A 288358-nucleotide genomic window follows, 5' to 3' on the forward strand; every position below is an offset into this window, starting at 1 on the left:
TTCATAAGGATAAATTAGTTTTCCTGTCCTCTTTCCAAATTTTTTTTTGGTGATATTTTCTAACTCATCAGTCAAGAAAAGCCCCAGGCACACCATGCCTCCCCATACACTGAAAGGTGTATACTCTGCATGGTAGGATAGCATTAAACTCCCCATTTAGGTCAAACTATCACTGACCTGCTGTGCCTTCACCTGGTTGGTGGACGGTGTAGAGGTCAGAGAGTCTTCCCAAGCATCATTCAGATGGGCTAAATGCTGTAGTTAAGGAGCTGCATGTCAGCATTTGCCACTGTTTCTCCAGCTGACATGGACTCTGCTCATGCCACAGCAACCTCAGGACCCGAGACACATTGTGGCCCACAAAAACCACCAGAGGCCAGCAGCTGTCCCACGATGTGCACAGAAGACATGACCATCTGTTGCACAGTTCAGCTGAACAGGCCTTCGTTCTTTTGCTACATCTCCTCATCCTGCCTTTCCCTTCCTTCTCATCCAGGTTTGTTCATCTTGCACCATGGGTGGAAAAATGTGCTAGCCCTACCAAAGGACAAAGGCAAGTTACTTGGAACCAGACGTCCTGGAGAAAGAAGTTGTTCCATCCCCCACCCAGGCCTTTCATTATGTACTGCCCTGCAGCAGCAGCAAGAAAGATCTGTGATGGTTGCAGTGCTGCGTCCCTTTACTGCTGCACTCTGAACTCAAATCCCCACCTGTGAGGGTGATGGTCCTCAGGAGAGGAGCTGCATGTAAAGCCTGGTCCTCAGGACATTGCTGGACCTGATACCACCACCAGCTGGAGCCAGGCATGCTCTGCTGGGAAGGACAAACTGAGGTCCCTGGCAGTGGACAGGCTGCTTTCTTACCTTGTTAGCAACTCCAGGCCTAAGGATGCCCAAATACTGCCTCACTCCTTCCACGTGCAGGCCAGCTCTTCTGCTGCTGGCCTTCCCTCCAGGTGCCCGTCCCTGTCACACTTCATTGCCCTGCTCTGGGGCTTGGCCACCAGCAGGGCCAGCCTCTTCAGCTGACTGTCTCCAATGGGAAAGAGCTTCACCCCTTCTATTGCAGCTTTCCAGAAAACACAGGCATTCTGTTTTATATACCAATACCAAACTCCCACCTGGGAATTAGTCTATATGCAGAGAAGGAGAGGCCACTTTTGGGCAGGCGGAGTAGGGGGACAGCAGGGGGGGGCACAAAGTAATCCTAGCAGAAGCTACTTCAGACAAGACTGCAGGACACTGGGATTAGTCCTGGGTGGAAACAGGCAGCAAATCAGCATTGATCAGCTGTTCCCCTTGAATCTGTTCACGAAGCGTCACAACCATCTCCTGGGTGCCTGTGTTTGTGGCTCTTGGGTGCTGCCTGCCCTTTCCTTCACTTCTGGGTGGGAAAAGCAATAGACAGCATTCACTATAGGATGTACCATATGTTCAGTATCATGTGGGAATATAGACTTGGCATCACGTCTAAGCTGTCTGTGCCCAGCACTATCTTGCTGATGCCTGTTACATTTTCTTTCTCCCTCCCAATGCCTCATTGGCACACCAGCTTTGAGGGCTCAAACATGCTGAAGCCTGTGGAGCTGCCAGTTACCAGACTGAGATGCCTCTGGGTATTCATCAGAGCTGTACCACTAGAACCTTTTGCATTTTTCATTTCTGTATTGCCTTTTTTTTTCTTTCCCATTTCCTTTGTTTCCTCTTCACATACGATAAAATTAGTCCTTTGGAAGGCAAGGTGATTCATCTTCAGGTCCAGTTGTAACAGTTTTTGTCGTCTGATGATCTCTTTACAGTTTGTTGGCAGCTGAGGAACATGTACTAACTGCATGGTGAATAATACTCCCTGCATCTCTCTCTAGATAAGAACATTACCCTGAAGAACAACATTATTGATCCTGGGTATTTATAGATATTGTTATAAAGATTCCGAGATGTCAACACCACAGAGATGGAAACCACTCCTAAAAGTAGAGCCTGAGTAAAAAATGCATTGACAGTAAATTTAAAATTATCACTCAGATGATCAGCGTACTCAGTTTTAGAAAAGATATTTGATGGTGTAGTGAAATATTACTGTATTGCATCTTCTTGAATACTTCACTACGTATAAAGAACTGGACCGTTTTTCAAGGCAGTATAACTCTTTCAACGTTGTATTCAGTTATATCTAACAACTTCAAAATGAATGATGGATTTTTTTTTCCCCACATGTACAATTTTGACCATCTACCATAACACAGCTTATCCAATACCTTCTGGATATGATGCAAGAAAGCTTGGGAAAACTCTTAAGGCCCTGGCATGCATGTTGCTATCTAGTTTCTCAGTTATAGTCCTTGAACTCAGAAATTTCTCTCACTTTTAATCTCAATCAGCTGAAAGGAAAAAAAAAAAAAAAGTGTTGATTGGACTGGGGAGTGGGTATTATGTTTCCTTGAAAAAATACCAGAATGCCTTTTCTGGTTTCCCTCTTTTTGGCTGAAATTTTTTTATGATGTACTTTCATTCATTTTTGAAATTCATTTAATACCCATCATCTGATGTATCTTTTTTTCAAAAAACAGCAAATCGTTCCATCCTTAACTTTCTGCTATGGTTGGTAGTTGCATGTTTACAAAAAACCTTCAAGCCTGTTAACAGTGTGAATCAACTGGTTGCAGAAATCACAGATAAAGCCCAAAGTCTCTTCAGTTCAGTTGGCAAGCGGCCAAGGCAGCACAGGAAAAACAAAGCTATTGATGGAAAGGGACACCGGCAAACAGGGGCTTAGGCTTTCATCCTGGCTCTGCTAAGGACTTCTTCACTCACTTTGCCTCTCTGTGCCTGGATTCTCCTCACCCTTTATGTAGTTAGAGTTTAGATTCTTAGACTTCTTTATCTTAATATGCAGCTTCCTCGCTGTGCATACATAGGCTATCACAAGGAGTCTCACTCTCCAGCAGGGCCTTTTAACGCCCACCTAAATTTAATGTAACGTAATATAATATAACCGCATCCTCACTCTAAATCTCAAGGATAATACTAAACTTGTACTACATATGAATCCAGGATTTGATGCTGGCTTGAATACAATTAATTTGATAAGTAAAGATACAGTGTATGAAAAAAAAAAATAATGCAGATTCAGTTAGACAGACTTACTGTTTCCAGGAAAATATTTACAGAAATCACGGGTGTAATTGAAACTCTGGTTCTAATACACACATTCAAATGCCATAATTTTGATTGAGGGGGAGATTTAAAAAGAAGATATAAAGCCAGTGATTAGATTTTGAGGCCAGGTTTGGTAAGGAGAAAATCCCCACCATTTTTATAGAGCCTTCCTTTATAAGAGAGGAGGCATATTTCTGAAAAAACGATGATCCAGATTTTATAAATAAACTGAAGACCCTGTAGCATTTTAGCTTTTGCCAGCCTGGGCCTCTGTGCTTACATGAAGTCTTTCAAACTGAACTGCCATTTGCTCTTTCAGATTTTTGTTTTTTTTCTTTCATCCTGTTCAACTCAAATTCTCAAGTGGTTTCACAATGACGAAACAGTTCTACTCAGCCAAAGTGGAGGACAGCCAAAATACCCAGATAAAGAGATTTTCAGATGAGCTGAGGGAAATTCGTTATGCTGAAGGTACATCATTATTTTCAGTAGCATTTGGTAAAGTGGAACAGGCAGTAGGTGATTATTAATCATAGAAACATCAGCACTTTGGCTCCTCTATGCAACCTTTCCTCTTCTACTTTAATATATTGTTTCTCTGCAGTCACGCTTGATCTGGGCTATTAGTCTGACTTACACTGTACATATTATCTCAGCATCGACAGTGATGTAGAAGTTTCCTCTGCAAAACTAAAGCTGGGGATGCTGCTGTTGTACAAAAGCAAGCTATAATGCCTTTTTAACCCAGAGCACTTAGAATGCTACAACCTACAGAACAGAAGTGTGCTATGATTAAATATTTATTTCCACCTACGTAAAAGAGAATCCATTCTCACCTACAGGCTCACCTTTTCTTGGTCTCATCTGTAAGTCAGATTAGCCTTGAAGGTATCTGGAAATGGGGATAACTACTTATTTGTGAGCAATCACTTATTTGTTCTCTTCTGCGGTAAGTCCACAGATTAATGCCAGTGAATTGCACACTGCTGTTTAAAGGATAAATTAGAGCAGAAGAGAGAAATATTACAAAGGAGAGGTTAGATTTTTCTGTAGAATTTCTTTAATTAAATCTTTATTACCTTTATTAAATCACAGTATATTTAACTAAAATTTTTATTTAAAGAGGACCAAGTAATACAGAAATCCACCTGTAGGAACCTGAGCTCAGAGCTAGACTCTGACTTTGACCATGAGAAAAGAAGAACAGAAGGATCTCGTGCAAGTTTCCCTGTGTGCGCACTGCAAAACCACCAGTAATGGCTGGCTACTGTTTTTAGAGGAAGCTAAAGGATTATAATACCTGAAGCTGGCAGATCATAATAGTGGCATGTACCAGAAAGGTAAAAGGTGTTTTTCAGTAGTGAGTATTCTGCTGTTCTGGCATTGAAAGTCTGTTCTTCTTTCATGCACAGTGGTCAGAGACTGATTTTTACCTATACAGCTCACACTTTGTTAAAGGAAGAGACAAACTAGTAGGCAGCAAGAGACGACAAAGTCCTAAGAGTAGATGTGCTGCGGCCTTCCTCCACTGCCCCATAAACCAGCTGCTTTAAACAGATGTTTGAATGCTAGTTAGCATAGATATGAGCTTTGCTACAGGTGGTACGGGAATGGCAAATTTTCCGCAGAGGAGCTCCCTTCACTGATACTATTTCTAAATCAAAGTTCAGGCTTTGCAGTCTGCAAGAAGATCAGGTTACCTGACCAAGGGGTTCCTCATGAAATCTGGATGGGGCTCCCCGTGTACATGCACACATCTGTTTATCCCTGAAGTCTGAAAAAAAAAAAAATCTAACCTCAATAAACTACCATATCCTCTGCATTCCCCAGTCATTTTGCCTGAAAAGCAGAACTAGATCATTAGTGGCAATGGCAAAAAACATAGCAGCAACACAGTGGAGCAGCACCATCGAGGTGGTCCATAAAGTAAGAGAAAGCACATGTGCTGCGCTGCTGCACAATACAGGGGCTGCAACCTAATGTATGTTTAGACTTTCTCATATCACAGCAGGATTGTCTCAGTGAAGATAGAGAATTCATTCCCCACCGCCAAAAAAGGGAGGATAGATTTTGCTCATTTTTTTCCCAATGATGCTTCTGGAAGACAGCTATGTCTGCTCTCTCCATTGTAAGAGTGCAGTGACAAGGAGAGACACAAAGACCTGTGAGAAAACCAGCTCCCCTCTCGCCTGCATCCTGACTTCTTGTTGTACATCAATACCTATGTGTGCATTACAGAAGTAGGTAAAGTGATATCTAATTTGTCCAATAAGTGTATTCTCCTCTAGACCCAAATGTAATTCAATATCGGGTGCATAAGCAATTCCACTATCTAAATTGCATAAAATTTGTTCTTAAAAAAAAAAAAAAATTGATTCAATTCTGCTGTTGTGCAATGCCCTCTTTGAGTTAGGTTAATTAAGCCAATGTGGTTAGTTGCACAGGGAGGAGGTTTTTTTCTGCCTGGAATAAGCAGGGCTGGGAGATTTGGGCCTTATATCTTCCTGGGATGATCACTTCTAAATGTAAAAATCACAAAAGCAGTTAGTGCTTGTCTGCTGTGATTGAACTTAGCTTGACAGCCGGCCAGCCTAATGGCAAATGTGCTAATCACAATAAAAGCAGGGCAATTAATCAGAGTATGGCAAGGACATGGTGTTAACAGTTCTGAAAGCAAGCAAAGGAAACCTTCCGGATTACAATACGTACTTTTCTCCCCTAGGGAGCTTTTGGGTTACCTATTATGGAAATGTTTACTTTGGTAACACTAGTGGGGAAATGGTGCAGTGACGCTGCTAATGGTTATATAGCCTTGACGTTTCACAAGGTAAGCAAGCAGTTATCTATACAGAGGGACAGCAGTAAAAGTATTTCCTACCTCCTCTGTGATGAGTCTCATAAGAAAACTTAAAGCAGAAAAGAATACACAGTATAATTCAGAAACTGACCTACTACAGCAAGGAAAGGCCTTTTCCTATTGAAGTCAGAGGAAATTACATATGGCTAATAACTCAGGGACACCTCAGGGTCAACTGTAATAATCTGTGGAGTTAAAAGTTCAAGAACAAGAGCTTCCTGCTAATACTTCAGGTAAAAAGCTACCACTTTTATGCCTCCATGGCTACTTACTAGCTTTTTTCTATTATTTTTGCTAGAAATACATTACCTACTTAAAGGAAGAAAAATCCCCTTGAAACAAAGGCCTGGGAAGCTTTCATTCCGTATCCAACTCCTGGGCAAGTAACCAGTGCTCTCAGAGAAACTCCTGGATGGAAACACAACCCCTGCTGTAGCCCTTTGCGCATAGCCCAAAGCCAAGCACTGGCTCAGGCCCCTCTGGGTACGCAGGGGATCCTGCCCCATGAGCAGGCAGTGGCTGGCGGGAGGCCACTCAGTGCAGCACCAGGCCAGCCAGCAAAGGGCTGAGTGAGGAAGAAGAGCAGCAGAGCCTCCTAAAAAAAGGGGCAGGTGCAGGGAATCCACCTGGGCTTTTAATGGCTAGCTCTATTCACCTGGCACCGCACTGGCCAGGAGAGGATGTGGTTTGAAAACTGAATGTCCTGCATTCCTAGTTGTGCTAGCTCTGCATTTTGCTGCCTGTAGCTTTAAGGACACCAGCTTGGTACGTTTGTTAGTTTTCCACAAGACAATTACACAGACTGAGGCAGAGCAAATGTACAGCAGTGTTTCATGTTTCACCTGGAGTCACTGGCTCTTGGACTCATGCTAAGCTATTTGCCAAGCTATAGGAGGATTTCCATGAAAAAAGATCACTGATCTGGATTCATAGCCTCTAAGGCCCAAAGGAGTAATTTCCACAAGTCAGGTGGGTATCTTGCCAAGCCCAGACTGCAAAATGCAGGTCCATGTGTGGGAATCTTGAACAAAACCTCTTCTCCCTTTTATTAACAAGCAACTAAGCTGGGACCTCTTAAAGAAAAAAAGTACATCCCAGTAAGGCCATTCAACATGTGTTCCTGTGCTAGCTGATGAAAGAAATAACAATGACAGCTATGGAGTGGAGGTCTCTGTCCTCAAAATAAAACACTGTCATTTTCGTAATGGCAGAAGAGACCCCAGCTAGCAGTGACCCACACTTCTCCCTTGCTGAACAGAGGGATTGCACTTAGCCATATATTAACTCAGAAGATGACAACTTGCAGACAAATTACATGAGGTAATAAAACAAAGTAATAGGGAATCGCCTGCTGGATTGTCGTGAACAAGAGCTGTGAGAAAATGTTCACCCTGCTAGGAACTGCCAGGAGCATCAACATTAAGCTGCTCTCCCACTGTAAATCTAGGATTGCCAGCTGCTGCTGCCACTGGGTGATGTTGGACAGACTCGGCCACAGCAGGGGACACGTACAGAAGACATATCCCTTCTGACAGGTACAACACCAAATGCCCATGCTCTGCATGTATGGCAACAGCAAACTGAGAAAAGAGAGTGGGAATGCGGATGGAGAGGGAGGAGTGCACACACACACACACACACAGAGCCACTTACAGGAGCATTCCCAGTTTGCTCTCGCACATGCAATGCTCAGGTAACCTGTACTGTACTGGTTCCAGGCCATCCCTAAAGATGTATTAACTTAACATCAAAGAAAACAAACCCTTACCCACCAGCATCGCTGTTTCAGCAGGGCTTGGCTTGCTTTGCTCACTGCTTGAACATGGATTCAGACCGTTAATTCTTCTGTGTGGGTTTTGCAGGAAATGCATTTTAGCACAACAGTAATTCACAATGCCCTGAGGGTATTCCCCTTCTCCTTAGAAGAAGGGAGCAGCGTGGCTGCTGGTCCTTTCCCCGCAGATGGAGCCCTTGCTCAGGCGAGCGCAGCGCGGCCGCCCTGCTTGTTGGCTGAACCCCGGCCAGGGGAAGCCAGACTGCTGCAGGGTTGGCTTTCAGCTGCTCCTTCTCTTGGTCTTATCAGATTGTGGCTTGCCTGCTTTTTTTTTTTTTTTTTTTTTTTTCTTTCACTCTGAGAGATTTATATTAAAGGATCTGGTTTTATTAGCAAATTCCAGGAGAAGGCAGGATGGTGGGGTTGTGTAGAGTGGGACTGGCAGCTTGCTGCTGGCCTAACAGGGGATCAGGATCACAGGGGGGACTTGAAAAAATATTCAAAGTATGTAAGCAGAGTTGACAAGTAACCATAGGTTGTTGGGGTTTTTTTGGAAGGAAAAGATCCTATTCTGCCACAACTGGTAGAATCTGACTGTTTTTATCCTGTTTCCTACCAGTGCTTGTGATTAGAGGTTGACCTTTCTGTAGGACTCATTTATGGATCGCTCTGTGCTTGCACAGGCGAGGTGTGCATTACAGTTTACCATCCGTACAAGAGGAACAGTGAGTGGCTGAGCACGGCAAGTCATGTCTCCTGGGAAGAGCCAACACAAGTCTGCAAATACTGTTTTCCCCTAAACCGCTGCAGGTTTCAAACTTTGTTTTATCCTGAACTAGGAGGAAAGAATTTTAAAAGTGTTTGCAGAGTAGAGCTATACATCCACACCATCATGTGAAAACCAGTAAGATGATACATGTTGATGAACTCCAAATGTTTTATTTGGAAGCTGCTATCATTTCATTGAACTGTTTTGAAGTGTTTTTGTTTGAACAGTGAAGGGAGACATTTTTGGAGGGCGGCTGGTCAGGTTGGTCAGGAGACAGGTCAGACTCGGAAGGACAGGAACGTAGTACAGGTTTTATCTAACTCAAAATGAAACCCCCAACATTTAAAAAAGATTTTCAAACTGTTTTGAAAATATTTTGGTTCTGTGTCAGTAAAACTGATCTCATTTCACAATTCAAGGGGAATTAAATAGTTTCATCTAAACCCCAATTTTTTTCAAGAACAAACTCAGCAATACTTTTGATCCTGAAGCTTCACATTTCTTGGCTGCCAGTGCAGCAGAGAACTAGATTATAATACTGAGACAGCTGTTATCAATAATAGTAGTCCAAGAAACAGCTACATGTCTCAGTATATACAAATACAGCGTCCCCTATATTTTGAATATGGTCAGGCTATGAGGAAATGCAACAGCATTCCAGGAAAATTGAGAGCTGTGACATAAACTAATGTCACCGCTCAGAAAATATGATGAAGATAAATGCATGTACTGAATATACTGCTTTCACACTGGGTAAGCAATGAAGTCCGAGCCCCCACAATTATGAAACTTTCTGTGATACTGCAAAAATATTTAGTTATTTATGATACAAAGCTACAAACTTTTTATTAGTTTGGAACTGAACCTCCCAGGTTCTCACCTGAACCTTGTCTTGAGTGAATCCTACAAAACTTGCATACACTTGTTCTTCAAGAAATGAAGATTTCAAATGAACCATTGCATGCCAGTACATCTTTGGCAGAGGAAAGGTTCAGACTGCAAGGGTCTGCTCAAGGTCCACTGTCTCCAGAGAGCAGGTCTTTGGAAAAAGTCTCCTTTGCTCTCTCAGAGGGGCTGTCTTTCTCAGCAAGACACAGGCAGCAGAAGGCCCTCAGACCAGCTTTGCAAGATGACAAAAATTATAAGCAGTAGAACCTAATTTCCAAAATTGACTTGAGCACTTAGGAGCCATGCAACTAGAATACTTATATCTATTATATTTGCTATTTGGCACATGCATAATTTGGTACTTAAAACATGTAAGCTATCTTGTCATGGGTAACATGATTCTTCCCAGTGATTTAAACTTCCCAGTATGAGAATGGACTTTATAGGAGCCATAGTTTTTAATCTAACTGTTGTGACAATACGTGGGCTTTAGTTAGGGTAATTTCTACTACTTAAGTGAAATAGAAATTTGATGACCTTGTTCATTAAGAGAATTTAATCTTATTAGAAAGGTTGAAGAAGGAGAGATGGGCAATTTTCTCTGCAGAATAAACCCATTAACACCTTCTTCTTACAAAATAAACCAGAATAATCTTTCTGCATGTTATGAGGATAGAAAAGGCATCCCTACCTTTTTATTTAAATAGGCACTGTTGCTTAGCAACGAGAGCTGATATTGCCTTCCAGGAGTATCAGAAAAAACGCGATTCAGCACAAACATTTATCATTTTCACATGAATCGTTCACCTTGGGTAATGATCCAGAATGACTGTTTTACAGGAAAACATTCATGTGTAAAACAAAAGAAAATTAATTTCATGCTGTCATCAGCTATCAGATTTTTCCACACAAACCAGCCTTTATTTGCAAAGGATCTATCAACAAACCCCAAAACATTTGGGGGATAGCTTTTAGTATTTAATAGTCTGAAATCAGGAAAAGCAAGGCTTTAGCTCCTCTTTTCTACATGCAGTTAATGGTTTATGGTAAAATCTTCCTAGTCTGGCCTTCTGAGGGAAAAGTGGTGGTGGTGGGGGAAGTATTGTGAAGTATTTCTGAGAGACCTTCAGGCCATCTGCTAGGCGGAGAGAAAATACATTGATTTTAAATCAAAATGAAGCAGGTAGGGTGTGAAAGCCACCACAGAAACAGGGAAGATGGTGGGGGCGGGGGGAAACAAAGCAAAAATACCTGCGGAACAAACAGACAGAACAGAGTATTTAATAGCAAATTATTTAGTACTGAAAGAAGGCCAGCAGTTTAAATTGTCATTACTTTGTAGAACATAATGCAGGAAAAGAAACCAGGACAACACTTGCAACACCTTAAAGTGCCTGGGTACGCTGCAAACAGATGTAATGCACTGATGGCAGCAAAGGCGCCTCGGCGCTGGAGCCGGCACTATGGTCCCTGCTTTAAAAACTCAGGTGGCTTCAGGTGTCTTCATCCCTCCCTCCCCCTGCTCACCACTCACCCCTGGGATGTGCAGAGGAGGAAAGGGAGGCAGGAGGGGACACGGAGCCCTCCTCGAGTTTGCCATGTGGAGGTCCCCAGTTAGGGGATGAGCCAGGACTGTCCTGCACTAGGCTCTGGGGATCAAGGCCAGAAGTAAGACAAGCCCTGCAGGTCTTGCTTGACACCCCATCCCTCGCAGCACCCTTGGCACGGCACACCGAGCCGCGCACCATCCCCTCTGTAGGGCTGGAGAGGAACCCAAACGTAACTGCAAGGTGTAACTGGCTCCATGTTTCTTCCTGTGACCCCAGGCCCAGCGTAAGGCACTGTTTCTTCGGCAGCTAAATGGCAAAGCCTAAAGCCGAGCAGGGCTGTATCCTCATAGCTATTTTAGGTGCCAGAATGTCCTCAGCGAGTCCCAGACTGTGACTCAACGTCCCCTCCCCTTCAGCTGGGGATGGAGCCAGTGCTGCAGTTTGGATGACTTCTCCCTTCAAAACCCAGAGAGGGGCCCAGAGGCATTCAGCAAAGCCTGGGCAGTAAAAACTAAGATGTCTCACACTTTTTTCTTTTTTTCTTAAACATCAGAAACATTTTGGTTTTGAAAAGGAAGCCCAAACTTTCCTTTCTCCAAGAATAAATATTTGCACAAAATTTGCGGCAGCCAGCATTACAAAATGATCATTCCCTCACATGACAGTCATTTCTATACTTGCCTGTGCAGTCAATCTTTTGTGGTTTATTTTTTGTGTGTTCATGACCCAGTGAACAGCCTGTCTGACCTTAACCTCAAACATCTTCCCTGTAACTTTCAGACGCATGTTTGCCTAAGTAAGGACAACTAAAGGCATTTAAGATGCCTGATAGCATCTGCCTGGCCTTCCTCTGCCAATGCAAAAGGGCACAAGTCTTCCTCAGGGACTGTCTTGCCCCTGCCAACCTTCTGTGGATGTCTCAGATGCCCTTGGTGCAGCTCTAGTGGCAACCAATATCTGTGTTTTCACAACTAAATTGAGCCTTTGGTCTAATGCTTTTCCTGAAACTCCGACTCTAAAAAGGAATAAATGTGTCAGAAATCCACAAATGTATGGATTCCTTTGCAGTGACAGGTTTCCCTGCAAACTGCTGCTCTACATTGCTATGATTTTCCCCAATATGAGGCTACATTCACATTTATCTGTAAGGGTATTACAGGAAGAATACCTTATTTAAAAAAAGAAAGACAGGCTGAGATTATGGAGCAAGGAGTAGTTATTGATGACCTTAGAGAAGACCCAGAATGTTTAAATATCAACAGTGTTGTTTCTAACTTTTATTCATGCACTGTGCATTATAGGGGCAAATTGAGCAAAGCTCTTAAACACATAACTGTTGCAGCACTGTAGGCAAATTCTGTAGAGGAAATTGAGTGAAGTCCAGGGGCCTTTCAAATAGTGTCTCAGTATTCTGAGCTCAGCACAGTAATTTGGTATGCACCTTTTTTTTTCAGTTTTTTTTTTTGGTTTAATGTGGGTGACTTCAGAGTTGTGCAGAGCGAGGACTTGACCCTCTTGTAATACCATAGTTCTCTCCTCCTCCCTTGCTTCCAAGCATTGCTGATGCTGATGCTGTGCCCTACAGAACAACATCCTGAGCAACCAAACATCTCTGTTGGCCTCAGAAGGCAACAATAAGAGAAAAGACATGATTCTCCATTTTCTTAGCTCTATTTTTAGGTTGACATCAGTCTTGCTTTTCTTGTTTTTCTCCAGGTTTCCCCAAGTACAATATTAAAGAAAGAGTTCAGTTCTCTTAACACTCAAGTCTTGGTCCAGTTGTTCATTTCAGTGAGTGCACTTGGGGCATTTGTCTGAAAAACTGGGTATACTTTGACATCCAGCCGTGAGGAGAATGGACTAATTTTTTCCAGTCTTGGCAAGATGAGCACTTCTCTTAAATCAAAACAACTTAGTCATATTATGAAAGATGAGAACCTTGCGAGTTTATATTCCTTGCTGTGTTTGGGTATTTGTGTGGGCCCAGGGCCAGAAGCAGGCAAGGGGTTTGAAGAAGCAGGGAAGGATCCTTGCATTGCTGATTTGGACAGCGTTTCTGCCTCCTCCAGATGGGTCTGGGAATCACCCACACCATGAACTGCTGCTTAGTGACGGTACAGTTTGTATCAAGTCTATGTTGACTGGTCATGCTCTGGCTTCCAGGCATCTAAAGGAAATTATTGTCAAGCATCAGAACCAGTTGTTTGAATACTGCTGAATAACTGACTGAGCAGTTAACTGTCCTTATACAGCCTCTTGCATCTGAAATTATCACAACTGGCAGGCCCTTTTAAAAATTAACAAAGGGAAGCAGAGATGCTTGAATTTCTTTGGCCGAGCAGAGGTTACAGAAAAATTCTAGTGTTGATTACAAAGATGCAGCACAGCCATCTCAAAGAAATCCAGAGGTTTCTTCATTTCCCAAATTCTCCCTGCGGATAAGAGACCTGAAAAAGCAGCGTGCCTCTGTGACCAGATTCCTGACTTGCAAGAGTCTGAGGGAGCACAAAGTGCTCTCCTTTCCCTGCTCTCTCTTCCACATACAGACATGCTTTTGTTGCAGCCTGCAACAAAATAGGGCCTAAATACGTAGAGTACCACACCTCAAGCAAAATTTTAAGTGAGTAGTCCCATGAAAGTCAAGAGATGAGGATGTTAACTCCCAACAAGATTGGGTTTTCAACTCTGGAGCATAAGGATTTTAGAAAAGAGGGTGCCAAAAATATTTAATTTGGAAGACTTTGAGCAACTCTGACTAATGGCAGGGCAAGCAAGAAGTGAGCTTGTGCTCTGTGTCAGGGATCAGCTGAGACAAATACCAAAATATGAAAACAGCTGCTGACAAAAAGGTCCGTGTAGCTGAACAGTCTGTCTGACAGTAGCCCAAAACCAGATGCCTAGAGAGAAGCACAGGAATAGAGCAAGCATATTTTCCCAGCACAGCCTGCCAGCCTCCAACACTTTGTGCCTCAGGCATTTCCCGAGCCAGAGATTGTCTGTTGTATTTAGCAGCTGAACACAGACTTCTCCTCCACAAACTTGTCCAGCCTCTTCTTAAATGACGTGAACATTTAACATCCACAACACACTGTGGAAAGAGTCCAAGGCTTTAACACATGGCAAACAAAGAACTACTCTAATTTGCTATGGATCTGTTACCTGTTGGCTTCACTAGATGTCCCCTAATTTTTTAATTTTTTTTTTAACTAGCAGTCATGGTAAATATTCTGCCCCTTCATCCCTTAAGCCATCCATGGTACAGTGACCTTTGTCATACCCATCATATCCCTGCCACCTTAGTTATTTCTTTTCCAGATGAAACGTCCTAGCCCACACTGCAATGCCAGACTCAGAAGCCATCGCTGATGCTTTTCTGGTGCCCACAGCACCCCGGCCTGAGAGATCCCCCCATGTATTTGTCAACCCCACGGGAGGATTTCTTGTAGAAAAGCTGTGTTGATTCCTTCCTACTGCCGTGTTTATCCATGTGCTCGCTGTATTTCAATTTACCATCCAGCTTCACAGGACCATATTTGACTCCTGTGGGAGAAAATGTCTTTTAAGCAAGAGATTACACCTTACCATTTGCAGTTTAGCTTTCAGCCCTGAATTCCTTTACTCTCTTTATTAGGCATTTTGATGCAATCTCCCCTTGCTTTTTCTCATTTTCTGGCAGGCGGAGGGAAGGCTGCTTCAACATGCTCTCAGATTTAACCTGCCAGAGGTTTATGAACTCCAAAGGTCAGGCTATGAGGCCCTTCTGTGCCTTCATATATCTGCCTTCCAAAAAAGTAAACCCATGTTCAGAAATCAGACATCCCTCTGATCTGAAGATAAGCCGGTCTCAGTGCTTTTGAATGAGTTTCCCCTACAGATGGTAAATACCAAGCAACTCTAAAAGACCATTACTTAAAAGAACCGAACCAACAAAAAACCCACCCTTCCTTCTCTTTTTACAAAAATAAGCTGGAGAGCGCGGGGTCTCGTAACATGTGCCTGTGTCGCATCTTCAACAACCTTTCCTCATCTTGTCAGGACACGGTCACATCCGCCTTGTCACAGCTGCCTTCGCTGCTTCAGAGCAGGCCCTGCACAGCATGAACTCTTTGGAGAAAATCACATCCACCTGGATGCCAGGAGAGCCCTTGCTGAAAAATGGACATTTTTAGTAGCCCCTGACCCCTTTTCTCCCCTCTCCATCCTTGGCTTATGGCAAGGCTAGGCAGCCCCTGCGCCTGGCCACACCACACCAAGCAGATTTTCCACTCATTTGCCACTCCAGTATCTAACAAATGACGTTAAAGTGACCCAAAACCACCCGACATGAGGCCTGGCATGCCCAGGGCACCCCAGAGTCCCCTCCCAGCTGGTCAGAGCTTCCTCCCTCAGACCCGGCTCCACAGGGAAGGATGGCATTCCTTCTCCCTTTTCACTGGTGACATGCAGACAGTGAGCTCCTTGCTTTAAGACTTCAGGTGTCCTATGCACACACAACCATGCAAATGCTGTGATGCCACAGCAGCAAGAACATACTCTTGCAAAACCCTTCGCAGGTTTTCTATTGCATCCCAGGCTGTTTCAGGCAGCTGCATTTCCAGGACATCCCTTTCTGTCCTGACAGATGAAGTGCCTCCTCGCTCCTTCCCTTCCCCAGCTGCACAGCTCTGCCGTTACAGTCATATGCCAGGCATTTCCTTGCTTGCTTGAGCTTTCCCTTCCTTCTGGGCTCTGGAAAACGCAGTGGGTCCCACCACAGTGGCACCACTGCTCCCCTGCCATTGCAAAAGGGAATTTTTTGTGGTGAGCAAGGAAAGGGAAAGGGAGACACAATCATATTTCAGAGGGAACATCAGCAAGTATTCAGGTTTCGGCAGTGAGAGTGGGGAGGTGGCAGGAGCGGAGGTGATACCTCCTGGCCAGATCCCGCTGTGAGAAGGCCCTTGGGATGGCTTCGGCTCCCCAGTGAGATGGGAGCATGCTGAGGAGTTCATGGGAGATTAAAAAGCAAACCCAAAACTTACCTGTCACCTGGGGACAGATACAGAGAGAGAAAGTTTGGGTCGTTTCTCTGCTGTGCAGGTACAGGAATACAATGCCAGGGAGAGAAAAAACCCAAGCCAGTGAGCTGGTCCTGTCCCAGCAGTGTCACTGTGATGACCTGCTATGTTATGAAAACTCACCAGCAGCTCAGCCTTATGCTGGCAATCAGTAAAAGCCATTGAGGGTCATGATAGACATATGCCTGATTTTCCACTACACTACTTTAACAATGAGGATCTTAAGTTTGATTATGTGGAAACTCCCCACCCCCCACCCCCCGCTGCCAGCTGATTCATCTCGTAGTTCTACATATCACTGTAAGAACAAGCATCAGAAAACATATTTACTGACGTTCACGCATGGACTTCCACCTCCACTGAGAAACGTGAGCAAGATTTGGCCAATGAATGGTCACTGACTTGCAACCTCCTCAGTCGATCACCTGGACTGCCTGCCAAGCAAATGGCCTTACTCATCCTATCAATACTGAGCCATTCATCGTTTGTATTATCCGCGACTACGTAGGCAGAATACCTCAGACTCTCACAGGAGCTTGGGTAACTCCAAGAAGAGTTACCCAAGAGGAGAAAAGGCTGCAGCTCTCCTACCTTCTCCAAAGCAGGTGCTGAAGTTAGTTTGCTCCTGTAATTGATGCCAAATAAAACAGAAGATGCTTCATTCAGTTAAGGAATGAATCACTACAAAAGTACTGACACTGCTGTGGAGGGCTTTTTTCAGACCCCCAGCAGCCAGTCACACATGAGATCTGAGCTCTGACAACTGTTATGTGTCACATGTGTCACGTGTTAGGCAATTCTATTTCCAGGCTGAAATGCAGGTAGCCACTCTGCAGTGCCATGTCACAAAAGACACACTGACAACTGTAATACCACATGAGGTACGTAACCATAAAGTAATCAAATACAGTGTAATTCAAATCCAGAAATAAGCTCTATTCTTCAAAGTATTTTCACAGCATACAATAGACCAGGAACAGACTAGAACAAAATTTGGGTGTCAAAAATATAACTTGCTATGAATAAACATAGAAATATTTTTTCAGTTGTCCTGATAAAGGTTTAGGATATATCCTTTATATGACAAGTGATAAAGATGTGAAAACACTTGATAAGGCAAATTATAAACAATAAATTAGCTAGACTTAAGATTACTAGCTAGAAAAAATACTTTTTTCTGAAGTTCTGATGCCTATCTGCTGAGACAATTGTGTGGATGGAGGGTATTCAAGAAGTAATGGAAACTTCTCAAGAATGGCCATTTACATGATTGAAAAAATATTTTAGGAGCCATCAAAGACATGCAACATGAAACTGTTAAAAATATTCAATTTTTTTGGCACAAATCCCTCTTTGCATTCTCTCTCATCTTTTTAAGATTACTTTTTCCATCTCTACCATTTATGTGAGCTTGAGTCTACGGCATGTAATGTTTCTTTAAAAAATAAAGGAAGACTATTCTAAACCAAAGAGCCCAAAGTATCTTTAGTGCTAGAAGGAACAGTTAAGATTTCTGTTCTGCATTAAAAGTATCAGGGTCGTTTATAAAAGCGTCAGGGTTTTTTTATTTTTTTAAAAGATCCCTCTTTCTGGTCCCTCTGGTTCCCTCTCTGGTGCCCATTTAGTAACTTTTATATTTATAATGGCTTAATTTGATATATCTATGGCCAATTGGATTGCTGCACTCATATTTTTAAAATTTGTATTAGTAGAGCCTACTTGGAAAAGATTTCCATTAACTAGTTTAAATCGCAGACACGCCTCTGTGATCATCCAGAAGACAAGGGAAAAATGACCTGACATTTCTGTCCAGATTTCACAGAAGACAAAACAGAGGAAAAACCTGCTCTGAAGCATGCAGCTGTACAGCAGGGGTGCATGAAAATAAACATCCCTTAAGCTATTTTATGGAGAAAACTGATTTAATCTGTTTAATAGCATGCAGTAATGCTGTTCAGTTACATGTATTTTTGTTAGGCTAAGTTTGGAATCTGATGTATTTGGCTCCACAGTGATGCCTGCACCTTAGCAAAGCCAAAGAGCTGGTGCTGCTGAAATACAATACCAAAGGAAGAGTAGATGTTACAAACCTGCCTCAGCCTGATCTTCTCAGTAGAACACCTCCCACAGTGGTGTACAGGCAGGACCAAGGCGCAGAGGTTGACAAATGTCTCAGGTGTCCGTATACATTTGCCGGTAAATGCAGAAGTTTTGCCTGTAAAGATTTTCTGGCTTCACAAAACATAAAAAAAGGGTAGATCGTGGACTCAATAAATGCATTTTTGCAAAACAAATACTATAGAATTTTTGAAAGGCTGCTTCAAATTTGAGGCATCCTCACCAAAAGAGTTTGTCAGCCTTTCTCAGAGCCTTCGCCGAAGGAGTGTACTGTATTTAAGTGATGTTCAGTTAATTTTCTTCATTTCTGCTGCTGCCCCAGACTTCATTCTTCAGTATTACAGTTCCTCTGGCCCAACTGTCCCTGCTTGCCTCTCTTAAGCCCAGCCCATTTCTTTGCTGAAAATCATTCGCTGTCTTTTCATCTCAGTCCCAGACCCCCTTACCCAGGAAGTTTCCTTCATCCTTCTTGTCCCAGTTCTCAGAACCCTATCTTTCAACCCTGCCCTGCCTTTCCAGGCAGCTTCCATATAATTCAGGTCATTTTGTTCTTCACACTACCAGAATAAATGCCTGGCCAGATCTCAGCCTTGCCAGACTACAAGCTCCGAAAGATCTGAATGTGCCCCTTTTCTTCTGGCGATGGAGTTGGAGAGGTTCAAAGACATGTAATGTAGCTAAATTTGATTGAATTTTAATTGGGAGATCAGTAAGACACATCCTTGTCCCAAAGCTGAACTCCTGGCAAGGCTCACACTTTCACCCTGAAGGCCTTAGAGGAGATGGAGAGCAATGGACCATTTTCAAAGGAAAGGTCAGCAGGAGTTTAACATGAACAAAATGACATTTCCTGCTAGCTTTATTTACAGAACCAGATGAACCATTTCAACTAACATTTTCAAAGCCCAGCATGGGAATTTTCATCACAAACAGCTAAATTGACAAAATTATAAAAAAACGAGGGCAGGTTACTTTCCTGGGGAACGCTGTGGGAAGAGGAGCCATGCGTCGACTCTATCGGAGAACTTTTCCCCTTTAAACTAACACTGGCAGCTGTGGGGCAGCCAGCCTGCAGCACAAATGGTCACTGTAATTCTTTTTAATGAGAATTTGGACCTCCTTCAAGCCTAATGCTAAAATTAGGTCTTTCACTAGCTTTTTAATTTTCCAGTTCAAAGGCTAGAAGTTTTCAGAAACCACGTAAGCCACTACTGAAGGTTACAGTCTGGACCATGGTTCTGAGTCCAAGACATCCAACAGAAGCTGTTTTCCATTTTGTAGGAAGCCAGATAAACATAGCTCAAAAAGGCAAAAGCAACACTTCGCATCAATCTCGTGTTGCTAAAGGGGAAAAAACAGATCCACTTTTTTACAAAAAGCCACGGGAATGGGAAGGATGAAGGCCTAGGTACACAGCTTTGGCTGTAATCACAGTGCATGGTAATTCAGATGTGTCTTTGCTAACAGACCTCTTTATAGGACACAGTTATTCCAAAGACATAAACAACATGCCAGCTTGACTGATGTGATTCATCACTGCTTGCTTTGATGAGATCAGCACATGCTATTGCAGAGCAGAAGAAGCCTCAGTGCCTGAGCCTGAATTTTATGGTTCAAGAATCAACAATGTTTTTGCTCAGGAAATTTATAGTCTTTGCCAGCCCCAAACTGGAACGAAGACACATCAGTCACAAGTTGCAACCTTTCCAGCAAACTCAGCTCCACATGCACTATTTCAGTTTCTTTTCTGGTTGTGTCATTTTGCTAGTAGACATAGGGAAAAGGGTAAAAGTCAAAACAGGCAAGTTGCATCAATACGTTGAAGTCAATGTTTCTTGTGGCAGTCTCAGAGTGCCAGCTCAGATCATGTAAGCCTATATACTTAAAAATGTTCGACTTAGAAAAATTACCTTTATTAATTTTCCACGAGTGCCCCCCAGAGTGGGTTCTTTAGAGCATTCAAAAGGCAACACTGCTGTAGTAAGTGCTCTACCATATCAGTCATTCCATTTTGCTTTTCACATCCGATATGTTAACTTGCCTTTAAATCAGTACAGAGGCTCTCCTGAAGTTTTTATGCATGGGCTTTTTATATACTGTTTTATCTTTTCCTTAAACTCCCAGTTACTGATTTTGTTTCAGGGTGAAGAAGAACCACATGAGGCAAAATCAAATTTTAAAGAGACAAATAATCAAGGTCATAATCCGTGACGATTTTTCCCCCCCTTTTTCAATAGAGTCATCCACCTACCTGATAGGCTGATGTGCTCATTTACCTACCTACCTTTCAAGAAAAGTTTTACACATAATTAATATTTTCCTTTTTTGCCAGAAGTTAATCAATTAGTGCAAATGATGATGCACGCTCGTCAGTTACCAATATATTGCTTTATTTCTTGGTAGCAAATTAAGGCTTTATAGTGAGATTTGTACAGTACAGGCCAATTTAAACATTAGAAACCTTAAAAACCACGTAGCACTATTCACTCAATTTAGCATAGCCAGAAAAGTAGCTTTTTTTTTTTTTTTAATAAACAGTTAAATGTTACTAATGAGGCCTTATATTTCATGAGTGCAAATGGCTCAAAATCCCACCATCCTCAGGAATGGGCTTAACATTTAATTATCCTTGGGGCCATTTTGAGATAAAAGATAAACAGAGAGTATAGCTGGCTCGGATAAAATATACTGTACTACTTTCTGGAGGAAAATCTCTAATTTTAAAAATACGGAAAGGAAAATCAAAGTGATATTAACTGGCCAAGGGTGGTATCACCCCCTATTAGTCACTGACCAGTAATAGTAGCAATGACAAATTCATTTTCTAAGGTCCTCTGCTTTAGTACAATCTGATTTATAATTCAGAGCTGATGACATCCTGTATGTTAAGAAACTGAAAATTGGAGGCACATACATAAGTTACAAAAATTTTTGCAGCAGCAGGACAAGTTCCCTCTGCAGGGACATGTCCAAACCATTACTTTTTTGTAATTTGAGAGAGCATTGCTACAAGTATTTCCTCAGCAGTTATGTATTTTTCTCGAGCATATGGATTTTCACTTCATATCAATGTTTTATTGGTGTTGTCTGGAGATGATGGAACTACTGCTTATGAAAACCAGACATGGTGCTTCCCTTCTCATGTTCTCTACTGAGACGTTTATAGTGTTTGAGCTGAACGTATGAATTCACCTGTCAGTCAGGCGCAGGGGGCCTGCCTGAAAATATCATCACCCCTAACGTGTCTGGCTTTCAGATCTGAGCATTACATGAGAAAATGCAGAGAAATGGCTGCCAGAAAATTGTGAAGAAAGGAACCATGAAATGACCAAATGCTCAGGGGAAGGAGGCAATGAGATGGGGAAACCTCCAAACCACTCTTGCTCTTGCACGAGCAAGAGTGACCACGAAAGTACCAGGGGCTCCCAGTGTCACAGGGCAATGCTGGGGTTTCAATTCCTTCTTGAACAGCAGCTGTTCCTCCAGCCTAAGGGAACACACACAGACATGGTTTCACAAAATCTAAATCTAATGTGAATAACACTCTAAGCCCCTCTGTCCTCAGGGGTGTTATCTAACATCAGGCTAATGTCTTTGAAGTCATGAGATCAGCCGTCTGTCCTTTGAACTGGAAGGCCACAGAGAAGGGTTGGGTTTCTACGTGTATTAAGGCACACACTGAATTTCCCTCAACACACACGCCTGGTTTGCTCAGGGAATGTCAGCTGCAGTGGTGCCGTGGCTGCTGAAGAGGTACAGTGGAGGGACAGAGACAGACTTGCTGGTGACAGCTGCACAGCACCGCAATCGGGACTGCCCTGTGCAAGCTGCTCCACAATGCCTCAGAGAGTACCTGGCGTACCACGGTGCTACCTCAGCTTGTTGCGGAACTACAGCAGCTTCTCAGGCCCATTTGCTGGGTTTTCCCTTTGCCAGACCACCGACATCTCATCTGGTTCCCTTCACTCAGGTGAATATGTCACTGCCTATCAGACCCAGGAGTCCCTATCTGCTACCGGAGGGTGGTACGACACATGCAGGAGAGGGTGGATTTAGAAATGAAGGCAAGTAGTGATAATGCTTGAGTGACCCAGAGGTGGGCTTTCCAAGAGAATCCATGCATGGGCACAGTCTCCAGAGCCACTCAGCGGAGGGCTCAGCAATGGCCAGCAGGTTTTATTCTGCCTCAATCAAGTACGTTTAAGAACATTACCCAGTATTTCCTGAGGGATTACAATGGATGACTACCAAGATACTACTTGGAAACAAGATGCTTTATCAGCCATGTTGGAAGAAGTTGGGGAACACAGACACATATTGCATAGTCAGCTTCATGAGCACAGCTGGAATTCAGATGTATTTGACACAGCTTAGTAGCATTTCCAAAGGAGGGATTATGTGCTATTTCCTTTGGAGGTAGCTACTGCAGCCTGGGACAAGATCACGGCTGTTATGGAAATGGCACCCCACTGGGGACGCTGAGTGCTCATTGCTTTTGCATTAAGGCAGCTTCTCCATGGAGACCCACTGCACCTTAACAAGTGATCATACAAAAAGCAAACAAAATAGTCCTCTAGAACCCCACCCACCCACCCACAACATACAAGAAAAGCCGACTCCCATGAGCTATAGAAAAGACAGCATTACTGAATATGGGAGTGTGTGTTTATACATCAGTGTTTTTAATACTGCATTGTAATGACAGGTGTGGGTGTCCTTTCAGAAGAAGGCGGGGTTGGTGTGCTCTATAATACAGCGCTTGCAATGTCGTTTAACAAATCGCAGAGCATCCACAGACACATCGCAGTCCTGCACATTCAACATCTGCAGGTCAAAACAGTTGGCAGCTACAATCTGCAAGCCCTGCCCAGTGATGCTCTCACATGATTTCAGGCTCAGGCGCTTCAGGTTGAAGCAGTTGAGGGCTAGAAACTCCAGGCCGGTGTCTGAGACCAGAGGGCACTTGCCGATATCTAGTGATTTGAGTTTTGTGCAATTTTTGGCGAGGTACTCCACACCGTGGTCCGTGATGCCCTCGCAGCCCCGCGCATTGAGGTAGCGCAGCTTGCTGCAGTATTTGGCTATGTAACGGATGCCCACGTCTGTGATCCGACCACAGTGAGCGATGCTAAGGTATCGGAGGCGCGACTCCAGCTTGGCAATCTCCCGCATGCCGAAGTCACTGACAAAGCGACAGTCACTCACGCTCAGTTCCTTAATGGACGTGCAGTAAATCATCAGGTAGCGGAGACCCTCGTCGGTGATGCGGACACAGCGGCGCAGGTACAGGTGGGTCAGTTGAGTGCAGTGAGCGGCGATGGTGTGCAGTCCTTCGTCCTCTAGGACGAAGCAGTCTGTCATGTCCAAGTAGCGAATGGAGATTTGTTTCCCATGTAAGGGAGACAGCTTGATGGAGGCTTCGCGAGTCAAACTGATGCACGTTACTTTGGAGCATCCTAAGTGGAAAAACAGTGAATTTAAGCAAGCAGTAAAATCAAATCACACAGCAAGACCACAAAGATGAGCATGAAATTGCACGATGAAGATATCTTCCTGTTGTAAAAGCAGAACCATCCTGATTGACTAGTCTGGATTTGCTGTCCTGTGTCTGTACCCCAGAGGAAATAACAAACTCCACTGGAGTCAGTGAGGTTGCTTTGGGATTTCGAGCATCAGCCAAGTGACAGACCAGTTTTGTCTGTATCCTAAATGTAAAATGATGGTCCTAGGTTTATCTAGGGACAGTCTGTGATCTGTTACTGCAATATAAACCCAGTGACAATTTGAGAAAATGGCAGCTTTTTGATCAGAGGCAGTCTCATTGCTGACTGGCTGAGCTTGCAAACCAACATCAGAGGCTCTTTCCGCATCCAACTCATTACAAAAAAGACAAAACCCACCCACCCTCCAGAAAGCATTTGGAGAGCAGATGTGAATCCAGCCCCAAGCCTGCAATGTGGGAAGGATGCAATACTATGGCAAGACTATGTGCTTGCAGAGGGTGGAGATTCGGATAACCTAAGGAGAATGGGGAGAGTCAGCAGGAGCCAAGAACTGGAAGGGCATGGGAGGACATGGGCAGATGCAGAAAAGGACTGTTTCAAGTGCAGATGTCTGGCATGAATGAGGTAACTAGACTAGAGAAGAAACACCAGATCTTGCACGGAAAGGTAAAAGAGCTAAGTTAAAGGGAAAAACATGCTCACAGACTTCCACCATTTTTAACCTCCACTCTGTGCACGGTGGTGAAGGAAAGGGTTTTTTCGGAAATTGCTATTTCTGCTGCACTGCAGACTGGCAGTCTCAGGTTCCTGAAGGGAAATTCTTATCTGTGCCAGGTTCAGCTGGGCACATTGCATTAGCATAGCTACAAACAGCTGCAAGGCAGAAGGGAAGGTCTACCTGTTAGTGATCAAGACCCAACAGTTTCAGCTGTAAATGCCACTCAGACAAATTCTGCAGCTTATGCCTGAAGACATGGCCTCAGGTAGGGATAAAAAGAGCTTTCTGTTTTGCTGAAACACTGGCCAACAGGGATGAAGTGACCCATGAAAAGCCAGAAAAGTTAGGATAATGACCTTAGAGCTCCATGTATCAGAAATGCTGCAGAAATCCTGTAGTCTGGAAGTAAGGAGCATGACAACATATGGAGACCACCTCAAAAGCTTGAATGACCCAAACCCGTACCACTTGGTATAACAGGTTCTCATTCAGAGTTGTAATGGAAGGTATGATTATGCTTCCATTCTTAAGAACAAGGAAAAAAAACCCTTGACATAATCCAGTGAGCTCACACAAATGCTGTAAGAAGCATGGGATATGGACTTGAACCATTTTGCCACTTGCAATTTGATTTCTACATTTATCATTCGAATTTCCAGCTGGATCTTTAATTTAGGCTTCACATTTATTTGAAGAGTTGTACTTTTTACCTTAGGCCTCACACAGTGGAATAGACAAATCGTCCACAGGTCATGCAGAAGCTCTGGGACCTTCAAGCAAAGCACTTTGTTCAACAAACAACATCTGCTTAAAACTGAATGCTACTATTTCCTCTTCAGACTGTGCTGTAGATCTGTCTATGTGACGGTACAATCTTTGGAAATATGTTTGCCTTTGAATAAGTACTACATACACGCTTAATAAGTGATTTTTTTTCTAAAGAGAAGCAGTACAATACTAATGGTGTCAAAATTTCACTTCCCATATATTCTTTGGAGTAGGCAATACAAAATGCACCGTAGGACTCCCCATTCCTCGAGCTGGGTTTGCACAGAAGAATCTGGCACCTAGGCAGAGGTCTGCTGGACCTGACATAGCTGTCGCTATTGCATTTGCCTGAGGAGGTTGCTGGGTTAAGGAGTCGGTTTGGATATTTTACATGCTGACCAGAATTCAATTTCAAAATCTGGCTAAGTGAGAAGGAAGGGTTCATGAGGCCAAGGAGAATGTTCTGTCTGCTGAGGATCCAAGAAGGGAGAACACTTTAATGATCACAGTTGTAAAATGAGTGGGTCAGAAGGCTCACAGCAGGGTTGGAGTCACGTAGATCAGCGTGTGATCCCTGTTTTGACAAGCTCAGCATCGCCTTTTCTAGTTACTTTGGCTACACTGTAAAATATTTAATGGGAAGGATATTCAAAATGGTTTCACCAGACAAAAAAGTCCATGTTGATATAGCGCTGCCTGATTTTTAGGCAAAATGACAGGTTCCTGGGTCTGCAACAATTTTTTTTTTGTCCTAAATAATAAAAAAATGTAAAAACAACTATCTTGTAAAAGGATTTTCCATAAGTAAGTATAACTGATATTTAAAAGGGAGGAGAAACTTCCAAACAAATTGAAAAAAATGTTGGCTAACGTGTTAGATAACAACTTGCAGTCAACCTCAACCAAATTCTAGAGATATCTCAGACCTGCCCACAAAGCGGATGCTCACAGTGACAGAACTTACATTGTGGAAAACGCTTAAAGTTAATATCAACATCTGGTTTTGACATTAAAGATTTTGGTACGTTATTGCTGCCAAGTAACCATCCAAGAGGGAGAGGGATTCAAATAAATATACAACTGTGAAGTGGGTTTTAATTAACTTGCTACAAGCATAGTGTCATCCCCCAGCACTTCTACCCAACTTCTCTTGCTCGGTATGAAACCAAACCAGTGAACCACTTCATTCCTGAGAACTGCTTGAGTGTGTACGTGCAAGCCTTGTCCTTCTTACTCCAGAAGGAAGAAGAGGAAAATGGAACCCTACTTCCAAAACATCCTCCAAAATTAACCACACCAGAATGAAAAAATTGGATTAAAAGCAAGACCTCGGAGATTAATTATCCTTATTTCATATGCAGGCACATGCAGCAAAAACCATGTTTGAACGCAAAAACCCCAACTTCTGAGCATGTTCAAAACCAGGATTTTCCCCTTGCCAGCTCCAAATGAAAGGACAACTTAGAAAAATGTGAGATTAATATTACTTTCCTGTCCTGCTGCTAGGACAAATTCAAGGACGATGGCTATTTTCCTTGCCCTCTACACACTTTGGACCAAACTGATGAGCTCTTAGGGACAGACACCATCTTCTAGGTCTGAAAGTAACAGGCTTGGGGAAACCACAAATGAAGAACCTATTTCCAGACTTGGTATCATCTATTCATTTTCCCTGTTTTTGAAAACGTCACCTTTGGTCTATAGCATATCTGTCAGTAGGAGCTGTGGACCAAAGTATTTTCAACCACCTACAAGCCCCCAGGTGCACTCAGGGTGTCAGCTAACAGACTGGCATGCCAAGGCAGTTCACCCTCTGCTCAGCAATTCTGTTTGTCCTGTGTCTCCAGGACCAGGATACTTGAGCCACTTAACTCTCCCTACAGTCCTAGAGGGTGTAATAAGAAAAGCATAAATATGCCAGGGATACAGCCAGCCTTCAAAGTGGTACGTAGCTCTAGGTCTGAACCACACAGGCATATACATTTTCTCCTGGTGTTGCAGATGCTTCAACCTGAATGTGTGGTTAGCAATCTCAAACTAATGTCAGTGTGTACTGACAATAAGTAATTCATATGCAAGGTCATTGCGAATAAGACTCCATGGGATAGGACTCCCATGGAGTCCTGCAGAGACTCCTTATCACCTGGCTCTTTCAGAGAGCAATCACAAAAAGTGAGTAATTCCGATTTGTGGCTATTTGCTTTGATGCCTTTCATGACGTTCTGCCATGCTAGGAATATTAGGTAAAAGAGTAAATCAGTAAAAAAAAAAATCAGTAAAAAAAAAAAAAAAAACAAAAAAGCGCGTAGAAAAATGAAAGCAAATCAGTGTGCACCAGATAGGCAGACTTGGAAAAATTGCTTTATGTGGGTACCAGTGACTTGAAAGCATTGCTTCCTATCCCCTCTTCATCTTGCTTGTTGCCATTAGTACCTCTGCAATGGCAAATCTGGTCCAGCTGATTAATAACAACATTAGACTGATAACAAATGAGATCACAAACTAAGTATCGAACGTCAAATTTACTTCAGTGCTTTGCTTGGCTATATCCTTTCCATTAAGTGCCAACCTATTTGCAGTGAGGAAATTCTTCGTGGCTGACCTTGGGGAAAAAATACCTTGTTTCCCCAGTGCAACGGAGGAAAATTGTCTAAAACATTTCTGCTGATCTAAACAGCTGCAGTGATACATTGTAACTGGGTGAAAGGAAAAGCAGAAAGCCACTAAGCAAATATATACACTATTAAAAAAAAATAAAAAAAGTCCAAGCTAGCTAAGTCACATTAAAATAGCAATGGAAACAAGGGGACCTTGAAGTTTAGCTAGGGATGAAAATTGATCTTTATAACCCAGCCTGAAGCCTAGCACTGACTCTGAGCTCCTCCTCAAGTCAGTTATCATATTACAGTTATGTAAATTATATACATAATGTCCATATAACTTACATACTTATATACATGAAAAAGATAAAAAAAAATTTGCTGAAGTAACTAGCCTTCACCACAGCATTGATTGCAACATGGGCCCTTATAAGGGTGCTTTGTGCAAAAATCTATGAAAAGTACTGGTGCTATCTGAACGGGCCACCCCTGGTAGCTCGTCTCCATTGGAAGAGGACTGGCCACTCCAGACGTGCTGCTGGCATTTGGGGCGTTGAGATTCTAGCAGTGCCTGTCTCACCAGCACTGCGTTATAGGATACTGGCATTCCCACTTGGAAAGACAACACAGAAAGGGAAAGCGTGCAGTTGTGGGGTGAGGGGGTTGACAGGCATGAGGCTTTTAGGATCAGAGGCATCCGTATTGAAATATTTCCTGTTACCTGACACATCCAGGTGTTCCAGGTTTGGGCACAGTGACACAACATCAAAGACCGCCTCATTGGAGATGTTGTAACAGCCAGACACCTCCAGCCTCCTCAGTTCTGGACAGCACTGGGCAATGGTGTAGAGTCCTCTGTCTGTGAGCCGCCTGCAGCCACTAACAATTACCGTCTCCAACATGAGACATACGTTGGGTGTATCCTGACAAAGCCTCCGGGTCAGCACTTTAAGAGCCCTGTCTACGTTGATTGTCTCGCCGGTCAGGCGAATAGTCCTCCAAAGTCGGGGGTCCCAGGCAAGATTATACCAGCGGCGGCACACACGGGCACAGCGGCACAGCTGGTTGGTGGGCAGGAAGGAGAATATCTGGATCATGGAGTGGTCGGGCAACCGGTCGATGTTGGCTTGTTCCTTCTGGTGCTTGGACGCCAGCCGGATGAGAGGATGAGTGAGACGGGTTGGAGGCGGCGAGTGGACCATGGCAACAGTCTCCCCAGTGACTGAGGACGAAGATGTTGATGACCCTCTGCCATTCTGGAAGCCAGGGGAATTTGGTGGAAATATTAATGCTGGACTGGGTGTGCTGAGCGTCCGCATGCTCAGGTCGGAGTCTGGAAGACAAAACACATGATTTCAGTAAGCGGTGCGCAGATGCAGAGCCCTCTGCACAGCACAGCACCCTGCTAGCCCATTTGTTAATGGAGCATGATGGGCTTCAGGGTTTGTTGGGGCTTAAGCGGTCATTTTTTACCAGTTGAGTGAGGAAACACATATTTCAAAATCCATCGTAGCGCATACTTTGAAAACACTGTTCACCTTAGCATTGGGTACATGACAGAGATGTGCCCCTAGCCGCACTGTCAAAGCCAAACTAGCAAAGGAGGGGCTGCAGCTCTGAGCCCTGTAATGAAAAGGAGACAGCAGTGGAAGTCAAGGGATTTTAATTCTTTACACTCTCAACTAAACACTGCAAAAAACCAAGTACATTTGAATCACAGGCTTTTTTTTTGACAGAGTAACTGCCCATAACCTTGGCACCACCTAGGGAGCTGTGAGCTGTTAGGGGAGGAATACCGTGGTCTTTTGCATCTCAGCTCCTTCAGCCATTCAGCAGGAGGCCAAAGAAGAGCTCACAAGGCAAATGCTGCCTCCTTCACCAGACCTGGGCAGATGGGAAAAGCGCAACCCTGTACACTTACTTTCATTGTGCTACTAAAGAAGTTCATTTTTCATTCATGCAAATGGGGGCTCAGCACTTCAACCGAGAGCCCAGTGACTAGCTCTCAAAGGGGGGTTGGCTGTGCCTCTTCACGTGCATGCAGAAAGCACTTCGTTCCAACAGACCAAAGTGAACTCCAGTTTTGAAAAAACAAGCCCAGGAAAGTAAGTGGCAAAGAAAGAGCATGCCTGGAAACTTGTTACAGAGCTATTGCACAGCACTTACTGCTCTTTTTGCTAGGGCTAACGGTCACACTGGAAGCAGTCAACCCAAAAATACCTCTCCCCTACAATTTGCTACTTCTGTACCTTCCTTATTTCACTTCACTGGCAAAAAGCAGGCACAAAAATAAAGGGCCTCTGCTACTAAGAGAGGTTGCCTTTGCTGTAAGATTATTTCAACTCTTTTCCCTCTGTGCTGACATCATTGCCTACAAGTAATTTCTACTGTTCCCATCTCTTCAAGCAAAGCAAGCAGAAGACTGGAAGAAAACTAGAATATAATTCTGATAGTCAAGCAGTTGCCATGGGCTATAAACTTAGAGACTCTGAGATATTTCAGCAGTATGCTACACAAGATGCAACCAGTGTATGAGAGATGAATGCTGCTGCTGAGCTCACTCCTTCCACCTCTGACAGCTCAGTACTGATCTCAACAGAAATTCTTTATGGAGGAAAGCACCATCCACAGATGAATACAGGAACCACAATTTAGTTCCCTGTGGAATAACAAATATCATGAATGGAGTAAGAAAAATAGTTTTAGAGCACCAAACTTTCCTCCACATCACATTATCTGCTATCACTTCAGTGTTCAGACATTTCAGGAAAGTGTGCAAAGCTGCCTCCTTAAGTAACACTGACTCCGCAACTGTGTGACTGTGAGAATATAGACATGCGCTAAGCAGGGTAGAGCCAGAAATGCGTTAAACAAACCAGCCCAAATCTGCATTTAGGCAGAGTTTTTATATTAAGTACATTTTAGATGAATTTGATCAGTGTATTACACATTAATCTCCCCATCAAACTTTTACTTGGCCCAACACAGGCATGCTCTGATCTCACTACCTACAACAGTAGCAGCCATGAGCCTGCATTTTCACCATGTGAAATGTCATGAGCCTGCATTTTCACCTGCAAGGGAGAGACGCACAACTATTCAGCTGAAGAACCCAAAACACAAAGTCCAGCAGCTTGCCCAAGATCCCCTAGTTCAGTTGCAGAGAGATCAAAATCATCACCTCACACTGTGAAGGAAAAACGTACACTGCCCAGCTCCTTCCCCCTTCTTCTTCTGTATCTTGTTTTACTTAGGCAGAAACTCAGTATTTCAGCAAGTGACAGCAAAACACTTTCTTCAAGGCTTCTGAGTCTATGCTATGGCTATGTGGACCTAACCCAGGGATTTGTGTATTTTTGAGCAAGAACTGTATCTTAATGCAGAGTGGGTTTTGCAGACACTCTGCTCTCCTTTGAGACCTCCTAATACCTGCGCTGGCAGCTATTGCAAATAATTGCATCGAGCAGTGTTATTTGGAAAGAGTCTGGTATACTCTGGTATCTTAAAAATGAGATTTACAGCTGAGGAGAAAAAAGCCAAAACACCACCAGCAACCAGGCTTCTGCAGACCAGCACTGTCTCCACAGACCACTTAGGCAACAGTCCTCTAGATTAATTTCTGTAAAGACTTACTGTGTGTTTGACCTCCCTCGCATTGCTGCCAAAAGCAATGACAGTGCCCGAAGCTATGTGCAGAAGATGTGCCAGACTTGAAGCCTTTACTTTTCGCTCTTTTCTTGAGATTTTAGGACAAGGATGCTTCTAATAGGAGAGAATACACATTTTTTTCAAATGCTGGATACACCTTCCACTACCACATGTATTTGGTATTGTGAGTTTCTCTCCTTCTACATTTTAATTTGCTTTGGGCTTTTTGTTTGGTTGGGTTTTGTTTGGTTTTTTACATGAACCAGCACAAAAAGTGAAAACAAAATTATATAAATAAACCCCACAGAACAAACACTTGTTTCTACACTGCAAAATAGATGGAACTAAAAAGCAAAAAAGTTTGATTTTTTAACATCTGCTACAAACAATTTTTAGTACTGTGGGAATGATTACCTCCTGTAAGACAATGTCCCAGCATAGTTTGAAAATGTACATTTTTAGTCAGCTATTGTTGAAAACACCTAAAAATCTCTGCAGGGTTACATTCTTCCCTACTTTTCATTCCTGCTTAAGTATAAAAAAGCATGTAGTACTCCATGATTCTCCTCCCTTTCCCTGGTGATCAAAACACCCAGCTAATATGGCTGATCTCCAATCCTTTTGGTTCAAAAGTGGCATTCCTTCTTCACTCCTGGGCACTGTGTGAATGATCAATTCATTAGACATTCTGGGTGCATAATGAATTACCAAAATGTGGTTTTTAACTTCGAACCAAAGCTAAAAAAGCTTTGACCTTCTGTTTTATGGGTATGTTCCGTGCTTGTTTCTTGCTGTCTTAATTCTGTCATTACTATAGCAGTTCCAGATGTGCATCCTGTATTTCCTTTACCTTCAGTCCTGAAGGTGCATCATGTGAAGCTTGTTCCCTCCACCTTCGGGGCATAGACTTCCAGACAGACACATACATACACACATGCAGGCACCCTGTCTCCCCACCCCAAAGTATTTTGGAAAAAGACTGTAGTGTTGTCATTATGTTTAAACAAGAGAGTCGAGAGAGCATTACTGGTCTGCTGAGCCTGTAATGCAATATGCTCTCAGTCAGGAATTCTGCTGGTAGCTCAGCTGAACTCTGTACAGAGGTATTCCTGCTTACTGTTCGTTGTACACCCCTAAGGGGAAAGGAAAAAAAAAAAAAAAAAAAAAAAAGCAGGTGAGTCCAGGAGCTTTTTGCCAGTAAAAACTTGGAAAGCTTTTTGCTAGCATTTAAAGCTTCAGCAAAACGCTTGGTCTACTGTACATTTTCCAGGCTTTTCAAGCATTGTTGGGAGGGGTTTCCTATAGCACTATCTGAAGCTCTAAGGGTTCTCTTCAAATTTTGTTCTTCACCATTCACTGAGCACTAGCTAACAGGCTGTCAGTCTGAGACAGGGCAACTTAATGACAGCATGACATTAATAAACGCAACCCTGCAAGTGCAAACTAAGTTACTGCTCACAGTTCTCAATACACCTCTTTACACGCACATGCCCTATACAAGCATTTCTTTTCCTGAAAAAAACCCCAATTGTTTACGAGCTTGAAATGCAGCTTTGCATTTTGGTGATCTCAGAAAGCAAAAACCAAATTACAAAGTAGCCCTGTGCTTCCCTCCCTACAACCTTTTTTTGCCCCTTTGCCTCCCTGGTTACTAATCTTCTGTGCAAGATGCTTTTTGTTAAAGCTTTGCTTAGGCTCTGAAAATTGTTTGTTGATGTAAGAGAAAATTTCTTAACAATCTTTAAAGAAATCTCAAAAGATGCGTGCCAGAAACAGAACTATAAAAGCTGACACAGAGGGAGAAAATGCACTGCAAGGAGTTTTATTCCATTAGGAATCTGGTTTATTTCAACGGATTCCCTCCACCTCCCCAGTTTGTTTCCCAATACATACATACATACATACATCTAGGGGAAAAGAGCCTCTAAATATATATGACTTAAACCAAGACCTAGTCTCTGCTCCTTCTAACATTGAAAACAAAATGCAGTCTCTGATTTCAGAACTAGAGAGAGAAAACAATGCTGTATTTTTGTTAGTCCAGTGACGCACGCTGACATGGGACACTTGATGTCTGGACCCCAGCGTGTACTTTTTAAGACTGAACCATTTTTCATGCTTAAAGCATAACTCCACTCAACTGCACCTTTCACTATGGTATTGCAGGTGTGCCTTTTTTAAAGTGATTCCTATACCGAGCTCCTCAAGTTAACAAAATTAAAATTAAAATTTTGGTAAATATCAATCAAACTTCAGATTCTTATCTGACAACTAAAAAGGATTCTTTGTGTTCATCTGCTGTCATCACTAAGCTTTTTAGCAAAACTAAGACAAGAATTAAACCAAACTATGTCCAGGATCTGAAAAGTCAGTATAGCTGAGAAAAATAAAAAGCTATTGTTATTTTTGTCAAAAAGTTAGATGCAAAATGATGTGTGCAAAAGCATTTATGCATAGTAGAGAAACGACATGTACTTAGCATCTCTTCAGTAAGTGTTGTGTAGATATTACATATTTTACTGAGTGCAATGTGGGTATAGACTTCACATTTTTACTAAGATAACATCAGCTTTGCGTATGCCAAGGAAGTACTTCTTTTACAGAGACCAGGGAAAGCGGGAGCTTTATGGTTGTAGCAGCTACAGTCTGTGGTGCAAAGGGGAATAGAAACAGCTGACCGGCTCCTGCAAGGGGCACGTTGCAGGCCGATTCAAGGAGAGACCTGTGAATTTGACAGACGTGTCAAATATGGCTGTGTGCCTTTAGAGGAGATTGGGAAAAAGAGTTAGCTAGGACAGCAGGCTACAACAGGGCCATTTGCTTTCTAAGCCCCTGGGCACAGACCAAGTCCCAGAAAAAGTAACACCTACAAAAGAGTGTGTCTTCCACATTGCAAACATCCTCAGTCACTTCTCTCAGGCTAAGTTACACTATGGACCTTGGTTCCTTCCAGCTCCAGGAGGTTGGGAGGAATCAGAAAGCCTGTGACAGTGAAGAGGCAGCTGAAACGAAGCTCACTGTGCAAATGTCCGCGGGGTTGCAGCAGTCAAGTATACCATAGGGAAAGGGTTGCTCAGTGGAGATACCTACGTGATTTTGCATCCTATTACAGTCAAGAACCTACAGAATGAGAAACAGAGTTAGAGGAGCTCTCTTGTCTCTCTCCAAGTACACCAAGTACACTTAAACCATCTCCGATGTGCACGTCTGCCCTGTTCTTAATTTCCAGGGACAGCTATTACTCAGCTCACTGAGGTGCCTGTTCCAGTGCTGTCACCATATCGAGTTTCCAAGTTTTTCCTCCTGCCCATCTCATACAAGAAGCCGTTTCTTACCCTTCTCCTAGTGGTTGCAAAGAACAAGAGGTTTCCACCTTTCCTCCAAGGATTTCTCACATGCAGTTGCTCAAACCTCAGCCCTATCTTCCTAGTCACAGTATTAATATTCACAGTTGCTCCTAGTTTTTCCTTTAAATTTTCTCCAGTCTCTGTGTGTTTCTCTTAAAACACAATGCTCTGGACTGAGCACCACACACAACTGCACCTCACCCGCAGCAGCTGAGGTGGAGCTCTTCCCACCTGTATTTCACGAAAACCACTTGTCAACCTTCCAGATTTCAACAGTCTCAGAAGGATGATGCGCCCAGTATGTGATTCAACGTATTGCCCAGTTTCCCATATGCCATGCAGCTGCCTGACAATTTAGTTTCTCCATCCATGTTTATATAATCTATTCATCTTCCCCACACCTGTCTCCTTAGAGAGTAGTAGGTTTTCTCTCTCCTTAATCTTCTGTTTTTTCGAGAGCATTTTGAGTACTGAGCAACCTTCTCAAATTGTGCTCATTTTCGGTTTTCCAAATACACTGCAGGTTCAGTGTCATACATTTTAACCCATTCCCCTGTATATTGGTAGCTTTGTGTCTCAATTCAGTTCAAACAGATGGCTTCTGGAGAGGGATGGGAAGCCCAACATCCTATTAATGAATACGGTAAGGTATAGCAGGGCAGGTCGCTCAAGGGTCCTTCCTGAAACAGCAGCCCAGCTGGCAAATACTCAGTGATAACTACACAATATACTATTGCCCTTCAGCGGCCATCTTATGATGATCTCTTTTAGTCCATATTTCACCAGCTTGTTTTCAAAATAGACATGCAAAATTCTAAATAAACCTGAGACAGATTACAGCTGTATTTCCCTCTCCCAGACAATTAATTCTTACCAGCACAGAAGATTGGATTGAAAAGTAAGGCCAAAGGCACAAAAAAATCTGTCAGACATGAAAACTTATTTCTTATCCTGTGAGATCTTGCAGGTTGTGCAATTCTCTTTTTGAGAGCAAAGACCTGCAACAAAGCTCTATTTTTCAGTATAAGAATGAGCGGCCTTGGAGCTCATGAAGTAATCGCATCCACATGCTCCTGAAAGGAACAGTTCCACAGAACTTAAAATAAACTTTTATAGTTTTTAAAAAACCTCCCATAGAATGTAATAAAAGATTGCACCTATTGTACAAGACTAGAGGCACTGTTACAAGGCCATGTGGAAGAGGGATATGTTAACTTAAATTTGAAGCCATTTCATACTAGTTTCTGTGTGACATTTTACACCTTAGATTATACTGGTGTAACTTCCCTGTGATGCTGAGCTCCAGTTTTCTCGAGTCTATAAACTCCTCCACGTACATTTGGAGACCTGATCTTGCATTCTTGGCATATTCACACTAGATGCTTAAAGTCAAACAGCACTGCAAGGGAAGTAATTGTTACATTTTTATTAAGCAAATAATTCTTCCTTACGATGTATTTGTCAAAAGCTGGAACTAATTTCCCCCCTACTGTCTTCGTCCCCTGCCACTTTGCAAGAATTTTATCCCCGTATTTTTGAACGGAGCTAAAAATATGAAGACTTAGCGGAAAAGAAGAAAAAACTAATCCACCTATTAGTTTATGAAGTCAAAGCATCTTAATTTTGGCTTCGGTACTGCTGATGATACTAGCACATCAGTTCTGAGAAAATGGTTTGTCAGTGCATCATTGCTGGGAAATTACATAGAGATAGATGGGATGGTGCGTTCTTTCCACATTCAGTAAATATCTAACCCCAAAATTAATTCCATACATGCTTAAGTACAAGCCTTTCTTAAACTCCTTCAGGTCAGATACTCTCCCAACTCCTTGGCTTACACCAGGGAGCTCCTCCATCTGAGCTAGTTTATCTCTGCGTTAGCAAGGACCGCAGCCCAGACAGAGGAGCTCTGTGGAGCAAAGCTGTTACTGCTGAGAACCCAACATCCTCAGGCCTGGGAACAGGGTGTTAGTTTTTGGACAATGTCTAATTTTAATCCCCAAACCTGAATGCTCAGTAGGGATTGCCTTTGGTGCTTTGAGTTTCCCGCAGAACATATTTTCTTCCTTAGTTTCACCTGAAAGTGACTGGGTTCATATACGTTGTGGTGGTAGCTAAAACACAGTAAGCAGGGACCAGGGAGAGTAATTTCAAAAGTGAGCTTTGATTTGAACAAAAATGCTAGTGTAGATGAATCCACTGGTCAGTGAAGAACCCCCTGTCCCCCTCCTCCAGATTCTGAGTTACCACCTGCCAACCTCACCTGTACCACCTAGAGGAGAGGCATCCTGTGCCTTGCTGGGTTCTCAGGACTGGATTACCAGTGGACTGGATGAGTTGCACTTCATTTTTATTGCATTTCCATTTTCAGATTTACCACACCTATGGGGATCCAGTTCTTTGCTGTTCAATGCATTGCTTTGAAATGTGCAAACCGATTGTGGTTAAAATGATAATAAGCATTTACAAAATGTTTATATATAAGCATCTTCTACATACTTCTGTATAAAAGTTTAAGATAACAAACAGATAGCAAGTTTACTTAATTTCGAAGTCATACTAAAAAGCCTGCCATCCTCTCTGTAGCTGACAAGCTGTTAGAAAGTCTTAATTAACCCAGGAACCCTATTCTGGTGAATACAAAAAACCTTCCCAACTCATCCAGAGAACCACTTGGTTCAGGCTTACAGCCATAGTCTGCCTTTTCATTTGAGTTACTCTGACATATCCCAAGGTCAAAATTTTGTCAGGGAAAACACTTTCCTGCCCGACTAGGCAACATTTACATTTACATTTCTATGTTCTACTTTTTTATGTATTGATCTTCATTTTCCATTTGAAACCCACTGTACATAAATACAGGTAAAATCAATGCACATTGCTCGATGCTGGCTCTCAAGCTATACATATGTGGCCAGAACAAGTCACTTAGAGTGACACTGAGCTGGGGCAAACAGATCCTACTCTGTCTTTGAATGATATGCTGACATGGAGTTCATGTTGATGCAAATGTATGTTTGCAATTTATACGGAAAATTGGAACATACGCTTAATGGCTCCCAACTTCAAAATGCAGAAATCCAATCAGCTGCTCCAGTCAGGTGTAGCTGTTCCACTATTTCACCTTTCAAAAATGAAATAATTTGGAATAAAAGATGTATCATTTCAAATTATTCTAGAACTTCAAGATAAGTTGATGGACATAAATTTATGGGAGGGAAACATTTTCAAAATCCCCAGTTGTTCACGTGGATCAAAACCAAAAGGACCTGCAGAACCCTGAAATGTAGGTCTGGTAGATGTGCATTACTCTAAACGGAAAATAATTTACAAAGCAGAGGAATGCTTGCCTCTGGGAAAAGCTGACAATATAATCATTTTGTTGTGTAATTAAGATGACTTGCATCCAGTTGGCAGCAAACTTCATCAGACAAGTAATTCCCCCAAGAATGGCTGTTTCCAGCACATTCACCAAAAGTGAATTATTCATGTAAAAGAACATTGGTTTTCGTATTCAAATACTGGCATTTTAACAGCGCACAACTCTCAGAAATGCTTGACTTTCCGATTAACAGGGGATCGAGGATTTGACCTCCAAAACTGGAGAAATAAATGGTAAGCAGTAGGCTAAACAGAAGAAGGAACAGTAGCAAGAGGTTTAAAGCCACAAAGCTGTGCTCCTCTCTTAACAGTCAAGTTTAGTTGCTAAATATTCATTAAATCAATGTAATTTAGAATAGTCCAAATATCCTTCCTCAAATAAATTCAGGCTTTGTAAACATAGCCTTTGCTGATAATCTGGGAAGAGGCAACCCTCCAAATTATGGGACAGAGTTGTACAAAGCACAAGAACCGGCCTCTAGACTTGAAAAAAGCAAACCCCACCCCAAAACAAACCAGAAGGTAAAACAATCCTAACTCAGCTTGTTTCGGCCCAGCTCCTTCTGGATTGTCTGTGAGATACCTGCAAGTGCCCACCCGGTGTCCCAGCTGAGGAGTCGTACATCAAAGCAGATGATGCATCCCTCTACCAGCTAAGTGATGGGTAACAGGGTGGTAGTAACAACAAAAAATGCTGCCAACAGAAAAGAGAGACAACTGTCTTTGCAAAAAACTGCTCAATTAGGCACCATGCCATCGCTTACTCCAGGGTGAGCAAGGTGAGTTCTTTACAATCCTGTAGGAAAATTACACCAAGGTGGTAAGAGCTTCCCAGGCTTTACAAATCACTTTACAAAGTGTTTACTCTCAGACTAATGCTTTTGCAGACTAGGGGGCACTTCATCAAGAGCTCTGCCTGGATCTGTAGGATGGCCACAGATAACAGAAAATCAGCAGAGCTGTGCAAAGCATAACTGAAGGCCAACCTGCAACGCCTGCTCCCTGTCAGCTCAGATCCATTTACACTTTCCTCAATTTATTTTCTTTCCCAGGGATGAGATTCCTTCAAAAGCACCTGCTAGCATCCCGGCAAGCATTCTCTTGTTTTGCAGGCAAATACCTCATTTCTACAGTTGCATGCCTCCTCCCTTTTGACATGTGGCCAAACCGAGAAAGCAAAGCTGGTCTCCAGGGCTTACTGAAGGAGTGGTAGAAAAACACTTAATCCACAGTTTTACATTTCTTACAAATCCACAATGCTGCCACTATGCTTACAGACAAAGGAACAAATTCAGAAAGAGCTGGCAAAAGCCAGTTCCCCAACAAACCGTCTTTGGGACCCGGGTGAGAGGAATGCTTTGGAGGGATGAAAGAAAAGAAACGTAGGTCTCCAAAGCAGAAACCAAGGACACCAGTGCAATCTAACTTACCAACACCTCGCTAATAAAGACACATAAGCAGATGATTTTTCATAATAAACACTCCATGTTATAAAAGCCCTGCAGTGACAGTCAGCAGTCCCCTCTTCTGTTACAAACGCGCACAATATTCATACAATGATGCACTGAGCAAGCACATAGTGCTTTTTCGGAGCCACAAGGATTAAAGTTTTGATTACGGGAAATTTGGGAGTTAAGCTGGGAAAGAGACATAGCCACTGGCAGCTTTCCTCCGCTACAAAATGAATCTGGCTCAAGCCCATGTGCACTACATTACGTGGATTCCTGACCACCAGCGTGAAGCAGTCCCGGACTGTGTCAAAACAGATGGTACTTACAACTGCAAAAGCAGTGCGTTATCCATCCTCCAGAACCCAGCCCTGCCGTCCGAGGTCCCACTTGCTGTGTCTCTGACTTGTGAGGTATAAATTGCAGATTGCTATTTATATGCAATAGCATATGGCACTCTGACATTTGAGGAGTATCAGATGTACATCCATGCAAGTAAATCAAGAATTCAGCACTCTGTATTTATGGCAACTTAAATAACTTCCCAGTCTACTGAAAGCCATGATAAATAATTGTCTCATTGTGCATAAGATATTAACTGACTGTAATTATTCCTTTTCAATTTATTGTGATTTCAGTTTACTGAAATGAGATACACAAAATTATTCACTGATCGTTTTCATGTCATTTTGATTTCACTAAATCGAAATAAATATGTCAAAAAATAAAACGTGATGTTTATGTCTACACAATCTCTGAAAGAGTTATTACTCAAAGCAAGACTCTGGCATTGTCTAGATCCTTCAGCCTCTTCCATATTAACTTAATCTAATTATATTAAACACCACCGCTGATTTCTAGCTCTATAAGGAATTTCACATTTATCCTCAGGGTTTAGTATCACCAGCTTATGCGATATATTAGGGAACAGACTTAAAGGCAGAACAGCAGCAACAGCAGCATTTGGAATCAAGAAATATTTGGCATCTTGACATAAGAAAAAGGCCCTTTTCTTTACAAAGCCCAAGAAAAAAGTGAACCTGCCAGGGCAATCTCATCAAGATGTATAAATACCTGATGGGAGGGTGTACAGGAGGTGGAGCCAGGCTCTTTTCAGTGGTGCCCAGTGACAGGACCAGAAGCAATAGGCACAAACTGAGACACAGGAGGTTCCCTCTGAACATCATCAAGACACACTTCTTACTGTGAGGGTGACTTTCCACTGGCACAGGTGTCCCAGAGAGGTTGTGGAGTCTCCGCGCTTGGAGATATTCAAAAGCTGTCTGGACATGGCCCCAGACAACTGGCTTTAAGTGGCCTTGCTTGAGCAGGAGGTTTGGATCAGATGACTTCCAGATGTCCCTGCCAACCTCAAGCATTCTGTGATTCTCTGAACTAATTCTAATACACCTCTGACAAAGAGCACATGACGTTTAAGACACACTTCCAAACACGCATTGTATGAATCTTTGCATTATGGTTTCCAGGCATCTTCAAATCTGATCTCCCATCATGGGGCTCTCGCAAGGTTTGTTTTTTCATTACACCAACTCAAGCTCCATCTCAACTGGTTCCTGATCCTTCTGTCCAAAACACCTTTTGTGACGGAGATGATAAATGATCACCATCACTATTAAATGTTACAGCTCAAGCAGGCAAATATTATCAGCTGGTAACAGCCATTAGTGAGAACCGGCTTAAGGGATACTTGTTCTGTGGTGTTTGCCCCCAGTCCAGATAATTCCCTGAAGCTCAGCACTGACTTTTAGTCTGGAGAGAAGGAGACTCAGGGGGCACCTTATTGCTCTTTACAACTACCTGAAAGGAGGTTGTAGGCGGGTGGGTGTCAGTCTCTTCTCCCAAGTAACAAGTGACAGGACAAGAGGAAACAGCCTCAAGTTGCACCAGGGGAGGTTTAGATTGGATATTAGGAAAAATTCCTTCATGGAAAGGGTTGTCAAACACTGGAAGAGGCTGCCCAGGGAAGTGGTGGAATCACCATCCCTGGAGTTATTTAAAAGACATGTAGATGTGGTACTTAGGGACATGGTTTAATGGTGGACTTGGCAGTCCTGGGTTAATGGTTGGACTTGATGATCTTAAAGGTCTTTTCCAACCTAAATGACTCTATGACTCTTGGTATCTGTAGAAAGGATGGGCACTTTTTGCCAGAATTCACTGAGAAACTAGTCTGACTCTAAACTCCCAATTGTACCTTCATGTCATGTGACAGATAATAAATATCACATTCGCCTGAACATAAAGTTAGTGATCTATGGGTAGAAAAATCCTCTCAAGGTATTATATAGGCACTGTCTTCCATAACTTCCTTATCAACAAACTGGTGAAGTACAGACTAGGTAAGTGGACAGTGAGGTAGATCAAAAACTGACTGAACTGCTGGGCTCACAGTGTTGTCATCAATGACACAAAGTCCAGCTGGAAGCCAGTCACCACTGATGTGCTGGGGCTAATACCAGTTAACCTCCTCATTAATGACCTGGATAATGGGACAGAGTGTAGCCTAAGCAGGCTTGCAGATGGCACAGAACTGGAAGGAGTGGCTGATACATCAGGGGGTCCTGCTGCCATCCAGAGGGACCTTGACAAGCTGGGGAAAAATGGGCTGACAGGAACACCACAAAGTTCAACAAAGCAAAATGGAAAGTCCTGTACGTGGAGAGGAATAACCCTATGTTCCAGCAGGGCCTGGGGGCCAATGAGCTGGAATGGAGCTTGGCAGAAAAGGTCCTTGTAGACACCAAGTTGAACATGAGCCAGTGATGCGCCCTCAGAAGGCCAAGAGCATCCTAGTGTGCATTAGGAGGAATGTTGTCAGCAAGTCAAAGGAGGTGATGCTTCCCCTCTGCTCAAAACTGGTGAGGCCACACCTGAAGTGCTGTGTCCAGTTCTGGGCTCACCAGTACGAGAAAGACATGGACATACTAGAGAGAAACGCCACAGAGATGATCAAGGGATTGGAGCGTATGACACGTGGTAAGAGGCTGAGAGAGCTGGGACTGGTTACCCTGGAGAAGACTCGAGGGGGATCTTATCAGTATGTGTAAATACCTGAAGGGCAGGTGTAAAGAAGGTGGAGCCAGGCTCTCCTCAGTGGTACCTACTGAATGGACAAGAGACGGTAGGTACAAACTGAATACAGGGAACTCCTATTTAAACAAAGCCTTTCATGGTGAGAGCGGTTAGGCATGGGATCAGGTTGCCCAGAGAGGTATGGAGTCTCCATCCTTGAAGATAGTGTCCTGGGCAGCATACTGTATTCAGCCCTGCTTTGAGCTGAAGGTTCAACAGTCACCAGAGGTCCCTTCTAAACTCATCTATGCTGCGATTACCAATTCAATACAGCTCATCAAGTCTCTTCTCCTTGAAGCCTCACACAGAAGAACAAACTATGCCTAATCAAAGCAACCCAAACCCTTATGAAAACGTCATAATAAATGTGTTAATTCACAGACTTTGAGTGAAGAAGTTACATAATTTTGACCTGCGTAGCTGAAGATCAAGAACGATGCTAGTATGTACGATTACCTCCAATGTAAGTTGGTAGAAGACAGAGGTGATGGAGAGGTTACTGTACTTGAGAAAGTATGTAAGACGAAGCAATAGCAAAGTTTGAGAGTAAGAGAAAACATTAGTTGAAGGTTAAAAATTATCACGCAGGACACAATTAGGTCAAGGCATAGGCTGCTGAGAGTGTGAGTTGGGATTGACATCTAGAGCTTTCTAGGAAGCAGTGAGATAAAAAAACCAAACACCGAAACACAGCAATAGAGGAATTAACCTATGAAGAATATTCTGTATTAAGCTGCTGCTTAGACAAGATGACCCAAGAACTTTCCCACCCTTTATCATCAGCCAGCCCTCATCTGTCAGCAATCCTTGCCTTTTTAAAACATAGAAGTAAGACTCTTACTGAAGGAATTTGTCAGGGTGCATGAAAAATGAAGGACAGAGTAACAGTGAGTAATCAATGCTTATTTTCATCAGTGAAGCTGTGCCACTCTTTTTCATCAGGTTGGCACAGATACACACTTTGTGCTGAGAAGCAATGCTCTTGCTGCAACTTTTTCAAGGTTGTTCCAGTACACACTTTTACAGATTATGTACTCCTGATTTGTAACAGCAGACCATTCTCCATTTTGGGAGAAAAGAGGATGAAGTTGCCTGCAATGTACATGATGACCCACAGGACCATATTCATTAATCCTGTGGGTTAAGGCTTCTGTACTTCAGTGAAAATTCCCCAAGGTGCTCTCTTTTTTTTTTTTTTTCCCCAGTAATACAATGAATATACTGAAGATCTTCGTAACTTATGAGTTTGAAAGAAAGCATTTGCTGGCCTGAGTTCTGGGACCCCTGAGCAGCATACTCCATTGCTAGTCTTCCTCTTTGGTGCAGAAAAATTAGCATGTGTTCTCCTCTGCAGAGCTGAGGCTACAGATTTCCTGGTGAGATGCACTATGTTAAGCTTGCGGACAAGGACTACCTGAACTACTAAACTGGCACTGAAGTCCTAGTGAATGCAGTTCAGCTGACACTTTTCCTTAGAAGACCAACTTCAGGAGTTAGACTGATTGACACAAAGCACAGGTGAAAGTTATGCTCTCTTAAGCTGCAGAGAGAGCAAAGCAGTGTCCAACTGCTGTACTACTGTTATATTTAAGCAGCAAAGTTGACAACAAGGTTGTGTTTACAGAATGTGTGTTGCAAATTAAGGTACATGTAATGAGCTTTGGGTTCTGAATAAGGCATTTAACACTGCTACAGTTCTGCTAGGTACTGAAGTTTCGGGTTAAATTATACTGATGACTGCATCTTCTTAAATTGCACAAGACCTCAAGCAAAAGATTAACACAAAAAAGACATTTATAAAAATGTATTTTTAGCATTTTTCAGTATAATTTGGAAACATGGAGCACAGCCAATAGAGATCACAAAGTCACATTTTAAAACTTCTAATGTGGAGGTAAAAAAGAATTTATATTAGGAAATGTTTTAGAAATGTGCAGTGACTTCACATTTTCCAGCTCACTCGGATTACAAGTGAAGAGGCTGATGCTGCAATATCTGGATGCCGTGTGCTTCCTGGGATATGTGGAGTACCAGTGGCTACTGTAAGTTCAGAGCAGCCAGCATCTCACAGGATCACAACTCCCCTTGACCCACGCTAAAACTGAAACACTGCCCAGTTGGTTCATTCTTTCGGTTCTACTTGTGGCAAAGAGACTTTTCTAACATCAATTAATTGTCTGGAAAGTATTCCCCACATTTCATTACACTGAGCTACACTCCACTTGTTGCAGCACAAACAAACTAGTAGGCTGCAACAATGGGTGCCCCGTGTGAGGCTGAGTTGGACTCTGACTACAACTGGCGCCCAACGTAGCTGAGACAAGCAGGAGAACCTGCGACCCATGTCAGACACCATGAGAGGTGAGCCGTTGGCAACTAATCGATATGGGTGTATTGCAATATTTGTTGTCCATCTTAACTCAAATTGCAACTTCCACTCATGCTGGATTCGTGACTCTTTATAGCATGTGCCACATATAGTAACATGACACTGTGGAAGAGTCAGTGTGAGACGTGCTGAATTAAGACGCGAGATGCAATTGCAAACATTGGGACACTAAGGTACCATAAAGCAGCTATAGTGACATTTACATGCTGCTTCATCTTAATTCTATTTACAGAACACCTAAAGGCATATGCAAGGCAGTGATAATACTGGATTACAGACAATTTGGGAAAATACTTTTGTAGCTCTGAGCGTGATTTAGGAACTAGTACAAAATGCTGAAGCTTTCACTAATATCTTACCCAGTTTGGAAGGCAGTGAATTATGTGGCCAATTCCGGATCACCCTTTAGTTTGTGGGAATAGGTGGAATAGGTGTCTGCACGACAAGGCATCCCTCTTGTTCAGTTTGGACTGACTGTTTAGACATAGGACAAGAAAGGAAGCAGAGAGACAAAAGCGTTGCTCCTTCTGAAGCACGACATTTTTAATAACAGGAGTGCACATGGCAGCTTGTGTCTTACAGAGGTGTCTCTAGTACTAGAGCACTGAAATTCTTCCATTTAAACCTCAGGAGTTAAATTCTCCCTAGGAGCATCCCTATACCACATGAAATGGGCCTTTTGTTCACTACCTGCTGAAATGGCATGTCTGCACATCAAGCTGGAGGTGGAAAACAAGCTATCAATGATCTGGCTCTCCACCAAGCTTCTCTGCCTGTGGCTTTTGCAGTATTTGATTTCTGCCACTACAGCATCAGGCTGTGATTTAACTGCATAAACCCCTAGCATAAAAGCAGCTCATACCTTCCAGAAAGGTGTCTGTTCCTAGGATGTGCGTTAACAGAGTGTGAGGTTGATGGACAGGCTGCAGAGTTCACATGGAGCGTTACCCCTTACTGAATGAATCTTGGTCTTGCCCACCCTGCCTTTTTAAGGAAAACACTTTATAAGGCTTTGAGTTTACTGAAATGAAGTAACAAACACATACATTGCTGAAGTGATATTTGACTCACAAGGCTTTTATGTTGAATGGCACCTGTTGATTTAGAAATCTCTGTTTCACAGACTCTGGAAGGAGAGAAGCCTATATGCCCAAGTGATCGGCTGTGTTATAAAACAGCCAGAAGCCATGTGTAAACCACACAATAAGAAAAAGCTTCAGAGAGGTGTGCAGTGCCTCCACCCACGAGGACTGATCATCAGGCATAGACATCAGCTTTTCCTTCTTCTGAAACAACGGTGGGATGCCTGCCTTGGGACTGAGCCGTGGTTCCTGCACACCCCAGCTGATCGGTCACTTCTCTTCATTACTTTTTACATTTACAGCACTCGCCAGTGATGCTACTGTGTCTTCTTTACTGAGTGTAATGAGTTTCATGCAAATGCAGCCATATCTGGGGAACAATTCAGGCAGAGTAAGATATTTTAGCTAAGACTACAGCTGACAGAGCCCACTCTTTGGCAAATTGCTTAAGTCCTTGTAATACAACAAAACCTCATCTACCTGCAGTACATTGCAGCAAGTTCACCAGCCTTTCCATGAACAGAAAGGAATTTAGATTTTTGTTTACAGGAAAACTCCAAAATGTCAAGAACACGAATCAACCTCATCACACTTGAATTGCATTTAGCAGCCTTGCAGTACGCGAAGATATGGATGGAGGCTGTGCTTCTACACCCTGCCCGTGCAGCATAAGACTACTGCTGATATCAAAATGAGATCTAGGAACACATGATGATGGCATGTCGCAACCTTGGCAAATGGTCTAGGTGACACCACCTTTTAAGATAGGAATGTGAGTGAACCATAGGTAGTGTGCATGTGTAAACACTGCATAAAACCAGAGGGTGCTTCCCCAAACTGATCATGTCAAAAGGGAAGAAGATCACTGACATCTAACCAGTCACCTTAAAGAAGAAAAAAAACCATCAGCCAGATAGAGCAGCCTCCCAGTCAGGGTCCATGCACTGCCTGCTATCACACCTCACAGGGTGCACGTGAGCTCGGGGGTGCTCCTCACCAGCTGCAAGGAGCAGCACAGGGCCCCCCACAAGGTGAGAGCCCCCACGTCTCCTCTAGAACATGGGTGCACCCCAGATGGGCAGCGGGGGATTGCAGCCTACTTGTGCTGGTAGAGTGTGTGCATATGTGTGTGTACTTGTGAAAAAGAGACTAGAATTTTGGAGAATTAAAGCTGTTTACCTGTAGGTGTTTATTAACATTTAATCAGTTTTCAGTTTTGTGATTTATCTGTGAAATTACTGGTACTGATCCCAAATGTGCAGTTCATTGATTACTGATTAATTTCAAGTCATTATTAACTGCTTTGATCCTACTTATGGTTTAAACTACATGAACTGAATAGTGCTGCACTGCAGCACATGGATGTGATTCATCACTCACTGCTGTTTGTTTCTGTTATATTCTTAAGGATGAGAAAAGTGATTTATAGCAGGTGTCGATGAGAGTTTGAAAATAAAGCTAGGGATTAAAGAGTGCTGTTTAACCAGCTGCAACAAGCCATTGCTTAGAAAAGATGTGGGTAAACTCCAAAAGCAACCTAGATCTCACTGCGGATTTGTGGGGCGCTTGTAGCGGTGCTTAGTGGAGCAACAGGGTGATGCAGAACACCTGCACTGAGTGATCATGTTCTGCCTTGGCAAGGATTGCAGCTAATTCAGGCTCTGGTTCTCCAGCAGGGAATCACAACTTTGGCATAATCTAATTATCTCTCCATACATACATAAAATATATGTAGAACAACGACAAATATAGAGCTGTATTTGTCTATATCTACAGGCAGATTACTATAATTACAAATGGCCAGACCAGAATGCAACAGTGGCTCTGAATTTTCTTACTAAGTATGAAGAGTACTGGAAACCACAGAAGCGCCATGACAGAATGAAAACCTTACCTTTCATTTACAAAAGTGTCTGTCAGGGAAAACTTAATACATACCTAACATCATTAGGAAACCAATCAGGAAAACAATTAGATTATTTAAAACATTTTTCTAGGGAAAGGTGTCAAAATCCTTATGAAAATATTCCAATCGCACAATTAAAACAGAAGGGTTTTACCCTATTAACTTTCGCTCTTCTCTCATTTTTTTGTCTTATAATACCTAAGATCAGGAATTGGCACACTACGACAGATGATTTTCTTTGCAGAATTAAGTCTGTGTGCAAAAAAATCCACAATGAAGCTGAGGCTATGGTTAGGTAATAACTATTTTTTAAGCTGAGTTAAATTTAGCTTATTATGCTAAAATTAATTAAAAATTAATTAGTTAAGCCACAGAATATTTTTCTGACAAGTATTTGATATACCTTTACAATGACTGTCACATACACAGGTTCCATCTGCTGTGCTTAAAACAGACACTTTGTGATAGCCCTGCCCAGAAAGCAGGTATGAGCTGTAAAACTTGAAGAGATTCCAAACTAAGGGAACATTGGAACTGTAAACTTACACAACAAGGAACACAGCTTCCAGTGTGTGTCCAGTGCATCCTTGCAACTCAGCCAGCCAACGGCCCTTCTCACTTTCCTGGGAGTAATGCTACTTGGAGTTGTAATAACCTATGAGAGGCAGGACTACGCTGTAGTCTTTTCCAGGCTCCTACCCATGTTTATAACTGAATTCTCCCTTACTAAACATGTCTCCTCTTGCAGCAAAGTGGCACAACCACAGACACAATAAACCCTGAGAACGATTACCTGGTCCTCAAGTAAGCTGCAGTGCAGCCAGCAGGGCAATGCAGCCTGGGGACACACTAATGCAGGACCAGAACTCCCAGCTGTGGGAAATATGGAGCATGGCCCAGAGCCAGGGGCAGCCGCAGATGTGGGGCACATGCTGCAGAAACGTGACATGTTCCCAAATCATGGGAAGCACAGTGTTTTCAGAGGATACCATGTGCACTGAGTTGGCTTCAGTATGACGGTGTAAAAGCGCTGCCATTTCCCTTTTGCATGCCCTCTGCTAAAACCCACAACTCCACTACTACACAATACGATGTCAAAAATGTCATACAGATAATGACAAGTGAAGCCAGAGGATGAAGCCAGACATTTACTCTTATGTTTTAATCAATATAAACTGGATTAGGAAATTCAGTTTATACTCCATTGTGTATTTTAAAATAAGTCATTAGAACTACCGCACCAACCTAAAGGGAATTCAGATGTTGTTGGACATCTTGGCAACCTTGATGTAAATTCATATTCTGCTTCTTTCAAAAGGCTGTATCCAAACGAGACACTGCATCAAATGTATTGTTAAGACCTTCCCCAGCATGTGCTTTGATATCTAGGCAAATTTTAAGAGTCAGAGTGGTTGAGAAACTTAAGCAACAGACCTGACGCCGCTGCATCTGACACATTCACCATTTGGAGAAAATAAGTTGCCTGTCTTCTTTTGACAGCTGAAGAGGACATCTCAGCCGCTTGGCTTCATGCTCTCTATTGTACACTCACATCAGCGTTCTCCAGCTTCAGCAGGCAGCCAGCCATGGCACGCAGCAGGGCTGAGTGGCCTCCTCTGCAGCTGGCACTTACGTGTTGTTGGCAACACGGAAGGAACGAAGGAGACCCAGGGCACTTGGAGACACCCCTGCTGTCAAAGCAGCTAGCAGGCACCTGAATTTCATTGGTCATCTGCAAGCATGCCGCAGTATTAACTGCCCCCTGCATGCCCCACCACAGCATTGGCAGCTTACTTCTACCCCATCTAATTAGTCACCAATAATCATTTAGCAGCCTGAGAAGCAGCTCTCAAATTGCAAGCCCAGTCTGGTTGCAGAATAGGTCTGTTTCCTTGCAATTGCACGTTCTGGTACTGGAGTATTAAATGTAAATGAAGTCCTGAGAGCCTCAGAAAGATTTCTTTCCTCACAGGAATATTACAGGTTGGCATGAACACATGGTGTCACCAACCTGCCTGTGTTAAATACCCCATGAAGATGATGCAGGATATGACATACTGAAAACCACAGTAAGCAACACATCCAAGAATTGTGCTCACCCTGCCGTGCATCTTTGTCCTGAGGTCCCTCTACTACTCTGAGCATTCAGATACGGCTGCTGAAATGCAATTGTTGTTTCCCAGCACTAACAGTAAAAACCATGCATCCAGAGCCAGGCACAACTTGTCCACCATGACAGGCAGTTGTTGCAGCAGACAGAATCTGAATATGCAAATACAAAGTGTTCTAGATTAAAGAAAATAAAAAAAGGGAAAAAGAAAAAACAAACAGGTTGCAGGTGTTTGGGAAAGAAGCTAATGCCTAATACAACACAAACTTCTCGACCACCTCAACTTACAGATGCTAGCAGACTTAAAATACAGCTCTCTGGACAAACCACTGTACTACACAGTTTGGAATCACCAGCATCTTGCAAGCAAAGCTGGAAAACCTGGCAGCCCTAAGGTTCATTACTTGAAATAGTTTCAGTTTTCAGTCCAAGTTTTGTTTACCTGTATGACAGAACATATCCAGGCTGAGACACGCTATCAGGATTCTGCTAGTAAATCAATAATCACAACCAAGTCTGTTCAAGAGGAAGACTGTTTAACATTCACTCATTAACTGTTTTGAAAACTTATGAAGAAAGACTTGATATATTAATAATAATAATAATGATAATAAAAAAGATATATAAATCAAAACAGGTAAATTAACCAGCGTCCCTTAAAACATGGGGTTGCCTACTGTCAGAGACCTGTGGTGAGGGCGAAGTCAAAGCTTTTACCACTGCTTTCTGCAACCCCCCAAATATCATGTTGCATCCACAGGATGGTTGGTTTGTCCTTCTAACTTCTCTCAGCCACAGCACCCTCCAGCTCCTGTGACTCTGCAGAGAAACTCCCAGAGCTTGCTCCTTTGTGGCTCTGTCAGCACACACAGAACAGCACCGCTAGCAAGTAAACTTGGCAGAGGCTCACAAAATACACAACTTAACAATCAAGGACCTTGTTGAGTTGGACCTCTTTATTGAACACAACTCTGGCCCTTGTCTCCCCTCTCTGTTTATAAGGCTTACCAAGTATATAAACTATTGCTCTTCAATTATGAGGACCCACATTTATGAGAGCAATTATCCTTTGTTTGTTTAGAAAGGCTATTTGTCTTTCTCCTGTCTCCTAAATGCCTCCCCGCCTCCTTTGCCCAAAACAAAGAAAAATGTTTGGATTTTTATTTGAGGGTGGGCTCCGTCTGAAGTTCACTTAATGAGAGGAAATCTCTGCTATAACCATTGGATGGGGGGAGGAGCAGGAGGAAGAGATCAAGCCTTGCTCCAGTTCAAATGAAAGCTGGGCATGGGAATTGTTTGGAGGAACAGATACAGCTTTTGCTTTTATACCTCTATAAAAATAATTATAAAGTTGGGCTGGTCTTGCTTTAAAAGAAATCTAAAAAATCATAGTACACATCAGATAATAAGTACCTCACTGTCACTGTGCACTAGGGCAGGGCAGGGTTTGAACATTTGACTGGCCTTTTGCAATCTGTTCAGGGGAGATGGAAAGTTAAAACTCACTGCTAGAGGTGTAAAAAGACCATGCTATCCCTAGAGAACAGATTAAACTATAACTTCCAAAAGAATAAAATATATCTTTGCAACACTGCTCTATTCAGAATTAATACCCCCAACACAAAACACAGCTGAGGTCTGCAAGCAAGTGTACGTGGCTGTCTGACTGTGCTTCCCCATGACTTGTCAAGTACCAAGCATAGATGTATTTCCTTAAATGGTTTCAGAAAAATGATCCTACCTGTCAGCTCTGTCATTCCTGCAACTCCAACAAGACTTTAAGACCTGAACAGCCCTGTGGCCTGCAGCCAACCGGCTATTTACCCTGAGGACCGCTATGCTTCCTTCCTTCCTTTCCAGAATTTGCATCATGCGCCATCATCTGCTACACAAGGCAACACCCAGATGAGCCTTTGAAATCATCTACTTAATGAAAAGGAAAGCTTAGTTGCCTGGAAAACCAAAGGAGCAGTAGGGAAAGGAAACAGAAAGGTGATGTAGCTCCATCTTTTCTCAGCCACACACCTCCTCACCATCAGTAACAATTGAAGCTGCTTTAATATGAGATGCCCTGGGTAGGGGAAACCCACCATCATACTTTCAAGCACAAAACTCCATAGAGGTCCCTCTGAGAGAGGGGGATGGGACAGATCTAGAGCAGCTAAGCTTCATCTTGGGGGGAAAAAAATAGATTTAAAAAAAAAAGTGCTGCAGAACTGTGTCAACAGAAGGGAACACAGGACTGGTGGGTGCAAAGATAGCCGCTCAGTGCGCAGTCATTGCACAACCACCAGCCACTGGAGCACAGAACAGAGAAGAGAAATGCAGCATGGAAAAAGCCTTCCAGGAAAGTGGCAGTTGTTTTGCTCAACAAAGCCTGATGAGAAGATACTTCAGAAGTGAAATGCATTTTCTGAATTAGAGGATTTTTCATTATGTGACAGGGGAAACTTATGCCTTTGAGTAAAGGCCAGTGATTGCTTTGCTCTCCATGTAGCAGTCACCCACCACCCAGGCAATTTTTATTCACTAAAATTCAGTGTTTCGATGGAGAAAGATGAAAGCACCAGTCACCTGCAGTCTGAAAGTACATATTGCTCTTTATAAACCAAAGTCACTGAAAACCCCTCACACAGTTTCCATGTCCAATTATGATTAGCAGAAATCTCATAATGGGTCTTCATGACACTTGTTAAGTTATAATAAAGGAACTTATCTTTCATGATGCAGGATGCATTACACTCTCAACAAGGCCACCTCTAAAATAAAGTTTCCCTTCCTGTAGAACCTGCTTTCAAAATAAAATGAATAGTCTATAATACGTATTTATATCAGAAAATGAATCATAGAATCATTTAGCTTGGAAAGGACCTTTAAGATCACCAAGTCCAATTGTTAACCCAGCACTGCCAAGTCCACCATTAAACCATGTCCCTAAGCACCACATCTACATGGTTTTCAAATACCTCCAGGGATGGTGATTCCACCACTTCCCTGGGCAGCCTGTTCCAATACTTGACAACCCTTTTGGTGATGGAATTTTTCCTAATATCCAATCTAAACCTCCCCTAGTGCAACTTGAGGCTGTTTCCTTTTGTCCTGTCACGTGTTACTTGGGAGAAAAGACTGACACTCACCTGCCTAAAACCTCCTTTCAGGTAGTTGTAGAGAACAATAGTCTCCCCTCAGCCTCCTTTTATACAGGCTAAAAAGCACCAGTTCCCTCAGCTGCTCCTCATAAGACTTGTTCTCTTAATTAATCATGAAAAGCATAAAGATGAGATCATACAAGAGCTACATGCCGTTCTACCTTCCAGAAGCAGTCCTTTTACTCCCCAATCCTCTTTTTTTAAAAAAAACCCCCAACATCAACAACTGTTTTTACGGAATGACTTTATGCCATGTCCTAAATACAAATTTTATAGAAGACTTTTGCTGTAAAAGAGTTGTCTGGTTTGATTAATAGTCATCTTGAACAGGAAATACTTGCATAATGTGAATACATCTTGGACACAGATCTGGCTCACAGTAGGTCTTTTGTGCTGCAGAGACTAACCTGGAACTGTTCCACTGATACTGCTTTAAACAATCCTGCTGGACTGCAGTGTGTGGATATTAGCATCTGCTTCTGCAGGTTTACAGCTATCCAGCTGGAGAGGGGAACTTACCCAGGTTCCACCAGCTATGGACAAAGAAGGGAAACTGCCAGGTTACTAAGCTGTACAAACTGGCCTTTCAGTCAGAAAGCCTCTCACCCCTATCGCACAGCTCAGCATCGAGTGCTTAGAGAGCTCTGAATACAGAGGGCCAAAATACAGAGAATCTAGGGTTACTCGTAAGCTGTCAAACAAAACCTCTGTAGGCAGCAGCCTCAATGAAATAAAAGTACCAAAGGACAGAGAAAGATCTGGTGAATATAGTCCACTTGAGTTTTCAGAAGATGCTCAGTTAATGTCTCTCTGGAAGATCCTGAAAGAAACGGGGCAGCCAAAAGGAGAAGTATGAAGCTCTCAAAGATGAAGTCTTCACTTATTTATGAGAACACGAAACAAAGTAAGAGTTATCAGTCACTTCTTGCCATTAAAGGAAGGATCTGGATAGTTCGGTATGCTCATAAGTAATCTAAAAAATGTGGTTAATAGGAAAAAATTAATTTGATTGTTGATACATTAAACTGTTCAAGGCTATAAAGATGAGGGCTTACCCTGAAAAACTGCAGAAGTCTTATTCACACTCTGTTATTGGACATTACATTGTCAAATAATGTAATGTAGATATGAATGAAACTAATTTGGATAAACTTTCAGGCATGCACACACAAATGTACAATTTTCCATACAAAGTGAAGGAGTTTGAGCTGACCGTTACTATTGAGGAGTAAGATCTTGGGACTGCAACAGACAGTTTCACACCATATTTCCAAATAAACAATCTCTAGCCAACAACAACAAGAAAAGGAAAAGCAAAACTCTCACAAAGAAATAAAGAACAGGAAAAAGCAATCATCACCACAGAGCAAAAATACAACTCAAGGACTGTATGTGCAGTTCTGATCCTCTCATTTCAAAGCATTTCAATATGAGCAGAAAAGGTCCAGAGGAGGACACTGAGGACTAGCAAAAATAAGGAACGGCTTCTGCATGAAAAAGAATTAAACATTCTTCAGTTGGAAAAAAAAAAATATGACGAAGACCTGTACGGCCACAAGTAGCACTAAAAAGCTATACCTCACTGATTCTCTTGCACGAGGGAACAGAGGAGACAAATCAAACTAACCATTGATCGGCTCAAAACCAATGGATGCAGGCTGCTAACGATCTCTCGCTGGAGGACGGCACCATTTGCAGAACAAGACCTCTCCTCCTAGCCCATTTGTAATGCTTATACTTCTCACTCAGCTTCACCCTGTTTTAAATCTCACTCCTTCCCTTCCCACGTGGTTTTTAAAATCCTGTAAGCGTGTCATATAAGCATTTCCAATAAATACAGGACTGAAAACACATTACACTGCAAAGTGTTAAGAGCTGCTCTTTCTTCTATATAGAGTATTGCAAACACGATTAAAACTGATGAGTGTTCTCAAGCTCTAAGGCTGACTGAAAGGTGGAGTTAAGTGTCTCTTTTTATAAGAACAGCTGGAGCCAAATGGTGGTGAAAAACTGGTGGAGGCCATAAGTCAAGAAAGTAAGCTGTGAGCCGGGTCGAGAAAAGGTTAGGTTGTAAACAGGCAATCTGGCATTTAGGACTAAAAAAAAGTATTAATGTGCAGTCAATTGCTTAAGCGGGTAAATATTAGGAATGTTAGGCTTCCTGATAAACATGTCTGAAGGTAAGGGAAAGAAAAAACACAGCAGGAGATGAACACTTTCTGACATCAGCACAGAAGTCAGGTAGAGCTAGGTAACAGACATGGGAACCAGTGATTTAACTTGGAGGACTGGTGTGCGTAGTGTGTAAGCAAGCTCCTTAGCTTGCTAGCACCATAACTGCATGAGGGCCTTCCTGATGTTCAGAGAACTGGGAGAATAATTCTTAGACTGATTTTTGGAAACAACCTTCCCAGTACCTATATACTGGCCAGTGGCTCAAGCTAGCGTTACTTCACATAAATTTTCAGTTCCCCAAAGCTGACGGAGTTTTCTCATCAGATTTTTTAATTTTCAGCCAAAGACCATCTGTAAAAATGATGTGGGAGATTTGTGATCCATGTCTGACCACCTGCAGTGTTATACAAGAACTCTGGTGGAAACAAGGGAAATTTTATTTCCCCAGAAGGTCCTGCAAGACAAAAACATCCAGAAAATGGTTGGTATTTGACACTACTTTTATTAAAATCTAATCAAGGAAGAAAGGAGAATATTTTCCCATCTACCCAAATCTCAAGATGAGTAAACAGAACTGTAGTAGGTATACGGCAAGGAAAGGCAAGATTTAATACTAGCAGGACCTAAAATTTATTGCTGGTTATTGTCTGAGAAAAGAAATGTAATATAGAAGAAACAGCTCTCCTTTTCAGGGCATGAGAGGCGACAGAAGCGGAGTAACAGGCTCATACAAGCAGCTCACATACAGAAACCCCAACCTGGGAACGCCTGGTGTGGAAAAAGCAATTCGTTCCCAGTGAACGAAGAAGCGAAAAGTGCTGTTGTCACTTGAGAAAAGGGAAAAGGGCACTGGGGTGGGCAGAATGATGCTTTAGTTAAGTGTGTTGGGTCTGGCCAAGCCCCGCAGCAGCCCTCAGAGTGCTGTGCTTTGCGTGGGTACTAGAAAGGGGCTGGTAACACAGCAGTGCTTTGGCTGCTGCTGAGCGGTGCACCAGGGACACCAGGGCTGTCCCTCCAACATCCCTCACCTCACCAGCAGGCTGGGGGTGGGCAAGATCGTGGTAGGGCACAGAGCCAGGACAGTTGATCCAAACTGACCTAAGGGATATTCCATACCATAGGATGTCTGCTTAGATATAAATACTAAAAGAAAGGAGGCGGGGCGGGGGGGGCATTCATTATTTATGATGTTTGTCTTTGGGAGCAACCCCTACCCATACTGAAGCCCTGCCTCCTGGGAAGTGCCTGAAGATCACCTGCTGATGGGAAGCAGAGAATAACATCTTTTATCTTCCATTGCATCCCTGTGTGTGCGACATTTGCTATTGCTTTGTTAAACTGCCTTTATCTTACCCACAAGATTTTTTCCATCCTATTTTCTCCCCACCCTGTTCTGCTGAGGAGAGGAGTGATAGGGTGGCTTGTTGGGCAGCTGGTGTCCAGCCAAGGTCAACCCACCACATTAAGTTACCACAACTGCTCCAGGACTGCAGACAATTATCAGGCAGCATAAGCCACAGTTACTGTGTTTCTGCACAATTTACACTATGCAGTGGCATTTTCCCAGAATATATTTTTCCCCTCTCAGCATCTCTCCACTCATGCACATGCCTGAGCTTCTGCAATAATTAGGGACACGCCACCAGGACCAGAATACCACAGAAAGGCTCCCAGGTAGCATTGTGGCTTGCAGTTATCCATCCTGCACACACCGAATACTGCCCAATCAAAGGGTGACTAATCTTCCCTGAGTGTGCTTAAGTTACGGCGTCCTTTTATTCACATGTAGTTACAACATCAAGCAGCCCTAAGCGGTGTCCAAGTGCAGTAGCAAGCAGGCTTTGCTGCCTTACAGCTGTGAGTACTGCTTTGGAGCGATGCTGGATTGCTGCTGAAGGAGCGTAGGAGGCAGAGGGTGTGCCAAGAGCCAGGGGAATGCACGCCTGTCCAGCAGTTTAATCCCAGGAAGGAAGAAGTCAACTTGAAGTGAAGCTGCTTCAGTGAATTGTTCACGCTGACCTTCGAGACTGCCCTAATTTTACCAGTGCAGAAAGGTCACTTTTGCAATAATGAGCAACTCTATCAAAAACATTATTTTAACAGTGGTGCTGAGAACACAGCGGGTCTGTAATTGATAAAACAAGGAAACTCCACCAAGGTGTTTTTAAAGGGTTTGGTTAGAGGAAGAAGGTAAGAAAGCAACTTAATGAAAAAGCAGCAAAACAAAACACAAGACACATAGAGTTCACTGGAGTTCAGTTTTCATGTACTTTAGACATCTTTTTCAACACTAATTGCTGTTTCTGAAGTGGTTTGCTGTGCTCCAGGAACAATGAAGAGCCACCTAAATAAATAAATAAATGAGCTAAGAGCTAAGTCTCCTCTGGGCTACCTGAAAAGGAACAGGTATCGTCCAACAACTTTATTACAGATTTTTAAGTATACTAAACGCCTGTAGGGAACAGTAAGAACACTAAGAAAAAAGGAAGTGAGCAAAGCAGGAGCAAATAAATTAATGACTTCGCATCAGAAAAGGAATTAGAAGTATGTTTGACGCTCAGTCTGAATCACTAGAAATATCGTACCTGTGGTAAGGAGGCACATTGCTGTAACATGAAAATAACCACCCCCTTCAATGATTCACATGATACATTATCAGTGAGGTAAATCATCATGGTTGGGCCGACAACTGCAGCATTACCAACACACAAAAAACAGGTGTAAATTGAGAGAAAACCAATACTGCTGTGAGGAAAGGTGCATGGCACATCAAAATACTATTAACTGACTTTTCTGCAGAAAAAATAAAGGTAGCTTTCCTGTATCCTCACTTGTTCTCATTTAAGCCTTCAGGAGAAAAGCCTTACCACCATGTTTTCAGGAGCTGTGGTGGCCAGCCACCAAAGGCATTCAGCTGCCTAGTAAAGCAGGCAGAACCTGGCCAGCTCCATCCTAGGGGTTAATCCTGCTCACTTTACAAGGGTAGCTATAACCCATGCAGTCCCACACATGATATAGCTGAGATCACTGCCAACACACCAAAAGTACAAGCACAAAGGCATTACAGCATACCTCAGAGAAGAACTTCACCAGTTAATCTGTCATTACTTAACTACAGAAAAAATTTAAAAATCAATACTCATAAGTTCCCTCTCACCGCTTGCTTTGAGCCTCACCCCTGCAGTTTAAGACAATGGTCATCTTCATTCTGCGGTTATTTAAAAATAGTTTCCTGTCTAGTGTGTTTATGTCAGCCTGCTTCTGAGCATCATGGTTCTTCTTCCAGCATTTCTTTCTGAAAGACTGCTGTCATACTGTCCATTGTCCACTTGACCACCCAGCTTGCACGTTCATACAAGAGACTGCTCTAACGGTATGCTCACTAATAAAATTCTGCTCAGTGCCATCATTTGATTCCCATCCCCTCTTCTCTATGACCAGTACACGTTTTGAAAGATCTCACCTTAAGAAATTCTTGCCTATTGCCATAATCTTCTGCAGGTTTTTGCACGATATTCCTCATTTTTCATAGCACCACCTAAGACCTCTGCTTCAGAATATGTACGTGCATATGTTTATCATACCTTTAGTTCCCTGTTGTCAGTGGATTGTGGAATAGAACACAGCACTGTCAAATCTCTTAAGAGATGCAGATGCTAAATACCATTGCTACTGTGCTAGTCCTATCACTGATGCATCCCTGATTCTTTCCAAGTGCACCTCTTCCATCATGAATGTGCCTTTTCCTGGGACAGGATCCTGCCATTTGACTTTCTAGCCCAAGGCTTAGTTTACACAATGCAGGACAGCCTCCATGATCCTCAGCAGACCCAAATGGCTTTGGAGTAGAGTCAACAGCCAGTGACCTCCTCAAAAAAACCCACCCAAATGCATGTCTTCAAATAGTATGTCACCCAGAATGAGGGATAAAAAGCTGTATGTGTGTTACCTACTGCTCTGTGGTCCCTAAAGCCCACAGCCCTTTTGCAGTTGCTCTCCACCCCAGCTGACCTTCTAGCATGAAAAAGCAGCCATGTCTCACCCAGGGACTCTATCTCCTTGTTTGCAGGTTATCAAGTTTCTCTCATGCACTCCCTCAGTAGTTTCTCCTAACTCATGCAAAGATTCTGCCCCGTTTTCAGCATTTTTAATTTTATTTCCTCTCTGAACCCAGGTCTAGTTCATGGAGACTAACCAATTCACAGCTTAAGGGGAACTTGTTACTCGCCATCTCGGAAACCTCTCAGGTAACAAAGCTCCAGAGGAGATCTGTATTGCTGTTTTATATTCCCACTTCTTTACACTCTAACAGTCTTTTTATAGCCTCCATCACCTCTGCGTGTTCAGGAAGGAAACAGTACAGAACTGACTGCAGAAACAAAATTACTAAAGAAAGAAGCAGGTGCTATCCCAGCTTATGCAGTAAACATTGTTAAAAGCTCTACAAACCTTGGAACAGGTTGAGTCAAATTATAAATGAGTTTCTAAAGAAAAGGAAAATAAAAAACAAACGAAAAACAAAAGGTGAAAACATCCCCCCTGAAACTCTCTCAGCCTGGAAAACCTTTTCCTCGTCAGAAACAAAGAGAAAGAAAACAAAGCCAAAAGGTGTGTGGTCTAAAGTGCTGGATTCAAACAGCTGTATCTAACCGAAACGCTCCACCCAACGCCATGCAAGCTCTTGGCATTTGATTCTCTCATGTGCCCCTTAGAATGAAGAGATGGTGTTGCACAGCAGTTTTAGCCAGCACACTTTTTACTAAGATATGTCTTTAAAGAGACAGGCTTAGAGTTTTAGTTTTCAGCATCAAAAAGTTTCACTTTGCCTGCTGAAGTTAAGCATTTGTTGCATGCATGTCTATTCTGTGTAGCTGGAGCGAAAGCGCAATACAATGTCAAACAAACTGCATTTGATCCTGTCTAGTAGAAAAAAAAAAAATGTTTTATTTAACAAGTCATACTATACTAAAAACTGTAAATATAAAAGAATCAAGAGTTTAAGGCTGAGGAGAGCAAAGAATTTAAAATTTAATTTGTTCTTCTTTTTAAATACAAAAATCAGGGACTTAGAAGGTGAAGCTCACAAACCTATCAACAGCTAGAAATATTTAATAAGTGGATTTTTTATTTTTTATATTTGCACAAGACCCAGTCAATGCCAATGCAAAACATGATTTAATCTGGATCTCAATATTTATACTTGCAACTTCTTCCAAATTTCTGAAGTTTACATTCACACTGCAGAGCATTCTGAAAGCATCGCTTGTATTATAAAGCATGGCATAACAGTTCCATTTTCACTCTGATTTGATGTGACTACAAAGTTTTCCTGAACATAGGCCTTCACTCCAATACAGAAACTTTTGATCTTCATAAAAATGTAATAAGCAAAGGACAGGACTGTAACATATAACTGCCTTAACCCAGCCAGACCAGTATTTAACTTTTTATGTATTTTACTTAAACAAAATGTAAGTGACTCTAGGGAAAGCAATGTTAATAAACATGATCATATAAACTTTATGGTGAAAATTCAATTTTACCTTTAATAGCATCTCTCAAATAGTAAACTTTATTATAAGACCAATAACTCTTAATCAGATCCTAGCATCAAAATCAGGTGTTTCATTTTCAATTTTTAATCAGTTTGTCCAATTGCTTCTTGGAATATTTCATGCCCTAAATAAGACAAAAAATGCCAACGAAAGTGTCAGAGTCTGCTGGAAACTGGACTGATGCCTTCACTCTCCTTGCTTCCAGGAAAATTTTTCTTGACCAAGAAAAGCATTCCTCTTTGGTTACTGCAAGATTCCATATCTGAGAAGCAGAGATACTAATGTAGAGGACTAGAATTTGTCCACAAAGCCATTCTGAAACTTGGGTTAGTAGCAATTTCAGAGTCACACTACTCCAAGATGATAATTTGGCACAAATTCTAATGACAACAAGAAAATAACTGTGATACAAGCTGATCATAGGTCTCTATATTTGTTTGTTTGGTTTAAATCTCCATAATGCTCTACACTGTACTCCTACGCACTGTCATCCTCTGCACTTACTCTTAATCTTTCCATTTGAAGTTTCCAGAAATGCTCTAGGGTATTTTCACTCTGCCCTCATCACAGCATTTGCAGCACACAAATGTGTGCAGCCTGGATTTTCCCATAAGTCTAGTTGCTGTTTTAAGACACTATTGTTCTTTACATGCAAACATACAATTTGCCAGACACTAATTTCTTTCTCAAGCCGTAATGTCTTTAACATATTTAAAGGCAACTCCACAAACTTTATATGCTAGGTTAGCGCATCATTAACATTTTCAGGGATGCTATTTAAATTTCTTTCCCAAGAACACACGGAAGAGCTCTTGCCCATTTGGAAATTCCGTGTAGAGGCAAACTTTCCATACTCGGTGCAAGCACTTAGGTTTTTGAGAGCCACCAGTTCCGAATCCTCAGTTTGAATGACTACACCCAGACTTGCCGCAAACAGTTTCTTGACCTTCTGCAATGGGGCAAAAGGAAAAGAATAAGGATGCAAGATGCAAGCATAACCTGCTCTACCATTGTAACACTTCCACCAGACATGAAAAAAGTAATCTTGCCTTTCAACTGCAAGTTTGTGTGGCTGAAGAGTGTAAAGAAAAAGAGCAATTTGTGGCCCACAAATGCAGTTTGAAGTCAACTTTGCTCTACAAGCAAGAGCAACACCCCTACCCCTCCAGAGTCCAGGCTGAACATAAGCGCTGTACATACAGCACAGGAAAAGAGATGCTTGGGTTCTGCATGGTTAAGATTGTCAAAACACAGAAATATTTGAACGGAATTAAAAGTTGTCATATGCAAGGTTAATCTTTGCATTCCTGTGGATTCTTATGAAATAATGAAGGACAAGAAACTTCCTAGAACATAACTTTGTTATTACTAAATCTTTGGACTTTTGTCTCACCACCAGTTCTGATAATATTGAAAAAGAGTCCTACAGACTGACGTTAGTGCAGCAGCACCCAGTTTAGTACCTATCCTATGGAAAGTATAATTTAATTCATTTGCAAAGATGTATGGTGGCTAGAAAATATGTACAAGTTTCTAATGTCAAAATCATCCTGTCATGTACATTTCAGGCAGCTATAGCAGTTATTGAAAATTTTTAATTACTTGTAATGAATACTGTACCTGTAAAGGGGAAAAAATGCAGAACAACTGCATCCTCCTTCTCTACAAGCTACTGTAGTTCTAAAAGCAAACAAATCTTGCACAAGAAGTAGCGTATTGATGGGCTTATCTCTGAAGTATACTACATCATCCATGGGCACAAACCAATCCTTTCATGCTTTCTGGAAAGAAAAGCATGACCAGTTCTTGAGAAGTTCCTCCACTCCATTACCTGAGATTCTGGATGACTCAGATGTACGTTTCCAGCGCGTCCCATAATTTAACAGGTTTACAGGTTTCCTCATTCTCTTCAGATTACTCAGACTAGAGAAACTATATGCCAAGCTGAATCCAACAGCATTACTTTGGCACATGTGGGGACAGAAAGGCTCTCCAAAATCAGGAGCACCAAAGAACAGAAAGCAATTATTCTTACAGAATGCAACTCTGCAGAATTTAACACAAGCTCTGAGGGACAGACAAGGTGAAACGTTCCAGGGGATTTCTCACTACTCGCAGAACACTTTCTTAGTTCAAGGACCAAAATAGCAGCTGCCCTTGATTAACAGCTTGTTTCTGCTCTTCTGGATACTGAAAACCTGTCACGCCACAGGATGGAGTTACAAGATATATTTTCTTCAGTGCCAAGCCAGATGCAGGAGGTTCCACCCTGTCAACTGGGTTGATGTGACTCCACGTGGAGCCGCATCATTCACCAGATTGCCGAAATGCTCTAGTCATAACAGCATCCTATTGTGTCACAGCACTGCATAACTCGCACAGCTGAGTCCCACCGCTCAGAAATTTGGCTCCAGCTCACGTTTTGGGAAGGCAGCACCACAGTCTCTTCTCTCGCATGCCAGAAGAAATGGATCAGTGAACCCCAGGTGGGACGTGCTGTGCTGCAGCCAAAATGAGGCCAGTTTTAAGAGGCCAAAAGCAGCCCTTTGAAGTGTCAATTGATGCAATGCTCCACATCATCCCACATACTGGGGAGTTTTTCTGCCGGGGTCACAATGAAACCCAAGTTTCGCTGCAGAGCGATGTGATCTGTAACTCATGCTGTCACAGCCACTGTGCCTTCATCATTAGTGAGGCATCTTGCAGTTGGGATATATGCAGGGAGAATGAAAAAGGATACAAGACCAGCCCAACAAATCAACTAATTGGAGACCTATGTAAAGCTAACTTCATGACAATGAAACTGTAACATGAAGGTACTTACAGACATCTGGCAAAGGATTTCCAGTGCTTAACTTCTGCTTTCAAAAACAGAATATCCAGACACTGGGAAAGAGATGAAGGTATATATATCTGAACAACTCTCATCCTCTGCAGGCTTGTAAGATGTATGAAATAATATACTTTTGTTCCCAAGCAAATGTCTTTTAAATGAATAGCATAGGACCATTGCAAACTATCCACAGGGAGAAATGCCTAAGTACTCACGCTGTTGCTATATAACTACTCCAGACACTACTCACAGATGAATTCAATTGTTTAATGAGTTTAGACAACTGTTAAAAGCAACAATTTCTGCCGCTTTTTAAAAAAAAATCTTTATAAAGTCATCTGCCCTAATGCCTCCTCATTTTAGTACAAAAATATGCTCCCATGTTAGATGTGACTGCGAAGAAAATTCCATGGCTTACAACAGAATTCAAATTATATTAATAATTTTTAAATTTTGTTTCTTGAAACATGGTATATAAAATCCCAATTACTTGCTTCAGTAGAATTGAAAGAGAAAACACGCATAGAAAGCTAAACACAAAATGCTTAACTCCAGTCCTATTTAGCAAGCACGTGTTCTACACTGCTGGATGGGTTCCAGAATGAAGCTTCACATTATTTCCAAATAAACTTTACTACCATATAAATGAGTCCATTGTATGAACTTTTTGGACTGGAGATAACACAGACACATTTATTTAATGCTATAACTGAAGCCAGGCATATATTTAGCACAAAACTTACCCCAAGCTCAAGGATTGCCAAACACTTTAGTCAACGTAATAAGAAAATGGGGCAAAATGTTGGGAATCCCACAACACTAGACCTGAACTCTCCCAACCTGAAAGGCACAGGATGTACCAAACTACACCTTACTGCAAACTCTTCCAACTCTGAGGGGGGCTTTAGGGCATAAATCACATTTTTATCCTGCTACTGACAGGGCATCTCACCAGCCTTTCTTAAAGATCTTGTAGAATAAAGCAGCACCCATTGCAAGCAATTAAACTTTCTTGTCTGACGTGGTGAAGATGCATCTGTTGCATCCATACTCCTTGCAAAATTTCTCTTGGTCGATACAACCAACAGACTTGATGTACAGCATCATCAGGTCAAAAAGAAGGAGGCAAAAAGTGGATGTGCCACCCTCAAATCCATCGAAAAAGCAAACTTCTCATGTGCAAGTCTGGGGGCTACAACTCTTGTCATCCAAGTGCTCTATTATTCTTCTGCCTTGAGTAAAGCGCAAAGCACAACCCACCTGGGCCACAATAGCTCCTACTCTTTATAAAAGGCAAGACACATGCTTGATCACTGTCAGGGGATATCTGAAATGGTACTTCATAAAACAAAGTTCCTAGCTTGCCTATTTACCACAAAGAGTGATAATTTAACCTCCTGCTCCCCAGAAGAAGGAAGAAAAAGGACCGTGTACACTTGTTATTTTTTTTATGGTCTGCTTGATGTGGTTTGGGGGCTTTGGTCTGTGCCTCAGTCACACTCATACTTGTTAGGGGATGTCTGTAAGTACCTGATTCAGCAACATTTGTCTTGTGTATCACCTTCCCAAACACTTAAAACCAAAAGCCTTTTAATAAGTTGATGCATACTTATTTGCTTCTCACAGAGAAATACCTGAAGTGCAGCCTCTACAGTAGTTCTGTGGCAAAAGCAAATACTCAAGAAATAGTTAACGTTTTTCACACGGGTTGTCAGGGTACAGCCATTTGTGTAGCATTACCCAGAGGTACCACATGATTCTCACACCACTGACTTCTGCTCCTTGTGCATTTTACATTCACGCTTCTGTAGTCAGTTCACATTGCTGAAATGGCAATCAACTGCTAGATGAGTCAAAGCTATCACAGCAGGGAGCTCCTCAGCTGGCAGTGGCTGGATGAAGCCCCTCCATAATCTACCTACAGAGAACTGAATAGAACATGGGAGAAAATATAATTTGCTAAATAATATAATTTAATAATATGATTTGTAATATAGTAGTAATATTCTGTCTATAGCACAGAAGTGGGGATGTCAGCTTTATTTTTCAACTCTATAGCGTGATAACATTGTATTAGTCAAGTTAGTTCACAAGACATCCATTTATGTCTTAAGAAAATTAAGACTTAACTAATCAAGAGAGCTGGAAGACTTCGTTCTTAAAACGAATGTTTGGAGCTCACCTTACAAAAACATAGTAAAACACAGGGACAAGTTTCTGGTCATATTCACGTGAACATAACATGAGAGAATAAGGATAGAGTTTAAACGTTTTGCTCACCAAAGTGCAGGCACAGTCCCTGCACAGTCTCCTGCATATCTCAAAGGAGGTGATGCCCAAGAAGAAGCAGATTGAACATTTCAGCCCTGACCAGCAAAGTGGTGATGTACCACCAGTTCACTTCAGCTAAACTGAACTGCAACCACAACCCATATGGGCCTCAAAGAAAGGTTTCCCTAGAAACCTTCCTCCATCTCTAACTACACTTTTCAACAAGCCTTCAATCTGCTAAATTCACACAATATTAGAAATGTATTAATGCTTTTAAATTATATGTGCCAAAAGGAACTAAACCATGCTTAGGCTAACATGTTTTTCCAACTCATTCCCACAACCGTGGTGGTAAATCCCCCTCACAACACAATCAGCAACATGACAGGAGCAGAGTCTTGTGCCTCCCAATAAGCAATACATGTCATCTAGTGGCCAAAATGCCCTCAGGCAAACTCTGCGGCTAAGAAACCACAGCCAGTAGATGCCTGAATGAACTCATAGTTGATATAGGCCAGAAATATCCAGTTACCAGAGGAAAGAAAAAAACAACCCTGTGTTTGCTCAGTTTGGATCCTCTAAAAAAACGTCTAAGATCCCTTTGGAAAAGTATCTGGAAACAAAAATTCATATAGGTTCTACTGGACACCAAAATGTAAAATAAACAAAATTACAGACTCGACAGGAATACTAGTTTTAAGGTACTTCCCGCTCCCCTCCCTCCTCCCAGACAGCCTCTTCATAATCCACAGGCAGTATAAGTTTCAGGTCATGCTGTTTTCCATAAAAGCCCAGCACTTGTCCACCTTTCCTCCTGCCTTATAGTCACCCATCACTTCTGCTGTCAGGTGGCTGGACCAACGCATCTATCTACACTCCAAACAGTTGTTAAACCGTTAACAAGCTGTGAAGACTGCTGCAGCTATTTTGGATCTACAGAACAGCTTGTGCGTCCAAAAACTTGTACTCCTCCCCACCCATTAATGTTATACTATTTGGTCCAAAAAATAAATTACGTCTCCTCAAAAATCCTGCCTGTGAAACTTGAAGCACACTGCCCACGGCAAAGTGAGGTGCTGCCAAAGCTGCATCAGGAAGACGCAGCTCAGTGTTGCCCTCCAAGCCAGCAGCATCCTTACCTTCATCTGCTAACAGTCAGATCTGTTGTATTTTCCATCCCTAACTACTTAATGCTGCCAGGCAGGCCCTCCTCAGCTCCACGGGATTTACTTGAGCAACGCTAATGATTCATCCTGCACAAGGTCTTTAAGGAATGTGGGTTATTTTCTGTGCTTGTATTTACACTAAAAACTTCACTGTTGTTTATATTTCCCTTCACAGCCCCCAGACTGCTTATTAAGGCATCAAATATCAACAGTGTCCTCCAGGCTGGTGATGCTCTTGGCTAACTATACTGATCAGACTGTGGCCAAACTGTGACTGAACTGTCAAGTAACTCTGTGGTCAAAAATTATTTTAAATCCCTTAGGGAGACATGGCATATCCAAAAAATGCAATAATTTTTTTTTTGTTTTGTTTAAAAAAAATGTATTATGTGGTTGCCTGATTTCATTTAACCTTTTATAAAACAATTTGGTGGTTTAAAGAAAGAAAAACTGACATATGCTGCCAATTCTTTCTCCCTCATTCATCTATTTCCTTGTACTGTTGTGCTCCAAGTGTCTATTCCACTTGTTAACAGTTAAGCCCAGAATTTCTACATTTTTGGATGCTTATGCACTGAGGGAGTACCCACATAACCCAGAAGAAAGTGAATTGTAGTGTGACAGCAAGAGAGGTAGCTCCCACCTGGCAAAGCTAATATAACCCATTTCTCAGGTGCTGCAGGTCCTTCTGGGCCCAAGTGAGACATTGCTGATGCGCTGCCACTGATCCAGCCCAGGCACCTTTGCTCTGCTGTTAGGTTCACCTCTGTTCTGGACTCCTTGCAGCACAGATACAAGTGAGAGCCAGGACACACTTTCAGTCAATCAAAACCAACTACGTTTCTAAAAGGCATAAGGGAAATTAAGCGCTGCCTGCAGTTGCCTTCAGATGTTCAGATGGGAAATGGAAGCATCGCACATACCAGCATACCCTCTGACATGCCAGATGGGATGCAATCAGTTTTCTTTGTCATATTGTGTGTGTGCATTTTCTTGTTTGTTTGTTCTAAACCCTCTGTATTTCCCCACCCTCCATCTCCACAGAGAAATTCTACAGCTCATCTCAGAGCCTGTCTCTTCAGTGCAAGAAAATTACTGATTTTAATTCTGAAAGTTCCCAGCCTCTGATATCAGGCAAGGTAGCAGCTGTTGCAAGCGATCCTCATAAGGATTCGAGCTACCTTGCCTTTCATATATCCCAATACCTTTCTTGGGTTGCCCATGGAATATAACCCAGTAAGGAAGCTCTACAGATACCCTTACAAAATACATAAAAGATAAGCAGCTTTTACAGACTCCAACTCAGGGGATCTGCTGTTCAACAAGAAGGCAGTTGCAAAGGCACTAGATTTTTATCCCCCTGTTCTGTGGAAAAAGTATTTAATCCAATAGCATCATCTTCCATGAGTAACCACAACAGAGTTGTGGTTTGGTATGCAGATAAGAAAATACCAAGCAGGAAGTTAACACAGTCTCTATTGGCACTAACGTAACTGCTGCTAACACGCCACACTCTTCTGCTGTCCACAACACACACAGTATGGAAAAACTGGAGACAGATCAATAAGAGCCACAAGAATGACTAAAACATACTTCATCAGACTAGAAATTCAAGCAGCTCAAGATATTTATCTTATAAAGAAGGTCCAGGATAACCATTTGCAAGTGCTAGTAGGAAAGGACAGACTTGATAGAGGACCACTCAAGCTTGGATATGAAACATATAATTATGTGTAACATTTGGAAATTGCAGTAGACATTCTTATTGGAAATAAGATTATTATTTTTTTTAAACATCAAGTCCGGTGAAACTCTGGAACAACTTACGAGATGGATTCCCTCTACCCATTTTTTAGCTGATTTTTAGAGTTCTAAAAAAGATATACTGTCGTCTAAGGAAAGAAAGGTCTGCGGCTCCTGTCCACGCAGGAAGTAAAAGGCACTCATGACAGTCCATTCTGGTGTGAGAAATTACTAAATTCACAGAAACTTGAAAGACATTTTGCAATACCTTCAAAGAGATTATTCTTTTAGAATCACCACCAGTCAGGTCTGGAAACAATTACCATTATGCTGGAATTTGGGTTTAACTTTTTAAGAAAAATTATTCTGCCACCATCTTGCAACCCCTTGAGCAATATCTCTGAGTAACTACAAAGAATGGAAGAGGAATGATGGAGAGGAAAAAAAAAAAAGGTGATATATTACCTTAGCATTCAACTGCCTAATGCAAGAGGTAGTTTGCAAGGCGGGAATCTCCCATATCATTAAATCATTAAATTGGCTAACTTTTCCACAAAAGGAATGAGTACCATTTAATATACATTATAGTTCAGTAATAACTGGATCCTTTGGTTCCAGGAACCAAAACATCTCCAACACAGGTGCTCTGCAGCTGGTGTGCATCCTCTTGAAGAGCACTCTGTGATCCCTTCTGTGAGAGCAAACTGCTCACGTACCCTGCGCTCGCCCAGCGCCATGCAACATCACCGCTGAGAGACACATTCACAGAAGAGAAATCTGCCCTTCTGGTTTGATCGTCTCCTTCAGCCGTGCCACAGCCTGCCAGCGGGCCTCCCTCCATGGCCTGAGATGCCATGACACGTGTGTGACACATTAGCCACCTTACCATGGCCTCTGGTGGGGGGAGGGAAACCATGCTGCTGCTCAAAGGCGTGCCTAGGGACTGGCCGGCTACAAGCCAGAGGCTCCCGAGATGCAGTTTGCTGCCACAGCCACAGTGCTGGCCTCCCTCAGCCCCCTGGCACACCACAAGAGCTCCCTGCTTCAAATATGTCCTCACTGGATGGGAAATCACTGAGCATTACACTCACAGGTATAATAGATGGCTCAGAGGCACTGTCAATTGCTGAAACCTGTTTCAAGCTCAAGGGGAAAATAAGTCTCAGAGCAAATGCAGAAACTCACACCCCTAAGGCTAGCAACCGCTGAAGTGAAGCTGCTGTCATCCAGTACCTCATCAGTCTCTTGTTAGATCTTAACAGAACATACTGGCAGAATCAGAGAGGCCGCCGACATGCTGGAGAGTTGTCTGTGTTCACCCACATGGAGTTCTGCAAATGTCCACGACATCTAATCAGTGGCCTTCCTTTACATCAACAGATGCATTAATAACAGTACCCAAGACATCAAGCTAACCCAATGCAAATTTTGAAATCTATTTATAACAGAAAGAAGTATGGGGAAGAAAAGCAATGACAATGAAGACTCTGCTTGGCCGCGTACATGTTCCCAGACAGGCTGCAGGCACCTGCCACCTTCCCCCAGGACTTGGTGTCCACCCAGGGCAGGAACCACACCAGTGAGACTGAACAGATGTAGCTGCTCTCTGCATTCCTCCCAGCACCTGGGGAAAGCACCCGCCTGGCACCCCTTTCTAATCTGGGGAACTTTTTTTGCTCAAGTAGAAGAAAGGATATCATCACTTGCTGTCTTTGAGGACACGTACAGTTATAAAAGCCCAAAGGAGACTCCACCAGTGTCGTGCAAAGCCAGAATGAGCCCTGTGAAGCCAGCTCCCTGCCAGCACAACATGGAGCACAGCCTGACACCACTGACAGAGCAAAGCAGGAGGAGTCTGGAAGACGCCAGAGAGGCTGAGCATACTGTTGGCTAATTACTGGCTTACAGCTTCATTTGTTAATTTATTTGTAGGAATCCAGAAGGGAAGAGCAGGCCCATGTATGAAGGCATGAACCATCTGTATGTGGAAATTACTTCACCTATTCAGAATCCAATGGACAGTTCGAAGAATACAAACTAACAAAAAAAAAAAAAAGACTATGAAATAATCTGGCAACTTTCTGCTCAGGAAAGAGCTGGGGGAAACATACCCCTGCTGATTATATGTCTAATAGCTCCAAAAGCTGTGTTCTGTATCAAACAAATCTGTACAGCACAAGCCTGTTTGCAAAAGGGAGAATAGCTCTTTAATTGACCACTTTCAGAATGATGTAAGAGTTTTACAAAAGAGCAAGAAAAAAGAAAAAACAACACAGTCTGATTCATGAAATTAAGACATATGCATTGCAGCTCGTAATATAAAAATATACATGCTGTTAAAACTTAGACTGTTCCTTTACCACTGCACTCACATGTGCCAAAGTGTGAGACAGTATGTGATACTGTTGAGCCATGTGAGAAAAAACACATTGTGCCATGAAAACCAAAAATATGGAAAGCACAATAGATGTTTCCCTATTATTGCCCAACAGACTACTACATTAAGAACTTACTGACATAAGAAAATTATTAACCAAGCTCAAAGGCTTCAGAATTTGCTTTGATGGTATAATCAGCAAAAAGCCAGAAACATTCATTCTAATCACAGATCTGACAAAGCCCACTTTGTAACTTGGCTTGGCATTGAAATGGCTTGTCTAGCATTATATTATCAAAAGCCTGGGTGATGAGTCAGAATTTACTTTGTATATATGTATATCTAGATTTTCCTTAAAAGCCAGGCATAAACACCTATCCTTTGAAGATAAAATGGTGGTGATTTTTTAATCCCAGTGACTTTTTAAATACTGTAAAATACAGAAACGCCATGTCAATGAAAAATACATGGTAAAACAAAGACAATTTTTTAAGAGTTTAAACTTCAGCTCTGTTTCGTATTTTAACAAAATGCAAAAATATTCTCTAAAGGAAGGTGTCTGAAGAGGTTTTTTATAGGCTTAATTCTGATTTTGATGATGTATTAGAGCATAGAACAACAAAAGCCATAAAGATATTTCAAAACAAAACCTACTTTGTGGGTGGCAAATATGGTTAAAAATACATTTTCCGGTGGTGTTAAAAACTTATTTTCATTAGCTTCCCAAATCAAAGTGAGAGGAGGGGAAGCATCATCACCTCGTGCTGCACCTTGATTTCAAAGGGAGCAGCGTTCTCTGACAAAGAATGGGTGTATCAGTAGGAGCAGCACTTTATAGAGGAGCACATGGTTTGCTCCCTGCCAGGCTAAGGAGGCCTCATGGCTCATTAAGCAGCAGCAGTAAGTACTGCTACTCATTGCAGTGCGTCTCCTCACGCTTACACCGTATATCTGTGCGTTATCAGAAGCTGAAATATGTCTGAGTATGGGTTCTAGAGGTTAAATAACTGGGCCTTTCGCAAACCAAGGCACATCCAAAATCCTTTAAAATCATTAAGTAGTTATCTTCTACAGCCCCTTGAGAATCAATAGTTTCTGAAATCAGTCAATCAACAGACCTGCGGTTCTGCTCCAAGCGGATGCTGTCCAGCTGGAATGAGATGGAAGATTTTCAGCTGGATCCCTAACTCAGCTGACAGGGAGGCAAAACCTGAAGCATTAAAGCAACTGTGGTAATGTTCTTTCCTTGGTGCTACTAGTGAGTTGCGGAAAAAAAATAAAAAAATAAAAATCAAAGTAAATTGTGATTAAAAGCTTTTACTGCATTTGAGTGCCCTGCTGATTGAGCTGTACGATTTTTGATGTTGGTATCTAGAAACACATCCCAGGGGCTGTCCATGCCATGTAGCGATATGGTATTTGATACAGAACGGCGGTATACCTGTGTATGTGAGAGGGGTAAATGCCTGCTCCTAGCTTCTCTCTCTCCTGTAGTTCCCACCAGTTTTGGATGTGTTTCAGGCCACCAGGTATTTCAAACAAGGTTCAGAACCAGCTAGATTAGTAGCAGTCACCAACCGGATCAAATGCAAGCAGCAACCTGCACGCAGTGCTGTGCTGAAGAGGTGCTGCAATGGAACAAAACAAGGGAACTTCAGCAGACAGGAACTCCAGGCTAAAACTAAAATAATGGGTGGCCCTAAGAAAGATCTGTATGTTTGCTGATCACCAGATCTTAGATGAATAAGGACCAGGACCTCCATATTTTCAATTCAGTATTTCCATGATCAAGCCTGCAGCTAAACTGTGCTAAACACAGTGACTCCAGTTAAGAGTTCTACTAAATATTTTGTATCTTCTGTATTTTAAACAAGTCCCCAAAACAACAGAAAAAAACCCTGTTCTTTTCATACTTAACATTAAATACATCTTAACTGGCATGCAGGAAAAAGTTAAAAGCCCTGTAACAACCAATGTAACTTTTCATTTAAGAACTTCCTTTAAGCATACAAACGGTTTAGGCATGGGGACAACTGTTTCTAAAACCAGATGAACAAAGTGGGTTTAATCCTTCCTTTTAAGAACAAAGGCAGTGTAATCTATTCATTAAATATCTGATGATGTAGTTTAATGACACATGAAAAAAGTGCCTTGGAACAGCCTGGGGAACATGTGCTAGTAAGAGCAAAGATTCCCATGTTGCTGTGATAGAATAAAAAACATGCCAGGCCACTAAGAGGCACTTGAAAAAATTAAGCCTTTAAGAACAGCCATCAGAGAGCAGAATATCCTAAATTGCAGAATCTACATTAGCAATAAAAATATTGATAAAAAATGAAAAGTTGCTAGAGAAAAAAAAAAAAGAAAAAAAAAGTCAAACAAGGCAAAGAGACATAAAAGCACAATAATCTCATAGACCTTTCCCTTCAATTTAGTGTTAACTGAAGTGCATGAAAACGGGGGATATCAGAAAAAAGTTATTCCCAGCCTCATATACAGAATGGTATCTACAGGTTCTGTTCTGCAACTCTGTATTACATACCACTTCAAATGTTAATATTTGGATAGTAAAAAAAAGTGAGCAAGAAAACAAAGAAAGTAGATATTGACCACTGAACTGTAGGTGAAGGTGCTATTTCATTAGAAAAATCTGAAGGTAATATTCTAATCGCTGAACACGCAACTAGACTTTCTATTGCAGCTGCAGCTTCATCAGTTGAGTAATTGTGGAACTGAAAGTTACACACACACACACTTATATATGGTAAGTGTGAAACACTGAAACACAGAAATATTTAGATGATAGAGCAGGGGTAAGGACTATTTGCTTGCAAAGACCCAGCATTCCCCAGATTAGTTCCCTGCATTGAAACCTGCCTAAACACAAATGACCAAATGTACCTACAATAAATTGTTACCACTTAATTGTAGCCTTTTAGTATAATCTGCCTCCAATCTCCATGTTAAACATCTAAAGGACATCCAGGGAAAGCATTTAGAAATGTTTTAGATACAGAAAAAAACCCCACTGTCTCTTATAGGCATTAAAACCTGCACAATAAAATTACAATACCAGAACTAAAATGGATGTATTATTATTTAATTATTTTTATTTTAAGTTAGCCACAAGATGGAGCCAACAGAACTTGAATGCCAACACCACCCCCTCCCCCATGAAAAACAAGAGACGAGTGAAAAACAGCAGTTTAAATAAAACACATTCTTAAGCTCCCCGTGAGATTTTTTTATGTGCATTTCAGGAAAATTAGGATCACTAGCTAAAGTGTAAAGGGAAAGCTTTAGTTTCTTCATATGTGAATTCACATTCACTTCTCTATACGTGAATTTGAAGGTGAAAAGCATATTTACAATGCATAACATAATGATCCAGGCCGCACAGAAGGAACCTGCAGCAAAGTTTCATCCACTTCAGGGCACTGTCCCACCCTCCCAGCCTTCAGCAGTGGTACTACCAGCTTGTTTACTCTGAATTACTCAGCTTTCAGCCCACTCAGCCTCTTCCAGTGACTCAAGGTTTGTGCACACAACAGCCAGTCCCCTGTCTTGTGCCACGCTGTGTACGTGGTGCGGAAGTAACACACTTTTACATCGCTGGGGAGCGAGCAAAAGCTGTGTCTCCTTGATGGGGCATGACCAGGCAAGCAGGCAGGCCCCAAAGAGGGGGTCAGCAGGCACACTTACCAGGCTTCTCTGACACAAGAGGCAATTCTGCTTTTTGGGTTTTGTGAAGGTCGAGGGGCCTCTGTAGGCAGGTTAGCTGGGACACCTCAGAAGAACTTGCAGTCCACTCGGTCTGCATGTTCACAGCCTGAGCAACCTGGAGGCTGACTACAAGCTATAGACCTGGCATCCACCTCTATAAAATAGAAATCTCGTAGAAGAAAGAAAATAAAATTAATTGAAGGGTCTGAATGAAAATCAGCTCTGTTCCTTCTTCTGAGGGTAAGGTCAGGACAGGAGTACTTGGCTATTTAGCCTCTTTACCACCTCATTTTCTTGTATTTTTTTGCCTTATACATCAATCCTAGTCAGATGTAAATGGCCCTGTTAAAACACTCTGAATCCTTACTAAGCAGAATTGAATTCTGTGGATAGCTGCTTTAAGTTGGATATAGTACTCAAGCAAAGCAGATTATTCTTCTCTTCACAATTTGTCTACATAAGCAAATTTTTGTTCTGTCTATTCCTACAGTTACACAGGAGCTCCTAAAATACTGAGAACCAGATCAGAAACCTCTGTTTCAATGAATGACTTTTCATTTCTTACACTTTGCTTTTCTAATACTCTCTCTCCCCCACTATATTGGTGAGAAGGGTAAAACTACCATTCTCCTTATGAAGAATATTTATATTCATCTGATAAAACAAACTACTTTCCCAGGATGTTTGGTAATCACACTTCATCTTCACATTCTACATTTCTATCAGTTGTTCATTTTGTCCTATGAGTCTGCAAATGACTACTACCGACACAAGTGCTGAAGATGTGTTTGCTTCAAATGTACCAAAGAAATCCAAAGAAAGAAACTGAACACCCCCTCACACACACAAAACAAACAAAAAAATCCTACCCTGCTGAGAGTTTCTGCTGGCTGAGGCAATAGAGCAATTTTAGTACTAATAATGTCACAGCACCCAAAATAATTCTGGACATAATTGGTACTTTGAATTGTCTACCAGCCTGGTGATTTATGATACGGGATGGTTTTAAGTCCAGATCCCACTGAAAGACTGTTTTCCTAATAATGATTTTTGTTGTTGTGAAACTTCCTAAGTTCCCCAAGCTACAGTGCAGCCACAATAGAAGCCATTTAAAAGTAAAGATTTATCAGTTGTTATTAAGAAATTGCCTCCAAAGATCTTCTTTCTGCACAGAGGGCCACATGACATAGCTCATAACGTGTCTAGAAGGCCAGTGAAGAGAACCGCAGGGTACCCACATAAGAGCATTTAGAAATTCTGCGATATCCTATTCACGCAGGAGAGGACCAAAAAGGTATGAGGCCAGCTGTGGGCAGCACCCTTTCCACCTACGTTTCCCACACGAGGCTTGTTTCAGTTTTGATTAGCCTTTGAACCAGCAACAGGCTGTCAGCACTGAAGGGGCCCTGTATCACCAGAGTTTAGTCCTTCTGGGAATGAACTTACCTACCCATTAATGCATTCCTTACGCTTAAAATGAAGTCTACAAGAAACATTACCAAATTTTACACTTGATGACATCACATGTTCCACTAGCTCAGCTAGGAACAGCCTTTTCCCCAGATCACAGCTAAGCGTACATACTGGGCACATTCTTTCCCTCTTCCTCAGACCCACCAGAAACACGCCAAAGCTGGGGATAAATGAGCAGTCTGTGCTACAGACAGAAAAACCTTTTTCTCACGTGCCTGGCTGGTGCACCCTGCTTATATAGCCAGAGTCACGGCTCCAAGAAGCGTTCCCCTCCCATGCCCTGTGACGCTGGAGGACACATAGTGCGACAGGCAGCACTGCCCGTGGGAGGGCCAACCCATCGTCCTCTCCTGGAAAAACTGCCCTTAGTTCTCTCTCCCATTTGCCCTGTGCTCTGAAATAATGCCGAAAAAGGACAAAGCAAGGCTACAGTTACAGATGTCTTTTGTGCCACATAGAAGATGAGCGATGAGCACTGTCCTCTTCTTCATGAGCCCAGCACAAGGCCCAGGAACCTGAACCAGCTCAGGCCGAGGGAGGACCGACCGTATAGGCACAACGCAGGAAGCAGCCACTCATTTTAGCTGTACTGCTCACTTGGAGCCTAGTGCAACTTTGAATTTTTGCCTGGCTAAAAAGCTAAAACCACGTAAAACCGTCAAGTTTTACATGTTTCCATCCACAAAGAATAAACTGACCTAGATTCTCTCATTCTTAGATTCCCTCACGGTTCTGGCCAGGTTTTCAGAGGGTTGCTAACCTTGGCTGAGTTACGGGTTTATAATGAAACACTAAAATCCAAGTACGTTTGAGCTGGTTTGGATTTTATTATGAATGTTTTGGATGGCTGTAATGTTAAAGTCAATTCAGACATTCTGGGTACTTTTCATCCAAAAATAATGCTGCTTGGAAAAAAAATCCCATGTTTACAATAAATTAAAATCAATCATTATTTTGGGCCTGATTCTCCACTGCACCGTTCCAACAGAGCATCTGTTTTAAGACTAGGCTTCTGCACTTGCAGTCAATGTACCTTGTTTTCGTATCCTCTTACTCCCCACAATAATGAAAATGAAACATTTGTGAAAAAATTTACTTGCAGCTTCAAAAGAATCAAAAGCATAAGTTGACAGACATAATGGTGATGAATAAAGAAATACTCAGAGAAAAGTCAGACAAAAATAACACCGGGAAGTCAAAGGATATCAGAAGTAGTGAAACAAGAGTCTACGGTTTAAAAGACACTATCTTCAAGCTTGTGAGATGATTCATCACCTTGACACATGTATGAAGATACCCCATTAAGTAAGGCTGAAGGTAACGGCTTCTCGTTTAACTGAGAACTTCATCCTCAAAAAGTTTAAGCAATGACATACCTCTACTGCCAATCCGTAGCTCTGGAGGAAGTTGAAAGAAACTTGTCTGAGGTACTGGTAATGCAAAACAGCACTTTTAACATGCTGTTAAAGCAGAAAGGGCCCAGCTCAGAGGGCTCACAGTAACCAGACGTTGGGAGTATGAAGGCAAATGAAAACTGTTGTGAAGATGCACTCAATGCCACAGGCTAAATAATAAAGCAAGTGTTTTCAACACCTGAAGTTTTTTCATACTTTTCTTGATAGGCTCTCAGGTTCTGTCGGTACGTAGTGTAGACTGATTTTTGCCCTTCAATCAGAATAGTGATTTCGGGTAAGGATGCGGTAGGATAGAGAGAGGAAAAAGTAGAAAAGGTGGCATAATGCTGATAGAACACTCTTTGGAGTTCTTCAGACATCAGACCATGTACATGCTACCTTCAAAGCCTTTTTTGCACTTACTTTGGTTATTCATTCTAAAGCAAAATTCTTTCTCCCACAGGAAAACCTAAACCTACTTCCTTCAACTTTTTCAACTCCCCAAAAATGAGGTTGCCAAAAGTAGATCCACAGCAGGAATAAAATATTCTATACTATACTAATACTGTGCATACCTTAACAATAGACAGAGCATTCAGAGATGCCTGTTTTCACTTACGAACAAGGACAGAGTAATTCTTAGTTAATTTTGTCTGCAATTTATTGAAATAGTTATGAAAGGAGGAAGAAAAAGCATGCTTCAGACTTTGCCAATATCCAAACAAAAACAAACAGCAGCAGGGTTTTGTTGTCACTTAAGTTTCATTATACTTCATATATAGAGAATTAGTGTAACTTCAAACTGTTTTGTATTTAAACCCATGTGTATGACAAGAGTAGCCAACATCTCATTTGCGAGTGGAAAAGTCTTATTCCTGCCATTATTTCCTAGTGTAATGTATTTTCATATGTTCTGGGAATCTTTTTCCTAAAACAAAAGTAAGCCTTAACAAATTAGCAGACCTGAACCAAAAGCCCAGTCAAGAAATCTGAACTTCAGGGAGTTTGCAACTGGCTTTACAATTCTATGGCTAATTTTCCTCTACTATGGTATCTCAACTTGGATAACCGTAGCAAGAGAACACCAGAGACACAATGTTGGTCTGGAACAGAACAAGGAAAACAACCTTGGCAAGGCTTTTGCAACACTCTGAAAATCAAACAGACAGCCAGGAGCAAGCTATGTTTTCCCCATGTTACCCCAAGTAGAGGTTACTCAACCAAAAGTTCTTTCTATTCCTTCATGCTGCTTGTGCATTTTGGCAGCTGAGTCATGTCCTCTTAATTTGTGTTATGGCCCTCTGTAGGCAAGCAATGTATGCAACCTTAACGACAATCAGCAAGGGAAAATAATTAATGCAAAATGCACCAGTTGTAGGTATCTCAGACAAAAACAACTCCCAGCCAAAATGTGACTGCTGTGTTGCATAGTGCATCTGTGAAGGCTTGGAAGTTATCTAGAAAACATACACACAGGGAGAGGGATTAACTTCACAAGTGTTAGTCCCCAAGTGGGAATTCAAGGCATCCAGTCATTTACGGGTGATGTTCAGAAATTCAAATAAGCAAGCTTAGAAAGAATTAGCATTACATGAAGCAAGCTTAGAAAGAATTAGCATTACATGAAGCACATTAAACTTCATTACGTTAATGCACATTAAACTTCAGACAATTCATGGCAGAAAATGTATGTTCTAACACTTTGTTTTACTTCTTTGTTACCTCCTCTAGTTGCATGCTCATTCCAGTTTTACACCATCCAGAGGAAGATGCTAAGCAGTAAGGTGAATGAAAGGGCAATTAGGTTTCCAATTAGCAAAGGAAGCGACAGCATTTTTTATTGAAGTGGAAAATACATGAGAGCTCTCCTGAGTCAGCTTTCTAAACTGTCTATATTAACAATGACTCAAGAACTTTTAAGAAGGAATCAGTCAAGAAGCCTCTGTAAAGCAACCATGACCTCAGGTAACCTGATTTAGCAAGGAATCAGAAGACAGCTTACAACAGTTTAACTTGAAATTCCTCAGTGGTATTTCTGCCATAAATCCGTTGTTGAGTCGTCCAACAAATACTAGTCATGCCAATTTGCCAAGCAAGCAAAATATTCCTCAGTCTTTCTCCATGCTCTGGTCATCTTTCCACCAGAAGGGACAGGAGAGAGCATAGCCAACAAATACGGTAGGCAACACATGAGACTAGTCACCACCCTCCGGTTGTAGCAAGCTGTGACTGTTGGTCTGTGACCTAAAGACAAAAGGCTCCACGTTTCATCAGCCCTCCTACAGCACCTGCTTCCTGTCTGATCGATTATCTTAAAAAAAGAGCAACAGCAATCTAGGAAGGACCTTCCCCAGGCAGCATGACCATGAAATGTGCACCACACATACTTCAAAACTCCCCTAGCTAAAAGAAAACTCTGGGGAGCATAACTTAATCTGGGAAATTATCCTTTCACCCCCAGGAGTCATATGGTGGGAACTCTAGACATGCTACAAAGTGGATGGATATCAGAACAGACATGAAAGGAGCAAAGTGTTAAGACAGAAGATCAATCCATCAAAAAAATTGTCAGAACTTTTACAAGGCTTTCCAGAGATGGGGATAAACTTGTGAGGATGAAGAAAGGAAGAGGAAAGAAAAAAAAAAAAAATAAAAGTATTAAAATCAGAAAAGGTCTTATAGGACTATTGAAAGCAGAATGCTGTTGAAAAATACTGCTTAAGCCTTGAAACTTAAACCAAGACATTCAAACCAAAAACAAAACCATCACTTTCAAGATACTGATAAACCCTTAGCAGAAAGCGAACTCCTGCTAAAGAAATGTCAGTGATGGTCTTTAGATGACAGCATGCACTACCTAAAAACATATGAAAAAAGCAGTTTGGTTTCATTTGTTCCAGTTCATTTAATCTCTAAAGAGAGAAACTTATCTTCTCAAGCCAAGACTAATGAAGAAAGAATGTCTTCTGCCTAATAGGTCAAATGTAAACAGGTTTAAATTTAAACCATTTCCAATACATTAGAAACAACCCTACTCACACGATTGTTCACACTTATCTTCCTCATCTGGAAAAGGAAGTGCAGACCTGACTCCAAGTTTCGTGCTCTGAGTTTTGTTCCTACCTAAAGCAATTACTAACTGAGTACATGCAATCAATTTACTTGGCAGATTTAATAACGCTCAGTGGTATTACTGCGTCTGATAAAGAAGTTGATAGTTGTGTGTTACTTGGAGAGCCTTAGATAGGAAGATTCTCCTTGGGAACTGAATGATGAGTCTATTATTAATACTGTTTCCAGTCCTACATCTGCTGCTCCTTTACCATTTGATTCTTCTCTACAATTCTGTAGTTTTACCAATGGTTGGGTAAAAGCCATCTCGCTTGAAGGTCCTCCAAATATTTATGTTTAGATGTTGTTTCTTCCCCCAAATCTCCTTCATTCTTTTTTTCTTGCATAACTTTACAAGAGTAGCACATTGTTAGGACACAACCTAGAATTAAAGTTCTGGAATAAACCCCAGAAAATTCCCAACCCAGCCCCCTAGAAAACCCAAACCAGACAAATCACACACACACCCCTCACCCCTTGCCTGACAGTCCACTCAGTTACTACAATGAATAATGCATTGGAATCAAAGTGCATAAGCTGCCGGTGACAGGAACTCTTTGCCAAAACTCCAGAATGAATCCAAATGAGCACAAAAAAAAGTCAGCAATTATGACAGGTATTTCTAAAGGAAACTTACAGATCTGAACAGCAGCAGAAACGAGCTATTTTATGGATTAAATTTTCACCCAAACTTTTCTCTCTGTATTTTCTAATTTTGTAGAGCCTAATATACAAGTACTTGGGTCATACTATTGCTACCAGAGGTTCAAAGCCTGCAAATTTCATGGCCACTGAGCTCATTGAACAGCACAAGCAATGAGGTGCCAAATCCCTTCTGAGGAGTAATGAAGGATTTCAGATTTTTCCTGAATAGTCTCTGTATATTCAGTGTATTGCTGGATAAGGCATTCTATTCCCCCTTCATTAACAAAATCGTATCACTTCACATCTCCGCAGATCTGCTGGCTTCAGCATGCTTAGCTACAAGAATGCAAGCTATATGCAAATAGCCTAATTACTTTTCTCTAGCCATTAAATCTAATCTAACCTGAATGAGGACTGATCAATTATAATTTATTTCAGTGTTTTCAGAGGACTTCTGTTTCTAAGTGAGATTTTACATTACAGCTATCCTTTCATGCCACAAATACACAAGTGTAATAGATTTTTTTCACTGAAGTTCAAAAAGTTTAAAGCTTCCTAGGAACTATGTAGACCATCAATGGAATCTGCAAAATACAATTTGAATAGCATGACAGTATCTGAAGATGTTATATAGCTGCTATTTTTATTACTATGCCACTGAATATACTTCTCAGTACAGCTCAAAGTAAGTACTTCTGGGGTAGTCAGTACTACACGAGTATTGGGAATAGTGATGGGAAGTTGAGCAGTAGGATTTAACTTCTGCTGCTGAGTAAAAAGCAGCAGAGCCAAGCATGATCATCTGACAGCCAGTGCCACAGCACAAACTCACCTTACTTAGCATGGCTAGAAGTCTGTTCTATCTCATCTTTGCTCTTCCATTAAGTAGTTGCAGGCAGCAACAAGATCTTCCCAAGACTTCCTGTTCTGCAAGCAAAAAAAGTCCTGTTCCCTCAGCCTTTGCTTACAGGTAAGTGCTCCAGCCCTTGACCGTCTTTGATGGTGCTTCAGTTAACTGACTCCATTAGGCCAATGTCTTTCCTGGAGTGGGGAGCTCAATCCAAACAGAGTATATAGCAGGTGTGGCTTCCCAGGTGCCAAATGAGGAGAGAAAACGAATTCCCTCAGTTTGTTGGCCACATTTTTGCTAACCCAGCCCAAGATGCTGTTGGGTTGCTTCAGTGCAAGGACACACTGCTGTCTCATGTTTAACTTGGTGTCTACGAGGTCCCCTCTGGTGTTTTTCTGCAAAGCTTCTTTTTAATCAACTGGCCTTTAGCCTGTACTGTTGCATGAGGTTATTTCTTTCCAGGTGCAGGAGTCAGCATTTGTCTTTGCTAAACATTGTGAGGTCCTGCTCAGGCCACTTTTCCAGCCGGTTGATGTTCTACCTGCCCTCAAGCATAACCATCACTTCACTTAGTCTGGTATTGTCTGAACTTTCTGAGGACAAGCTCTGTACCGTCATCTAGGTTATTAATTTGGATAGTAAACAGTAGCAGTCCCCAGTGGATACCACTGGTACCGGCTGCTATTTGAACTTTGTGCAGCTGGTCACCTGCTGATTCACATTGTAACTGATAACCTCACTTCTGAAATGCATTTTATAGTGTGGGGAAAAAAAAAAAAGAAAAAAAAAAAAAAAGAGTTCTTTAAAAACCTTCTTTATGAAAACACCTCCCGGTGTCTATTCTAACTGAGGCTTGTTTCCTTGAACAACAAGTCCATGTGGCGCAAGTTCAGGACTTTGTGTTGCTGTACACCAACCAGGAAGCTACCACACACTCTCAGCAATGCCACAGCTCAGGGAATGATTCGTACTGAGAACTGCTTAGAGCTGCTTTGTCAGAGATGTAAGCTCTAGGACAGTCTGCCAACTTTACCACAGAAAGATGGACAGCTTCACAGCCACCCCCCCAAAATCAGTGCAGTAGAGTACATCTGAAAGGGGTCCTGACTGCCCAGACCCACAAATTAAATCCCACAAGCAGGGTGCTGCACATGCAGAACTTCTGCTTTCAGTTCCATACCAACCCAGTCCCACTCAGTTCCATTTGCCATTGAACATTGCTTGGGAGACCTGTATTTAATGTAAAGTATGAGAGGTTCTTACTGAGAAGAAACTCATTTAATAACGCTTAAGGTTTTAATCTTCAAAAATTGAAAGACCATGCCTGCAGGGGGTAGAGGGAATTTATGAATTACCTGCTTAGAATGCAAAGCCATTCCACTTCAGAATTAAATTAAATTTTCTAAACCAGCCCCTCATATACTTATCCTGCTTGAGAGCTCCTCGATGGGATGAAAAGCTATTAACTTTGATTATTACCTGTAGTGGGTGTTTCTATAGAAATACACTTATACCATGTGCAAGTGACATTACTTTGAGAATCTGCGCTATTAGCAAACACTGCTTCACAGAAAGGCTTCAGAGGCTATGCCTCCAGCGGAAGCACATGGAACCTATTTTTGTCTTTGTGGTTCTGTGGGCTACGAAACAGCAGAAAGAAGCTGCAAGGAAGAGAGCTTTCACTGGGGAGTCACCTTTGAGCAGTCAGCAGCCACTCTTCTGTTCTGCGAAATGGGTATGGGCATCTCTGCACCTCGTGGCAGCACGGAGGCAGACCACGGCCAAGCTTTACTGCGCAGGGCTGCGCCTCCCAGGCACTGCAGAGCAGGGTGGCTCGGCGCTGCGGTGGCCGCTCATCTGCAGCCTTGCTGAACACCTGCTGAACGTCACACACGCACAACATGCCTCTGCTGAGGCACTTAGCACTGTCTGTTTACCTGCAAGGTGCTCTTTCTGCCCTGGATACTGACGGACAGTCTTGGGAAGATCTTATTGCTGCCTACAACTACTTAATGGAAGAGCAAAGACAAGATAGAACCAGTCACAGCAAATTATTTAGTCAACAGAATATTATTCTACTTCGCACTAGGATAAAACATGTCTCCTTAAAGATGTTTTCCCGAAAACTGGGATTTGCCTTACTCAAGGAGAGACCGGATTTGGGTGCATGTCTCCTATGTCTCAGACAAATACCCTTACTAACTGAACTTCTGGTCATTTAAAAAACAGATGGTTCCTCTGCTTCCCCAGACACATGCTTTCCTATTAAAAAGTTTTAATTCCAACAAGCCAGCATTTTCTAAAGGAAAAAAATTATCTTATCAGAAACATTCTCAGTGTTAATAGGCAGAGTAATGTCCTTGACATGCATCTCTGAAAATATTAGGCTACTTAAGTGCTCTATCTTCCCTTATTAAATTTCAAATGATTAAAGGGAATGGAAAAACAAGAGCCTGGTCCAGCAACACACAGACATGCTCTCTCTGAATCGAGATGCTCAGCTTTATCTGCAGCCATGCCTTCGAGTTAAGCCCTAGGATGGAGGACATAACTTTGCATCCAAATCTTGTATTAAGCCCATCCAGAAGGCAAGAGGTGTTTCAGCGTGAACCATCTGCTCTCTCTTATCTCCAGTTCCATAATATATTACTGACAAGTCCTACTGATGAATTTTGATAGCATAGGCAATTAAACATAGACAACATGTGTGCGTGTAGTTTTTATTTTAAATATTCACACATGTATATACAGAGTTTAAAAAAAAAAAAAAACTTGGAAAAACAAGAAGAGGTGACATTAAAATACACCATGTTTTTAAAGGGCACAGTTTCAAGCAGTGTGAAACTGGATTATACAGAAGACTGAATTCATTAGCTCCGTCAGTCTGTGCGATGGCAGATGTGGAGAGGGCAATGGAAGCACTATTTGGAAGCAGCTTAGCTTACCGCCTGCTAGAAACAGATGATCTGTGGCAACCACCTGACTTCCATTCAAGTACTAATTGACAGAAAAGTTTTCTTGCTCAGAACTTAGAAAAAAATGAAAATAAAAGTTAAAAATAAAAAAGCCCCACAGCTTTGCAACACTGTAGGAAGACCTGGGCCAAGCATCAGCACCAGCCCAAACTTCACAGAGAACTCAAGTTTTAAGCACACTGGAGAAGTCAGACTTGGGAGCTGATGCATTATACACTTTGTGAAGTCTGAGAGAAGCCTGAGCAATCACTGCAGACCTCACCATCAGTGCCCAAGGTCCTGGGAAATGAGTTAAGCATCAAATGATCAGTTTTAGATCTAGCTAGCCCTACTTTGTCTTCTCTCGGTGGCTATCTTAAAGGCAAACATTCCCACACTCACCTAACACTACATCAAGTTCATAAGCCTCACACAAACACATTTTATTTCTTCATTTATTTCCATCCTACCTGCTGGCAGCTGCCGTATAAAATACACTAAGTTGATAAACTCATTTACTGTACACTTAGATAACAGAAGTTAGCAAGTTCTTTGTACAGCTCGGAAAGAGATATGACCATATTTCTGTACTCACAGGAAAATACAGGATCTGTAATAAGCCCTAACTGTTTCTGTAGCCTCAGCTGTCACTTTTATGATCTGGGAGATTTAACTGCCAGGCTTCTATAGTAAGTTATGCAGCATATCTCACTGTTACTCAACAAAAGAACCCTTTTTCTCCCTCCCTCACATACCAGTTTTCTAATTAAGGAGAGATTAATCCATCGCCTGCTTCGCTTAAAATATGCATTTAACACGCAACAGTGACTTGAACGTTGTTAACTACCTTAATAAATACACTAGTGTCTCCTTCCCTCATCTCTAGGACCCTTAATGCCTCCTGCAAGCAATCAACACCTGCTGCAACTCCCCATGACTTCCATAGCCGCTCACAGCATCAGGCATCTCGCAGCCTCAAGCCTTTTAAAGAGCTTAACAAGTTTGCATATATAATGAAGGTAGTGAGGAATGCTCTTCCTGTGGAGCAAAGTTATTCCTCTTCTGAAAACTACTCAGTGCTGAATGTTTTCTTGCCTCTAAGGGTTATCTCACATCCATTTCTGTTCATTCACGCAATAAGGTAAGTAGCTGCAGTGGTACTGAAGGAAGTCAAGGTACTCAAGGAAGACAAGGTGGTGTCTCCAGCCATAAGAGGTGGGGAAAGGACCCTGTGAAGGTCTAGGAGTAGAAAGGGCACATCCAGCACCACTAGCAGAAAGATGTTGCAGTGACAAACTACACGTAGCTTTTCTACATAGGCATACACACTGGTGCAAATCATAGCTACATAAAATATGCACTTCTATTGCTACCTAAGATCAAATAATCATGAAATAAATTAGATAACTAAATCATATATGTACTCAGAGTGAGTCCGTCTCAGGGAATGCAGTGCTGGAATGAAGCACCATGCTCACACAGTTATGAGATGTGGCAGGCTAGGGGTCAGGGTGTTGTGGTTTTATTTTGGTTTGGGTTGTTGGGTTGGTTTTTTTTCTTTTTTTTTTGAGAAACGATTGACAGAAGTTGCAGAAGAGATCCTGTAACAGACTTTGGGGAAGATCAGAGGGAAAGAACAATAGTTCAGGGAGAACAGAAGAACTGTTTTGTCTGATGCTCTGCCAAGCTTGTGTTAAATAAAACAGTGTCCAAAAAGAATTTGTTAATATGGCAACAAGTCTCTCCTGGACTGATGAAAGATAAGGCTATATAAAGCATTGCTAACCTATTCAAGCACCAGTCTCTGCCACTCAAGTTAAAGCTGTAGGTCTTGGCTGTTGGAAGCCTGCTCTCCTGTCACGGTCTCCCTCTCCAGTGCCAACAAGCCTGCAGTAGTCCTTGACACGCTGTAAGTTCAGCCAAGCAATTTGCAAATCTTTTCAGAGGACCAACTCTTTCTAAAGTCACAAATGATTATCTGCAGCAGTTTCAGCCTCCCAGACAAAAACCTACTAGCTAACAAGAGAAATCAAGATACACCTTATTAAGAACAGCTTTCCCCCCCCCCCCCCCCCAGAAAAAACTCCTAACTTGTTCTGATCCCACGAAAACAAAGCAAACAATTAAAAACATTTGTTTACTGAAAGTCTTCTTTGTCCTGTAAGCTATCCATCCATACCTTCCCTCCTTGTTCAGGTATTTAAGTTATTTTATGGCACCTCTTCTTAGTGTGGCAGATAAACACAGGCTGTGGCTCAGATAATTTATACTCTTATTTTAGTCAAGACACAGTGAGGCAAGATGGGGAAGAATAACTGGGAATGTGGCAATGAAGCTATATGTTTATGAGATGGTGTAAGGTTATGAATGGTGTAGGACTGGCAAAGAAGTTGTAGAAGAATGCTGCTTTACACAACATATTCTGGAACTCTAGATTGAAAAAATGAACATTGACAGTTTGGGTGTGCCATGGATATGAAACAGGCAATTTACATAGCTGGATTAGGATGATTTGACTTTATGGATCAAAACAAAGGCAAAATCTTAGCTTGAGCACAGCTACGCAGCTAAATCAGTGCCATGCAAAGCCGCACCCTAAGTTTCCATGAACTGTCAAGAAATGGATTAAACAGAACTTCTGAGCAGTGCCTAAGGGAGGATTTTTACATGCAATTGCTTTCCATGATCTTCAACATACGGTTACTGAAAATCAGATTGTTTTGCTCCCTTCTTATAACACAGGTTTCTGATTATGCTTGTTCTCCCTTCTCTTCTCGAGCAGAACTTTTAAGGCAAAAAGTCATGAAAAAAGAATCTTGCAGCTACATAGTGTACATGCTCAAAGCAGCAACTCCCTCCTCTCCTACGAGCATCCCAGGACAGCTTGTACTTATCTTGATCACCATCCTACATATGCAGCTCAAATCAAGGCTGTGAGGAACTTGGCTGCATTTATCTTTGCTTGCCACTCCCAGAATTTTGTTGCTTTCTGACCTGCGTTACAACACAAAAGAAGCAGCCAGGAATGCCTAGATTTGTTTGACTTAAGGGTCACAAAGATGTGAAAATGCACAAGCTTGTATGATTAAAGTGGAAACTGAACTAGTCACCTAGTTCGCAGACCCTGACTGATGGCTAGATAGTGTAGATTCATTTTGGAGAAATGGGGATTTTGTGTTCCTAGGCCAAGTTTCAGGTTAGGATTGGAGATCACACTGATGTTTGTATTCATTCCCCTGTATGCAGTTCCTTTCATGCACAAGGAGAGACAAAAACACCCAGTACTACCACATTTAAGTAAGTTTAGCAGAATTTGGGTCTTTGATGTTTATAGCTTACAAAATAAAGCTACAAATTGAAAAGCTTCTTTTTTTTATTTTTTTAACCAGATTTTATTTTCTACCATCTAAGGATAAAGATAATAATAGGTTTTCAGATTAACACTTGTAAACTTTCATGTTTTCATGCTGTTGTGTGACCTTCAAGACTTCAATGACCTTTCAAATAAAAAAAAGAAAAAAAAATCTGGTCAGCATTTTACAGAACCACTGCTATCACAGGTCACTAATGGCTCTTAAAACCTTCCAAAAAAGCAGAGATGCTGGGAAAACATTTAAAAATAAGAAACCTGGCCCCAAAAGAAAAACAACAGTACTTGATTAAGACTAAAAGAATGCAGAGGTTTCAATGTCTGTTATCTGCACACAAAAGGCCAGGGAATTATAAACTGAGCTAGGAAAGGAATATGACAGAACAACAAGAAACATAAACCAAAGAGCTCTTAGCCTAAACTGTCCCTCTCTGAATAGAAAGAAAGTGCTTTAAGGCAGAAGTGTGTGTATGTGAATTCTGGCTACATCTACTGCTGTGTGCTGCAGCACACAGACACTTGGGGCTCTGCCATCACAAATAAAATGAGCAGTTTGCCAACAACATACCAAACATTAGTGGTCTCTAACATAACTACAGGTTTTGCTCGTGATAGCATTGCCAAATGACAGCAGGGTTTTTGTTCAACCGCTTGCTTCACTTTCTTACTGTGGAACAACTGCCTGCCTAGCTATTGAAAACTATATACTGATAAATATGTTTGTTATATGCATACAGAAAACCCACAAGGTTTCACTCATTAGTATTCAGCTCCCAGGTCTTTAATCACGCAATTATTTATCAAAACAGTTACTGTGTGAACAGTGGAAAGAAAATGCTAGGGTTTCTCACAACATAATACTCACCAACCCAAAACTGGAGACAGTATTTCCACAGCAATACTCAAAGCATGTTAAAAAGGAAGTTTCAAATCTAGCAACATTTCAAGTTCATTTGCTTGCTTTGATTATCATTTTATAAGCTATCAACTCTTAGTTTAAGTATGGTCTTTTTGTTTCCATGTGGATCAGGTACAGGATCATTTGAAAATACTCAAAGGTGATAAAAGGTAAAAATGGCTGGAGTTGCTGTTACCTTAAGAAGAACAAAATACCACCCCCACACCTGTCCATGACTGTATCAAAGTTCCAGTTTTCCATTAAGAAATACAGAGCAGAAAGATAGGTGCCTTCTCTAGTCAGCTATACCGTGTTCAAACCTTACTGGCATAAGAGCACAATATGGGCAAACTGTCTTTTAGGGGCAGAAGAGCGGATCAGCATCTGTGTGCAGTCTGTTCAGTCACGAACCGTTAAGTGATGTCCTGAACACCACTATCAGAAACTAAAGGCCAGTTCAGCCTACAGACAAGATTTATTAGTCCACACCCAAACTGAGTGAACTAGGCAGGACAAAATATTAGCATCATGCCTTTGTCAGTTCTAACAGAGTTGGAAGTAAAATCTTTGCTGTAAAGCAGCATAAAATAATCCAAGGAACTATTCTTCCCAGCTACACTGCTCAGACTAGTCAGTTGACAAAAAAAAAACCCACCAACTAATCAAAACAAAAGCCCTACCAAAAAAACTCCCCCGTGAAACTCAGCTAAGGAGATAGTCTTTCAGAATTATTAGAAAGTCTTCGTCTGTGTTAAAACAACATTTTTATTTTCCCCAAAAAAGAATACAATTGCCTGTCACACCCGTGTTTCAGTAGGTGAGCTAACTTCTGCTGATGCACCAAACTTTGCTATCCTTGAAATGAAACTTAACAGTAGTGGAGCAATAAACAATCAAAAATTGAAAGTTAAAAGAAAAAACTTTGAGAACAAATAGCAGGAAAGGAAGTAACTGTTATTTGACAGCCACTATGCTGCTCCAAAACTGACTAGCTTGGGTTTTTTAGACTGTGTTCCATGTGGGCCATTCTCTTTCAACCTCTGTGCATCTCTTGCAGACATCTAGATATCTCACTAAAACTACAATGCTTGTCTACACTGAAGTTGTAGTCACATGTGCCTGTGACAGCCCTGTCAAGCCTCACACAGTCATTTCCCAGTCTTTCGCCAAAACAGCAGCCACTTGCGTACTGCTGCTGAGGGACCTGTGCTTTCCTTGTCCTACTGACCAACTCCGGAGGACATGTGCTGCATGACAGGCCTCACGTTCCCACTGCATAATCCAGCCTACCCCAAAGATGTTTGAGAACCAGGTTAAAAATTCACATTTCAAAACTTCCAAAGGCTACTGCAAACATATAAAAAGGATGATGCATTAAGTTAGAATAACCAGCTCAGGATCTCCCAGCTATGTTAATCATCAGCACACTCAAAGAAGCAAATAGAAAACCTGCTTAAACAGCAGTGAAGCCCAAACCTCTTTAAGTTTTCCTTCATGAAAAATGTTTCTATCCAAACCCACCACATCTGTTTTTCAAAACCCAACAGGCAATGCTAATGCAGTGCTTGCTGCAATGATAGGACTCCAATGCCAACTCAAAAGCACTTGCTTCCACACGTCATACCAGTGGGAGTTGGATGCTGGATCAAATGAAGTGCATCACCTAAATTGATAACAATGTTTGAATGATAACAGCATTGTGCAAGGAACTGCAGAAATAAGGGAAGATCATCAGTTCTGCCTGAAACACTATAGTCTAAACCAGGGGTCCTCAAACTTTTTAACCAGGGGGCTGGCGCGCGGATGAAGTGGCAGGCAGTCATCTGCGGCTGCTTGGTTCCCCCCCCCAACCCCCAGCAGGGGGTGTGTGTGTGTGTGTGGAATCTGTAAATACTGGGGGGCGGATTGAGGACCCTGGGGGGCTGTATCCGGCCCGCAGGCCGTATCTTGAGGACCCCTGGTATAAACCAAGTCCTGACAACTTAATTTAGAAAAAAAATGGATGAATTCACCCTGATATTTTAACATGCTGTATCAACTATTCTACTTCGGCCAGTCAAGCTATATCATACAAAGTAAAAGGAGCAAGTGAAACAAGTAATTTGATTAATAAGTGGGACATACTACTAGCATTTAATAAAAATCCAAAGTAAAATTGCTAGCATTATCTAAACTTTTTGCTTGCTAAACCTGATGCATCCTTCGCCCGTTTCTTCCCCAGCTAGCCCATCATACTTCCATTTTTACCCCTGTAACAGCATTAGAGTCCCTGCCTGATTATTCAGTCCACTGTCCTGGGGTATACCACATTTCAATCAAAATACTTTCTCTCAGTAATCTGGTTGTGACAAAGGAAATTGAGCTCAGTTCTTACCTTTCCTTATTTCAAAAGGAAGCGGAACACTACCCATCAGGCATCAGAAGTAGCATCTTGCTTGTTGTGTGTTTGTTGATTTCCAGCAAAGTTTAAACAAAATTTCAGTTTCTGGGTTAACTCCATGCATAGAGGACAACTTAAATTCTTTACATTACCACCATTTTTTCAAATGGCACCGTTAGCAGATTTCTTAGCAGTCAAGAATCACTGAGTTAGATACATTATGCATCATCCCATATTACATCTGCTTCTTTGAAAGCATTTGTTGATACTGTCCTGCACAACATCCTTGTCTTTAAAATGAAGACAGGGATTTGATGGGTAGACCACTCAGCAGATAAGGAATTAGCCGGATGGTTGCACTCAAAGAGTTGCAGTCAACAGTCCAGGTGACGCGTGGCGACCCTCAGGGGTTCATACTAGCACCAGTATTACTTAACATCTTTGTCAGGGACATGGACAGAGGGATTGAGCATACTTTCAGCAAGTGTGTGAATAAAGCAAAGATGAGTGGTGTGGTTGATACTTTAGAAGGAAGGCACGCCATCCAGATGGACCTTGACAGGCCAGACAGGTGGGCCTGCATGAAACTCATGAAGTTCAACAAGGCCAAGTGCAAGGTCCTGCACCTGGGTCATGGCAGTCCCAAACATGGACACAGGTTAGGTGATGAGTGGATGGAGAGCAGCCCTGTGAAGTACTTGTGGGGTATTAGTGGATAAAAACCTGAATATGAGCTGGCAATGTGCGCTTGCAATCCTGAAAGCCAATTGCATCCTGGGCTGCATCAAAAGAAGTATGGCCAGCAAGCAGAGACGGGTGATTCTGCCCCTCTGCTCTTCTCTGGTGAGACTCCACCTGGGGCACTGCATTCAGCTCTGGGCCCCCAGCATAAGACAGACATGGACCTGCCTAAGCAGATCCAGACGAAGGCCACCGAGATGATCAGAGGGCTGGAGCACCTCCTGTATGAGGACAGGCTCAGAGAGTTGGGGTTGTTTAATCTACAGAAAAGGCAGCTCTGGGGAGACCTTACAGCAGCCTTCCAGTCCATAAAGGAGGCCTACAAGAAAGATGGGGAGGGACATTCTACAGAGGGCTGTAGCAATTGGACTAGGGGGTAACAGTTTTTTAACTGAAATATGGTAGATTTAGATTATATGTAAGTAATACATTCTTTACTGTGAGGGTGGCAAGACACCAGAACAGGTTGCCCAGAGCAGGTGTGGATCCCCCCATCCCTGGAAGCGTTCAGGCCAGGCTGGATGGGGCTTTGAGCAACATGGTCTAATGGAAGATGTCCCTGCCCACGGCAGGGGGTTGGAACTAGATGATCTTTAAGGTCCTTTCCAACCCAAACCATTCTGTGATTCTTTGGACAATACATCATGTGCCCAGTTTGCGCTGCTGTCCCTTTTTCAGTCTGATACATTTAATGGCTGTCAAAACCACAAGAAAAATAGAAAGATACAATTCCTCACTGGGAGAAGGTGAATAAGCAGACATTCCAGTGTTTTGCTGTCCATATGCAGCACTTCTTGTCTCTGTTTCAAATGGGAATTTAGCACTGCTGAAAGTTTGCCCAGTCTCACCCTACCGTAACGGAGCAGGACAAAGGGAAGGCTGACCTTTTGTCTCCCTCAGTCCATAGGGGAACTACCAGAAATTCTATCCATAAACTGATCCTGCCTCTCCTGAAGAGTCAGCAGGGCCAATGGCACAGACTAGTCAGTCTGCATGTAAGGGTGGAAGTGACGCCAGAACTTGCTATTCATCTTGGTGAACCTCTCCAGCAGTCCAATGAAGCAACAGCAGCCATATGAAGATAACAGACAACCTGACCACCTGCTTATTGAGGGAAGTAAATCAATACCTTATGACTTCTACTTCCAGTAAACAGCACCAACAGGTATCTGCCATCACTTGGCTTATCACATCCCAAGAGGGACAGACTAGGACTCTCTGGCAGCCCAGGCAGCAGCACACTGCAGTAAGGTAGCCACAGCATCCTCCATTTGTCTGTAGAGTGCTTGTTGCTGTCATGCTGGGCTGGAGTTCGCATTTCAGCCAGCTGAGGAGCAATCTCGGTTCCTTCCATAAGAAAAACTGTACTCTTCCTTCTGATACACTTTCTATTTCAGAAGACCTTTCCTTTTTTCATTTCACTATCTCAAGGGTAGATTTTTGAATCTCTACCTCAAACACCTTTTGCAAATGGTTTTCAGACTACTTCCTAGAATGGGCCCAACTTTTCTGTTTACAGTGTTTGAATACAAATTTCAGCATAAACTTTCTCCCTGTCTTGGCTGCTTTGTTTATTTCTCCTGGAGTGTGCCACCAATTACCTAAAAAAAAACCCCAGCTCTACTGCATTTGGCAGGAATACTCAGGTAAGCCAGCAGGCAGAGATTAGGGAGTCCAAACCCACCCCTCCAAACCCTAGGGAAAGCTTCATTACCTAAACTGATGGAGGGAAGAGAGAAAAAGGAAGTTGGGAGAATTGGAGCACTGAAAAAATTGCTCTGAAAGATTTCACTTTTAAAAAAGCTAACAGATTTTTAGTAGAGCAGGTATTTAAAAAAAATATTACTCTATTTCAGGGCATAGCATCGATCAGCTGCAGCTCTATTTCAGGGCATAGCATCGATCAGCTGCAGCTCTTATAAAACAGTGCTGCAAAAAGACAGTGTGTAGGTACTGTTTGAAGAGCCAAAGACTTTCTCTCTTTGCACTGGCAGGAACTGTTTGTGATACTTGAACAAAGTGTGTTACTGAAACTTTGTTACATACAATAGGCCAAGATCATATTGGGGGTCTTAATAAAGTGCTTCCAATGTAGTATTATCACCACCATCATTATGTATAATGGGGCATATCCATTTTCCAGGTTTTCCTCTAGAAATTAAAATTTCTTCATTATTGTGGCATTATAACATTGACCCCATTTAAGTAGCATTTCTGAGCCCTGTGGATATAATGCTCACTTACCTCACATCAAAATGAGTATTTTCTATTTCTCCATTAGAGAAATCAATAAAGGAAAAAACCTGACATCTTTCTAGCTTACTTGGAAAGGCAAGACCCTTGGCAATATTCAGTATGTGTGAGAGCATTTAAAAGAAAAACAAAGTCACTCTTATTTCCTAAACCTACCAAGCAATATTATCTATCTGATAATTAATTGTTCCTAATATTTCTCACTCTAGAAGTAGTGAAGTTCAGTTTCACTAACAATTCACTGATGACTGCAGACTCCCTATAAAGTTGTTATTACTCCCCATGAAGTACTATTTTTCTTATGCTTTCCATATTGTACGTATCTAGGAACAAGTCACCTCTTACCATGTTAGTGCAAACCATTCAATAAAATTTAGTTTGTGTCAGAAGGCACACTGTTAACAGCTGTTAAATATAGGCACTTCTGAAGATCATATTACCTGTTGGGCAGTTGATTAAAGCCACGAGTGATCTCATCTAGAAAGGGAAATGTCTACATGCAAACATAGAAGTGTTTATACAAGAAATCATAGAATAATTATTTCATTACCTATATTTTATATACGTCTATGTGTATATCTATCTATCAATATATATAAAGAATAACATAGATTTACATTTTTCTAATACAAGTACTGGCTCAACACCAGACAATGCTACTGACAGCAGAATAAAACATAGTAAGAGTCCAAACCGGCAATGGCAGGAGGCCAGGTTGTAGGAAAGTATTTTCTGCATCTGCTTCCTCCAACATGTGGATCAATAGTGAAGTCTCAGTCCCGCTGCCTGGAGGTGACCATACCACAAATTACATGTCTCCACATACAGCACTACTCAAGCGTGCCACATAGCCCCTTTGAACCAAGGTGGAGGTAGAAGAGGGTATGCTGTCTGACACTAAATGAAAAAAAACACGGAGTCCAGCCACACATTTCATAGTTGTGCTGGCCCATAAAAATTAGATTTGATATTTGATAGATTCTGTTCCCTCAGTACCTTTCAGGAGTGGATTTTCCTAGAAGAGGCTTCATATACCAGTTTACTTCAGCAGACCCTGTCTCCCAGAAAGGACTAACGTATGCTGTTTATTCTACTTTGGCAAGTCATTAAGTATTATCTACATGATATATGTTGCTCCTTAGAAGTGTCTAAAGCCCCCTCAATCTGACAGAGGAATGCATAAGCACAAAGGCATGGTTGCTGCTCCACTAGGATTTCATGATTCTAAAAACTGAACTGTAACAGCCTGAAAACTGCCCGTTTTTCAGTGCTAGACTAGTTGTATCATCAGCTTACAGTCAGAAATCTACTCTACCTGATTTTGCAGTTGTATTATTAAGTATCTTCTCCAGCCACCAGTAAAACAAGACGGAATGAAAATGCAAACTGGAGAAGCCATTTCCAGCAGATAATCTCCTTGCTAGCACTCTCCTGCCTGTTGCTAAGCCAGCCTTCTATCTAGAGGAAAGACCTTTGTGATTTTTTTCCTGCTTTATTATTAGGCTGGAAACAATAGCCTTTTTGTTCTACGGCAAGAATACAGGAGCCGAAGCTCCGTGCACAATTGTGTGATCATCGTGCAGCCCTGTGTCCCAACCTTGCCGAAACACAGCAGGCACAAAGCTATCCAGCTGACTAGTGAGAAGATAAAGGACAGTCCAAGGGAAACAATGAACAAAATTGTCACTTACAACAATGCAGAAAGCCACTTCAGTATTCCCACAATCTCTTGCCAACTTTTGTTTGCTTGTGTGATTTCCTCCATCAAATAACTGCTGTCAGTTTTGACTGCTTAAATGATTAATTATGCTGACCATGATTATGCTTAGGAGAATTGAGAAGTCTGATGTAGCTGGAACATTTATTTGTAATAATAATCATAACTTTACATTCTTGAACATGAAGGAGGGTCTGAGACACTGAACACTTTACTCCCCAAGCTCCAAAATGCAGATACTGCCCTTTTTGGCACCTCTAAGGTAGGTCCAGCCTACACGAGCCAAGCTCCAGATCATGTAGTCCCTGTGGAGGACACCCATGTAACCAGACTACTCTTCGAGCCAGGGCAGAAGTCTCATTCCAGAAATGGAGAGACTTTTCTAGAAGTGTTTTTGGCTCGTTACAGTATAACTAGAGCCTTCTGGGTGTGCAGCAGCAGTATAGTCACTGTGCAGATTTTCAACTGGTTTACAGCTGTGCCTGTTCTCTGTAGCATCAAAGGATGTCACAAAGGATTTCAGTCAGCTGCTTCTCCCAGCCACACCAGCAGACACAGTGACAATATGCTGTGCTTGTGTTTTGTGATTTCAGTGGGTCAAAGTGCCACGAGCAAGTAGGAAACTTCTGTGGTGTTCATTCATAAAAGTAAATTGTCCCACTTTGAAAAAACATAAAGGGAGAATCAGATGATGTCCACCTTAGACAACTTTTCACTACCACCACTGTGCTGCAACTAGTTGACCAAATGTAGGAGCAGGGCTGCAAAGCGCTGCTAGAAGCCCTCCTTCACCTTGTGAAAGCAAACTACACACCAAGCTGAGTGGTGAAACTCTTCATCACAATTACAAGCCTTTGCCGAAAAGTGCATCTGTTACTTCTAGTTGAAGAGATGATCGGTTCGGCATGGTCTGTTTTGCACATGGTGACAAGTCATGCCAAGCACCATATATTCTGTTCAGCGAAGTCATACAGATTAAATGGCCAAATATACTATGAAAACATGAGGCTTGCTTCAGTTCATGCTGCTTTAACTTGACAGCTCAGGTGCTTGCAAGCCAAAGTAATCTCTGACTCACACAGTAGGGAAGAGAAGATTGATCCTACATTCGGTACAGTCCTAAGACAGATATCACTCAACCTCAGTCTGACTGTCCTTTGAACTCCACACTGTATTCATCATATTTGTGGGGGTGATGGTGGTGTGGTGTGTCTCCCTTCTCCTTAAAAAAAAAAAAAAAAAAAAAGAAGAGGAGGAACAGGCTGGTACTTTCTTCATATTTCACTTTCCATTGCAGTACTCTTACCCTGCAAGACACTGGTGGAACAACCTCTTGTATCGTTGATGTTCAATTATTAAATTATATCTCATAGAAAATGTGCTACTGATCTGGTACAAAAAACATGTACCAGAAGCATAATTAAAGCAGGCCTAACATGCTTCTGTTCCTAAGACAAAAATCTCCTTCCAAGCACAGGAGTGAAAATAAACAGTTCATATTCAGGAGAAGCCCCTTGATTCGCTTCAGGTCATGATAAAATGATAGAAGTTTCCCTGCTATGCATTTACTTAACTAAAAGTAGACTTAACCCACCCTGCGAAACAGCAGCAGAAAAAACCCCAAATATTGTTAAAGAAAAATATTTCTATATAATAATGTATTTCAAATTATTATATAATACTGCATACCTATATTTAAATGGGTTACAATAATAGATAGGATGACAAAATAATGATATATCAGGATGATAATTAAGGAAATTTTAGAATACTTTGATTTTCAAATTTAACATCCAGTTATTTTCTAGGCAACATACAAGTGAATTCACAATATTATGGTAGACATTGGCTATCACACCTTAGACGCTAGCTACCCGATGCATGTGAAAGCATGTTAAGACTATACGAAAAATGATCAGTCCAAAGAGAATTTCAGGTTAATGAAGTGTTTGAAAATGGCACAGCTCACAAAATAGTGTAAAGTTATATTACAGTAAAATAATAAGTTAAAAATTATTTTACAGTATTTCAACAGAGATTAAAGAAAGCTTTGATCTGCCAAAGTTATGGAAGCTAAAAGTAGAAATAAGACACTTAAACCCCCCCCAGGACTGAACATGTCCCAGATTTGTAGACTGCATTTTTCACATGGAGGCCTGTGTTGTTCAGCATCCTCATGCCATCACATGCAAACCCATCCAAGATCTGGCAAATAAAGGCAGGCAGCAACAGGATTTGCTACAAGGAAATTGACAACTAGAAGGCAGTATCTTTACAGAAGCTGTGTTTATCATTAGAGAAAACTATATACAATGGAGGTTTAACTGTAGACATTTTAATTTCCCTGCCTCAGCTTTATCTCTTCCATATGAATTTAAAACTCTGTTTGGGGCAACACTCTCAACTGTATTACACAGCAGTTACCACAATAGAGACGCCAGTACACTTGCCACTTTCTGATCCGGTGACAGCAAGTCCTGCAGTAAGAAATGGGTGAGTGAAAGCATTGCCTTAGACAACTGAAAGCTAACCTGTGAACAATTAGATGTTCCTTACAGTGACACAGGACATTATTTACTACCTACAGTAACCGTTATAGGGATCTTATTTATCTCACCAGAAAATTATGTTCCAGTATTTTGAGTTCCTTATTCTCAAATACTATTAAAGTGCCTTTTTCCTTGGAGCGATGACTTTTGTAATGCAATCCTTGGCACAAAATATAACCAGAGAGCAAACAGCATCTTTACAAATGCTGGACAGATGACCTAGGAAATGTCTGCATAGCTTTCTCTGTCAGCCCAGTCTGAATGAACTGATATGGCAATGCAAATGTACACAGACTTTAGTTTTATGAGTTATCATATCTGTTATAAGTGCACCTGAAAGCTGTATGCGAAATAAAATCAATTAATAAAAAATCAAAGAATTTATGACCAAATGCATGCTGGTTCTCGGTCTCTAAACTACTTGCTGTCATAAAACGCATGCCAGTTATTGAATGAAAGGCTTTTTATTGCAGGACTGCCCTGTTAGAAGTCCAGAAGTGCACAAATGCTGGAAACACTCCCTCTAGTTTAATTTTAAATAATTCCAATATTTATGTTTCTACAGTTTGCATAAGCAACTGTTTTAGCAATAGGCCCCAAGTCTTAGCAGCTGCCTTTTGCACTCAGATAACGTTTTCTTGGTTCAGTTTTGCATGGGCATTGTCTCACTTCGGTGTGGTTGCAGTAACTCCACAGTGAAGTCAATAAACACCCCTGTCCTTAAAAGGCGGTGGGTCTTTATGGAAGATTTGACCTCATGGAATGGTACACTACACAGTGCTAAGATGTGCTGTTTATAACTTCCACGCAAACTTCCAAACAAAGCCCTAGTGAATCTTTCCTTGGGGCAGAACAGCATGCTGAATTTTGTCCGACGATTCTGTCAAGAAATCATTACCTACCCATGGCATAGGAAACGGGGACATTGTGGAAACAGATGAAAAGGAAGGGATCATAAGGACAAAAGCTGCAGATAGGAAAAAATTGTATTTGCTGACTGGGGCATAAAGCAGAGAATGGATTATTTTGGGATAAAGTCCTAACGAGACTGGCACAGAGAAACACACAGTGTAACAAACATGCTAGCTGTAACAACTTCTACAGCAATAACAGATGAAGGCAAGAAGATAAGTTCATTACCTAGGAAAAACAAGCATACTGTGATTCATCCCTTGACAGCAAAACTAGAGTTATCAGTACCTTGCTTACATGGACACTGGTGACAGTCAAAAAAGTTTAATAAAATTATGTTCTTTTTCCTCATCCTGTTCCTCCCTACTAAATTTTTACCCCACTATACAAGTGTAGCCTGATCCTCACCATCAAACTAACTAGGCAGGGGCGCACAAACTAGTGGAAACTGCTCCAGACACAGGTAAGGCACAGCACATCACAGGAAAATCTGCAGCTGAGGTGTTCAAAAGGGAAACACGGAAAAAAAAATATAGCTAAGTATGTATGTCACAGAGGCGTTGCAAGCCAGTGCAAAACTAAGCAAAGGTTTTACACTGCTTTACACTAGAGATCATAGAATAGTTTGGGTTGGAAGGGACCTTCAAATATCACCTAGTCCAACCCCCCTGCAGTAAGCAGGGTCATCTTCAACTAGACCAGGTTACTTGGAGCCCTGCCCAGCCTGACCTTGAATGCTTCCAGGGATGGGGCATCTACCACCTCTCTGGGCAACCTGTTGCAGTGTTCCACCACCCCTGTTGTAAAGAGTGTCTATCTTAGATCTAAATCTACCCCTTTTAATTTAAAACCACTACCCCTTGTCCTATCACTACAGGCCTTGCTAAAAAGTCTGCCCCCATCACAGAGATGTAGATGTACATGTAAAAGTAGACATACGTGACAGGAAGCAGCAGAACGCAACATACACTGAATCCTCAGTCTAGGGATACTAGTTTGCAGAGTCCTTCACCACAGAGATGTCAGACATCCTTATTCTAATATATTAATAATATAGTATATATAATATAAAAATAATACTTTAATGAAGTCTAAACACAACACATAATTGTATAAGCTGACAACGGAAGCTGCAGTCTCCTTTGTACAAGGATTATTAAGTCAGTTTAACCGCTGCCTGCTAAAGAAAAAAAAATTAGATTCCTAGAAGTTTGATGATTCCCTAAATGCTACTGTGTAGTCAAATGTCAACCAGTCAAGAAAGCTAGGAAGGCTTCCCAGTTTCACTAAAATTCCATATTCCACATTCCCATGCAAGGACGATGAAAAGTTTTAGTAAAGAACAAAAGTTGAAGACTAAGAGAGAGAACAGATTAAATAATTGGAGTACACGAAATGTGTGATCTTTCACTTCAGGGTCTTCTTCCCATCTGATTACTCCTGGGTTACAAACAGTAGTTGTTTTATTAGGCTATGACTGCTAGAGATATACTGTGAAGTATCCGTGGTGCTTGTGATGTTAGCCTGTGCTGATACCAGGGGATATGCAGTCATCCTCAAAATAGCATAAAGTAATTCTGACAATTCATGACATACATTTAATTGTACTATCAAATTGCAAGGGTTTCTCCCAGGCTCATCAGCCTGAAATTTAGCGGTCTGACTGTTCTGCATTGGATCCCTCAGCACACCAGCTGTAGCACTTACCACTGCAGCCTAATAGACAAAGTAATAGAAGAGAGTTGGCAGGCAAAAACAAAAATGTGATTTTATGGGCTAGCATATACCCACAAAAACAGTGGTGGAATACAAGCCCAATCAATATAGGACCACGGGGACCCCTGTTTATGTAACATGAAGCCAGAACACATTAAAATCTCAAGTTCTTTCCAGTGTTAGGGGTTTGCAGCATGCGTTGTACAGACCTTGGAACGATATCTGGTTTACTTTGCCAGCAAAAACATTACAGATGGAACTGTCAAGTCTTCTTGTTTAGTGGCGCCTGCTTTTCTAACACGTGACTTTTTTAAATAACAACCGTCACTCATCGGATAAACTCAATGTCTTTTCCAGCACCTGCAAAAAATGCTTTGAGGACAAAGAATAGACTTCAAGAACCGGCAAGCTACAAAATTCCTTTCAAAATGCCATTCTAGGCTGTTTTAAACTTCATGCTTTTCACTGTTATAATTTTGGTTTATTGTTGGTGTGTAGAATGGTATCTGCCAATTACTTACAAACATATTTTGCTATTTCTTCATTTTTTCACAGTAAGCAAACAGTGGGCACATACTAGATAAGATCATCCTAGAGATAAATGGGATTGTACATGGTGTAAAAATGACTGCAACAAGCTTAAGACTCCTATCATGCAAGTCTTGTTCATAATTTATTTCCTCATACCACTCAGGATTCAGAGACAGCTTAAGGGTATTCTCAGTCATGTCAATGGGAATAGAGGAAAATCAGCACAAGGTGTATTCAAAAGGCAGCCTTGGAAACAGGACATCATGAAATTTCACCGGGATCAAATCCTAAAACCAGATGCTGAAAATGAGTTCAAAGTTAGAACTAAGAGTCTGGCTTCTGCTGCTTTCCTCACTTGTCCTTAGAAGTGAGGACTAAAAAAAATCATTACTACAGGGTATTACATAAAGCAGCCTTTTTGTTTAAATACGATGTTATTACAAAACCCCCCAAACAAACCAATTTCATTACAAAGAACACTTTATTATTTCATAACAAAGAACCCATAAAAGAATGCTGCAGCCATACGAGCAGAGAAAGAGTTAATGAATACAGCACACTAAAGTTTTTTTGAGGCCTCCCAAAACTGCGTGGGAAGTTTGCAGAAAATCACTGCTACCAAATAAAATCATCTAACAATTAATTTTAGACCATAAACTTTCCATTATGAAAACATCAGTAATAAATGCTGTAAAAAAACAAAACAAAACAAAAACCAAAAAACCAGCAGAGCTGTAGTTAATCAGAATATCAGGAAGGCAAAAAGCAAACTTGGAAGACTGAGACTGGCAGAAACCCTGGCTGATGAAAAGGAAGGAGCAGGAAGCAGGCAGCTCATGCAATGTGGCTCAAGCCACACATATGCAAAGACTGAAAAGATCTACAAGCAGAAAAATGAGGGCTTTCTATCAAGAAGATGCATCACACAAACAGAACAGTAGCATTTATGGAAAGGTCTGGTCATAACATACTTTACTTTTTATGATTTAATTGGTTGTTTCTGTGGAAGGCCTTTTTGCAGATTTTGGCTGCTTGAACTACAAGAAACTTTCACAGTTGCTGCTTTGCTACAGGTACAGCATCAAGAATGGAAACTATATGTTTCTTGTAAATGTAGAAGTACTTAAGGAGCATGACAAAAAAGCTGAGTACAACAAGGTAATTCCTTTAAGAAGCTTTTCTAAAGCTGAGCTACACTGATTGTCCATACTAAATGTAGGGATATTAAAAAGAAATTTTGTGAAAGGTGAAATTACTTGCTTAGGCTAGTAGCACTTCAGTCTCTCCATGTCCAGTCTAGATCTTGATCCATTAGGAAAATCATGACTATTTGCCAAAACACCAGTGGCATTAGCTATAGTTATTATTGGAAGCAATTAAAACAACCTTTATACCATCAACTTCTCTCAGAACAGGTAGCATTTAGCAAAGTACACCTGAAATTTACCCAATAAATAGAGGTTTAATACATACATTCTAACTCTAGCATTGAAAGAAAACTGTAGCAACATGTTTCTGTAATAGAGATAAACATTTAATAGGAAGCAACTGTTGACAGGGGTTCATTAGATGCTTACATCTAATTAACTACACACACTAGTCAACACTTCACTCAATCGCTCAATATTAATCAGAGCTGTGGGCTAATAAGGGCCTATATGTATACATATCCACATTTATATAAACATGTGGTGTTAAGAGAAGATTTTAAGTTTGTCAGTTAACTCCATGTTTCCTGCAGATGTTTTTGGACGAGTGTTTTTTATAACTTCTTTTTCTTTGGGGGGTGGTGGGGGAGTGTGTTTCTTAGGAGATGGGGTTTTGCTTTGTTTTTTAAGACTGTTCATTCCACCAAAATAATGTTGAGAAACTCTGTTCCATGGAAAATTTGCATGACAACCTAAACAGAAAAAGACTGATCTCCCACCTTTTCTACAGCAAAAAGGCAGAAACCCCTTAATCACAAACCATCTGTTACTCAACCTGAATCATGGCTTTCTAATCTAATCTTCATTCAGCAACACAGAGTATTTGCTTTCTTGCAATACTACAGTGCATAAGTTCATAGAGCATCCTTGCTTCCCCAGAGGTTACACGTAGGTGGTTGGCAAAAAGGTAGTCACAGGAGGTTCCTGTAAGATTTCCATTTCAATTAACTGTATTACAGGTATAGCCCAACTCAATTTCAAACGTTAAACTATATTGCCTTTACTTTCCATAACAAAAGTGCCTGGAAAGTTTCAGTAACCCACAAAGCATTTCCTGATGACCAAAACGCTGCAGAGCTCAAATATTCACAAACACTGCAGTTTGACAGCATGGTGAAGTTCAGTGACAACATGCCTAAGAAGGCACTGCAGCAGTTGCTCTGCTAAGTCCTCAGGTCCTAAGTACGCCTCACGATGCCATGGGAAAGTGATGCTCCTGAGCAATCTAGTGCCCTTTTTGCTAAAAGGAAACAAACACAGGACAAAGCTGCTTTTCTACTGAGGTTTCTATATTCTTCTCTGCACCCTATTTTAACCCATAAACCATCCTGATCCCCCACCAGCTGAACAAAACAAATTGCAAATAAATTCTTTAATGCATACGAACTCATCAACAGTGTTAAGAAACATAAAACCACTGTCTCCTTCCCCAAGGCCTTTCTCCCTCATAAGTCTCAGAATTCTCTGAACAGTCAGAAACAGAATTCTACAGCTTTTAAGGTTTTAAAAATATTGTCCAGATCACCTCATTCTCAAAAAGGTTTAGCGGTAGGACGAGGGAAACATCTAAGAACACACAACTTGGTTGAAACACTCCAGGTCATGAAGCTCTTGCTTTCCTCCTTATGCATCTAAGGGTCTGTCGTTAATTGACTTCCAGCCTGCACGCTTCAAGTGCCACCCCAGGGAGCAAGAAGCCAGGCAGCATGGAGGGAATGCAAACCGCACCCTTTTAACCTGACCATACAATCCTTCATTAACAACTGGCAGCAAAACTTGTGGAATCAGTTGGTGGCATCTACACTGGATACCTGGGCTGGGATTCCCATGCCAAGTATTCCCAAACCCATTTCCACAGAAACAGCGATACATTAATCACTGTGCCAACTTTTGACAATCAAGCTGAACACAGCTTGTCAGATGCAACCAGAAGAGGAAGGAAAGCTACTAGACTGCGTGGACCTAATCCCTGAGCTGCCCAAAGGGCAGCAGAGCAGAGCAAATGGGAATATACCTGACGCTGCCTGCAGAGATGGCTGGAACTGTGCCAGCCAGGAGGCTTGGAGCATGTGTCCTGCTTACCTTGCTGAAGATCTGAGTAGGAAACAACCATCTACAACTGCCTGAAATGAGGCCGTAGTGAGGTGGGTGCTGGTCTCTTTTCCTAGTTACCATGTGATAGGACAAGAAGAAATGGCCTCAAGTTGCACCAGGGGAGGTTTAGATTAGATATTAGGAAAAAATTCTTCATCAAAAGGGTTGTCAAGCATTAGAACAGGCTGTCCAAGGAAGCATTTGAGTATTGCCCCTGGAGGTATTTAAAAGACGCATAGATGTTGTGCTTAGGGACATGGCTTAGTGGTGAACTTGGCAGTGCTAGGTTAATGGTTCAACTCTGTGATCTTAAAGGTCCCTCCCAACCTAAATGATTCTATGATGCTATGAATATTAGCTGGCTTTGCAACTGCTTTCCCTAAAGAGGGCCAGATTTCTCACGTTTCTGTGCCAAAGCATCTCTAATAGAAACGGGGGTGAGGGTGGGGTTTATGTGTTGGGTTTTTTTGTTTGTTTTTTTTTTGTTTGTTTGTTTTTTTCTTAATTTGTTTGTTGGGGTTTTTTGGGGGGTGTGGGCAGTTTTTTGTTTGTTTTGGGCTTGTTTCGTTGTTTTGTGGTTTTATTTTGTTGTGAGTCTTGGAAGGCAGACCTATAATCAGGAAGAAAAGCAAGTAGTCTTCTGGTCAGTATAGATGGTACTTAGTAAAGAAAATAGCGGAAGAGCTTCATCACAGTATGAGAAAACAGAAATTAGAGTGGTGTTTGCAAGCTGTGATCACAGTAAAGGGCAGATTTCTATGCATATGAGCAGAGCCTAACATCCCATAACAGATAAATTTTCATCCTCTTTCCTACGTGAAAGGCAGTAGCAAAGTTGCATTTTTAAACATGGAGATGATTCTTTGGGTAGAGGTATGTTTTTATATATGCAAACAATAGATCTTGCACCTACGGGAAAAGATGCACCTAATACTCTATTTTTGCTTCATTCATTTTGCTTTCCATCCTCCTTTTCTAGTAGAATTCAATTCCTGACTCCCTCCAGCTGGTCTAAAGATGACAGGCAGATCACGCAATCATTCAGCTACCAGAAAACTAACTCAGTGGCAAGTGTCTGGTTTATTTCTCCTTTATAAATGGTTCAAGATCCATTGAATCACAGGTACCTAGGTTACCCTGTTCTGTGTCAAAGCAAGGACAGAAAATTGTCCTTTTCCACAGTATATACATGAGGCATTGGTAAGAGAAAGAAGTCTCAATTGTTCTCCCCTCTCCTTTTGGTCTCAATGTCTTGGCCACTGCCTGATAAAAAACATGTGAAAGAAGCAATGCAACAACAAAAAATTCTCACATACCATACCAAGCATTAACATCACATATGCTGAGCACAAGACTCAATTAAAGTTTTAAAATGTATTACAGATACAGCTCAAACCAAATGGGTGCAAGATGTACAGTCAGATAAACAGAGTTTACAGACAAGCGTTAAGAAATAGCTGGCAGAAGACGGGCAACGTTGTTTGCATTTTGCCAGCCCAAATCTTCTCCCCTTTTCCCCACACCTCCTCCTCTCTCTTTAGGAGTTTTGGCAGTTGTGTCTCAGTCTCTTCAAATTACTCTTCTAATTGGGCGTTTCTATGGAAACAGAGTAGAAGACACAGTACCTCTCCATTAAAGAACTATAAAAACAAGAGCTACACCACGAGAAAACAAAAAGGAAGAAGAATACTATTACAATGGGAAAAGTTCTTACCAACAAAGAGAAACTGTACAGCCTTTAACAGTTTAACAGCACAGGACAAACCAGGACCATACTGACACTGCCAAGTTACCACATAACCAACCAAGCTATGATTCTGCAGGGATGGCCTTTAACTGAAACAGTGAGCGTCGTGCTATTTTTCCACATAACAATCTCTGCAGGTCCCAAGTACCTGCACCAGTGGCCTGACATAGTCCATCTCCAATCATATTCTCTATAATACAAAATACAATTCTCTTGCAACTTCCCTCTCTGCAACCGTTTCCTTTGACAGCCAGTGCATTTAGCATCATCTCAGATGGGAGGTTTCCTGGCATGGTGTAGCATTCAAAGTGGAGGAGCAGAGAATGCCAGCGCACCCGTACAGTACACCATCCCTTAATAAGGTTGCATAGATTAGCTCTTTGATTAGTATTTGTTTTGTATACTTAAGTGGGTTTTGCAAATTGTCAGGAAAGCTTACTACATTCAACCTTGCAACCGGAGCTGGTTGTGTATGCTTTAGTGATGACCACCCAGAAGCTGCAGCAGGACACTGAGAAAATACAAGGTGCCAATACCCCAACAAGGGAGTACAAGGTGGAGAGGGTGTGCTTCACACAGCGCCTGGGTCTTGCAGGGGAAAGCATTTACTTTGCCCGCTCTTTTAAGGAGTGTGATGGGTTGACCCTGGCTGGACGCCGGGTGCCTACCAAAGCTGCTCTATCACTGCCTTCCTCAGCTGGACAAGGGAGAGAAAATATAATGAAAGGCTCATGGTTCGAGCTAAGGACAGGGAGCAATCACTCACCAATCACTGTCATGGGCGAAACAGACTTGACTTAGGAAAATTAGTTTAATTTATTGCCAATCAAATCAGAGTAGGATAGTGAGAAATAAACCCTAATCTTAAAAACACCTTCCCCCCACCTTTTTCCTGGGCTCAGCTTCACTCCCAATTTTCTCCACCTCCTCCCCTCCAGCGGTACAGGGGATACGGGTTGCAGACAGTTCATCACACATTTCTGCTGCTCCTTCCTCCTCAGGAGGACGACTCCTCCATGAACTTCTCCAACGTGAGTCCTTCCCACAGACTACAGTTCATTAACTGCTCCAGTGTGGGTCCCTTCCACACCATGCAGTCCCTTCAGGAGCCGACTGCCCTAGTATGGGTCTCCCCTGGGGTCAAAAGCCCTGCCAGCAAACCTGCTCCAGCATGAGCTCCTCTCCTCTCTCCACGGGTCCTGCCAGGAGCCTGCCCCAGCACAGGCCTCCCATGAGGTTGCAGCCTCCTTTGGGCATCCGCCTACTCCAGCATGGGGTCGTCCATGGGCTGCAGGTGCATGCCTGCTCCACTGTCAATCTCCACGGGCTGCAGGGGCACAGCCTGCCTCACCACGGGCTTCACCATGGGCTGCAGGGGAGTCTTCGCTCCACTGCCTGGAGCACCCTCTCCCCCTCCTTCTGCAGAGACCTGGGTGTCTGCAGAGTCATTCTCACATATTCGCACTCCTCTCTCCCAGCTACAATTGCTGTTGCACAGGGGTTTCCCCCCCTCTTCTTAAATATGTTATCCCAGTGGTGCTACTGCCGTCACTGCCGGGCTCTGCTTTGGCCAGCAGTAGGTCCATCTGGGAGCCAGCTGGCACAGCAGTTCTTCACAGAAGCCACCCCTGTAGCCCCCCACTACCACAACCTTGCCATGCCAACCCAGTACAAGGAATCACCTCACAGAAGTTAGACTTAATTTAGCTACGTCCAGTCATTGATACTGGAAAAAATTTCAAATCTATGAATTAGTTAAAAACTTACATCCCAACAGTGTCAGGTCATCGGGTCTTTAGCACCCAGCCCATCTCTCTAGCCCATGATGAATGAGGCAATCAGCAACAGAATTTCCATCATTTCAGATCCTGAGCCTATTGTGAATCAATTAAAAGGCACTGCTTACTAGTGAAGGAGTATCACAGCGGCCTCAGCTGAAAAGAAAGTGCATTCAAGGATTAATTACAACATTCCCTTACCACGCAACCCATAACAGGAAGAGGGACCACATGAGAAAAAAAACCCAGTTCAGAAGTATAAAGCAAAATTAAAAATTAAAGAGGGGGAATAGGGGACAAGGGAAGAGGACTTACTGCTTCATTATTCAAGGAGTCTGTTTTGCTGAATTTTTTCGGGTGAGGCTAGGAGTGCTCAACAGTTTTGCCAGACCTAAGCTTACTGAAACACTGGAGTCTTAACAGCAGCATCATGGCGCTGACAGGCCTTTCGTGTTTTCAAGCCCTGGTCACAGAACATGATTTCTCCCCCAAAAATTCTTCCAAACTCTAAAATGTAGTTCTTATCAATACACACTTGTCTCTTATAACTAAGTTTACTAACTTCTTCCCCCCAGACTGTTGACTAACTTTTCAAAAATGTAATGTAAAAACAAATGCTGCTGGAAATCCAGGGAATTGCTGGTATCTGCTGCCATTCAGGTGCTGCTATCAGCTATGTCAAGGCAACGGAACCCTGTAACTGCACTGGAGTAACAAAGCAAAAATTGTCAATATATTTTGGGGGGTTAACAAAGATGAATTAAACCTTTATTAAGTGCAAGTTAATTTATGGTAAGATGAATAATATCTACACCATGCTTTTTAAAAAAGGAACAGTTAACTGGAAACTAATGACAGTATTTATTAAACCCTTGACATTAATAAGTGGTGCTTAGAAGAAATCAGGGGGTTTTTTGACCTTGAAGTATATATCTGAAATCCACTGAAAGTTTTAAGCTATTGTAGCAGTGAGGAGTAAAACAATGAAGTATTTTTGTTCAAGACCATCTGTCAGGTTGGTTTTTGGTTGAAAAACCTTGTTAGAAAGCTACACCAAAGACTCTTGTACTTATCAGTCCAGTGATTTTTTTAAACAATATAGTAGTTAACCTAATCTGATCTCACTGTTGCCAGGGCCTAAGAGCTCAAACCAAGGTCAAGTCAGACAACAATAGGTCATGAGGGAAATAAAGCATTAAATAAGGTGGCCAACTGCCAACAGTTGCCTTGGCGTCAGGAGCTTATTCTTCACCCCTATCCTACTCCACCTTTCCCAAGTAATTCTCTCAAAGAGGACAGTGAAATGTGGCACGTGACCAGAGTTGATAAGCCACCCCAGAATTACAGTGCTCTTGGGCCAAGTTTTCCTATAAACTATTGATACCTCCTCCCCCCCTCGACAAAGTTTCTCCACTAAATTCAGAAATATAGCGACACAGGTATTTGGTAGTTTTTCTGTGAACCTCCTACTTAGGCGAACACCAGTTTGTCTCCCTGAGTGACAGTTACTCCTGTCTGCCTAAGAGGTGTAAAAGACTGTAACAATTGCCCTAGCAGCAGAAAGCAGGATCTTCTGGATGCATCTAGCTAGCAGACGATTCACATGAAAAGAAAAACAACTTTTACAAAATCAACCTTTAGAGCACATATGAGCACAAAACCACGCATAAACAAAGGTATTGATAAGAACATCTGCTACCTCAGCCCTTCAGCCAGTCTTAATTCGGAAGGGCTTACTCGCATGGCCTTTTGATGAAGAAACACAGAATGTGGTTTTGGGGAACAAAAATTATTTAGGTGAACTTCTACAGAGGCCTGCATGCTCACCTCTCTTGTTAGGAAAAGGATTCACCGAATTTCAAGAAAGAGATTACTTCCAAAATTAGGAAAGGCTTCTTTTATTCACCAACTAAATACATTATGTGTGACCAGACAAGCGTTCACCTTTTATGATAGTGCTACAAAGTGCCCTTATTTTCATCAGTTTCTTGATCACTCATCCTAATTTCCCCAGTGTACTGGAGACTCAAGTTCTTAACATCTGGAGTTCATATCTTCATACTGCAAGCTATTTCATAAGAAAAAAGCTGAAAACAAAACCCCAAATAAGACACCTAATTATTCATTATTAAAACCCATTACAATAGTATCCCTTTCATTTTGAGAATATTCTCCTTCCAAGCTCAGGAAAATCAGTAGCAAAAAAACTGTGTCTCAAGGACAAATTTCCTAGTTCTCATTAACATGAGGAAAGCCTCCTGGAATTTCAATAGAATAAGAAAAATATCCATTTCCTTTAAATAGGTATGAAAAATGCATGACAACTGCAGAAGAACAGATTGATATACACTGATTCCTTACTTGAAATCATTTTTAACAGCCTGTAAGCTTGTTTCTGATTTCATGAAGCTTTGTGCAGCCTCACACAGGTGAGAGAAAGAATGGGAGCTTGTACTGCTCAGCACACACATAAATTGAAGTGTTCCAGGGCTCTGACAGGGCCAGAGTCATACCTAGATATAACCTGGAGTAGGCTACTGATTTACTGTGAAGTCAGCTGGGTTCACTGTCTAGAGAAATGAATGTTTGATGCACATGCCAGACAATGCAAGCTATTTCAAATACAGAAAGCAGTTCCCATATAACCCAAGTCCCATTTACACACAACATGACTAATCCTTGCTGTCACCATGCTGAACAGCTGTGGTATGTCATTGCCATTTTCCATCTCAACCTAGACAGAAAACAGAAATTTGCGGTGCACACTCTGCTACAATTATTTTAGAGAAGGAGAGAAAAGGAAATTACCTACTTAAAAAATTAATGCTGCTTATTACTCAGCAGTGCACTTGGAACAAAGGAGAGGAAATTGAAGAATCATGTTCCTCCCAACATCAATGCTATACGCTACCTCTCATAATGCCTTGTTCCCTCTGTGTGCACCTTCTGCTGTACCTGCCCAAAACACTGAGCAAAGCAGGACAGGTTTCAGTTCCAGTATTTTGAGAGATATGTAATCACATATAAACTGACCCGGTTTCCCTGTTTGCATGATCTGCAGTAGTGCACTTTACATTTTTCTCATGACATCTCTGCGCACCTCCCCGCTTCCTTTGAAAAAATAAATGGGAAGCAAGCAACAGAAATGAAAAAAAAAATCAGTTTGTCCTGGTAGCTGCTTATTAAGCCAACAATAAGCTGCTCTTTGCCCAACACCAGCTCTGGAGTAGGTTTTGAGACTCCATGATGCATCTTCACAATCTTCTCAGACAAGTCCTTAATTCTGGTCTATTGTTTAATACATATTTAATATTCTTAAACACCTTGCAACAGGTAAATGAGACATTTTTAGCAAATATTTCATAAACAAGTTAACAGGAAAATTAAATCGATGCATGCAGATTTTAAACTTCACAGTTTATTGAATGTTGTTTCTAATTCATCGGGTCTACTAAATTATGAAGGCTGCTTTTAAGCTGCCATGAAGTTTGACAGCCTACACCTTTCTCAGTGATAAAAATCATTTGCTTCCAACTCTAGTGCACTGAGGTGTATGATCACTTGTACAAGACAAAGTTTACTGGAAGAGTGCTACATAAAATTTGTTTCTAAAATGCATCACTGACATACTCCACATATTCATAGTCCTATAAAATTGTCATTCAGAGCAGTGATGTAATCCGGCCTGACAAAAATTAGGACAATTCAGGCTTTCTAATAATGACAGCTATTGCTGAGAAAATGCACATAAAGAGAACCGAATACCACGTATTACTAATAAAATTTTCATTTCAGATACGTACCGTTGCATTTCTGTTACATCAACTGATGTAATTATGCAAGCACTGAAACTTTAAGTAAGCGCTGCTTTTTTTTTTTTTTTTTTCTTTAATCACATGAAATTGTGGCTAAGGTAATATGAAAAAAAGAAAAAAAAAAAATAATCTCACTGTAATTGTTCCATAGGTATATATTGCCTGAAAGTACTGTGGACATTTCAAACCAGACTGACAGCAGCTTGCACATAACTTTTTCTGTCAGTACAAGTACAGGCATATCCACAGTGAGATATGGCCACCTACCTACCACACATCTTACACTCAAATTACTGTCTTGAACAACACTCCTAAAGAGCTTTGCATATACGCAAGAAAAATCTGCCCACAGTTCTAGTCAGCATTTATGATTTCCCTCTCAACAAAAGAAACCTTTGCCCTCTATAACTGTATCCAGACTAGCTTTCATGGTTTGATAGTCTCAGAGCAGAATGTTTCAAATCCAAGTATCAGTGGAGAAAAAGCCATTATTAGGTACCTGCAACTGCAGGACCTTTGTCAATTTCTCTGCTTTTAATGATTTTCTTGCATTGCTGCCATTTTGATTCTTTCTTTTCTGGCCAGCCTATGGCAGTTTAAGCATCCCATACACTTATCCTAGTCTTCTACTAAGCTAAAAATTAGTGTTTGTTCACTACAATGGTAAGAAAAGAGAAGAAAACAAAAAACCCTGTACATCAGCAGGCTAAGGAAAATTTGTCATTTAAAAGTTATGTCTCAGTTTCAAGTACATTTACCCTGTTGGTGGCAAAACTTGCCCGCAAGCATAGGTGAACTCTTGCGTGGTTATTTTGCCTTGGGGTCCTGCAGGCACGACCAGTGGTGCTGGTGATGCTACAAAGTTTACGCAGCATTGGGTTGTATGGGGGAATATTGATTTGCTTTAAAAGAAGGAAAACAAAGCAAATGACCTGGAGACAGCACACCATAGCCTTAGATAGGCCACAAAAGATCACTGAACTCATCTAGTTTACCTCAAATCGCAACAAAATTGTCTAGGTTTCACTTAGATTTTTTTTTTTACAAGAGGTATTGTTCATATGGGTGAAACTGGCACTGAGGTCTAAGCCTGGAGAGGGATAAACCAGCAGCATTCTCAGGAGCAAAAGCGAGAATGGTCACAGCTCCTTTTCTGTCCAAAGCTAAATATCAAGCTTAAAACTTGTATAAATAATTCATGGAAATGGGCAGAGGGATTTTCTATTAGAGAATTTAACAAGAATAAGAGTAGCTTACTTGCCTAAAACAATTGCCTTTTAAAAGATTGCAATATTTTTGTGTGTCTGTGTGTGTGCATGCAGAACAGTGCCACTTCAACCCTCTAAATGTCTTTGAACAACTCAGCCTGGCATCTTAGGCAACAAGTTGTTGCCCAACATTTGAAAGGACTGTATGTGTGCGTGCATCTGCGTTCTTTCCATAAGGAAGAAAAATGGCTGGGCAGGGTGGGGATGAACAGTTTCCTTCATTTCTCCAGAAGGCAGCGAAGAGTGAAGAACAACCTCAAGCACATGGTGCCCTATCAAATCCAATTTAATACTTTCCTAGTAAGCTACAAGGAAACGTCACAGTTCATCTGGTGGAACAGCAAATATAAAACAGCACTTGCCAAAGTTGAAGTGACTCCTCTAAGCGTTGCATAGGCAGGAAATACCTTTTGTTCACTCCTTATAAACACTTAATGGCTGCAGTGTCATTTAAAGTGATAATATTTTGGCAACCAGCTGGCTCTGACTGAAGGCATCATGCAGTTTAATCACTCAATTTATATTTATCTTATAGTTCACCTGTACTTACATGAACATATTGATTTCTCATCTTAAACCACATAAGTAATTTAAGATTAAAACTTTCAAGGGTCGATACTGAGATTAATACCGTTCAACATCTGCACTAAGCAACTGGGATGATGGGAGTGAGTGCACTTCCAGCAAGTGTCTGCACGGTACCAGTCCAGGCTGAGTAGTCCATGTGCTGAGGGTAGGACTGGTATGCAGAAGGGTCTTGACATGTTGGGAAACAAACCCCAAAAACAACAAAACAACAAACAACCAAATAAACAGGCCAAGGCAAATCCCATCGAGTGCAAATGCCAGGTCCTGCCCCAGGGATGATATCACACATGGCCATGGCAGCAGCTTTGCAGAAGACCTAGACAGTCCAATGCACAACCAGCTCAACACCACTCAGAAGTACACCCTTTCAGCAAAGACAGTTACCCACAGATCATGCTATATGAGCCACAACTGAGTTGGCACAGTGTGAAAAACCACTTATCCCCTCTGCCCACCTCTTGTCACAGCCCACTGGGGGGGCTGGATCCACTTCTGGGCTCCCTATAACAAGGATATGACCAAGTTGCAATGAGCACCCAGGAGGACTCCCTCAGATGACAGGTGGATGGAGCACAGGACCTACAAGAGGCAGGTAAGAGAGGTGTCAGATGCAGATGGATCTCTTCAAAGGTGTACAGTGACAATAGGCCCAACCAGCAAAAGATTTCAAACATAAAAAAAAATATTTTTTTTTTCACCATGAGGCTGGTCAGACACTGGACTGGCTGTGAAATCTTCATCTTTGAAGCAAGCTGATCTAGTTGAACCTGCTTTGAGCAGGATGGAGGACTGCATGATCTGCAGGTCACTTGCAACTTAAATTATTGCTTGATTTTTGCTAAAATAGTGCATTCTGTCAAAAAAAAGGACATAATATAATTCCATCACACACACACCAATCATACAATCACTGTCTTTAGCAGTTTGAACAACCTGGTCCTTTGAAACACGCCTCTTGTTCCTGACATTCATTTCAGAGGACACTAGAAGAACTACCTTTACATGAGAGTAGCTTTTATAGACTAGATAAAACTGGAAAGGTACAACTCCACAAAAGGGTATACAAGAAAAATCATTGATTGCACTTTAAAATTGTAAAAGGATAGCTAATGCAAGAAAGGAAAGAAATGCAAGGGATGCCATTTTGACATATGAATTATCAATTATAAACAATGCATTTGAGTAGTTGTTCTAGGGACCAACAGATACAGGCATAAAAATAAAATGCCCATTGTTTACTCACACTCGGATCACAGGATGATTGAGGTTGGAAGGAACCCCTGGAGATCATTTAGTCCAAGCTCAAAACATGGCTTTTACAAAAAGGTACTTTTAATAGGATTAACTTAATGCCTTTGGCAGTACTCTAATAGTTAAGAGAATGGTAAAATTGTAAGCCTGACACCCTAAGACCTACAAAAACGATTCTTAGTTTGGCAAATATAAAACTGAAAAGAAAGGCCTTTTAAGATGGACTCTAATGAAAGTCAAACACTGCTCTTTAAAGACAGGCAACAGATTCATGTGAGTCCAAAGTAGTTAAAAGCTACCATATTTTAATATTTACGATAGATGTCATTCTGTCATGATTTTCTTGAGACACCTGAAATGACAAGACTAGGCTTGAACTCAGATCCTGAAGACTGAGAAATTGCTAGGAACGCAATAAACCCAGAACGAAATTCACAACTCCAGTTAGTCATTTCCCGCCCCCCTCCCCCCCCCCCCAATTAACTCAGTATCATTGGAAATGAGCATTTGTTGAGCTCCAAGTCTGTTGTTTGAAACATCTGATGTCTTCAAATTTATGTCCAGTCTGTGGTAGAACTCTGCTGAAAATCCCATTGAATCTGCACCAGCTCCCAAAGCTCTCTGACAGTATAGGTCCCTGGGAAAGTGATACTCCTTCTACCCTGGAGCCAACAAGCTCCTACAGGCACCTAAGAAAGAGTGACATGCCATGAGTCTACTTGGAAGGAGAGTACTCAGTTTGAAAAGACACCAACAACGACACAATACGAGAACTACTTAAACACAGCTAACAGGAGGGCTGGCTCAGATTCAGACGTGGTTGAACTCAGGAAGTTATCCCGCATGAGGAGTGCCCTGGAGAGAAGGAAGTATATAACAAGGGACCACTGATTTCCTTGAAAGATGATATCTAGGCATCTGCTTGGAATACAGGAGGGTGCTGTTAGGGAATAGGAAAACACCAAAGGAAGCACTGGTCACAGTCAACAAGCACCGGGATAAGGTAGGAACTGCCAGAAAATCAAGTTTAATTAGACCTTGAAAGACGAAAACATCTAGCAAGAAGTTCTTCAGTTATATTAAAATAAAATGGGTGTGCAGGTGGAGGGGAAGTAAAAATCAAAGGTAAGTAGTAGAGATACTATCCAGAAAGAACTGCAGGCAAAGATCGCTTAGGAGCAGCCCGATAACCCAGATACACCAGTAAGAGAAGAGCTGTTTTAATGAAACTGTGTTGCTTAAAAACAAATAGGCATTTTGGCCCTGAACCATTTTAGGCTTTGAATGAAAGAGACATTCTGGATCCTCAGAGGAATAAAGCTTTGAAATCTCCCACTGGAATGGAGAAGAGGGGACAGAGTGCTTTCAAGAAGGGCTCAACAAATTAATACGAGGGATTGCATGAGGTGGTTGCTCCAACAGCAGAGCAGTTAGTCTCAGTGTCCCAAGACATCCCTTCAAACTCTTTGTTCTCCTCCAGACGAAGCCAGTAAAATCCTTGCCCACCTTTATTCACAATAGTCAGTGTAACATTCACACACTGTAATGATTTGCAAACCTATTTTAACCTTATAAATGGTATTTTATCATTAAGTGCAAAAAAAAAAATGTAAAAATATCCAGCTGAAGAAATAAAAAGTGCTAGTGCTAAACAACAAGAACCTTGAAGCACTATTCTACATAGCCTTTTCTCCTCTACGCACAGCTAATCCATCTCCAAAAATGGATTGATCTGTATGTGAGAAAATCAAGGTTGCTAAAATCTACAAGTAAAGAGACACTGAAAAGCATTTCCTCCATCCCTAATGACATTGGTCCCAGTTCCGAGACATGCTCAGGGCACAGTTTGTTAATATGTCAGTGTTGACTCAATTTTACAGAAAAATGGCTGGAAAAGCTTCAGTGGAAATACTTCGGCGAGATGTGCTTCTCTTGAAATGAGTGTCTTTCAAAAGACTGGTACAATGGCCAATCATTTGCCCAGTTTTAGGAAGAAGTTAGCACAATAGTTAATTTTCAGAAACACATGTCACTTTTTTCGTTGTGAAATGAATGCTTTCTCTTTCATCAAGTATTAGAAAAAACAGTAATAAAAAGTCAAAACAGAAATAAAGTTTCAGCTGACAGGAAGCAACTGAAAATTCTGACAATCAAATGGAATAGCGTTACGCTGTAAACTGTCTTTATAGCAAATTTTGACCTCTATCTATTCTGCTATCTATATTCCCAGACACTATAACCCCTCCGCATTTTTCTAAACTCATACTATCCCTGATTCCTTTATAAAAGAAAACTCTTAACTTTTTACAAAATTTTACTAGATGTATTAGAATGAGAATATAAACTGAACAGGGCAAAGACCTCTCCCCCCACAGTAAAGAAATTTGTCTTTCTCAAACAAACACAGGCTTAACTGAATAAAAAATTTAGAAGAAAACCAGAAACGGGGTAAGTCTTCAGGAATGTACCACATTTTCTATTGCAACAAATATGGTACAATGCATATGTAGTTATGATGCAAGTTTATGGGCAGGAAGAGCTGGGTCTAGGGATTTGCAGCATGTATGTAAAGGGCTTTTCAGTTGCTGGGGTGTCAAGTGAAAAGCGGAACAATGTAACTGAAGCCTCCATAAATTAAATACTCTTCTAAACTGCAACTAAGTTGTTCACTGCTACCAGTTTAATAGTCCCTGTTTGGTTTCATCTTCGGCTTTCTGTGGCTTACATTCCTTGCTGGGATACGTCAACCTGTATAAACCACAGCAAAAATTGTTAAACCTGTGGTGTCTAGGCAGCTGCATATACCCAGCCAACAGCAACTGAAAGCACTAAGAAAAAAAAAAAAAAAAAGTCTTTTCTTGCTTGTATGTTAAAAAAAAACCCAAACCAAAACCAGCAACAACAGGCTGCACAGGGCCTGTAGAGGAACCAAATTAAGCAAATCACTCATCTCTGCTGGAAATATTAAGTCCCACTTTGGGCACACAAGCACCACGGTGAAAACTGGCATCAGCCTTGGAGTCTTAATTGACAGAGCAGATGGAGAAGAGGCAGGAAAGCTGGTGTGGGCTTTGGGGGCATCAGTTTTGTGGGACAGCCTTGCTTGGAGGGCTGCCAGGTGCCAGAGCAGAATGAGGATGAAGCCCCCATGAGGGCACACAGTTGATACACAGGCAACTGGGGAGAGGGGCTGTGAGGAGGAAGCTTCTAAGCAGCCAAAAATCTATTGTTTCCGGGACTTTGTCCTGCATTTAAAACACAAAGATACCAAAAGAAGAGGAGGGTGAATACTGCCCCTTTCTAGGGCTGCTGGAATAAAGCCATAGGGGAGCATTGAGAGAGGTCTTGGCAGAAGCTGTGGCGAGCCTGGATGCCTTTGCAGGAAAGCAGCCCCCATGCAAGCAAGCAGTGGGTCTAGACCTGGAAGAGATGAAAAAAGATAACAAAGCCAAGCAATGACTGTAAGTAATAGCAATGGAGTGACTACTGAAGAAATTCTTCATGCCTCCTGGAAGGCAGTAGGACCATCTCTGCCAGATATATAACACCTACTTAGCAGTTAGGAAACCACCAGCTAATTCAATAATTGTTTTGAAAGTTCATCAAAAGATCATTTCTTGCACCACACAAAGCATCTTCTAATGTGACACTCCACTGAATGCTTCGGTCAGCCTAGGGTCTAGTATTGGAGTGATGCTTTGTGTCAAAACAATTTGCCTGTTCAGTATTCAATCCTACTGTGCTGTTGATCTCTCTTGGCTATGGGAAGCAGGAAAATCCATGGTGCTTTCAGCTCTGTCAATGCCATGTAAAGATTTTCATGTGCAAAGGCCTTGGTATGAGAAACTGCAGCAGAATAATTGTCCTGCAATTACTTCTTGAACCTGGCCCATCCAAATCCTATTCAAGTTACCTCTCCCATCTAAGAAGTGACCCCAATTTCAGAGTTCAAGTGGGTCCCCTCTTGGAACCCATTTCAGGGCACATGTAAGAAAGTGATTTGGAATAGTCAGCACAGCTTTACCAAGAGGAAATCATGTCTGACCCATGCAACTGCCTTCAGTGATTCAGTGACATCAGCATTTTTAAGCCTTTTATTGCCATCTTCTTAAATATTCTTGTATCCAAATTGGTACATCAAGGTCTGGATAGCTGGACAACCAAATAGGCAAAAAAATGGTTGGATGATTGGTCCCAGAGGACAATGATTACTTGGTTGTACTCAGGCTAGTAACGAGCACCAGAGGGTTAGTCCTGGGACCCCTCCTGTTTAACATCTTTATCAATGATCTGGAGGTGACAGAGTGCAGGCTCACCCAGTCTGCAGATCACACCAAACTAGGGAGAACTACCAGCACACTTAAGGGCAGGGCTGCCATCCCTAGGGACCTAGACAGACTGGACGAATGAGCCAACAGGAACCTCATAACATTTATCAAGGATAAATGCAAAAATGCACCGAGTAAGATTAACACCAGACAATAGTACAGGCTGGAGAATGTCCAGTCAAGAACCCTTTACTCAGCGTCCTTGAGACCACACTTCCAATATGTCCAGTTTTGGACTCCTTGATACCAGGCCAATATCAAAAAACTGGAGCAAGTCCAGCAGGAGGTCCCCACAGTGGTCAGGTTACCTGGACCACTTACCCTGTGAGGACAGACCAAGGGACCTGGGCTTCAGCCTGGAAGAGGGACAGCTGGGGGAAGTGGGCTAACAGCAGTTTTCTATTCCTACAAGAAGGTTATCAAGAAGATAGAGATAGGCTCTTCGCAGCAGTGCACGGTGTGAAGACAAGGGGCAGAGAGCATGAGTTGAAATGATGAGTTCAGACACTATACAAGGAAAAGCCTTTTTTACCCTAAGGAAAGTCAAGCAGTGGAACAGGACGTTAGGGCTTGTGCAGCCACTGTCCTTGAAGGTTTACAAAACCCGACTGGAAAAAGACCTGGAAACCTGGTGTGACATAGCTGACACCCTGTTCTGAGCAGGCAGTTGGACTTGTCCACTGACAACCTGAACTATTCTATAATTTTGGAAAATACTATTTGATTTCTATAGGAAAACATCACTATAGGATGATATACTCAACGATGCGACAAATCTGCTAGCACAGAACTACTATAGCTTTATGTACACAAACTTTTCCAAAGCAGCTCTTCCCAGCATGGACAACCTATATCCAATCCAGTAAAAGAAATACCACCTACATTTCCCAGAAGCATCTAGAACAAACTCAAAAGTGTCTCATGACATGAAATCATTCATACTATTGCCTCATATAAAAAGAGTTAATTATTTCATAGGAAAAGAATGAACCATCCCAATCACACTGTAGGTCAAAACCAAGGACTGAGGTGTGCTCCATCCAGCCCACTGGATTTCACTGTTTACACTGCATTACCGCCAGCCCTGTCGAAAGGCTTCCTATCAGTCAGAAGTATTAAGAGATCTCCCCCCTTCTGCTGTGATTAACAACAAGGCCAAGGCCAGGCAACTACTACCTCATGCATGCAGCACTGGACTGTACTTGGTACTTCGTTCTGCCAGCTATTGAATATTGAAGTCTGGTGCGAAAAGATACTCTCCTTAACAAACTTCATGCTACAAGCGTTACAACATCCATGAACTAAGGGTGCTTACAGCACACACGATTAAGAATGAAGTCCCTAAGGACAAGTCTACATTCTTGAAGTTAACTAGGAACACAGAAGAAGTAGACCAAAAGAGTCTGGAAGAGACTAAAACAGGCTATAGCATTTATTTCCAGATATCATCCTACTGTACTACTATATGCTTCTTTGATTCTTACACGCTTTAGCAACAGACCTATACCATAGCTTTTGTTGATGCTATCCTAAAACAGAACATAAGTGTAGAAAAACATATTTTACTCTCACAATGAAAGTGATGCCTTTTGGGGACAGAACATTTTACTTTTACTGGAAACGGGGGAGGAAAGAAGACCCAGACCAAGGACTTCCACAAGATTCCTATATCCACAGATTTTTCACTTCCATCATTTGCAATCTTTGACCAACCACTACAGTTTGCAAGCTATCTAGATAAATTTTGCACTTTTGGAATATTCCAGCTGTCACTGATCTCTCAGAAAGATGTCTGAATAAATGAAAACACTTTAGCAAGAGCTTGATATCTGCAGCCAGAAAACCTCACACTAGTAACTCAGTTTTATTGCAAGTCTCAAGATACTGCTAATATAAATGTATTTTGTCCCTTGGCTCAAGGAGTCAGTGTATCTCAATTTTTGAGAAGGCTTCTACTTACCATACCTGACAGTATGAATTTGTAGAAATTCAAACGGCTGACACTGCTCAGCATTACAGTGATCGCATCCCCACTGGTGGTTCCTAGAACCCCAACAGCACTTTTGGAATCAGGGGTTTGAAAGCCGGTTTCCAGACTTTTATTCTATGAAAGGCCTTGAATTGCACTTCTAAGTGCAGGTGTGAATGGCAAAACCTGTTTGGTTGGGTTTTTTTTGCCACGACTGCATTTAAGCTTAATATTGTGTAGCTGGAGTTCTGAAATAACATTTAGCTATTCTGTAAGGTGACAAGGTGCCTTTAGTTCAGAGCTGCCTACTCTATGCATAAAGCCATTCAAAAGGCATTACTTCCATCACATGGGAGGGAGAGGGAAGCTTTCAATCATTTGCAGATTCAAGTTACTGCAGATAGTTGAACACCTGATTTATGGGTACAGGCGCTGTTTGCCTCTGCACATTATGGTAGGAAGACTTCTCATTTTGTTTTTTGTGGCTCCAGTTTTACTTCAACAAGTCAATTGTGGGTGGAAGTAACCAAATAGCATGTAAGATGCCAAGTAGAGGCCTCTGCAAACTTGGCCCACAGTGTGCATACTTGCTAGTCTTAAGTTTGCTGTTCTCGTTTTAATCCCCTGTGCTTCTAGCATCTGCAATTTGTTTAGAAAAATTTAAGTTCTTCATTTACCCACTTACAACCCAGTCTGCTTTCCTATAATATTTTATCATCAGATTCGTGGAGCTGCCATCATTGGACTTAGATGTTAAATGAAGTTGGATAGTAAATGATGCTAAACTTTAAGCAATTGCCACCGAGAAGGTGTGAGTATCAGTAACAGCATGCTGCTTATTTAAAATATTGCTGCCACAAATGAAAGGGCAATAGGAAATACTAACAGCAAGTTTGAAAGGGAATTAAATACAGCAATGTATTTCAACTCCACCATACCTCCAATCATACTATTTTATTACTTTATCCCTGCAAGTTACGTGGTCATGATAGGAAAATATTATGTGCTAGTGAGATGTTAACTACCTTACAAGTGATGTAGAATTACTCACATTATGTATCTTTGGGGTAATTTTCCTAACGCAAAAACAACTGGGAGAGATGTGCGTATCTTGGTACGTTCTTGACCAAATTTCCAGTGACACACAAGGTATCTTTCTGGCATACATTCCTGTGTCCTTATGATCATTCAGTCTACCCTTCAGTTCACAGTGGTACATCAGTGGATGGAATTATTATTGGTGTTTCAATGTATTAAAATGCTAGGTTTTACCCTGTGGAAAGGGGCAAAGAATAACACGATAGTACTACAGTATAGACAATGGCATTTTTCTGGAAAAAAAATGACACAAAACTGTTTGGAGTAAAAAAACTCATACACTGAATAAACAAGAGTAAAGTTTAGAAGTAACTCCCCATTTTACCAAAAGCAGAAAAAAAAAAATTAAAAAAAGAAAGACCGAGAGAGAGAAATAAATACAAAAGGTCTGGCACACAGTGAAGCAAAAAGAATCTTTCCCTCATTTCAGATTCCAATGAGTTGCATATTTCCAGACAGCTGTTCTGTTTCAAACAAACAGGCAAAGTCTGCCTCAGGGTACTAAAGTTTTTTTATTAACATGTTTTTGGCTAGATAGGGGTAATCTGCCATGGAATACCTATATCTGTATAGCCTAATGAACTAGGATTATGTCTGCCATTACCCTAAAAAACCCAACACAACAAACAAAAACCCAACAAAACAGAAAGCCACAACATACCAACAACCACTAACCACATCCCCCCCAAAAAAAACCCCAACCAAAAACCTGAACCAAAACCAACAACAACCACCCCACATGAAGAAACCAACAAATTAAACCAAAACTAAACTGTTAGGAAACAAATTCATATTTTAAGTAAAAACTGCTATAGGTAGCTTTATTGCCATGGCATAGCTTTGCTCCTCAAGAGTCTTGTCTTGCAATGAAAGTTTCTCTTGCCTTGCAGATCTGATTTCCAGTTCCTAGATGAATTGCAAAAATGAGTCCCATGGAGTTCTGGGTAATTCACTTGGCTCCCACTGTTCTTCCAGTCCTTCCAAGACTCTGGCTGTTCCAAGGCAAGCACAAAAACCCAAGCATATTTGCCATTGGATGTACTATGTAAGCAAATAACATGCCTGTCTTCTGGAAAGAAATGCAAGTCTGACAACTGTGTAGGGGAGATTGGCCTTACTTCATGCTGCTTAATATTTTTCAGACGTGAACAGCTAAATGACTTAATTGGTCTCAGCAGCTGACCGCTATGATTTGATGACCACATATGGCCAAACCCCCTGGGAAAAAGAAGGCTGGAGTAAGCGTGGCAGCCAGAACTTTTAAATGCACAAACAACAGGTGAGAATGCAAAATCATCTGGTTACCCAAGACAGGCAGCTGCAGACAGAAAAAAATGAGACAGCTGCTTGCAGTTGGTAGTGTTGACTGTTAGAAAATGAGTTTTCCTTACAAACTTACATATTCGCAATAGATATCCCCAGGAAGACATCTGGAGAGGCACATAGGGATCTTAATTCCCTTTAAAAACAAAATTCCATCATAATTCAACTTATCTGTAACAGATGCTCATTTTTAGGAAAAAAAAAAAAAAACAAAAAAAAACCAAACACCAAGGAGTCCCCATCAAAATTCAACTAAAAGATCTGAATGGAAAATTGATAATTATGTGTAATTCACAGCATCTTGGGACTACAGATTGGCCACTCAAAACAGCACAGAAGAACATGCTGCTTGATACAGATACCAACAGATACCCACTGAATACTGACACCAGACAAGAAGCTTGGGAATTCAGATATAAATCTGTGCTTTAAGATTTGAAATCTGCATTTGTTTTAGACAACAAAGAACAACTCTCTTCTTTCCATGAAAGACGCATGCTACGAGACAGAAAACCTGTTCATATGTAACAAAAGGAACAGTAGCTGACTAGTGGGAGAGTTACAGAGTTACTGATGTCTGAAAAAGAGAAAGCAGATCAGATATTGAAAACAAACAGCTGTAGAATTACTGTGAGACATCTTATTTTACATTTGCCGGAAGCAACTTTCCAGTATTGAATTACAGATCTACCATTTTTTCCTAAAGAGTGAAGGAAACACAGAAAGAGCAAAAGATTTTAAAAGATTCACCAAAGGGTTTTAAAACAACAAATAATAGCAGAGAGTGAACAAATGGCTTAAATATGGTAATATGCTGGAGAGAGAATTTTTTTGTCAGCCACGAAGTGTAATTTGACATGAATGTCACTTCTGGCAATGGGCATCCATAAATAGCATCCTCAAGAACAAGTGAGTGTTCCAGAAAAAGCCATTGCCAATTAGACAAATTCAGCCCTTTCTTCTTCCTCCTTTCCCTCACTGTATTGAACAACTCTGCAAAAGGAACACAGCACTGAATTTTAACTAGCAGCAACATACTTAGGATGCCTTCCTGAAACCTCCTGAAGCACAGAACAAGTAAAAGGGACAAAACTCACCCTTTGGGTGAGACAGACACATGGAATATATTTTGATTTCATCCATCCTGCCCCACAGCTCCATCCCTCATCATGTATAGCAACATTAATACAGAACTTGAAGATTCTGTTACTACAGTGCCATAAAAGCACAGTGTTTACCGGCTGCAGAAGCAGACCAGCTTCACCTGAACTAGATTTAAAATTACAGGAAACAGAACAGAACCAGAATACCTCACAGAAAAATCAAACACACTCCTTGAAGAGCATGTGGGCCAAAAATATGAGTCCTTCCAGTTCACCTTCCATATTTCTAGGATGCTCTGCCTAGATGTACCAGATAAGGTTAGCTTTTGATGGGTTAAAACTCAGAAAAAAGTTTTTCTAGGGTAAATAAAACTGGGTGTGCTGGGGGTTGGAACAAACCATATTTCCATGTTTGAGAACAGTTGGTGCTTTTTAAAACATGAGTTAATTCTGCACAGGAGCAGCACAATTAGGCTAGAATTTTCAAAGCAATCTCAAGTCATTAAATAGCCAAATTCTATAATGAAACAAGCCCTGAGGTGAATTATTGTCATCATCAAATCTTGAAGCAGATTAATTGCAAGCTTAATGCTTGTAAAGATGTTTTTATAATATTTAACTAACAGGGGCAAAAAAAAAAAATTAAGTGCTGCTTGGATGCTTGAGTTTACAAACATCTGTAAAGGACTTAACTTTTGGCATAGATAAATGAACCGACTACTTTGAAACTTAATGTCAAGAGTAACAGCTGACCGATCTAAATGCATTCAAGTCGAAATATACTGGCACTGTAAGAGTTCTTTATTTTTTGCTGCTTCTTCTACCAGAGTAGAAGAAAGGATCTGGACTTTGGACTTCATTCACCTGCACTTCTGGCAGAGTAGCCAATGCTGCAGAGAAATATTTCAGCATAAGGAAACCATTGATCATAACAATGTTTGTTAGGTCATAAAAATCTGATTATACTGCAACAAGCCTGTTCTAAATCAACTAAATGTTGGGTTTTAACACTGTGTATGCAGCAAACGTACTTGCTGAGAATTATGATCTGCTTTGTTTATGGTCATTTGGAATGCTTTTCTCCTGTTTACAGTTTTATTTTCCTTTTCAAGGCTCAGTTCCTAGAATTCCTAAACTGTTCCAACTCAACCACTTCTAGATCATCCATTAGATGTTTCATTAATGTTGTGATCTTACAGTGCCCATTCAGCATTCCTACCACTGACTCATCTTCACATGGCAAATGAGTTTTGGCCAGTAAATATTTCATCCCCAAACTGAGGTGTATATTATCGTATAAGGCAACTTGCCAGTGTGTGTGCTGCCACCAATTGGGCATCTGGTTTTACAGTATCCTCCCAGCGACCATTTCAAGACTTGTTTGGAGATTTCAACCTTCAGTCATGAGTAGTCCTGTGGTCCTCAAGCATCCAGTCTCCTTGAAATACCAGATCAGTTGAACAATACCAGAAGTGCAGGTAACGCCTCTGTCTCCCCTTGTATATCCTCCTGACTTATGCAAAATATCTCCTGCCTTAAGGCAGCCTTGCAAAATCCACCCCTCCTAGAGTCAGGAAGAACTTGGAAACCAAATGCACACTCAACCTGTGAGAGACTAAGATTAGAAGATGTTATTTTCATCCATGTCAACACTGAAAACCCATCCATTCTTCCCAATGCAGAGGCAAGACATTTACAGAAAGATCTTAAGAAGCCCAAGTATTGCTCTCCAAGTCTGTGAGACCAGTCTCCATGAACCAGAAAGACTGCTCTCTGTAATATTTCTCAATAAATACAGCCAGAAATATTACCACCTTCAAATTAACACTGAAAGGTGATTCCATGGTTGCTGTGTTAACTGCTATCACAACTGACCGGTGTGAAGGAGGATCACTTAAATGTTTGCATGTACATTACAGGTTCTATAGGAAGACAAAGAAAAAACCTGCTAGAATCACAATTCTTTTTTTCCTCCAAACTTTTTTTACTGTTGCCTGTAGACAGTTATTCACAAATGCATCCAGAATACCTATCTAGCTATTGTTTTAAAATCAGGTGTAAGTTTGCAGCAGAGTTACTACCTTTTTGTTTGCTAAAAACATGCTGCAGTTACAACAGTTGCTTTTAAATTAACTTTTAAAAACTGCTATAATTTCTATTACTTGTTTTCTTGCAAGTTTCATATATATAGTGTAAGAGACAATTAAGACGTGTGTTATAAGTAATGTGTAGGCTTGCACATACTTTTAATCACTTAATATGATAGATTGATTTTACCTACAGTTATAAAAATCCACTGATGCACCAGTAGTTCAAAAGGGTTAATGATCCCTTTTACATTTTACATAGCTGGAATTACCACACAATGTACACTAACACTTGGAAATACAAAAGTGTAGATCGCTGCCATTTTAGCACTCCTAGACACGGAAAAAGCTATAGTGTTAACATATCCATTCAATCTGCTTGAATGTATAAATCCCTACCCGATTATTTTTTTCTCCTCCTAAGCAAAGCGTGTGCTTAGACATCATATGGAGCAGTTTTTGCTTCTCACATATGTATCACTGTTCTGGTTTTGGCTGGGACAGAGTTAATTTTCTTCCTAGTAACTAGTAAAGTGCTGTGTTTTGGATTTAGGATGAGAATAATGTTGATAACATGCTGATGGTTTAGTTGTTGTTAAGTAGTGCTTACCCTTCATCAAGGACTTGTCAAGTTTCCCAAGCTCTGCCAGGATGGGAGGGAGCAGAGCCAGGACAGCTGACCCAAACCAGCCAAAGGGATATTCCATACCATAGAACATCATGCTCAGTATATAAACTGGGGGGAGTTGGCTGGGAGGTGCCAATTGCTGCTGGGAGACTGGCTGGGCATTGGTCAGTGGGTGGTGAGCAACTGTATGGTACCTCACTTGTTTCTCTCGGGTTTTATTACTCTCTTTTTCCATTTCACTACGATTATTAATAATATATTTTACTTCATTCCAATTATTAAACTGTTCTTATCTCAACCCATGGTTTTTACCTTTTTTCAGCTCTCCTCCTCCCCATCCCACCATGCACGGTACATAATCGCTGGCTGGGGTTAAGCCATGACAATCACTTATCTGATCTGATCATACAGCAATGCAGCATAACACTTAAAAGTGAATTACACCATTCCCCCCACGGAACAATTCCCATAATATGCATGCCGTTCACATTACTGAACAGATGTACTTGTTTTACTCCTGTTTCTTGTTAGCATGGTTCTTTTTGAAGCCTCTTAGCTCCTAGAAAGCTAACCATAACAACAATCCTCTCTAAACTAATTCAAGTTCAGTGAATATTCAAGTCTCAAAAAACCCCCAATGCCAAGACACCCAACCAAAAGCAAAACCACCAAAAAAACACCACCCGCTCCGAATAGTAAACATATTTTCCCCCCATTATTCTGGTACCTCCACAAAGTGGCTAGAAACAAGTATCCTACATCATTATGCTATATCTACTTTCTATAAATGCAGATAACTCCATTAGATAAAAGGGGTGTGTGTGAGTGAAATCAGCCCCACCAGTCACTACAGCTACAGAGCTTACACGTACAGAAATATGCTAGCAATGCACTGCTCGGCCACTTCAAAACACAGTAAAACAAATTGCATCAGCTGATGAACACAGACTGCTATCACCATACATAGAAAGCAGTGCTTGACTTGGAATATCAGGTCTAGTACTTTAAAAACAGCTAATGCTTATCAGTGTCCAAACCTGAAATGTACTTTATATTCTTTTAGGTATCAGATGGCTGTAAGAGATCAACAAACCAGTGTCTCATTGGGAAATTCCTGGATTACAAAGTAACGCACACAGACTCCTCCTTTGGTGGCCACCTGTTGACAGTAATGCTTCTGAGAATACCATTGTTAAGTAAATCACAGCTCATTACTGAGTCATATAATTCACCTTCATAAGAAACAAAAATGTCATGTACTAGAAAGAGCAAATCTCTCTGCTTAACAGTACTTTCCTTCTGCACTACTGTATTCATCACTCATGGTTCCCATCTAATATTTGTTTCATACAGTTATGAAATTCATAGCCAATGTTTAGATACATCTTGATTCTTACAGAGTAAGCATCATCATCCTGAGGTTAAGGGTCAAATTTTGCTCTCACATCAAAACAATGCCTCAGAAGCCCAGAGTTAAACTGAGATAATATGAACAAAACTGAACCAAATAACTTCATATATTGGTGATCAGCCAATAGTCTGCCAGCTATGCTACTGGAAGAAAGTAAGTTGTCTGCCAATTTTTGAGCAGGTACGCACTCTCAACATGAAGAATCATGACTCAAAGCCAGAGGATTATGTTTAGATAGCTTCTACACTACTTCCACTAAAGTACATTTTCTCAGGCAGACTATATATGGTCAGAGGGTATTATCTGGCTGACGCATGTTTAGTAACGTAGGTCTCCACATTAAGACAAAAAGAGTTTTTGTTAGAAGCAACACTGACTAAAACCAATGAATTTATAGGCGTACTTCATCCCCAGTAGGACTGAAACCTGCGTGACAGATCTTCATGAGGTTAGCATCTTGCACAGCAATTTCTATAAAACATCGAACAATCCTCTGCAAGCAGGGGGTGAGAAAGGAGTTCACAACTTCTAGATGATCTCAGAGAAAAACCAACAGCCACAGTCACTAAGTTTTTCTTTCATGTTTCCACAACAGATAATCCTGCCAAAATATTTCAAATCACTTCAGAATGTTTCCTTTTTTCTAAGCTGCCACATTTACAGTGAAGGATTACTTAAGATACTGCCTTTTGTGATAACAGACCTCCTCCCAAATCCACGGAACAATATTTTGAACACCTGCAGAACCAAATGTGTTACACCAATGCTAGAAATAAGGCAAGAAACATTTTTGACATAATATTGTGTCATGTTTGGCAGAAAACTTGTTTAAAGATAATATTGCGTTTAAATTGTTTAAATCTTTATCCAAAAGAAGAGTTTAACTTATTAATGCACACTATTTTCAACTATTTCTTCTGCTTAAAACACACACAGATTTCATTTCTTATCAAACTGATACTGCACTGGTGTCTGCTGTCACATTCAGAAAATCCATCCATTGTTCTGTGCACCACAGGACAAAAGCATCAATGATAAGAATCCAAATTGCATTTCTTCTACATTTGCAAGTTGCTGCTATGCTTTTAGAAAACACATAATGCTAACTTCACACCATAAAGAATAAAGATAGGTTCCAAGCTAAGCCACACACCAAACATTTTACATACACTATTTAATCTCTTAAAACAACATTGCTCATTTAAATCAAAACAATTTTCTAGCTGTACAACTAAGCCACGACTTCAATACTCGTATGTAAAGCCCTGTGTTTCAGTTGGGAGTCTTCTGTACAAGGCCTGTTTTGAAACCTAGCATGTAGGCGAGTGCTCATGAATAAAATTTGTCATGTAAGACATTTTTGCAAAGTAATTTTTTATCATTGAAATTTTTTGGGTTTTCACCCTGCACTCACTGACATTTGTATTCAAATCTGATACACATGAGCATTCCTGTTACACTTTATCACAATTTCTAGTGAAACATGCCAGTTTCCAGTGCTTCAAGAAGTAGACATCAACTATAATTATCATTTAAATCTGCACCCAAATAACGATATGTTTCTCTGGTATTTAAAAGATACCTTAAACCAAGACTCATTAAGCAGAAAAAAAAAATCCCCACTTTGCATGAGTAATGCCCATTAGAAATCCCTACTAATGAATAAGTGAGATATTTCAAAGAATTTAAAGGGGGGGGGGGAAAAAAAGTCTCAAATTTCAGACTCCAAACTGAGCTAAAACCCCAGAAGCAAACTGTATGTTTTAGTTGATAACCCACCACAAGACAGTCTCATCATTTTCATTAAGAATATTATCTAGAGAAAGTTTTGAGAGAGAATTGATGGCTTCCAAACCACAAAGCACTTGACTTCCAAGAACATACTGTCCTGTCAAATCTCTTGGTCTCCTCTAGGAAAGATGTAAGAGCAGAATAGCTTATTGTTCCATGTCAGAGCTGCTAAAAATTTTTACTTTTCCTGGCATGCATATTTCCTTCTTAGTTATACTCATGGATCTAATCTAATCTGAATAGGAAGCACAACTCAAGCTGACAATGTAATTGCTTAATTATTGCAGCCTGCTCACCTTCCAAAACAAACTAGTCCAAAAGAAATCAGACGAAAACAGAAAGCAACCGATTGTCTCTCAAAAGCCAGAGCACAGCAAACAATGGAATTACATAAATAGGATAACGATCAAAAGATTATTTTTTTTTTTTTAGTAATACGAACTAGTCCCATAGAATTTGTCAAAAGTGAAAAGAAACTTTCAGATTAGCATTTGGTAGTTCGTGCTCATGTCTTTGTTCCCCCCCGCCTGCATCTTGCTCTGTGGCAACGTTTGTCTGGTAAAGCTTTAGCAGCCACAGATGTATACCCTTTAAAACTAATGGCATAAATAGAAAGTTTATTCCTAGGTAACCTAAGTATGTTAACAGTCACTACCTGTCTCCCACAAGTCTTTGATCACAGCAGAACCTTTAGTTCCATCCTGAAAGAGAAACTCCATCCAACCACCACTGCTCACTGAGGCTGAATGCAGGCCAAATGCAATTTTTGTGCTAGGTGCTTCAGGGAGAACACACTACGGCTACTCACCTTTTCTCAACAATTACAGTCTGGGTGAAGTTTGAACTGCTGTTTTAAAGAAAAGGCTTAAAAAAAAATGCAGTATTTTTCCCCATTTCTTCAATTCATGTTAAACAAGGAATATAAGCCCCCAAATTAAAACCTAGTCTTTATGCTTTAATGTGCAGGACCACACTGCACATGCGTCTTGCTTATTTCTCTCTCCTCCCAGGATATGGCAGGCGTTACTTGCAGTAATATTCTTTTGAAGTGCTACTGTTTACAGGACTATTCTCATTTAACATTTTATTCAAGTTTCTGAAAAGACAAACCATATTGAGTAATTCTCCATTCTCTTATCACACGCATAGGTTCAAGCTTCTGAAACCCACAACTCTGCAAACTAAACCATCTGAATACAAAACTGCATTTGTTTTTTGTCATATGTCAATTCAAGGAAGGCTGAGTAAGCTAACATTATGCTCCAAGCAGTACTTCTGCAACTCCCTTGAAAGTCATTGGCTACCTACTAAATACATTTCTGCCAAAAATTCTTCCTTTGACTAGTACAGTAAAAAACCCCAACCGGTAGCACACGCCTGATTAAAGCATCTTTCACACCATACTTTCACTAAGCCATACCTTGGTATGGGACTTAACTTTGGAAAACACACTGTCATCTGTCTTTAAAGCGAAGCCACTACCAACACCAGCTAGGAACAGGCACATGGCATCACACCTACCTGTTCTATTTCAAAGTAGTCCCTACGTCAAAACGTTTCCATCCTTGTTGCCTGAAATGATCACAAAACCAATCTAACACTGGACCTTGTCACTTGAAGCCCATCCTCCCATGTGGGACAGCAGTTTTCCACTGCAGTGGGAAGGACGAGCAAGTATCATTGCTTTCAGAGCAGGGCACTCGGTGCACATCTCAGACTGAATTGGACACACTTCTGTGGGGAGGGTGGGGAAATTTGAAGAAACCAGGCAAATGGTACTCTGACCTTTGCTCTTGAAAAATAAAAACCACAGAGGCCTGAAACTCTCACTGGGTGGCACATACAGCCCCTCTACACAAAGCTTTGCTTCTCTCCTCCAGTAACACTTCAATGGTCTGAAAAAACGACATGCCACCAAGAAGCTTTATTGTCCAGCTATCCAATACCACGTGCTCACTGGAGGCTTCCACTCCGGTTACCATGTCACACTTTGTTGAGTCACAATACATTTCTGTAAAATATTTGACTATACTTGGGGAAAAAAGCCTGAACAGCAGTTGTTCTTTTCACAGAGAGAAAGTACTATGAATAAATGTACTAGCAGTAGATATGAAATGAACCTGACTGGCAGCATTTGTAAACATCCCATCTTCTGATGGACTGACCACTCTCACTCAGCCACAGCAAATCTCTCCGAGCACTCTGCAGTTAGCCAGCCCCAAGATAATTATCTCTGCTAGATTATGTCAGTGCAACCAATAAGATAACTTTATTTGGGGTTTCTGTTTACATACAGCCCCTAAGGTACTTTCTTTTTGAAGAGGTTGTTCAAAAAGGGTGTCAGCACAGCTGCAGCATTAACATTAAGAGCTCCATTTTCAAGCAGAGCTTCTCTGACCTGACCTAATAACTCATCCACAAACACAAGCAGTATTTATGAAATCCCTGTGCGATCTTAAAACAAAAGTCTATTTTCCCCTATTTGCAGAAGAGAATTGATATTTATTTTAAATACTTAAAATGCATCCTCCCCCTCTCCCAGTTCTTTTTCTTTGCAGGAAAAGCCTGCTATTTTCACAGCTGAAAGCAATAATTTCTATGTGGGAAAACATTTCCAAACTAGAAACTTCTGATTATCACCAAGATGCTCAATTGTTATTTTGTTTGGGTTTTCTTGGTTCCCCTCCCCTACAAACAACCATCTGCAAAGAGCATGAAATTTAAGTGTGTATAAGGACACAAGTTTACAGCAAAGTAGCTCATCAAAGCATTTATGGTTTCTCCAAAAAGCATCATTAATACAGTTCATATTTAGCACTGCAAATGTGCTTTTCAGTGCTTTTCCTGTCCTAGGCACATTTCTCCTAGCACTTTGGAGAGGAACATGAACATCTTTCAAAGTCTTATCTATTGATAAATAGTGACGATCATACTGTTGTTAAAAGTCACAAATCAGAGGCTAGTTTCTGCAAGAATAATCTTTCCCCTAAATGTTCTTAAAGACTGAATTGTGCTAACTGAAAAGAGTAGTGTTGGTTTTATAGAGGCTTTTCTCCTCTACTGGTCCCAAAGCTGTTCTTAAGCAACCACCAAGCAGTAATCACATAGTCAAAGATTACCTAGAATAAGACAAATCTCTGTTCACAAATCTTGTTCCTACACAGATGTAAATGCTCTGAACCCCATTCACATCAAAGCAAACGCAAAGGATTCTTCCACTAGTCTAATATTGAAAAGCTTGAATAACTTGGACAACAAGTATCAGAGGGAAAGTCTCGAAGGATGGAAACCTGTTTGGTTGAGCACAGAAGGTCATAAAATATAGATCAGTTAATATCATGGGAAAAGCAGAATACATGTGCCTGTCCAGACAATAACCAGGAGGTTGCATTAACTACAGCCACCTTCTCTGCTTGGCTTTTCACCACCATGCAATGACTACTTTTTCAACTGCCAATAGAACTTCAAATAGATTTTCCTAAATTGCACAGAATGATAGCAAACTGAATTCAGGTAACAGCCTACATAATCATAAAGTGTTGCCTTTCCACTAGATGTCAGGGAGGAACACAATCTCATTTTCAGAAAAGATGTTCCAGGCACAATCTCCCCAGGTGCAGCCAGCTAGAAAACCAGAATGGGCTGTCACTCCTTCCTTTCTAGGACCAATTGAGGGAAAGAGTTAAAAGATTCCCCCCATCACAAAACATCATGGCAAGTTGGTGGACTAAGTCCTTGTGTCTAAGTCCTAGAGATAATCTGAAAAGCAGAAGAACTGACCATAACTAAGAAAAATGCAGTAACAGGAATATGCATAACACTTTTTCCTGTCAGCTCAATTTTATGGGTAACACTACCATCTACAAGTCATGCCTGGTTGGAGTCTTTTGATTTTTATTTCCCTTTTTCCTGACTGCTATAACATGGTTACTGTACAAGAGTATGTATTATTTTAGGTTAACAGCAGGAAGAATAATGTCTCTGGACTAATAACTACAACATACCTCTTATCAGATCAGAATTCCTTTCCTACAAGTGCAGCCTTCAGAGAGAAAACTGTCAGAAAAGCAACATATATAACCAGAGTTGACAACAACTCAAGAATTGCTGTTCCCACCAAAGGCTCATTTCTTGGCTTTACCCAAAACAAATCTACCAAGAAGAAAATTTCACAAATTACATTCTTAAGACACTGACACACACTTCCAGGTCATTAACTAGTCTCATGGATGCAGTTCCACAGACAAAAGAGGGTATTTCAAAAGCTTAATCACAACCACTTCTTCTTAATATCCCTAACTATTACTAAGGAAAGCCTGGTGACCCTTCATTCTGAAGCGCACCCATTTCAAAACCATACTCATCACAAGTGGTCCCAAAGAAAAGGAATATATTCACATTGGATGTGAATTGTCTCCAAAGCTGGCACAAGTACACATCACTGCTGGAGGCAGAACAGCTACAGACATGCAATTTTTCGTTGTGGCCATGAAAGTATCATGCGTTTATGCAGAGTATCTTTAACTCTAGCAGGAAAACTAAGAGAAGAAATCAAAAGTCAAGTTATCCTGTAGAACCTGCACTACTGATTGAAGAATTTTACCCAGAGGTACCCCATACAATCCCACAGAACTGCCACCTCCAAAAGAAACCAAGTAGAATTATGGTGATGAGGTAACACTATGCTTGTCCTTTCACCAGGAAACCTGGTTTTATGCAGTTTCAAAAATTCCTGCACAAAAAGAGAATGGATGAAGAAAGAGAGGCAAGGAGCAGGAACTCCACAGAAGAAAGACTCTCTCTGCTCAAGCACCAGCAGTAACTAAACTTTGATTTTAAAAAGTTAAAAAACAATCTTTGACCTCGAACGTTAGATCACAACTAACTTTAAGTGTCTCTTAAAGAAGGGTTGGTTTGGGGAGGTAGAGGGGGCTGGGTGGTGGGGAGCAATAGTTACAGGGATTACGCCCCCTCTACTTAGTAAATTTTCTCAAAGCCTTACAGCAAAGGATAATGAGAAACAGCACAAAGTTGCAGATTGGGGGAAGGAAAAAAAAAAAGGGGGGGGTTAGGTATGCACAGGAAATTAAATTAATTTCTATGGGTATAAAACAGAATGCAGACAAGGATAAATAAAGTTTGGAGTTTTAAGGATCCAAAAGGGCACAACTATGTACAGTAAACAAATTTAAGGGAGAGAAAAATACCAGTAAAGACAAAGACAGAGAAAATAATGTTACATTCTGTTCCTCAATGTCCAACCTAAACACCTGAAGGCAGGGGTGTGCTTGCCAGAGAGAATGTTTGGTGGTCATGTGAATGACAAGGGGAAGGAAATTCAACATGTGGAACCACTCAGCAGTTTTTACACAGTTAGTAACGGTCTTCCCCACCTTAAGTGCTCTATGCAGATTCCAGTGGAATTAATTCCAACATATTTACAAGCAGGTTACTAGCCAGAGGACACATCCTAACTGCATTAGGATAAAAGCTGGAGAATGACAAGCAAGTCTCCTCCACTCCATCCTATAACAAATTCTCTGTAAGGTTTCGGAGCTTAGCAGAAGCAAGTCCATTCTCTTCAGTTTCATAGTCCTGAGTCCTGAAGGTGATCATCACTCCTTTTCTTTCCCTGCATACTAAATGGGCAAACAGGTTTGCCAGTGGGTACATAGCCATACATTTTGTGGCACAATTACAGTGGTACACTTAAACACACCAGCAAAGAAACACCTTTCAGCACACAAGAGTGCTGATGGACTACGCCCCACCCTGACGCATAGCCATAAAATGGGATATTCCTACACAACAGTTGACCCTATATCACCGACTAGGTTTGATTAAACCTGTGACAGCAATTCCATACTTTACACTGACCCAAGAGTCCTGTACCTGCAAAGAAGTTGTTACCAGTGCCTTTTCCACTTCTTCATAAGCCGATGTAGGAAAGTAAAGAACACGTTCTTAAGAAGGGCAAGTTCTTTAGCTGTAAATGAGGCACTGACCCACTACTACTTACCCAGTACTATCAACAGGACCTCTTTCAGACTGGAAAATGTGTAGAGGGCCTGATTCCTTAAAAAAAACCACACACATACATATGTGTGTGCATGCATGCACACACACCCTTTCTCAAGTAAAAATCCATTTTCAGATGGTTTCTTCAGATCCTAATAGCATCAAAATATGAAAACATGGGAACTCCAAACTTATGATGCAAAATAGTACACAGATAACATTGGAAAAATGATGAAATTGGAGCAACACAGCTAAACATCTCCAGTCAGGTTTTATTACACTAATGAATAAAGTTCTGCTTTGGTCAATAGGTTTGTCTGTTCAAATAATGTATTGCAATTATTCAAGGTTCCACTGGTGAGAAGTCATCTTTGTCAGATAAGGAAAGGGAGCAAGGAGAGTGTCAAGCTCCCTCCCCTTCTCAGTGCAGGAGGAGATGCTCCCTTTTAATCCCCGAGAAAAAAATGAGAAGCGATGAGTTAGCACTACCCATGCTTTTCATGCAATTCACTAATTTATCTGAAATATCAAGCACGTGGTATTGCTCACAAATAATTTTAACTATTTTAGTATGTTGCACTGTGAAGCAGTATGAGATTTTTTGCTTTGAACATAGCAATCTGCAGCGCTAAATATGAGGCAAATGGTTCTGCTAGGAAGAAAAGAAAGGTGGTTGTCATCCGTGATTGCTCTCAGAGACGAACAGAGGGCCAAAAATGCCAAGCAAACCCAACCCATAGGGGAGTCTGCTGCCTTCCTGGGGCCCAGGTAAGGGATGTTACTAGAAAACTCCCTTGTCTGGTACAGCCCCCTAATTACTACCCATTACTCGTCTTCCAAGTGGGTGATGGTGAAGTCCGAACAAGGAGAAGTGCCGGGTCCTGCCCTTGGGTCACAACAACCCCTCGCAGTGCTACAGACCTGGGGCAGAGCGGCTGGAAAGCTGCCTGGGGGAAAAGGCCCTGGGGGTGCTGGCTGGTGGCTGGGTGGACATGAGCCAGCAGTGTGCCCAGGTGGCCAAGAAGGCCAACAGCACCCTGGCTGGTATCCAAAACTGGCCAGCAGGACAAGGGGAATGATCGTCCCCCTGTACTCGGCCCTGGTGAGGCCACACCTTGAATACCGTGTTCAGTTTTGGGCCCCTTGCTACTTTCAGTATGGAATTGCTGTCACAGGCTTAATCAAACCTAGTCAGTGATATAGGGTCAACTGTTGTGTAGGAATATCCCATTTTATGGCTATGTGTCAGGGTGGGGTGTAGTCCATCAGCACTCTTGTGTACTGAAAGAGGGACACTGAGGTGCTGGAGCGTGTCTAAAGATGAGCAATGAAGCTGGTGAAGGGTCTGGAGAACAAGTCTTGTGAGCAGCAGCTGAGGGAACTGGGGTTGTTTAGTCTGGAGGAGACTTGAGGGGAGGCATCTTATTGCTCCCTACAACTACCTGAAAGGAGGCTGTAGGCAAGCAGGGGTCGGTCTCTTCTCCCAGATAACAAGGGATAAGACAAGAGGAAATGGCCTCAAGTTACAGCAGGGGATGTTTAGGTTAGATATTAGGAAAAAATTCTTCACTGAAAGGGTGGTCAGCATTGGAAGAGGCTCTCTAGGGAGGCGGCTGATTCACCATCCCTGGAGGTGTTTAAAAAAAAAAATATGTGTAAATGTGGTGCTTAGGGACATGGTTTAGTGATGGACTTGGCAGTGCTGGGTTGATGGTCTTAAAGGTCTTTTCCAATCAGAATGATTCCTAACAGTAGATGCTTATGCTGTGTTATCTTGGTGTGGCAACAGTATTCTCCAGTGTCCAAAAACCCTGTTACATTTAAGCCTTTATAATGAAAGCTTAGAAATATTTCTTTTCTCTTTTACATTAATTCACAGCTCTATTTGGCAGGTTAACATAAGCACAAAAATGTGGAGATTAATGCTGCTATGCCAAACAGACATTTCTGTGTATGCATGAAACGTCTGGTTTTGTCTACACATGTAATGAACATAGTCTAAGGGGAAGTCAGTATTGTCAAAAGCATCACCACAGTAGAGGAACTCTGAACTTGTGATTCTATGTACTGATACATTGACAAGGATTAGTCACAACAATGTATTTATAACATCAGTTTATAGCTGAAAAAGCAGCCCCAAAACATTTGACAGAACACTTGCAGAGGTGCAAAGCATACCAGTTCAGCTTACCATTAACGTTGGTGAATAGGGTAAATCATGTCTTACTCAGTGAGACAACAGCTAGTTGTAACATGCAGGGGTACCTTCTTTGCTACAAAACAGTACCCATCTTAACATTGACCAGGTAATTATTACAATCGCAACATTTCTTCTGCATTGACCATTACTGAGATTGAATCATACATTTACGGAAAGAAAACTCTGCACCAGTCTTGGTGCTGACATGGCTTTCAATATTAACTGTCCACACTGCTGCAAGATTCAGCTCTGATATTAACGACTGCATTTCCATTTCACATAAGTGAACATCAGGGGAAAACCACTTACTTACAGAGACACAGATATAACTGAGAAGACACAAAATCTTTTTATTCTACAGAGAGAAGTCATCTTTAGACCCCAGACCATGAATACTAGAGAAAAAAACCAGCTTTTACCACAGTATGACTGTATGTTTCTCAGCCAACCCTGGAGACCAAAATGCACAAAACTCACTCATAGCAGTAGTAAACCTGAAGTACGGGTGTCAAGCTTCAGAATTCTGGAATTGCATTTTCTGTTTTGTGCCTCTGTAAACCTCTATATTTGGATAAGGCCACATTTATCTTTTTTTTAGCAGCAACCTCCCTACCCTGAAGCCTGACCTGAAGCTACCGAAGTTTTGTAACTTGACAGAGGAGAGGAAGAAGTTGGTCCTAAGTAACTAAATAACCTTCATAACCTTGGGGAAGAGGTTTTCACATTCTAGCTAGGAAATGAGACACCATGCAAGACACCCACAAAACGGCAAGGAGTCACTTAGTGTAATGCACAGGTAAAGTACGACTATCCTTTCCAAGGTACTTCTCCATTTAAAGGCAAAAATGAAAAGTATAATTTTCCCACCACAGCTTAATGATCAGTAGGGGGAAAAAAAAAAAGCCAACAAAAAAAACCAAACCCAAAGACACAGCTGTGCATTCCCTTCCCCAGATACGTGACTAAACCAGTACATTGTTTGAAGTGGATGCACCCTCATTCAAGATCTTCAAGTAGAAGGCTCCATGCAGGGCATAGGTCATACACTGAGATTTCAGTTAATGTACAGCAACAGTGCATACAGAGATGCTGATAGGATTAGTCTCTCATTTTAAACAAGCCATAGGATCCTGGGTCTACTTGGATGTAATGATGCAGTTTTGCTTCCTTTTTCAGTTTCAAAAAAAAAAAAAAAATATCACATTCCTCATCGGGTAATTAGCTGATCATTTGAAATAACCAATCATTCACCTCAGTCATCAATAAGTTAAGTCTCCAGAGTTAGCAAAACTCCAGTTTTTTAACCTCTTTCTTCTGAACTAGCAAGAAACATCACTGACCTTGAAATTTGAACTGATTAAATACCTTCCTCTTTTGAGGATGAGTGCGCTTCAATCCCAACTTCTTTCCTCATTAAAAACAGAATTATATTCAGAGCCTATGCAAAAGGCTTTTTCCTATTTAAGAAATCATTACTGAGCAACCAGTTTTGCATCTTTGGGCCTCATTTTAACTTTTTAAACCTGTAATACTTGAAGAGTATGTAACACAGGGAGGAAAGCTACACCTACATTTTTGCCAAAGAAAAGGTATTCCAAATTCAACTCTGCATCCTGCATCTGTATCATAACCCTGATGTAAGCATACTTAGACAGCCATAAAATTATTACAGTGCAATAGTTTCTCAGTATATCATGATACTAATGAATAACACTATCTCTATTGGAAAAAAAAAAGTTGGTTTTTTTTTTTCTTTGAGAGTTTTTAGCAATCCTTTCTGCCAAAGTGATTGAACATTAATTACAATACTACAGAAAATCAAAATTTTGCTTGTATGGATCCTTTCAGCTACTCTTACAGTTAAGGAGACATGCTACTTTGTAGTTTGAAAGCATTGCTTATTTATCCTATAGCAAAAATATATTGAAAAGTTTTAAACCATTTTAGTTTTATTAAGAAGAAATATCCTTCAAGTCAAATTACTAGATGTTGTAATACCACATTCAGGATCTCTGCATTTATTTTTTGTGCATGCTAAAAAAAAAAATAAATATTTCTACTACTGGGCTTTTATCCCTGATCTCTTGAGGATTATGTCCTCCAGATAATTCTGAACACAGTTTTTACTGTGCAGAGTTTCAAAAACCTTTAAATGAAGAGCTTAGAATTTAAGTACTGGCAGTACCGTATCAGTAGTTGCACACATTGTATGTGCAAGTATAAATCAGTGTATTTATTAACTTTCACTTATACACACTTAAAAGGCATATTGCTATTCTGAATTTATGCAAGACAGCTTAAATCCAATAGTTTAGTTGTGTAATGTTGATACTTCCAAACACAAAAACGAAACTTCAAATTATGTCATTGAGTTTCCATAAAGACAGAACATTTACATCAATGTTGTTCAGATAAGCCATAAAAGAACTAAGATAAAAATGTCCTTTGCTCTTCCTTAAAGGTTAAGAAAGCTTCAATTTGAATCGAAAAGAAGCAAAAATCATATATTAAGATAGGCAACTATACATTCTATTACACTAGTGTCCCACAATCTTTGAGTTGCTTCCCAATTTGAAGACAATAATTCACATTAATAATTTAATCCTGCTTCTTGCACATATTCAGGGATGTGTTTATTCTTAAACCAGTCATTTCTGAACTATCTGAAATAGCAGTAATATTATGGAGATGCAATTAAAGCAAATGAAGAAGGCTTAACTTGGCTTAATTAAGTGTGACAGATAATCTCAGCATTCAGTTTCGGTTTAAGCCATAAAGTGGTATGCAACTGAGTCCCCCTTCTTCTGCCTTTGACTAAGAGCAAGTCCTTTAAAGGAAACATTTGGCCCCAGATTTTAACTGGGATAGCTAATTCTTCACAGTCAACGTGATGCTTCACTTTTCAGAAACAAATTCCCATTTCCTCTCTCCCTCCCCCCTCCAGTGGAGTCCTCACAAGGAATGACACTAGGCATCCACAAATGCTACTGTTCCCCATCCTCCACTTCCCAAACACTACTTGGAACATTTGTTCACAAGCTTTCCGTTAAGAAAATTTAAGTTCTGAGCTTCAATCACTCCAGAGCAGGAGACTGGGGAACTGCAAATTGGGGAAATTGTGAAGTTTTACTGGTAAACTGACCACATGAGCTTAAAGCTGACAAATTTACCTTCTTAAATAAATATGTAATATACAGATAGGGAGAGACTATACAGGCTATATAACAACAAGACAGAATACTAGAATTAGGGGAAAGCATCTCACACCTACCTGGATGTCCTTAGGCAGCTTACTACAAGCCTAGCTCCTGGGAAACAATTATCTGAAGAAATAATTACAAGAATAAATGTTGCTTAATTTTAGAAACCTCATGATGGATGGGCAAAGAACCAAAAAGTTTAACATGTTCAGGTAGTAAGTAAAAATAATCCACAGTGTCTCTTGGAAAACTTCATGTTTTCCAAACTAGCTTGTGTTTCCAGAACTCTAAAAGCAGGCATCCACATTCTGCATGAAACAGCGCTGTTGCCGATGCTTAAATTCTCTTGTTAAATCTCTCCCATTTTATAGCAAATCACATTTTTATAGCAGGCATGAAGCACTCTACAAGACCCTTGTTGAGCTGTTCCTGTAAATCAAAACCTTATTCCATCGTTCTGCTTGCTGGCAGCAGAGCAAGGTTACTTTTACCATTTATGGTTGTAAAACCCATCCAGCTTTTTCCCCTCTTCAGTTGCTGCCTTTTTTCCACTATTCTTTCCTTCTCTGTCTTGCTCCAGGAAAGATATTCCAAGTTCAGCTAAACAACTTCAGAACTCATCTTTAAGCTTCTTGTCTTCCAGTACATTTAAAGCCATATGAAAACATCTAACAAGACAAGTGAAGTATTAATACAGTATTTAGGTCAAGAGCATCCTTCCCACCTTAAGTTACATGAAACAAACCAAAGCCACACAAGAACAGCAGTAGCTCAAAAGCTCTTTACGCTGTTATCGCTATGTGGCCCATACATATACTAGCTCATAAAGTAAGTCCCAGATCAGACTGGAGGTGCTCAGAATCACAGTTTAACGGCGATATAAACACTCAGTCCACTGTATACGCAAGAAGAAAGAAGCACCACAGTTAAAACTTGCTATTAGACCACCTATAAGGAGCCACCATGTTCTAGAACAAAGCAAGCTTAAAAGGTGAGCAGAAAAAAAAAAAAATCTCCTTTTTAGATATGCTGCCCAGTTGCATGAACCTTCCTGGTACATAGAGGCTGTTTCAGTTTAATACCCTATCTACATTGACCACAGACTGAAACACCAGATTCACTTTTTGTCAGGTATGGTTCTGTTATTCCCCTCTTCAACTCGAAGCCAGTGTCCTGCCACAGAAACAGAGGACTAAAAGGACTGTCTCTGCCCTCCTACATACCTGTGCAGGGCACATAACACAGCTCTCGTAAGAAGTTTCTATGTTGCATGAAAGAGCAATGATGTACACTGGAAACTCCTGAATTTTCAGCTAGAAAGGACTCTAGCCCACATTGTACATCGGAGTAGTCAGCACAAACACAAATGGTCACAGAGATGTTAATACAGAAGAACACATGTTCAGTTACAAAAGCAAAGCAATTTTGCTCCTTATAAATGAGGTTTAAGTGCTCTAGTGCTTTTTCCAACTGACCTGAAATCTACATTGCTTCAGAGATATGGATAGATTGTATGGACTAAATCTCATTTATCTGAACATCATTTTCAGTTTAAAATGGCCGTTTACAATTTCAAAAGAAATTTAAGCATAGCTCAACTCTCACATTTAATCCCTACATTCAGCTCAGCATGAGATTTGATGAAACTGAGAAATCAGCCCGGAAAAGTTACTGACCTTTAAGTACAATATCACCTGAACCTTACAGGTGAAATTAACAAGGTAGAGAGATCATGATACACACGTGAACAGAAAAAGACTTTCTAAGGAGACTGTTCTCATCTTAACTGGGTGGCTCAAGACAATAAACTGGTTTGTGAACCCACATTGCTCCAGCCTTTTCCTCAGCAGAAATCTGTAAGCAATCAGTAGAAATGATGTAACTACCTGCTTATCAAGTGGGTTTGGTTCTTCTCATTTCTGGAAGCATGCCCTAAATAATGCACTTAAAAGATGTTTGATTTTGTGCATAATTTATTGTACATATTCTATGCAGATGTGAGCATAACTAACTGTTGTTACTACTTTCCACCTGGAAAAGCACAGTGAGTGTACTGATTAATTGCTCCATGATGATTACATCATTCTTGACTTCACCCCTTGTAGTTAAGCATACTTCCTGAACAATGGAACAAAGGGTGATCAAAGGAAACCAATTTTCAAGGTCATAAGTTCTTGACACATAGACCACCGGCATCAGGTACTCAAAATACCTTTGCATCCTAAACTCTTGGGTGCGGGAAGAAGGAACTGAAGTGTCTGGAATAAGAGTTGGGTGCCGGGCAGTAGGAGGATGGTTGCATGTAATGAGAGAAAGTGAGGGAGAAAAGCCATGCAAAACCCTGCTCTCTCTGTGGAAGCTGCCTCTGACTCCCCCAGCCCAGCAGGACAAAGCACCAGGAGCAGAGTTTCCTTTCACCCAAGAGGGTGAGTCCCTGGAGAAGAGCTGCAAAAAAGAAAGACTATGTGAATATTTCCATGCTTGTATTCTCTTTATCATGATCTTCTTGCATACCTTACACTACTACTAAAAATGACTAAACCCACTTCAACCATCTCTTGTTCACTGGCTATCCAACACAGAGGTCCTCCAGGCTGCTACCTTTACGTTCTTGACAGAATATAGGAGAACATCCACTGAAGCACAAAAAGAACTTTAGAATGATGTTGCCTGCAAAAAGTTCTTTGCACTTTCTGGTAAGAAACTTCAACACAGCCATCCTGTCTTATGCTTAACTTAATTAACTACAGATGAATGCCTCAGAGCTCATCAAAAGATGAGAAGGAACTTGCTATAACCTTTCAGCTCCACAGCCCTCCTATCCCAATGGCAAAGCAAATCAAACATGGGTTGTTTGTTCATCAAAAACAGAGGTCAAATTATGATCTAATGGTAAAATGAATAAATATCTGTAGTAACACTATTAAGCCAATGGAGCTACCCTGAATTTGCACACAAATCTGGCTTGTATTCCAAATTGCTAAAGATGTGGCTGATATCACAACGTTAGCACAGTAGCTGAAAGATTTGAAGAAAACTCCTCTTGGATGTGTCTTTTCTGAGCAAAAGGAGCAGAAGGTTAGATTCAAATCCTACTGTCAACATAGCATGGGTCAACATTAATATTTTCTTCTCTTATGTAATGAATTGCCAGATCTCAGCTACACTGCTGTCCTGTTATCTCCTGGGAGGAAGGATAAACTGGTTAATAAAGTTCTTTCCAAAAAAAGCCTTCAAAAGTAGAAACATCTGCTATGTTCATTAGTCACTATTTGGCCTGAGTTCAGTAGTAAGGCAAACTACAAACCCATTCCCTTTCTCTTACCTAGAGAGGTCACAGCAAATGAGATCCTAGGTTTATAGAAATCATAGCTAACTGGAAGAAAGATGGCTGTGAAGCTTACAGATACATTTTGTTTCCTGAGTGTTCACAATAGCGTAAGAATGCATTCACATACACCAATATCTGATGGTCATTGGAACACACATGATTTACAGTAGACACAGAGGTTCAGATAGCGAAAAAAAATTTAAAAAAACCAGAATATAGATATATTATTTTATTAAGTATTCTAAGAATTAGTTCAAAAATCTAAGCCTATAGGCGTGTGAAAACTGGGAAGGGTTGCAGAAAACAGGCAACATGAGTTAATCTGAAGCAAAGCTGGGAGGAGCTGAATTCAGATGCCAGAAGTTTGGGTTTAACTATTCCATTCAGTTGCCTGCACAACTGGACTGAGAAATAGTGGAGTCATACACTTTTTCTTTTCTGTATTTAAAAATACTAGTAATGCTGTGAAGTCAAGCACTCGAGAGCTGGAAAATAAACAGCAGAGCCCTATTAGTTTTTCTCCTTTTCTACTGTGTGGGATTATACTATACAGTAGTAACAAAACAAAATACAGGTTTTTCACTTTTCATTCACGAGTAAAGTCCACACAACATACACGATGCCCAAGAACTGTGTGATGATATTATTAACAGGCTAGTATATTCACAGAAAAATCCACAATAGGAGTTGCTTGCTGTTGTGATGCTCAATATTCCAATACCAGGAGTCTAGATAACCCCTAACATGTCCCTAAAGTTACGGGCCACAATTTTGCACACATAAAATGTGCTTTCACATATTCTTGCATGTAATGTAAAACATAAGGTTAAAATGTAGGACGCTGACAATGCCAAAATGACTTTGTTGTTAGACAGGTCACCACTGCCCCCCCCCCCCCCCCCCCCCCCCCCCAAGAACCCTTAGGCAACTGAGTGCTTTACATTCAACCCACCACCAAGTTTCTTGATACATCAGAAAGATAAGCAAATACCACTCTATGCAAAATATGCTGTGGGAACTATACCTGAAATACTGGTGCCACAGAATGACCACAGGAAAAACCCAACCAAGGAGCTCCTTGAACAAGCATGGTCTGGTGTTATCAATTCAGGCAGAAAAGCTCTGAATGCAGATTTTTAGAATTCATATGCATGACAAAGGTAAGTTAAAGTTTTACAGAATTTCCTATTTTAAAAGTACTTGACATCAAAGCTGTCACTACTGTTTGAACTTCAGTCGCATACCACTTCTCAGTTTATTTTAAAAAATCCAACCTAAAATAAAATTCTACATTACAGTCAGGCATTGAAACCTGCTTGTCCCAACAACTGTTGATCACCTTCTGATCCACTACACAAGTTTCTGCTATTCAAGCAAGAAGAGAATTAAAAAATAGCAGTTGTCATACACCATGGTGGAGTGCAGCAAACTGGAATGAAACCCATTGGTCTTTACAAACAGAAGACACTAAGTAGCCATCTACTTTGAAGGTTTCCTACCCTGTCCCACTCTTCCTGACCAGGCAAGGACTCTTACCGTTCAGACTTTTATTCTTATCTTCCTTCCCCACTTCATATACCTGTTAAGCTTACTTTTCACAGATGGCTGTAAAGGCCACTTCCTCATCTAGTGTCTGTCTCAAATTTCTAGGATTTTGAGGTTTGGGGTATGAACATGGGGAGGGTGGGATTTTGGGTTGGGGGGTGTGTGTGTGCCCGTGGTGGTTTGGTTTTTTGGTTAGTTGTTTTGGGGGTTTTTTTTGCCTTCACAAGTTGCTCACCCTAGCTTAATTTCTTTCTCCACTTTCTCAGCCCAAACTGCAGCATCTGTGCAAGCAGTAGAGGGATGACACTGGAGAATCAGGAAGCAGTTTCTTGATCAGTTTTAGTACCTCTGCAAATAATCCTAGGTCATTTTCATGCCGACACCTAAGGTTTTAAAGGCTAAGCTACAACAAGTCTCATTAAACATAGCTAAATTGAACATTCCAGGTTTTGTAAATCAACATCATTTGAATCGGGCACCCCAAGGATACATGCTTCTGACAAATACTACCCGAATTCAAACCAGGGACTCCATACTCCACAGCTAGGGAAATAAGCAATAAACCTCCAGTAAACAATATCATTACAATTTTTTTTCCCAATTAACCTTCACAGAAAGTTAATCTCATGCTATGAAAAAGGCTGAAAAAGTTAAAGATCAACAGACAACAGCATATACCACAGAAACATACAAAGAAGTGATATAATTTAACTTCTGTCATTCTTGCATGTAAGTTATCTTAATGGTTGAACAGCTTCAACACACACATTAAAAAGCACTACTTTGAACTGTAAGAAACTTACCTGTTCCTCTTAAAAGGTCCAAAATTATTTGCTAAATTGAATTATATTTTACCTTGCTATAAGATCACCCCATACTTAAAAATGGGGTTTTTGAACAGCACCATATAATTTCATAGCATAAAATTTCAAAACCACTTAGTGTTTTCCATAAGAAAATAAAGTTTAATTTCATTTATTATGTTACTTTTCCTTATCAGACCTCTTCTTGGTGTCTAGCAGGCTTAACAGTTTCAAAATTAGGCAACAGAGATATACTTTTTCAAGCAATATTCTTACTAAAATTGTTAAACATTTCTCTAGAATGAAAAGTGAAGGGACATCGCCACATGATTTTTGTTATCTCTTTTTCTCCTCAAAGCTTGTTCTGTTTACCTTCAGGATCTTCCATATTTACTATTCATACTCTGAAGTGCTGACTGATATCATTTTCAGGAAGGAAAATGTTCAGCTCTTCCTGGTAATCACGCTCACTGCCACTCGCATGGAGCATCAGTGTGAACCTGCACATATACATGTTATATCAGAGCTGGAGAAGGGAGTAGGAGGGAGATTCCACATCTGGAAAATACTGTGAGCATACAGTCTTAGTTCACCAAGAAAGCTGAGATATTTTGAGAAAATCTAAAAGATAGCAATCATCACAAAAAAAAAAGCGCCAAAAGAATTGTACAGGAAACTACAGGCAACCTCCTGTTGTCCCTTCCTACATTGATTATCCTCTCATCCCAACGATTACGGAAGGACTTTATGTAAGAGATAAAGAAATTACGACATTCAATGCCTAGAATTTAGAAGAAAATTCTAACTCTATCAAACTTTTCATTTAGGTTCATGCACTGAGACATACTCTGTTTTAGTAGTGCCTACAAGCTTTGATACAACAACTAAGCACATTTTATTAACTGGAGACTGTAACAAGGTACCTCCTGACCTTCACATCTGTAGCAAACAGTGATCCCTTGTATGTATATGTATATGTTCTAGCAAAATAATTTATTCATTTACTATGTATCGTACTTTCAATGAACTCCCTAAACACATTTTTGTATACTTCACTCCTTCCCATGCACAGGAGAATGTCTAAGTTCTGTTTTATCTCACGTGTTTCTATGAAGAGAGAGGCCAAATAAAAGTTTTCCCCAAGTGCCCTTCTGCTAGATTTTACTATAGTTTTAATGCTTATAAAAGTTGATCCAACAGCCAAACAGGTAGATCAAAAGTACCAAAGGCTTCCTGGACACCCTTTTCAAAAGCTCTCACCCATTTCCAAGAAAACTACCTTGGCTGTTAACATTGTCAGTGATGCTTTTCCAGTTGTAAGGCAATTCAAATCCTTGTTTTATTTAGGCTAGTATTATCTAAAGAGAAAATCTAGAATTTTGTAGTAAAGCTGGAAGGACGTGATCTTTCACATAGGCAGGCAGAATCTGCCCACAGTGTGAATACACTCTTAATTCATAAATGACAATCCATTCCAATTTAAGGTTAAACTAGCACCATAAGGAAAATGGACCTTTGTGAAAAAGTCCAACGTGACAGCAGATAAGGGGTAGAGTCTGAGAGAGGTCAGCAACAGTCCCTTTCATCTTTAGTTCTTCTATTTCACAGCAGTGTTAGTTGTTAGTACCTGCAAATATTTAGGCCAATCTTTCTTTCCTTTACATCGCAGCAGAGACATCAGAACTTGCCCCAGTTTAGTTCAATGCATATTGGAAAGTTTGATCTAATATTAATGTCCAATTCTCTCATCCATAGCAAACATGGACAAGATTTCAATCCCTTCTCTTTTGCAGTAATTTTTCCTGTGTTAAAGACACACTTATTTCCTCTTCCCTTCACACACTTATCCTAGACTAAGCAAATGCAGATCTTCCAGTGATTTCCCTTATTATCTCCAGGTTTTCTGTTCATCCTTGTTTTCCCTTGAACCTACTCCTTACACTTCTAATGAAATGCACTCATAAACCCTCAAATCAGCTACGAAGATGCTTCTTAAAACGTAAACACACAGCTTAAAACGTGTAGTACTTCAAATTTAATCTAGAGAAGCTTGTATATTCTACTTCAGTGCCTTGCAAGCTGAAGGCAGGCATTTGAAATGCCAACATGAAAGAACTCAAAGAACTTCATTTACATTAGCTTGCTTTCTTAAGACCCTGTAGTAGTTGTTGCCACCTATATACATAATAGCAGTTTTTACTTTAATTTCCACAAGCTTCTATGGTGTCAAACAGTACAGCTGGACCTAGCTCAGTCCCTTCTTCCTTACCAAGATGACTGAAATCCCACCTAAGTGCTGCAGGACACCGACTTCATTCATTACAAAGGCGCTTGCCTCTTGTGACACCCAATGGACCACATATATCTGAGAACGGAAATACCTTTAAAAATCCCCGTGGCCTTAGAAAGTGCAGCACCGGACAAACTAAGCTATTTCGCTCAAGTTTGTTTTGGCAGATTTTCAACTCTAGTCTATCCTTGCCTTGTTTTCACACACAAGACTTGGAACAATTCCATTTATCAAGTCTACCTAGATGGAGCATTATGTTGACCTCTAAGAGGGAGAAAAAGAGGAGAAAATAATGCAACTCGACACTTTGTTAACAGTTTTCTCACTTTTATATATGCAGGACAAAAGTAGAAGGTAGACAGGTGAAAAAAACCAGTATTTGAAACCTGAAGACTCAAAAGACTACTTTTCAAGCCATGCTACTTAAAAGTTAGTTTCAATGACAATGTTAGCTAAAACATGAAAACCTATTTTTGTGGAAAAAGTCATCATACAAAAATAATATCTTTGAATAATTCTCAGTTAAGGTAGAAAAGGGAAATATGCTTGTTTTCCATAGTTTAAGGGCTTTACTACAATTGTCTAAAACACATAGTCGCTAGCATTTCTTGTAAGACTGAGGAGCTTCCAGTCAGATACATTTTTATTTGCATATTAACAAAATGGATATAAATATATATGTGTGCTATAAATACATATATACAATATATACAGCATAAAACAGCTAAGGGGAATATAAAATTAATTTGTTTCAGGCAAAATTTACAGTGATTAAAAAGCTATGCTTCATTTTACACCATATTTCAAGGGAAGCTTCTTTTTTACTATATCAATGCTTTCTTTAGATAGTACCAGGAAACAATTACCAAATATGCACACTCAGGTATCTATATAAGAGCAGCTTTCTGATTGCAGAAGAACTCTTGTAACGGCTTAGAGAAAAAAGAAAAAAATCAAATACTAATTGGCTAACCACTCTCATTCATTGAACTTGGAAAAAAATCAGAAGAAAATCCTTATTCTATTTTAGCATTTAGCTTTGATGAAATTCAGCTTCCATTTTATTCTTAGACATTTCAGTAAACTGCAACCAAGTTATGATCATTTTTAAGTTAACTGAATATGAAAAAAACCTAAAATTACAAGATTCCTTTTTTACTAGGGCCTGCATTTGACTTCTACAAACCAGTCTAGTTTGGCAGACACTCGTATCTACAACATGACAAGAGCAAGAATACAGAAGAAATGAGAAAGCATTGTCCACTGGCATGACATTTTTAATCCTAAAAATTTTCTCCACTAACGAAGACATCTTGCAATAATTTTAATGGTATAGTTTACAAACCTTTAAGGAAGAAACTGTATTCTTATGATCATGCAATTCCCAAAGCACCTTTGCCAAATCTGTTGAATATTTTTAAATACTACTGCAAGATACATGCCATCCCTTTTTACTGTATTTTCTGCTGTGCTACACAGCTAACTTTCAAGTAGGACACATGCTCTAAGTCAGCCTTGTGCTCCAGGTTTTTGATATGTAGTTCAATGTGAGTCAGAACCTTAACTCGATTCCAAGTCATTGAGTATCAAACCAACAGATACTTAATACCTGTTTATTCAAATTAGAAACAAGTTTATTACATACAGGACAAAGTATAGTTAAACAAGTCACTAAGATTATAACTTAACATTCAACATTAAAAAAAAAACAAAACCACCACACACACCCCAAACAAACAAAAAACCCCCACAAAAAAAACCCTACCTTTTCACATCTTGTTGAAGTTTGCCTTCAATGCCAGATAGCTGCCTGCTTCGTTTGTGGGTGAGGAAACAGACTGGTGATAAATGACAGTTTCAAAGGATAGGTTTTAAGACATGCAGGTTCCTTGATTCTCCCCAGAATAACTCCTTTTTCAGCAGAGATCTCATGAGATCAGAAGTTTTTGTCTGAGGGTTCAGAATTTTTACTATCAATGATACCAAAAATCCCAGGCCTATTGTCAGCAAGTTTAAAGTTCACAAGTGGATGCTCTACTCCATGGAAAAAGTTTGAGGTCGGCAGATCAACAAGTTGACATTCACAGTACGTTACTTCACCTCTGTTAACTCTTTTGGCAAGCAGTCAGACCTTGTACAGTCACCAAGAAGTACAGACAATAATTCTTACGCTCTCCCTCCTAGGCCTATACTATATGCTTGATTAATGACATCCAAGTTTCACCAGTAACCTAAACTGACATATTTAGCAGGGAAGCCATGGAAAATTGTTTTCCAGTCAGTAGATATTAATCATACAGAACTTGTACAAAGATTAAGCTTACAAAAGATGGGACAGATAATTTGCAGCAGGACAACACACTGGTAATTTCCCACTACAGGAGCTCTTCTGGGAAAGCTGTACTATTCTCTGCAAGTCTCATCTTGAACAACAGGGAGTAGTAGCAAAGTCTCAGTAACAGATAATATTGCAAGACTGCAAGCAGATGCTTTCCTCTGTATTAGCAGGATAAACAGGGCACATTTTCAGCCCCTGATCTCATCTATTTCAGGTGTGTTCCTGAAGGACAAACTTTGAAATAAGCAACTCAAGACTAAGCTACACTATTACAACTTTACTTCTCAAAACAATTTAACCAGACATTTAAATTATCCAAGACAACAGTTTAAATGCTCCTAATAATTAAACAAACTTCAGAGCAAGCGGCAGGTACATCACGGTGATCACTGATGTCAGTCTACATTAGGTTTACAATCCTGAAGCTCTTTTAAACTTATAGAAAAAAACAGGCAAGATTTTTATTTCCTTCTTCCAGTGCACAATATTTGGTGAAGAAGTCATGAAGAAGCAATCAAGTCTATTTTTCTGCTTGTGTGAGTAGATTAATTACTTTATGACTGCCACTGCCTGTTAAGGCATTTTTGTCTGAGTAGCTATACAATATGAGATATCATTTCACTTAAGGTGAGATTATAAAAATCCAAATCTTATAACTCCAGAAAAACGAAAAATATTTTTCTAGATGAAAAAGCATTCAAATCTACTTTGCAATTACATGAAGTTTTGCCATGTAATTCCATTTAATTTTCAGCTCCTGCAGGCAGTACTCCTTTCATGCACATTTTCCACGTGAAAATGGACTAGGTATAGCCATTAGGTGTTTTAAGAACATCATCAGCTACTACTTCATGGCTCCACTCCTTATGCCAGCTGAGAGAGATCTGGCATCAAAGCCTTCAAGGGGCACATTTATCCTGCTGGCCAGCACCAAACCAGCCTTTGGGAAAGCAGCAGCACGACAGAACTAAGCACTGTCCTTAAACCAGTCCTCTCAACCAAGAATGACAGAAAGTAGGTCTCCAACCTAACATTCATACCATGTCCAAAAGTGAAGACTCCAGAGCTTTGTTCTGTCTCAGCTAAGATGCTTTGACTACATTACATGAACCAAATGAACAGCTCTGAGGCCTCCAGAGAAACTGGTGAGTCATTTGCCTTTAATCCAGTGAATGCGAACTGCCAAGAATGCCCTATGGCTCCATAGTTAGCCATGGTTTTGCAGAGTCATTTGCTAGTTATCATTAAAAAACCCTAAGGTCTTCATGCTAAGCATATCCAGCCCAGACAAGCAATGCAACAGGAAGGAGTTGTGCATACCAGTGGCTTCCAGCTCCCACGCAACCAATGGTACCTCTCACCCTCAACTTGTAAACCTCAGTGCAGCCATACTTTATACATCCTCGGAGAGGATTAATTTAATTTTGATTTCCTCTCTGTGTTTGCTTTGGAGGTTTGCAGCTTGAGCAATATATATGTGACTAAAATTTGGCAGCAAGCAGCCTGTAATATGATGTATATCATTTCAGCCTGGCCAGCATATTCAGGAAAACAACAAGCTGGCAGTGAGGACAGCTTCATCGCACATTTAGAAAGTGAAGGACTGGTGTAGGAATAAGGAACAGTGAGACACTTCAAGAGCTGAACATAAGAGGGATGGGGTCTGATAACATCCACGTGACCAAGGGAACACAGTGCCCAGCAAAACAAGCTTTGATCATGACCGAGGAGGCAGCTGCAGGCATACAAGTCCTTAAACCCGTGGCTTTTCCATCATCCAACAGGTTTCTAGTATATTGGTTACCGGTATCTTCCAAAGCTTGCCAGAACAATGGTAAAACCAGAGCCATGCAAAGAGGCATTGTTGCCACAGGAAAGCAAACAGAAATAAAAGGATTTTGCTGGTCTGACTTGCATGTTTGAGCATCACGCTACATTAAAAAAAAATAAAGTATTTTCTATAAGATTTTTCAACAAGAGAAGTAGGAATTAAACTCTAAACTGCACCATTTCCAACGTAAACTTTAGTTAAGCATCACAAATTTCAGTCTTAACTTTTATCCATCAGTTATCCTTTATGAAGAAGTTAGAATGGTGTGTTACACATGCTTTTATGTATATTGTAGTCTATTCATTGATTATAACATTGAACCAGTTCTATGCACAACAGAAAGCAGTTTCTACTACATTCCAAGTAAACATAAGGACTTTATTTTTTTGCTTATACACGCTGCTTTTCATAGTTGAAATGCATTCGCTCAGCTAAGTTCAGTGGTACTTACTTACAGCCATAAACTCCAACCAGTGCATGAAGATAGCCATTACTGTCTGGAGCAAAACAATTCAACAATCCTGATGCAGAGTGCATTTCAAGGATTCACCTGCCCATAAGGATTCTTCAGTGAGTAGAGTCTAAATTATCTGACATCACAAGCCATTACTATTTTTAATAGTGTACTAGTCTTCTAGCATTTCCAGATTTCCTTCCACCCACAACTGGCAAGGTTCCTTTTATTAGATCTCTATATTAGTTTATCTAGATTATGTTGTAGCTTCCACCAGAAGCTTTCTGGAAAGAGACACAAGTGCTGGAATGCAACGGCCTACATCTGCCTTAACGTCTGTTATCACTGCTTAGCAGTGTGTCACCCCTACATACAAAACTTGAAACTACAGCTACCTTTTCAGTATTATACAACACAGAAGCTTTATTTTCAACTTAAGGTTTACTACCTTTGCTATCGTTTGTCATCACTTCTTCCTTTTCCCAGTCTAAATTCAGTACCCTTAATTTGAATAGTCCCTTCCCTCCCCAAAATGAAAAATGAAGTTTGGTACTGCCACGATATGGAACCAAAATCACTTGTGGCAAAAATAATCCTAGTCCATTCAGACTGGTCAATCACAAACTGAATACAAGAGCTAAGTATGACTGTTCAGTTCAAGTTCAAAAATTAGACACAAAAGAACAGGAGTTAACACATTCAACTTCACAGTCAAAAGTTCACTTTTTAAAAAACAGGGGGGGAGCAATAAAAAAATATTACAATTCAGCGTTTAAGTTTCCTACGCAGTATTTCACCCAGGCCCAAGATACAACACGCAATGTTCAAACACTGAGAATAAGACCATGTATTTCAACACCTATATATAAACTTCTTTTTTTCCTTTTAAACCTTTGCTATTAAGTGATTTGTGATTTGAATACTTGTATCTGAAGTCTATCATAGGCTGGATGCGTAAGACAACAGTGTTTACAAGACTGTGCAACAGTTAAACAAATGGCTTTCCCTGTCCTTGTTCTGTCAGCCTACAATTCTTCTCTTGGGGAAAAAAGAGAAAATGTTGATTTTTCTACTACTTCCAGATGTTAAATGGGAATGTCTCTGACCAAGATACCTGAAGCTTCAAAAGCTTCAGCTAATCTGTACATCCGCATTAACGTGAATCATCCTAAATAGATCTGACTGTGAGCAAAAGTGTCATGTTACACTTTCAGAGTTCTGTGTAGGATTCCCTGAGAAATCTGGGGCAGGAGTGTCCTTCATTTGAATCAAATTAACACAGACATGATGTACAAGTGAGGAAGTTAAGCTGGTATGTCAATAAAAGCACAGGAGCCTAAAAACTTCAGCACCCAGTGGAAGATCTAATTCTGAGCTGAGCACGTCATTTGCAGACCATGACAAGTGACCATAAAACTAGGCCAGAATTGAAAAGACTACTATTCAAGGAAAAGCAAATAAATACTTTCAGTTGATATTTGAACCACGTTAGTATTAAAACCATACTCAAAATCAGGACAGAATTGATGTTGTTTAATTTTCAAGAAGCAACTAAGGCAACAAAACCTTTCTAGCTTTTCTAATGAGTACACAGGCAGAGCGCAAACTACTGCAATAAAAATGTTTAAAGAGGTGAGGACTGGTGAAATGTTTTCAGTTGAGCATCCTCCCATGCCAAGTTTCTTGAAAATTCCAATACATGCACAGATGGGAAGAGTTGAAGCTCATCCAGATCTTGAATTTAGTTTCCTGGACACAAGCAAATGAATACAGACACAAATAAATTAAAAACTCCAACACACAAATAGCACCTTAGCACCTAAAATACACACATTTTTCTTGCTATAGAGAAACATGTCAGGACATAAATGGACACCAGTATCATTAGCAACAGTCCGTTTCAAAGATGACCTTGGTCCTGGGGTTCAAAGAAGCTAGCAAACACGCCTTAGATTTTCACTCAAGTTTCAGCTATTTTCTTTTTGTAGAGGTTTTGTGTAATGGTTTCTTACCAGCTCTAGGGATATTTTTCCACATCCCTCTAACAAAGGAATAACTTTTTGATGAGTTATTTCAGTCCAGTGACAACTTCTTAAGAAGACTGGTGCATTTTTATATCTGCAAGACCTCTATTCCAGTACAAATTAGTTCTTTCAAGAACAGCTCAAACAGTCAAATACTTCAGTTTTTAAGAAACTTCTTGATGGGATATATCTTTGACATTCCACAAACCCCTCAAATATTCACTGAATGTTTTCAAAGCTTTGAAGAAACGTGGCCTCTATTAGGACTTGAAATTAGTAAGTGACACCCTTGGATTTTGACAAGATTAAAAGATAATTTAATTGCAGGACAATAAGCACATTTTGGAATTTATATGTGAACTATTTTTAGAACCATAGTCAAATCCCAAGATAAATATCAATAAGTTTCAAATACAGTTTATAAATTATCTTTCGGATTAAGGAAGCCTATTTAGTTACCAAAGCAGCACTGATACATCAGTTTTCCCAGCAGCCACCAAATTCCAGAGATTCACTGTGATTACGTTTGCTGTTAACAAAATCACCTACTACAAAATGCTTGTTTCTCTGGCCTGAACTAGCTAATCATTCAGACAAAAAGACACAACTTCTATGAAGGGGCCCAAACAAAACACTTTATCCTTTCAGCAGTATCTGAGCCTGCTAAGTTTATAAGCATATCATATTGAGCAATAGACAGTAGGATACAAAGGTTGGTCACTTATACTTTTAACTACATTCTCATTTTTCTGACGTTGCAGGTAATATGATCTATTTTTCAGTTTCTTTCATGTAGTTTTACTGCTTGCCGTTGCCAACTACATTCCTTTTCCCCCTGCTTAGTCAGGCCAATATTTTAGTTACTGTTTAGTTATGGCTTCATTATTAATCTGTCCCAAGTAGTGCAGACTATTACATATTTAAACATGGTTGCTCCAATTTAGAATGCACAAATGTCAAAAAGTAACAAGTTTATGGCATGTTGTCCTTCTATGCTCATCTTATTTCCAAGATACATGAGAAAAGATCTTTCTCCCAGGGATATAAGGAGTTGCACTAATATTATATGTTCCAATTTTTCCAGTGTTAGCAGGTGCAAAATTTAAGCAGTATAGAAACACTTAAAGTTCTAAATCAAAGCATGAATTAAGGATAATAATGTTACAGTAATAATTAGGTCATTAACTCATCACCAAATTCAAGAGGATATCCTTGGGCTTCCCCTTTAGGCATCTGCCAAAATCAGAACTAGAATAACCAATAACAGATCAGGACACGACAAAAGTTCTAAGCCTAGTTTTTTCAGTTCACATCAACATTTGCCTGTTGTCTAATTCAAAATGGATATCTATGGATAATCATGACAGATTCTCGTGACAAAATCTCATGTTTGCTTTTGAAGCCTTCCAGTCTTCTCTTTATGAACAATGTTTGAAAAGACTGGTACCATCACAAAACCACACAGGAAATACTAGGTGGGGGTGAGTATTTCCTGTGTGTTTTGGGTTAATTCATTTTTTGGCCACGTACAAAGGCATATTCTAGATAAAAATAATTTACAAAATTAAAAGTATTTGAAAGTGTTAACACATCAAGCCAAAGAGACCGATTCTCCTTCATCCCAAAGAACTATTTAATATGATTGGTAAAATCTGATCCAAATGACTGAATAGTAGCGCTGTTATTTCTATTTGGATAGAATTTCATTGTGGGTGACATACTTAACATAGTCCAGCAAAATATTCACATTTCATTAAATGCTATGGGAGCTTGTCTTTTATAGACACTGACAGAAGTGATCACAGAATCATAGAATCATTTAGGTTGGAAAAGACCTTTGAGATATCAAGTCCAACCGTTAACCCAGCACTGCCAAGTCCATCACGAAACCATGTCCCTAAGCACCACATTTACACATTTTTTTAAACACCTCCAGGGATAGCAATTCCACCACCTCCCTGGGCAGCCTGTTCCAATGCCTGACCACCCTTTCAGTGAAGAAATTTTTCCTAATATCTAATCTAAACAACCCTGCCGTAACTTGAAGCCATTTCCTCTTGTCCTATCACTTGTTATCTGGGAGAAGAGACCGACCCCCGCTTGCCTACAGCCTCCTTTCAGGTAGTTGTAGGGAGCAACAAGATGCCTCCCCTCAAGTCTCCTCCAGACTAAACAACCCCAGTTGCCTCAGCTGCTCCTCACAAGACTTGTTCTCCAGACCCTTCACCAGCTTTATTGTCCCTCTCTGGACACACTCTCACACCTCTACATCCCTCTTGAAATGAGGGGTCCAAAACTGAACACAGTACTCTGTCAGAGTAACAGCACCAAGTAGCCAAAGCAGATTCAGAATATTGTGATTTTTAGCCAGATCCAGACTAATCTCCCATTAAAACCAGACACATCAGCTTCTTGATCAATTTTGTGTGATTAACATTGCAAAAGCCTTCCAAATACAAAAGGAAGTCTGGACAGAAAACGTGTGGTACACTTGGATCTGAGGTACAAGGGCACTAAAAGAAATTTGAGAAATTTAACTCTACTGAAACAGCAAAGAGAAAGTATACTCAGAGTTACAAATCAGGTTGGATTACAAATTTTGCCTCAGATTACAAAAAGTTACTAAAATCTTGTTTCAAAAGCAAAAGAAAGGCAAAAGGGTCAAAGTGCATGATGATTTCAGAAAGCAGACTTCAAGCTATTGTTTTATCACAGCCCACAATAAAGAAGGACTAAGTAAACTGTCTCCCAAGCTAGAGCCCACTGAAGACAGTCCAATTATGACTTTATCATTTACATAACATTTGTTTCAGATCTATAAGGAACACTACTATAAAAGTTCTTCCTTGTGTATGCTAAACAACTGAACATCTGCTCCGCACAGTGCAGAGTTTCTAAGGTTTCAGGTGCCACACAGATTTTATTGCCTAAATGGGAGCTGAAGACCTACCTGGCAAGGCTTACACATGCTTATCTTGCCAGGGGAATGTGATGGGGGTGTTTAAAAAAATATAATCTATGTTGGCATATGTCTACATGAACATATAAATATCTTCAGATTAAGCATATCACAAACTTCACAGCTAGAAATAAGAATTTGCTCCTACTACCTACATCCTTGAGATCTCTCAACAATAACATTTGTCTTTCAGAGATTCCCACTTAGCACTATTTACATGTAATGAACAAGCAAAAGACTACCTACAAACAATGAATACCTGATAGTACTGTAAAATTTCACTCTCGGGTACACTAGATGAAAATGGACTTCGCATTAGGGAAAAACAGAAGTACCGTAGATTAAATTAGGTACTGGTACAAAATGAAACTTCACTATTTGACTCATAATTTACAATTGAGATTTATGATATATCCAAGTCATTGCAAGTAGCATGACAATTTAGTCATCCAGTAAAGCCACCAAGCTTCCTCTCACTCACGCATTCATATCTGTAAGGTATCATAAACACATCACAGGTAGGCTACACGCCTGTGAGAACTCTCCATACTTCACTTTGTTGGAGGGTAGCTCAAACTAGCTAATCAAACTGATCTAAATTGACTACCAAATCTTACAAACAAGTATTTACAACGCATCTTTAAAGAAATCCTGCCCATCTTCTGACAACCCTATGTACACACAAGAGGCCAGAGTAGGCAAGTAGAAATCTACCTCAGCATAGCTGATAGGCTGCTATGGGCACTGGTATTCCTGTATCAGAAAAAAAAAAATATATATTTTATTCAAACCATTAAAACAGCAATTATACTTTGAGATTCAAGAAATACAAACTCCCAGTCCATCGTCACAGTTCAAGATGAAAACTAGCCTTAAATATGAAGGGAAATATCACAATGGACCACAACTTTATGTTCAAATGTGGCTGATTAAGGCTAGAGGAATATGTGGATGGTTCATCCTCAGATTATACCCATGCTCATAATGTCCGCTTATACTTCCAGCCTAGTCTACTGTAACTGCTTAAACCAATGATGATCCAGCAGTCAGAATTAACAAAATAAGAATTACCATTATAAACTGCCATTTTTGTCAGCCAATCTCAGTACACACTTCTCATGGCAAATCTGAGGAACGCTGGCAGAAACAAGGAGATGCCAAACTTCAGTAAGTTGAGAGAAACACAGTAGCGGGCACTATGGTACAGCCATAAGAGAAGAACAGAAGGAGTCAGCAACTCTAAGTGGATATTTCTCAAGCATGCTGCTAGTTTTGGCACCGTTAGCAGTATCAGTCTTAAAAATTATAGTCATTTGACAAGCTGACATAAAAAGATAAGGTACAGGAAAATAAGGCGGGATAATTTGTGCAATAAATTTAAACTAGAGCATCTTAGCAGGGATTGTCAAGTTAAAGGTAAAAACTTGCTGTTCTATTTTTTCATTATTTTGGTCAAGTACTAGAATTAATCTGGAGGAACTTGCTAGTGTCAGTTCATAAATTCTGCAAAATGGATAAGCCCGACATATTTAAATATGCATTATCAGGTTGAGTATATTCTTCAAGCAGTCTTAGGAAACAGTCCAGTATTCAAGAAGGAGGCAATCATCAGATGCTTCAGGATGACTTCACTTTTCAGAGAAGGAAACTACTTCAAATAGGTAGCATAGGCAGTAAGAGACAAAGAGCAGTTCAGTGTCAGAACCTCCCTGTGATAACAGTATTAACTACTTAAGTACAGCATTTTACAGAAGGAATTACATTTGGGATCTTGGATTCCTTATAATCAGATTTACAGGTAATTGAATAAACCGTAATCACTCCTACCAAGCATCAGACCTTACTTTTGAAAAGCTAATGCCAGGTTTTTAAATTGGGATCATTTCTCTTTAACTGTACTATAAGTGCATTTACTCTGGTAGGTCTCACATTTCAGGCATCAGATCAAGTAAGACTGAAGTTTTATGTACCTTTCCAATTTGTTCCCAGTATTGTTTGGGCAAGTTTTAAACATTTGGCTATAGCATTTCAGTACAAATTAGCCAGAATAACGTAAGGTTTCAATTTGCAGCTTTAACCTTGCCAATGTCCCAATTCCTTTTGCCTTGTATTTGAACTCTGATTTAAATGCTGATTGCAATAGTGCTGTTATAATTAGCAGAACAGCTTTGCAGGAACACTGCCTATTAGATAGCAAAAGCATAACAAGATGTGGTTAAACACAAAAAATAGGGCCTAAGAACAACCACTATACTACTTAGTACCTTCACATACTGCTTGAGGTGATTATATTTACATATGCATTCAGATATGTTGGTTAAAGGAATTTAAATAGTGAGCTCTGTTTATTCTGCCAAAGTGTTTATAGTTTCGGATTTATTAACTGTCACGCCTCCCACCCCCCCTTTATCCTATCCTTCCCCTATTTTTTGGCTTCAAATGATTCTGTTTTGGCACATTCAGTAATACAGCATTTCACTTTTCTAGAGAAATCCACTGCTAGAAAAGCAACACAAAACCCTAGGAATCTTACCTGGTCTCCAGTTTCACTACCGACTCAAAACAGCTACAGTTCACTCAAAGCCAACTGAACCTCAGCCCAGTTCCAAGTAAGCAGGGGCAAATTCAGGCATTCATACCAAATTCAGACATGGTTTTGTGCACAGAAAGTCTGCTTAGACAGTAGAACTGCTTCAACGGTAGAACCAAGAGTCCATATTCCCAATAAGAGATGCTGCAAAGACATGAGGACAGAGATAAACAGGAAGAGAACTGCCATCAAAAGAATTAGGAATTACGCATATGCTTGCATGCATCTAGAAAGAACGTATGTGTGTTTTCATTTCTGATATTAGGCTAGTAAGCTTCTAATGTTAAAGAGGAAATGAAAGGAGAAATATTGAAGAACGGAAGTGAGAAAACATTTCTTAACAGGTATCAGATGCAGGAATGGATCAGAAGAGCTCTTTCTGCCAAAAGGATCATCAAGAAAAACTGAGTGGAAAACAGCATCTCTTTTCAGCAACAGTCTTTTGTCACAACACTTAGCTCAATATCCTGAGAGGATACACAAACCACTCAAAAGCTTCAACGGAACACTGTAAACACAGTTACCTACCTTATTATGTCAACCATAATACACAGAAAGGTTACCTATTTGCAAACTGGTTCTCTGAGATTTTTATCTCCTGAACTAGGATCAGGATTGCACTCACCTGAATCTCAGCCTAAGTTGATTCTCCATCAGGAACCATTTTAAATACCAAGAGTATTCAGTAGCACAGGACCCATTCCATCTTTCCAAATCTGTCAGTGTCCTCCATTGTGCACAACACAAGGGTTCCTTCTTTTAAATTCATTGAATAAATTAAGAATTACTTGGGGGATCCAAAAGCCTTTTGAAAGAATGTGATTATGAAGCCAAGAGAAATTAACAGAATGACATCCTTTCTGAAAACATCCTATAATGTGTACTTTGTTCCCTCGCTTGCAAGGTGAAATGGAAGGCACACAACCCAAATCAGTTTTTCTGTGTTCAAGAAATGTCACTTAATATATTCCCACGTAAAGCAGCGATAAACATTTTCTCATATAGAGCTCATTCTTTGACACAGAAAATAAGGGTGTAAACCAGCAGCTCTGGGAGATTTCACATATTGATTAAGCTCAATCTGTCTTTCCAGAGGTCAGAAAAAAAGTTTCAAAAGTAGCTGCTTGTTCCGTTATTCACTGTAGCCTCTTAAAATTATTTTAAGTGCAAAAGTAAGAGTGAATGGTATGGCTCAGTAGCTCTCTACTCCTACTTTCCTCAATTAGATATTAATTACACATTTGTAATTAAGTGTAACACTTACAATTTGTAAAATAAATTGATGTAGTAGTAGTATTCAAATTCCAGTGGTTTTGAAAGTAACTTGAAAGTTTTCTTAAGAAATCGTTAGAAGATTACAGCAAATACATGAAGGACTCCAGCTATAGAGGCTAACTTCTCTTAGAAAAGCTTATCCAACTAAGATTATTCATGTAAAATTAGACATAAATCCAGTTTCAGCTACTTGAGTAACTGATATTTCTATAATTAAAGGAAACTTGAGTGAACATCTACACTTCTATATCCAGAATAGCAGAAGTCCTATTGAGAGCTCTTAAATGCATAAAACTCGCCACCGGCTGTAACACTCAGCTACAGGTTTTGGGGTTGTTTGCTGGTTTGTGGGGCAGGGGATGGTACTTTTTGGTTGTTTGGGGAGGTGTGAGAGGTGGGAGTTTTGTTTTGTTTTATTTTTGGTGAAGGATGGGGGTTTGTGGGTTGGGGTTTTTTTTCCCCCCAAGGACTTAGCAGAACGAAAACCAGTACTGAAGGAAGGGTAGTTCCTCATTCACAGGCATCTTTTCCTCTGGAACTTATATGCCAGGGGAAGATGACAGACAGCAGAAATTCCATTGCATAGACCAGCACACACTAATATACCATCCACTTCAAGAAACTTCAGTGGCAGGGACCCACCATAAAAAGATGCTGAAGACCACAGCAACACAGCCTGATTAACTTTAGCTGGGTATCATCTTGTACAGGGTATAAAGTAACACTCTTACACCAATAATCAAAGCATTACATACTTGCAAAATGATACATTTTTACATAGTTTCCCCCAAACATGATTTAATGGATAGAATGGTTCCTAATGAACAGAAATATTCCAGCCAATCTATAAGGTATGCTTCTCCCAGAGTCATAGAATCATTTAGGTTGGAAACGACCCTCAAGATCATCGAATTCAATGGTGAACCTAACACTACCAAGTTCACCAAAAACACCAAAAAACTCAACTAAAACAGAGAGGAGGATGCAACTATAAGAATGGGGGACTTTTCTAGTACACACCTAAACTTCAGAAGAAATACCTCTTCTGTTGAGATGCATACAAACGGGTACTACCAAAATATGCCTTTGATCTCCACACTAAACATACATCACAGTGCTAATTGATGAAAATCTGTGTTCTCTTGGTTCATCTGTTTTCCAGACACGGCCTTTTTTAAGTGTATCTAAGGTACATTAACATCACGAGGGGAAGCCAGGCTCTAGAATTCTCAGAGTACTGCAGAAGGGAAAACAAACAAAACAGGAGTTAATACTTTCTTTTTGAAGGTCCCTAAACATCAGCATCACTATAAAAATATGTAATTTTAACTTCTGCAAAATACAGCTGATGGCTTCATTGTATTTCCACAAAATTTAAAATATAATCATTTAACAGGATATATTCAGAGGCACTTCAGCACTGAGCCTCTCTGCTAAAACAGTATTTTGCTTCAGGCATAATCCTTCAATTTGGTTTTATAGAAAGTGAGAAATAAATTAAAAACTCACACATGGAGTTCATACACAAGTTCTCAATTTAAAGTTGCCTCTGGATTACCACTTAACACCCATATACATAAAGTGCAAATAGTATTGATTTTTTATTTGAAAAACAGTCAAGTTAATATGAAGCATCCAGCCTGGACATAGCATTCCGTGCTCTGCAGGTAAGTGTTAGAAGAAAGCCCCCTGATCAAGGTAAGCCCATACAAAAACATGCAGTCTAATCTTCTAAATCAAGTTTTAGACAATAATATTCCAGCTGAGACTGTGTCTAGCAAATTGCATTTAAATGGCCCACAAAAATCCATTTAGTCTTTCACTTGCCAGAAGAGCAGTGGGGGGTAGCAAAAACTCAGGCGTTCTCAAGTTTCTAACTGTAATTGATTGATAGAGTAAAGAATTGCAGACCATGTCTGAGATTGAAGAAGTAAAAGGCAGTGTATGTTTAAAGCTAAAGAAAACCGTATCCTCAGGAGACAGCGTGCATGCACACCCACAGTCTACCATGCTTCCTTCTGAGCCAAGCTGTAGACAAACAAACAGTCCCTACGGCATACTCTGATTTACAGAGGTCCAGACATCTATTTTTTGCCACCTGCCCTTAACTAAAGTAGAGAAAGCGAAAGCCACAATGACAGCAACTGGACTCCGGCTTCTGTACCAGTACAGCCTCACCTTTGTAACCCTCAAGTGCATCACTCATACCTCAAGTTTGAATTTCAGAAGTTGTGTGGTCTGCTATTTACTGTCCGCATTCCTCTACACAACAGAAACAGGTTAGCGGTTACCTCTGCAGTGCATCACTGAGTGAAGCCGGTTTGGCTAAGGATACTAACACAGACTGTCCGTTCTTTACTGGTAGAGGATGCACAGTTCATCCAGGCACATTTAATAGAATGACAAGCATTTTGTCTCTTTGAAACCTAAGATTTCCTTCTACAACTCTATAGATGCTCATAACCCAGAATGTGAGGGAAAGTAACATATTTTGGCTGCAACTGCATCTCCTCTTTCTATCAAGTGATTTAACTGATGTTGCCCTAACAGCATAACTAGGATTGGAACACCACATAAGCCATTTTACGCAGCTTGTTACCCATTTCTTGTACCCATCCTATAAAGAGCCATCACAGCACTGGAACTTGACAGATATAATGGTTGCAATAGACGAGATGAAGAGCATAGTTCATTTGATTGTTCAGACTGATGGCACGATAACACAGGCTGTCAGATACTTCCCAAGTTGGTTTGCTCTTTCAAGCAAGAGTCCTGCTTGACACCTTTTTGTAGTACTTGCCTAAGAAGTACTCTGCATAACTGCTTCTCTGCCGTAGAGTACCACAGAGCTCGTACAAATCAGTCCCACAGACTTCTTTTTTAGTTGCTTCAAGGCATTTCATAGATTCAGCTTCAACAAGTGCTGTGTCAACTGTCTTAAAGACAACATGCTGTGCAGAATGGGAAAGAATTAGGTCTGTTTGCAAGGCTGGAAAGTGGGAGCCATGAAAGGCCTCCAGCCTCAAACACAAATTCTATGTTCTCCACGGAGCTGGGCACTCAGGAATTCAGTTGCCATAAGAAATTCAAGGGATGCAAAGAAGCCGGCTGCAACTTGTTCAGTTAAGATTATTTCACATGCCAATGAAGGTAGAGTTCACCTGCAATGGTTCATAGTTCTTCCCACTCCATACCTAGGACGCATACTACTCACCGTACACAACACATGGCTCATCCATAGGACAGCGTACAGTGCTATGAATTTACAATCCAGGGCTAAAGCAAAGGGCTGAATTGGAGCATTCTGTCACTGCAATAAACCAGTCTCATGGTGAAAAGCAAGGTACATTTACCAATCTCTGGGGCGGGCAGGTGCTACTGTATCCTGGCAAGAAAGTATTAGATCATAGAGTACTATAAAGGTAAATCTATATAACAGTTATAAAATGTTATCAAAACACCCTAAATGAAAAGACTTAACTGCCACTGCTTGTACAGCATCTAACACAACCATGCTCCTGTTCTTAGGTGGTCCCTAGACACTACTGTATAACTGAACAGTATGAAAGCATTCAGTCCTGTAAGCACTGAAGTCTACTCATCTTGCAGAATGCATGAGTCTTTCTGTTCAGATGAATCCTCCTACAGCATAAGTCTGCTGCACATAGGGAAAAGAAGCATCATTAGTAAAAAATCCAGACGCACACCACTTGATAAACGTGCCTTCGGGTAACAGCACTGGTTTCAAAAGTCCTTATTTTTCCCCCAGCGTTACTTCCATGTCTCTGCTCTCACTTGCCTTCATGGAACTCTTCTGGTCCCTTGTTATGTCATTCAAAATATCTGTCAGGTCATACAGCAGTCCACATTATGGCAACTTATATTAAACCGATGCACATTAGTAACTACTCAACAGAAAAACTTTGTAAAAAAGTAGTAATAGCACAGGCTAAGAAAGAGACTACTCCTGCTGTTGTCAAAGTTTTTGTCAAATCCCACTCTTCTAGCGAACAGAAAAACTAGGCTCACATCTGAAACTGCTTCCAAGTATAGACTACACAACTCCACTTCTCTGAACTCTTTCTGAATCTGCACCAGAACTCATAAAAATATATCTTTAGGCCAACATCTGTTGGCCTGCATTTAAGCCTCCCTCACTAATGAATTAATTGGCTGCAAACCAGTGGTGAAGACTGACCCAGCCTTGGTATTCACTGGCTCTACAATAGGCTAGATTAAGAACATAAATCTTAGAGATTAGAAAAGGATTATTTTATATTATCTGATTTGAAAATAAGGGGGAAGTGTACTGACTTCAGAGTTTCCACTACTCCTTTGTGTGGTTTGTTTTGGGTTTTTGTTTGGTTGTCCTGTCCCCCCAGGCTGCCGTACCAAGAAGTTAAAATGCTTTTATACATTTCCTAAATTTATTGTGTGTCTTGGCAATTCACCTCCATCAGGTACCTCAAAACTTTTGAGTCTAAGGCTTAGAGAAACCTAAAGTCTAGTATTCAACTTCATTAACAATTCATTCATTTATTGTAAAATTTATTGCCTGGACTAAAAAGCAGAGATTCTAAACCAGTATCTCTCATGATTAACAGGTGCCAGGTCTTCATTCCTGATATTGGAGTATGCATGCCTAACAATGAACTCTTGATTTATATGGCTATTTATTACTCAACATGAATTGCTTTTGCTGTATAGATTCTACAGTCATAGTCAGACTTGCCAAACTAGAACTATTCAAAGTCTAGGATTTCCTTTAACCATAAGAAATAGAGCCAGACTGAGAGCAATCAGAACTTGCAACTTAATTTGTAATGACAGAAGTATAAGAAATCAGAATTACTATTCGATAATGACCAAGCACAACCAACTTATGACAGAGTTCAGGAGAATTAGTTAAGGCACAAATTTATCATTTAAAAAAAAAAAAATCCTTTCAGCTTACATCATTAAACTACATATAGATTTAATGATTTCCTCTCAGCCTTCGAAGACACTCTTGTGAAAACTAGGACCAACATACCTTCATTTAACACAGCACACCAACTCACATATAAGGCAGCAGCAGGGAAGGATCAGCATTTCTCTGTTCATAGGCCAAGTAGTATTACATTGTGTTAATACTGACACATATGAAATCTCCTTCCCCTAGACAATAAAAATTAGTCCTGGATGATCACATACTCCAGTAACTGTAGGTGACTTGTGTTGGTCTAATTAAATTCTTGTCAGCTCTTCATGTCCATAGCTATACTCCTGAAACGTGGCACAAACAACTCACATTTTCGTGGTGTTCACAGTATGAAAATAAGAGGCTGAGATTTAACCTATAAAGTATGCCAAAAAGCTTCCATTAAGCATATTCTTCAAAAGTAAGTTCAAAATCAGACTGTATTAAATCTTAAGTACAAAAGCCTTTGCTAAAAAAAGGTAACATGTAATATTACTCAAAACCCTCTGCATTTTTGTTCTGCAGAAGTATCTTAAATCTTTTGTCACAAGCTTAAATCAGAAACTACAGCAGGTAGGAGTGAAAATTGGATACAGGAAGAACTGTTTTTTAATTTCTAGTATGCCAATTTTACTGTACACAGAAGGAACGAGGAGGAGGGGTTCCTTTTCTGAAAATCACTAGGATTATGTTGTGGGGCCTGACCTGGGTAATGAGTACCAGCTGCCTACCTTCACTGGTAGCCGCATTCTTCTGGGTTTTGGTGGGGGTGTGATCTGTACTTGAACTCACGTCGGATGAGATGCTTGAGCTGCCTTTGCCTGCGAAGGGAGAAAGAGGTGGGAGGGAGAGAGAACAAACACAAGTATCAATAGCAAAGTAGAAGGACCTTCCATATCAGAATCTGGAACAATTCCAGGAAGCTTTAAACTAAGTTTAAAACAGCTGATGTTCATTTTGAACACACTGGGGTAGGAGTCAACTGCATCATAACTTATAGCATGTGCATCTTTACACATACTAAGGCTGCAAACAGCCTCCTATATCACAGGGAGTCTCATTTCATATTTGCTAAGCTCCATTGTAAATGAAAAGTTTGTGATTAACAACATTAGGAGAACATTCATGATCAGTTTTCTCATTCAAATATCTCTAACACAGATCAGGAAAAAAGGACACTGACCCTCATAAGCACAAAGGGTTAAATTCAAAATGCATTAAATGACTTAGATTTCTATTTTATGTGTTCATATTATGTATTCAAGTCACTTGGTTGCAATGAAGAAGAAAGCAAGGTTTTAGCTCTTTCCTCCTACACCATGCTGACCGACTGATGCAATACACCATGTTAAAACTAACTTTAACACTTGCTGTTCTTCACCTTTCATTCTTTAATTGTAAATCAAAACCAGTGGATGTTTCTTCTCTTATTTTCTTCATGACTTTTGTCTGCATTTCCTACATCAATGCCCTCAGACCTGTATGTGGGATGCCAAATCTGTTACAAGTTACTAACAGAAGCAGTAATAAGAAGAAAAAAGTTAACCAAGATAGATACCATAGTAGAGCAGAGGGGGCTAAAATTAAGTTGTCTTTTTGTTTACCTGTTGAGGATTAAGAAAAAGTCACTTCTACTTCCCTTCACTCACTCTACTGCATCCTAGTAACTACTAACTGGGACTACGTTCTGCTCTGCAGCAGTAGTCAGACCAACCACCCAATCAGCAATACATGAGATAGTTCTAGAAAGAGGAAAGGTAATGAATACCATTACACTTTAAGTTATCTATCCCCACAAACACTGCATCAGTGAAGCCTTTAAGAGCTATGTTAGGTTTTGGACCAAAGTTAGACTGTATGCAGAAAGGTAGCTGACACGATGTTTCTGTCACTTGAGCAAACTTATAATCATAGAAATGTTAGCAAGAGACTTTTCTGATCTGTTATTTCAATCAAGCATTCCTTAGGGTTCTGGGTTACAGTATGCCTGGTTTTCATAACATTTAGATGTAAGGAGGAGGTCTGCTTTTTAAAGGTGCCACAACAGAACAAGGATTTAAGTTTTAATGGGAAACGACTGGAGAATGTGCAAACGTAGGTTGCTTCACAACCAAGGTACTGCCACTTAATCCGTCAGCCAGCCCTAGAGAATCATTCTCCACAAAGTTGCTTAAGTAAACATGCTTAGATTTGAGAGATGATTGCGGAGTGAAAGGATATTAAAAGGGCAAGAGAAAAAGAAAAAAAATACATTTTCAGTGATTCACTAACTGCTTTTTAAATTCCTTTAAGTTAAGCAAACCCAAGAAACAGTGCCTCTAGAATATCACTTCAGTTGCTCTCAAGCCATGAGTTGGAGTAATGGACTGTGGTCTTTATAGAAGCATGCCCCAAAATAGCTCTCCAGCTAAGGCAACTAGGTGGTAGAAGAAAAGTAGACGAGAAAAAAGAAGGATAAATGTAAAATGCTCTTTCCCAGGAAAAGGCCAGAGAAATTTAAACACCTGCAAGAGCTGCTCATCGAATTATTAACAAGAAAGGTGTTTAGATAGTATTGCTGCTACCAGCAACTCCTCATGTACCAAGCACTGGAACTACAGAGGCAGAAAACAGACTTCCAAGGAGTATCAGCACTCCTTAACAGATTAATAGAAAGAAAAGAAAAGACCCACTAAAACAAATAAACAAAAAAGACCAACTGGAAAAAATTATTTCCTCAAAGCAAATAAACAGGATTTCCTTAAGAAAAAAAAAAAAAACTTTTGAGGAAAAGGAAGTAAGTGATGCCAAACAACATCAGAGTTGCTAGCTGGTCATCTGTGGCATAGGTTGTTTTCACAAAGTAAATGCTTTCTGCAGCTATATACCTCCCCCATTAACATCAATAATATTTTTATTTAAACCACGTGCAATCAAATCTCCAAGAGCACAACAGAAACATTTTACCCACTGGTAAAATGGGTTAGGGTGCTGATTGCCAGTACATCCAATAGCAACATATTATTTACAATTGCACACTTTTGTAGAAACTGTGAAATGCCATATGTAAGTCTAGGTATTTACCATTTAAAATCTACTTGAACTTCAGAACATTTGAACACCTTGTGAGAATTTAAGAAATGAAGAATCCATAGTGGTTACTGCTTTGGTTGGATACCAGTTCTTCCTGCAATTATACTTCTAATATTTTATGATACTGCTAGAGTCTTCTCTTAGTATACAAGCCCCAAAACAAGCCTTCTTCCTCAGCGTCTACTCTAAAACTCTCTGTTCAGGGGAAGGGGGAAGCCGGAGATACTTTAGTAATTTTTCCAATGTGTTTTAAATAGACTATCAGATACTACATCTATTCTTTTAGTGCAAAACAAAGCCATTCACTTCCAATAGGCTAGATTTGGCTACTGCAGACTCATGTACACGTGCAAGAGCTAACACGTAAGAGTATCTAAGTATTCTCCAAACAACTTGGGTTTGATAATCAGAGAGAGTGCATCCCCAGCAAGTTCCCAGATGATACAAAACATGGAGGAAAGGCTGATACACCAAGAGATTGCTGCCATTCAGACGGACCTCATCAGGCTGAGAAAAATGGGCTGACAAGAATTTCAGTAAGTCAGTTCAACACAAGGAAATGCTAAGTCCTGCACCTGGGGAGGAATAACCCCATGCACACTGAGGGCTAACCACCTGAAAAGCATCTTGACAGAAAAACCTGGCAATCCAGGTGGACAGCAAGTTTAACATGAGCCAGTGATAGGCCCTCATGGCAAAGACTGCTAGTAGCACCGTGGGCTGCATTAGGAGGAATACAGCCAGCAGACTGAGGGAAGTGATCCTTCCTCTCCTCTGCTCAGCACTGGCAAGACATATCTGGAGTGCTAGGCCCAGTTTTGGTCTGACCAGTACAGGCTAGGTAAGGACACACTGAAGAGGTTCCAGAGAATGTCCATGAAGATGAAGGCACAGGAGCATCCCTCCTAAGAAAGGCTGAGAGCACTGAGACCGTTCATCAGCCTGGAGAAGAGAAGGCTTAGAGGGATCTTGTCAGTGTATATAAATACCTGAAGGAAGGGCGTGAAGAAGAGGGAGCCAGGCTCTTTTCAGTGGTGCTCCATGACAGGACAAGAGGCAAAGGGCACAAATTAAAATATAAGAAGTTACAGTTAAACATAAGATTTATGTATTTATTTTACTGTGATGATGGTCAAACATTGGAACAGGTTGCACAGAGAGGCTGCAGAGTCACCATCCCTGGAGATACTCAAACCCCAAACAGACATGGCCATGACCAGCCTGTTTCAGTTGACCCTACTTTGAGCACTGAGGCTGAGCCGTATGATCCAGAGGTCCCTTCCCACTTTAACAATGCTGTAATTTTATAATTCAGGTACTTCTGATTTTTTGTAGATCAGTAAACTGTGTTAATCATCCTGTGATTTCAGTGTTTCTATTAAAATTATACAAATGTCTTTCTGACTGCCTATACCAGTTTTTACCACAACTTCATTTTTTCCTTCATTTCTTACTTTTATATAGTAGCAACTTAATATAAAGTCCTAGATCTTACTATGCAACTCACCACAAACTTATATATCCAACAAATATATACTCAAAACGGATGCAAAAACAGCTCCCAAAACTGCTGCCTTTTTTTCCTTAGACAGCTTATCTTAATCAAGCTCTTTGAGATAGATCTGTAGGCAGCTGCACTAGTAACAACAGCGCAAGTAGTAGCTACTTTCTACGATCCTTAACATACACTAAATTAAACACCCAAAACTAAACAGACATGAAAAAAAGTAGACCTATCATCCAGGGCTCATTCTCTGAAAAGCACGTCAAAAAGGGTCTGTAAATATCAGGAACTTTCAATATAAAGATTTTAAGCAGAAGTTCTGTGTTAGAGGACCAACCACCTAGCCCTCAACAGAAAAAAACCTGAGTTGATAAGTATTTTGCCATGCCATATTTTAAGCCCACATACTACTTTCGAAAGCGTGTAGCAAGGCAAAGGCAAGAGGCAAATTATAACATAGTACATGGGACTGGTGCTGTCAAACGTTCACAAGTAGCATGAATTCCCAGGCCTCACACTCACCTGAGCTCATCTGAGGCAGGGATCTTCTGTAGTGCTTTTCTCAGGGCATTATCTGCCTTTGAGGTGCTGGAGCACGTCCAGGGAAGGGCAATGAAGCTGGTGAAGGGTCTAGAGAACAAGTCTTATGAGGAGCAGCTGAGGGAACTGGGGTTGTTCAGTCTGAAGAAAAGGATGCTCAGGGAAGACCTTATTACCCTCTACAACTAACTTGTTGTTGGGAGGCGAGTGTCAGTCTCTTCTCCCAAGTAAGAAGTGACAGGCAGGACCAGAGGAAATGGCCTCAAGTTGTGCCAGGGAAGGTTTAGATTGGATATAGGAAAAAAAACATCTTCATCCAAAGTGTTGTCAGGCACTGGAACAGGCTGCCCAGGGAAGCAGTTTAGTCACCATCCCTGGAGGTATTTAAAACACACGTAGATGTGGCATTTGAGGACATGGTTTAGTGGTGGACTTGTCAGTGCTAGGTTAATGGTTGGACTCAATCTTAAAGGTCTTTTCCAACCTAACTAATTCTACAATTCTAATACGCCATGTAAATTCAAAGACTGTTTGTTTCCCTAATGCCATAGAAAACTTAAGGTGTAGCATAACATCGGTCTTTAGAGACCAGCTCATCTCCTCAATTTAAGAAGTGCACTGAGAAAGTCATAGCAAATAAATATAGCCTGACAGGGGTTCTAATGCAATGACAACTAGAAGAACAGAAACAGAAAATAATATTGCAAGGGCTACAGAAGTAATGAATGTATCTGATCCTCTGCTTAAGCAAAATAAAGGCCATCCCAATGCTTCCCTAGCATGACCTGTTATTTTCTAGAATTTCCTTCATGTGTTCAACAGTGTTTTATTTTGCAGCCAGAAGCTGCAATCCAAAAGAAAGCAAACTGCACTATGGCAGAAAGCAGGTAAAGTACAAGAAAGCAATTTTCCTACAAGACAACATAATTCACACCAGGAGTGAAGGTAGCATGACCTTCACCACACCTGCAAAGAATCACACAGCTACACAGTTGCAATTCAAATTATGTCTCTGACCTGCTTCTGAAGAAACAAGAGTATGGATTTTTTTCCCATCCACTAGTGCCAAAGTCCTACAATAGTCATAGGAACTAGATTCCAGCCATCTAAACTAGTATGCTATTTCCTACGCATTTTATTTTGATCCTGCTGGAAATAAAACTAGAATAAGATAAGCTTAAGACAGTCATAGGTGTCTTTGTACTCAATAACCCTATAATCTTATTAAATCTACCTGGTCTCTTTTTGAGTCATGACTATTAAAATTATGTGCCCATTGTCTTATCATCACAGATAGCTATGCCAACTAAAATATTAGGCTTGTTTTATAAAAGTGTTTGCATGTTCAGTTTTGCTATCAGAATGGAATAAATGCCTATATTAACAACAGAGATGCTGGGGACTGTTCAATGAAACACTGCTAGAAGGTTGTGCATGGAACTGGGTGGTCTTACTCTGTATTTCAATAGCGCTGCAAAAAAGCAATAGCTTTTTCCTGCTGCTTGTGTAGCTAGTTTTAAATATTTTTTTTCTTTCTTCCCCCCTGGAAGTATAGCTATTAGAGCTCCAAACACCTCTATCAAGGTCTATTTCAGGCTGTCAAAATCTTGCAGGACAGAAGCAAGACTAAACACACACAAGGCATCTTCTTCAGCACATGAAAGCATTTGATAAACACTGGAAAGGAAACAGCATGAACCAGTGAAAAGCAAGCTTTGGATTCTGCCAGACACGCTGCTGAAAAGTGCCAAAACCATCACAAGTCAGGACAGAAGCAATACAATTTAAACTTACCCAGTAAAGTACAGTCTGTAACTGTCCAAGATCAAACAACCATTTTCAGAAACATATATGCAAAACCTATCCTATTACAGACAGTGTTTCTGACTGTACAACTGTCACCTCTTCTGTTGAATTTTGTTTTTTTCATCCTTGTTGCTGCACATCTAGCCAGTATAAACCGAAGCTGCTTGAATTATGTGGTATGTAAGTCATAAGATACACAAGGTACACTGACCTATGTGACAGATGAGGGTATGTCCTGTCAGCGAGTCCCTTTCACTCTGCTCTGGAATAGTTTGGGGGGGGGGGGGGGGGGGGGGGGGGGGGCTGTTTGCAGCACATTTGCTCTTGGATACTTGATGGATGAGCATTTTTGTGCTCTATTTTACACGCCCTTCTAAGGTCTCATAGAAACAGGCTGGCTTCTCATACACCACCTTGGAAAATAACCGTAGTATTACTCTTGACATAGCTTAATCCAATGACAGACAGTGACAGTTACCTTGAGTTAAATGGACAGCAGGGCCAAATCCACAGAATGGATGTGAAACAGACAAAATGCCAAAACAGAAAACTAAAACATAATAATTCAGGGGGAAAAAAAAAAAAAAGAGCAAAAAGCAGTAAAGTCCAGAATAGTAAGTGTCATTAATCTTTTTAATTGTCCAAAAGCATTATATTGCTGTGATTGATGTAAAGAAGTCTGAAAAATTTTTACTTAAGCCATCAATTCTTACACAAATTACATTAGTCAAATTCAGCTTCTCAACATGAAAGGGTACATGCATATGGCTTTTCTGCCAGATCATCGTTACTTTCTCTTTTATATCTTCAGACAAGATCTTTTAAAATCAAACATATGCCAACTACATCAAGAAGAGATCCAGAAAAAAAAGTAAATCCAAACCTCAAAGCATCAGAGATCATGCAAGAAGAAAGAAAGAGCTCTTTTCCTTCTCTTGTTTCCACAAGAGACATCACGCTGATCCAAGGTCTCAAAAACCTCAAATGTATCTCTCTACAATCTGCACCTCCAGAGACCACAGGCCTCTAGCATGTTTCTAAGTATCCCCATGGAAATCAGCAGCCCACTGTGGTACTTAGGCTTTGAGAATATATGGCATCCTTTATAGATGCAATATATCAATTCATTTATCCAAAGTAAAAGCAAAGCTGGACTACACACTTTGGACAATCATTTTCCTTGGACTTTGCATTTCTACTAATGGAAAACTTATGTCATAAAACTGGTTTCAATTTATTAACTCTTAACTGCTGAGCAAACTACCAGTGATTTAACAGCGAGTTACCTAAAACGTTGTCATTCACTGAGCTGATTTCAGGATGGGTTATATATACATTAGCGTACAGATCCACGTTGTCCTTCTGCCCTAGAATCTTAGGAGTGTGTGCCAACATAACACACACATGGGCTCCAAATTCCATTCCACCCAACATTTGTCAGGATATGATAAAACAAACAGTAGTCTGCACAAACTCTACCCCCAAGTTAAGGAAACAAGCTGAATGTTTCACAGGAAGCGTACTGAAGACTGAAGAGTTTGCAGATATCTGGTAGCACCAGTACTTCTGGATAATATTTCTTAAATCTTCCAAGAGTACAATCTGTACAAGCATTTTCACATTATTTTTTTCTTTTCAAATCGTAACTCCAGTTTCCAGGGTCGCTTTATTTGGCATAGCTATGAAATAGTATACTTAGTTCTGCAGAATTTCTGCAAGTTTTAAGCTCCATTTCAACTGAGGTCACATAGGCCAATTTGACCTCCGTTGTTGTCCTTCCAGTCTCTGCCTTCCTCACCTTGTCAAACATCGTGGCATGCTACACCATCTCCCACAGACACCAACAGAAAAAAACTAGGTCACCTTACTAATTTTTAATATCTCTTAGGAATTTGCACGGAGTGCAGGTGCACAGGCGCTGGCAGCAGTGACAGCCCCGTGAGACAGTGGCGGGGCTGCTCCACCGGCCCCAGCGCCGGGCACAGCTGAGCCCCACAGCCAAAGGCGGGCGCCTCGGGGTGGCACAGAGCATCTTAGCGTCACCTTTTCCAGTCAGTGCTACAAGACTCAACAATTGTCACTTGCAAGGTGGAGCTGTAGCACTGAGGGCCATAAGGATGATTTAATTCTGCTGTAAATATGACTGTATAAGCAAGACACAATGGTTTATCCACTATACTGTGGAATGCTTGAAAAAAAAAAACTTACAGAAAAATGTGTGTGTGGGATTGAGTTTTCCAGAACCATTTAGCTGTTGTTATTGTGTTAAAGACTGATGGTTATTGCTAGCAAGGCAAGCCTATTCAGAAAAGCTGGATTAAAGATGTAAAGTTAATTAAGATTGTTCATATAGTCAGATTCTGCTTGCTGTGCCACGCTGGAAGCCTGCTGGGCTTGCAGGTGTGACATCCTTAACTTATGTCTCTGTGCCAAATAACTCACTGATTTCAAGGTATCTCAAGACGGTATTTAATAAAGTCTTCAAGCGGACTCATCCAAGCTAAGGACTAAAAAGAGGCTGGGCACATATTTCAGTTTTCTCAAGTAACCCATCTCACTCCTTTACCTTTGCCTTCCCCGTGCGGCAGCTGAGGATGTTGATCCCTGCAACACTCACTGATGAGGCTTGTAATCAAGAAGCGCTACATGGGGCTACGGAAGTCACCATCATTTTTGAAGGCAGTACTTCTCTTTGTTCAAGCCTTTCACCATACAGAGGGATGAGCAGCACATGCCACTGCCAGGTTTATAAAGGCGCAACGATGTGCCATACGGCACGCGGGTACCAGGCCTCTCCTGGAAGCCGGCTGAGCAGCCTGCGCGCCAGAAGGCAATGCCGATCTGCAGCCAGGCTGGGCACCCGCTCCAAGTGTTAAGCTCTACATTTCAAACACTGCTAAAAGTCCATGAATAATTTAGTCTAGGAGGTAAACATTACTCAAGTATTTCCTTCTTGGGCAGTAATAATGTGCATGCATTTCTTGCTTGAGTTCAAAGCGAGAAATCCGTAACATACTATTTTAGTATTTAACAGGACTAACATGTCTCATGACTGAGTCTTAAAATACTACCTTCCACTGAAACGGCTTAACCTGTACTCCAGCAGTGGTGCCTACTCTGTAGCCTTCTACTTTGCCATAGAAAGAGGGAAATAAAACTTTGGCCTTCCTACCAATCACAGAATTTTCTTAAACTGCTACATTCATTCAATACTGGGCTTTCCATTACAAATTGCCTTCCAATTTCTAACGTGCTTTAAGAGGGGTGTTTACTCAAGATACACTGTTCTAAAGTTTAGTTAGAAACAATGCTTCCTTAGTACATACTACCTAACCTTAACTTCGCTATTTTAACCCAACAGCTGAAAATAATTAAGCCAACACAAGAAACGAATAAACACAACTGAGTCAGAACCTTTTCTTGGTTTTATACTATCTCTGAGAATGTCACTTCATTGCCAAGTTCTCCACTAATGGCTGCTTCAGTTTTGTTTTTCCCCAACTCCCCAGTAATTTTAACAAAACTCTAATCCTTTATATTCAGAAGAGGCAATGGCTATCCGGTTCAATACCAAACAAATTTGTAGAGACTTCATTTGCACACTACCACATGAGACGTGCCAGTGGGTGGAGGTAGCCTGAGAAGAAACTCCAGTATAGGTTCTGAAGTTGCAGAGCCTGCTATGGCAGTGGAACGCCTCAGGCATTTGATATAGGTCTGAATCTCATTAGGTAGTAATATATGGTTCAGAAGTCCAAAATCAAAACCATCAACTGTATGTGTGTCTTCCATAATAACACTACTGACACTTAAAACCTGTGTTTACATTTTCACAAACAGCTAGTCCCAGCATTTGAACACAAAAGGTTCACGTTAAACTTGCACTGTCAATTTTACTGCTCATTTCACTTAAAGTACAAAAGTTATGATATATTCTCAATGATAATTTTTATGCATTTATCAGAACCACATCCAATACATGCGACATAATGCAAAGTGCCTGTTACTGCTCTATGAGCAGACACCCCATGTTCACAGTCAAAAGCAGTTGTGAACGTTCTGATACTGAGGCCCAGCCATCATAAGCTTACAGCTTATGAGACATCATCAATCCCACAGATGGAGTTTTAATCAGCACTTAAAGATGTAACTACAGGGCATGCAGAACCTTTTCTTGAACACAGTGTTTAGTCCCCAGTCACGCCTCATCTCTCCATCCACAAGGAAGCCTAAAAACAAAAAGTTACCCGGTCAGTCTGGCTGCACTACTCCACTTGCTCATCCATGAGGAGGATCCAAAGCAAGCCTTGGTCCCAATCCACTGCCCAGCTCTCAACCATTTTCAATAGCTGGCTTTCACCTCTAAGTAAAACCGTACTATACACTACTTTCAACTTCCCCAGACCTTTCTCTGGCTAGCTAAGATTTCACTGGTCCCTGCTCTTAGCCTCCCTTGTGGACTTGGTTCTTAGCGTGACTAGTTTGCAGAACACCACTTGTGAAAGGTTGACGAGCAAAGGTAAATTCTCCAATTTACCAAAACGAGGACAGCAGCAGCACAGAGCGTGAAGGCAATTGGTATGACATCTGTCTAGCTTGACTGAATCTAGATTTTTATAAAAGTCTTTCCACCCAAATAGGAGCTTCTGCCTGTGCTCAAGTCAGGTAGTAAATCTCAAAAATCTCTTGCATGGTATAAGTATTCCCACTGCCTACTTTTGATGCTATTAATCTGAAATCTAACAAAGTTGGGGACCATGCTGAAACACAGAAGTTTCACTAAATGTCTACTTTCCTGGTCTAATACAGAATTGGCAAAATGAGATAGAGGTAGAAGGGATTACTTTCTTTAATCAGATCTGCAGTCTATGCTCTGTCTTAGTGCTGAGCTGGATCAGCAAACTAAACGCGTTCTTATAACTGCATGACTGCTAAATCAGGTACAGTGGAAGCAGAAGAAACCCACAGCTGGAGGTGGCTGCTGCAGCAGTGTTCAGGGAAGCAGTTCTTTTAGCACAATAAACAGTAACACCACAATAACCAACTTCACAATAGCCCCCAAATTTTCCGTTCAAATGTTCACAGCTGGCTAAGTCAGAACTAACACTAAAGAGGTGAGGAAGTGAAATACCTTTATCAAGACAGCGTATAGAGTACTCTAGTATCAATGTACACTGAAAAGCGATGCAAAAATCTTTCACATGGCAACATGGATCTGAAAGCCTAAGACTGCTTTAAGTAAAGACGAACAAAGGAATCTGACAGCTAAGGAAAAACAGACAAGGATCACTTTACTCCTTTAGATAAGCACAGTCACTTCCAGCATTTCTTCACCGATAGATACAGGGAGGGGGAGAGGGGGAAAGGGAAGTGGCTGACTCAAGGACGCAAGTAAGACTTTGAAAAATTGCAAGATCATGAAAACTAAATAAAACAGATTTGTGAAAAAGGCATACAGCTATACAAAGTGGTATCTTAAAAGGCAATTAAAAAGAGATAATCTGCACACTTGAGAAATGTGTCTATTTTTTCTGTTGTCCATCAATTTTGACAAAGTTACAAGCCACATACTCAGAAACCAAACTCATCAGCACACATAACTGAATTAAAACCAAATAAGAGTATCAAAGAAGCCATGTTTACAAAGGAAAACTATATCAAACTAAGGCTTCACACTGTACGTTTGACAACCAATTTGAATTTCACAGTACTCAGAAAATAAGGAGGAAAAATAAAAAGAAGCTCTTAACGCTGCACTAACCACAGATGTCTGGCAATGTTAGCAAGCAAAATTAAAAAACCCGAGCCCAAAAAACCCAGTACTTGCCTGATATTTTTATTATAATAAAATTATATGTTAAAACTGTGTTTAAAAAAATAATTCCATTATACCTATTGAAAACTCTCTGTAGTTTCAATTGCATAACTTAATCATCCTCTGGTCTTAGCTCTGTACAAACACCACCCACAGTACAATCTGCTGGTGCAGTCACTGTCTGAACACTGGGAATAGATGCTTATCCAAAACAACTCAGAGGCTCATCTATCCCCAGAATATGAGCGGGATAGTAATTCTCCATAGAAATAACGTGACTTTCAGTGCCAATTCAGTATTTTTGTTTCTTCTGCAGCATTACCTTTATTACAGCATATTTCAGCCGTCTTCCACATAAACCTTCCTTTCAGAGAACATGGAAACATGGCACAGAAAACTCTCAGAAGAGTTAAATATAAACGCATCAGCCACAAGACATTAGAATTTCCTCATTTATTTTAAGCATAGCATACTCCAAGGTATCGCAACAGACTAGCAACAAAAAGACAAAGGACACTTTTTAGTCTGCCCTACGACCTTCACCAGGGCCCCGTTATTTATAACCCATACTGGTATTCAGTGGGGGAAGGACACATTGAAGGCAAAAGTAAAGGTAGCCAATATTTAACCCTGTTGATTAATCATCAATTAATGTTGAAAATGTTTTTCATTCTTACTATTTATTAGTATGTGTGCCATTGGCATAAAGATTGTTTAGTTACAGTTTAAGCATAAAAGAAAAAAACTGAAGTTTATCTGTGAAGCTCAGATTGAACTGAGTAATTCGGAAGGAATTTCAGAATGGCACTGTTTTCAGGAGGTGTTCTATCCAATATCTTTGTGAAAAGACATGCTTCAATCCTCTTTCCTGCAGTACAGACAAGAAATAATTCTGTTCTTAGGTATGATAAATCATACTTGTCTTGATTATTAGCATCTTATTAGAGGCAAAGTATACTGAAACTAGGGTACATCTGCAACAGAAGAGAGCAGAAACAGCAGGACAGCCATGAACAGGCAGAGCCAAGGTAAGCAGCTGGAAGAAGGGTAAGGACAGCAACTGCTTAACCTTAGCTTGGTGCAGCCAGAGCAGCTCACATAGTTAACTTCAGCCAGTGTAGACTTCTTTCATTTAAGAAAAAAGCCAAAAAAAAAAAGATAATAAGAAGATTAGGTCTGTAAAAATTGCAAAAGCCTTTGACAAAAGGTGTAGGATGAATTGGTCAGGGACACTGGAAGCCAAAGGGGTGAGACACATTAGGCGTGTTGGTGACCATTACACATGACAGTCCGAGCAGTCTATTGCTCAGGATGTTCTTGACTGAATGGGTTCTGGGAACCAAAAAGCATACCAGGGAAATCACTACCATTACAGCCTGGAGGGCACTGTTATCCCGGTCTGTCTGTGCCTGTTCCCCCTCCCCTTGGGCATCCCCCCACATGCCCACAGCCCAGGACCCCATTTCAGCTCTCCCAGGGCCTCAGCAATGCTGCAGCAGGGCTGGTCTCCAGCTCCCCATGATCCTGCCCCGCACCACACTGATTCTTGCAATGTTCATTTATTAATGCCAAGTTTCTTCCTCTGACTCAATTCATCACCTGTACAGAAGGAAGGACAGAGGAGGGCACTATGCTTGCATTAATATTCTGGCATATGACACCAGATCTTCACCACACTTACTACAATGTCACGTGAGCACCATGAAACACTCAGTGTAACCTCGGTAAAGCATCTCTGCTTCTTAATCCCAATTTAATGCATACGTTAATTAAGCAGCACTGGTGGGAACTAACAGAAGCCACACCAAAGTAATATGAAAAATAATTTATCTAAAACGATGCAACAAAAAATATTGTTAAGCTTTGTAATAACTGAGAGAGTTGTTAAAAGTTCAGAGATGGCATATAAGGTGGCACAATTGCCTATGGTAACATAACTGCAGAGATTACAGAAGAATCAGCTCATTACCTTAAAAAATGCAGTCAAGAATTGGGTTGGTAACATGGGGATGAAACTAGAAATCCAAATGGGGCTGTCAACTGGTCTGAGGGTAATGGAAAACACACACCAGGCTCTGTAGTCAACAGGCTAAGGTCCAAGCATACTATCTAAAAGCTCCTTCTGGTTCTCTCCTTGCACAAACTTTCACTCAATTATTCATTTTAATGGTTTTTGCATCATCCTGAAGTCAACTACACCAACAATGCAGTGCAATGAAAATAGATGGCCCAATTGGCTACACTTAAGGGTTAGCACCTTACTTCTAGTGAGTTTGAAAGACGTGACCCATTTAACCAAATGAAATTAAGCAGAGATCCGAACAGCAGCCTTTATGGCAGACCTGTTAGGCCAGAGCGTCCAAACAGAAGTGAATACTTTTGTCATTGAACGAAATACAACTCAACTTTTTCCAGTTCTTTCAGGTTCTCTGGTTTGCTTCATTTTGCTGAAAGCAGTCATCACTGCTAACTTGTTTCTGTGAGAACTACTCCAATTTCTTGACCACAATCTGTATGACAAGAAACATTCTCAAGGCAACTTTCAAGTGTGGAGAGATGTCTGACAGTTTAGCCATTTGGGACTTACTTTGCATCTTCCTGCATATGCTCCAACCTGTCTGATGATTTCTAGCAACTAAGTTTAATGAAATTTACAATCACGTTACTTAGGTTTTTGCTAGCAGACAGAGCAAGTCTGGACTTTTGTATGCAAAAGTAGGGCACGGAGCAGAGAAGTTCTGTCTCGAGAATTGACAAGAGTTGTGCATTTCCTCCCACTCCCTTCTTTTTGAGAAAATCTTATCTAGTGCTATTTAGCATCTTTCATGCCTAAGTGCTTCCTTAACTAGTAAGCATCTACTTTTGTAGTTGCAGGCAATAGCAAGCTGCGTTTAGTTTCCAGGGAAGCATATAGTTTACATGAGCCAGAGGGAAACACCTGCATCTCTCTGGTCTTAGTATGCCCATGACTGCGTATCAGATCAAAACATAGCTGATGTCAAAGACACACAGGTGCAGGAAGCTTGCTGCAGTGTTCATTTCCACAATATCCTTTTAAGAGGAGAGCTTATCCTTTGCTAGCTACACTTAGAAGACCTGCTAACAGCTCATATGATTTTTTTTTTTCAAACATATGTTTTAACTAAATGCCACTCTAAAATTACTGTTTGATAAATACTGTATGCTATGCCAAGAACCTGACTTACTCCTCTTAAGATTTAGTCTTCAGAAACCATCTGTACCGTGACAACAAGGAGCACTACTGCTGTCCAACCCAGTTAGAAGTTTTGCTGACTTACCTCATTCTTCAGTATGCTAGTCAGTGCTACGTTTGGGGAGAAGTCCATGAACTAAACCACTGCTCTAACACAGAAAGGGCCTTCAAAATCTTTCAAGATACTCTTTCTACCAGTTCCTGTAAGAACTCTTGTACTAGTATGTAGTGCAAATCAGAATTAAATTGAAATACAAAAGTAATTCTGTGTTTCAGGGACTAATTGCCAATGGGATATGTATTAATACTGAAACACAAGCACTCATTTACTAAAGCCAGTTTCTCCAAAACTACACAACATATTGAAACTAATACCAAAGCAGCAGCGTCTCAAACGTTAGCAGAGTATTTCCTTAGGTACTCTTTACCTTCATTAAAGGAAATATAAGGCTAACATTTTTCTAAACATAGGTACAAGCCCTACAGCAGCAGGAAGATCATCACAGTCCTACACCAGCCTGGAACAACCAAGCCCACTCACTCTGTCCAGGGTGTACACCAAGTACCCAGACCAGGTCCCAGCACAGCAGCAGTCCATGTAACAGTTACCCTCCCTGCACTGGTGGCGAGCAATACTTGCGGCACAAGTGGAGAAGATCACATTCTTGCACAGTATGTGCCTCGGCACAAAATCTGCTATAATAGCTCATGCCAGCTCCAGAAGCATTTTAAACCAGACAGGCCAATTTTTCTACTTGTGTCAATAATTGCACATTTATCTTAAATGAGCTACCAGAGGACCTGACTGAAGGCAAGAACACTTAAAAATCACCACAGCTGTTTTTCTGCTGTCTACCATAACCTTTGTCAAAAAAAGTAGTAAACTTTATTAGACATTACTTGCTCAAAACATAAGCAGTAACTGTTGGAGGAGAAAGGAAAAAAGGAAGGAAGGAAGGAAGGAAGGAAGGAGTGAAGATTAAAAGAAAAAAACCTTACCCTATGCCTATGTAAAATTTTGGGTAGCAGAGGTGAGGTTATATAAAAAAAAGTACTTTCAAAAAGGTCTCCTATGCTTCCAACAGAGTGGAACAGACGTTTGTACTAATGGAATGATCATACTACACCTCTGAAAAAAATCAAAATCTACCAAAAGGAAGTTGCCATAGGAAAATAACTAAGAGTTTTAGACGTTAAGACACCACTGTTTCTTTTCAACAAAGATTCCTGCTGCAACTTATCAGCATGGCACAACTAGCAATTCATAGTTAAACCAAAGAAAAAATGCTATTTGAACATCCATGCTGACTTGAAAAACTCAGTGAGGGACTTCATTCCTGCATATAAATGCACACACACAGATGCATACCGTCAAGAAAAAAAAAATGTAATAGTGTTCCCATTCTTAAGATCACTTCAGAAATGGAAGCTGTACAATACAACAAATGCATCAGTATTACTACTTTGAAATTCATTATTTGTATTTCAGATGTCAGTGAACACCTCTGAGCAAGCTGTCTCACTGGTTACTTCCTAAGATGCAATGCTCCTTGACATTTTCCTTTGCAATACAGCACACTTTGCTGAAGTAAAAGTCTGATTTGACCTACAATAATAAAATCCAAATTCAGAAAGCATCACCGTAAAAATCTAAAGCTGTATACAGAGGCTTCTATTAATGACTAACATCTTTAGAAAATATGACCAAATGACCAAATACATTTTGAACCTGATACTAAAGCACTTGAAATTATACATAACTGTTGAAGATCCTTTGCCAAAGTGTTTTTGGCACACAAAGGCAGAGTTTGATACTGAGCATGTGTCCACTGGACTGGGTCAGACAGAAAGGTTGATCTGTCTCCAAGCACTGGCTGACAGTGCCAGACAGCAGACACCTCTTTGGCACATTTGTAGTATCTGACTCTGAAGAAAAGCACACCTCTCTGAGAGGACTACTATCGTGCCCTTGTCATTTTCTCTTACCTTAAAACCATGCAACAACCATTAGTAAATACCTGTTTGAAGGGGAACCTTTAAGGAATCCATTACATAAAGCTCGCTAGGATGACCTCTCACTATGTAAAACTAATCCCTATTTCAGAGGGATAAACCTTCAGCCTCAGTTTTCATTCTCCTGCTCCACTGGCTTACAACAGTGCAGACTAACCTTTCTTAAGCATTTTATCAGTTGTGCCTATTTTGGAAAGGGAGACTGCTAAAACATATCTTACAGCAAGAACTAGCATTGCATGCACTGTTCACTGTAAAAATCAACATAATAAAAACCATCCCCAGGCACTACCTCACACAAGGGAGGTACGACTGGTTGAATCAGACTTACGGTTTACTGTTCCCACCCTGCCAGTTGGTCAACTGAAACAAACCAGCCAAACAGCTCTTCCTTCACAGACTTCAATTCCATCTATGCCCTCGTGACATCCATAGGCACTTTCCCAAGTGCCTGGCTCATGAAATCTCTAAAGCCACCTCTCCCTTTGCCTCTCTTAGCTGAAGTCTAAGAGACTCGCATTTTGCCAAGTAGATAGGCAAACATCTGTCAAGCCATTAGTACTAAATACTACCTGTTCACTGTCTTCAGATATCCATCTGACTCATTCAAGACACAAGACAACAAGCTCTGGAGGACTGGAATTTCATTCTGTTGCATTCCAGCACCAAGAACAACCAGCATTTTAATTCTGGAAGAGTCCAAGGAAAGCTTTTTTCTCCTATTGCTGGCAAGGGCAAGCAGTTAATCTTCTAGTTTGCACTGAAGAGTAGAGAATAAAATCTTCTCTGCAAGTTGATCAAGTACCCACCACAGTGGGTAAAACAAACTGCCAAGTGACATATAACAGGATCCCTGCAAAGGAATGCAAGGTCATGACACACACCATCTTCCATAATGATTTATTCCTTTAAAAAAGTTGTAAAAATCAGGGGATAAAGTAGGTGGTCGTGTCACTCTCTTCACCTAACAAGTCTGCACCAATACAGTGCACTAAACTAGATGGATTTTCATGACAGAACTGTCAAAATGCACAAGAGTATCAGTAACTGATGGATGACTGAGCTGCGTGCTTGCGAATGGCTACTTACTACTTCTGCACAGGCAGGAGGAAGAGATTCAGTTCACCGAAAATTTTACAGTACTGCAGATAAGCTTCTTTTTCCCCATCTGTTCATACCCTCTTCAGTCTTTGTTCAAACTGGAAGAACACCCTCCAGAGAGCACAATCTCCAGGGTGCATCAGGTTTCTGATCAACACTGGCTGCTTGGTCAGACTTTGCCTGTAGAGAATATTTTAATTACATCATGCTGGAATTAGTAAGAGTTCTGGCATTTAATTAAAACAGCTGTTTTTTGAAGCAAAGCTCACAGCAGGGCAGACCAAGAGACACAGAGACCTTATGACGTGCCTCATAGCAGCTCTTTCCCTATGGCCCAGTACCGCCTTTGTTCTACCAGGAATGCAACATTTCAGATCACTGGGTGCCTAAAATCAGGATAAACTGGGTAGTCTACACCCAGGAGTACCAAGAGCCACTCACATTTTCCAAAAAGAATGAAAACCATAGTTGAATGACTTCAAGCAAGTGAAAGCTGTACAGCCAGTACTAGGAAAAGATGGTCTGGTCCTTCCAAATTGCCTTCTCCTATAAGAAAAGGTCTACAGAGTAGCCATGCCAGCACATTTCCCTCAACACTTACAAAAGTAAGGGCCAACAGGAAGATAACAAAATAGCAAGCATGACAGTCAGGATTTTGCAAGTACTTTTACCTACAAAGTTACTTTTTCCTCTATGAAAGGCCCCACCACTGTAACAGTTTAAAGACCTCTTGCTTTAACTCAGAATCCTTACCCCTGCTGCCAGGTCTGAAAGCTAATTGTAAAACTTCATTCCCGTGATGAAGCAATACAACAACGTCTAGTTTCAGCCTTTTACTTTTTTCCCCCCATGACAGACTTTTATCCCACTGAACGTTCGTAGAGGGACCAAGGATGACTCCCCAGAAGCACATAGAGAGTAAGCACATCTGCCCTGAACATCTGTTTTACCTCTGGGAGACAAGACAGGTTTCTAGTTTCACAGTCCTGAACGTAAGAGTCTTAAAAGGAAGTCTACATGGAAAGCAGAGTTCCCACTTTCTCCAGGCACTCTAATAGCCATTTCCTACAGATGTTCTGGCTTAAATAAATACTGCCATCCTGGCCTTCTAAATAGGATCTTTTACTCGGGTTCTAGTATTCTTTTATTAAAAATACTTTCCCTGATGTACAGTAGCCTTTCCCTGCCTCCAGCTATATGCTATGCCATGCCACACGGACAATCCACAATCAGTTTAGACTCAAGAAATACACTCCTGATCCCTCTCCTCAGCTGCCTCCGATCAATGAGATTCCTACTAAAAGTTTTACTGTAATGGTCTCTCCCTGCTCTACTCAGCATTTTGCATCACTGAGATGGAGCAATTTCTACTTTTGCCGCTTCACAGCGTTCTGTCACTGTAGTATGTTATAGTCCTTTTGCAGTAGGGGTGTTTCCCATCATTACTCACAGATTGCTGGAGCTCATCTAGTTCAAAGTCAATAACGAAACTGCTAGTCTAGACAGGCCTCTGAGGGAACAGCACCAGTAATACCCTCCTGAAAACAAATGGTTATACTCTTCACATCAGCCAGGCTTTTGTTCCTTCAAAGACAACCTCATTTCAGTCCCCACTTTTCCCCCCAACAGGCAGCTGTACCAGAGGATTTAATTAAACCTACACAGCCAAGGCTAATGCACTCGATGTAATCAGTTATCTTATATTTCAACTAGAAACAACCCTCCTTTGCCAAGATAGCATCTCTCGTCTGAGTTCACATTTAACTTTTCTACTTGATCTCTCGCTTTTAGAAATGCACAGAACTGAAGAAGCTGAAAATCAAGCCAACTACCCGAATCAATTGTTTCCCAACGAGTACTTAAATTTCTCCTTCTCTGCTTAAACCATCACCATCTGCTTCCCAACCTGAAAGGCTACCAGAGAAGTGCAGCTGTAAGTTTTGGGTTTCTTTGCAGTTGTTACCCTGTAGTAAAGGGATCTTTGGCCCTCAACAACAGCAGATCAGCACCCCAGGCACCAAGGGGATTCTGAAAGAGGGCTGAAGGGTTACACAGACAAACCGCATGTGACTCTTGTTTCCTTAAGCCTTTGAAATGCCTGTGACAGGCAGGATCTGCACAGGCTGGCCTCGCTGCTTGAGAAGATTTGGACTACAATGGCAGTAGCACTTGCACACTCAGAGGCTAATGCCTCATCCCAGGAGACAGGTCTGCAGGGACTACTGGTGGTAGGGGAAAAGGAGATAAGGCAGCAAAGAGCTGCAATGACCCTGCAGGTACTGGCCAGTAGGAAAGACACTGTCCTTTGAAGATGCACTCCCTTGCTGAAGCAAGCATTGAACATAAAAAAACCCTAAGGCAGAGCTTCCCTTCATTAAGGAACCAAAACTGATGGTAGGTTTGGCTTTGATAAAATTTTACACTAAAATTCAACTAGACAAAAAGAAAACATAACCCAGTAGCATCATGTTCCACATAACAACAACCATTACCATGAGCATTACAAAACCTTACAGCTTCCTACCTATGAACTATCAACCATTAAACTTTCTTTGGTGGGATTTGGAGAGAAAAGGAGGAGTAAGACACCAAGTATGTGACAGATCCATTCAAAGGTCTCCTCTCCCTTTACCAATCTTCTTACCATCCAATTAAAAATAGTGTAACAGTTGCCAAGTAAAGATTTATAGGGCTGATTTATGGTCAAACCCCATAAAAAAAATGAACTTGAACTTTTAAGTTAGTCAACTAAGACTCTTACTGGCACATCTAAAAATGGAAAGCTAAGCACCCTCAAAAAAACAAACTCCATCAACAAAATTAAAAAAATACAGACAAACTGGTAACAGCAATAATACCTCCAGCTAAAATAACTGAAATGCTATGAAGGTCAAGCTACTTTTTAAAGTCTAACCACATTCTCAAGAATACCTGACCTTGGTATACAAACACTGTAGTGCTCCAAATGTACAAAAAACTTTGTAGGTTTGGCCACGAGAACACATTAAATAGAGCAGTTTCCAGACAAGGTACCTTACAGGGAAGATATGAGGTTGGACTGTCTTTACAAGCACACTGCATATTCAAATGAAACTTTATGGGAATTGGGAAGCTTTTAAAAGTTTCTCTGCTGTATACAATAGCTACAGCATGGTATTATAAATTGTTCGCATGACAAGACTGGATTTCTATAGGACACAGTAGCAAACAATTTCAAATTTAATCCCATATGAAATATTAGATTTTAAGTTCTTTTATATAGTAATTTTGAACTCTGAAGAGACAGGCTTAAAAAAAAGGGGGGGGAGGGGAAGACAAAAATCCAGCTACCTCAAGGCTGTCAACATTCATACAACTATAATGATTTCAAAGCACAGTTAAAGACACCTTTGCAAGCTGGTATGCATTGCAAACACAATTTCTACTGTCAAGATTAATAACAGCAGATTATTTTTCTCCATCTGTTAGAAAAAATACTAACTGTATTTCCTGGGTCATGGCTAGGACTACGCCAGTAATTTCCATTATAAGTATGCAAGAGGCAACGGGAGTACTTATGACCCTTAAACACGTTTCTGTACACCTGCGTTTTAGATGAGGCTTCTGGAATGTGTTTCCATCAGAGACCACTACTAACTTGCTGTGTCCAGAGTAAAGAGAAGTACTGTGGAAGGCAGGCAAGACAGAGCACAGCTGAATTAAAACAAAGAAACACTTTTGCCTACACAAAAATTTACACCACTTGGGGCCAGCAAGGTAGAGGTGTCAGATCTCACCTCAGAAAGTTCCTCCTATCTCCCTTCATCAAAAATGTGTGTAACTACATATGTACTGGTAAGTGATATACATTGTTTGGGTACCTCACAATATACCTATATTCTTTCAATTAGTACTTACATCTCGTCCAGGATTCTTAAAGAAACATTTAAGTTTCTAGCTATGACGAGTCACAGTAGAAGCTTCACGTCACTCATTCCCTACCAGGTTTCCAAACTCACTCAGAAGTGGTAACGATGGCCCTTCGCGTTCATTGTCAAGTTTTATTTTGAACATAAAGAATCTATATGCTTATTTTTCTTTCATGTCAGAGGTTCTGGTAGTTTCATTAAAGGATAGCAATTTTTAGGCAGACCTTTCTAAACCATGGCCAGGCTACTACTATTTGCCAACTACTGAGAGTATTACGATGACTTCACAGTCTACATATCCTTTAGGAGCTCTGCAACACCACTCGCATTAAAAGCTACCCAAGGATACCTGTATGGAAGTGAAAACTGTTGCAATGACTGCTAAATGTTCCCTGTAACTATTCCGACTGCCTAGCAGACCTGCTTCAGAAAAACTTACTAAGACAGACTAAGACTCTGACACGTTTGTGAATACTGGAGTCCATGTAGTTACCCATATCAACATCCTGATGTGCAAGCAAAACCATATTAAAAAAAAAAAAAAAGAGAGGCAACCATGATTACTAGACGGTATTTGATGCATCGCTCCATTGTGAGACTGAAAAAGCAAACCCCTGGGAATAACAGCAGCTTGTTATCAGGGCTTAACACAGACAACTGTTAGCTCAAATAGCAGAGGTCTTAACCAGCCTAGGCAGACTGCTAAATCTTCCGGGTCCTGTACCTGCTGCACATGATTTGTACAAAAATATGAACAGAAACAGAAAAGTTATGACAAAAACAAGCCTCAATGCATGGACCCTCTAACAGAAGGCACAACTAAGCAGAAAAGAAAAGAATTTATACAATTTGCTGTTAAAAACAAGCAAAGTATTTACCTTGATTTTCTCATAACAGGAAGTCTCAATGCCTGCTTGGAACAATTTCTGAAGACCTAGCCACACTGGGAGCACACTGTTCTATCTACTGAGGCTGTCATTTTCCATGTGTTTCTTAACAATTTTGGACTTGTGTATGAAGTAAGAGCCACATCCTACTATTAAATTTTTGGAACTTAGCTTGACAATTCCCATAGTGGTTTTTATTAAAACATCTATTTTATTTTTTTCATATGAATCAATGACTGGTGAATCATGCAAGTACTTTGGCTTTTAATAAAGACCTGATATTTAACTAATAATTAGTTGGATTGCCTCTGTATTTCCAGAATTGCATAATCAGCAGTATACCTAAACTTCAACACATGTTGATCAAAAAATTCCTCAGCCTTAACTTTCCTCTCTGCTTAAACTTCTGCAGAACAAGTTTTCCTGAAGTGGGTTCCCCTCAACTTTAATCACCTTGTAGAGCTGCTTGCTAATCTAGGATGGGAAGGGCCATGGCATACCGGACAGTTGGTGTTTCCAGGACATGGCTGCTCTGTTTAAGCCAGAGCATTAACACAGATTCCCCAACATGGGAAGCAGAGCCATGTTGACATGCCTGCGGGTATCTGACATCCAGCTACCAGGAGCTGTTACTGCCAGAAGACACAAAAAATGAACAACCAGGCCAATAACAAGAATACTCCATGGAGAACAGCAGCAGATGCTGACAGAATTCATCGTTTATTAAAGTACCCAAGTATTTAGAGCACTTGGCATTCTCCTTTGAAGAGTATAGTCCAGGAGAGAGCAACTGTGCTCATTCGGTCTAAAGAGAAATATGGCCTACAGAATAAGTCAGAAAAAATTAAGCCATTATTACCAGACATTTGTTCAGATATGGAGCATTCTACCTTGCGATGGGAAAGAACCTCAGTCCTATATTAGTCCTGTATTGCAGGAAATGCTCACCATACAAAAAAACAGGGTTCAGGATAAGCAAGCCTAAGCAGGATTAGATAATTACAAACAGAGAGACATGCAAGTTATGCAGCTTTCAGTCAGAGCTGTTATCAAGCTACAAGATCTGCTTTTTGCAGGATTCAGCCAATAATCACAGATAGTAAATGTGTCCATTTGCCAGTGTTCTATCCTTACCAAGAAGGAAACATAGGCTTCACAATCCTGTTCTTAAATCCCTGGAATGGCTTCAAGTCCATAAAGGAATTCTGCGCAAGTGATTTGAAATTCACAGGCCAGATCAACCTTCAAAACTTTTGCTGAAGTTATGCCCAATAGCAACAGCATTTCTTCTGATGCAAAGCTTCTACATGGATGAGAATCTCAGTTTAGACTGTTATAGCAGCAATAAATGGATTCTCCAATGGTACTTTATCTGACTTGATGAAACCATTACAGACTATGTTTGAAAATGTCTTTTTCCCCACATAAACCAAACTAAAATTAAGAGGGCTTATAGCTATACAGAGCTGGTAGATTAGCTCTCACAATGTGCTCACCCTCAGTATTAAAGGTAGTCTCAGTGTTCTGAAGTAGAGACTTCCAGAAGAACAAGCATGCCTTCTGCATGCAAACAGAGGCTTAGACTTGTAGACAAAGTCACTCTCAGTGAAAGCTGCCCCAGTCAGACCCATCAAGTCCAAGCCAGGGCTTGGAGCTACAGCAGTCCCATGTGATACGGCAAAGTATTTGAGAAAAAGCTATTTCAGGGTAAGATGAACTCAAGCAACGATATGCTTCAAAGCTTTTACTGTAAAAATGTTTTGTAAAACCCATCCCTTATTGAGAGCTATTGAAAACAGATGAACAATAAAAATGCTTATGCAGGAAAAATAAAAAAGCTTGGAAAAAGGCAGCTTTAGTTCTTATGGTCCATAAATCCAATACTTAGGCATGTACTATACACGTGACAAAATTGAAATTCCAGAACCCTAGAACGGTCCTTCATAGTTCAACACAAATTCATGGAGCTTCAATTAATTTTATCATCTTGAAAGGAGGAATTCACTCAACTAGGTTAATACATTTTCACACAACAAGGTTGCGCTTTTGGAGTAAAGCTAGAAAAGCAGCATTATACAGCAAGGAAAAAACAGGCTCACCCTAACGAAATTTCTCACATTGCTGCTGCTCTGTGGGGCTCAACCACAAGGTGTCAGAAACAAACATTTTCAGGTAAGCATAGGCATGTGCGATCACAGTTTGCAGGCTTGCGATCACAGTTTGCAGGCTTTCATTTTTGAACACAAAATATGACCACAGCTTTTTACTTCTCCTGACTACTGCAGTCAGTAGAACTGTAACATTTCAAATAAGCAGCAGTGAAGAGCTAACAAGAAAAGTGCACCTACATATCTCATTTCTGCTTCAGATATCAGTCCCACTCCTAAAGAAAAGAATTCTAGCTTTCAGGTTCTGTCAAATAACTTTTCGTGTGATTTCATATAAACTATTCTTACTTTGGGATTCGCTAAGGGTTGCTGTGGAGGATAGGAACCAGGCCAGAGGGTTCTCTTGTTTCAGCCAGTACACCTATTTCAGCCTCTGGGCAAAGGTACTTCCAACGCCTTGAGAGAAACCTTGTGCATACAGCCTTTTTCTTCCAGTTCCTACTTCTGCCACTGTTTATAACTGCCATTAAGATTTTAATTTAAAACATGAAATCGCTGGACACACACACAGTCACTATACAAACCCTGAGTGCTCCGTCTTGAGAGATGAGCATCAGCTCCGCAAAGTGCAGTATTTCTTAAGATAAGAGCAAAAAATAGTGTTAAACTCCATGACAGAAACGTAACAGCACAACACACAGAGTCTCTCCCTGATGGAAAGCCATGCAAAAAAGTACTGCTCTGAAGGACAATCTCAGATGCCCACGTGTCACGGGGAAGGCAAGCAGTCCCACAGCAGCACACTCTCACAGGTCAAGTACATGTTTGGGGTTAGCAGGAAGCACACCAATTAATCCCAAGGAATCAGTCACTGTTTGAGGTTAGTATCAACCAAAAGTAAAGTCTAAATAGCATTTTTCCACCACACATGTGGCAACAACATTTTAAGAGAAAAGTGTTACTTTGTTACAAATGAGGCATAAAGTACTTTATAATAATTTATTTTATTGTCATTAAACATTCAAAGAAGCAGAAACTCTAGTGTGTATACTATGGCCACTTGCCCAGGTTTAAGTTTTACATTTATTTTTTTGTTTATGCATCTGTTTAACCTAAAAATCGAACAGTTCAAGGCTACAAAAAACCAGAAGGCCAAAAAACTTTGCCTTGAACTTGCAGACCTGGTAGGTCATTTATCTTTAGAGCCACAGAGATAGAGTTTTCCCAAGATTGGAGATTCCCAATTAGTCAAGGCAGTACAGGATCATCCAGTATTTTACATCAGTTTCCTCACACTTAGGCAGAACATCTGTCCTTAGCATCTTCCACTACCATCTGCAGCTCCTAACTAGCAAAAGGAAAATCAAAGCCATTTATTCTACTAAGTGAAAATGGAAGAAAATCCTGCCTACAGACTTGTCTGCAGCTCTGGTGCCTACTTGAGAGCTCACCTACAGAGTCAGGAGGTTTTGCAAAACAGAGGTTTCTCCCTTTTCTACTCAGTAATCTGGCTCTGAATCTCTGGCTTCATTTCCCCCTCTGCTTTTCTGGAATGAAGGAGCCTTGATCCAGTTCTGTCACTAGATTTATGAGAAATGTGCAACAGAGACCAAGTGGGCAGCAAAGCCCAGTTCTGTCGCTCCTAAATTTTCCTTTGCTTCAGAGGAGTTTGCTGGCTGCTATAATTTTGTTGGCCTTTCTTATTTCCTGTGCCTCTCACAGACAATAAACAGAAATATTCCAGACATTACTTTTTGTCTGGATCCCAAAAAGCATTTTCAAAACAACACAAGCCCTTGCAGTGCCCACTCTCCCACACTCCTCCTTAAACTACACAGCAGAGGACAAATACTTACTATCATCTAAGGAGATAACTGTGCCACTAAACAAGGTAAGAATAGCTTCTAAGCCACGTCACAATTTATTCAAATGGGATTAGCAGGCGCAAGAAAAAAAATTTTCAGGATGTTAAACGCTTCTGGACAGTCAGAACTACACCAGTGCAGAATAAAACACTACCTGAGCTGCAGAGTCAAGCAGCAGTTGCAGTCAGCAAACCATCTCCACATGGGAGCATACCCAAGGTTTCATTTACTTTGAAGACAGCCGTTGAACTATGAGGAACTGTTGTTGGACAAGAGAGCAGCAGGCAACAGGATTAGTGGTGAACCCAAGGATCAGAGTACTAGGAAACAATCAGTGATGTTTGTGTCTCAGAATGCAATAATGTGAATCCAGACCGATCTTAGATTGAGGTTTGCTTTCAGCTGCAGAGAGAATTTGAAAGGCAGCTCTTGAAGGAGCGATACCAGATTTGACCCAAAATTACAAACTTAAATTCCTTTGGCAGCTTCTGGATGGATTCATTACCTGTTCTTTTTTTAACCTCATTCAAACGTTCAAAGCCCTACCTGGAAAAATGAGAAAATCTTTCTTACCTAATCTTAACTGTTCCAGCATTGCTGCAGAGCTCTGTAGCAGTTCACACTGCAAGACAGCGCAGGAAGTAATTCAAGTGGCAAGCTTTCTTTAAAAAGAATTCTGAAAGCCTTTGTGTCACTTCTCTAAACGGTGTTATCTATCCGTACAACTTTATTAAACCAGAAATCCATTACATGAAGATTTATTCTGAAGTGTAAGTGGCAAAGCAACTACAAAATATGAGGAGTTGTCCATCTACCACTCACAATTGACGTGATCTCTTCAGAGAAGTTTTCTTACTTCTCCTGCAAAGAGTCAACCTCCAAGAAAAAAAAGAAACCAGCGGTACTCTTCCCAACTTAGAAAGCACTGAAGGGCTGCCTGATATGCCAGATATTTGAGGTGGTTTGGACTATAACCAAACAGGAAAGATGACGTTAAGCTACTCTAGCTCTTTTTACCTACTGGGAAAGAGAAAGATAAGTCAGTCCTTTAGTAAATGGAAGACAGCAATACATTTTTTTAAGTTCACAAAAGTTATGATAGCACAGCTCCACTTTAAAGGTGTTGCTCTGCCACTGATCAGATGCAGCATCGCTGTATCCTCCACCACAGAACACCCCACCAAAAAATCCCAAGGGAATACCCAGTTTATTGCATCTGGTGTCTCGTCTGAGCAGCAAACTAAGAATACATAACATCAATAAAATAATTTTCATATTTTAGTTCTCCAACTTTCCAAAGGGAATAGCCCTACAAAAAAAAAAAAACCACACCAAAAAACCCACACACACACACCAAGGGATGTCACATTTCACAGTCTCAATTCAATGTACTACATTAAGAGAGATTAACACAAAGCATTAGCATTGTTTGTATATATTGAATACATTCAAATAAAAATCACATTCTGCTTTTAATGAAGGTACTACTGAAGATTTTCATACTAAGAAAGTGTATATGTGTGGATATAAACTTCTTTTAAAAAAACAGACAACACTGGTGAAAAGAAGAACACCTACATAAAACCCATCAGAGTTGAAAATGAGCATATCTGATGAAGAGTACAGATTTTGCCAGTTTCTTTGTTTCTCAGTCTCACATAAAAGGAAGTCAGAGGGCATTTCTTTTCCTTCTCTGCCAAAGTTTGAAAACCATCACAGAAAACTGTTCATGAAAAATGCATAGCATTGGTTTCTGATCTGCTGGCAACTAAAGTTATCAAGGCTCCACTGATACACTTCAGAAGACAGCCAGTCCTGAATGACTTTCCTGTGTAACTGATGTGGGCTGGACAGTCTCAAGGAAGGGACGGTGAGTCTGCCTTCCAGTCTTCTCACGCATTTAATTCTCGCATAATTTGTGCTGGGTTGTTTGAGCTTTTTCTTAGGTACAACTTAGTACATTTGACTGTTGCTATCGGAATATTGCAGAATACAGAATATTCAATAAAAAATTAACAACATATTTCCACTACTCAGATAAAGTATTTCAGAAATAAGCCACCATTTTAAATCACAAAGGTCGATGTTGATCACAGAACACCGCAAATTGTATTTTCAGCCTTAACTCTTCAAAGCCATTTTACTAGAACCAGATTGAAAACTACTTTGAGGATTCTTCCCAGAATTCTGGAGCTTAAAGTTTTAGAAATTCCATTACTTAGCACGTATACTAAGAAAAAAATAGGGGCTTAAAAGTTTAGTTATGAATGCAATTTTTTTCTTTTAAAATGCACTACTTTGTAAAACTAAAAGGCCAGAATATCAACAGCACTGCATAGTATGAACACACATCAGCTCCATTATATGCATTGACCTTCTAAAACTCTTCCTAAAGAATTTTACTGTCCAGGTATTTCTATTCTTATCACACAGCTTCACAGAAGTCCAAAATGTATTACTCACGTTGCAGTCCTGGTATTACCAACACAGGACTTCAGCTCTTCTGCAGGCAAATGCAAAACCTAAATACAATATCAAGGTGGTGTTGTTTGTTTTTTAACTTTTCCATGGTTCCATCATGAAGGATGATTAAAAAAGAAAAAAGATATTTAGTCCTTTTTTAAAAAGTACCCATTTAAAAAAAGCAGTAGACTCTTGTTCCAAAGTCAATAGGCTCAGCCATACCATGAGATAAGGTTCCTTTCTCAAAACTGAAGCAAACTCAATTTTGATATTGCTATAGAAGAGAATAGCACCGAATACTACATGTAATCGGCTAATCTTCCACCATTTTCTACCACCCAAACACACGCATGTTAAAATCAGAAACATATCAGTTCACTAGATGATTCACTAGTGAAACAGACTGACCTGCTATCTGTAAGGCATTCACTCAAAGGATGTTTTTATTAATTGAAGAGAAGCTTCTACTGGGTACCAGTAAACCTCTCTTGAATGGTCCAGGAAAGATTTTTCGCTTGATCTTCTAAATACACACACACCTTTCCACTGCAACTCCACCTCTGTGCTTTCAGCTGTAAGACTCAAGGGTCTAGAAAATATAGTTGAGATTATGTTTAATTTTTTTTCTGAAACCTCCTATTGTCAAGTCTACAAAGAAAGTTTTGCAGAAAACTCCTCACATTGGAACAGCATATGTTGTTACAATGCAATAAATGCGGGGTGGGGGGGTGGGGGGTGGCAATCTTCATCTTCAAATCAACTTAGAGTAGAAACCATTTCTAAAGCAGGGAAGAGATGGAAAGTTTTGTTAGTCTTAGTTCTGACATCGACTACTACCAGCTAAACAGCAGGCCCAATTCTCCTACAACACTACTTGATTTAGGTAGCAATAATCTGTATTGACAACACGCATCCAAACCTATGAGTATGAAAGAGGGACAGTAGCAGTTCTTGCTCTTAACAAGAGATTTTTCATTGGACACTATGGAACCTCAGATCAAATCCCATCCAGGTGACGTATAGCACATGCAAGACCTATGAAGAAGTTATGTATACTTTTTCCTCCTGGAGAAAGGTTCTAGAGAGAGGTAAGGAACTGCAGAGGATTTGAGGGACAGTTGGGAAAAGCTGAGTGCAAAGGTATCACAGAGTAGAATTGCATGATTATCATAGAATTTCTGGAGAGTATGCTAAATCAAAGCAGATTAGAAATCAATGAAAACCCTGAGAATTCTTTGCAATTACCATTGAGCTCTCACATTGCTCATCCTGCACCTCCAACACTGCTGCAGGTTACAAAAACAAAGACCAAAAGCAGCTATCATGTAAAACTGAAAATAAAACACAGCACACTTGTTTAAGTGCAGCCACGCTGCCTACTAGTTAAGGATTTGTGTGAAAGCCTGAGAAACTCTGGAGACATCACCCCCTTCCCCATCCTGCCCTTCCTTACCTGGGTAGATAAACCAGGCTTCCCCACCAGCCGTCTAGGGCTACAGGGCTAGGTTACTACGTACCAATAGGTGAGCCTGATGTATCCATTACAGAGGTTTTGTACTAGACTGCGCTCATTATTTCTGGAGAATGCTACCTACTGGAAAAATTCACCATGCGAGATAAAGGGCATATCTTGTACAAAATGGTTGCTTTTGGGTATAAGCCAGCAGACTTGATGGCTCTCTGCATAGGGCTGCCCCATGGCCAAGCACTACCATTTTCAGCGCTTGGTAAATACATGATTTACTCAACTAATAAAGAAAAAGAAGAATTAGTGGTTCTGATTATATAGGGAATTTGTCCACACTCCGCTTGCTATCCATAATCTGGCATCTACAGGGTTAAAGCAAGACTGTGTGAGGATTCTTCTCTCAAGTGTATAGTTAGAGACATGGCCTTGGCTCAAAAATACCTCCTAAATTTTCAGAATCCTTTGCAATTTGTCTTACATTTCCTCAAAACCATGGATGGCTAGCATTAGGAACAAGGCAGTTGTCAGTATGACTCAGTTCATGAAAAGACTAGGCTCTGTGTCCTACCTACCACACTCCTTTCAGCCAAGTGTCGATACCTCAATTAGGAGGAAAATCGAGGAAAACACGGGTAGGATTAATTGGCGCTTAAAAGGCACAAACAGACAAACCACACAACCACTAACAGCCAACTCTGCTGCGTGAAAGGCTCCTGTGTCTGACCAGGCTTGTTCTGGTTTAGATTCTAATCCTGTGGAAGCCAAACTTCACTTTCTAGGAATGTTTTTGCTCATGTAGGGACTTAATGAAGAAACCCTACACTTCAGAGAAGGGCACAGCAGGGGGAAGGGCAGGACGAGATCTTATCTACAGAATGGCATAAATTTATTTTCTATAGAAACTGAGGCCTGGCAAACTGAAAGCAGGAAACCCAGAAAGGAATGGGTCTGCAGCATTCTCTTGTGTCCAGCTTCCGCTGCCAACATTTCTTCCTGTGCTCAAACACGGTAAGCAATAAGGTGGTTCAATTCCACTTTGTTAGCCAACCCACAACTGAAGAAATACGTACCATTTTTAAGATGCTGGGCAGTTATTCCAGTTCAGGTCTCAGAGACAGAAATACAACTTGACATACTACGTACTTTCATGGTGAGAAGCAAATTACATCGTTACCAAAGCCCTAAACACGCACACAATATTTCAATGAATAAGCTCTTGGACAACCAAACAGATACTAATGCTTCCCCTTACTCACAATTCTGATGCTACCTCTTGATAAACTGTAAGCCCATTCACAGTTGGATAATTTCTCAGATATGAGCAAAGCGCTCTCTCATAGAACCTCCCGGAACCAGAGTCAAAGCTGGAAAAAAACAGTAATTGTTTGAGGGAGAGGAAATCTCACATTCACCTTTGTTCCAGCAGTTCCTGGCAAGAGAAATAAATACCCACAACAAGTATTCATGTTTCTTCATAAAGACAACCACACAGTGCAACAAAAGGTACACCCATGGGGGAATAAAGAGCAGTAATTTCCCAAGAGAAATGAAGGCATAAGCAAAATATTCGGCTCGTGCCTAATGAACGCCAAAAAAAACTTCATACTGGACTATGCTGCATACTCTATACATACAAATGGAAAGAAAAACCATTTTAAAAATGTCACCTCTAAAATCTTTTATGTTTGAACAGTTTAATTCAGGCCCTGTGGACACAGTTCTGCTCCCACTATCTTTCATAAGTCTGATTATGTCACAGGCCATTTAGCCTTTCATCTTTCCAGAAAGTTACCCCCTCTCCCACACAGAACATTACTCCTTGAGCATTTATTAGCAGGTGAATTAACCTAAAGGTAGCTTTTCAGTACTAATACCAACACGTAAATTCCATTGCCAAGTATCATGCTTTGGGTATTGCTACATCTAATGCTGTGTTGTACATGGCTTCAGTTTTAAACAGAAGATTCTAAACTGGGAATTATCTACTAGCACTTTAGAGCATTAAAAATTAACTGTGTCATCTGGTAATGATCGTTCTTTGTTTTAAGAAGAAAATTTCAGACAGTCATTTTTCATAAGTGAATGAAATACAAACAGTTTCTTCTAAGCTTGAATATGACCATATCCCTTACACCATATTTTAAATAGGGGATTTAAATCCTTTTTGATGCAATTCTGGAATATGTGGAAAGAAGCAGATCTTTACATCAGCAGAATATGGATTACTGTTAAGTATTTTTAGCAGTCATAGCTACATCAACTTGAAAACTACAGAAATTATTTCCTACCATAATGAACACAAATATAACTTCTTCATTAGTTGAAGTCACAATCTGCATTTGCAAGGGAAGAAAAAAAAAAGTGATCCTGGGCCAGCTGTTCCTTCTGAAACAAGCAAAACTCCATAGGAGAAGCTTTTCATAAAAGCACAGACCATTTATGCTGCCAGAAACAGCAACAAAAAACCCAGAGCCAGATTTGACCACCACAACTCTTAGGAGGATTCTTGTATTTTATCTGTTCTTTGCCAAGAGAAAGCATAGTCATTGAGAAAAAGTGAGTTTCTTTATACAGTGGAAATGAAGAAGACTTTTTTTAAAAAAAAAAATGTTAATAAGGTAAAAATAAATCATAGCTGAAAAACTCCAAACCAGCTGTAGACACAAGTTTACAGAGCAGTGTTTAGAGACACTTAACTACTGTAAGACAGCCTCGACACTTGCCAGAACTTGCTACACTTGAACTCTATTGCTTCTGAAAGCCTGGTAGTACCTTTTGTAAGCAGAAGTAACCAATAGAAGTACAGGAGGATGAAGTTAGGAAACACCTAAGCAAACTGGACAGACATAAATCCATGAGACCTGATGGGATGCACTTCTGTGGGCTGACTGATCTGGCCAGCGCCATGGCAAGGTCACTCTCAATTATCTTAGAAAGGTCATGGCAATCAGGAGAGGTTCTTGAGGACTAGACAGAAGCAAAAATCACCCTGATCTTCAAGAAGGGCAGGGAGGGCAATCTAGGCAGTCAAAGGCTAGTCAGCCTCACCTCAGTCCTGGAAAAGTGACAGAAAAATTTCCAAAAGGGTAATAGGGAATCACTAGTGTGGATTTATAACTGGAAATCATGCCTGACCAATCTGTCAGACATTGATAATGAAACAACTGGCTCAGTGGATGAGAGGAGTACAGCAGATGTGGTTTATCCTGACCTCAGTAAGACTTTCCAACTCTGTTTCCTACAGCACCTTCACAGACAAACCGATGAAGCACAGACTAGCTAAATGGACAGTGAGAACTGACTGATGTGCCAAGGTCAAACTGTTGTGATCAGCAGCATGAAGTGCAGCTGGAGCTCCAGCCCTAGTGGTGACCTGAATGATGGGACAGAGTGCACCCTCAACAAGTTCACAGATGACACAAAACTAGGAGTGACTGATGCACCAAAGCATTGCTACTATTCAGACAGACCTCAACAAGATGACAAATGGGCCAACAAGAGCCTCAGGAAGGTAGTTCAACAAAAGGAAGTGCAGAATCCTGCACCTGGGGAGGTATCACCAGCTGGAATGCAGCTTGGCAGAAAAGGATCTGGGGATTCTGGTGGACACCAAGCTGAACATGAGCCAACAGTGTGGCCTTGCAGCAAAGGAGGCCAACTGTATTCCCAGCCTGCATCGTCGGCAGGAAGCATTGCTCACAGATTGAGAGAGTTGGTCCTTCCTCACTGCTCAGCATTGGTGAGGCTATGTATGGAGTGCTGGGCCCAGTTCTGGGCTCACTAGTACAAGAGAGACATAGACACACTGGAGAGCGCCCAGCAAAGAGCCACAAATATGATTAAAGGATTGGAGTGTCTGACACACAAGGACAGACTTGGAGAGCCAGGACAATTTACCCTGGAGAAGAGAAGGGTCAGGGAAAATCTTATCGATGTGTATAAGTACCTAGAGAGGAGAGAAAGTAGAGTAAGGACAGAGCCTGGCTCTTCTCACTGACAGCCAGTGAACAGACAATAGGGAACAGGCACCAACTGAAATATAAGCACTTCCATTTAAACATAATAAATTTTTTTGTTGGGGTTTTGTGGGTTTTTTTTTTTAATCTACAGGTGACTGAGTACAGTCTCCATCTTTGGAGGTGCTCAAAAATCTGACTGCACATGGTTCTGGGCAACTTGCTCTAAGTGACTCTCTTTTGAGCAGTGGGTTGGATTAGAGATCTCCAGAGATGTCATTTCCAGTCTGTGAGTTTGCATACTTCGGGCTCTAAAGATGACATTGAGTTATGGCCAGGAGTTCATTGAAAATGGTCTAATGTAAATTTTACTGCCTGTACTGATCTCCACTGGCAGTCTACTATGCCAGAACAAGAGAGCAATTCCTCAGCAAGAAGCTCTGCCATAAGAGCACCTATGTTCTCAAACCCTGCTGAAGACAGATGGGGATTTTCAAGCTTGTTGGCTACAAAAAGAGTACAATCAAACATCAGCTCAGGGAGGAAGGTCAGCTACTAGATCTTCTTGACATAAGAGAGCATACTGTTACTTTCAACTTAATGCTAGCATGGCTAACTGGAATTGAAATCCTTCTACTAAAAGGCTTTTATTTATATCTATTTTAGTAAATCCTAAAGTTCCAAAAATTCTGAAAGGATGAGTCATAGTAGTATAATATAAACAAATTTCACCACATATTTCAGCAATAGCTTATTGTTTCCATCATCTTAGTTTAAAAGAAATGATGTGAGACCCCACCTGGAGTACCGTGTCCAGCTCTGGAGCCCTCAGCACAGGAGACACGTGGACCTGTTGAAGCAAGTCCAGAGGAGGGACACAAAAACAGAGGGATGGAGCACGTCCCCACTGAAGAAAGGCTGAAAGAGTTGGGGTTGTTGAGCCTGAACAAAAGGCAGCTCCAGGGAGACCATATTGCAGTTTTTCAATACTTGAAGGGGGTTTATAAGAAAGATGGGACAAACTTTTTAGCAAGGCCTGTAGTATATAGGACAAGGGGTAATGGTTTTAGACTAGAAGAGGGTAGATTCAAACTAGATAGAAGGAAGAAATTTTTTACAGTGAGGGTGGTGAAACACTGGAACAGGTTGCCCAGAGAGGTGGTAGATGCCCCATCCCTGGAAACATTCAGGGTCAGGCTGGGCAGGGCTCCAAGCAACCTGGTCTAGTTGAAGATGCCCCTGCTCATTGCAGGGGGGTTGGACTAAGTCACCTTTAAAGGTCCCTTCCAACCCAAACTATTCTATGTTGATGCCACAAGCAACTTCCTTACAAACTGTCAGAGAAAAGGCAAATGGAATATGGAGAATAGAAATATGCTTTACTAGGTACTACAGAAAAGGGGATCTGTTCGGTACTTCTGTTGTTGACTAGCTGTTGCTTTTTGTCTTACACTCCAGCGGTGAGCTAGGTCAAATACTACCATTATTGTGCCAGTGACAAAACGACATGTTTCATAAGAACCACAAGCACTCTAAGGAGCTCTCCAATATACATGTACTTTCTGCTCATCAGTCCCCACAATAGCTGTACTTTCTCTCAAGGACAGGATTTAAATTAAATACTAGTTAAGCAATTATTACACCATTTAAGCAAAAAAACTCCAAGTTCTTCTATACCATGCAGTCACACACAGAAAGAGGGTTGTGGGCAATCTGGGAACAAATTAACATCAGAGCTTTAGAAAGATGGCCTGCTTCTACACAATGCACGCAGTCATACAGGCAATAAAAGCCTGGGATGCCCATGAACTGACAAGATTACACTTGTAACGAGACAACTACTTGATCCAAATTCTCCTTTCAATGTCAAACAGGCCTGTGTGACTCTTGATTAAAGGAGTTCTTCCTAGTTAACATCCACTGATATTATGCCAGTGTTTCTGGCTTCTCCTTTTTTCTTTCTTAAGAAAGCAAACAAACAAATCTGACCACATAACCGGTCCTTTTATAATATCATCTGAAAATTTCATTAGTGTTTTTACAGGAACAGAGAAGAAAATTTGTTAATGAAAATGATCTTCCTCAAGAGTAAAACACCTTCCTCCAAGTTAGTATGCTAATTGAGAAGACTTCAGTATAGTATTCCTACATTTATTACACACGTTTGTACACATATCACCAAGAAAGAAAAGCATCCCATGATTTAAGATGCTCATTTGACAAATTTATGTATTTCAGAGAGAGGTATTTCCTGATTCAAAACAGGGGCATGAAAGAGGGCTTCCTGTTTCTTTCTTTACTCCAAGAAGGGTCTTGGGAATAGTTTACCAGCACAGCCTGCCTGGAACACAGAGCTCCAAGTTTAGTACTGTACAACCACACACACTATTAAGGCAAGGATATGATGGCAACGCAAGTCTAACTACATGACTCAGCTCAAGAGTCACTATGCCACCTGTTTCTGAACTCGAGTTGCTGTGTCATGCATTTTCCTATTTCAATTCTGCAAACAGATATGTTAGAAAAAAACCCATTCCTGTTGAACAAAGATCCACTAAAATCAGACCGATAACTGATACACTGCTCTAGATTTGTCTAAAAAGTCACGCACATAAACAAAACCTGGCATTGCATTTGCAGCAAACAGTACTGTTGAGCACAGGAAGGAAAAAAAATTCCCAATGCCATGCAGTTCCCTACAGTAATTACCCAATTCAAACAAACATAGATGTGTGTTAAATACCCATTTGCATGGACAACATGGTCCATCTTCCAACATGGGTTTCAACTTGGTGGGGTGTAAGAAATGCATATAGGAAAAAGAGAGAGAGAAGAAAAAATGACCCAACAATTTTTCCCCCGTTTACTTAAGGTAGAGGTCACAGAAGTATATAGGGTGAAGAGATCTACTTTGCCAAGAATTTACTTTTGTTGAATTTGGATACTGGCATGGAGTTGGAAACTTTTCCTTAAATATTTGTTCAAACACAGCCAACTCAAGCCTTTCCTTTAAGGCAATATTTGAAACTGTTCCTATTCCAAGCTTTCCTGCAGGTTTAGTCTATATAACACAATCACAACAGCACTTCTTCACACCTCCATGTAGAATATATATAAGAGCATTTCTCTGATCAGCACAATTTACTCCTATTTGTTTCTGCTCTAGAGCTTCTTGGAGTAAAGACCCTTGCTTTGGTCAATACACAGACTAACAATTACTTGAGAAAAATGCCCATGCTCCCTGCTGAATTCTCCTTCTGTATGAACAGACAGGTACCACAGGAGCAAACATGTAAGAGGCGTGATCTAGGGTAACGGGGACTCTTCTTTAATGACCTACAGCCTAACACTGAGCTGACAGCAGCTCCTCTATGCTTCTATTCCTCCAAAGAGGTCTTCCAAAAAACCTGTTCTTAATGTGGTGTCTGTGCTAGAAGGCACACAGGCAGACTTGGAACTGAAGTGAGGGTTATGATCCAACAGAACTAATAGCTTTTCCCCAAGGTCAGATACAGCAACACTACTAGTACTCAATTTAAATGCTACTTGAGTAACAAAGTCCTGCAGAATATCTATCCAATCACAAGTTGTACATCTGTACACCTGGACAATGCAGCATATTTCTTTTCCTTATGAAGAAGGAACAGATTCTATAGGCAGCCCACCAACTGTTTTTCAAGTCTTGAAGGATTTTACTCCTTAATGAAATAGTTGTCCTAATTTAGCAAAGCACATGCCCTGTATTAAAGAATACAGACATAGCTGACTACAAGCAGAAATAAGCCACTTGTGTATTCAGCCTTCAAATATCATGCACTGCCTCCTGCCCATTGCTTTCCTAACACAAACAAGACCCACAAAGAAGCAAACCAGTTCCTAGTCAGGAATTGTTCACAGAAGCGAGAAATCCAGAAGTAGCCAGAGGACCGAAAACTCCAGAAAGTGCCGAGACTTTGGGGGTTAGTGCTTTAGACTTAAACCCATGTACCCAGTTCTGAATACACATTGGTACTTTTCCACAAGGAATCACATAGTATCAACTTCAGCTTTGATTTTATGAAGTCCAGTTTGGTAGAAGGACTTTCTTTCAAAAGAACAGAAATAGCCTTATTTTAGGAAAGTTACCAAAACAATCTCATTTCCTTCCCTGCCTGTGGGGAGCGGGTAAAAGGACTAGGACGTGCAAGTCCTAGGCTCCTACTATGTTAGATGGGAGGGGTCTGATGGAAGCTTTCCATGTCATGCATCACCAGCATCAAAGTTTATTCAGGCCTCTGACTGGCACTCAGTTAACCATTTTTATTTTTTTTTAATGTACAAAAGAAAGACCATCCAGTTAATCTTGCACCAGGTTGAAGCAACCATCCAAGTCAAACTCCCTAGAGTACAGTTAGTTAGCTTATACCTATTAACAAAGTAATAATGATAAAACAAGGGACCCTACCTTCCCCCATAAGCATTTTATGGGAGAGTAACATTTTATGAAACAACATGCGTGTGAGCCACTAAGTTCTGCTTTCTATGAAACTACAGGTAACATTAGCAACTTTTTAAAGCCTAAATCCCCCACAAATCTCTTACTCTATGTGTGTGTATATATATATACACACACATGTCTGCATACACACATACACAGTTCATTTTTGAAGAAAGAAAATTCTGGATTACGAGAAACTGAAAGCAGCACAGCAGCTCAGTTAAGTGCTGCGTTCAACCCTTCTTCTGCCCCACCATGTGATCTGGACAACAAGCAGCAACATAAGCACTGAGCTTCGAGTAAATTTACTTTGTGGAGCCAAACCGAGTAAACATACACACACACACAATCCTTTTGCGTTGCTCAGTTGAAAGTTACATTAAAAAGAATATCATAAGCAGCATTTATGAAGGTTACTTTTGGTTAGCAGCAGTTGGCCACTGTCAGAGTGCAAATTCACTTTTAAAAATCAACATTGCTTGAAGGATTGGCATTTTGAATGCCACTGTATTTCCTGTCCTAGCTTTGCTGTTACGAGGCAAGTCTCAACTCCCTCAATGCAGCAAAGTGGAATCCAGCTAAAGATAAAATGCAGGAATCAACTATGGCCGAGCACCAGAAAGCAGAACACAATCACATAAATAAGTGCAACACAAAAAGTGTCATTGAGCAGCACTGTAATATTTACAGTAGTGCTATGGAGAGCGTTATGGTTCAGTTGCAGCTATTATGCACTGGGGAGGTGTATGAGAGAAGACTAGCCAAACTAGAACACACACACAAAGAATTCTACAAGAGCAGCAAGATATATTATCTCCTTAGAACACCTGGGAATGGGCAGAACAGCAAGGAAGATAGTGGTAAGCGCTATACACTAAACTTCACATTTAACACATCAGATAGTAATGTGTAAATGCAACCCCAACATCAAAACAAAACAGGGAAAAAACTGCACAGCCTAGGAGCCGTTTAGCACCTAACTTGATGAGACACTTCAGTTGACTACAGGAATCTCATGGAGTGGAAAAAGATAAATACCAGAATCAAAAACTGGCCTTGCCAGTGAAAACGCGATGCACAGAGATGACACCTTGAGGGGTGGAGGAGCTCACAATTTTGTAATTAAATTATTCACTAAAAGCTAATTTACTGTCTTTCACATTCCCTTACCCTCATTAAAATATCCTGTCGGGCTCCACAGGTTCTAGTGGTTAGCATAAACCATTGGTAAACAATTATCATTCAACTCTAAACAAAATAGCTCACCCATTACTAACACCATTTCTCTAGTGCAAGACCACCACATTACACTGCTCTTCACACCTGACATAAGCACTGCATGTGAAATTAACCTACCAACACCTTGTGGGGAAACAAAACCTACACTTACACAAAAGTCTATAGATTCTGAATAACAGAACTTTTGGATTTAAAAAGATTTCCATACACAACATCTGGTGTCTTAAAACACTTGCCATCACTGAATTAGGAGAGACCTAGTCTGAAATCAAAGGTAGCATTCACAAGGAGTTACTGTGTTCAACAGCATCCTCAAGAAAGAGGACACAAGTATGAAACAGTAGGTCCACAAAGGAGATCTTAACCATTTCTCCCTGCTGAAGGGAGGGATTTAAGAGTAACCTAATCCAGAGTAAACACAGACTGACCCATTTCACCACAGTGCTACATGCTGGCAATCCCTAGAAAGCTTCAGCTACTGTACACCAGCTCACACAACATCATAGTTAAAGCCACCTTTGTGAACCGTGTTGCCTGTGCTTTGTGGCAACTATATCCCATAACGTAGGCAGGTTTCTGCACTGGCACTTATATTAGGCGGACACTGGGATCTGCACAGGAATTCTCCCTCCAAGTGGTATGTGACTAGAAAATGCCACAAGTTTGGAGAAAGGATGTTTTCAAAACCAGAACTGAGTTAAAGTTATCTCCAAAGAGTTTCCATTTAAATCTTCCCAAATTAAACATTCGGATTCAAAAAGAAAGAAGAAAAAAAAAAAAGAAGTTTGTCAGCAAGGCTTGTGATTCGGGAAGGATGTTGATTTCCTTGCCTAAGCTACCATTTCATCTATCTTTCCCTTGCCATCCTCTGACCAGGCTCCTGTGTTATATCAAGTCTTTCATGATACATTTTAGCTGCTGCAGGCTGTCACCAACCCTCTCTAGACCAGCTTCTGGAAGGAGATAGCGCAGGAGATACTCAAAGGAAGTTTTATCAACCACTGCAGCAATCTGGACAGTTGACTCATTAAAAAGACACCCCTTCATGAGGTCTGAACATAGGTATCGTCAAAATGTTGTACCATTATTTAGCTGCTTTCAAATTTGACTGCTTCTCAGGTTTCGCAATTTAATGAAGTAGTCACTTGGGAAGAAGACAAGCGTTGAAAAGTTATGGTTAATTTGTAAAGCAGCCATCCCACCTCAGTGCCACAGCTTCCTTTCATATGCAAGAACACCAACTGCTCCTCCAACTCATGCCACAAAGCCAATTTCGTTATGAAACAGAAGCTTGCAATTTTAAAGCCCTCGTGTTGTGGATGCCAAACTGTCTTGGGTGCTAAGAGGGACAGCGTTCAGTCACATTTTCCCAAAGAAAGCAGGTAAATGCCAGCTGCTACCCACTCCAACACAGGCTCTACAGCCAGCACGCAACTGGCCTCACACCCAGCACACGCAAGGCTATCCTGCGCAGAACTGTTACAGACACCATGAGCAGCAAAGTACGAACAGCAGCTGCCTAGGTGTCTGATAACTCAGCAATAAAGTGCAATCCACTTCAGTTCGGCCTCCTCATCAGTGATGATGAATACTGCCTTCTTTGCTCAGCTTCAGTTCTCTTTAGCAATACATTTTAACAAAGGTCCTTGAACAAAACCCCCTGATTTCTCATAGCTTCTACAACAGGCTGCTCTTTCTGCTATCAGACATGAGGTATGCATGTCTCCTCTTATTTAAAAATCAAGCAAAGAACTAAATCAATGACAGAAAACAAATTATGTATCCCTGAGGCAAGAAAGTGAAGGACAAAGATAAGCACTCTTGCTAAGGTAACTGATGATACATTTCTACCGCAGAAGCAAAAGTCTTACAAGAACTGCTCCATGATCAAATGGATTTCTTGCTCCAGTGATCTATTAGCTTCAGCCGTGCTGTTCAAATATGACTGCTAGAACATATTCAGAAAGACTAATTTCAAGCTTTAACACTTCAGTTGGAATCTACTGCACACTATGTTAAGCCTGAAACCTCAGGCTCCATATTTCTCTAGGTAAACAAGCTTTCAGAAATAGTCTGACTAAGGCCAAATGAAAACTAGGAAAATAAACTTGTATGGAATAATTTACTTTTAAAAAGAGGTAAACTCCTGTAGACAAAGTTTAGTGTACTTTTTTTTTACATGGGTGTTGTGATCATAATCCATCTGCATGACATTTTTTCAGAAAAGCAATTTTATTCACATTTAAGATTCATTCACAGCAAGTTTTAGCCTCTTTTAGAAAATTAAATTTATGGAAAACAGATATACTCAAAGGTGCCAGGAACTATTCAGCAAACTCTGTAAACAATCCAATTTAGACTCTTCAAGCATCCAACTCTCCATCTTAGCATGACAATTGTAGCTTCTGATAAAATTCTATTCCATAAAGTCTTGGACAAGCAAATAAATAAAGGCAGTACCGTGTAGTTTACCTGATCAGTCACAAACACTCAGACAGCTGCTTGATACTGACATACACCGTGTCTATGTGAATTTCAAAGCATTGCCTAATACCTGCAAGTGTAACAATGTAACAATCTGTGCAAAACCTAATTTCCCAGTAATTAACATTATCGAATGTTTCCAAAGTGGCATTTTGAATAGGAGTTATCCTTGCCCTAATGTATCTCTTCAGCTTTGAGATGAGAACAACAATTAAGGCAAATTCATGGCATTCCACAGTTCCACAGCAGATGGGAAGGCTGCGTGAAAAACAGCCATTTTAAAAATAATATGCAGTTGTCGTTCCAAAATCTCACCCAAAATATTAGCAAGCAGCAAATGAGAAAACAGCATTGAAGAAGTTCAGCTAACAAAGGTACTTTTCTCCACCCCTAAAACGGCATGCCACAGTACAGTGTTAACCTACAAAGCCCACTATGCTGAGAAGTATGTGCCACATAGCTAACCACAGATGCCACTTTGTGAACTTCGACCCAGACATTTCGGTTGCTTTTAAAGCACACAGCGATCGGGTGTTTCCTCAGAGTGCTACCCTTCCACCTGGGGTCATAATCACTTCCCATTAAGAAGCACCTTTGTATGGCAATTAAGCAGTTCAGTTGTCAAAGGCACCAAAAGCCCCAGCAGCTTATGAAAAAAAGGCCTCGCTTTATCAGATTTAGATTTGTTCTCCTCTGCATCACCCAGAAAGAAAGGAGCAAACAAAAGCTTCTAAGTTTCACAGTAATTGATGCTGCATAGAAGCTGCCAGGAAACCCAGATCTGTAAGCACACTAATGGTTCATGGGACACGTTACCTAAACATAAACGTTTCGGCCATGGGGTTTGGAGATTTTTTTTTAATTTATTTGAACTGTCTTTTATTTTTAAACCAGTACTCTACCTATTTCTTAACCCAGGTAACGGTCTGTACTGCAAAGATTAATTTGCCACATGTGGTCTGCATTCCCAGGATCCAACCTCCACTCTGACTGGAGGAAAGAGGTGAACTAATTAAGAATACCCTAATTGCACCAATCCTCCTCTTCCTCACTGTTCCTGACAGGTAGTTCTGGAAGAGTAAAGCTCTCCTCTACTTCACCGATGGCTGCAGAAGACTCAGCGTCCATCACATTCCTCCCCCAAAATTGTGCATTAATTGAAGCAAGCATTCCTCTGATCTCACGGGAAAGCTCAGGGATGCAGCCATGCCTTCCTATCATCAAGCTAAACACCCCTCGGCAATGTGATTTTTTGCAAGTGACCAGAACTATAAACACTGAACCTTTCAACTCTGGGGACAAACTCAGATTTCTCTTTTTAGGAGGAATCAAAGAGGCTTTGATTGCAACTGCCAGGTTCACCCTGTTTATGCAGAATAGCAATGGTATTGAGCGAGTGAGACCTTACAACAATGAGAGTATCTTTAGCTTAAAGCTTCTGACTTCAACTCTTCCGAAAGCAGAGCTCATTTGGCAGTAAATGAAAGGAACCGCAGAATCTGTTCGAAAAGCGGTGGTTTTCCCCTTTCCTTTTCACAATCTCCATGCATATTTTGGATGTGAGAGAGGTGTATTCTTTGGCAGTTGCCTTCTGGACTCCCAAGAAACCGAGCAGAACCATCTCCCTCGCTCCACCCACAAACCCTCAACAACAACAACAAAAAAAAAAAAAGGGGGGGGGATGATGTGATCCTATATTGTTGCCCACTACTATGAGAAGAGACATATATCCTATACGGTTGCCTAAATAGTATCAGGGCAACACATATACAAGACAGCTAGAAGTTAAAGAAAGCCTAAAACTAGCTGGCAGGAAGACAAACTTTCTGTACTTGCCATTGGCTTCCCTGACACCAGCTGAGGGTTCCAGTAGTCCTTCACACCAGCAAAGCAGCTGAAATTCATCCCTGATGCAACTCCAGCGAGACTAATAGGTTTCCACAAGAATGAATCAGGCCCTGTATATCTAAAACCAAGCCCACTAAAGTTTCACTGAAGCGAAATTGCAGGAGTATAATCTATGGATAACAGCTGGAGAACATTAACTCTCCCCCCCTCCTCTTCCCGGGGTTAATTTTTTTTCTTTCTGTTCAGACAGGAAGCAGTCATATACCATACTGCATAATATAAGGATCCTGGGATATAAAAGACAAGTAGAAAAGGATTACAAAGAGCGCTCTAGAAGTTTTGAGCGGAGTTAGGCTGCTATAACCCCTGAGCTGCCTCTACGTTTTAAGCCCCACCGCTGCCCCTGCATCACGAATTGAGGCAGCAGTTACCTCCCATCCATTTAAAAAAAAAAAAAAACCCACAAAACAAAAAACAAACAAACAGAAAAAAACCACCACACAAAAACCAGCAAATATAGTTAAGGGTATTTAAGGGTCTGGGCGCCGCGGTTCCCGGCCCCCCGCCGCTCACCCTCGCTGCCGCACTGCTTGCCATTGTTCGCGCCCATCCTGCCCGCCTCATGCCCGCCGCCTCCCCACGCCGCCGCGCAGCATCTCCACCGCGGGGCGCCGAGCGGCCGCGGCTGATGGATCGGGGCCGGGGGGTGGGGGGGAGCCCCCAGGAGTTTTCACAGCGACATGTCCAAAGCAGCCGGACTACTTCCTCCGCGTCTTCTCGGGTGGCCGACACCCACCCTTTCCCCCTCAAAAAAAAAAAAAAAAAAAAAAAAAAAAAAAGCGGGGGGGGGGGGGAGGGGGGAGGGCGTAAGAAAAGCGATGTATCGGCACGCCTTCCCCGCCCCGGTTCGCAGCCGGGGTGCCCGGGCAGGGGAGGCGGCTCCAGTTATAATCCACAAGCAGGACGGGCAGGACGGCCCCCGGGCGCAGGCTCCACCGCCCCGCGGCCGGCGCGGGGGCTCCCCCGATGCTCCAGCGCCGCTCCGCCGCCGCCGCCTCCCCCGGGAAGCCGCCGCCAGCCACTTGTTGCCCGGGGAGGGAGGAAGGGGAAAGCCGCCGCCGCAGACTTTTGTTAGCGGCAGGCGCCTCCTCCCGGCGCCCAGCGCCGCCGGGCCGGGGGGAGGGAGGGAGGCCGGAGCCCAGAGCCAGCCCCAGCCTTTAAAGGCACAGCGCCCGCCCGGGGGCTCCCCCGCCGGCCGTGCCCCAGCCCAGCGCCCCGGGGGCCGCCGGCCCGGCCTTCCTGCCCTTCCCCTGGCAGCGCCTGCCCCAGCCCCTCGGCCCGGCCCTCCTCAGCTCGCCTCCGGCCGTGCCCCGACGGGGGGCTGCCGGGCGCTCCCCGCGGGGGCCGAGCCCCGGGGGCCGCTGCGGCGGGGGCTGCGCAGGGAGCCGGCCGGGGCGGCACCGCAGGCGGCTCGCCCGCACCCCCGGGGGTCGGGCGCTGCGGGCCGGGCACCCGCCTGGCGCCCCCCGCCCGGCGCCGCTCGGAGCTGTCGGAAAGGCGCCGGGGTACGGGGCAGCCGCTGAGGAGGGTGTCTGCCTGCCCCTCCCCGGCTTTCCGGGCTGCGTCCTCCTTGGCAAACAGGCTTCCCGCAGGCACTCAACAACTGTGCATCGCTCCTGGCCTTTGCCACCGCATCGAAGAAAAAACCCAGCTGTTTAACATCCCTAAATTAGTTAATCAAGCATCCTATAGGGTTGGTGCTTTGAGGTGGAATGTTCCTATTTAATTCAGCTTTTTTAAACAGTTGCTTCTTCTTTCACCCCAAAAGACAAGCTTTTCAACTCTGAAGACCTGTGGGGATTGTCACGAAACCAGAGGCAATATAGGACCATTCCGTTCCAGTGTTGGGGCTGTTACTACAAACCCTGATAGGGACTCACCTACCATTACCAATGCCATCTGTCGGGACTTTACATACCTGAAATGGTGGAGCATGCTCGAGTGGTGTGGAGACACCGCTAATGCAGTGAGGGCCTTTCCCGAGGGCAGCCCGCCCTAGCAGCAGAATTGGGAATCGAGGTTTTTGTGACCGCCGGGGAGTCCACACTGCTTCTGCCTGGCAAAAGGGGCTGGGATACAAGAGCTGGTGCCAAATGGGAGTGAAGGGAAACTGCGTGTGAACAGGTTGATACTGAAACTGCCAGTCTTGAGAGGATGCTTGCCCCCAAAGGGTCAACAATAAAGTAACAAAAAGGGCAGTGAAGCTTGCTCTATCTAGACAGCTGTTACCCAGATCAAGTGGTAATTGGGGGTTGCCAAAGGATTTTTGGAAAAGAGTCAGATTGAAAAGAAGTGAAAAAGAAGGATGAATGTTTGCAATAGATGGAGGGACACCTCGGAGCAAACATGGAGCAGCAGTCCAACCTGGTTTGACACTGTCAAAAGCCACCCCACTGGCACCTTGCCTCTGCCTGACGGCCCTGGCTCTCTGTCTGGTGGCCGGCCGGGGTGAGACAAGCAGGGATCCACACCCCAGGTGTGTGAGGGAACTTGTGGCACAGAGAGCAGCACAGGTACAGGTAACTGCATCTAAACCTGCAGGAGGTGTGTGCAAATCAGGGGGCCCACAGCCCTGGGACTGAGGTGTGCACTTGCATCTCACAGTCTGGGGAGCAGCGTGCCAACAGCCATGCGTGTGTGAGGCTAGGGCTCTTTAGGATTATTTATAGAAGGGTCTCGAGAAGTTACTAGCTGTTTACTAACTTTCTGCAAGTATCTACCATTGTGGTTTATGTGTGGTGTTGCTGACACTGATCAGCATACGGCTCACTGATTGCCAGGTCATTACATGTCCTTATTAAAAAGACAAAACTGCTTTAATCCTGATTTGATTTAAACAATGAGTTGAGCAGTTTTCCCTGTGCCACACTATGATGTTATGTATGAAAAAGCCTGTCTTCCTAAATATATCACAACACTCACAAGACAATTACTTCATGTACAGATAATTCTGAGCAAATTACATCTTTGTCAACATATGCAAATGGCATATGAAAATGCAGAGGCAAAAGCATCAACACTGAAGCACTACAGAGGAAGTTTCTAAAGCCTGAAGTTTTGGTGATGGGAGATTAACTTAAAAAGAAAAAAAATTTGCATTTTCTTTAAGAAGTGGGGGAATTACCTGGAGCTAAAAAGAGTACCAGCAGCACAGATGACGGACTAGTAAGTGGGCAATGTTCATTAGGCTTTAATCCCAGGAGATACTGGTCATTAATGCTTCTTGTGGAAGTTTTGGTCATGATTCAAGATGACTACACACACCCTTTATTTCTCAAAAAAAAAGTGAAGGTCTAAGAAAATATTGCCTTCTTGGGTCAGACTCATCAAATGACCATCCTAGGTTTTTTGAACAAAATGCTAATTAGTCTAAAAATATAGTTTTCTCTAATCAAAGGTTGATTTCTAACCCCTGATGCTAAACAAAATCTGTGCTGCACCAAAGCAGGCAGGCACAGAGACAAGTGTTTGGTTTTAATATCCTCTATTTTCTTTTTGAGAGTTACCTGTTGGGGGTGGGGTGTTGAGAAGCAATCTGCCTTCTGTAAAACAGCAAAAGGTTATGGTGCCATGTTAATGTTTGCCTCAAATGTGGGCCCACACATTGCCAACAAAGACATACAACCAAATACTATTTTTCCTGCTGTGAGGCTTGTAGGGTTTGAAAAACCCATCGCAAACACTTGCTAGGAACTCACCTGGGGAGAGTAGGATGTTAAAAAAACTTGGGCTTTCTATGCCACAGCAGTCTACCTTTGTCACCCAAGCCCTCACCTCCAGCTCAGCGATGGGCAGCTGTGGCTGGCATGCCCAGCCATACCATTCTCCCCGCAGCAGGTACTGCCAGGCAGTGCTGGTCCCCAGCTGTGGGAAAGCACATGCAGGCTGAAACCAGCACACGTCCCTGCTCCATGCGCAGCCCAGCTGTGCCTAATCTTAGCCTGAAATACAGTGATGGGAGTAGCCACTGCAAATGATGCCCTAGCAACCTCTCAGCTCCTCATGTCACATTGTGTGCTGTGCATCCCATGGCAGTCAACCACCAGAAAGTTTTCCTGTGTGGGCTGTAGGGCCCAGAAAGACCAGTGATCCCACTTCTAACTCCAAGAAGGCTGTGCATTTCTTGCAGCAAACCTTCTTGCATATAAAAGAGAAGTTGCTTAGACCAGTTGGAAACATAATCTCACATAGACCCAAGTGCATAGCTGTACGTAAATAATTTTATGGGATCCAGGAAGAACAGAGCCTCCATGAGAAGGAATATAGCAGTTCTCCTCCAAACTCAAAATTTGGTGCACCACAACTGAAATGAATCCCTTTGCCAAGGGGTATTTTTGCTCATCAAGAATAGCATAAGCTGATGCTTTGTAAGACAGCAAGTCCAGCTGTCAAAGGACTCCTGTAAAGAACAAAGACATTAGGGAAACAGGTTACCACTCTGTCAAGTTTATGGCATAAATCCCAGAAATATTCTGACATGACCAGAACTAAAAGGAAAGGGGAAAAAAAAAAACCAAACCCAAAAAACCCCCCACCAACCAACCAACCAACCAAAGAGAAAGCCTAGACAGGAAAGAACATCTTGGTTTAGGAAACCTGAATTCAGCTTTCACATGAAGGACTGATTATTTCTGCTGCACATCCCATTACATGCTTTCTAAAGGAGAATGAGATGGAAGGCACATGGAGAAGCAGTAAAGTACCAAACTCATCTTGGTACAAACACATAAAACTCTCAGCAGAAATTTATTTGTCACAGGTGATACCTCTGACAATGGCTAACTGTTTTGTGCAAGGCATTTAGGCCAGTCAAACTTGGAGCTTCATAAGCCCAAAAGCATCAATAGGAACAGAGCAGCTGGGAAATGCTACTTCAGAGAGGACCTACAAGTTTCAACTAGGACTGAGTCATCTTATAGCCCTTCAGTATTTACCAAACAGTTGGTTCATTGTGGGATTTGCTGTGGGAGTCTGGGAGGCCTATTATGTCTAGCCATATGGTTTGAGACTTAGTACCATTACAGTGCCTGTGGATGAGACCTAAGGAGATATTTTCTATTAACAGTTTCGAGATGATGTTTCACTCACTCTTGGCAAAATTTTGTAGTAGTCTTTTTTTTTTTTTTTTTTTTTTCTTTTCTCCTTGTCTTCCACTTGGTCAGTACCTTACACATTGAGACTATTCAGCTTGAACTGCAAACATAGTGTTTATGCGTAAATGCAAAGGACTGGTAGGAGTCTTTTGGCTGTGACTGAGTTAAGCTGCCTAAACCACATAATATAATTCCTTTGTGAAACTGTTTACCCTTCATGATACCCTAGCCTTCAAAACGGTACAAAGAATCTGAAAGCACATGAGTTCTCCATCTTTTCAACAATCCAAAGGAGATGAAGTGGTTTCTGTAAGGACAAGAATAGTTTTTGGGTTTGTTGCCTCTTAATCTCATCAATATGAGCCCACCTAAGAGGGGAGAAGATGGAGTGATATCAACCACTGTTTTTGCAAGACTGGTGAAGTTCCATCATTATATAAGATCTGCCTTCCTATATTGCTATTTTCTTTCCTCACAAGGAGACATCAATGCATTTTTCCTAGACCTGTACCCTGTCGCAATGAGAGGAACTTAGAAATTATTAGGGCTGAGGAAGAACAAGGAAGTTATGGGCCAAAATGTTTCTATCTGGACATGTTGCTACAATTATTCCTGGGAGTGTTTGTATTACATCTCCATTCATTATGGGCCTCCTTCTGTAGTGCATTACGTGTCTCATGATGCATCATTTTTCTATTCCATGAATAAAACCACAGTGATTTTGGAAAAAGTAACCAAACTAAGGGTTCTGGATAAAGAAAATAAAAAAATTGAAAGCAACTGAACTATTTCCATAAGACATCATCACAGCAATTCCAAGACTAAATATTTTGGCTCTGGAATTTTTGCTACAGTTGGTTTTGGTGGTTTTTTTCTTCAGTTTCTGTCTAAGCTTTCCTCTTTGAAATAATAATAAACAAAAATAAAAAACTTCCAGCTACTCCCAAATAGCTTTATATTGAACTTAAGTTTAAAAGTCATTTGTATCCCAGGCCAGCAACAAAACTAAGACAAGTTTCCTGTTTGGTGTCGGAAGCTTTGATTTTTCATACTTGAGACATTTTAAGCATTTGTTTTCACGCTTTGTATTTAAATAAAATGATGAAAAAAAATAGTATCCTTTTAAAGACAGCAAAGGCCAAGTAATATTTTTCTAATTAATTATACTTTTACATCACCATGTTCATATGGCTGCATATATTTTGTGAACACTCCATGATAATATCTGTGTTGACTGCTTTTGGGCATTCTAAAGTGAAAAAGAATCCAAAAAAAAAAAAAAATGACTAATATGTTGCTGGCAACTTCAAGGAATTATCAAAAGCATATTTTTTCATTAACCACAAAACGATACACTAATACTACCTATCTCCTAAAGGAAAAAATAAAAACTAGATTATTTTCATCATTATAGGTAAAAGTTATGGCCTCATTGCCATATGATCTGAGAGTATGTGCTATTTTATCATCAGTAGCCTTAACACAATTATGAGTGACTTGACTTACATGGCTAAAAAGCTGCAGGATCTAAGGATAGCTTGGATTGTATTTTAAGGGGTAGCTTTTAGTAGAGTCTGTTCTGCTGGCTGAGAAGTCTCACAGCATCCCCTCACATGAGGTCAGGCTGCTTCAGCCAAGCAAAGGCTCTGCTCCCACAATGACTTTGATAGGTCTAGTTAAAATGCATTAAATCAAGGTGGTGTTCAAGTTCTAGGTCACTTTGGACCTTTAATGAGTTTGTCTCATTGATAGGCACTGATGCAATTGCAGAATGGATGAAGCGCAGGCAGTTCTAGCAAATAAAGATCCAGTTTTACTTTAAACTTTCAGAAGTTCAACTAATTCAAATCTTAAACAAGAAGGTTTAAACCATCCTGAGATTTTAAGGTATTTTTGCTGAATTTTTTTCAGTTTTACAGGAGAAAATCCTCACTTGGACCTGATTTTTCCCGTGTTCCAACAACAAAAACAATAAAAATGTTCAGGCTGTGTTGAAACATGTTTTACATTACACATAAAATCTGCCGAAAAGAACAGTGAGTTTGCAAAGTCAAGCTCCTAAGTCTCAACTGTTGGAAAGCACAGGAATGAAGACTGCGTGCAACTCCAGAACCACCATCCTGAATTCCCCTGCCTTGTCCCCAGTACACCCTCCACTACAGGCAAGGCTGGGGCCTACAGCCAACACTGCAAAACCACTTCACTCCCAGAAGCAGTCTGTGATTATGTAAATCATGGCATTATAATGTATAAGCGCAATGGAGACATAGTAGGGCTGTAGGGGCAAAATTAATTCTGGCATTCCATAGTTTATGACTGACCTTGCAGTTCTATTGTAGGATTTTTTTGTTTGATTTAAAGCAGGGTTGGCTGGTGCATTCTCCAGGAACTAAGCAAAGAATGAACTTAAGAAGATACATTTCCTCATCTCATTGACATCCGTAGCAATCATTTGCAGGGCTGGAAGCCTACTCTGCTAAACAGACTGCAGTTTAGTTGGACATAGAGAGGCACTGATAGAAATGGAAGATTTTCCAAGCACTGTGGTTGTGTCTATACTGTCCCTCTCAGGACCCTGGCTGCAGCACACAGCACACTGTGCAGCTGGTGTGGCCAGGTTTCCTTTCTGTGAAAAACAGAGCAGGGTGAGAAGATTTCTGCTTGGGTTGTGCACAGTGGACACTCACACTGTGGACGCTCACCAGACAGGGATGTGGACAAACTCTGGAAACACGTCTAGAAACAGCCTGCAGGAATTAACACTGAGGAAAGATAAAGCATCTTTTTTCAGCAATGTGTATCTTCTTCCAAGAAACAGCAGGTGCTGTAGGATCACAGGGTGCTGGACAAAGGCCATTGCATTGAACTAAGCTTCTTCTGACCGTTGTATCTCTATAAGCATTGTTCCTTCTGCTCTGACCTTGGCCCACTACCCATACAGTGCCACACCACACGCCTCATTTCACATCCTTTCTTCGCATCTGGCTAACTGTCATCTCAGCTGCTCAGGCCCCATTTATGCCAGACACCTCACTCAACAAAGCTCCCTTCCACCCTTCTGGTCTTCCCTTCCTATTTCCTTCCTCTACTGACTTCCCTCCCAAGACAGCAACCAGTAACGTCTCTCATTTCCACAGACTTTTTCTTCTCATCACTAATCTCCAATAAATTCCCTCTGTATTCAGTCTTCATCAGTGTTCCTTGAGCCAACTTTCTTCTGGTCTCTTGCTGCTGCCACCACCGGTTCCATTATTTTGCCTCAGACTGATGTTAATGCAAAACAGCCTAAGAAAATGCATAGGCAGAGGCTCTTGAATTGTTCAGCCCCGATGGGCTCCCTCCCAATTTTTCTTCCTTTCATAAGGAAAGGCAACACAATTTAGCCACATAAAGGGGAGTTTCACCATGTTTCTGTCAGAAAGTCTGGTTGTATTTCAGAGCATTCTGAGACATCACACCTGGGTTGTCCAGCCTGCAGCCAAAATGCCTCATTTTCCCTTGGTGGTGTCACTCCCTGCACAGTCAGCCTGGAATTCCTTCAGATCCTGGCTTGACTTTTCCTGGTTTTCAGTGAAGAATTCATAGCTAGCTCTGCGTGAGGCTTCCTGGAGGGAAAATAAAGTTTCTTTGATGCCCCCAGATTTCCTCGCAGGCCTGGCAGAACCATATCTTGCCCAGTCATTGGGTCGCCTGACTCACAGGTGGAGCTGAACCAGGTTTCCTCTGAGGCAGCTTGCACCCACTGAGGGCAAGTTATGTGCCTTCTCCCAAAGGCAAAGCCAACAAATGCTGCCTGTGTTGTCAGTAACACTAATGCCACTCTATAACCATGTCCTGCACTCTTAACCAAGAAACAGAACTTGGTTTGTGAACAGCAGTGTGGTACTCTGAGAAAAATGGGTTCCTGAAGAAGCATGCACAAGAAGCTCTTTCAATACTGTGAGGTGGACTGGTGTGCTACAGTTCAGGGAAAGCACGTCTATGTAAACATCAGCATTTACCTGTTGAAACAAAGCTAAGGTGTGAACACCAGGCATGAACCCACAGAGGACACTGATGGCAGCTATCTCGATGCAAAGGAACGGTTCAAGCATCAGATACTTCCCCTTCCACAAAAGGACGACTGTGTTTGTGTTCTTTGCTAGGTTTTCCACGTTATAACAGAGCAAGTTTTCTCCACCTATGACGAATGTTCCAGCAGAGTGATTCTAGCACGCAGTACATCAGGTTCAGTGGAAAGGCCCCCTGCCTCCTCCAGTTTTCATCCCCCCACAGGCAGCTTGCCTTGTCCCATATGTCCATGACTAATTTGGAAATTTGCCATAAGGACAGTATCCACGTGTAAAGCCAGCACAATTATCATGCATTTGATATTTCCAGAAATTTTATGAGCCATCTAACAGGCCAGTATCTAGCTTAATTAAATCAGTCAATCACTTCTAGGAAACAAAGTGTCATTGCTTCATTTCTAACATTCAGATCTATTATTCTAAATATTTTTGCTCATACATATTAAATCACTTGCACATGTCCTTCATAGTTAAGAGAAATATTATAGGGATCTTATTACAAAGCGGGCCAACAGCTGAAGCATTACTTTTTCAATTTGATTTTCATTGATACTTCTGTTTTGTGAGAGACTGCCCTTCACCACACAAAGTGCCCCTCACTGATGGCTCCAGGAGGAGTCTGCCTGTTTCATTACCAAAAAACTTGGCTCAGAGACACCTGATGACAGTGCAAAGATTGCAACAGACAAAAGTAGATCCTTTTCCATCAGGATCTGATGGAAAGAAATGAAGAGGAGGCCTTAATATCAACTGTCAGATTACAGGAGCTAGGATCAAGCACCTAACTCATTTCTTTCCCTTGAACAGAAGATCAAATAGATCAAGCAGATGGTCACAGCAATCAGTACAGGAGTGGGTGACATAAAAGTTTAGCTCCCATAGTGAAATATTGTCTATTACTAAGGCTCCGGACATATTATCTTTAGATTTTTTTTTCCACCCCGTTGACTTATCTTTACACGTCAAAATCTAATTTATAGTGCTTAAAGGAATATTAAAATTAATAGCTTAAATTAAGACTGCTTTCAAAGCTGGCATCTTCCAACAACCATAGAAACTGTCATGAGCAGTTTAAAAACCTTTATGAGATTTCTTCCGCTAGATTTTGCTCTGCCAGTACTCAATTTTTACCATCTCAGGTTGTGTGTCCTCCCATGTCAGAAGGCACTGCTTCACAGCCAAAATGCCTTAAAACCTGAGTGCTACTCCTCAGCCATGTCTGGTCAAGGTGCCAGGTATACATTTAAACTATCAATAAATACGGGTTTATTAGCACACCGGAATGACAGGCAAAAAACTCCTGCTTCACACCAGGTTTATGGGCAATGGACGGACATTACAAATAGGGGAAGGACAGTGGGACATTTAACTCCCACAGTGCTTTGTTGGAGGAACATCAGCCAGAGTTCTTAATGTAAAGCAGTTTCTAGGAGGAACAGTGAACTTCGCTTTCTCCTTCAACTTATAATACTGCAAGATACTTGAGATATACATCACAAGAACAAGTCCAAAAATACAAGCTATTGGTGCTTTTAAAGTAACTGTTCTCACCAGAACTGGTGGACCATCAAGGCATTAGCAGCTAAATTTGGCCTACTCCAACAGGGAGCACTTGGGACTAAGCCAAATCTGGTTTTACCCCAAGTGGATCAATGGTTGACAATATATCCTTGCCACATTTTTCTTCCTAGACTATGATTCCTGTTCAAAATGTCCAGCAGTCTTCAACACAAAGACAGCCTTGTATCTATACTCATGTCATTTTCTGCATGGTAAACTTTTGGTTTAGGACAGGGATTTTTCAACTTTTCGTTGTATGGATGATCTCTCAATATGGGTTGATTGGCATGTCCCACTCCTTCGCAGCAGCTAAACCAACTGCTTAATCAAAGGTAAACAGTTCACAATGATAGCTTTTCGCAGGGATGCTTTCCCTCTAACTATAGTAAAACCTGGTAACAAGCACGCATTGTGTGTGGTACAAGCCTGTTCGCTAGGCCATGGCCTGACCTTCGTCTGTGAAGGTCTCAGTAGTCTATACAGCTCTCCCTGTAATAGCTTCACACTTCATTATTTGCCCAGCAGGGCATATTTAGGCTGATGGCCAGAATTCAACTTGGTAGGGCAAGTGTGCAGTGCGCTGACCTTACTCGAATTCCAGTGAATGCACTGGATCAACAAACACCATCACCTTTAAGACATATTTTTTTCTGAAAGTTTTCTACCATCAACAAAGCTAAACAGTATCCAAAGTTGCATTTCTTAAAATAGAGGCTTCTGTGACTGTTGTCCTCTAACTGCCCCTTTCATTGACAGGGATCACATTAGAGTCTGAGGAACTTAAGGCATTTCTAAATCCATTTCTTGGGATTTATGAACTTTGGTGACCAGGCTCAGAATGGTTCATGATAATGAATAAATTAATGAATAATTCAGAACCACTTATGGAAGTCACCCTCAGCAATTTTCCTTCACATCCCACGTACTAAACAGCGAAGACAGCTACAATGGTTGGCTTTATCAGGATATTAAAGCTGTTACAAGGGTTTAAAAGATAAGAATAGCAGCACACGCAATTTCAAGCAGAAGTTACGTTATACATGGTGATATCAAGCCAATGCTCTCATGAAAGCATTCATTTAGTGAGTTTAATGAGGGCAATTTGTCAACAATTTCACACACCATTTGCCTAGAATTCTCCAATGCAGCATTTCACTGTGTGCTCCTCCCCCACAAATAAACTGCATGTTGTATACAGTTTTGCCTACCATTAATCATCTTTTCAGCACTGCAAGTTCAATGCTGCTTTCCCAGTAGGAGGCTGAGGGAGCAACCTAGCCAAAAGAGGGAAAAGTCATGGGAAAAGAAGAATATAAATGTTCACTTAAGCAAAAAAAAAAAAAACAAAAAACCAAAAAACAAAACAAAAAAAAACCCCAAGAGCAAAACCCCCAGACTGTAGTAGGACTATCCCCTTTTGCCCATAGCAACTGCTTCTGACAGCGACCTCTGGACCTCTACTTTTTCTATGAGTTGAGCATACAACTACAGAATCCAAATGGTGCTCCTTACAGCTTAAAAGTTCAAAGCAGATGCTAAGACCATCAGTCCGTTTAAAATAAAATAAAAAATAAAAAAAAAGCAAGCCACTCCCCCTTCCCATACTGTCCCCAGCTTCTGGAATTGTTGCATTTTTCTTTTTCGACTGGGTCCAATTCAGAGATTACTCTTTCTAAAAAAAAAAAAACAATCCATGTATTTATTGAAACTGTATCTGCAAAAGGCTAGACTTAAGGAATAACTAACTTAAGAAGCCATTACTGTTGATTGTCAGCATTTTTCTGCTAACCAAGATGCCTGAGGGAAAAGCAGATGGAAAGTAATTAATAAGACCAAGAGTGAGGTTTGCTGAATGTAACTGATACTGTTGGTAAATCTGGGTCTCATAAATGATTCTTCTCAATGAAGGGAGAGAGACAGATGTTTCTGCTATTTCAGCAAGGAGCTAGGAGAGAGCAAGTAAGAATTAAAATAAAATCTAAAAAAACCCCAGTGAGCCCATAAATAAGCAGTGCAATTGATATCACACACTTCCTTCTTTTCTCTGACACTCCTGATAAATTTGAAGAAATTGAGAAGTGGAGAGAAGGGATCCTTTTAAATTATCTTATTAAAATAATTCAATATGATAACAACTATAACTTACAGCATCCTATGTGGACTTGTGCAGTAGGAATATGGGCAAAAGAAAGCATTAAGTTTGTTTCTGAATATCTTAACTTTTAAAGAAGTGTTGGATTAATTGCCATTTCTGCAACGTGTTGTATCTTATGCTTAAACAATATTGAAAACCTGAAATGAACTAAAACAAAGAGGGAAATAGGTGGAGTTCTGTGTTTACCCTCAGCTTGGGAACCCTCTGTGTTGAGGGAAAGGCATTTTAGGAAGGCTGTGCAAAGGAGGTGGGGGATGGGGGGAGCTGTACCGAGCATGTCTGAAGGGGGCATGACTCAAGCTACAAAGCATTTCCACCGAGACAAAGTGCTGCTGTCATCTGTATTGGCAGCGTTTTCAACCCAGCAGCGCTCTGTGTCACTGGCCGCTCTCTCCTGCCACAGGCATCCGAAAGGAGGAGGTCGCTTTCCCAGGTGCAGCAAAGCAGGATTTTACTCTTTTGGCCTTCAGCAATTATCAACAAGAAGGTTAAATGAAATGTGGGTTTCTGTGTATGCATAAGTGTATTTGCATGTATTTGACAAACACAACGCTCCTTTAAGAATTTTAATGTATGTTTTAAGAATTTCTCTGTTTAAAGGTATGTCTTCCTCTGAATACTTGCCCCCCCCCCCCCCAACTTTCAAAACTTTAAAAAATATTTAAAACATTTTTCCCCGAGTATACGATTCTGCATCTGAAAAAATTAAGATGTTCAGCCTCAGCTCCTGTTACCTTCCAGGCTTCTGAGAGATTTCCGTCTATAGGGAAAAGAGATAAATCCATATCAAAAGATCAGGCATACTTTTTCTTTTTTAAATTAAAAGTCTAACCATTCTAATATTTTTTTCTTTTATTGACTACTTCATGAAAACTGCTAAAGAGCTGCCAACAATTGGGGGTGGGGGGAATATCTCGCTTCCCTGCCCTCATGTATGAACCTGTTCAGGTTAGTCAAATATGGGCTATGACAAAAAATACAATAATGTTAAGGTTTTTTCTATTTCCACCTGGATTTAACCTCCTTTCTTGCTGTAATAGTACCTGGTGAGCTACCATCACTACTTTCAAATTCAATAAAGAATTGTTTGGTAATTGTTTGTGAATGCACCTCTGGCCATAGTTTACAGTATGGTTACAGTTGGAAAGGTACTGTAAAACCAAGATGATAATATTGCCAGCCACAGAAAATTCAATTTCTCAATTAACAAGGCTTTTTCTTTTTCTTTTTCTTCCTCTCACATGCCACAAAATTCAGCAAGGCTGAAGGGCTGCAGAATGTATTTCTGTGTCAACAGGCACTACAGGGGATGAAAGACTGACAGCATTTTGCACGTAAAGTTATCTTGTGACCATTCAAGAGCCACATGGTAAACTCTGGAAGCCTTGGGCTGTACTGGCCTTTTATCAGCAGAAACCTGTGTGCACTCACATCCTTCTGAAAGGAGGATCAGGGAGAGCCATGGGAAGCTCCAGTGGCTGCTCCACCATCAGCTTCTTCTGCCACAGATTAAGGACACTCAGGGCAGTGGCAGTCTTCGTGGGACTGACTTCACCCACAGGAGAGAGACCAAGGATATACCTGCATGGAGGATGATAATCCTCAACGCATATTGTGAACACTGTATCAAACACTTTCCCTTCGAAAATTATAGATATACCGAGAGGAGTATTCTGCACAGTTAACTTTCTCATTAATGAAGACGTTACCTAGTTTAAGATCCCAGTGCAAGATTTCCTGTTCATGAAGAATACTTTAGCCCTGGCACAATTTGCCTGAGGTAGTATCATACTTCTGGTTCTGTCAATGCCTTCCTTGCTTTCAAGATGTGAGCCACTGACCTTCTACTGCACTACTCCAGAAGAATAAAAATATTCTCTCTGTCTTCAAAGTAATGGTAAAACTATTATATATAATATAATATATATTATATTATATCATATATATATACACACACATACATACACACACATATATATTATATTATATACATACATACATATATATATATACACACACCCCTATTATATAGCTACTCTTACACCTCCCATCTTCCTGAGGAAGGATGTGATCCTGACCTGCATTACCTATAGGCACACATAACACTTGTTGCTTAAATACTAAACCCCCCAACACTTAAAGAGATTAAGATGGAAATGCATCAGTTTTAGTTAATACTTTGAATAGTTTTGTTACTGCATTGAGAAATATGGACACCATCTTAAGGATACATCACATGGAAGAAAGTGGATAAGAGGCTATAAGGATGCTTTTACCTCCATGTCGTCCCACTGGTAGCCAGCAGAAATTCTACAGACAGGTACAAATGGAGGGGCAGAAGGAAAACTCCACACCCACCTCCACACAATTTTGAAGTGACCAAAGTACAGGAACCAAAACTTTCTAGAAAGAAAATCAGAAAGGCAGGCTCAGGCATCCCTCTCATAAAAAAATCACACTAAAACTCAAGTCAGTACTGTGGAAATTGCTGCCACAGGAGATCATGGAGACAGCATCAGCAGATTCAAATAGGATCACACAAATTTGTGGACAATAGGTCCATAGAGAGGACAGGAAGGTACGCACCCTGTAACATCCCTAATCCAACACTGGTGGATCTGGTGCAATGCAATGGGAATGGACCAGAGGAAATGACTAAGCTTGCACAGCCTCATTAAATAGCAACTATAGTTATCCGTGCTGCTGAAGAGAAAGTGTACTGGGCAAGACTGCTGGTTTGATTTTGTAGAACATTTAGAGAATTTATGTCCTTCACAGGCAGTTAAAATCTGTCCTGTTTGCAACTGCACCATCATGAATCTATATGACATTCAGCAGACACACCTCAAAACTACTGAAGTATGTGACCATGTTTTCTGTACTGGACAGAGCTGAGCTAATATTGATATATCATGGGCAGCCCTACAGTTATTTCAATGTTTTAAAAGTCTGATGAAAAACAGCATTGTAGTTTTGTGTTCTTTTATCCACGCTCCTGTCTGCAATGACGGTGGTATCAGGCACCAGTCTCCTGCTAAATCTAACGTCTCAGCCCTGTCCACCCCCACATTGCTGTTCCCTAATGCATATTTGTGACAAACTTGGAACAACATCTGACCTTCGAGTCCTCTATCCACTTCCCTGCTGCCTGCCAACAAATTCTGGCTAACACTTAAAGACGATATCTCACCACTGACCTGGCACCCTGAGTTATCAGCCCACACTGAGGTCCCTGCAGCTTAGTAAAACAGGGCCCCAAATACCCCAGGATTCCTAACCCTGCATGCTCGCACCCCATGTTTGTCAGAAAAGTGCAACTCAACTTTATTATTGCATCATTTTTAATTTGAAGTATCTGTGCTCTTTTGCCTTGAAAAATAAAAGAACAAGTCTGAATTCAAACAGTTATAAAAGTGCAAGGGAATATAAAAACTCAGGCTTAACAGTCAAGAGCTCTATGTTATTTTGTTATTTCCTTGGTGGAGGCAAAGTGACGGGCCTCACAAGCTGTCTCAGGATTGGCACACTCTGAAAAACTACACCTACACCCAGAGACATATTTCTGCTTATTCAGGATAGTTGTTCCTGCTCCAAGCCTTTCTGAAGATGTTCCTAAGAGTTTGGTAAATGCATGTCTTTAGATAAGATGTCTATAAAATTCTTGTAAAAATTTAGAAGTCTCACCAAAAAAACCCACCAAAAACCAAAACCAAAAACCCATGCTAGTAGGATGGAATGTTTAAGCAGTTACCATTGATTTTAGGATATGTCACCGCAAGGTTTGGGGGAAAAAAGAAATAAAATGAAACATACAGTATTATTCAGGTACAGGAAAGGAGAAATTTAGGTCATCTTCCAACAGAAATCCTGAGGCTGGTAAGGGTCTCAGAAGGTCACTTGGGAAGTGCAGGGGTTGCATAAACTGTTCCTGCCCCATGCTTATCTAATCCAGTTGCAAAGACTTTCAGTGATGAAGGCAGCTTCTCCAGTACTTCCATATGCTTGCCGTGAGAAACTTTTTCCTAATATCAAACTTGAATCTTCCTTGCTGCACCCCACCAGATTTTGTTCCACCCACCATGGACATGAAGTACTCACATATGTGAACACAGTTATCATACCTCCCCCTCAGTCTTTCCATATCTGAGATGAAAAACCCCCACTTCATTCTTTGAGAGAAATTCTGTTAAGAGCCCTGGTCACCCTCATGAGTCTTAGGTGTTCTCCCCTTAGTCTGTAAGCGTCTCTAAGCACAGCACCCACAACTAGGCACAGCAGCCAAGGTAAAACCTTACCAGAACCTGACCCTGCCATGCAGTGCTGGGGGCTATTTGCACGCAGCCATCGCTTCATTTCTCCCTTAGACTGTGCACGTCACCTTTTATGCAGCGGCTTGATACTGTTGATGTATGTTCAGCTTTTGACCCGTCTATAGGTGCTGTGTACAGGCACAGGCAGCTGTATTCTCTTGCCTGTTTAAATTGCCGTAGCCTTGGTGGGAGCGATAAATACACGGCTGTAGATTTATAGTCAGTTAGCAGATGACTGAAAATTGCACGCACTTCAGTTTTATTTCTTCTTTATCAACAGACTTGAATAACAGCTTTACCACAGGGTGTGTAAATTCCGCAAACTTTTCTTTTTTTTTTGGACTGCAGTAAAAGTGCAGGTCAGGCAGTAGGGGACCTTCGTACAGGACAACACTTACCCCTGCATGTGCTCATACTCAAAAAAAACCAGTTTGCATGGCCTCAAGAGTATACAGTTCATATGTAACTACCTCTTTCCTATTTGGAAATACTCAGCAGTCTTCGATTTCATGAGGAGTTCAGCTACTCAAGACCAAACGGTGGTCCCAGTTGCATAAGCAAACTGGCCACATCAAGCAACATGCAGTAGAAGGAGGCTCAGGACTGGAAAGAAAAGTTGGTCTATCTCATACTAAGTGACTTTAGGTTAGCATACTTGAAGTTTAAATCCCCAAACCCAGCAATTAGTACAACAAAGGCACTGGGGCAACAATGTTTTTAGGAAACTATTGACAATTGTTTGGCAGGAAGGAACAAGCATGGAAGAAATGGTTTTATGAAGCTCAGAAAACACTCTCAGTCAAAATCTACTAAAAAAGAAAAGACTAATCCAAATAAGGCTATCCGAAAAAAGTGATACTATAAAAAACGAGGCCCATTTTTTCTTTGAAATATTAAGATAATATTTCTTGTAATATATAAATAGAAAAAAATGAACTGTTCACAATATTCTAAACTTTTAAAATAGGAAAAGGAAAAAGTAAAAATATTCTTTAACTTGAAGAGGAAAGCTGCAACAATTATATCAAAATACAGAATAGCTACTTTAAAATTACAGTGGTTGTTCACTGCCAATTTTAAAGTTACAGAGAAAAGAATTCTTACATATTTTTGGATTAAACTTTTCCACTATGGTAAATCTGTAAAACTGAGGTATTAATAGGATTCCTTATAAGGAAAAAAAGTTACATGTTAATTGTTAGAAGGCTTTTTTTTCCCCCAAAATATGTAAAACACAAACTTGCTTAGAGTCAATTTTAGGAAGTAAAAAATCCTTAAGAAGCTGAGTTCTACCCACTCTCCAATTTCTTATTGATGAGTACTAGAGTAACACCACTAGCTAAAAAGTACCTCTAAAAAAGCCAAATAAAATTATTATTTGTTCTAACCAAAGTTAGTGTCATTTTGAGTCACTTCCATTAGCCAGAAGACCCATAAGGTTTTTGGCTTGCAAGCAAGCACGGCTTAGGCTAGCCCTGCAAGGGCAGTTGCGGCCATCCACCATCCATACAGGCTGAATAACTTATGAGGTCATTCTCACACCACTAAAATATTACTCTACTATGACCTGTGGCAATGAAGGAGCTGCTTTACAAAACTATAAAACATTCATACAGTGGAGTTAGGCAGACAACAGAGCAGGAACAGCATCAGACTTCAGCTGAGATCACCCCTGTTCATGAGTTGGTGCCTCTAACCAAAGCCTGTAGGGAGCCCATTGTGCCCAGGAAACAGCAGACTGTGGTGCAGCAAAATGAGAGAAGGAGTTGCAGCGAGGTCATGGCTACAGGGAAGACCCACAGGCCATCAGTGAGGCAGAGAAAGCAGACCACGGTGAGTCACAGTAACTCAGCAAATCTGAGGAAGAATAACCATGTGCTGCAACATCTACAGGGCTGAGAACAGTCAGAAAGCAAAAAGTACTTGGTCTTGTGAAGGAGATGCAATTCCATAGCACTGCAGGAAGGATGGGCAGTTTATTTGCATTTTGGTGAAGCTAAACTTCCCCCTGCAGTGATGACCTTAAGAATTATTTTAGACCTAGCTGCCTGCTCACCATTTTCAGCCTTCTCTTACCATTCATCTTTTTTTCAGAGGAGTAAATGGTGGAGTCCACATGAACAGAGGAGAAAGAAAAGGCAGAACCAAGGATGCACTGGTGACTAACCAAGCAGTACATGTTTGCTTTTATTATTTTAAAGAAACTTGTTAAAAAATACATACCCCCAAAATGCCCATATTAATATAAATGATTCACAGGAAGCCTCTAACTACTGGACCAACAGCATACAAAAATAAATAGTCATTACAAAAAAATAGTTCCAGTTTTCCTTGCACAGCTATTACTATTCTTACATCAGGGAAGAAAGGCATTCACTCTTTTGTTCAAGGACATTGGCTCTTAATATTTCCCCACCCACCCACCCCCCACCCCACTCCTGAGAAAACTGTTTCGCTGGAGATATTGAATCTTTTGCTTGATTAGAAATTACCTCAGTATTGCTTTTCCTGAGAGCTTATGTTTGAAGCCATTCTGGACAGCTGGCCTAGTGGAAGGCAATGCTGGTTCTTGACATCCAGTTCAACAGAGCTTCTGCAATTATGAAAAACATGTTTAATAGACAAAGTCAAGTTGTGTGAATAAGTGTTCTCGGAGTGTTAGGTGAAGAGGATCTTAGGGTAGAACTGTCTCAGCCAAACTTTAATCATCATCCATCTTTTTGCCACAGAATTCAATGCGACCACATATATCATCAGAAACCTTTCCCTCTATTAAAAACTAGACATCAGACTTTGATTCATTGGGCTATACTGACTCAGTGATGGAAGTGTCAGCAATATGTCTCAGAAAGGGAGCCAAAAGCATGAGGAATAGTTCGACTTATGGGGTGCTGCTGTTAGAAATCTAACAATTTATGTAAATCAACCCCAGACTTCACTGTGCGAGGAGGGGAACTTGAACACCACCATGCAAAATGATGTGGTCCTACTGCATACTCGAGCTTGTTTAGTTTACTGTAATACCCAATCTGCCAATATTAATTTCTTAATGAAAAACTTACATCTGGAAAACTACATCACCATCAAAGTGACAAAACCCACATCCTGCTTAAATTTCATTTACTTGAATGACATTTCCATGGAAAATCACTGCAAAAAGAATGAGAGTTACAACAGAAGCAGACAAGGAGAAAGCACTATGTTTATTAAAACTAAAAGCTTGTCTGTCTTCAAAGAAGCCAGAGCAACATCTTCACTAGGATCTCCTAATTTAAAAAAAAAACAACCCAAAAAAACCCAAACCAAAACCCAACACACATACACTCCCAAACCCCACACAACAGAATCACACAGAATCACTGAGGTTTTCTGTTGAAAATAGAAACCACATTTCTATTGAATACCTCTGATAAAGAAACAGGTCTCTCTGGGGTAGAAGTGAAACAGTTAATTTCTAGATACCCTAAATACTCCCACCTTTCCCTGCAGCTGAAGCTGTCTGCACATAATTTGAGAAAGTTCAATTAAAGGAAAAGATTACTGTATACATAGCACATTAAACTATGAGTATGAAAAGAATGTATGTGAAAATCCTGCATATTTTCTGTTTGCCTTTAATTAGAGATGGATTCCTGATCTTGATTATCCTAAGCAGAAAATCAAGACCAGTCCCTGAAACCACACAGTCTTCCCTTTGTGGGCCTCTTCTTGATTTATGTAGGGCTTTAAACAACACACAAAAAAAAAAAAAAAAAAACAAAACCACACCAACCCAGAGCTGGGGTTACTGTTATTTCACATTACTTGCTTTTTCTGAGGCTGCAGATGGGCCTGTGTTTTGGGATATTTATTTCTTATTATGACTTAACAGTACAAGAAAACAGATAACTCGGGGAAAAAAAACACTACTGAAAGTGATACACTTTCAAAATCATATTCTGCTAATCATTTTAATTATCTTCTGATTAGTGGTCCACCCATTTTAAGATGCCCCTCACAGAAACCCCTGTAATTGGTTTGGATACTACTGTTTGGATAGTACTGTCACTTCTAAGCAAATCAAATCTGATGCAGAATATTTTGTGATAACTGGTCTTGGCCCATTCAAAGCTAAAAATAGCACCCAGATACCTTGAATGAATCATTTGACCTAATAAGGCTTCAGTCACTTTGCCACAGGAACTAAGGCAATGATATTTTGGGAGAAGCTGCATTTTCAGCTGTGGCACAAATAATATGACAAAGATTTCTGAAGAAGGTTGCCTGTGGGGTTCACAGCTGGCAGGGGGAGGGATAGGAAGAAGGTAAAATGAAAAAGAGAAAATTACAATGTGAGGAATAAATGACATTAACATGGTGAATTAAGGGGTTTACCATCACACATTTTAGCTGTGTGTTCTCTTCTTGCATGCACAGGGAAATATTTGAGGCCTACAGCTCCCCCATAAAAATTTGAGAGATTTAGATTCCTCTTTCTGCCCTGTGGGTACATAGAGGAAAACAGGGAGGCTGAAGCCACCTCCATTCCTATCACCCTCTTAGGCTGATAAAAGCAGACGTTGTCCCTACCCTTAGGAGGAGGGAGAGACTGGCTGATCTCCGACGAGTTGCAGTGCAGAATTACACTGTCATCCAGCCGACTGGGGGTAATGCTGCACGGAAAATGTTGACCCAGGGGTAGAAGGAACGGGATGCGGCCAAAGCAGGAAACTCAGACCAAGTCAAGACAGAGCAGGGGCCTGCATTGCCATGAGGAACGCAGTGATCCAGCAAGTTGCTAAACTGGATGTATAGTTTGGGTTACAAAGGCCATACAAAATAAGCAAGTCTCAATTGTTTTCCAAAATGAGTAAAAATAGCAGGTCAGTATAAGAAGAAATGCCTATACCCTGGTCAAATTCTCATTAGCTGAACAGAGAAAAAGAGAAAACCTGTTTTGCATTTATGTTTTCTGCTAAAGCCATAGACTAGCACATCACTTTACGGCACTGAAAATTTCTGAAGTTATCATGAGATCAGCCATTACATCTCATCTTTGTTTTACAACTTTTTCATCTGTTTCACATTTCTCTGCTATTTTACACAGTACTTTAAACAGAAACCTGACCACCATAACTATCGTACTATACCATACAACTAGCTTGAGGATATTTACAGCTCATCAGCAACAACATATGGAGAAACACAAGTCTTAGCAGACTGATAGAGTCTTCGTCATGGCAGATTTCACTCTGCACAGCAAAAGCATGTGCACAGGCGTGCTACTTGAGAGGTCTGTACCGATGCCAGCAGAGCACAGCATGCAGCTCTTCTTGGCTCAGTGGGCCATATGTCCCACATTTGCCATTCTGAGAGGTCAGTATGGGCAGTTGAGCCCAGCACTCGAATGTAGTTACTGCACTCCTAAAACTTTTGTGGAGTTGTTCCCTCAATTTCATTTTCAAAGACCTGCAGGATGGATCCCTTAGCCAGTAAAGAAACTTCACCAAATAATTCTGCATACAGATAACCTTTCATATTTTTTTTTTATTTGAGTTGCTTGCAGTTGCAATTGTTTTTTATTAAAAGTGTATTTTTATAGATCTTTAGCACTGAAACACCAGCTTCTCATTCAATTACCTTTAATGAGGTAACTAGTACCATTAATCACATCTAGGTTAATTCAAACCCCTGTATAAACAAGTAACTGAGTGCTTATACTGTCTGTCGCTTCCTGACACGCATACTACTTAGTCACTTTATAATATGGCTGTGTGAAATAGTTTGTAAATTATTAACATTGGCGCATGTGTCGTCAGGAATGGAAGAACAATGTTTTACATCATGATTAATGAAAAGAAAGGGAAAAGATTTATTTGGCAAGTAGTTCTGGGCAAGGGGATAATTAAAAAAGCACATTGGAAAAGGGAAGGCACCAGTCATAATCCTCTTTCAAACTGAAGTTACTGTAATCATTAGGAAATTTAAATGTGAAAGCTGTAGACTATGCTTGACTGCTCTCATGGGCTTACAAATGCACACCACACAGCAGAAGGCACAGGAGAGTGAAGAGGCACTGCAGAACTGCATCACAACTTGTATCACTCTGGAAATGTTCAAGGTCAGCTTGGATGGGTCTTTGAGCAACCTGATCTAGTTGAAGATGTCCCTGCTTACTGCAGGGGGTTTGGACTAGATGACCTCTAAAGGTCCCTTCCAACCCAAAACAATCTGTGATTCTATGATTCTATCGCAGGTCTCAAGGACACAGCGTGGTCTCAGTAATGGTCTCAGATCTGAGTCTTCTAATTGTATTGTATTTCTCTTCCATAAAAAAAAAAATCATCTCTTAGAAATGCCAATGTCACAGATCCTTATGAAGGCAAAGATTAAATTACCAAGTGGTATTCTGCACTCTCAAAGCATTGTTGAGCTAAATGGTCTCAAAATTTAACCATCTTTTTTGAGTGATTCCTCTAATGCATATACTTGCTTATCTGCTTTTCAAATCACATCTAAATGAACTGTATTCACTTTGGTATAACAAATGCCTGAAAAAGCTAGATCGTCTAAATTGTATAGCTTCATTCTTAGGGACATGTTGCTATTTAACAGCCTGTATTGCCTTACCCAAAATTAAACTCTCAAAGTCATTTCACTACTAACAATCTCCATAGCAAAATAGTACTGGCATTTTAAAGCAGATGATCTCAAGAGGCAACGCACAGATCTGTCCTTTGATGCACAGTGGAACTTGGCAGAGAGGTCCCCCAAAGAAAGGGATGGTGGACACCTAACAACTTTATACCAAACTCAGAACAGGTCCAAGGTGTTCAGCTGTTCTGATTTCAGCTGGGATGGAGTTAATTTTCTTCTTAGCAGCTAGTACAGTGCTGTGTTTTGGCTCTGATGTGCGAACAATGTTGACAACGCACTGATATTTGTAGTTGTTGCTGGGTGATGTTCATACTAAGTTGAGAAGTTTTCAGTTCCTTGGGCCTTGCCAGCCAGAGGGCTTGGAGGGGCACAAGAGACTGAGAGGGGACACAGCCAGGTCAGCTGACCTGAACCAGCCAAAGGGATATTCCATACCGTGGGATGTCATGCTTTGTATATAGACTTGGAGGGTTAGCTGGGAGTGGAGGGATTGTTGCTCGGGGACTGGCTGGGCATTGGCCAGCGGGTGGTGAGCAGTTGTACGGTGCATCACTTGGTTTCTTTCCTCCCTTTTCCTTTGGATTTTATCGTTTTCACCACCTTTCCGTTATAACCATTGTTGTTGTTCTTATTATTCTTATTGTTGTTGTTCTTACCTTTTTATTCTGTTTAAATTATTAAATTGTTCTTATCTCAACCCTTGAGTTTTACATTCCTTTCTGTTTCTTCTCCCCACCCCTCCAGGTGAGTGAGCAAGCAGCTGCGTGGTGCTTGGTTGCTGGCTGGGGTTAAACCACACCAACTTAATCTTTGCATCACCCAGTGCAGGCAGACTTTATGTGCCTTTTGTTGGCAGCTCAGAAAGGCAGGATAGGAGAGAAAGGAGAAAAGAAGTATGAAGCCACATTGTTGCTGTGGAACCTTACCTTCATTTTTTCAAAATCCAAAATTGGGTTTTTATCTTGATGCAGTGTTCCAGAGACAACTAGGTATTACTTAGAAACCCTATCTCAGTATGGTCAGTGGCAAAGTCCTTTTTAATGATGACACAAGATGTTTAAAATTTGTCTAGAAAAGAAACACTTTACTATGAAACAATTAATAGGATTTTATTTTTACCTAGGTGCTTTGGAGCAGGAGCACTAGAGATCAAAAGAATCATTAAGAAAAATTCTCATCAGAGACAGCGATCATCTAACTTCTCCTTTGCCTCTAATAACTGAGAAAAAATAGATTCTTTCAGTAAGAATTTTGTCATGCTGTTTGAAGTAACAGCATGTCGTTAAGGACCCTAACAGTGCAGCAGAGTACACCAAAATCAATACCACACTTTCATGCAGGGGAATCTGGTGTGTATTTACAATGATGTGGATCTAGATGCTGTAAAAGCCTGCTTACCATAGTAACAGTGGAGTTAGCACACTGATACGGATCTTGGCATTTCACCATTGGGCCCTCAAATATATTCACTGTTCTTGTATAAAATTCCTTTGCATGAAGTTTGTCTCTTTTTCATTACCATGTTGACAGGATCACCTTTCCCTGCGAACAGGAAAGAGAAGGACAGCTAAAAGACGTGTCTGTTGGTGAGGTTCTTGTAGCCTCCTCACTGACTCTAATCAATTGCAAAATATTTGTAACTTGGAAACAGGAAAAAAACCCTTCTTTGTTCCCGGGATGATAGGTCTGAGGTAAGTTAGTCAGCTGCTGTACCACTGTTTTCCAGCTTGAAGAAATTTTCATCCAATCACAGTGAGATCAGTAAAGTCTAACGTATGTTTCAAAAACAAGTTACCATCTTTCCTCATTATATTTTTTTCATTTAAGCAGCTCTTCTTTGGTGAATTCTAAACACACATGCCACATAGCAAGCACACTGCAAAATATCTATCAGATCTTGTTACAGATACGTATGCTTTCACATATTTCAATAACCATGACAAAATTTGTACAGAAAATTTGTATACATGTAAGGTTTTTTAATCATTGAAAGAAGTAAACCTACATTAAGTCTGTTGAAATTATGAGAATGGCATTCATGAAAAGCAAAAGAGAAAAGCACCCCCTTCTTCACTTATTCATATTTCTTCTTCATACCCTATTGATCATTTAAGTAAAATTATTTATTGTGGCAAAACTATTTTGGTGCATCTAGGATATAAAGAACATTTGTGTGGTTGTCAACTGCGGGAAAGCCAAAGTCTGAGCAACAGGAGACAGGGGTCATTAAAATGTTCAGGTTAAACAACACATACTTGGGGGATTCATTAATGTACAAGATTCTTCTTTGGTCAAAACAGCAGAGACAGGCCACATTTGTTTCATCTCTCTCTGCAGTCTGTGGTGATCAATTAGGAATATATGATTAAGTTCATTATTATTAACAGTAAGCTCTGGGAGCAGGTATTTTTGCTGTAAGTTATCTGACCACCACGGAGTTAGTGCACATTCGTAGTAGGAGACATCCTTTTATGCTCCCAGGGCCTCCAGTCTTTCAAAGAGTACTGGTGATGGGAAGGGCAGGTTGTTAAATTTATGTCCTGGAATCAGTGCACCTGCTTTCAGCACAGGCTCTTTCTTCTATAGGACAGCCCAGCATTCAAGATTATCTGCAAGTCTTTACAGGAATAGGCATGAAAGTGAAGCCCAACACCATGTAAGTGCCACTGAGTAGACCGTGACAGTCCCTAACTTGTGGGTGGCTGGTTTCCAAGGAGGGATCCAAAAATCTAACTCGGATATTAAGGCTTCTTTTACAGCACACTGCAAGAGTCAAAGATCTGACAAAGGAATCCATATTAATCGGCCTGTAAGTCAGAAGCTGCCTGATATCAGACATTGAGATGAGGTCACTCAAAAATACCTGATAAAAGGAGTACTCACAAAAGGAACAAATTGAGAGGAGGAGGGGGAGGAGGTTAAATCAGCTGCTATCTGCTGCTTATGTAGCTTGGCATTAGAAGCAGGTGGCTGCCTATTCCCAAGCATGACCACAGATCTCTCCTGAGGGAGGTGTCTAGCAGGAGCAGAATGGCAGAGACGGCACACTAAACAAAATACCAAGTGGTTCTAGGAGTAGGAAGTGGAACACACAACTCCCCTCACCTAGGTGAATGTCCACCTCCTCCAAAGCCAGCCATGCCTACCTCTTACACTGCAGCCCAGATTATTTGGTGTTCTTCAGTACCGACTGAGGACTTCAGAAGTCTCACTCTGCAGCACACCTGACTTCTAAAACATTTGGCAGAATACTTGGGAAACACAGGTTTCAGCCCCCCCCAAGCCAAGAATTGTTGAATCAGAGTTTTCCACTCCATGAGAGGAGAAATACTGTAGTCATTATCTTGCCCCCCTTTCTGGCTCAGCACAGAGAGAACAGCAACCACTGCTGCATTTGTAGGCTCTCGTGGGTTAGGTCTGTTCTGAGAAATCTATAAAATCAGGGAGGCAGGCAAAGAAGGAATAATTTTTTGATGTTACATAGCCACCTTAATGTAGGAGTTGGCCTGGCACTTAGACTTACATGGACTGAGGTGCTTCTGGTCAGTGTCAAAACCAAAACAAAGGGTGAAATACAGCCCTTAAGCATAGAGGTTAGGGACATGCTGAGCTCAGTCTCCATGGATTGATTACCTTTTTTCAACTTAAGTAGAGTGTAAGGGCACATTTTATTGGAGGTGTTGGTGGGGTAACACTGTAGAAGAATTGAATGTCAGTTACACCTACAAAAGCAACCAGAACATCAGAGTAGAGAATTACAAGTCCACGTAATTCACTGGGAACATATACAGTTGAATAGCTGCTTGAGATGACCTCCCAACCATCCCACTGAAGAAAAAAGCTTACCTCAAACCCTAAAGAGGTTTCCAAATGCATTTGAATTTTCTTTAGGTCAGGGAAAAATCTTTTTATTTCATACTGCTCAGCAGCTATTTACAATTAAGCATCTGAGTCTATATAAAATATACTAGTTGATAATTACTTAAGACCAATGAGCACTCTTGTGAAGATCTTCTCAGATATGAGAAAAATAATGCTAGATATATTAGTAATGCTAGATATTTTAACAGTCCCCCAAATGAGACAATCTAGCAGACCTGAGGAGAGAAAATAAAGGTCAGGAACCTGACTCAAACAAGCACTGATGACCTGCTGGCAATATACAGAACATGCTGTTTTAATGAATTCCACTGCCGAAAGAAAAACTTGGTACAACTAAACAACCATGTTTGTTTAGCACAGTTGTGGGCTTTCTTGTAGTCTATTTGATGGTGCAAAAGAAAAAGAGGTCAAAGCATATTGTATACAGAAATGTAATTTTCATCGGACAAACCCATGCAAATAACTTTTGCCAGATTAATCTAGTCCTGAATGTGTGAAGACATTACTTAAGTTGATTTTCTATGGGTTTCTTTACATTTTAATTGGCCCTGGAACTAAGCTTTTTGCAGGATAAGGTTTTGAATATGTTGTCGTATTTTCCTTTGCATAAAAATCCTTAAACTTCAGGAAAACCTTCCAATAGCCTCGTTTAACTCACCAGCGATGCAAGAGTTATGCAGAGACTTAGCATATCAGTGTTTAAAAACTGACCGTGTGTTGTGCACTTCAACACAGCCTGAGGTTCTGGACATGTCATAAACCTGCCTCAGTGATACTCAGAAACTGTTGTCAATTGGGTCATGCAGATCTAAATTTGCAATGCACACAATGGCCAGGGTTTTGTCACGGTGCAATGATAAACCCCAGACACACAAGGCATCTGGCACGCTTGTGTTCAGTGGCCTGATTAGCTAAGGTTTCCCACTGTTGCTACCACTACCCAAAATTAAACATGAAAACTATGGAAACAGTTCCATATACATACAAACAGTCATGACCAAACTACTGCACAAAGCAAAAGACTGAAGTGAACTGGGACTGTCGTAGGGATTGGTAGTAGCTAGCCAGAGCAAATCTAGTAGACACGGAAACCTGAATTCTCTTTGTGGCATGACTGACTTGTCATTAAAAAAGCTGACCTTGCAAGTAAAAAGTAAAGAACCTGGGTTGGTTTCACAATCCCTTTGAATACTGGGAATGTATTTCTGAAATAGGACATCTCACATCGTCAATGTTCAAACCAGCCAAATTAAGATAAGGCCATGATGGTCATAATCATCTGATGGTTTTGGATAGCCAAAATTTTCATCTTATTAAATGAGAACCTGTTTCAGGCATTCTCAGTTCTTGAAATACAGACACAGCCATACCGATCTTCAGGTCTTACAGCTATTTTTCATTATAAGAATGTTAGAAGTTAATTTCAGCTAATTCAGCAGTTAGTGATCTGCCTTTCATGAGCTAGAAATCCAAACTAGCACAACACAGATTATATTCCATAAAAAGGACCAGAGCAACACTGTGCTCTAGAAAACATGATGAACTTCCTGCTTTGCTTCCTAGTTTAATTGTTAAGAACTACTGATGTTACAGGGTCAAGGAGTCTAGGGAAATTGGTAGAAGCAGCTGCAGTGCCGATTTGCTGGAAATAATGCAAACTTCCAATGGTTTATTAACCTAAAATAATAGTACTGGTACACATAGACAGCTGTTAGCAGCAATTGAAGGTGGCAATTGTTATCTACTGGCTGGTGTAGGATAGGGCTGTCATTATGACCCAACAGCCTTGGCTCATCTCTCTATTTCAGAATTTTCCCACCTCCTATGCTTTCCAGTAATTTTTTTTCCTAGTAACAATAACTAAAGCTACATTTATCGCATGCAGCTTGCCACTGTTTTCCAGTTGCTTCTTATATGGTTATGTTATGCTATTTATCTAAGTATTTAACGCTAAAGGCGATTCTCAGGCCTATTAAAAGAGTCAAGAATTAATAGGTCCGTACAGCCACATGGGAATTTTGATCTTGGGTGCTGAGTGAGTGTCAAGGTAGATGGAAGAGGTAAAGAAAGGAGGAGAGTGCAAAAAGACGGCAGAAAGACAAGGGAGGAAGCAACTGGGCAGGAAGAAAAGGTAAAAATCAGACAAGAAAGCAGAAAAAAAAAAAAGATTAAAAATTACTGGAAGGGCTTAATTGCCTCTCATACATAAGTTTCCTCAGATTCTGAAGAAAATATGAATTTTGTCTGCAGTTACACAGGGAAGCTGGGATCCTTGCTACAGACAGCTTTCCGCAGTCCTGTGCCCTGGGGAGAGCCAGGAGCTGCTGATCTTTCTCAGAAGCAGGGGGAAGCAGTGTCTACCCTGAAAAAAGGGGTGACATAAAACATTGCAGAAGGGACCAAAAGCAAGGAATGTGTCCCGAGATCACCTCAGGAAAACCTTATAGTAAAGCATCAATTAGGAAAGGTATGACAGTGCTTGAGATGGAGCTCTGAGAGGGTCAGAGTTCACTAATGGGACCAGACACCTATCACTGGCTGATGGCTACTGCACTCATCTCAAAACCTGAAGACTTCCGTGAGCATGAGGAGATACTCCCTCTTCAGCAGCCAGTTAAATGTGTGCACAATTACTGCCAACATCCAATGCTCCATCATATTCCCCATCTCCAAGCAAACAACTGGATGAACGTGCTAAGCAAAAGGAGGAAGGCGGCTGATGGGCAGGGGACCCCAGTGCCTATGGTCAGAAGGTGGACCCATTGGTTAGCATCCCAATGGACTCAGCACCAGCTATGTGTGCAGGAGAGAACTGGGATCCACTGGGGCAAGCTGGTTTCTCCAGAGCTGCCTTCCCCTTAGGGTAGACAGCACAGGTACTTATTAATGGAAAGGCCAATCCTATGGCAAAACTGAAGATGCAGCTGCATACTGCACTTTTCAGGTAGAGAAAGGATTAACACAAATGAGTTAACAAAAGTCTGTTTTTTAACCGGGGAAAAGAATAAATATATTTTTCTACCCTTTTATAACTGCGAGGACAACCAGAAAATGCTTCCAAAATTGATACCATACGTGCAGATTAAAAACAGGCTGCAAGCCAAATCCTCCTCTTCAGTTTCACTGGCGGAGCTCAGCAGACTGCCACAGAGCTACGCTCAAGCAGCAGGGGAAAGAATTTGACCCTTTGGCTGCTGCATCAAAAGCAGCTAACTTCCCACTGTATTTGGCGGCCTTAATATTAAAAGTTACAAGTTGTTTTGTGCTCAGAAACATATTGATTTTCTGCTAGGGTAGTTACCTGCTGATGTCCTCCTGCCCTGCTCTCTCTGAAATTGCATTCCCTCTTCCCTGAGGCAGCATAACTGGCATCCCTGGTATTGCCCCTGTCTAGCTGTGGACACATTGGTCTCTACTGGTCACTGATGAAAGTCCCTCCGTCTCATTAATACATGAATACATAGAACACTCTTATGTAAAAGGTAGGAAAACTAAGAACACTGGGATAAATTACTTTTGATCTTCACCGTCTTCTTTTCCCACCATTCACTACTAATTCTCCCAACAGAGATAATCTGTCAAAATAACTGATGACAATCTTTCTGTTGGGCTATATTTTAACATCTTCATTATTCCAAATGGTCCAGTTTCATACCTATGTACTCCAGTATAAAATGTGCTACCAGTCATTTTCAAAGTCAGGCGATTCAAATGTTAGGGTTTATCTCATGAACACAACTGGTTAAGATTTGTTTGTAAGGAACAGAGACTATGTATTGTATATATGAACAAGAATGTAGATTCCCAAAAGGAGAATATACAGTACTTTGTGGTAAAGCTGAACCTTGAAATGCAAACCTTAAGTCAGTGATGCCTATTTATGCCATGAAATATTGGACTCTCAGTAAGGACAGAAGACTAGAGTATCTTACCCAAATAATAGATATAAAATGCATCCCCAGTGAAAAAATGAGTACTCACAGCATGAAAATAACTATTTTTCTACCAGATGTAGTATACTGTGCACTCAAATACCTTATAAATGCTAAATCCGCTAAAGCCAAGAAATGAAAAGTTTTGCTGCTGTTTATAAAGAAGCTCACACTATGTGCAACCCACAGATATAATCTTGATTTGTCCCTTAATGCAGTAGAATACAAACTTAGTTAAGGGCTCCTTCCCAAGCAGTTTATGGAAAGGCAGGGATGCCACTTATCCAGGCCTCACACCAGCTGATGCTGAATTCAGTTTTCAGGAGATGAATTCAAGAAAATGGGAAAGGGAGGGAGAAGAGCAGGAAAGAGCACCTTGGCACCCTGTTTTCTAGTGCTATGTCCCTGCTGCAGCCATGAATCCTTCTTCAGTTCCTCTCCCTCCTCAGAGCTCCCTGCCCTCCAGCCCTTATCACTTTCTTCACCAGCTCCCATCCTGTCCCCACAGACCAGCTATAGCCCGCGTTTCTACCAGACCCCTCCACAGGCCTGGCTCCCCACCTGTTTCTTGAATACATAGAGTTTGTGTGGCAAAGTTGTGGTAGCAGGGGGCCTACGGGGGTGGATTCAGTGAGAAGATGCTAGAAGCTTCCCCGGTGTCCAATAGAGCCAATGCCAGCCAGCTGCAAGATAGACCTACCACTGGCCAAGGCCGAGCCTATCAGTGGTGACGGCAGCACCTCTGCAATAATGTATTTAAGAACAGGGAGAAAAACCTGCACAATAACAACGGCAGATGGAAAGAGGAATGAGAATATGTGAGAACAACTACTCTGCAGACACCAAGGTCAGTGAAGGAGGAGGGGGAGGAGGTACTCTAGGCACCAGAGCAGAGGTTCTCCTGCAGACTGTGTGAAGCCCATGGCAAAGAAGCTGTCCCCCTGCAGCCCACAGAGGTCCACAGCGGAGCAGATATCCACCTGCAGCCCGTGGAAGTCCACAGTGGAGCAGACATGTGAAGGACCACATACCGGAGCAGGTGGGTGCCTAAAGAAGGCTGTGACCTGTGGGAAGCCCGCACTGGAGCAGGCTCCTTGCAGGAGCTGTGGACCCATGGAGAGAGGAGCCCACACTGGAGCAAGTTTGCCGGCAGGACTTGTGACCCAATGGGGGACCTACGCTGGAGCAGGCTGTTCGTGAGGAACTGCACTCCATGGAAGGGATCCACGCTGAAGCAGTTTATGAAAAACTGCAGCCCATGGGAGAGGCTCCATGCTGGAGCTGAAGAGAGTGAGAAGTCTTTCCTCCTGAGGAGGAAGGAGTGGCAGAGACAACTTGTGATGAACTGACCACAACCCTATTCCCTGTACTCCTGCACTGCTGGAGGGGAGGATTTAAAGAAAATCGAGAGTAAAGTTAAGCCTGGGAAGAAGGGAGAGTTAAAGAAAGGTGTTTTTAAGGTTTGGGGTTTTTTTCTCATTATTCAACTCTGATTTGATTTGTAATAAATTAAATTAATTTCTCCAAGTTCAGTCTCTTTTGCCCATGATGACAATTGGTGAATGATCTCTCCCTGTCCTTATCTTGAACCACAAGCCTTTTGTTATACTTTTCTCTCTCTTGTCCAGCTGAGGAGGGGAGTCATAGAGGAGCTTTGGTAGGCACTTAGCATCCAACCAGAGTCAACCCACTCCACTGCGAGACCTGCTCCCTTCTTCAGCAGCAGGAACTTCTTTCTAGTCCCCATATTTCCTCACTGGCATGTTCTAGGCAATACTGCTTGGATGCTTACTAAAAGCAGAGGAAATGGTTGTCATTTGCCACCCAGCTTCCCAGATTCATCCAGTCCAAAAAGGCAGCACAGAACAACTCCAGCCTCCACCAAGAGCAAGCAGGGAATTTTCTCCAAGGCTCAAGCCTGGTATGTACTTTTCCAGAGATGGCAGATCTCACAAAACAAACCTCATAGTAATTTTGATGTACTGCAATGTTTATTCTTCATAACTTGTTTATTCTTCATAAGTTCTATTCTTAGAAATTATTAAAGTTTTTGGAGAGTGCTGAAACAAGCAGCACAAAGCACCAAGATAGAATATTTCAGATCAACCTTTTTGTTTGTTTGTTTTTGAGGGGGCAAAACTAACATCTCAAAGATGAAACTCAAGAAAACACCAATGACTGTAACGCCTGACCTGCTTAATGTGGTACAGGACATACAAGAAATTGGAGAATCTGGTAAAAGAGAGTCATCAATCACTTTTAGAATGAATAGTGATACTCATAGTGTTGAGGGAAACATATGCATGAGCCATCTTAAGCAGCCAAGCACTGTTATGGGCCCTGGTATCTGTTCCCTTACAGTTCCAGGAGCCTCATATCACTTGGGAGGCCCTACAAGTCCATTTCTGGACTATTTCTGCACAAGATAAGGCAATACAATCTCATTAGATCCTAATATAGCCAAAAGAGTTTCACACATTTAGTTTCTGCATGTGTTTCCAAAAAAAGTCATGTATAGAATGTCACATGAAGATGACAGCGAGGCAAAAGGAAGCTTATGAACAGTGCTTGTAGCTATGCAAATAGGGCTCGAATGAGGTGACAACAACGCTTACAAGTGATGATTTGACATTAGCATCTGGTGGCAAAGACTCATAGGAGAAACTGAAAACAGCCAGGTCTTAGAGTACCTTCATACAGTCTCTCCTTTTTCTTGGTCAATGCACTTCAACATCCTTAAAAGCTACTCTTCCCTTTTCAGAGGGAGAAGAAGGCCTGAGCTGGAGTAATGTACCCAGTTATAGCCACTGCAGTTACAGATTTTTATGGATTGGTTGGAGGAGTCCAGAGAAGGGCAATAAGGATGATCAGTTAGAAAACAGGACCTATGAGGAAAGATCAAAAGCATGAGACTGTTTAGACAGGGAAGAAATAGAGATGACCACCTTCAAAATGTAAAGGGTAAGTTTAACCAAGACAGGCAGCAATCTTGGATGCTTACACATGATTAAAATGAGGAGGAGGGATTGAAACAGCAAGGGGTTGATTTGTCCAAAGAGCTCAGAAAGTCAAGAATAAAATTCGAGCCTTTTCATGACTGGTCCCATGCTCACCTGTAGCCGTTATTTCCTCTATACTGTCTAGGTGACAAGCTCTTTCTGAATTGAAGATAATGAATGACTGTCATTTTATACAGAAAGCAAAGTTTCTCCTGTGGAAGTCTTACCTGAGACTGTTTTATCTTTATACTCATTGGTTGTTTTCTTTCCAACTATACCTATTCTCATTCAGATTATAGGCATCCAGCTATCTATATAGTCTCATTTCTTTCCTAGTAAAACAGTATGAAGAACAACCAGAAAGCCTACTTGTGAAAAGTGAGGTAAGAAAGGAATAAATAGAACAACCTAGCAGTCAGATTTTCTGTAATCTGGTGTCAATCATCCTTCCAAATTTCATTTCCTAGGACAACATGAACAATGCTCATAAACCATAGTTGTGTATTTCATGCAAGCGGCACTTTGCTCACTGTATTTTTGCTGTTAGGTCTGAGTTGACAGTATTACAATTTGAAACTATAAAATGTGTTTATGGGGATCTTCACAATACTGATGGCTGCTCCATGCTTTTTGAAAGGAAGTTGTCCCTAGCCTTGAGGAAGAAAGTCTGCTCCCCAGGTACAAATCTATACCTGCAAGTTTGAGGCTGGGCAGGGAGGCTGCCTTCAAGCCTGTTCAATTTGCTACTGGCCTGGAACTTTCTACAGCTTAAGTGAATCCCAGTAACAGTATGTTTGAGGAATCACCTCAAATTCTAGAGCCATGAGATGATAGATGCCCTGTCAAAGCACAATCCCACTCTTAGGCACATCACAGATGCGGCACTTCATTTTCTTCTCTCACTACTCTAGAAGTACTGACGGCACTGTTTGCAGGAATGGCCCTTTGAGCAGTTCAGCCAGCAGAGTGATACGATGCGGAAAACACTGCTGTTCTGCTACATCTGGCTGCTACAATGGGTAGTGTATTTTTTAAATGAAAGCAGCATGCTGAGGATGTGCCAGCTGGACACAGTAAAACAGGGATAGCACTCTGCGAAGCAAAGAAAGAAAATATAGATAGCAAGATAGATATTCAGTGAAGTACTTTTGACCCTCAGTTTTAAAATCCAAAAATGAAAGTAGCCATTTACAAGAACATCTCAGAAAGAGAATCTCAAAGGACCTGAAAGTCCAAATTTTCCCGTTGCCCACAAAAGCAACTACCAATCTCAACATGTGGCAGATAATTTGACTGTAGGTAATGCATTCTAAATTAAGTTGGCTATCCAGTGAGCAAGTTGCTTTTAGTTAGGTGTCAAATAACTTCAAATCCATAGGGAGTTAGGATGCTCAAGCATTTTGAGAACATATTTAGAAAGGAGAACGGTGTTACAGAGTAGGCAGGACTCCCCATTGTCCTATTTTTTCATTTTAGGAATCAAAGTCTTACATGACATATGAAGCAAAAGACCCTGATTTACTAATGGTGTTAATCAGAAGATCATTTCTCCAAGTGATCTGTTGTTAGAGCCTATGTGCAACAGACTGAAATGCAAATCAGTGCACTAAGTCATGGATCATCATAACCACATTTTTTGTTGGCTTTCTGGAAATTATCTTAGACTGCATGTGATTAGTGTAAATTAATTATATATGCAGTCACTTTTTTAGGATAAACAAGCACCACTGTAGAGGAAACATTTTTTAACAGATGGAATGACCAATCAGCAGTTTCTTAATTTTTCTTTTGGTAGAGAATAACCTCCTCTTTGGTAGTGGGAGCAGCATGTAAATGAAAATCATAATTTCCTGTCTTAAAATTTTGCACCTGTCTCTGACAAAAACTGTATTCTTTTGCTCTGCATGCAAAACCATTAACAGTTTGACATTTGATGTTTTTCAACAAATAGGCAATTGTAGGGAAAGGTGAAATTTAGAATGGTCTTTGGTTTTTAAGGTAAGTGAATTCTTAATATTTTAGTGGTTTCATGGTGTTCACTAAAATAGAGAGGTCATCCTTGTTCCAGTAGATTTTTGACACAAGGCTTGAATTCTCAAACTTTGTGCACTAGGGTGAGAGCTCACTCCTTTCATAGGATGCTTGTGGGATCAAACTCCGACACGTGTGAGAGACTACTTCAGATACAGAGACTTTAAAGGAAGGCATCTTTAAGGTCAAACCTAATAATCAGACAGAACTTGCCTACAGCAGCACGTGACTGTGAGATGTGCATGAAACTCAAGTGGGGAAACAAAAATGGAACACGAGAATATCTGAGAATTTTCTCAAAGATACCGTACCCTCTGGCAAGCCTGCCAGATATCTGCTGCCAGTGTGTGCACAGAATACCACATCCTACTGAGATTACTGCACTGTCAAAGGTATAAGAAAAGAATGAATAGAAAAAACAGACCAGAACAATTTACATTATTTTTTCCTAATGAGTCACATATTAGGCAATGTAAATATCTCAAAGTTCAAGTTCTGTAGAAACAAAACAAAATAACTCCCCCCACCCCATAACATCACAGTTTGTTGCTTTCCAAAAATCTTGATATAAACACTTTTTTCAGCAAGCAAGCAACAAGCCAAACAAGAACTGGAAGAGTTTCGATCCATGACAGGGTAGTTTGATGTCAGCCAGAAAACAGAATTCATCATGAATTAATAAAAAATGGAGAGAGGAGATACTGTCAGTAGGTTTTAATCATTTACAATGAAGTAATAGAAAAAAACCCCACAACAGCAAAAGAATAGGAACTCTGGATTTTTTCATTTGATACTGCAAATAATGTAAACGTACTCTACTCTATGGGTCTGATGTTCAGGAAGCTTAAGCATCCAAAATTCAAGTGTACCAAGAATTCTTTGGGAAACTTAGCGCTTCTAAAACCAGGCTGTTTCTCTCCTTTTACTGTGCAAATACACTGGCCTCCTGTAATATCCTAAAAATGAATAGCTGAGATTGACATATCCCATGCTTTGGCTGCTTTAATTATTTTCTTCTGTTTTTTGGAAGCCACTGTTGAGTGACAGAAAGTTAAATTTGGGTCCAGATTAAATTTAATCAATCTTAGTGTTAATCTCAAATTTAACACAATCACTTTCCAGGAAAAAAATAATTTTATCTCTAATACTCAGTCCCAATTAAAATAACCTCTCTGGCTTGAACACCAACATTAGAGATGAGAGACCAAACTAATATGCTTTGCTTGGCTGGTTATCTAAGTCTTTCCACTGGCACTTTCTCAAACTGACAGCAGTGGAGGAAGGCAGGGGCAGCAACAATATTCTGGAGTTTGCTGTCAATGGGAGACAGAAGAAAGCAGCACATGGTGCTATGTAAAAGGTTGAATGTGGTTGGGAATCACTGGCGTATAACTGGTCCTGACTGAAACGTTTCATAAACATACTAAACTCAAGAAGTATTTTGCAATTTCCTCAAATGCGCCCCCCACTCTGCACACACACTTCTCTCATTATGGACTTAATGTGCAGTGCAAGTGTCTCCCTTTCAGTTGCGCAGCAAGAGGGTTTTGACATGTGAAATCTTTGGACGTTATCGCAGAGTTCCATGTGTGTGTGACCCTCCTGACAGGATGCAACTGGCAGCAACAAGGACATGGTTTACATTTGAAGGAGTTTTTAAAAGAATGCTGTCTTGACCCTCCTCTGGGGAAGGGAGAAAGTGCCTGAACTATAACTGCAAGTACAATTTACATATTTTTTTTTGCTGAAGAGGAATGTTAAAGCCACCCAGTTGCCATCCTGGATGAGTAGCAAGGTTCAGTGTCAGCTCAGAGGATCAGCAGCCAGTTTCCTGTAGTGGGTCCTGCTACCTGCCATGAACTGCTCCTCCCTCTGCCAGTCATGCATCAATCCACCCTTCTTTCTAACAACAGTGATAACTTCCCTGCTGCTCTGCTCACAGTTTGTTATTTCAGCTCTTTAGAAAGTGTGGATAACATGGAGAGCTAAATACATTCCACCAGAAGTCTCCCTTAAAGGTGATTTTTCAGCAGCTGCTTTTGTTTCTCGGCTCCCGGGAAACTCATAAGAAGCCTTTTCTGTGCCAGAGCTTGCCAAACACTTGCAGAAAAACATCTCCTCTCTTCTCTTTCCACTTTAACCTTTGCTGTCCAACACTGGAAGCAACTCCTGCACACCAGGAGATGCATTCATCTCAGGCATGATTGGGGTTAGTTGGCCTGGACTTCTGCATATTACTACAGTATTTCTCTGCTCCCTTTTCACCAGAAACTCCTCTCAGACTTACTAATGCATGCAATCCCAATGCATTTTAGGCTTGCCCATTGGTCCCCCTTCTCTCCCACTCACTCCTTGAAGTGGAAACAGACTGCTCCTCCTTTTTTAGGTTTCTCTGCCCTCTGGTATTTGGGCAAAGTGGGTAAGTGCAATGTGAGGCATTAATTTTCACTTTGGGCCTCAGCCAACAGGCTTATATATATATTATACAATTTGCAGGTTTCCCCAGTGAGAATAACCTGATGTAAATGACATTTTCTGCAGCCATCCAGGTCCTCTACAGCAGTGCTCTTGACTGCTCGGCCCAAAAACCTGAGAAAATGATGGAAAATGGCCCCACAGCAGAGGAGTATGGACAGATCTGGGTCTTCAACCAGAGCTACCAGAGAACATAGAAGAAAAGGTGGGAAGGTGACATACTTGATACGCGTGACTTCAGGGCAGTAGAAACAGTGAGAGGGGAATGTGGACATTGGTACTGGGAAAAGTAAGTAATGACCAGTCAAGCAAAGTGCTGAGAAAGCCCAATTACAACACAGTAGCAAGGAGGACAGAAGAAATTCGGGTAACAGGGTGGAAGGAGTCAAAGCTATACTGAGGACTGGGAAGAGCTGAGCGCTTGGCTGTTTCTCCCAGAAAAGTAATGCATTCATATTGCACATGATTCTTGCACAACTGCCCTCAACATGGACATCAAAGAGCATGGTACCTCCTTGGGGAAACCATCCAGAAACAGCTCTCTGTCAGGAGCTGAAAAGTCACGATCCCAGTCCCAGCCCAACCCAACACACAGGGCATGAGCTCCTGCCATCCCTCCTCCACTTCTCTTGCCTAGACCTCTTCACCATTCCTTCCCCCAGTGCCTCTCCCTCCAGCTTGTAATGACATCTTCTCAACCCCTCTTACAAAGGCTAATAAAGGAGGTGAGGCTGAACAGATCCATGGCTTCTCATTTGGAAGGAAAAGCACTGCAAGCACAAAAATCTCAGGGAAGAGGTGAGGGTGGGGGGCAGGTGGTACCAGGTCTGTTGATCTCAGCTCTATTTGCTTAGCTCCTGATGACCCGAGGAGACAGTAGTCATCAACTGAAGCAATAGGATGGGGCTACACAGGTGTGCACAGACACAAAAGCTCTCACTCTTTGTGCATTAAAAAAGGAAAAGGAGAGAAGCTACTAAACTCCATATTTTCTCTGGCACTTTATGAATCCCAGGGCTGGCAAAGCCAAGTGTTAAGTGCTTTTGGCTTATAAGCAGGAAAAAATAAAACAGCATCCCAATGAGTAATGTATGCATACTGATTACTGCTAAGAGGGAGAGGGGGAGGAAGAAGGGAAAAGGAGTGAGATAAGGGGAGAGAGTAAAAGGGTACATAACAACAGCATTCTTTCTCTCCCTGGATAAATTTATGCAAAATCAGAATACTTTCTGCATCTCCAGAGCTTCTGAGGTGGTCAGCTACAGGAGTTGTTTTCTTCTTAAAAGGCCTGTACACAATGTATGCTAGAGGTTATGTTTTAGAGTGTTCTTACTGAAGATAGCACTGAAGTTTTCTAGCTTTATTCACTTATTTATTTAACCACATAGGAGAGTCATGTGCTCTGTCTTCAAATTGCAACCTGAAACTTCCTAAGTGGATCTACAGTTTCAAGTGAAGTGACACACTGCTCTGTGTCTCACCTTCGGCCAGCCTGCAGGGGCAATCAACAAGTCTGTGCCACAGAAAAGTTCAGAAATCAGGACTATTTGTCCTCATCCAACATCTTCTGCGGTGCTTTATTTAAAGACTTTTAAAATTAGTTTTTTCCATCTCTTTGGAGAAGCTATTCCCAGATGGGTAATAGAAAATAGTTTTCCTCCGCCATCTCTTCTGCTTCCCTACATGACTTTCATCCCTTAAAAAAGAACATCAGACCCTGCCTAATTTCTGAGAAGATATTATGTATCCTCTCCATGTAGCTAGAAACTGATGCTTTGAAGCCCAGGTTAAAGACCTGGCAGAAGGTCATGTATTGCCAGACAAGTAAACTGAATCGGTCACCTCAGAAAATCTACTCAGTTTGTGGCACGTCTAACTCACTACAGTATCTGAATCCAAACAAGAAACCTGAATCCACATCACTCACAAGCTGAGAATGAGAAAAAAACATATAGAAGTTGATGCATATCGGGATTATTTCTTCCAGGTCTGATTAAACAAATATAAACCAAACTGAGTCTGCTTTCAGGTCCAGCTGACATCCAAGGGAAGATTTTGGCAGGAGAGCCTGTCATGAGATCCTGGTAACCCCAGCTCCAACTCCCAGCACTGCCTGGGCTAGTTTTCTGGGATTCATTTTGTTCCTTAAAAAGTTATCTTGTTCTTGCATTGAGACTCCCACTTTAGAGGTCAGTGTGATCCCTCCCCACCCCCATCCTTTACTGGGACTAGGAAGAGAGGAAGCAATGATGTGACAGTGTAGGGAATCAATGTGGCTGCAATCTCAACTCCACGCAGCTCAAAAAGGGGACAGGTAAATGCTGCTGGCTGCTTTGGCCTCTCTCAGGGATCAGAGGAAGGGGGAGGAGGGCAGCTCTGAGGAGGAAGGTTCCAGTGCCAGCAGGAGAGAGAGTGCGCAGGGACAGAAGGGTCTTGGGAATGGTATATGCTTGCTCAGCACATGGCAGCAGCTGTGCTGCTCAAACTCTGGGATGACAATTCTCCCCCTCTTCCCACTGCAAAATAAAATTACTGTCTGCTTCCTCTTCTGCCTAACAGACTTATACATGTGTAACCTTAGAGCTGTCTGACTGCATTGCAAATAATGAAATCCTGACAGATGAGAAAGTCCTCCCGTGTCCCTTTTTGAGGGCACAGCTGCCAGTCAGTGGAACTCCAAACTTGCCAACCTTGTCATTAGTAATACTGGAAGCGCTACCAAAATCTTGATATGTTTTGGCTAAGTTTCGACTCTCTCTGCTGCTGACTCCGTGAGTATTTCTCCACTTCTACCATGGTTTCTCACCCACACACTTCTACACACAGAACCCTGACACAGGGCCTGAATTATACCTTCCCTTCAATGCAGGATCTAAATCATCTCACCTGCCCGGAGGCCTGTCATGGATCAGCCACCAGAATGAATCACCTGCTGGCTACTAAAGGAGAGCACACCTGAGCATGCCAGCCTATGCCATAGGGGTGGCAGGGCCAAGCCGACTCAACAGCTGCCTCCCTGTGGTAAGCACAAAAGGAACACAGCAGTTAAATGACACCTTTATCCACTGCTTCAACAGATTCAGCTTGCTCGGGAGAGACACTTAGCTTTGTTCACCTCACCTTTTACGTTTCTTTTTGAGTTCAAAAGCCTTTTGGAAGATTGGCTACCAAAACAAAGTAGTGACCAAGCTGCTCCTTTGACAGGTGGATGGCACAGCTGGTTAGTCTTGAAAAATGAACAGGATAAAGAGGAAGTGAACAGTTATTTAGGTTTATAAACGTCAGTGATTCCTAAGGGTACTGCATGAATACATGTCTCAAATGCTTTTGAAGATTCTCAGCCTGTACTATTACAGTCACCTCTTGGGTACACTCATTCCTTTTCCTCTCTTTTCCCTCCTTTCACTTATCTCTTCTCTGGGAAAAGAGGCAGAAAAGAGCAGTTTGCAAGCACCAAATTACAGATCTGGGACCTAAGAACACCACCAGTACAGGAACAAAAAAGACATTTTGTTCAGTGAATATAGACAAAATTCTGTGGCTTTTCATTGAATGATATGACACTGTTCACCTTTGTACAAACACATTGTAGAAGCACAAATAAGGATTGCCTTCAACCATTTGTGGGCTTCCATTCATTAGTGTGGGATACCAAACACATATGTGTTCTTTAACATTCCTGAGAGATAAACCAAAAAGAAGACAGGGTGCCAAATTCAGTGAAATGGTTTAGAAGTAAATTAAGGTTAAAATATCTCAGTGCTGTTGCTTGGCTTGTATGAGAGTTCCTTAGGCATTTAAATAATCACATATACCACAAATCTTACTAGATAACTGAAAGCACAGGTCCAGTTGCTCATTCCAGTGTTGTACGCAGCGATCATGGTGGACACTCACAAAGGCAACACTGACATTTCCCTTCTCAGCACAGCCAGCATGGTAGCAACAGCGCAACAGATGCTGAACACAACTGACGAATAAACACGACACTCAAAGGAAACACTGCCTAAGTTATCAACTGCCTCAGTAGAAATTCATAAAGTATTCCAGTCTTGGATTTTTTTTCCTTATGTAGGAAACAAGAACTGTCATAGGATGGTTGGGACTCCTCAGAAATAGTTCAGTTGGGCTTGGCTATTAGACAGAAGCATCCTGCGGGAAGTCTCAGAGCGGAGCTCAGATTGTCACTGCTGCTGGCTCAACAATATATTTGACAGTAGAAATGGATTCTAGGAGCTAGTGGCTCCCAATAGTGGCATAATCTCCGGCAGGCAGCCATCTGCTTTTTCCTGATTTCCTCTTGGAGGTCACAAACTCCAGGCAGAGTAACTGCTGTGGATGAGATCGCCTTCATCTGACATTTAACGGGGTTAGTTCTTGAGAGTAGGTCCCAGCATGAGACCTACTATCAAAAAATCTGGCAGTCTCCAGAAATACTCCAGAATTGCAGAGATTTAAACGGAGGAGGAAGTCCATCCTACATTCAGCAAAAATAATGAAAATTAGTTCAAGTGATTTCTTCTGTCCTACTCAGTTTCTGTGCCCATGGCTCAGGGGGGCAACCAGAGCGATCACAAGTATAGGCATGAACTAGAAGAGCATCCCTCTAGAAAGTCACTCTTGGGCACAGGGAATAATTGCTTAAAGGTGGCAAAGTCTGGTTCCCTGTCTCAGTCATAGGTATTTGGGAGATGCACTGAGTCTTATGGAAAGCAATATATTGACCAGGAAAATGAGGGGATTGCCAGCTTTACCAGTGGCCCTAAGACTGCAGATTTGGTTTACTTGCAAATGGTGCTTTATGTCACCAGGCTTCCTGTAAAAATTGTGGATGTAATACAGCCCAGAGTCTACACTGAGGCTCTGAGATTTGCTACACCCAGTCTCAGATTCAAGCATCTATTTATAAATCCTGTAATGTTTGTGGCTAGTATTATTTCAGCAGCCACTTAATTAAGCACATTCAGTCTTTTATAGAGCTTAGAGGCTGGGATCCAGGCTCCTAAGAGCACTTTTGAGAAGGCTGGAATAGTCTCGTGCATGAGAAGATAAGGAGATAGCAGTCCAACCAAGTGACTCAAATACTATGTAAACAGCTGACTGTTTGGACTCATTTTCAAGAGTCTGGCCCTTATCATTAGCGATATTCAAATTAAGTCACAACATTTATAATGCTTTTGCATTTCTCTCAGACTAAATAGATTTCAGTCACTGCTCTACTGGGAATGAAGCTAAACGTTAAACAAGTTAATCTTCATCTAAATGGGTTGTAAAGCAGCTTTCCTCCATAAAAATTTAAGCTACTTACGAAATAAAGTGTTCGGGTTAATACCATGTCTGCATGTCCACATACTTCTCCTGCCACAATCTATTTGTTTGTGGCTTTATAAGAATCAATGACACGTTAAACATGTAGTAAGATCAAAACATCATCTCATGTCATCACTTCTCCAGTGCAAATTCTTATGCATCACAACAGTTTGATGTGATGCTTACAGTTTGAGGGTACCAGCTAGGTCCACAATTTTCACTGAAGTGTTCTCTCTGAATCACAACCATCTTCTCTGACCTTGAAAAACTGTTTGATTGACTGTGCTAATAGCATTTAGCAAAGATAGAATTTCATGACAAGGGGTGACAGCCAGACAGATGTGATATAAAAATACCTATTTTATGCTCTTGGGGAATAAACCAAGCATCTAAGACAGCTCAGCTCAACTAGACTCTATCAGCTCCTCTGGATGCAAAAGACATGTCTGGGAGGGACTCGACAAAAGGGATGCTCTTGTGTTTGTGATCTCTACCTGTCCTGCATTAAGTCACCACAGTAACTCAAGTTCTTTTGCTCCAGGGATTGCCTACAAAAAAACAGAAGGAAACCCTGGCCTAAAGACTGTACTGCCATCTGGGAGCATGCTGCAGGGCAGCAGCCTGCTACTTTAATTACATCTATTTGTTTAAAAAAGATGCTGCTGCTCATTAAACAGATCAAATCCCTTCAGTTTATCCATCATCTAGGCTACTTACATGGCTAAGACTGGCCCAGACCTGGACTGTAAATCAATGCCTCCCTAATTTTCCAGTCTTAGGTCTGTCTTGCCTCCCACTATTCTGAGAAAGCCTATATTTCTTACTGTCCTCAGTCTCTCAGCAGCACAGCTCTGAACTGTAAACAGGCTGTAAGAGCCCAGCTGGCTCAGCAGAACTGGGATCCAGGAATTGTTATCTACTGTGCAAAACCCAAAAATAGCGTTGGGGAACATAGCAGAGGTGACCAGAGCTGTTCTCAGACTGTACAACTAGTCTGTTGTACTATTGAAATCCAGAGATACCAGTAAGGAAACACTTCTAAAAAAGTTAAGGTGGAAAATTTAAATCTCATGTTTGCAGACACACATACTTTCTTTTCAGGCCTCAGAGAAAATCTGCTCATTTGATTTCTGCATGTCAGGTACTGAAGTAACAACAGAGTACTCCAGTGCAGCACAGTGCTCCTTTCATGCACTTACTAGCAGAACCTTTCCATGCCGCTTCGTTTTTTATGTAACCTGTGCAACAGTTATCATTCAAATACACCGAGGAAAAGCACAATATCAGATGAGGCACGGTTGTAATCTTTTAGGGACATCTAAAGGCCATAAGCACTAATAATTCAGTAGACAACTAAAGTTTTCTTTCCGGACAAGGTAGTGCCGTTGATCATCCCGCACAAAGCCCGTTTTGCCTTTAAACTGTATGACCTGCTTCATAGCTTTTTTCTTTTGGTATAGGTTTTACAGGCAAATAAAACCTCACCAAATCATTCCTGCCCATTCTTAAAAAAAAACACAAACAAACAAACAAACAAAAAAACCCCAAACAACCCCACACCAAACCAGCCAACCAAAAAACCAAGACCCACCACTTCTTTAAGGCTGTCTGCAATCGCCCCAGAGGCAGAATTTCACTGTGCTGCTGCCGCTGCCTAAGGCAGTGTTTGCCTCTGCCCTGGGAAGTAGTTTAAGACACAACAGCACCATCTACCGAGACTAACCCCACTGGATCCCGGTATGTTTAGCTGGTATAAGTACCAAGTTATTAGTAACAACGTGCTGAGTAAAAAAGAGAAGGAAGCTTACTTCATTTTGCCATGCAAACTGTTACAATTCACCTATGATTGTTGCTTTTCTCAAAGCTGAGGAAAACACTACTTCCATCTCAGCACTCTAGGTGAAGAACAAAATCAGTTATTCATGATATAAATGATATTTTGTGGGTGAGATGCTTAATTTTTACTGCTGTACACACATATTAAAACAAAGGGAGCAATCAACATAGCTATTCCATCCTAGTAATATAAAGCAATCTCCTACTAAGATACACAATCGTTTAAACAAGTTTTTCACACGTAATTAATTAAGGAACTACACTCTTTCTGGGAAGGCGATAGTTTGAATCAGCTTTTTTTCAGACTAGATTCAGGCAATGCATGATAGTGAAGTGTCTGAGAAGTAGCAATCAGATGGCGTTCAGTCCTGGATGGAATCATAGAATCATTTAGCTTAATATTTCAAAGCATTTTTCATCACCCTTTCACGGCTTACAATACAATTTCTCTTTGTCCTGTATCAAATAGCCACAGCTGTGGCAAGATGATCTTGTAGTATTTTTTTTTTTTTTTAATCTCATATATATTATTTCTAGGCACCCAGCTTAATATGTCTTGACACTGGCTTTGAGTCAGTGCCTAAAAATGCACACTCTGCCTGGCTGACTGCCTGGATGATTTGCTTAAATCTGCTTTTGAGAAACACTGAAGACATTGAGATTCTGTCTCACTTAAACAAATATATACAGTCTGCTTTGTAGAAAGCAGATCCCATGTACTTCCTCTTCCCCTTTTTGTTCCTGTTTAATAGAATCTGGAGACTGATTAAAGATTTTTTTTTTTAAAAAAAAGGCCTGTCAGAGGTTTTGAAGGAGATAAACTTAGACTCATATCTGTAGCAGGTTTTATGGAATGTCATCATCTCTGCTTATTGCTTTTCTGTGGCTTGACACACCTTAGGCTATCATTTTAAGGATTGGTTAATGTTAATTAAGTATTACAACATAGCTAGCATGACACTGTAAAATCTCTGTAGCTTCATAAATAGCATTTTAATACACATAAGAGTCATGATGATTTGATTAGCAAACATTACAGGAATGATACAGCAACGGCATGCAAATTGCACTAAGAGACTATTCAAATTTGACTGCTCTGTTAGGTTACTAAAACAAGGACAGATACCAAGTGCTGCCCCTGCTCAGGAAGCTCTGGCGCAAGGACACCGGGACCTGGGGGCCTTGGCAGGCACAAGCTGGGCACGAGCCAGCAGTGTCCCTGGCTGCAGGGATGGCCAACAGCACCCTGGGCTGTGTTAGCAAGGGCACTGCCAGGACACCAAGGGGAAGGATTCTCTCCCTCTGACACTCACGAGATTTCCTTTTCAATCAGCTATGTCTGATTTGGGGCACCTGATGCAGGATGGACATCAATAAACTGAAGCAAGTTCAGCGTTTGGGGCTGGAGTACTCTGAGGAGGGCTGAAGGACCAGGGCTTTTTCAGCCTGGAGAACAGAAGCTGTTGGAGGGACCTAGTAGCAGTTTTACAATATGTACAAGGGGGTCATCAAGAAGATGGAGTTAGGCTTTTCATAGTGGTGTAGGAGGGTGGGAAGCAACAAGTGTAAACTGAAGCAAGAGAACTGTGAAATGCATACGACAACAGTGAAGGAGTGGAACAGATTGCCCATAGAGGTTGTGAAGTCACTAACGTCACCACTTTAGAGCACTAAGTTACTGTCCCTGTGTGCGCCTTCCTTCTTTCCTTAACTCAAGTACTCCACAGATTGTCATTAGTGCCTCTTCACTCTCCATTTTTACTGTATAGTAAACATGAGCACTGACACCTTTTAGCTATCCATATGCTCACCTGTGACAGTTTTAAACTTCATGAACACACCAGGTTAAACTCTAACAACCTAATCACAAAAGGAAAACAAACTCACTCCATGCTTCGTTCAGCAACACCGCTTAACCATTTTCTGTATGTGAAATTTCCCTGCAAATCTTCTTGATGATGGAGATTAAAATATTATGAAAGACTTTTATTACTATGATCAAGGTTTGGGTTTACAATATGAAAAGCTTCTTAACCACTGTATTGTCATCAATTTAAAATGAAAGCATTATATATTTAGCTGATGGTTGAGAAAAAATGTCCCAAGTCTGAAGTGCAGCTGAGAAAAAAAAAAAAAAATTCTATCAGGCATCCAACTAGGTTGTGGAGGGTTGCTTTTGGGAGCAGGGAACATCTACTTGTCTTCCATTTGTGCAGAGCCTGACACAACAGGCTCCTCATCCATGACAAGGGCTCTCAAGAACTGCAGCAATATAAATCCAAAGATATACATAGTAGACTTATACTAGTGTGTGTTATGAATAATGGAATGTGTCCCTTGGCAATAAAACCTGTGTCAGATAACCATCAGGCCATGCATGCATATAATTATGCATACAAAACTGGATCCAAGTTGAATAGCTGCTTTAAAAATATCCTTCAAGGCCACATTTTTTAAGTTCTTCAGTTTCACATGAGCTAAGACACATAAGAAAGAACAATCTTTGCAGCTGTATGGTTATCCAAGTCATTTATATGTACAACTGTTTTTTATCCTAGCAGCATCTTGTCTGCACTGTGGGCTCATTAAAACACTTAGAGATAAACATCAGGAAGGTGAACATGTACGTTGCATGCATGCAAGAGTTTAAGGTTCTTTCAAAGTTTGGCTCTAGTATTACTAACAGAAATTTTGAGAAATCCCTTCATGTATGCTGGTTAATGTTAAGGTATGTTTTCCATTCCTGAAGGATCCTGCCAAATCTTATGGAAAGGAGAAGGGGGAGAAGATATAAAGTACTCATTGCTCCTGCTAAGTTTCCTTCTTGGGTTCTTTCATTTTATCATTTACAAAGAGTATTGTGTTACTTCAAAAAGTATTATACAATAGGGAAGAGAACTCAGACCCTTAATTCAGCAAGTGAACTTTATCCAAGTATGCACATAAACTGTTCCTGTAACTTTAGTGTAACTTATTACAGGTTTAAGTTGAGACATGACAAGACATTTTGGTAACTCAGATCTCTGTGTGACTTAACTCTCAGATTTTTTTTTCAAACCTTCTGCAAAGCATTTGCCCCACTCATTCAAGCATACTGGAAGGGAGGTACCAGCATTACTTAGAAATTTCTTCCGTTTGGATCCTAGCTGATGCTATTACTATTTCTCCCTCTTCTTCCTTCCTGTGTGCTTGGCATCCTGCACAGGAAAGGGGGATGCGGGGTGGGGGAGAAAAAAGTAAACCCAGCCATATCTTTGCAGTAAGTAAGCAATGGAAATAATGGAAACATCAACAGAAAAAAGTAGTCTGGGCTGAGAACAGGCGGTTTTCTGCCCCACCTTATTTTTTTGTTTTTGTTATTTTAATAAAAAAGAAGTATGCCTTCATTTTTTCTAAGAAGGATGAGACTTAATCCATTTCACATATGTGAGGCTCATGGTTAGGAGTCGAAAGGGACCTGGAGAGAGTTCTGGCATCAGAGTTTGGGCTACAGAGGACAATACTCGAGTCCGAACAATGGGACAACAGGACCAAAAGGAAGTAGCAGGACAAAATAAGCAAGAAGGTAGAAGCACAGGTAAAAACATCAAAGTTATAACGCAGTGAAGGAAAGGTCAAAAGAAAAACTTCCCTGATACAAAGGATTCAGCAGAGCCACAAAGTCAGGTGATATAGTTATAAAATACTGCTGTCAGAGCAGCAGGATCAGTGCCCTGTCCCCACAACACCAGGAGTAAGTCATCTGAGTTGAAAGCAGAACCACTTACACATGCAGGTCACTAGATTTCACAAGACTGAGAGCAGGTACTGGAAATAAATTATCTTGCTTGTAATCACACACTAGTACATTTGAATAAACATAACTGTCAACAAAAATTAGTGACAGTGAGGCAAGTATAGAACTGCAGCTCTTGTGCAACCAAGATCACAAAACAGAAGATGATAAAGGCAATCTACAAAGAGATTTCCTAGGGGAAAATATATAATATATCCTTCAGTAGCAGAGAAAACAAACAATTGTAGTGAGGAACTCCTCATTTAATCTTCTCTGACTTTCACTAAGGAAGACATTTACCTTTACCCAGAGATACTGATAGTTTTTGACTGTAGCAGCTGGATTGGACTTTGACACATATCAGCTGGAGGACTGCAAAGGTTCCTTGGCTTGAGCAACAAACAATGCAGGACATAAATTTTAGCTCACGAGTGGACATACGGGTTTTCTTGGACCTCCAGTCAGGGGCATGAGTGTGTGTGGAGCAAAACCAACCTCTACTACTAGATTACACCTACCTTACTGCTTGAGTAAGGCTATCAAGTTATGTGAGACATGACAGATAAATATACCAGCCCTGTGCTAAGAGCTTCACGTGTCCACTTCACCCCAAGCAAAGGAGGTTGGAAATATATCTTGTTTTGAAAGTTTTTATTGCATTCAGTATTGTATGCAGATTAATATTTTTTAAACTAAGCATTTTCTGTCAGCTACACATCCAAGTTCACTAACTCTGTGTGGGTGGGGAGCAGGTGATGGCAATTACAGTTCAGGGTGCAGGGTAGAAGCCTTGCTGCATTTAGATTGACTTCTGGTCATAAATCTTGCACTGACGCACAGGAAGAGCTGGGTGAACCTCTAGGAACCATCCAAAGCTGATCTCGAGCTAGGAGAGGTTTGTTTGTTCAAATAGATGCATATTGTGCTGGGACTGATGTGACTAGGACCCCAACCACCTGATGCAAAAGCCACATAGTATTCCTTGTGCTGTAGGCAAATACCCCAAACCAGAAGAACTAAAAACCCATACACACACATATGACAGCATGATTGATAGCTTCACAAAATATTATGTTGTCACAATAACAGATGTAAAAATATTGATGATTCTTTACCTGCTATTTTTCAACACATAAAATATGGTGCATACATTCTCTTCAGCTCCTCAAAGACCCAGGCTGGATGCAGCTGATCAGTCCACCAGCCAACTGCATCTGTGAGCCTTGAAGCAGAAGAAAAGATTCCACATCGCCCAGGAGCCAACGAGGGCATGCTTCTTCTGATCGAAGCTCCATACCACAGCCAGCTGGAGAAAGGGAGCTGCTCCCACATCACAGGACGCAACCATGTCTGCATAGCTGGGCAGCCTCATCTCGGTTTGCATGGGGCTTTCAGTTGTTCAGAGTTCAGATGATGAGACGGTGAGGAAAACATAATTGTCACAAAGACATAAGTGTAAAATGCCAACTGAAATCATGGAAATACAGCCCTGTGAAACCGGTGATTCTCCTTACAGAACTTTGGCAGTAACCAGCTGTCTTCTTTCTTAAACCTCCAACAGTCAAAGCTGACATGGGAGTGACACAGATACAGGACATATTGAAAAAAAAACAACCTAAAAATTCATGTTTGTGTCTCTTTTCCCTGTGCAGAACCAGAATACAATTTATACTGGTGATTTCTTCACAATAGTGCCTGCTCCAGAGTTGGCCCAAAATATTTTCTAAAATTAACACTGTTATTCCAAAAAGTAAAATCTTTGAAGTATTTCCATGTTTATTAGGCTTCTTCCAGATATTGTTTGACAGTATGAAGGATGGGATTAAGATGTCTAGGTACTCCTACTAAAGAAGAATAAAACAGCATTTGAGCTAAGCTACTTTGCCAGAAACATACCTTAGAGTCAAAATTAGCGTTTGCATTCTCTGTTTATAAACAGAAAGCCCTTTCTCCTCCATGGGATACCTGTTACCATTGTTTTCAGCTTCCCACTAATTTCTCAGAAAAGGCAAAAAAACTAGACAGCATGATATAAATGTAAACAGCCGTCATTTGAAAAGACAGTGAGGAAAGGTGCGGGTGGCCTGATCAGTTACCGCGCAGAACAACAAGCACTGAAGCTGGTACCTCTGCGGTCCTGCACAGGAACGCAGGGTGCAAAGTAAGATTTGGAATTGCTGTCCACAGCTGTTCAGGGGGCATAGCTTGCTCCTGAGCTGTTAGATTTAGGCCAAATACTTGGAATTCTAGACAGGATATCCACTGAAGAGAGAAAATAAGGATCTGTGGAGTTCATGTCTAAGGAGAACCTAGGCCTTATACACACCTGAAAAAAAATAATTAATACTTTCACTATATTCTACCAAATATATATAGTAACGTGTTGGGGAGTGGAAATTTCTCCAGAGGCCACGGGGACATCTGTGCGGGGGCGCCCGGAGCCCCCTGCCCCCTCCCGCTCCCCCCTCGGGGCTGGCCGGGCTGTTTCTCACCCCGTTGCCCTCAGCCCTGGCTGCCGGGCACCGTTTTGCCCTTTCTCAGCCCGGCTTTCCCCGAGGCGCCCGCCCGTGGCTGCGGGGCTCAGCTGTGCCCTGCGCTGGGGCCGGTGGAGCCGGCTGGAACCGGCTGGGACCGGCTGGAACCAGCTGTGCCCGGCACGGGTCAGCCCCAGCACCGCCTCTCTGGGCCGCCACTGCTGCTCCCCCATCTGCTGCTCCTCCCTGCCCCCCCATGAACCCAGAACACTCGCTCATACGAGGTCACTTTGTTGCAGGATCCTTGGAGATACTCAAGTGTCACCTGGGCATGGCCCGGCCTGGCTTTGCTCTGGGCAGGACGGGTGGGCTAGCTGGTGTGGCTGGTCCCTCCCAACCTCACTATTCTGTCATTTTATGGCAAATGCTTTAAAATGGTTCTCTTTCAAATTAGCGCTCCTCCATCACCACTGTTAAAATTTGCAATAAAACTGTAACAAGGCAAAGCCATGCCTTCTGAACTGGCCTGAAGTACCAAACTGGGAGCTGTGTGTCTATCAGCTGAGCACCGGCATTGCAGGGCTTCAGATCTGGAAGCTATTTGCTTAATCTTGATGCGTATGGATACAGAGATGCCTTTCCTCTCTGCCCAGTGGTCTAGGGCATTTTGGATGGGAGGGAGGAGGGAGAGGAATGGGGTGTTAGGAGAACACCGACAAGTTTTAAGTGGGAAAGTGTCCAGACACTTACTAGAAAATAATGTATTAACCTTGCAAAGTTATTTATGCATACAAGTCAAATGTAATTAAGCAATAAAAGGCCTCAATTGAAAAAATGAGCAACAGAAAAATCATCATCTTTTTTTTTTTTTTTTTTTTTTCTAGTCAATGACATTAATGTAACTTGACTCCCAGGTTCAAAATATACTATTATTTTGGGTTGGTAGCTCACATTTCATTGACAGTTTTTCCCCAAAAGGATACCAGCAGGGTTTTAAACTTAATCATTATAGTTTTGAAAGATGTCAAAAGCTTGGCAACAGCAGCACAGCCCTCATTCAGCATTTAGGATAGCCTGGAAAAGGCAGTCCTTTTCCACTGTTTGTCTTCAGAGCTATGGCTCTGACCAGCCTTACCTCATTAGTTTAAATGATTTTTTTTTTTTTCTCCTTTCTCTGAACACTCTTGCAAAATTATTTGTACAAGCAAACATCCTACATGCGAAGCAATTCACCGGCAGAAGACGGACAAATCAAGCACGGTGCAGAAATGTAGCATCTGAAGTGACTTGTCTCCAGTTTGCCAGGAGCACCAGAGAGGCCAGGGCGAGGGGGAGGCAGGAGGGGGATGGGGCAGGGAGCGCAGCTCGCAGCCTGCACCAGCTTCAGGGTACGGACGAGGCATGAGCACTCCTGAAAACACCCTCAGGAAATTATCTTAAGTGATTTCAGATTCAAGCAGGATGAACAGAAATAGGTAAATATTTTAAAAGAGGAAAAGCCTCTTAAAATCTCCATTTTGATGGTCCTAAACTGCTGCAGATTATGGGGAAGTTTGGAAAGCTTCAAAGCTAAAGGACCAGGGTTTTTACATTGAACAGCATTGTATAACTTTTCAATGTGAAAAAAAAAAATCACTTAATGTCTGGAAAATATCAGAAAATAATAGTTTTTTTTTAAAGCCACCAAAAAACCCAACAACCCAACCCACGACCAAAAAAAAAAAAAGTGGTTATGGTCCATTTACTTCTAAAATGTTCATTTGAAGACATACCTATACCATGGAGATAATAATGAAAATTACATATAATTTTAAAATAGACATCACCTGGAAAAATTACTTACAGATTGCAGGACATTCATGAAAATATCTGATGCCAAATGGAGACTATTTACAGACTATATTCAGAGTAATGGTAGTGTATGAGAGCATTATGTGAATTATTTCCCCTTTCACAGGTATAGATAATATAAGAATGGAGTTTGATTTCATTTACAGACCAACAAGTGTTAACCTTTATGAGATGCTGTTGTTTCCACTGTTAAAGGAAACTGAAAGTTCACATTGAACAGAAATGTAGTTTTAAAAATAAAATGCAAAAAGCAAGTCATTTCAGCATCTTAGTTGTAAGGTGCAAGTTGGCTTTCTGAAAAAGACTTTATAAAGCAAAATAAATTATACTTTGATGATATGACTAATTGTGGTTCAGCTTTGAGAAGTAATGAACTAAATTAAAGGAATAACATGAATCTCACTGATAGAATTATCTAAGTAGTGTTTTCTTCTCAAACACCAGCAGTGCAAACCCATCTCAGGACCACAGGACCATAACTGGTGCCTTTCAGACCTCATAATTGCATCACCAAACCCGGAACTGTTTCCTGAATTCTGAACTACCGTATAAAGCAGTATGTGTTTACATAAGTGTACACAAGTGTACCTATGTACCAAAAGCTTACAATGAAACTTTTAAATGTAGATGTACGCTTTAGCGCAGTCTGTATATCCCATTATTTTGCTCAGTTTTCGGTTGCCAGAGGTTGTAGAGATTGAAGGAAAGAAGTGAAAGGGCTTACTGCAAACATACAGAGAGAAAGCATTGCCCAAGCATATGATTATTCGCAAGGAAATCTTGTTCTAATTCTTGACAGTATGTACACTTATATTGTAGTAACACTCAGCATCTTTTGAGAATAAATACCTTTCCAAAACAATATCAGGAGTCACATTGTCATCTAAACTAGAAATTTCCTGGGCTGAATAGGTAAAGCTGGAGCCCATTCATTCCAGGTCTTGCTGGCAGGACTGACATCAGAGAGGAAAAGAAAAGGTGAAGAGGCTAAAGTCATCACAAGTGGTGAGATTAAAGAAATGCCTTTGAAGAAAGGTGGAGACAACTTGGAAGGATATTTGAAACAGTAAACAGTGAAAATTGTCAAGAACAGTCCCAACTCATTTACCTTTACCTAAAGGTCAAGCACATACAACAAGAGACACAGAGAGCACACACTGCCAATTTACGGCAATATAGGCATTTGGACATAGGGAGGACATATTTCATAAGTGGAAGACCTTTCTCAAAATGGATTTAAATCTTCCTAGTGATTAGAAGTGAAATTAAAATTCTTTTCAAGCCCAATAGGGCTCAAGATTTCCTGCAGAAAATATACTCAGCAGCAGACATGACTGAAAAGGCCTCTGAAATGCTGGCGGGAGATGGCTCTGAATCACCCATGTGAAGCATTGGCTTTACAGGCCACATTGGCAGTCACAAGCCACCTGCTGATGGGGGTTGACAAGACACAGATTGTCGGTAGGCAAGCAAAGAAACAGATTTGAACTGATTGAGGGTATGAGGAAGTGCAGCCTCATACTCACATGCTGAATCAACTAAAGTGTTAGGGTACATCACAGCGTTTGCTAAGAAAACAAATGAGGCCAGGCTGAAAATGTATGCTCTCCTGCATGAATTTTCAGGGCCTGTGGTACCCAAGCAAACCAGGCTGGCAGTTCCTAGGTGTAAATCAAAAATCTGTAATCATCTTTGGGAATAAAAGTAGTAGGTGCTCAACACTGCAAAATGCTCCTGACTTTCCCATAGTTAGAAACCCCTCGTCTCTATTGCAAGTACTAGCAAAACAAGACAAGGGCCCAGAACAAGCACAAGTTCTCTTTTCTTCAGGTTCTCCTTTAAAGGCAGTGTCAAAATACTGACCTTTTTATATTACAAATGTACCAACAACACAGTAACACAACAGGATATCAATGTTAGCTGTCTGCAGTAGATTTATCAAATACAGTTTGTAGCTCCAGTTACATCAAAATGCTTATGCCAAAAATTCCACAAGAATCCAGAGGAAGTAAACAAAGGCACATATCAGCTTTTTCAGACTTCCTACTATATTGCTATACATGTCTGGCACTGGCTGTTTACCTTATCTCACGCTACATATTCTAGTCATACAATTCAATCAGCAAATCACAATTCAAGAAAGCTATCTGCTTCATAACAATTTAAATATTTAAAGCAGCTAGCTTCCATACATATAAACATCAAAACCTATGTAAATATCTGGGGAATGTAAGGCATATGAAAAGTTGCAGACAAAGCAATAGGCTTATTTATTAAAAAAAGCCCTTTGTATATTTGAAAGTATCTTCAAGCTGTAACTCTTATAAAAGGGTATCTTGAAGACTCTTCTCGTAATTCCACCCCATACCTCCTTCTTTCCTTCCCCAAAACAGCAGGGAAGATGGGAGAAATGACATCATAGGTTTTCCTTGTTGAAGAGTCCCATAAGCGGCTAAAACATTACACGGTAGTTTTACTTAACTATTCCTAAAGCCACAACAACACATTCCAAAATAGTCCCAAGCACTTTTCCAGCTGGAACAGATTTTTCTTGCTCTGAGCTCATTTAAAAAGGATTTTGGTCTTCTTTTAGCACTATGCAATCAAGCCAACATAAGAAGCCCAAACAGTAAGTTTTCATCTACCAGTATGGGGGCATGAGAGAAAGTGGACATTTAACACTAATACCAGATAATAAGGCTGTTACATAACATTCAGTAAGCTCAGTGGGGAGCTTTTCATGTACGGTTCCTTCAAACCACTAATTAGCAGAAGAACCACACAGAATGTGCATGCCCCTACGTTCTTCCTTTTATTGGAAGGAGGCAGCAGGCTTCATTCATTTTTTAATAGACTGAGATCAGCATCATTTAAGACAAGTATCGACACTCATTTCTTGACAACCCTCTGAACCCTTGTGCTGATTCTTGTGCCCATCTTTGACTTTGTGGGGAACTGCAGAACACAGAATAAAGAAAATTATAATGGTCTGGCTAGTGTTTGAGTACCTCTGAATAACTTTCTCCTTTTTATGGGTTTTCAGAAGACATACAAGTGGGGAACATGTACTTTAAATCCCCTTCCACAAGCCAGTCAATCCAGATGGATGAGGGGCTGCGTGGAGCACAGCTGAAGTCAGTAAGCCCTGCCAGGAGTCGGTAGCTGCCTTTTTGGGCAGCAGTACTGGGGCCACATTATTCATTTTACAGCTATGTTGTGAAATGCAAGATGTCATTCAATAGTGCTGTAGAAATGTAATAAAATTCCATCTTGGATATGTTAAGCATTTATCTCCTCCAAAGTTACTGCTGGCATGCTGCTAATCCCTCCAACTGCAGCTTGGACAGGCTCATCAGAGGTGACCATCAACCTTCTCTTGGCTTCCACCAACTTTATAAACCTGTCCAGCCACCAGGTTTACTGCTTCTCAGAATAGCACAGGTGGATACTAGGAAAAAATGCTTCTATTTCTTTTAAAATGTGAAAGTTCAGCCATCACATGACATCAAATTGCATAGTATGCACTAAGATATTTCACTGACCCACTCTTTCCAAACAACAGCAACTAAATTCTATGTGTGCTTTCACTAGGGTACCATCTCTCCACCCCCACCCCTAGCAGTTTCTTTCCTTGTATAAAAACATGTTATTATTGTGGGAAAAATAAAAGAAGAGAATTTATAAATTAATACTATTAAACATCTGATTCCTTGGAAGCTCTCAAATTCATTTAGGGCTGTCCCCTCTTCCCAAATTTTCACTTTTCCAAATATCACTGTGAATATTTATGATTCAATAAGTTATTCTTTTTTTATTTTGATTGAGTTTATCAGCCAAAAGTGACTATCTTGGTCTATCAGCCTACTGCAAATGCTGCTCAAGGGACTAGAGAGTAAATAGTAAGCAGATAGACCCTTTCACTCTCATTACCTATGTTTAAGAGAGACAAAAAGCCAACATATATGTTCAACAGACGTCATTTTAAGTTGGAGAGTATTTCCCCTAAAGAAGTATGCACTAGGTTCTTAAACCATACCTGCTGTTTTCAGAATCACCTGTCCTTTCCTCCATCCCTTTAGACAGTGTGAGACAGGTATGTGTAATACACACACATTCACTGTGTGTTTTGCTACACACAAGGGACTAACACTTGGTCTAAATACAGTAGGTTTAATTCAATCATAACTGATCTCAGAAGAAAAAAAAAAACAACACATTTTCAACAAAAGCATGAAACCCATCATCAAAGTCAAGCATTTACTATGTCCTCAGACCATAGCTGATTTTTCGTTCTTTATTGCGTGTTATATTCAGTCTAGCATTTCACTTTTGAATCTCAAATTATTTATTACAGAGCAGTGATGGAAAACCTTATGCAAGGCGGATAATAGTCTCCTACTTGAAACTTGTCTCAATCCTCCCTTTTTCATGCAGACACCAACCACATTCCCAGAAGACACCAAACTATATTCATCTCTCGTCGCTGTTTATAAGGTTTGTAAGAAGTTTTGAAAGAGATCTGTCAGAGCATATTAAAACTACAACATTCCCCAAAAAACCCCAACTGAGTAACAGGAAGTTAGGCATTAACGACATACTGAACTTTACACTCTTAACATGTCATTTTTCCTGGACTGTTAGACTTCAAAAAATCAGGAGCAAAAAGATGGGATTAGGCAAAACTGTAAGTGTAATGCAGACTTATATCTGTGATGTACAGCTTTATAACTTGACCTACTCTTTTGTGAACTTTCAGTGCAGTGAAGGTCTACAGACATCCTGAACCAGAAACTACTCCTTTGCAGAATTTCATGACAGGGTTACAGCACAGTGTGGAACATCAGATCCTCAGCTAGCCAAGAAATAAACACACCCCAATTCCAGCCAGCTGCTGTGGAGTATAAAACACCCTGTTCGTGATTACAGGGTCCATAACTACATGGTTACAACTGACTAGCTGTCAGGGAACTACACCAAACAGACATCAGAGGCAGCAGCACTGAAGTAGAAAATAGCATAGATAAGGAACATCCCAACAAACTGGGAGGAGATGAAGGGACATCAGTCTAATAGCAGAAAAACATATAGGCATAATATCAGGGATATGCAACGAGGGCATTGGCCTCCACCGATGGCACCGGAGGTCAAACACCAGCTTCATTCAAAGACCTGATCTCTCCTGCTGAAAAGAAGGACTATTGAGTAAAGAGGGACTGCCGTCTTGAAGGACTATTGAGTAAAGCTAAAACAAGAAAAGCCTCTTTTTTAATGTGTTGTTCTAATTACTCTCTACATTTCTATGCTACGGACATCCTAACGCCAGCTGTGAGTGCCCACATACCAATTACACATCATTCTCACTGACAATTGACAATTTGAGTTTCATCTGATCATCACTGCCTAAAGTAAGGTCCTGCATGTTCCCTTTAACCAATCCCATGTGGCTCTTGCCAGAATCTTGGAGATGCCTTTCCTCAAATCTGCCTTTTCCAGCCAACCCTAGTGAGTCCCAACAAGCATTAACCTAATGTAAGATTCCATGTTCTTCTTACCCAGTTATTTGGCAGTGTTCAGTTATTCTTGAAATACTCCACTTTTCAAACTGGCCTGTGACACCTGTCTCCCAAGGTATCTGCACTACTGCTCTTGATGGCAGTTCTTCATTAGTTTTGGACACACCACATCCTGGTGCCTTCAAAGGTAAATCCATTTAATACTGGGAGTTCCACCTAAAACTGAATTCAGAAACCAGGAAATTCCAACAGAAACTTAATTCTGAGCAGGAGCTGCAGAACAGTTCAAGGTAGCATCCATTTTGTTTGTATTGATAGGATAGGGTTAGACAAGCTATTTTTGCCACGTCTTTACAAAAAAAAGCACTGGCTGTTCAAACTATAAACCAGAGAGCACACTTAGTATCCTTCCATTTCACCATACAAATCAAAGTAGACTAGGGATTTACTGACAAGAATTACAGATTTAAGCAAGCCATAAAATTCATGTTTCCTCACTCATCACAGGCCCTGAAAAGGACTACTGCTTTGTGTTTCATGCAACTGTATTTACTTCGGCCAAGAAAAGCACCAGAGCAATACCTTACTGTGCATATCAAGAGTCATCTGAGTAAGAGTTGCAGAAGATAATCTGGCTGGAAAACTGGTGCTCTCTGTAAGGTACACACAGTTGCATAACAGCAGTTATTCACATCTATTGTAGATTTATATGTGTAATTCCTTCACTTGGTAAGAAATAAATAGACCTTATAGGTTCACTACATAAATGTTCACTTTTCGTTTCTTATTGAAAAGACTATATAAGCACATTCTGCATGAGAGAAAGAGAGGTCATGAAGAGTTAAGCAAGGGGCTATGACAACTGGAGGTGAAGCAAGAGAACAAAACTAGTGAAAGAGGGAGAGTAAGGAGGTAAAGATAAACAGAAAACAGATATTAGAAGAGCAGTTTGTGGAGGAAAAATATATGCAATTTGAACTGGGGAAAAAAAAACAAACCCAAAAGACCACTAGTAAAAGAAATATTTTGAACCTAAGTAATGCAAATCCTGTCTCTCACTCTGTAAGGGGGTTTACACTCCTTTCACAGGTTATTCCAGAGCCATAAGTAGGTAAAAGAACTAGTAGCTGCAGCCACAATAGGAAAGGTTTGTCTGAGATTTTTGGTATCTCTATTTCTTATTCTTCTCTAGCAAAGCTAGGTTCACATGACTTGTCTGGAGTGCAATTATTCTATAAAATACTTTGATATGGGCAAAAATCTATAATGGAACTGTTTTACTATCTTCTTAGTTTCCAGGTTGCAGCATAGTTCCTTCTTCTATTCTTCAGCTCTTGTTTATGTAGAAAATGTAAAACCTTGACACTTCCTTATCAGACATGCAGGTGCTTCAAATATGCCCACGTGGGAGACAAGGTACATCAAATTCAATATGCTATCTAGGTTTTGGTTGCAAAGTCTGATTTGCAAAGCAGAGAAGCATTTAAACATTTTTGAAGAGTCTTCTCTGACCTGGTGACACAACTAGGAACCCAAATTGTTATTTTTTCCACTACAGCAAAGGTTGATATAGTGAGATGTACAGTTTCTCTTTGTCCTAGACTTAGATCCCCACCAGTACATTCCATGCCTTATCATGTGCTACCAGGACTATTGGGCAGCCTATGGAGAACTCCAATTTTCAAGTCTGTACAAACACATAAATAGAAGTTTTGCTATATTTAACATGTATACTTGGGTAAGTAAACAATAAAATAAGTACATTAGAGCTTTTATCAGTCCTGTTCCAGCTGTGTCTGCAGTTATACTGTATTACGGAAACACTGAATGTTGAGCAATGTTACAAGGCACCGAAAATGCTAAAGAAAATAAATACTCATTAAAAGAACATGCACTGTTGCATCTAAGATAACATTTCAGGATTTCTTTTACTTGCTAAAAATAACTCCTCCAAAAGATCAAAGTAACACTAATAAATGTTTATTGATTTAACCTGAAACTAAAAGATAAACCTAAAATTTCTAGCTGGGTTATTAGCAGTGGAAATGAAAAACTTTTTGATCTAAAAATATTTCTCTCTCAAAAACTGAAAAGACTCAGGTGTTCCCAAACCTTACCAATTTATGAACTCTATGTTCCAGACACAAAAGGAAAACAAAGACCAGTAATGCATAAATCAGAGTAACAGCAGCTTGCTTCCAGCACAAACATTGTCAAAACTCCAGCTCTAAAATCAGACACATTCTTGGTTACTGTTATCAGTTTGGATGTTACACTAAAATGAATTTTCACAAAACAGAAATGTTAAATTTAGGCTTAAAATAAAACTTGAGCAGTAGAGAAATTCCAGAAATATCAGCTCAGATCTCTTAGAGCCAAGGCAAAACCCTGCTTATAACCCAGATTGCTAATGAATGTTAATGGTCAGCATGTATGCATGACAACATAAAGCAGTGGCAATATTTTGAACACTGCTTGTCTACTGAGGGCACAAATGTGTGTTTTAATTAATGGAGCACTCACTTTGTCATTATTAGAAGAATCTGTCTAGGATCATTTGGCAATTGATGGAAATTCAGACCCTACCAGCAGTTACAGAGTTGGTTCATGTTTTATTTCCACAAGAAAATAAACCTGCAGTTGAAATTCGTTCCAAATTTAAAACAGTTAGCAATGCTACAGTCCAATTTAAACAGCATTAACATGGCTTTAAAAAAATATATTCTACTTTCTCTTTCACAGAATTAGAGAATGGTCAGGGTTGGAAGGGACCTTTGGAGGTCATCTAGTCCAACCCCCTGCGAAAGCAGGTTCTCCTAGAGAAGGGTGCACAGTCGTGCCTGGGTGGGGTTTGAATATCTCCAGAGAAGGAGACTCCACAGCCCCTCTGGGCAGCCTGTTCCAGTGCTCTGTCACTCTCAACATAAAGAAATCCTTCCTCATATTCAGCTGGAATTTCTTGTGTTTCAGTTGGTGCCTGTTGCCCCTTGTTCTGTCACTGGGCACTACTGAACTTTGGAATTTTTATCTTTGAAACAGTATGTGTCTACATTTCTGCAGTATGTATATGTATATGCGTATGCAAAAAGCATTTTAATTTGGCAATGTGGTTGCAAAGTTATCTTAGGTTTTTTTCCTATGTCTTCTTACATATATATGCATGTATGTATATACGGTACTGTATTGCACTACATCCACTGACTTTTCCACAGGATGCTCACTGGACCAGCCATAGGTGAGCAGTATTCCTTTACAGAGAAGTTGTTCAACATTTTGCCTTTTTCTTGCTGCCCAACACACTGCCTTGGGCTGTATTTACTGTGGGGTATGATTTTTTTGAATTATTTTTTTAAATACAGAATAGAACACTATTACTAGGATACAACTGGCTCATGAAAATTTGTTGTAGTCCATAGCCTGTAGTTGAATTATCCCCACCTTCTGGAGGAAAAGACAAGGTACAACCATATTAATACCATAAGCACCAGTTAACTCCAGTGCTCATATCCTCATTTTATTTCATACAGTGTAGCAATTCAGAGTTTAATGAACTATGTTACGGGCATATGAAACATTATCACTTAACTTTTGCAAGTCTCTGCTCTGAATTCAGTTGCAACTTTAATAGTACTTTTACGGTCTTATATCTTAACCATGGTAGGATTATTTTACCCCCCTAGATGAGCAGAAGAATACCCGATATGAAATTAGCCTCCTATTAAATATCAAGTCATTTCTTCAAAGTATAAAGCTGCTAAACTTTAAGAAAGGGAAGATATCGTCTCCTTTGTTCTTTGACATTGTTTAGTCTTCATCAAAGAAGTTTTAGCTCATTTCTCCACCCCCAGGTCCACTTGATACATATATCCAAAATGGAAAATTTCAGTTCAAACTGTTAAAGTTTAGAAAAAAGTCACAGAAAATCGAGAGAAAAATTTTACAATGGGAAATACTGAGCAGTATGGATTATGTTATCACCTAGGCTAATAGCATGTCTATAACATTACTTTTCAAATACTCCAAGTTACACATGTAAACAATTTAACAAGCTTGCCAATGAATTACAGGTCTTTTTCATGGGTTTGGATGAAGAGAGCGCACAGCTGCCAGAAGACCTGAAAGTGGCCTGAAAGCAGGAGTTTGCTGCTGAATTGTTTCAGCAGTACTGATGAGATCCATTTTTGGGGATGGGTCGGGAATTCTTACCATCTTCATCTGAGGCCATTTGAGTCCAACACCACAACCTTTTTAGATTGTTGCAAATTTGTGACACCTTTTTTTACTATCATACAACAGTATTTGTTTGAATTAATTCAGTAACTATAAACTCCAAATTTATCTGCCTATAGCCAAGCCTGAAAAATTTGCCCATTCTGATGGGTATGATACATACTCATATGAAACAGAAAGCTACATAATTTAAACCACATTTTAAACTGTTAAGCGTTTCTTCACCAAGTTATTCATTATTCTCTGTGTCTGTGTGTGTGCATATGTGCATATGAAACAAAACAGGCATTAGCCCAGATCCTGCAGCTGAGCTCCCCAAATGCAGATATGGATGTGTGGGTGGGCACTGCAGAGCAGGAGGAAGTTTTGCAGGGAAAGGTAAAAGAATTAGTTCCATGGCTTAGAGACAATTTATAATAACTGTAGCTATTAACTAGGGTTTACCTGTAACCAAGGGCTGGCGCTACACATCTATGTGAAAGGGAGTAAGTTTAAATGTTTTATAGCAGCAGTAAATTAATTGTTAGCAAAATAATTTTTATGAGATGTACATAAAATAACAGGTGTTTTCCAGACAAAAAGAAATTGCCCAAGTTTAGTGAGTTTCCAGCTGAGTGATACTTGCTTTAGTCTGTCATGGAATAATTGGGAATATATACACAGAAAATCTCCTAGAAGAATAATACATATTTCTGTGAGAGAGGAAAATATTTTCTGGATATGAGGAAAGGTATGCTTTAGAAAAGTTTGTCAGTATTGCCAGTTCTAAGATATAAAATAGAGAAAGATGAGGGACTTATCATCAGCTATACTATCATCATGCCTTTGAAGCAATTGAATCCCAGAGCAGAAAAACAGCCAGGCCTCAGGTGCCTTGGAAAGAAATTGACAGCAAAAAGCACATGGCAAGGGAAGTCAGGGGATTGCTCAGCCTGCTTCACATTTTTAATTGGCTGCTTTACATGCAAAATCTCTTGTAACTGCAAGTCATGTGCTCACATATGACACATATACTCACACATCCAAAACCCTTTCTGTGACCAAGACCTGCAGCAACAGGTACTGCAGCAAGTACTCCCTTCCCTTGCAATATGGCCCCAAAGGCAGGCGCTTCTTTTAAGATTTGCAAAAATGACATGGGGCATAGGGCACCCGTGAGCAGATGGAGGATTTGAGCTCAGTTTCCTCAAAATAGGGAAATTCAACACCCATGTTGGCAAAAAGAAGGCTCAGACCACCAGGTCACAGATAAAACTTCATATATGCTCTTGTGACTGTGCCACCATACGTTAGAAAATGCAAGACACTCGGAATCAGGGGGACTGCAAGCAAGAGGGAGCCTGAAGCTGAAAGCTCAGTGTTGGGTATAGGTTGAGGACATCGCTGGCAGGAGGCACAATCTAGGCCTCCCCGTAGAGTGAACATCCCTGCTGCCTTATGCTTACCCAGAGGAGTTGGCACCCTGTCTGTATCCTATCTTCTTTTGGGATGTAGGTGGTTTTAAGGGTTGAGACAAAAGCTGTCACTGGTCTTGGGTAAGACTTGTGTTGCATACACCCCTTTGTGTTGAGCTGGGAATGCAACACAGCCTACCTGTCAAGAAGTGAAGGCTCGACACACTGGCCTTTTGCCAAGGATGGGTTGTCACAGAATCACAAGACAGCTTTAAAACAGGAATAAAATAATAGCAGTAAAAAGAAGACAGGCAGAAATTTAATCTATCTGATCTTTAAACTGTTGGTGTAATATCATCTCAAAACACAGATACAACCAGGCATGCAGCTCACAATCTCAGTTTTCTTTTGTAGGTAGCTAGATTTAGTGAGACCTGCTGCAGGCTAGAAAGACTCTTCTCATCCTGGCTGTGCTTTATGCAGCTACTGGAATAATCAGGATGCAGTTCATCAAGCAAGTTTATTTTTAAAAGCATACTAGTATTTCAGGGCAGGAGCACAAAGCAATGAAAGGGAACTTTATAATGAACAAAAGCAATTTGCAACTTTAGATCTTGACTGGCTAACAATCTCCACAATATCATGTACTCCAAAATCATTAAAAACCATTGCAATGCATTAAATCTTGCATTTGAGAGGTGACAAGCCATTGCATGTCACGTGCCAAACTCTGTTGAAGGAAAGTCCATTATTTCACATTTTTGCTAGGGAAAACTGTTTTGGGCATAGTAGAAGGCAACAGAACCCCCATTTCAGGCCCATGGGAGAAGTATGAAACCCTAACTTTAGACTTCATTGCAATGAATTATATTCCCAGTAATCTGCAGTACAATGGAGGGAGATATAGATCTGTCACCAGTATCAGACTTAATATTCAAAACCTATAGAGTGAACACAAAGTTTGGTATTAGTGACATAGGCCCCACCCTTAGAGTCACACCTAATGAGGTGTCACCACAGAGCAGTGAGGAGTCCTCTAACCGCCCATATTGCGACTGCATCAGGATGTAGGCATCTTAACTTGCTGGCATGCTGTAACTATCAGCAAACTTTAAAAAATACTAAAGATGCCTTCTGTCAACAGCCATTAAATCAACTGTGGGGCCTTCCTCACGAGCATACTGCTCCCCAGTAACTGCCAAGTAGGTAGCTTTTCGCAGTGTGTCACACTGAGGGTATCTAATGCAAAAGGGTGGAATTGTTGAACTGAATCATTTACAAGGGCTCAGCTGAGCTTTTTTATGGAGTAGGGGATGTAAGCACACATGAAACAAAGACCATATGCTTAAACTAAAAAATCCTTTCCATTCTTTATTTTACAATCAGGTTGTATTTTACAGCCTTATTTAGATTTATGAACAGTCAATTCTATATTTATAACTATCATAAAAACGGAGCAGCTTATTGTTTTTGTAAACCTAACCTCAAATCTAAGCCAAGAAAAATAAAACTGAAAGTTTCTAAAAAAGTAACATTTTTCTTACACCGACAGTACAGATAAAAAAAATAAAATACCTAAAATGAAATGGACTTTCCTGGTCAAGGGGAAGCAGTGTCATGCAAAAAGAAAACATGGTTCATAGTCGAGTTTGCCACCTGGCCTTCTGTGAGGCTTCTAAGCCCTCAGGTCCTCCCTTTAGCTTAGCACGCTCTAAGGATACTAACCATGGGACACAAGTAATTATACTGATCTCCTTCCCTCTATGTCTTTATAGGAAAGATAATTTATCACTAGTAGCTACGACAAAACCAAGAACACCCTTGGAAAACAGTCTGTTCTGTGGTTGAGCTGCAAGTCTTGGGAAAAGGGAAAGTGGATACTCTTGGTAACACAAGTGCTAGGCTGGACAGGAGGCTTGGTTGAAAGATAACAAACTACTCAGTACATACACAGGTTATTCAGTAGGTCGCGTACCTCATCTTCAGGACAGAAAGAAAATTCTCTTCCTTTTCCACTAGGTAGTGCGGTGAAGCCATCCCAATAAACACTTCCTGTGTTTAAACTGACAAAAGCTACATCAGCTATGCTTTCTAGTATTTAAAAGGTTAAGAAGAAACCAGGAGTGTTAAAGGTATGCCAGTCCTACAATTAAAGTAGGATCCTGTTACGCTGGAAACAGAACTAATAGCTTCTCCCATAGATCATGAAGCTACTGCATTGAAGCCTACTCAGAATCCTTTGAAAGCCATGAGAAAACCCAGCAGAGAAGTCTGGTACAGACAGCAATTATTTACTGCTGAAAAATCACCACAGCAGATTTCTCAGTAAAACACAGCTACCAAAACTTAATGTATACTATGCAAATTGTAACTAAAGTGTTTAATCTCTGAATTTTAAGGAAGGCATTTATGAACTTTTTTAAACCCCTGAAATTCAAAACTTAGCTTGAAAGGTTTCCAAGAATTCTTTCCGTTTAGGCTATCTCTCTCTACTAAAACCATACATCTTCTATTCTAAACACTGCTATTGCGTTGCAATGAAGCTGCTGCATGCTAGTGGCTTGGAAGGATGTCACCACATCTGTCATTCTGCTTTTCCCAGGAGAGATGGGGCTCATTTACCTCTATTATGGTCACATCACTTCATAGATCCCAGAGCTAACAACACCTGGACTCATCATCTAACAGTATCCGGAAGGCTGACAGGAGGGAGAACTGCCAGGACACAGGCAGTGCTAAAACCATGAGAGGCTGGAATTCAAAAATGAAAGTTAAATGTTTAGGCAGGGCAGGGGACTAAGCAAGCATTTAAGGAAAGAAGGCAGGAAAAAAAGCCAGTCAAAGCAGTGGGTACACGCAAAAGAAAAGGGAAGAGCAAGGAAGATATGAAAACACTGGAACATTTGAACTACTGGTGACCATATTAGTGCGGGAGGGCAATAATTTGTCATCTCTTTCTTCTCAAGTTCAGATTCTATTTACAGGTTCTTCTCTGTGTGTAAGATGAAGAACATAGTTAGGAAAACACAAAGAAGGTTGCAGTGTACATGCCACTCCCAAGAACTTTTAAAAACCACACCTAACCAAAATTGGAACTGCAGGTCATCAGTCTAGACCTTTCCAAGACTCAAAAGTCACTTAAGCTTTTTGTTTAAAATTATACTAGTTTTCTTAACAGCAACAGAGAAGCATTTACAACATGAAGTAACAGCAGAGGCCTCGTAACTACACTAGCCAGACAACTCACCAGGATGTTTCCATCTCCCACTACAGTTCATGTCAGAACCCTGCAATATCCCCAGCTGCAAACTGTAATAGTGATGGATGAGTTATGCAGCTGATACAGAAAATCAGAGTGCACAGCTTGCCTTACTTCATCATTCCTCAGATACTTAGCATAGCTTTCCCCTCCTTCCCTTACAACTCACAGAAAGGCAGATGGCTACATTTTTCCACGCTTTGATAGAAGAAGAGGACTGTCATCTCTTTGCCTTTATTTAATAGTTGTTGCAAGCACTTTCCAGTGAAGGGGGGGGGGGGGGGGGGGGGAGACAAAAAAACAAAAGGAAAAAATCTCCACAGAAAGCAAACCACTGCAATTTTTCCAAGCCAGAAGGCACAATCTGATTAGGCCACTTAAATGATGGAATAGATTTCACTCTTACCAGTGGGTCCTTTCAAATATAAAGCTAGGTCAATCTTTCAGTAATGAGGTGACTGGTAATAGTGTTTATGTATCAAAATTTGGATGCTAACCTCTCAACATTAGTTGGTTTTCTTGTGTTTTTGCTGTGTAAGGAAGATCACTTCATTGCTTCTTTTGGCATTACTAAGCGTGGTTTTGGGATGAGGAATGCAAAATGGACATTTTTTTAATCAGAAACATACTGCAGTAACTACATTACTATTTGGTATTTTTAAGCAGTCTACTTAGTGACAAAGCAATCGCCCATCAGTTGCCCATCTGCCCTGGAGCTCAGTGAAGCTCTGGTGTGAGTGTCATCCCATATTCCAGAAAGCTACACGCAGCAGAAGCAGAATGGCCAGAGGATTCACATCTCTAGTAAGACAAGCCCCCAGTGGATTAAGACCTATTCTTCTCCTTAAAGGATGAATGTACATATAAATCCCAGTGTTTCCATAAAATATTTATAGTTTTAGAACAGCAGAACAAACATGGGCCAATTGCAGGGATTTTATTGTGTTTCCCTTCTGCAGAAATGTGAAATCCAAATCATTCTTCTTTTACAAGAGCTTTTGCAACATGCACATGTGCCTTGCTGAATTAACAGTGGTACTGTCTGGAAAACATATGTAATTTAAATTGATGCAGGGAAAGAAAAAGGCAGCTCATTGTCTATTGTTCCTAAAAAAACAGCTCATGTATCTGAGAAATAGGAGCCCGTGGATGCAGCTCTTATTAAACGGAAGATGGAAAAAATAAAGCCAACCATAGGTTTGCACTGAGTTTTCTGCCTTCCTAGGCAAAAATACGGAGGGATTGTAAAGGCTTATAACGTTATAACCCTTCCTGCTTTACGGTTAACCATCACTTCAAAGCAGTGTGAAAATGCACTGGGTTGCTTTATTTAACTTTTCTTCATGGTTTTAAACTCCAAGACTAAAAGAATTGATGAGGCAAAACCAAAACAATTGTTCAATTAGTCACGTAAATTAGCCAACAAGATTTGTCTCTCAGGTCCCTTCATAATTAATGAAGCAACAGCCTAGGCATGGGAACTTCAGATAATATAAATCAACAATCATAGTCCCACTGCAGTCAGAGCTATGCCAGTGTCCTATGTCAGCTGGCTTAGGAGGACAAAACTAAGTCTGTGCATTAACTTGCTTGCAATTATTTGCTTATTGCGCCTTTCCCAGAATTCTAGCTCATAGAAAACATGCTCCTTAACAAGGACTAAACAAAACAAACATGTACATTTACTGGTATTTTAGAAGCATTTTGCCAACATAGTTAAGACATTAGAATGGATGTTGCATCTGAATGGAATCTGAACAGTTTGATTGGACACACCAAACAGATAAACAATAATTTTCTTAGATTTAAAACATTAAAGAAATAGGATGCTTAAGAAAGGAGAACATCCCCAAAGCTTCACACACAGACCGATTTCCTCTCTGTACGGTGTACAGTGTATAAGTACAACCTAAAATGTAACAACCACCTTCTGCTACTGCCTCTCAGGAAGGTGGAGTTCTGTAAAATGTTTCAGGTTTTGCTAAAAGACATTTTGTGGCATATTTTGATGATAAGATTATTTTGTAGCTTCAAGAATTGAACACAGGCATCTCTGTCATGACTGGCACACTTTGGAGGACTAATTCAAGAACTGTAACTTAATTTATGCCACCTAAATTTCTACTGTTAGAAAAATTTTGTTTCAATACAGACAACAATGTGTATTCAAAGGAGTAAAATCGAGCATTCCTTTACCTCTAAGCATGACAATTCCATCTCCAAAGTATATTGGTCCTTACACAAAACCTGTGCTTCTTACATAGCCTTGCATAAAAGTTCCCAATGAAGTGAAACTCTGAAGAGGAGTACTTTAAAGGTGAACCTTAGGAAGAGAAGAGTGCACAAGCAAGAGGCTTAGCATGTCTCAGCGCTGGCTTAAGGATCAAGATAATTTTTTTCTTGCAAGAAATAGGATAACTAGCCAGAGGATATGTACTTAGAATCCCATGTTCTTCATGGTAAAAATATGAAAAGAAAAAGAGTCTTCTCCTCTTCAAGTTTCAATTTCACAGTAAGATAATTCCTCTTCAAAGAAACTGTTGTCATTGAACAACATGGCATTGTGTCTAATGAATGTTTTGATAGGATCATATAGAAAGCTTAGTGGTCTAAAGTCTGGATCAGTAGATTTGATGGGGAGGGGGGAAGTCTCCTTCAGCATATTAACTCTTTCTGCAGGTTTGATTTTGTATTTAAAATTCTCCTAACTCTGTATCTTCAGTAGTTCTCTAAGCAGAATAACGGAATGCTGAGGCTTGAAAAGTCCAGAAAAGAAGAAAAATGTTTGGTAGACAAACATTTTTTTCTCCCTCCCAGTAGGACTGTTATTATGACATACCTCTTGCCACTTGCTACTCTGAAGCAATCAACACATCAGGGGCTGAAATGGTACTTGTGAGGAAGAAAGGAGGAGTGGGGTCCATTCTATAAACAAACCCATATTCTCTAGTATATATGTTTCACAGGTTCATGTTATCTTGGAATTAATACAATTTATCAACATCCCTGTTCACCTAGTTTGTTTAAAAATATTTTCTCCAAAATATGCAGCCCATTTCATTTCCTTAAGCTTAAAAGAACAAAATATTTAGCATTTAAGTGTAAACAAAGCTAAGTGTTTCTACTGAGATGCAATACAAATTAGTGGTAATTTCTGGAAGGGACAGTGCTTTAAACCAAAAGGAGGAAGAGTTACACAAATCTCTAAAAGAAAACAAGACATTTCAGCTGACTGCAGTGTAAATTTAAACTAACTCCACAAGAAGCCTGTTTTATTTGACAGCACAGGTGAAACAAAACCTAGACCATCTGTGCTATGCATGAACAACAGGATTGAAAGCTGTGCTGGTTGAACTTTCAATTACTACAGATTGGCCAATAAAACAACGGTTACATACAGTAGTTCCACAGAAACATGGAAAAGGACAACTTAATGAAAAAAAAAAATCAACAAAAAAAATCTTCCCTTCCTTCATATTTTCTTTGCTTCACTGGAGGCCAGTGAATGGCCTTCTCTGAGCACTGAGATGTGTATTTCTAGCAATTTCAAAGCCAGAATTGGTGTCGTTTTCATATTATCAGTCAGCACCCAAGGTACATTGGGCTGTTTTCTATGTGGAGATTTTCCTCTCCCCTCTGCTTTTTTGTGTGTACTTCACTGCTCTTCCACCTGCTCACTGCAGCTTTCGTCATACCTTCTCTGCAAGTCCAGGACCCCGCACCCACAAGAATAGTGTACCCACCCACCGACAGGTACTGTGGATTCCCCGAAGGAGCTACAAGGAACGG

The 288358-nt window shown here is 40.9% G+C and overlaps 1 protein-coding gene across 1 annotated transcript; it reads right to left on the reverse strand.

The window, feature by feature from the left end:
* Positions 1-20544: 20544 nt before the first annotated feature.
* FBXL7 (F-box and leucine rich repeat protein 7) lies at positions 20545-216915 on the reverse strand. Its single transcript, XM_056332657.1, has 4 exons — positions 216298-216915; positions 170688-170777; positions 28483-29094; positions 20545-23627 (listed from the first exon to the last, which is right to left on the reverse strand). Exons 1-4 carry the CDS (start codon positions 216332-216334, stop codon positions 22891-22893), a joined length of 1476 nt encoding a protein of 491 aa, XP_056188632.1. The 5' UTR covers positions 216335-216915; the 3' UTR covers positions 20545-22890.
* Between the last annotated feature and the right edge of the window lie 71443 nt (positions 216916-288358).

The sequence above is a fragment of the Falco biarmicus genome, chromosome 3 (assembly GCF_023638135.1).
Source record: "Falco biarmicus isolate bFalBia1 chromosome 3, bFalBia1.pri, whole genome shotgun sequence".
In the NCBI taxonomy this organism is placed as follows: domain Eukaryota; kingdom Metazoa; phylum Chordata; class Aves; order Falconiformes; family Falconidae; genus Falco; species Falco biarmicus.

Coding starts and splice junctions, on each gene's coding strand:
- FBXL7 (XM_056332657.1), bottom strand. CDS start 216,334: ATGGGCGCGAACAATGGCAAGCAGTGCGGCAGCGAGG. Junction 170,778..216,297: donor CAAGCAGTGCGGCAGCGAGG/GTGAGCGGCGGG, acceptor CTCCCTTCGCAG/GCAAAGGCAGCTCAAGCATC. Junction 23,628..28,482: donor GGAACACCTGGATGTGTCAG/GTAACAGGAAAT, acceptor TTTTCCACTTAG/GATGCTCCAAAGTAACGTGC.